The 288,358-nt window shown below is 38.4% G+C and overlaps 1 protein-coding gene, 1 long non-coding RNA gene, 1 other non-coding gene and 1 pseudogene across 4 annotated transcripts; 2 read left to right on the top strand and 2 right to left on the bottom strand.

The window, feature by feature from the left end:
- The first annotated feature begins 54,624 nt into the window (after positions 1-54,624).
- Positions 54,625-56,034, top strand: LOC118716596 (annotated as a pseudogene).
- A 6,446-nt stretch (positions 56,035-62,480) lies between these two features.
- Positions 62,481-282,261, bottom strand: CCDC171 (coiled-coil domain containing 171). 2 transcript variants are annotated; one of them, XM_036434112.2, is made up of 26 exons: positions 282,003-282,261; positions 275,830-275,970; positions 272,113-272,248; positions 263,047-263,221; positions 260,826-261,016; positions 257,985-258,116; positions 252,963-253,109; positions 236,985-237,077; positions 235,556-235,716; positions 232,923-233,061; positions 225,797-225,899; positions 215,214-215,320; positions 213,395-213,484; positions 212,208-212,408; positions 209,215-209,382; positions 207,285-207,473; positions 193,692-194,196; positions 192,830-192,946; positions 179,351-179,580; positions 178,514-178,696; positions 173,008-173,193; positions 136,627-136,772; positions 134,642-134,696; positions 118,766-118,897; positions 99,447-99,599; positions 62,481-62,884 (listed from the first exon to the last, which is right to left on the bottom strand). In XM_036434112.2, the coding sequence occupies exons 2-26, from the start codon at positions 275,871-275,873 to the stop codon at positions 62,663-62,665; spliced, it is 4,005 nt and encodes a 1,334-aa protein (XP_036290005.1). In that variant the 5' UTR covers positions 275,874-275,970; positions 282,003-282,261; the 3' UTR covers positions 62,481-62,662. The 2 variants fall into 2 exon arrangements, with proteins under 2 accessions (XP_036290005.1, XP_045436212.1); XM_045580256.1 differs by lacking the exon at positions 257,985-258,116.
- On the top strand, positions 83,387-103,698 carry LOC118716597. Its single transcript, XR_004987207.1, has 4 exons — positions 83,387-83,502; positions 99,063-99,073; positions 100,879-100,882; positions 103,686-103,698. It is a non-coding gene; the product is annotated as an uncharacterized LOC118716597 (long non-coding RNA).
- On the bottom strand, positions 195,376-195,498 carry LOC118716835. Its single transcript, XR_004987286.1, has one exon. It is a non-coding gene; the product is annotated as a small nucleolar RNA SNORA71 (small nucleolar RNA).
- Positions 282,262-288,358: the final 6,097 nt, after the last annotated feature.

Raw genomic sequence — 288,358 nt, 5'->3', positions numbered from 1 at the left:
TATCCCCACTTTACAGATGAGGAAACTGAGCCCCTTGTTTAAGGTCATACTGGCTAATAAGAGGCAGAACTTAAGTCTGAACCTAGAGAATTTCAACCCAAATCTGTAATCTGAACCTCTAAGCCAAGGGATAACTGTCAGAGGGGAACCCTTGAAGAAAGTGAGAGGGTTCACTGTCACTGAGATAGAAGCACTCAAGGTTCCTCTTCATTTGCTGAAATGTGCATTCACTTCCCACAGCTTCCTCAGTGCCTCCAGCTCACTCTCCATGGTAGGCTCTCCAAGGGGACCTCCTGTCCTCCCTTCCAGCCAGCTGTCTCCTAGGAAGGTCTCATAGAGGGCCTGGGGCAGGAAGTGAGGACTCGTAGAGAAACTCTGTATTCTCCCTCCTAGCAGCCAGCCCACACCTTTTCTGGCCAGTCCAGCTGCCAAGTGGAGTGCCATCTGTATACAGCAAGGGGTCCTCACATTCTTCACCAGCTCAGTCAGTCAGGCAGATGCTATGGACCCCTTAATTTAGCTCCCGAGTAGGCTCACAGGACAGCGTGGTAAATTCTTAGACATAAAGCAGCTCGAGCTCAGTCAACCTATGTCAAAACTTGATGAGTCAGTTGGTGCTTTGCCTTATGCATAAGAGCTTATTACAGGACATAGCACTCAAAATTCCGTCCCCTACCCAGGCACCCTCCAGGTCTCCTTTTCCACTGAGGCCTTGCCTCCAGGCTGGCACGCCAATGCTGGCAGTGTGCTCATCCTTCCCGCATCCCCAATCAGGACCCAGTCCGAAACAGGCTCTATGTCACGGGTAAGGACCAGGATGCAGTAATTTATGATGGGCAGCATGCAGAGCTCCCCCACAGGGTCACCTTGCTTTACCCTCATGATAACTTTAGAAGTCAGATAATCCCAGTGATAGAGAATGTTTACTCATCTCAATAGGGGCCACGTTCTGTTAAAGGTGCTTTCTATGGGTTACTGAACAATTACTGTGGATCCCTATTTTACATTTGTAGAATATTGTAGCTGAGAGAGGACTGGGTGCCAGGATTTGAACCCAGGTAGTACTGACTCTAAATCACACTGTATTCTCCCTCCTGTGGTAGCAAAGGACTTGGTCTGCTTGGATCAACTACTTGGAGTTCATTTGGAAAGTGGTGATAATTGGTTTTTTAAATTTCAAATAGAATATGGTGATGGTCATATATTCCTTTTAGAAAGAATGGTCAGCCAAAACCGGGTTGGCTCGATGGATAGAGCTTCAGCTTGGGGACTGAAGGGACTCGGGTTCGATTCCGGTCAAGGGCTTGTACCTTGGTTGCAGGCATATCCCCAGTAGGGGGTGTGCAAGAGGCAGCTGATAGATGACTCTCTCTCATCGATGTTTCTAACTCTCTATCTCTCTCCCTTCCTCTCTGTACAAAATCAATAAAATATATTTTTAAAAATAAATAAATAAATAAATAAATAAACTGCTAGAATCCTTCTGCACTTAAAAAAAAAAAAAAAAAAAAAAAAAAAAAAAAAAAAAAGAATGGTCAGTGGGGACTCAAAGACAGGGAGGTCATTTTGGAGGCTGTCGTGATACCAGAGGGTTGAATAACCGAGGCTACCTGCTTTCAACGCAGCAATGGGAGGTAATGAAGAGTAGACAGATCCAAGAGATACTGGAGGTAGAATGAGACTTGTTAGGCGGGAGAAGGGTGGAGGGGTGTGGGGTGAGCAGAAGAAATTTAGGAACTCTCCAGGGTTTCTGCCTTGAAAGACTTTGTATTGGGTCGGCAAGTAAGTAATTGCGGATTTTTTAAAGAAAATCAAAGACAATTTTTTCATAGAACTAAATAACTTTATTCTGTAATGTATTGCCCATTTTGATCAATGACCTTTGCCATCTTTCAGGCAGCATCATAATCCCACGTTCAAAAAACTTCTGGTTTTTATTAGCAAAAAACTGAATCAGGTACGATTTGACATCATCATCATTATTGAAATTTTTACCATTCAAGGAGTTTTGTAAAGATCAAAACAAAAAGTAATCAGATGGTGCAAGGTCAGGACTATATGGTGGATGTGGCAAAACATCCCAACCAAGCTCCATTAATTTTTGCCGAGTGACCAAAGATGTGTGTGGCCTTGCATTGTCATGATGGAATACAACACCTTTTCGATTTGTCAATTTGGGCCGCTTTTCTTCAACTGCATTGTTTAATTTCATTAGTTGTTCAATGTAGACATCAGAATTGATCGTTCGGTTGGGTGGTAAGAGTTCAAAGTAGACAATTCCTTTGTAATCCCACCAAACTGATAACAAAACCTTCTTTTGATGAATATCAGCTTTTGATGTTGTTTGAGTTGGTTCACCTGGCCTGCTCCACGATCTTTTCCGCTTGATATTGTTGTAAACAACCCATTTTTCATCACCAGTTATCAGTCGTTTTAAAAATGGATCATTTTCATTACTTTTCTTTAGCAAATCGCAGCTGCTAATGCGTTGCGTTAACTGTGATTCTTTCAGTTCGTGAGGAACCCATGTATCGAGTTTTTTAACATAGCCAAGTTGTTTTAAGTGATTTTCAATGCATGTATGTGATACATGAAGCTTCTCTGCAATCTCACGTGTTGTACTGTGACAGTCCGAATTGATTATTGCTTTGATTAGGGCGTCATCAACTTCAACTGGACAACCAGAGCGTTTTTCATCTTTGAGTGAAAAATCACCAGAACGAAATTTGGCAAACCAATTTTGACACTGCCGTTCTTTTAAGGCTTCGTCACCATAAACAGCACATAACTTTTTATGAGCTTGCGATGCGTTTTTCCCTTTGTGGAAATAAAAAATCAAAATATGACGAAAATGTTCCTTTTGATTTTCCATTTTTCAACGAACGCCAAACGAAAAGTACAAAACAGATCAAAAAACTTTTTTTACTGATTAACAGCTGAATAGCCAACTATCAAATAACAAAATGTGTTTTACATTTTTACTACGTCTGCAAACCTAAAAATTCAACTGAAGCCATATATGTGTGAAACCCGCAATTACTTACTTGCCGACCCAATATATAAGTGAGTCGCTAACTGGAAAGAGATTACAGAAAGGAGGTAAATTTAAGAGCAATTGGAGGGAGATTAGTAGTTTCTATTTGGTACTTGATAGGTTCAAGTTACCCACTGTAACATATGGAAGAGTCCATATGCATATGGAAGAGTCCCCTGTTATGAAATGAATGTTTGTATCCCCCAAATTCATATGATGAAATCCTACCCCTCCAATGTGACAGTATTAGGAGGCGGAGCCTTTGGGAGGTTATTAGGATTAGATGAGGTTATGAAAGTAGGGCCCTCATGAATGGAATGAGTGCCCTAAGAGACATAAGGGCACTGCTTCTTCTTCTGCTTTTGCCATGTGAGGATACAACAAGAAGTTGGCCATTTCCCACCTGGAGACTAAACACTATAAATAATAGTGATAAAGCCAAGGATGTGCTCTTTAGAACTCACTTAAAAGAGTAACTGCAAGAGAACCGGCCAATGAGACTAAGAAGGAGTGATCAGGGCAATGGAGAAGTGGACAAGATGCCCAGGAAACAACTGAAGGAGCCGCTTTCCAGAAGGGGTGATTTACTATGTCAAATGTCAAGGTCAAGTGGAGGAAGACCTTGAACTTGGCCATTTTGAAAATCTTTGCCAAATCTTTGCCACAATAGCATCTGTGGAAGGGTGAAAGAAAAGTCATCCTCCAGACAGCACCTGGGGTCTACAGTAATTGGGGCTCTGGCTGTGTCTTGGTAAAAGAGAAAGCAGCCACTACTCTAACATACCACACACCTTCAACACTCTCAGTTCTACAAACTCAGGACCTCATTTCATTCCTCAGCTGGTTTTATCCGCATTCATCCATGCATTAGATCCTCCTGAAAATGTTCCTCTTCCTAAAATATTCTGTCCCTACCCCAACCAATTGGGAAAATAGAAAAATCCATGCACTTTACATGTGGGAAGAGCTGAGTTCAGATCTGGCTTTTGCCTCTCAATACCTGTGTGTCTATGGGTGGTGACCTACCAAGTCATTGGACCTCTGTTGCAGAGCTGAGCTGAGGAAGCAATGAGAAGCCCCAGGGGAGCTGCCTGCTCCCAATAGGCTCAGGAAACAGTGTCTTCCTCAGCTCATCTCTCCAGGCCTTGAGAGCACCTGCAGCCTGGGGAAGGGTTTATCTAATCTTTTCTCAGAGAGGATACGATGAGGGTGAAGGATGAGAGGACATCAGGTTGATGGGAGCTTACAGAGTTAGGAAGAAGTCATTTGAAGCAAGTGTTTCCGCTAGCTTTATCTCAGGCCTGCCTCCTCCCTGCAGCTGTCGGCAGCCAGCCAACAACACGAGTGACTGAGGTTCCGCTCACTCCGTCACCTCTAAGAGGTACGGCAGACACTTCAGTGCCCTCCCGGGGCATGTCACCTGGGCCTCACCATCACAGTGCTCACCAGCCACACTTCCCGTGGCCAGGACCTGCAGCTGACCCAGGGATCCCTGTGGTTCCCATGGTCCTAGACCATAGCATTTTACCCCATTAGGGGGCATGTGACCCTTTCTGGAGACATTTTTTATTGTCACACCTGGTGGGGTGGTGGCTGGCATCTAGTGGGTAGAGGGGCCAGGGATGTGGTAGAGCTATAGCCCCCACAACAGGGATTATCTGGTTCCAATTGTCAGCACTACCAAGGCTGAGAAGACTTTTCGGCAGGATTCAGACCCAGTTGCCCACAGTGGCCACTAGCTCGGTGAGGCTCCTTTGGTGGCCTTCTTCCCTTTCCTTCCTCTCTTCCCCACTCCTCTCCTGGGACCTCGGGGGGTCCTTTTACAATGATCCACCTCCCTCAAATCCCTGTCTCAGTGGGTGCTTCTGGGGGCGTCCGGGCCAGACACGCCTCAAGCTGTTTCTGGTCTGGTTATGCAGGTGGAATCTACCTCCTGTCCCCTTCTAGGAAAAAAAAAAACAAAAACTCCCTACCATGAGGAAAACATGTTTATAGAGAAAAGGCCAAAAAGTCCAAATGAATGACCACAAACAGTGAGTTCTTAGGACAGATGATAGAGAGCACCAAAATGTGCAGACACTGCATTTGGGCAGAGTCCACCCAGGCATGTGTGGCTGAGGAAGTGGAGTTTGAAGGATGCTCACAGCAATGAGTGGGGCCGATGGGCAGCAAGAAGGAGGAAGGGCTTTCTGGGAAAAGAGAGCTCCCCCGTGGGTGCTCCTGGGATTCCAACCAGGTTCCCACTCCAGGGTTCCTTCCCTTCCAAGGCCAGGCTCCCAGGGCAGCCAGGCTCCCAGGGCACCACATGCAGCAGTACAGGTTGTGAGCAGGGCCCTGTGGGAGGAACGAGGTGGCTGCAAACGTCTCCAGGGTGAGGGGAAACCTTTGCTGGCGTCACGGCCAGGGGATTACAACTGCCTGCAGCTACAGGATGTATCACTTGCAGGGAATTCCTTCCACAACACATTCAAAGAACCAGGAAAAAAGTATTAAATAACTGGCTAAATTTGATCTATATTTTTCATTCTGAGTTTTTTCCCCCCCTGTGGTTTTTCACAAAAGTCCAGTTTGACAAGCCATTAAAAGAAAACCCCACATATATGAGCAATAGATTTAAAACGGGGAGAAAAAAAAAGAAAGAAAGAAAAGAAAAAAAAACAAAAAACACTGATATATTGAGCAACCGAACATATACAGTTTGGAAGAGGTAACTGGATCCCATGCTCCGACAGGCTGTAAACTGGGCTAGGGAGGGACACTGTTTTTCTTTTGGTCCCTCTGCCAAGTTAAAAAGGAAGTTGGAGATTAGAACAAAATATTTAAATCAAAAATGAATCCTTCAATGAAAGTTGCTTGATCCCTGTTGCTACCATCCCCTGCCTCCCTGCCCCCTGATTGGAAGCACATTTCTCTTTGAAAAGAAGTAGTGCATTGTTGCTGAATAGAAGGGGGACAGCCCACTGGGGAGACACATCGATCTCATCGTTTTAAAAGTGGGAGATAAATGACCTAAGGCCTCTTCCCAGTCAAATGCTGTTTCTGCACATTCTCAGGATAAATGGCACAGTTTTCCCTGGTGAGCAGCAAAGGCTCTCCCCGAACTGGATTGACCTTGGCTGGCCATGCACCCCAGCTCCGGGAACCAGGTACGTGCAGCTAAAGCGGATGTGTGTCGGCGATGCCAGGCTACCTCATTGTTCTTTGAAACTCAAGCAAGATCTTGACTCTGCTTCAAGGTGAACTTGTAGAGTGGTCCCATGTTAAGATGCAGTGTTTTCATTTCTTGAAATCTCCCTCAGATTCACTAGAGATGGATCAACAACATAGGTTCTGCAAGTAAGACCTGAAAAAGGAGATGTCAAGAACAGAAACACATCCAATAAGGAAATCTCGATAAGGGATCTTTTCTTAGTGCCCGAACATCTACTTAATTAATCCAATTCTAACTTTCTAAGCTAAGTTATATTCACTGAGGTAGCCAAAAAAAAAAGAAAAAAGAATAAGTTTTGGAATCATACAATAAATCATTGAGAATACTAGTACCCAGTCTGATCCCAGAGCCCCCCATGGCTCCCCGCTACCATGCAACAGAAATCCTGAACCCCCGTCCACTCCCAGCCTTCATCTGCCCCTCCCAGCTGAAGTCCCTTTTCTCCTACATGGACCATTTACTCCAGCCTCTCTGGATTATTTGCTCTCTTGTTTGAAAAGCCCCTTTATTGTGTTTTCTCTGCACTCTCCCTCAGGCCACCCCCCACCCCCTGCAGAATGTCTCCCCCTCTCCCCTTGACCTGGCCAACTCCATCTTGTCCAACCCCCACTTTGCCCATGAAACCTGCCCTAACCATGCCAGTGCCAACAGATCTCTTCTTCCCCTGAGTGCCTGTGGCAAGCTCATGCTCTAACTCACCAGGTGCTGGTGCTTCTGCTAGCATCATCTGGGACTATCGTTAAACATCTTTCCTTTTCTGTTCGAACATTTGGTGCCCCATTCTGCCTGTGTACCCAGGACTAGCTAACGTAGCCCTTTACATCCAGTAACCACTCATTAAACAAACGTGTTACGTACATTTGACCCACATGCTTGCAAACTACTCTATCGAAAGAAATATTTCTCACGCATAAAGCAAGGAAATTGGAGAAATCCACCCCATTGAATGTTTTTGGCTGAAAAGGAAGGAGTGTCTTTCCACAGTCTCATCAGAAACCATGCCTGTGGATGTATGTTTGGGGTACAGAAGTAGAGAGAGGCTTGTTAATTTTAAAGCCACGTCGCATGTTTGGCTAAGACTATGAGTCCATTTGTGTATTTCAACCACGTAAAATACACCCTGGGATTCTGGACCGAGAAAAATAGCCATATAAGGAGAAAACAAGACATCCCCTATAGCTGCCCTTGTAAAACACTGTGATTTAACCCTCTGCTCAGACAGATCCAAGCTCCTGTACTTTACAACTGCAAACAGCCAGGTTCCTGGGAGGAGCCCCGCGTGTGACCTGCACCACTGGGCACAAACGATCGCAAACAAAACCTGACAGGTCACACCCGGGGCAGCATGACCAAAGCTTTGCAGCCGCCTGCCTGTCTCCTGGTGGTGGGCCTTCCCCAGCCCGAGCAGGCACCGAGATGAGCTCCAACCCAGAGACAAGTCTGAGGGGCTCATTAATCCTCCTTCCCTTTAAGGCGTCTGGGGTCAGCCTCCACGTTCCAGGTGGCAGGCCATCAGTCTGCAGGATCCTTTCACTGGGGAGGTGAGGGCGGGAGAAGGGGGGTGGGGATCAGGAAGAGGAAAGGGGCTCCAGTCATTAGCTAGAGGCAGGGGCAGGTCAACTGTTGTGTACACACACACACACACACCCACACACACACACCCATGGTACTTGTGGCTCTGCAGTGCAGGGGGTGGTGCCTGGCCAGGGCCCCTGCTCCGTACAGGACTAGGGGCTCACAGAGAGCACTGAGGTCCTTGCTTGCACTCTCTTCTTGGTTGCTGTTCGTGACCACTCTGTGTGATGAGGTTTTCTAGAGGGTGAAACTGAGGTTCTGAGAGCTTTCAGTGTCTTTCTCATGTAACGAGTGGGGCTATGTTTACAAGTAGAGTTTTATGCTGTGGCTGACACTGCTTATTTTCTTCTGTTGTCCAGTATAAATAATCTCCTTATTTGCAGCAATAGAATGACCACCAAACACACACACACACACACACACACACACACACACACACACACACACACACTGAGGAGCAAGGTAAATGGCTGCCCACCTGGAGATAATAGTTCTCGGGCCCCAGGCAGCTCCTGGCAGTGGCCATGTAACTAAGTTCCAGACGGGGGTCCTGGGTGGAAGTGCTGGGTGCAAATTCTGAGCCACAGCTTTGACAAGGAGCGGCTTGCCCTTCCCCTGGGCTGAAATGCAGATGTGGGAATGAAGAGGGCAACAAAACAGAAGGAAGCTGGGTGACTTTATGAAGCAGCGCCACCTACCTGCCTGGTACTGCCGCCTACGTCTGGACTGTTCCCTGTGACCATTGCCACTGAGCCTGATTTTTCAGTGTCTTTGTGGCAGCACTTTAGCCTGCCCCTTACCTAATGCATGTGACTTTTTGCTGCCTCAGCTCTGTGCAGAGAATCCTGAAGACATACTCACTTACACTAATTTAAAAAGCAGAAGGGGGGGAAATCATAGCCAAGTTACATAACAGTCAGCAGTCTTCACGGGCCAAGATCACCTCCTCCCTGAGGCGAGGCTGGAACAAGCCTCATCCACACGAGGGAGTCCTGCACAGGTTAGAGCAGAGGTCATAGCGTCTGGCTCCTTCCCTCCCACAAAGGGTGGCCTGTGGACAGTTTGCCTTCCCAAACCAATTTCAGAGAGAAGGACCCTGAGCCTCTTTAAGCTGGAACCAGAGGCACTATCTGCATGATTGCCATTATCATTGGAAGAATGACTTACTCAAATAGTTTCCCTACTCATTGTTAAAATGTACTGTACCTCCCTGAAGAGATGCGTTAAAACATCCTCTACTATGACTTTATACTTGACAGTTTTTCCTAAAAATTCAATTTTTTTTCTTTGACTTTATACTTGACAGTTTTTCCTAAAAATTCAATTTTTTTTCTTTGAGGCTATGTTATTAGGTATATATTAGATATTAAAATTGTTATATTTGTATAACAATATTTATCCGTAATCATGAATTTTGCCAAAGTCTGGTCTAAGTATAACTCTATGAAATCCCCTCCTTTTTTAGGCCTGATAGGTTTTTTCCCATAGTTATGCCTTTGTTCTTTTCTCTGCCTTTATGTTTTTAGATGAGTCTCTTATAACTCACACAGATTTTTATCATCCGAGTTTACAATCTCTGTGTTTTAACTGACACATTTAGTCCATTTATATTTATTTAGGCTTTATTTCTGCCATCTTATTTTGGGCTCTGTATTTACTTAGTTTTATGTGACTCTTGATTTCTTTTTTCCTGCCTTTTAATGAATTGATCAAGGTGTTGTTTTTTTTTTACTCTCTTTTCCTACTCTACTGATTTAGTAATTAGACGTCTCATTTGTATGTTTGAATATACATACCTTTGTAGATGTTACTCTTTCATTTTTATCACACATACTTGATTTTTAAAAAGTATAATATTAAGTCAGCATCTCTACCCTACTTACCATTCTTCACAGTTCTAGTCATCTTCCATTTCTCCTACATCTTATTGCTGTCCACTATTTCAGTTCCACATTGTTTTATTCCCTTAATACTTGTCAACACAGTTATTTCTACACAATATGCTTGTTTAAATTTCATTTCTCTTCTTAGATCTCATTCCTTCTTTAGTGCTTTGGGTATATCATCTTTTTTACTTTTGTGTTGTGTTGCTGCTTTTGAGAGGTCTTTCACCTGCCTAGCTCTATTGCCTTTGTAGGAAATATGATTCTTCTCTGTGGTTGCTATAAGAACTTCCTGCTTTGTTGTTCTTCAATTTCATTATAGTGGACTTAAGACTTGGATATGCCCTTATTCATTCAGCTCATAGCTTGATATGCATCCTGAATCTTAATATCTTTATCTTTTAACTATTTTTTAAAAATCCTCAGCCTTTTTCTCTTTGAAGAGTTCTCTTTCATTATGTATTCTCTTCTCTGAAACTCTTTTTCTTTCTCATTCTATCTCCCATATCCTTAACTATCCCATATAATAAAACCCTGGGTGGCATCACGCCCTCATGTGATGCCCTCGAGTGATGTAGTCACAAGATGGCTGCCACAAGATGGCCACCACAAAAGATGGCCATCACAAGATGGCTGCATGCATAGCTGAGGCGGGGGCCCAGTGGCCACTCTATGCAGTGAGACCTGGAGTTCCCACTGCTCTGCATGGCACAGAGGAGGCCAGTCCCAGAATCTTTGCCACTTCAGTGGAGGAGGCGGGTCCCAGCAGAGGAGGCAGATTGTGGCAGGGGGAGGGCAATTGTGGGCAATCAGGCCAGCAGGGAAGCAGTTAGGCATCAATCAGGCTGGCAGGGGAGCGGTTAGGGGGTGATCAGGCTGTCAGGTAGAAGTGGTTAGGAGCAATCAGGCAGGCAGACAGGCAAGCCATTAGGAACCTGCGGTTCCAGATTGTGAGAGGGATGTCCCAGATTGGAGAAGTTCAGGCTGGGTTGAGGAACACACACACCCTGTACACAAATTTCATGCATTGGGCCTCTAGTTATCTCATATGTTTATGTCTTGGAATTTGTTTATATCTTTGTGATATATTCTGAATTGGAATCAGTTCTCTCTTCCAGTGCACTAATTTTTTCTTTAGCTGTATCTAATCTTTTAAAATTAATGACTATAGTTATTAATTCTCAAAGTTAACTTGTTTTCTTTTCAAATCTGTATTTTCTCTTTTCATGGTACTTTGTACCTTTAGCATATTTTCAATTATTTATTTTATATCTCTGAACATTTTAAACATACTTACAGTCCCTATATAGTAGATCTATTATCTGAAGTTATTGCTAAACTAATCCTGATGCATGTTCTATTTGTTGATTCATTCTCATTGGCAGTTGTTTCCTAATTAAGTTTTATAATTTTAGAGGGTAAATTTTTATATGGCTTTATTTATGGGGATTATGTGTGGCCTGGTCTGAGGGTGTCACTCAACAGAGAGTTTTGTCTTTGGTTCCTGAGACATTTTTTGGCAGCATAGCTTAGAATCACATTTTTATTTAATATCTTATCTCAAATATTCTTAGACGACATATATAGAATAAAATCAAACCTCAAACACAAGTAAGGCATTAGATTCTTAGTTTAGAATTCTATTGAGCGGCATTTCTTTGGACTCAGATTTCTGGTAAGGACAGACAAATTTGTGTGTCAATGGCTTCAATGGCAATGCCTGCATTTGACTCATTATAGAGGCCTCACAATTTCGTTCTCTGGACATCCACAATTACTTTCTTTTCCAATTCAAGTTCCCCAGACAACTAATGTAGTCTCTGTATTTAGACTTCCTATTCTGGCTTATCCTGGGTCAGGAATCCATACCCAATGCCATCAGCTGCAGACAGGATCAGGGTCTCACAGCACTTAAGAAACTCCCTTTTGGGATGCTGTTGGAGAGACACCTTCTCTAGCAAGAAGGCCTAGGGAAGGGGAGAAATGGTCATGGGAGGAAATATTTACCATTTTGTAACCAATAGCTTTTCTCCAACACTTCTCTTGTGTAAGCTCTGCCCTGGGTGATTGTGTAGCCTCCACGGGGGCATAAAACCATTCAGGGTAAAAGTCTGAGCTGATATTACCAGGGAGAGTATCCATAGTATCTCCCAGGGAAGATCAGGGTAAGCATGTTTCTTCAGACAGTGGAATTAGTTTCCAAGTTAGGTTAAGTTTCCAAGTTAGGTTAAGTTTGGAAGTTACCCTTCCACACAGCACCTAGCCCCATGCCTGACACAGCAGATATTTGGTAAATATTTGTTGGAACATAATATCAATCACTTCTTCCACCCTGCAGTAAGGAGATAATTCAGCGCTCAGAGGCAGCAGGCAGAAAGTATTCAAAGAAAGACAGAAAGCTGCAAAGCCATGCCAAGAGAAAGATAAATCTTTCCCAGAGAAACACGTTAACTGGAGGCAGGCAGTTAGCAAAGAATGCTGGAGGAAAGTAGCCTCTTTAAAGGCTCAGAACTTGAAGTGGACTTGAGTTAGCACATGTACAAGATGGAGAATGTTCTTTGGTTTGGAAATAAGAGTCCTGTCATGTGGTGACATCCCACACAGCAGGGGGTCATCTGTGAGTTTGGGTATTACATCAAGATAAAGCACACTCCACAACAATGAAGACAGCTCTCTTAGGCACAGCTGCATAAGAGATTTGAGGGGAAGGGACTTGGAAAAAAATTAAAGAAATTCACTGTATTATTAGTTTTTTTTGCATACAATATCCATGTTAATCACATGATCTCACTTATCTAGGGGAAATAGTGAACAACATGAACTGATAAATAAAAACAGACCCGGAGACAGGGAAGCATTGATAATACTGTCAAACCACAGAGGGAAGGTAGGGGAGAGTGGGGGAAAGGGGAGAGATCAACCAAAGGACTTGTATGCATGCATATAAACCTAACCAGTACTCATGGACACAGGGGGGTGGGGACATACGTGGGGAGGGGTTTGAGATGAGGACAAATATGTGATACCTTAATCAATAAAGAAATGGGAGAAAACTAGTTAAAATCATCCAGTGGATTCCTTCTTAGTATGTTCTTCTTGGTTTTTATTTTTAACACCAAAGTTAAAGGATGTCTCCAAATGCTATTATAAATAGATATTTGGATTAGCTGAGAATTGCAATGTTTGATAGCTAAAAAGGCAGTTCCTCTTACAGAATGCTGCCTCACTCAGGATTTCTTTTTAATAAGTGTGCCACCCGTTAGATTCTGTCTACTCATGGAGTCTCCAAATTTCCTTCAGAAAAAGATCTTAGAAGTAGCCATCTGGTTGAAAGATGGTGGCCAGCAGACTCATTCTGAAACAGTTTGCATATCAAGTATGCTATGTTTCTACTCAAGTTGTGTAGTTACTAGGATTGGTTTGCAGAGGAAGGAAGTTGCACCCCATCTCCCAAGCTCACCTTGGGTCTCACAGAACCTTGAACCTGAATGAAGGATCCCACATGTAAAAACCCTGGAGAATAAATCCCATGGCGTGAGAAAGATGACTGTAGTGCCAACCGAGAGTCCAGGGAAGCTCTGTGAGGCAAGTTTTAGGCTGGGTAGACTTTTCAAAACACTCAAGCCACCTGTCCCTCAGGGCGGGGATGATCTCCATGGAAACCCACCAGAGGAGGCTTCCTTGATAAATTCAGTGGAACTCAGCTATGTCCAGACCTGGAACACCTCATGTCAATAATGACCTCAACATTGATCCCTGAGTTGTATTCCCAACAGTAGCTCCTGCAGTTGTTCTCCGGTGTACTGTGGAAAAAGTGTGTGAGGCTGCCCTTCCCATGATGGGGTGAAAAGGGCAGCTTCCTGGGTTACCACCCCTTCAAAACACCCTCGCACCCGCTTCCAGGTGGTGTTATTCAAGCACAAGAATGTGTGGAATGTGTCGAATCTGTGCGTCAAATGTGTGTCCAATTAGGTACCCTCCCTCTTGAAACCCTTAAATCTTTGCCTCTCATCCAAGAGGGCTGGGGGCTCATAGACAGGCTGTGGTGGGAACCCAGCCACGTAACAACTGGAAGCAAGCATCTCACTGCCGAAATGAGAGGTGCTCTGCAGTGGCCAGAGGAGGGGACTGATTTCTTTCCCAGACAGTTCTTTCCAGAAATGCTACCAGGAAGCAGTTCCCCTTCTCCCAGCATTTCTGAAAAATAGTCACAATATGGGATAAGCACTCAGACTTCAATTGTACATGAGGTGTAGGGGAAAATACTCTATTGGGCACACAACGAACATTCAGAACTCGGGAGTAGTTTCGGGCTGGGAAATGCCATTCTACTCCCTTCCCCATGGAGTTCCCTGCGTGAGCACCACAGAGACCAGAAGACACCCTTCCAGGGGGAATGTGAGTCTGGACCATTTTTGGGTCCTCAGGGCACTTGTGAGACATAAATGAGGTAGCAATGTCACACGAATACTAACCCCTTCTGTTCCATGACCTCATAGTACCCAAGACCTCTTATGATGTCTTTGTCAGAACTCTGTGCAGTGGGCATTTGTATTCTTGCTCTCTGATTTCCCCTTCCCCTGCCAAAAAGCCCCTTGATTTTCTCCTGAAAAACCTCTCTCCCCTCCTGGTTTGGTGCCCTCCTCTGGCCAAGTGCTAAGAGCATGACCCAAGGCAGACCAACTGGAGTTGCCCTTGTAGGAATGTGGGTCTGGGGCAGGATTGGCACCTGGGAAGAAAACTTCCAGGGCTAATTAAAGCTGGGATCCAGGCCCTACAGAGCTTGCCCGTCAGGCTCTGTTTTGCCTCACCCCGCAGCTGCCCTGAGCTGTACTCTCCCTCAGGTCCCGGAACTTCTCCCTGTCAGTTCCCCGCCTGCTTCTTGGAGTTGGCGTGGACTTCCGCGCCTTGCCACAGTGGGTCTCGGTACTCCTTTCCTGCACAGAAGAAATCGATTCCCAGGTCATGGAGACTCATGTGGAAGTGGCCTGAGAAGCCCGCCCTCTGTTGGCAGTCTGTGCCCTCCCAGGGGCTCTCCTGGGCCTCGCGCCTTCTCCTCCCTGCCACATCACTCTCTCGTGCTCCACGTTATCCCAAACCATCATCTATTTCAACTCCAGGATCTTTTTCTCCTTACACCAGGTTATTTTCATAAATCTTTCATTTTAAAAATAAATCCCAGTGTCTCACTCACCACAACATTTTTAAAATTCATTCCTCTGCCCCATGCCTCTGCCAACGTGCTCATTCCAGAGGGGGGCCCTTCCCACTTGAATGCTGGCAACGTCTTGGCCTCTTGGCTTTCTCTCCTGCCACCTTCCTCTCTCCCAGAGAGAAAATGAGGTTTGGGCTTCGGTGGGTTGAAAACCCATCCATGCATATGCCATGCATAACATTCCCTTCCTCAGCACCGATGCATTCTGAGACAAAAAGGCCTTTGATAATGTTTCTCTGGGGGCCCATTTGATGCCCCTTTTGGCCAAGTTTCCCTGCTGGAGATGAAGCAGCAGTAACTGACAAGGGCAAAGTCAGCCCCTTCCCAGGTTTACGTGCTGCCCATACAGCCGAGCCCTCTGAGTTGCCACATCCTCACATAAACGTGTGTGTGTGGGGATGGGGGGGCAGGGGGGGTGTAATGATCCTGGCACATGGTACCTCTTCCACCTAAACATGTTTCACCTAAATTGAGCATCTACAAAAATGGCCCTGTTTGGCAGTCTGGGGTCATACCTGCCCCTCAGGAAGTGGTTACATATTAGAATTCAGGGTACCTCTTGCAGCTGGGAAACACATTCTTTGGTGTTCCTCCGGGGGCCTATAAGGAATTCACACCTGTGATTTCCCTAAACCCCTCCATAGATCCAGTTGCGAAAACAGTTCTCTGGCAATGCACAACTTGAGGTTTTGATAAAGAAATCAAGGTACAACAGATACAGGTAATTTAGCATATCCCAATAAACTGGGACCAAAGTTGGTTAGATTACTGCTGGCATAGACAACAAAGGGTGGGCATGCTGGCCCAGATATGTACAATCTAATATTGCTTATTAGATCTGTAACTGAGCATTTTAAAATATTTTCCTGGTATGGAATATTGAATTTACTATTTGCTGGCGATTTCCCATGCTACTTAAAATTAGATTAGTCATTTACTTTTGTGTGGCCTTCGGAAGTGGCGTGTTATATCATAGAATGACCACCAATGTGGAGCGGGTGTTGGTGTTCCAGTTGGGAGAAATTATTTTTATAAATGTGAGCTGAAGAAAATTTTATTTATTTATTTATTTAGTTATTTATTTATTAATACATTTTATTGATTTTTTTACAGAGAGGAAGAGAGAGGGATAGAGAGTTAGAAACATAGATGAGAGAGAATCATTGATCAGCTTCCTCCTGCACACCCCCTTCTGGGGATGTGCCCGCAACCTAGGTACATGACCTTGACCAGAATCGAACCTGGGACCTTTCAGTCCACAGGCTGACGCTCTATCCACTGAGCCAAACCAGTTTCGGCTGAAGAAAATTTTAAATGAATTCTCTGAAAACAAAATTTGTTTTAAAGCTAAATCGTCCCCACCATTAAGAAAGGAAGGAAGGAAGAAAGGAAGGAAGGAAGGAAGGAAGGAAGGAAGGAAGGAAGGAAGGAAGGAAGGAAGGAAGGAAGGAAGGAAGGAAGGAAGGAGAGAAAGAAGGAAAGAAAGAAGGGGGGAATGAAGGGGGGAAAGAAGGAAAGAAAGAAGGGGGGGGAAAGGAGGGAGGAGAATGTAGGCAGAATTCAACAATTACTTTCATGGCTATGTTGCTTTGAGTTCTCTAAGTGATCTCTTAAACTCAGACTCTGGCCTCAGAGCTGGATTTCATTCTCCTTGTCTCCAGAAACTCTGTGCCCCTGAAAATTGAATCATGGGTAGAAGTTTCCAGTATTTTTGTTCCCTCCCTGCATTGAGTCCATTAATCTTCATGTTGATTTTCCCTCCACCCTCTTGAAAAAAAAAAAATGTATGTGTCCCTAAGATGGAGAGCCAGGAGCTGGCACCTTTGGACGCGATCACATGGAACAGGAATGGCAAGAGCCTCGCCAGTGTGGTGAGCCACCGCCACAAACCATGGCCGGCATCTCGGGAAGGGAAGTGAGTCAGTCCTCTGAGTTCTGTGGTGACGAACCCCAGAGCCTCTGTCACCCTCTTCCCTCCCTGTGGGTGCATGCCTAACCAAGCATGGGGCCTCCTGGCATGGGGCAGGGCCAGACAGATGTTCTTTTGTCCGTAATACAACTATGCAAACTGCCGCCTTTAATATCAAGTGTGGTTCAAGTTCTTAATCTAAACCCACTTGAAATCAATACACGCTATTTCCAGTAAAAAGAAATTAAGTAATACATGTCTACAGTGGACTATATTCTCAGTTTTTTTTAAGTGACTTCAGAATAGATGAAATTATCATACATATGTACAGATAAAGAATAAACCTGTATGTAACTAAATTTGAATCAGTGCTTTTGAATGATGGCAATTGAATGAATGCAATTGAATAAATCTATTCCTTTAAACTTTCAACCCATATAACACACATGCACACACAAGGATAATGGCTATAAAAAGTCAGAGTGGTGCCGAAACCAGTTTGGCTCAGTGGATAGAGCGTCAGCCTGTGGACTGAGGGGTCCCAGGTTCGATTCCAATCAAGGGCATGTACCTTGGTTGTGGGCACATCCCCAGTGGGGTGTGTGCAGGAGGCAGATGATCAATGTTTCTCTCTCATCGATGTTTCTAACTCTATCGCGTTTCCTTCCTCTCTGTAAAAATCATTAAAATATATATATTTTTAAAAAGTCTGAGTGGTGGTGATGACACTACTACTATTACTACTGGTACTACTACTACTACTAGATATCTGAAGAGTAACTCGAATTACCAGTCCCAGTTGGCAAGGAGCTTATGGTCTGATTAAATACACACACACACACACACACACTCACACACCAGTTATTAAAGTCTCAGAATCTTATCTGATTTTTCCCTCTCTTCTTTACTTTTGCACCAATTTGGTTCCCAAGTCTTGCTCATTCTAGTTCCATAATTCTCATATTCAACTTTTCCTCTATCTTTTCCTCCCCAACTCTGGCTATTTAAGGCCTCTTGCTTCCTTCCCAGACTAGAGCAACAGCTTTCCTTCAGGCACAGAAGGCTGCCTTTAGGAGTCCACCACCATGGGCAGGGCTCACAGGCACAGCACTCATCTGGCCACCAACCCTTCTCTCAGCCATACGGACCATGTTAATCTAGCCCAGTGCCCTTCCACCTGGCCACACAGCCCTTCACAGCACAGCCCTCCAAAGTCACTACCAATGTACTTCTAGAAGCAGAATCTTCTCACTGTCCCCATGATCCTTGAAAACGTTCTACCAGGACTGAGCCTCAGCACCACGGGTGCTTAAAGAATACCTAAGATGTAAGTCAAGCATGAAACACAGACATTGTTTCAAGGACCATGAATTATTTTTTATGTGAACTCTTCATTGGCGACTATGTAAAACTAACCCAAACCAGAAAACTTTGTCCCCTCCAAATCCTCTCTCACCTCCCTTTTGTCACCTGCTGCCTTGTAACCATCACGGTTCCTACTCCACAGTTACCTATAAATCTTGAACTTAACCCAGCCAGCTCCTGACGCCTTCTATTTGCACACCAGGTACATTAGTTCAAGAGTAATACCAAGATAGGTATATTCTCTAAGAAACAGATGTCAGGGGAGGACTAGATATGCAAAACTTTACCAGTACAAACACCTATGAGAAAAAAAATGTGGAATGATCCTGGAGAGGCTGGGAGAGCCATGGAAAGGAGAAAGAGAAGGAAGTAAAGTTGGGTGCAAGCATCTAGGGTAGCAGTGCAGTATAAGGCAAGTTCAGCAAGGCTTCTGGGAAGTCCTAGGACCAAAGTCACCCATCAGAGGTATCTGGGTGAGTCAGTGGCTGACAGCAGGCCATGGTAGACTCCAACTTGGCTCAAATGCAGCACCTTCAGGTTGCAGCTGCTAAGGCCAATGAATGACTCTCCCTGCAGCTGGAGATCTGAGAAATGCATTTGCAGAATTGCCACACCACGTGATTGACAGCAGCTAGAGTTGCTGGATTTAACAAATGAAAATACAGAGCTCCAAGTAAAATTTGGATTTCAGATAAACAACAATGTTTATTTAAAATATATCCTAAATACAGATGTCCTGTTTTTTTATTTGCCAACCCTAATAGTTTAGATCGTCTTCTGGAAACACTATTCTGGTCATGCCACCCTCCCCTCACCCAAGAAACTTCCAATAGCTCCTATGGCTTTCAGAATGAACCTCAAACTCCTCAGGCTGGCATTCTGCCTTATTTTGCAACAGTGATTCCCACTAACCTTTACAGCCTCTGAGCTCTAATCAGACCAGACCCTGTGGTTATCAAAACCCACCTACAATTCTAAGCATCCTGCCCTTGCTCATACTAGTACCCCCACCCCCTGAACGCCCTTTCAGGAATAGCCTTCCCCCAGATCTCCACATTTCTGAATTTGACCTGTGCTTCAAGGCTAACTCAAATGCTGCTTTTTCCTTGAAACTCTTCAGTGCACGCCATTGCCTGGCCCACAATCCCTTACACCTAGTGACACAAGAAGAAGCCGAAATAACATATTGTAGAAAGGCATCCCTTGATATGTCCTGAATGCCACACTCGCCTTACACAGTGGATTTTAGCCAACAACCTTTCCCAGTTCCACGTGTGGCATTCAGATCAATAGCTCATGTGCATCCAAGAGGGTAAGTCTTGCCTTTAGCCCCGGTGCAGATGTTTAATTAATCAGGACTGCCATCCTTGTTTGCCCTTGACTGGGTCTCCCTGATGATTACCCACCGGAAAATCCAGCCCTTTCATGCAAACAATGTCCTGATTAATGTTTGTGCCGTGTGCCAGTTTAGAGGAGCAGGTCCTTCATTAGTGAGCCAGCCTGAACTGCAGCGTTCAGTCCTGAAAACTCAAACCTAATTTCATACACAACTGTCTTCCTATTTCCTTGTGTGTCAAACCTTTCCTTAACTCCCTTTCCTTCCTTCCAACTTTGATTGGGGGGAAGGAAGTTTGCATCAAGTGGATATAAAATATTGAGTTATTCTGACCGCAGCATCGTTTTGAGATTGACCTGAGTGATGAGAGAGCCCTCCCTCCAGCCAGAGTACTGCCTCTCCATGGGCATGAGCTCGGGTGTGTCTTCCTTTGTTGGTGGCACAGGTATTCATTCATTCATTCATTCATTCATTCAGTCTCTCTCTCTTCCCCCCGCCCCCACACTCCCATCCCTTACTAGAAAGGGGAGAAACTCAGATGATGAAATGAAAACCTTTAAATAAAATATCATTCACACAAAGGAAAAGCATTTTCCTCTGGGTCATTATCAGTGGAAACCCAGTGAAAAGATAATAAGCACAAGATTCCTGATTAATTAAACATTTGTGCTCATTGTATGCAATTATTCTGGGGGAAATCAACTCCGGGACATCTGTTTACTCAACCTTGGGCTGAAAAACCACCAAACTACCTCTGACTGGCATCTCCAGGCACAAAGTCGAGGCATGGAACTGAGAGCTCATCAGCCGCAGGTATTTGCCCACTAACTTTCTAGGGTGGAAATAGATAACCATGCTACAAAAGCAATAAAAAAATGAAGGCTGAGTTACCTCACAGAGGGTTAAAATTGGGGGGAGTCCAAAGTAATGATACATTAGCATAATACATATATACCAATAGTCATACTTGTTTTATACTACAGAGCAATTAGATATGGATGATAAATATTTTCATGATGCTTCAGTTAGTATTGCTTTTTACCTAGTGAAATCACATTGCCTGTTTTTTCCTTTTCACCCAGTGTTTTAGGCCATTTGGGCTGCTATAACAAAATACCACAGACTTATCAACAACACAAATTTATTTCTCACAGTTTTTGAGACTAGAAGTCTGGGCTCAGGCTGCCAGCATGGTCAGGTGAGGACCATCTTCTGGGGTGCCGACTGCTGACTTTTTGCTGTGTCCTCACGGGGCAGAAGGGGCAAGGGCTTCCTCTGGGACCTCTCATTTGGCTTCTAAGTACCTCCCAAAGGCCCCATTTTCTGATACCGTCATCTTGGGGCGTAGGATTTCAGTAGATGAGTTAGAGGGGAACCCCAAACATTCATACCATTTCACCCAGTTAGGTCTCCTGTGTCCATAGTTTTCCTAATACCACTGACCTCTTAATCGTTATCTCTATCTTACCTCCCTTCCTTAGCAGTTCGGGTCAGCGACTATTTTGCTCAGTTGTGGAAGCCCAGAAATGAGCAGAAGTGGATGCTTCTCCCCTTGTCAGGTGATGAGCAAACACCACCATTTGTAAAATGAGGAAGATCAAGATTCAAGAGTAGGGTAAACAGCCTGGGAAACTGAGGTCAGCTAGATCAAATAGGAGAAGACTCAGGACTGTGAAGGAGCAAGGGCTGCAATCCAGGTGCCTGGAGCAACTTCCTGTGACACTCCCATCACATCTGAGACCCCAGCAGAAGTCTAGATTCACAGCCATAGAACTTTTATCAGATGTGATTAAAAAAGCATAAATGTTTGAGACACTGCTGATGACTGGTTGATTCTCCCTATCCACCCAAAACTACATGCAGCTGTTGAGACCCTGGGTCTGGTGTGCCAGGGTTTGGGTGTCCTCCAATCTGCCAAGTAGAGGACTCTACAACCATTAGGTTCCCCTATGAAGGGAGAAATGGGTTACCCACTCCTTGACCTTGGTCCTCTCCAGTGAAATGGGTCAATTTATCACACTCTCTTGAGAGGCATGGCAGCAAAGATGTGACTCCAGAATCTGATCCGTAATCTCCATCTGCCCATAATCTGTGGGCACAAGAGGGTGGAGGCAAGCATTATGAAAGGTTTTGAAACCATTTTCAAAAACCAGGATGCCCATCAAATGATGAAATAAGAAATCAAACAATGCCCTCCACTTCTCCCATCCCAAACAAACAACAAGAAAGAAAACAAGACGGGAATCCACGGCAATAGATCTTTTTAAAAAAACAACAGTATAGTTGGTGCAGATGGAGAGTCTGTGCACCAGTTCATGAAGTTGTGTACAGAGTATCTGGTGCTAAAGGGCAAGACATGCCAACATGCTGGGCCTCCCAGGGCTACCTCTGAGTGGTCATAAATCTCAGGTGCCATATGTATGGATACACTTACTCCATATATGCTCTTGCCATATTGCTTCTGTTTGTTGTGTCCAAAATGGAGGGCCATAACTTCCTTTGGTCATATGACTTCCTGAAATGGGGCTACCTTTTGATGTGTGCTCTGGGTTCCAACATAGGGGGGATTGAATTGCTCAGGGTACTAACTGCATGGATGAAGCAGAAGATAAAACCAAACCCATCAAAGAAAGTGGCCCACAGTCCCTGTCCCAAACCTGTGCTCCTAAGTTGGTCTCAATTGCTCTTGCTTCTGGTGGTCTGAGGATGCCCATCTAACTTTCCTTGTCTGCCTTGAGCAGCCATGATAACAACCAACAACACTTACCCCTATATGGGGTAATGGCTCTCATAAGGGAGGAAAGCAGAAAGTATGAGATGTTAGGAAATGGTTCCTACCTATTCAGAATAATCTCCTTTTAGAGAGGATGGTCTAGGTTTGATTACCAGGGGTTAGGCCAGTTTGGATAAGACAGAATTAAGGCAATGAATTACATTCCTCTTGCTGTAACAAATTACCACAAACTTAGTAGCTTAAAATAGCACAAATTTATTACTTACAGTCTGGAGGTCAAAGGTACAAACTAAGTCTTACCAGACTAAAATCAAAGGGTAGGCAGGGTTGCAGTCTTTCTGGAGGCTCTGATGGAGTGTGCATCTCCGTGCTTTTTTAAGTTTCTGGAGGCAGCCTGCATTCCTTGGTCATGGCCCTTCCTCCAACTTCAAAGGCTATCAATCCAACCTCTGCTTCTCTCATTAAATCTTCTTTTTGTGTCTTTGACCCTCTTGTTTCCCTCTTGTGATTACATTGCATCCACACAGACACTAGGAACAATCTCCTCATCTGATGGCCCTTAACCACATCAGCAAAGTCCCTTTGCCATGTAAAATAACATATTCACAGGTTCCAAGGATTAGAATGTGAACATTTGGAGTGGGGGGTGATGAGTGGTGGCAGGGTTGCATTATTCTGTCCAGCATAGACATATCTGAACACCAGAAAGCCTCCATTGTGACTGGTGAATTCCTTGCTGCTCTTAAGATGAATAGTTACTCTAACCTGCAGAGTAGAAACCAAAAGTATGTTGAGTAAGCAGTTGGTAATGGCCAATGAACCCAAGGAACTCGTGAAACATCTTTGCTTATTCTGGAGCTGTCCCTCTGGAAAAGGACTGACTTCTTGTGGGACTTCACACAAGCATCTTGGCTGGACTGAGCACTTCCCATAAATCTCATTTATAGCCTCACAAATGTGTTCCTTTGGACAAGGCCAGAGGTTGTCCTGCCCGAGTCATGAGAAATAAATTAAGGTAGCAACTCTGAAGTCAGTATGTCAAGGTTCATTGTTTCTCAGGATGTTAATCATTTTGTTGTAGTACTAGAAATGGCTCATTGTCAAATCTAAACTAATATGAAAAAAACAAAAAACACACAGTTAAGGTCCCACCTAATTAGATCTACTTGAGTCAAAGAGATTTTTTTTTTAATTTGAGGACCTGTCAGAGCCTCAAGTAGTTTGTCAGTGTCTAGTCAGATTTGTACAAGCAGTTCAAATCACTAAGGAGGAATACAGAACACAATGTACCCCATATGCTTCGACCTCAGAACCCCTAGCAGCAGAGCTCCTATTTATGCCATCTAGAACTTGGGTTCTAGGGAACAGAGCTTGGGAAACACTCAGTATATAACCATTAAGGTGATGATGCTCTTTCCAGAGCTGGATCAGGTACTCGTAACTCAATATATGAAAGGTTGTTTACTATTCCTCAACCTCTTGGGTGTGGATGAAAGGCCAGCACCTCAGACTTCACTCTACAAAGGCCAGTCTGTGCTGCTGGGTAGGCCACTACCTCAGTGGCTGGGACTGAGGAAGGCACCACACTCTATCAGATACAGAAAACCTCCTCTTCCTTCTTTACAGACAGCAAAGGCGACCACATAGAGAGATAAAGGCCCGAAGCAGCTTTACTATAAGTTTATGCCTTTTAATTTGCAAAATATCTCAATTTCAGGTTCAGCAAGGAAGTATATACTCCTGGCTGGAATGCAAAACAACTACTTTGTTTTGTGTCTGAAAAAGCCTCCTGGTAGACAGCATTCTTTTCCAGGGACTCACCCCCAGGACTGCAGCTCCCCTCTGGGGATCCCTAGCTGAATGGGAAGAACAGTTTCCACCAGTCATGTGCCTCTCAGGTGTGGTAGGCACGGCACCATCCAACTGCCGGGTGGGAGGCCCTCACAGCAGTCATGGTTACCAAGATGTGGTCCCCCTTCTGCAGACATCATCATGACATTCCCATCCTCTGATTTGACAGGTAAAGAGAGGACAGCTATAAGAACATGTGATAGGTCTCTAGACCTCTTAAGCCTCCCTGAGACTTTCCTGGAACAGAGCCAGTAAATTCAATACCACCCCAAATGAATAATATTTCCTTTGTTTCAACATCTGTTAGGATCTGGGGCTCTATGCACCCTTTACTGTTCACTGTGGGAGGGCCCTCCAGTCATGACCACCCTGGTCTCGCCCAGGTGACTATTTGCCCCTGGCCCAGTGTATTGTTCTAATGATCTCTCATTAGAGAGGTCCTATACATGCTGGCAGTGAAAGTCCCTGGGTTCCTTCCTGCATCAGTCAGGGGAGACCTTGTAGGCTGCAGTAACAAAAAATCCCCAGCTGAAACCAGTTTGGCTAAGTGGATAGAGCTTTGGTCTGAGGACTGAAAGGTCCCAGGTTTGATTCCAGTCAAGGGCATCTACATTTTTAAAGTTTGGGGGTGTGCAGGAAGCAGCTGGTCGATGTTTCTCTCTCATCCACATTTCTAGCTTTCTATCACTTTCCCGTCCTCTCTGTAAAAAATCAATAAAATATATATATATTTTTAAAATCCCCACATTTCAGTAGCTTAACAAAGCGAAAATGTACTTCTCATTCATACCCCATGTTCCTCTCTCATCAGCAGGGGTCTCTAAGCTACACAGGCCTCACTTGGGAACTCGGACTAACATATCCCACATCATGGAGAGCATAGATAGTCACAGAGGGAAGTGCTTTTCAACCTTCTTCATCTCATAACTTACATAAACTAATTACTACAATTCCACAACACTCCAAAGATTATATTATATTTCTTGCCAACCTGACCAAAAAAAAGGTATAATTTTGATTCATTCGCACAGTTATTGTGTTGGCTGTTGTCATTTTTTTATTTGACAACCTGAGGGAAAAGAAGTCAGTGCCCCTGATTAAATAGTCAGGTATTGCATGTTTTAAAAATTCTTGCACACACCAGTTGAAAATTACTGACATAGGGGGAAGGGAGGAAAATGGCAGATTTTGTACTGACTCTCAAAGGCTTTTGTAGTATTTTTCATAGCAGTTATCATATTGACTGCTTACTCTGGGTCAAAGCATTTTACAATCATTTAATCTCCACCACAACAAACTTATGAGATAGTTATTTCCCCTGTTTTTCAATGAGGCTCCTGAGTCTTAGAGAGATTAAGTAACTAACTGCAAGTCTAGCAAGTGGTGGCAACTGGCTTTGATGGCTAGTCCAGCCAGTTCCCAATTCCCTGCTCTTCATTAACTTGGCTTTCTCACTAGAGAACCTCCTCTGGTTTCTGAGTTTATTAATGTGAAAAGCTCACAAAAATACAATTAAATCAATTATACATTTAAAGAATTGTCTTACTGAAAGAGGAAATTTGAATTAAGAATGTAAAATATAGCAGAAAGCACATAACAATTAGTGTGATACTTGCATTCGTCTTTGCTGTTTATTGGCTGTGAAATTGCTGCATGGTTCCCTACTCACAACTTGTGAAAAAGAACTTCATTTGTTCAGTAATTGTTTATTTTCCTTTTCCCCCCAAACACTTCTTGACAAGTCTCTGAATAATTAATTTACATCTTAAGAGGCTTTTCTGTGCCAGAGCCCATTGATGACTTCTCTGCTGCCCGGGGGCCACTAATCAGTGACTGGGAGTTTTCCATTTGAGGTCCCTGAACTCAGACTCAGACCAGCAGAGCAAATTCACATCTGTGTAATGTGCAATGCCTGGACTCATTCAGTTAACCACTGCTGGAAGTATTTGCATTTCCAGAGTATTTTGATGTTTATAGGGATAAGAAAAGCAAGTATTTAAAATCCAGACTTCTTTGAAAATTTTAAGAATATCTAGTAACTGTAAATTGTTGTTGTTCTAAAACTACCAACAATGCTTTAAAAAAAAAAAAAAAGAGGTATTTATATTTTCTTGGTATAAATCTACTAATCAACTGACATCATTGACCTGGGTAGAAAAGAGGGTTATTCCTCTTCCCATAAGTGCAGTTTCTCTCATCTCTCTCTCTCCTACCACCCTTTATAGAAACCCTGTCCTCCACTCTCCACTGCAGTTCAACTCCTGCCCTAGCCTATGAAAAAAAAAAAAAGGATGAAAATACCTCAAGTCTGGGTACTTTCTGTATTCCTAACACAATGTGAAGTTCCTTAGCATAAGGGAGTGGCTCTATTTGAAACGCCCCTCATTCATCCACCCACAGATGTCACCCAGGTTACTTCCAGCAGACACTGGACAGGAACCACCAACTCACTAGACTTGTTCCTATCACTCATGCATCAGAAGGATGTTCATTCCAGGAAGAGAAGCAGCTGGAGAGAAGGGGCCAGAGCTCAGAATCCTTCCTCTAGGTATGCAGAGGCAGGCAACATGGTGCAATTCCATCAAAGTCATGAGTTGGGAGTCAACTCCCAAATCAAAGGCTTTGTAGAGGGACTTTGAGAGGAAACTGTTCATGTCTTGCCTCTGCAACAACTTTGTGCCTACTTTCTTAAATGAGCCCACTACTTATTTAGATTTACTCAGTCTTCCAAACAGGCCTCAACGTAAAAACCTGTGATCCATAGGCCAACTCATCAGCCATCACTACTAATTCAAACGACAGAACGGGAATTCTCAGAAGAGGAATGTTGGTGGACCTGGGTGATGGCATCAGAACCTACACCGTCTCAGAAATAAGGCTGATGTAGCCAGAACCCTCAGTGTCTCCTTGGGTGTTTGAACTAATCCTCCAATGAACCAAGGGAGTCAAAAGGCCCCTGCCTTGGAGCACAGCCTCATGCATTCCATTCATATTGCATTCTGTGTGAGCAGGGCGCCGGGGATTATGCAGCCCCAGAAGTTGCGGGGGGCGGGGAGTGGGGATAAGATTGACTGAGTCTTTGATTTATTTCCGATTATGCGAAGGGTAAGACTATAAGATTCTTAAAAACAATGATTTGTTTTTCTCATCACTAGCAGCATCTTTTACAAGATAGGTTAAAGATGGTTAGAAAATGACAATTCATTGAAGAGGCAAAAGAAGAGGTTAACAGGCGTCAGAGACAACTTGAACATCTTGGTGGATGTGGGAGGTGAGTGTCTAACATCCATCCGCCCTCCTTCTCAGGGGCTTTCCTGGACCACAGCAGCTGGGAACCTCAGAACTGCACTGAAAAGCGGAGGTGAGGAAAGGGGTGCGTTGGGCCCCTGCCACTTCCACTGGCAAACACTGTGGTGGGCTCCCCGTTTTCCTGCAGAGACTTCCAACTCTGGCGGTGTCATGCAGCGGGAACCGTTCTTTCTGCGATTCTGTGGTAAGCTCCCCGGGGTTCTAGCTCAGTGCCCAATCCAGGCCTCTTCTGAAAAGCACGGGACGAAATAATTCTCTGTAAACCGTATCAACGAATCCTATTCCCTGCTACTCTACCTGACTGATTCCACATTCACCCAAACAGCCACAATCAAAGAAAGGAAAGTTGCCTCTTCAAGCAGCAAAGCTCGCCAAGGGTATCATTTAACACTGGTGCTGGGGCAATGCAACAGGTCTCCTCAGCACTGCAGGCTGAAAAACAAGTAAGTATCGCTCTTGGGAAAGCAATTCGGTAATGAGAATCAAGAATCTTAAAAAGTCTATTTCCTTCGACCCAGGAATCCTTTTTCTTAGAATTTTAATTTTAACATATGGAAGGGGGGAAAAAAGCTGTGTGTACTATAAGGTCCACTGAGGTATCATTGATAATAATTTTAAAGTAGAAACAAGCAAAACCCATGATCATAGGGAGTGTAAAATAATTGTGTGTTGGCCATCGTAACACGAGGAGGGTATGTTTATGTGATTCTATTAAATTTTTTAATCAAAAAACGTTGTGCAGTGCGATAAAGAAAGTCTAACAAATAGCACATGCAAACATGCATAGAAAATATAAAGTCAACATTCCAGAGTGAAAAAATAGTCTTCTCTGGGTGGAGAGGCGAGGCAGCATTTTTTCCTGTTCTTTCACGTATATGGATTTTTTCCTCCACATTTCTTAAATTCAAATGTACATTTTAAAAATAGGAAAATAAACTTTCAAAAAAAAAAAAAGATCTCTCTAATGCACCAGCATAAAACCTTTTGTGGTTAAGTTTCTACTGTTCCAATTCATCATTCCCCTTCCCCCATCATCCAATATTTATTAAGCAGGCCCTTTAATGTCACAGGACTCCACTGCCATGCATTGATTTTTATGATCTTCCTGGAAAACTGCTAGGTGCATAGGAAGGTATCTAAGCATGGTGTCTGCGTGCACATCATACATCACTTTGGACTGCCAGACAGCAAAGGAAAAACATCATAAACACTAATTTTTACCCCTAGACGGTTTAGTAATTTGCTAAATTTCCTTGTAATTACTTCTAATTATTCATTACATTAGAGTAGAAGGTGGTGGCTATAAATTTTCAATGAAAACAAAATTTAAATACAATGCATCCTAACTGTCTCCACAGACCCAAGTGGCAACCTGATTTCCTTATTAGGGAAATCTGACAGACACTGGCAACACATGCTGCTTCTTAATGCAGCAGAGGAGGCTGAGCCAAGATAGCAGCCCTGAGAGTCTGGTGCTCGCTTTGTGAGGAGACTGCACGAGCAGCTCACCAGTTCACTCAGGTACCACCGTACTGGGGTGGGGAGTTTTCACCATTCCCTGCACCGTCTTCGCCAGGTGTCAGCATCTCCCGGTAATTCAGAGCCCCTGTGGTCCCTACTCATCCCTCTCTCCCCTTCCTCCTACTCTCTCTGTCTTCCTTCCTTCCCTCTCTGTCTTTCACAAACTATGTATCCAGCACATCCTCTGAGCGAGGCAGGGTGGGAAACGAGGAAGATCCTCCTGAAGGAGACAGAGAAAAATCCATCTACAAGTAAAACACCCCAGCCCGAGGTGGACTGTGCCTCCCAAAGGCGCGATGGTAGCACCATGCCAATGCTGGCTGACTTCCACCTAGAAGGGTCTCTGAACAGCTTCATGGAGGAGGTGGCAGCGGAACTGGACCTCAAAGGACACTTACAGTTGGACAGTGTATGTAGCAATTGTAGAAACCGGTATGACAGTTCATCAAAATGTTAAACACAGTTATCATATGATTCATCAGTACCACTGGTAGGTGTATAAGCTGTGTGTACAATGAGGTCAACTGAAGTTATCATTTATAATAATGTAGGAAAAAGTAAGAAGTGAAAGTGGAAACACAAACAGATATTTGCACATGCATTTGTATGCACACACACACACACACACACACCAGTTCAAAGCAGCATTACTCACAATAGCCAATAGGTAGAAGCAGCCCATGTCCAGTGAGGGATGAATGAAATGATAATGGACACAATACAATGTACAGATGCTGTGTTGTGGAACTGAGCATCTGAAACCTATATAATTTTTTTAACAGTGTCACCCCAATAATTTAAAAGAATGTGGTAGGTAATAATAATATGATGAAATATTATTCAGCCTTAAAAAAAAGCCAAATTCTGATACGTGTACATCATGATGAACCTTGAAGACATCATACTAATTGAAATAATCCAGATACAAAAGGATTTTATGTTTATGGCTCCACTTATTTGAGGGATCTAGAATAGTTAAAATTCAGAGACGGAAAGTAGAATGGTGATAGGCAGGAGCTGGGGAGAGGGGGAAATGGAGAATGATTATTTCCGTTGAGGAAGATAAAAAAAAAAAAAAATTGAGATGGGTGGTGGAGATGGTGCACAACAATGAGAATGCCTCTGAACGGTACATTTTAAAATGGTGAAAACAGTTGATTTTAGGTTATGTATATGTTACCGCATTAGGAAAAAGTATTAAAGAAATCTGACAGTGTAGAGAGAAGGAAAGACACTTGAGGTAGACAAACAGCATGAGGCAAAGCGCATAGGTGGGGTGGGTCGGGCTCTGCTAGGAACAGGGAGGAGACCAATTTGGCTGAAAGGCACTGGATGCAAGAAGCGAACAATCACAATGATCACAAGAGTAGTAACCATAAATCTAACCTTTGGAGAATGTTTGTTATGTACCAGGTTCCGTGCTACTGGCTTTTGCTAGTATTGGCTCATTAAGTCTTATCACTAACCCATAAAGTCCATACTTTTATTATCCCAAATGTAGAGATGAGAAGTCTATGGCTCTAAAAGGGCAAGTAATTTGCATTATAAGCTTCAAAGCCAGGACCTGACTCTGTCTGTCTGTCTGTCCTGAGAGCCTAAACTTCATGCTTCTGCCTCCATCCCCCCCGCCCCATCTCCCACCCCACACCCTGTAGGCACTGTGCAAGGAGAAATGGGTTGGGCCTTTGATGCCAGAGTAAGGAGTTGGGCCCTAATGAGTAAACAGAAGGGATCCAGGAACGAATTTTGAGCAGCAGAATGACGTAAAGAGAGCTACGCCTGGGGAATATTAATCTGGCAGGGAGAGATAGGAGGCTAGAGGGAAACTTGGAGATTTTCCAAGGAATAAATAATGATGACCTGTCTGGAGAGGCTGCCACAGGAAGAGGGAGGATGGACAGAGACAGGAGGCAACTTCAAGGAACACACTAAATATGGAGAATAAAACCATTCTAATTTTGTTTTGTGGTTTCTAATTTTTTTTTTATTGATTTCAGAGAGAAAGAGAGAGGGAGAGAGAGATAGAAACATCGATGATGAGAGAATCATTGATTGGCTGCCTCCTGCACGCCCCACACTGAGGATGGAGCCCACACCCTGGCACGTGCCCTTGATTGGAATTGAACTCAGGACCCTTCAGTCCACAGGATGATGCTCTCTCCTGTGGGCCAAACCAGCCAGGGCTGTTTTGTGGTTTTTAACACTGGAAAGGTAGTGTAGCTATCAGGAATAGGAATCCCAGGGAGAAAAATGAGATTATGAAGGAAGAGAGTAAGTTGGGGGCATAGGAAGTTGAAAATGTTAGCAGATCTGATTGGTAAGGATGTTCCTCAGAACGTTGGAAGATGAAAGCGTCAGACATTAGCTTGAGAAGTTCAAGCACTCAGACAGGAAAACTATGGTAGCCTGTGTGAGGGCTGGGGCCCCTGAGTTAACCCTACATATTCAAACATTTAGGAATTCCCAAGATGTCCACTCACCCAGCCAGTATATACCTTCCTTCCATGCACACCAACCCCATCAGTCACCCATGAGCACATACAAAGGCATCAGACACTTGAGATCTCACAGATACTACCCCATAGAAAGTGTTTCTGCAAGAAATGTGAGGCAAAACTGTATCCACAAAATGAGAAATGCTGCTGTTATAAAAGAGTCACCCAGCAATCTATAAAAGTTTCTTTTTTTTTGTTTGTTTGTTTGTTTGTTTGTTTGTTTTAGCCAAAACCGGTTTGACTCAGTGGATTAGAGGCCTGCAGACTGAAGGGTCCCAGGTTCGATTCCGGTCAAGGGCATATACCTCAGTTTCGGGCACATCCTCAATAGGGGGTGTGCAAGAGGCAGCTGATCGATGATTCTCTCTCATCAATGTTTCTAACTCTCTATCCCTCTCTCTTCCTCTTGGTAAAAAAAAAAAAAATCAATAAAATATATTTTTTAAAAAATTTTTAATAAAAATTATCAGTGTCATAGTAACAAAATGTCAATAGAAAAATTTAGAGATAAAGACAAGGACATACTTTCGAAAGCAGACCAAGTAGTTAACATCAGCTGAGACAAAATAAGAGATAAGAGACCAATCCAAGAAGGCCAACCTCTGACCAATCGAATAAATAACACAAGAATGAAAGCTCGAGCCCACACGTCAAAAGGGTCCACTGAGTTCCCAGCACCAGGAGTAGAAGAACCACACTATTGTCTGTGCCATGGGTTATGCATATATGCATGTAAGTTCTTTGGTTAATCTCTTCCCAGCATCCCACACTCATAATTTCCTGTTTATCTATCCTTTCAGTTAACTGTAAGCTTTGGAGAGCAAGGCCTGTATCTTACTTGGCATTTTTTCCCTGCACTTACCCAGTCCTAGTGCATGGTTCAGTAGACACTGACCGGCGGTATGGACAGATGGAGGAATGAACGAATTTCTCTTTTGGTTACACAGAAAAGGTGACAGTGGCTGCCTCTGAGAAGTATACCCATTCTGCTCCATTATTAAAAGAAACTACCTAATTGGGCTCCGTTGTCACTCCTAACAACAGAGGAGACCATTTTGCCTGTCGTTCTTCAGAAAAATTGTGAATAATAAGTTCATATGGATTATTAAAACTTCACCTCTAAGAGAATTACACTGCAAAAAATAAATAAATAAATAAATAAATAAATAAATAAATAAATAAATAAAATTAAAGCCCAGCATTTCCACACCGCCACTGTTCCTCAAACCACAGCTTTCCTTCCTGCTCCCAGGACTGTCCTCCTGTGGCTGTTCCCCGACGTCTTTGCTGAAATTGACTTCTTTGCCTGTGGCTTTAAAATACATTGACTTTCACGGTGAGGGCTTCTGCTCCCAGGCAGGATCTATATCCCTGCTTCGAGGCCCATGTGGGGCCACCTCTAACCAACTCACCTTTACCATGTACCCTCAGGGGTCCTACCGTGCTACTCATCATACTGATTTAAAGCCCAAATGCTGTCTGTGGGAAACTTCCCCCGAAGAGCATCATATACATGAAAGGCCAGTGCCCTTCAACCCACAGGCAGATATATACCTCACATGACTGATGTTACTGGCCTCGGGCCAGAGTTTAGTTTCCACTCCCGCTGTCCTCTTCTACACATGGATCCAGATTGAGGCATTTCAGACCACAGATGCTGTTCCTCATTTGTACTCCCAAACCCAATGCTCCCGGGAGTGTTGCTCAAGATCAGTGATAGCATTTGGTCTATGACATTAAGGACAGTGTGGACTTTTCTTTTGAACTCCTATCTGTTGGGGGAATTTTTAGCCCTAGGCCAGTGGTCGGCAAACTCATTAGTCAACAGAGCCAAATATCAACAGTACAACGATTGAAATTTCTTTTGAGAGCCAAATTTTTTAACTTCTTCTAATGCCTCTTCTTCAAAATAGACTCACCCAGGCCTTGGCATTTTGTGAAAGAGCCACACTCAAGGGGCCAAAGAGCCGCATATGGCTCATGAGCCACAGTTTGCCAACCACAACCCTAGGCCCTTGAGTAATAAGATGGTGCAAATAAATTAAGCCAGTTCTACTCTTAGGGAGGATTCTCCTTCTCTTCTGCTCTACCTCCTGTCATCAGCTTGGGCAAAGGGAATCCTCTGCGGTTCACTGTGACTCCCTAGACTTTTAGATTAGGCTTTGATACCAGAGTCACAGTCAATAGTGACTCTTATTTGTATTGATTTAGCCTCTTTGCACATAGTCTCTTCAGGGATCACAAAAGGAGGGATAGCTGAAACTCAAGGCAAAGTTTGAGTTTGAGCTTCCCATGTCTTGCACATCTATGTATGTCTTTCTTATAGATGTCTTTTGACTCCCTATTTTACTGAACTTACCAAACCACCCTGGAAATGTCACTTCCTTGGTATTAAAGAGAGAAGATTCCTTGCTTCGCCTACTATGTGCAAGAATTTGCCACAACTAGTCTCATTGTCACACTAAATATTATCTTCCCTGCTAAAAATTCATTTATTCTTATACATAATTATCCTATCTAATAAAAGTAATATGCAAATTGACCATACTTCCACTACACCCACCAGCCATGCCCACCAGCCAATCAGAGTGAGTATGCAAATAAATCCAACCAAGATGGCTACAGCCACAGAGAGCAGGAGAGAGGCTTGGGTTTCTCCTCCAAGCTTTCCGCCTGCCCTTGCCAGCCTAAGCCTCCACTCAAGGCTACAAAATTTCAATTATAGAAGTAAATAAATTCCAGATACCGGGGCCTCCACTTGGGTTGCCAGGGGGCGTAGCTGGCCTGCAAACCACCACAGGCCCCTCACCCAGGTAACCCCACACTCCAAGGGAACCCCCACCCTGATCTGGGACACCCTTCAGGGCAAACCAGCCAGCCCCCACCTGTGCACCAGGCCTCTATCCTATCTAATAAAAGAGTAATATGCAGATTAACCAGCACTCCAACACACAAGATGGCTGCTCCCATGTGGTCAAAGATCCTGCTCCCATGTGGACACAAGATAGCCACCATAAGATGGCCAGCAGGGGAGGGCAGTTGGGAGGGACCAGACCTGCAAGGGAGGGCAGCTGGGGGCAATCAAGTCTGCGGGGGGGTGGGGGGGAACAGTTAGGGGTGACCAGGCTGGCAGAGGAGAAAAGTTGGGGGTGACTGCGCCTGCAGGGAAGGGCAGTTGGGCGGGACCCAGACCTGCAGGGGGAGGGCAGTTAGGGGCAAACAGGCTGGCAGGGGAGCAGTTAAGCATCAATCAGTCTGGCAGCAGAATGGTTAGGGGGTGATCAGGCTGGCAGGCAGAAGCAGTTAGAGGCAATCAGGAAGGCAGGCAGGCGAGCAGTTGGGAGCCAGCAGTCCTGGATTATGAGAGGGATGTCCTACTGCTCGTTTAGGCCCGAATGGGATCAGGCTTAAACAGGCAGTCAGACATCCTTTGAGGGGTTCCAGATTGGAGAGGGTGCAGGCTGAGCTGAAGAACACCCCCTTCCCCCCCCCCCCCTGCACAAATTTCCTGCACTGGGCCTCTAGTACAATATATAATTAGATAAGGATGCTGTGTCCCGTTTGGCCTCACAGAGTTACAGCATTCGGTGAGGGAGAAAGGAGGGGAAATAATCATGGTCCTATCTCTGGTCCTTAGTTTTGCACGGACAGAAGATGAAGACTGGCTCATCCAGAAATGAGTGGCTGATTCAGAGTAACCAAACTTATAAGAGATGGATGTATAAATTAGAAAGCCAGCACATTAATTTACAATGGAAGATAGAACTTCCTAGTGACTTAAAGGTCATAGCTGCTCTTAAGGGACCCACCTTTCCAGGACCAAGTTGCTTAGAGTACCAAGGTAAGATTCAAATAGTTGACAGAAGAGAATGTAATCAGAGTGAAAGGAGTTGAACAACCTTGTGTAACACTCTGTTCAATTTCCAAAAGGCCTGATGGATTACCCTGGCTTCTGAAAAAGTTTATCTTATCAATAACCAGGTGACTTGAGTCCATTGAATACAGAGCCTCTTTCCCTTGAAGAAATTAGATTCCACCCTCAAACTCAAGCTGGCTCAATTTTCCCTGCACTTTTTTCATATCTTCACCATCCTGATTAATTTAACAAATGAATTCTTAGAGGGCTGTTTTTCTCATAGATAGGTAATAGGTAGATAGATGTTATATAGATGATAAGTAGATGATAGATAGATAGATAGATAGATAGATAGATAGATAGATAGATGTGTGTGTGTGTGGGAGGGTGAGTGCAGTCTTTTATCTAATCACCTAAATTCAAAGACTTGCTCATGTCTTTGTATTTCACCATTGTAATGCTCATAATGAATATTCACCATGTTCAGAATCCCTAACATAGTTCTGAATTTCTGTTAGTGATTATAAAAGAAAAAGAAAAGAAAAAGAAAAAAACACCACAAACAAAATACTTCCCAACTTCCACACCCAGACTTCTAGTCCTATCTCAGCTATTGCTTCACTGTGTGACCTTGAGCAAGTCATACACCCTCTCTCAGTCTCCAGAATAAAAATTACATTAAGGGAGATGAAACCAGGTGATTTATAAGGTCCCTTCCAGCTCTATAATTCAAGGATTGTATACCTGAGTTCATTGTCCCTCTCTTTAAAACTCTGATGATCATATAGCACAATGCTCCCTCATATTTCCTGGGCACACAGCATATAGAAATTTTCACTAAAATTTATTAGAAAAGTTAAAAAATAAATAAATAAAAAGGTGTCTAAGTGTCAAGAACCTTCTGGAAGGACAAGTTCCTGGGTTCAAATGCATGTCTCACTTAGGTTCCAAGCTGTTACATTTGCCAATCTGGTAAGTTGTTGGAGTGGAGAGTAAAGGGGTAAAAATTATGATTATCAAAAAGGCTTTGAAACACTTTGATGAAATGAACCATATAAGGTCTAATTTTTTTACTTATTTTTTTTTCAGAGTGGAAACCCTTTATTTTATTTTATTTTATTTTATTTTTTCTTATTAAGGTCTAATTTTTTTAATTGGGCTTTTTCTGATTCATTATTTGCCAGTGAAATTAATCCTGCTGATCTCTAAATAACAGGGTAATTTAGAAACAGAATTCTACTCCCAGATAAAATTCAAGTATTCACCCTTGACCATTAATAAGTGTATGAGGATTGGAGTGTCCTATTTTTCCTTAACTACAAAATCTCCCTTCGGAGCTCACACATACACCCCCACGTGCACTTTACTAAAATGTTTTCCATGGAGATGGGAGCTATGGAAGGGAGGTGGAGAGGTGAGGGCTGTGTGCAAACACGCGGTGGGGAGTCTGGATAGGTTTACAGTAAGCACAAGCTCCCCACTGGGACTGCAGCCTTTTACCTCTCATGGGGGGAGGTTGGAAGGGGGCCTGCCATTGACTTGGTGCTGCAGCTCCAGAAATCAATGCAGCACTAATGAGGGCTGCAGCTGAGAGCAGAGAGGAGCTAGTGGGAGTTTGCAGATGATGTAGCTAAGCTATTTGAAGATGCAGTGGAAGCATAAGAAATGGCGACTCCCATGTCTGTCCACCTCACCTTTAAACACTGCAAACTCAGAGCTGGGGGATATGAGCCAGTAGTAAAGGCCAAAGCAGAGGTTTAGATACCAGGAAGCTTTCTTGGTCGCAATGCAGGTTTTAACTAATTCATCAGCCCAGGGCACACCAGGATCAGAGATGACAAACAAGCAAAAGAAGGTGATTTAAAAAAAAAAAATTACATGTACTTGAGAAGGGTGAAAAATTCAGCCAGGGAAAGAAAAAGTAACATATACACAGCTATCATTCTTCCCTGTAGACCAAAGATCAAGAACTAATGACCCCTGGGGAAAATCTTGCAGAAGGGTATGCTTTAATGCTTGGCCTCGTGGCGGCTTGGTGTTGTATTTTCTTCTGCTTTGTTTTTAATTTTGAAAGTCTTTGGTGAGTTATCAAGGCTGCACCTTGTGCAACTCCAGGTGCATATCCCAAATGTAGTATTTCCCAGCTGCTCCCCAGTTCCCAGATGCTCTATGGCTCCCCTATACTGAGCCACCACCACACATTTCTGCTACATGGCTTGTCTCTGCAGGTGTCTAATTTGGCTCCAAGATGTAGAACATCAAGATTTCTCAGTAAAGCTAGGCAAGGGTCTATGGACTAGAGAATGACAATGCTTTGCTCTTATGTGTTGTTTGAAGATAGGAATTACAGGAGATGGTCGATCTTTCCCTGAGAACTTATAACACTATGGGGAAATCTACCCTTGGAAGCATGAGCTGTCCAATTGCATCTAAAATTAGAAGGAAATTAGGTGTATTTATACATACGTATACATAGTTTTATTAAGATATTATTCATATATCATATGATTTACCTAACTAGAGTATATAAGGAATATTTTTAGTATAGTCACAGGTATGTGCAACCATCACCATGGTCAACTTATCAACTCAAACCCCTCCCCCTCCCCCAAAAAATATATCTTTTGGTAGTCATTCCTCCTCTACCCACCCTAGGCAACAATTACTGTGTACCTATCTCTGTAAATTTGTCTATTCTAGATATTTAATGTTTCTGGACATCCTATATAATAAAAGGCTAATATGCAAATCAACCAAACAAGCTGAACAACTGATCACTATGATATGCACTGACCACCAGGGGGCAGATGTTCATTGCAGGATCTGCCCCCTGCTGGTCAGTGGGCTCGCCGCTCAGCTAGAAACTGGGCTCACCTGCGGGCTCACGGCTGGCGAGCACAGCAGCAGTGACAGGAGCCTCTCCCACCTCCAATGCAGCACCAAGAATTAGCAAGCCCGGCTTCTGGCTGAGCAGCATTCCTAGCAGGTGGGCATCCCCCCAGGGGTCCCAGACTGCAAGAGGGTGCAGGCCAGGCTGAGGGACCCCCAGTGCATAATATCATGTACTGGGTCTCTAGTTTAATATAAATGAAATCACATAATATGTGGTCTTTTGTGGATGGTTTCTTTCACTTAGCTTAAGGTTTCCAAGGTTCTTCCATGTGACAACATAGATCAGTATTTTATTTCTTTTTATGACCAAATCATATCCCATTTTATAGATACACTAAATTTTACTTATCCATTCATCAATTAATGAACATTTGGGTTCTTTCCATTTTTTGCTATTATAAATAATACTGCTGTAAACATTGATATATGTTTCATATAAACATGTGTTATCATTCCTTTTAGTATGTATATTCTGAGAAGTGGAATTGCTGCTAGATCACATGATAACTCTATGTTTAACTATTTGAGAAACTGCCAGACCATTTTCAAAAGTGGCTGCACCATTTCACATTCATTCTACCAATGTATAAGGGTTTTGATTTCCTCACATCCTTACCAACACTTGTTATTATCTGATTTTTTTATTATACCCATCACAGTGCCTATGAAGAGGTATCTCCTTGTGGTTTTGATTTGCAAGATGTTGAGCATCTTTTTGTGTGTTTATTGGCTCTTTGTGGATCTTTTCTAGAAAAGTGTCTATGTGTATCCTTTGTCCATTTTCATTGGGTTATCTGCCTTCTTATTGTTGAGTTTTAACTTTTAACAGTTCTTATATAGGGAGATAGAGAATATAAGATCCTTATTGGATACCTAATTTGAAAGTATTCTATTCTATGTATTATCTTTTCATGTCCTTGATGGTGTTCTTTGACACACAAGAGTTTTTAACTTTATTTATTTTTTTTAAATATATTTTTATTGATTTTTTACAGAGAGGAGGAGAGAGGGATAGAGAGCCAGAAACGTCGATGAGAGAGAAACATCGACCAGCTGCCTCTTGCACACCCCCTACCGGGGATGTGCCCACAACCAATGTACATGCCCTTGACTAGAATCCAACCTGGGACCCTTCAGTCTGCAGACTGATGCTCTACCTCTGAGCCAAATCGGTTTCCGCCAAGAGTTTTTAACTTTAAAGACATCTTCTTTATCTGTTTTTCTTTTGTTGCTAGTGTTTAATATTCCATTGCCAAGTCTGAGATCACAAAGATTTTACCACTATTTCTTCTAAGAGTTTTATAGTTTATAGCTCTGCAACTTAGGTCTTTGATCTAGTTTGAGTTTTTATATATGATATGAGATAAGGATTCAACTTCATTTCTTTTGAGTGTGGCGATCCAGTTTTTCTAGGTTGAAAAAACTATTCTGTCTCCATTGAATAGTCTTGATATGTTTCTAGGTTTCTTTTTCTAAGTCTGTGACATAGATGTCCCCCATGTTCTTAACCTTCAGAGGTTTTCCCTTAACTTTAATCTTATCTAACGTAGTCAGAGTTCCCTTCCTTTCGTGAATACAGAAAAATCACTTTTGCCCTAGCTGGTTTGGCTCAATGGATAGCGTGTTGGCTTGCGGACTGAAGGGTCCCAGGTTCGATTCCGGCCAAGGGCACATGCCTGGTTTGCAGGCTCAATCCCCAGTAGGAGGTGTGCAGGAGGCAGCCAATCAATGATTATCTCTCATCATTGATGTTTCTATCTCTCTCTCCCTCTCCCTTACTCTCTAACATCAATAAAAATATATATTTTTTTAAAAAAGAAATGTCACTTTTAAAATCAGGTTCCCCTACCCCCAGCTCTTCCTGAGAACTCCCAAGAAATGCTCAGGCATCCCATGGGTCTGTTCTGGTGGTCGCTTTTCCTGAAATTCAGCCATCTTTCCCAGTTCTTTGATTTCTGGGCCCTAAGCATGACCACAAGCCTCACTTCTAATTCCCAGAGCACAGCTAAGACTATGCAGTACATCTAAACCAGTTGTACTGAAGGCATGGTGTACACAGAAGGAAGTTACAAACCAGGAAGCAATAACATACAGTTGGATATTGGGTTTTGTTTCTCTTGGTGCCACCCATCTTGCCCATCCACAGAGCATCTCCTGGATAGTGCCCACCCTATTCCTCTAGTCATCACCTTAGTGCCTGTATCAACAGACATCCCCCGGCTAAGTATGTCCTTCACCAGTCTCCCACCTCTCCCTTTGCCTGAAGGAGAAAACCATTTCTTCCTCCAAGTCACCATCATTATAACCTTGCAATGATGCTACTCTGCCCATAGTGAGGGTTCAAAAATAGTATTATGGAAATCAGTTTAGGTCCTCTTTATTTTAAACACTCTGTCCCAGAAAAAGATCTGGCTTTAACTTTGCAGAACTAAAAAGCCCCTTAAAATGCCATTCTTAAATCAGAAGAGCTCTCTGCTCTCAATTGGGAAGTCAGCATCTACTTCTAGTTAAAAAGGAAAAGTTTTGCCACCTTGAAATTGCAAATAATTACCCTCTTACCCCTATTATGGCCATCAAATGGGACATCAAGCATTGGGATATCCATGATGTATCACAACTACTTTTTCTTATCTCTATTATTAATTATCCAGTTTGAAGTATTCTTAATTTTTTATTTTAAAAAAGTTATGTCTTATTTCCAATTTGGGCTTCAAGAAAATGCTATCTTTAAGCTTTTTCATCATTTCCCTTATGGTTCTTTCTGGTAAGTAAATGAGGATTACTTAGTAGTTCTAATATTGTTCTAACAAAGCAGAAAGGCAACCACATTTATCAATAGTCAAACTGGTAGAAAATTGAGAGTACCCAAAATGCCTTTAATAAGACTGATGTCAATATAAGTGACATGCATTTGTGTTTTTAAAATCCAGATAAATTCTGAATTATTTAGCCCAATGTTATTTGAAAAGGAAATGGAACTAACTTTTAACAAAACATATTTTACTTGGGCTGCTATAAAAATAAAATTTAGGAAAAAAATAAATCTTGAAAGTAGACAGTTAATGGTAATAATCTCCTAGATCTAAAAAATGTATTACAGGCAAATTGAATGCTGGTAACTCTGTTAAAAATAATGATCTTTTTGTTCCAAAACAGGAATTGATCCTCCTCAATTCTTCATTATTAAAATTCAGCCGGGGGGTGGAGGGGGAGGGAGGATAGAACTATTTCCTATTCTGAGTAGTTTATATAACCTTACATCCCAAGTGCTTCAACAAAGTGCCCTGCATAGGGGAGACAGCTAAATAAGAAATTGCTGAATTAAATAGAGTGGAAATGCAGATGTTCTTGGGTTAGAGTGTGTTTGCATTGTGAGTGAGGTGTGTCTAGCTCAGCTCCTCTCACTGCCTTTCTTGTGATTTCATGTGAATGGCTCTCATTGTCCAAACTTTATGATATCTACACTAATAAAAGAGAAATATGCAAATTGACCATACCTTTGTGATGCCTACCAGTCAATCAGGAGTTAGCATGCAAATTAACCCAACAAAGATGGCAGGTTAATTTGTATGCACAGGAACAGAGCAACTGGGGGTAGGATGCTTGCGTCATTACTATGGCGATGACACAGGCCTTCCGAACAGCCCCATCTGCTCCGGGTCTCTGGGCAGCGTGGTAAGGCAGAAAGGTGGCTCCGGGCCTGAGCAAAGGCGGTGCAGGCAGCCAAGGGAAGGAAAGGCCATTCTTGCACAAATCTTCATGCATTGGGCCTCTAGTGATTCTATAATGTTCAATAAAATAAAAACTTCTTGGGCTGAATATTTTTAATACCCAGATTGCTTGCAAGATATTTCAGGCTAGCCAGGATTTTGCAAAAATACCCATGCAGATGTGTTATTGGAGAATGAACGGGCAGACAGCAAGGCCTGTGGAGGCAGCCCCTATCTCCCTGGGTTCAGTGAAGGAGATGGAAGTGGGCAGTTCGGCCCTCTCCCTGCCCCTCAGTGCTCCTGGAGACCATAGCACAGAAGCTACATTGTAAAGAAATGATTTCCTGAGACCAGTTTCCCCACTCCTAGCATTATATTCACTAAAAATTATTTACTGAACCCTTGCTTTGTCCTAGGTGATGGGCACACCTAGGTCCCAGCATAAGCTCACAATAGAGGGTTCACTCAGGACTCTAAGGCCCACAGTCTACCAAAAATGCTCTGTCAAGGGAGCATGGAGTACTGAAAACATATGCATTTGTAATCAGCAGTGCAACATGGTCTTGAATGCCATGGATACTGATGCGCTTGTTTCTAAAGAGTTGAAGATGAGGGAGAGAGGGCTTCAGGATAAGGCCCCAGGAGTGGCCAAATCTGACTGCTGATTAGGTCCCCAGTATCCATCCTCCCCTTCTTCTTTAGTAGTTTGAATAATCTGAACAGTTAAAAGACACTATATTCCCAGCACCTGTTAGAGCTGAGAGAGCAATATAATGTAAACGGGGCGGGGAGGGGGGGGGGAGAGTTTTACAGGGCTTACAAGAAGCCTCTTTGAAGAGTCAGCCAGAAGAGGCAATATGTTGCCTTTTCTCCTTTTTTTTTAAATGCCTTCTTGCCTATGAATGTGATGGCTACCACCTTGGATCACGAGGTGACTTTGAGGATGCTGAAACATGAAGATACTGGATTCCTATACAACCCACCTTTGGGTTTCCTTCATTTATGACAGAATTATTTTTGTATCTTTTTAAACCTAGTGTTGCTTTTTTATTTTCTGTTAAGTGCATTTAAACTCAACCCTAACTGAAAAAGTAAGGCAGAAAAGGATGAGTCAAGAATGATGAAAAAAAAGAAGCTGTTCTTCAGGCAGAAAGGAAGTCTAAGAGAATGTCACAGGAGCCAAAGGGACAAAAGTATGCCATGCATAAGTGAATGATCGAAAGTGCCAAATCCTCCTGAGAGATCAAGTAAGGTGACACTAAAAAGTGTCCCTCAATATGCATCGGACTTAGTGGCCTAGAAGTCATGGGTGACTTTTATGAGACTTTGCAGGCTTGTGGCTGAAGCAGAATCCGGTTTGGAGTGGCTAGAGTGATATGAGGTGAGGAGACGGAGACCACAGATATAGACAAAGCTTTCAAGAAATTTGGAGAGCCAAGAGATAGAGTGGAAACTGGAAGGGGAGTGAGTGGGGCCAAGAACGGCTATTTCTAAGACGGCAGCGACATGAGCCAGTTTTAAGAGGAACCAGATGACAGAGAGATGTTGAATTATAACTGTAGGGAGGGGTCATCCTTGTGCAGAACAGGTGCTTGGCCCTCATTGTAAACATCTCCTCACGAGTACCCTCATCTCCCTTTCCTGCCTCCCCTTGTGTTTGTGGCCAACACCATCCCAGGATCAACCCAGCATGTTCATGCCTTCACCTGAGCCACAGCTGCTTCACCTGTCGGCTCAGCTGCTCGAGGAAACCACAGCTGAGCCAACAGGCTCCGCCTAAAAGCCTTCCCCCGCTCTCTGAGCTGAGCATTTCATTTCTTGCTTCCTCTCCTCAAGGCTCCACAATTTCTTCCCCTCCCTCGGTTTGCTGATGACCCAGCCTCAACTTTATTGGAAGAAGGAAAGCATTAAAGATTTTTTTAAAAAAATGTTTCCACAGCAAACCATTTGAAGTATGAAGCAGTTTGCTTTTCACCCATCCCTCCTTGTCAGAGGCCCCTCTCACTCAGGCAGTGCGGGAGATGCTCACTGCCTGGGGGAGGGCTGTTGTAAACAGAAAAGTCAATTCTTTGTTTTTGAAACTTATTTCATAGGCAGGAATCTGGAGAGAAAATTATTTGGGTTTGTAAGTTTACAAACTTTTTTTGTTGTATTGATCTTAGCCAGAAGACATATGGAAATGTGTGTGCATGTCCTGGATTTCACGAGGATGGGCCTTGTGAGGAGGGAGGAGGCTGACCACGTGCGATCCCACACAACGAGGAATCCACCCGTGCCCACGGCGTCCACATACTGGTATTCCCTTGCCCAGTTCTGACAGTGAGGAGGCAAGGACCTGAGAAAAGCTTTGGTTATCAGGGACTCAAATCCCTCAAGACCTCAGAGGTGAGAGCTGAGGGCCAGGGGGATTGTGGACAGATAGGGGAGGAGGAGGAAAATTAGTATCATTTGCAGCCCTGAGACCAAGTGCAGCAACAGGGGCAGTCCTTTGTCTTACTGACCTCCCTCCTGTAAACTCTCCCTCTGAAAATTAGACCCACTGGCACCCTGGGAGAGCTACTCCCTGAACCTATATGGTAAAGTGAAATGGGACTTAAGCAGCCAAGGAGGTAGCTCACTCCCATGTCCCTTTAAGAAAACACTTGCTGTTCTGCTACAAGGAGACCCTCCAGTCACCCCACCTTCAGGATCCAAAACAGTGCAGGGACCGAGGCCCTGCTCCTCTGTAGTCAATCCCCAGACAGCTGTTGAACATGGCGAGGGCAGTGGGTCTGGCCATCTCTGCCGGAAAGAGTCCTTGGCTCTGGAGCTCCACAGGAGATTGGCCTTGTCTGATCTGCATCCGGGTTTGAATCCCTCTTGTCTAATCCTTCTTCCTTTCTTTGCCACTTACAGGATTCAGATCAGTACCAGAGTCTAAAAGTCGGCCTGCGAACTGAAAAGTCCTAGGTTCGATTTCGGTCAAGGGCATGTACCTTGGTTGCGGGCACACCCTCAGTAGGGGGTGTGCAAGAGGCACCTGATCGATGATTCTCTCTCATTGATGTTTTTAACTCTCTATCCCTCTCTCTTCCTCTCTGTAAAAAATCAATAAAATATATTTTTTAAAAGCTTTTCCTTATCGGCTTGCTCCTTTATCTCTCATACTCAACAGAGATCTTGCACTCCTGTGTCTCAGTGTCTGCTTCCCAAGTGACCCCAAAGGACATGGATGGTTAAAGAGTGTGAGATTGGGGATGCAGGTGAACAATCCCCTACCCTACACCAATTCACACGTAAACCTCATTGTTTCTCCCTCATGCTTGATGTATCTGTTCTTAGGTTCCACTTCCACTACCTGATTTGAGCCTTTACTGCAATATGCCTTCTTTATTTATTTACTTAAGTAATGTTTTAAATTACTATAAAAATGATACAATGTAGAATTCAAACAACACAGAACTAAAATTATCCTTTTATATTCATCCTAATCCCCAGAGTTAACCTTCCAGATTGACACACATTTCTATATGCAAATTCGATTATAGTAAACATTGTTCTGCAACTTGCTGGTTAATTTTTACTTAAAATTATTACATTGGACATATGAGCATCTTTCCATGTCAATATATGTAGCTCTACTTCATTCTTTTAACAGCTGTTATCATAATTTAGTTAATAAGCCATGTCATTGAAAACTTTTATTGCCAGGAGTTAGTTATTAATATAAGTAAGGCAACAGTGAATCTCCTTGGAGTGCTGATCTTTTTTTTTTAGACTGATTTTTAAGCGTTCTTTAAATGTTAAAGAAGTTAGCTCATCTTTTGATATGTTACAAATACTTTCTTCGAATTGTTTATCTTTCAGCATTGCTTGTGGTATGTTTTTCTCTACAAAATTTAAAATTTGTATGTAGTCAAATGTATAAATGTATTCTATTATAGGTTTTAGATTTGCAGTTGTGTCTAGAATGACTTTCTGTACACTAATGTTATGAAAACAAATCACTATATATATTCCTAGCATACTCACAGTTTTCACTTTTAACATTAATTTTTTTATTTCCTAGAATTTATTTCAGCATAAGCAACCTAGTTTTATTTTTTCCAAATGTCTGCCACTAATATGAATGCCACATATTAAATGATCCATCTCCCCCGTCTGATTTCAAACACCACCTTTACTACACTCTAAATCCCCACAGTTTTTCTTAATCACTATGCTCCTCAGTCCCCCGGGACCCTTGCAGAACCTATGTTAATCGGCTGCATGTGAAAAAATAAGTGAGATAAACAGCAGAAAGGAAACATTCACCCCAATGCAAGTCAACAGGAAAGTTCTCCGAGGTCCTCATCAGCTTTACAAAGTGCTGCTGAACAAGATGGTCCGCTCATCTTCAGGGGTACCAGGCAAGAGGGCATGGGTCAGGCCATCCAGGTTCTCGTTGCTCTCTTCATGTGAAATCCTTCCCACTGGAGTTCTTGAATATTAGGAAAGCACTGTCGTTTTTAATGAGTGCATAACTCCAGGAAAGCTTTGCACTTCAAAGCCTGTTGCTAGTGCAGCCGTGGCGTCAGTGAAGGAGGTGAGGGGATCAGTGTCCTCTGGCATCCCTCGGCAGCAAGACCGCCTTTCTGAAGGTGATTGCAGACGGACGTGGCCCGGCACCTTTGAAGTACACTCAATGCAGAATCAATTCAGGAACTCGCAGCTACTAGTTACCGGCTTGTGTTGATTCACATGGCAGAGGAGTGTTTAATTAATTTAATACATATTGGTCAATGCTTTGCTTTTAAACTTTACCTTTGGCCCATCGGCAGATCAATATGTATTTTAATCTTCTTTCTGTTTTAGAACTGGTTTTAAGACTCACAGCAGAGGCCCAGATTTCCCAATCATTAATTGCTATTATCAGCCCCTTTCATTTCCCAAACATCAGCAGTTTCCTAAAATTCGGCTTTCATTCCTCTACTGAGTTATCTCTTCTTGTTTATCACTTGCTTCTGCAGTGTCTTTCAACTGAGCCCAGAGTTTACAACTAGCCAATACTGAGGAGAAAAAAGATAGGCCCTGAAGTGCTCCCGTGATTAACCGGCTACCTGGCTTCACTGGCAGCACACACAGAGCTCCAGTAGCCTGGCCCCTTCCCTGTGGGCACTCTCAAGTGCTTCCCAGGCCCCAGGCGGGTCTGCCAAAGAGTGGAGGACTCATGTTATTTTCATCTCTCTTTGAAGAATGTGCTGAATTATCCTTTTTGGACCTCTAGTTATTCTACGTGGCACTTATTTACACAGTATCTGTAGTGCATGAATGCTGACAGTGTTATCATCACTTCCAATATCATCGCTTCCATGAAGCTGCATCCAATCCCACCCACCGCGGTGTGCTTTCTAGGCCCCGGAGGCCTCTAAGACATCTGCACCACCTCATATTTGTCCCAGGGCCCATGACCTCACTGGCATTGCCTCCTTTCTTCTTGTTGCCCACCTGGGCTCTGTTGTTGTAAAGCCATACTGACTAGTTTTGCTTGATGTGAAATTACACGGGGTCTCTTCTGGCGCCGACGACAGCTGCCCTGGTCTCTGTTCTGCAGAGGATTGGGAGGATTCTGGGTGGGAAGGTGATTGCTGAGCAGAGTGTCTGCTCTCCCTACTTCGAATTTCTGCCTTCTCTTGCAATTGGAGGTAAAGTTCGCATAATGGTACTTAGCTTCCAACCCCGTCCCCCATCTCCCTGCCCACCACACACACACACACACACACACACACACACACACACACACACACATTAATTCTTTTCTTCCTACCTGGGGGTGAATGAACATGAATGAAGTGATTATTATACACTGTTCTCATCTCAGGCAATCACATCCATCTCAATGAGCAGATTATTATAAGTCCTTCCTTAACACAATTATCTGGCATCACTCAAAGAGAATTCCCAAACAGTATTCAACACAACTGTTTATCCAGGAACAATTGCCTGTGGGACTTTGGGAGCAAAACTGAGGATCTCTTTAAAAGATGCTAGGTAACCTACTAGCTGCTTTCCTAGAGATTCTGTATACTTTAGAGTCTCTCTCTCTTTCTCTTTCTTTCTCTCACTAATCACAAAATCCATAACACAAACTATATGAAATATAGGAAATATTACATATTACCAGGTCTCAAGACATTAAGAGTCTGAAAAATTAATTACAAATAATAACAACAACACTTTTTAAGAAAGCAAAGCCAGCTATTACTTGGAAATTAAAGATATAAGAAAAAAGATAAACTAAAAGGACTAGAATTTACTTGGCAACTGTGTGTTCCAAGCACTTCATGGTTGGGTTCACCAAGGGACAGAGAACAGGGGAGCGAGAGGGACACCACCATACAAACTCACAAAGTGCTCGCTGCTGAAAGGGAAAGAAGAAGGAGCTAAAAAGAAAAAGAATCTATCAAAGAAGTAGGAGGACAGCCAGGATCGTGTATTTATGTGGATGCTCCACTGGGACACTTCAAGAAGCGGAACAAGCCCACCGTCAAGTGCTGCATAAGAAGTCAAGGGAAACACTGGCACAATGAGGTGGGATGTACAGGTAGGAGGTGACCTGTAGGAGAGAATGGAAGTGAACGTTTCTTGAATGACTTCGCGGAGGTGCCCGATATTTCCCCCTCACCCACACTTCTTTTTTATAGATTCTGCCATGTCCCCCTCAGTCTCCTCCCCTTGCCTCTGCGGAGCCGGTAACAACCCACAGGGCCATCTCTCACTGGATACAGATGACTGCAGGCAGGTGGATCACAAAGGATTTCACTGAAAGGTTTTGCAAACCAGAGCTACGGCAGCCCTGCCTGGGCCACAGGGAAATGGAGCTGTGGGCAAGGAGAGAAAGCAGAGTGCAGAGGGCAGCAATGATGAGAAAACAGGAAACCTTAGAACAGGAGAAAGTGGTCTGAGAAAGACTCTTTGCTTCTACGGGAACCTGGGCTTCACTACTGGCCCTGGGTAGTGATCTCGTTTTCTTTTTATTAAATATATTTTTTATTGATTTCAGAGAGAAAGGGAGAGGGATAGAGAGATAGAAATATTAATGATGAGAATCATTGATTGGCTGGCTCCTTCATGCCCCCTACTGGGGGTAGAGCCCACAACCCGAGCATGTGCTCTTGGCTGGAATCAAACCCGTGACCCTGCAGTCCACAGGCTGATGCTCTATCTACTGAGCCAAACCAGCTAGGGCTGATCTCATTTTCTTTCCAATAATTTTGAGTGGGATTTGGTGCCTCATAATCAAATCACCCCATTGGAGACAGTGACGATTCTGTGCCAAGTAGCTGAGTGCTACAATCCTCTCACATGTGCTCACAAGAGCTCAGCAAAAATGGTGTCATTATCTCCCTTTTTCTGAGAGGAACCTGAGTTCATGAGGTTAAATAACATGCCGAAGGTCCCACAGCTGCCGAGAAAAGGGGTCCTGGACTCTCATGACCCCACTCTGGGCCATCAGCATGATACCAGCTCAGTTACTGTTGACTGAGAAGAAGTTCACAGAAGTGCATAAGGATGAGCTGAGTCTGTGCCATCCGTCATCTCTTCCTTTATATTAAACTAGAGGCCCGGTGCACAAATTCGTGCACTGGTGGGATTCCTTGGCCTGGCCAGTGATTAGGGCTGATGAGGGAGATGGGCCAGCTAGGGAAAGAGACCATGGGAGGTTGGCTGGCCACCCCCAAATCGGGGCCAATATGAGGGGGTAGGACTGGCTGACCAGGAGAAGGGACCACGGGAGGCTGACTGTGGAAGCTCACTGATGACCAGGGGACAGCTGCATTGAGTGTCTGCCCCCTGGTGGTCAGTGTTCATCACAGCGACCAGTCAACCAGTTGTTCAATTGTTTGGTCCCTTAGGCTTTTATATATATAGATAAGGAACATAACACCTAAATTTGCATGACTCACACATCAGCATTCCATTTGCTCCAAAGAGAGGAAGTGCTTCCAGGAGCCAAGAGCTCTGCAACATAAGTTTGCATTCTCCCAGTTCGTGAAATAAACTATGACTACAACACGAACTTTACCAGAAGTTCTTAGAGACTCTAAGCCCTTTCAGTTATTAAAAGAATTGAAAGCTTTTGATTGTGCATGAAAAAGACAAAACTCCTCCCTTTCAAATTATTCTGCTTTATAGTACAATTCCTTTGGCTGGAAGGACAACTTCAGACACTTTTTCAAATAACCCCAACCATTTAATCTGTGCCTTTAGGAAGTCATGCTGAGAGTATGTGGAAAAGAGACAGACAGAGCCGGCACAGGGGGGTCGGCAAGGGGGAAGAAGGGAGAAGAAAAGGTAAGACGTTGTTTCTGAAGTAGTAAGAATCTTCCGGCTGTTCTGGCCTACTTTAAAATGAGCTGGGTATTTCTATCCACAAAGGACACCTGACATGGTTTAGGTAGCTACGACTTCAAACTTCTACTTGTCTACTCCAGACAGACCTTTCCACCTATTTGTCACCTACGTTACACATAAATCAGGACTGCTTTCATTAATTAGACACTTTCCCTGGAAGGTAGGATGCTGTCTTCGTCAGCTCAGGCTGCCATCTCAAAATACTACAGACTGGTGGCTTACAGCAGTATAAAGTAGCACAGCGCTTCTACTCTGATTAACCTGATATTCAGGGAACACTGTGTTGGACCTCCTCATGAGTTCTTTTATGGAGAATAGGGATTCTGCCTCCCTATAGACTAGGGGTGTCGAACTCAATCAGAGAAGGGGCCAAAATCTAAAATCCAGCCTAAATCGTGGGCCGAATGGTTTACTGAACAGTCATAAACTGTCATTGTGATGGAAACGCAGCGGAGTGCAGTGATGACAGCGCGGTGCGGGCCACATTGCAAGGCCTGGCGGGACGGATTTGGCCCGCGGGCCTTCTGTTTGACACATGTGCTATAGACAGAAGAGAGTAAGCCCTACGGATTATTCAATGGCCTTGAAGCTGGCAGTGGCGTCCATGTGCCAGGATTTACATGCAACCCTACAGGTTGTGCACATTGTCAGACTGTGGCGTAGATGGTACCCTCTGAGTTGTGCTTGCTGGCAGCCCTGCTGTGTCTCCAGCACACTTCAGTGAGAACATCACCACAGTTATCTGAGAGCACCGTTTTCATTGTAACTGTGAATGGGAACTCCACTTCCTAGGGCTCCTTCTACAGTCTTCAGAGCACATGTTTAGAAACCTTTCCCTCAGCCCAGAGGAGAATTTAAGTGTCATAACTATAAAAGCACTTACAAGGAGTTCAGTAGTCAGTTACCCATCATGGTACTCAAACAAACTGTTGCCTCTAAGCCTCAGATCCTAAACAAAATGCAGAGATTGTCCAAGTTCCAGACCTTTCCATGAAATTTTACTGCAGAAGCCTTTTACTTTCAGACCAGAAGTGAGCTTAGAAAAAGTCTAGAAACATATATTTTGTTATTGTTGGAGGACAAAGGGCAAAAATTAGATGTCCTGTTATCCATCACGTTTATTTCCTATGGTGCTTTACAGTTTACACGAGGCGTCCACTACGACTCCACACGTCCAGACTACCTTTAAGATCTTCCCCACACACAGACACCTCACACCCAGTAGGACCTCCTGAGGACAGATGGCCCCCCTTTTATTCCGGTCATCAGTGCATATTTGCGGGTATCTGATGGCTCTTACACTGCCAGCTGCGTCTGCCTCAGATCTAAGTAGGACTTTGTTTGACGTAGTATCCGCCAGCCACACAACATTTCTGGAGCTGCTTCACTGGGAGGAGCCTGTCAACAATCAGCCTCTCACTGGCATTAACATCCAGTAAAAGACAATGAAGCATGACTCAATTAAACCGCAAAAAATGGTCTACAGATCACATCAACCAGGCCGTTTCCAGACCTGTGTGCGGCTCCTGCTGCACCGCCAGCATTAAGGTCAGAGCTCTGAAAATCATGTCCATGCACCTCACACACCCACCACGGGATGGAAAGGAAAGAGCAACCTCTGTTTTGATTTCTCTCCTTCCTGCACTGCATCCCGGTATTTCACAGCATCTAATGCATAATATCAGTTAGGTCTCCCTCCTGCAAAGATGAAGGACAAACTTCCTCTGAGATATCATTGGAAATTTAATTTGCACAGAGGATACAGTTTGGGAGACCATTAGAGTCAGACCTGTCGAAAGCTAACAAATAAGAAAAGACTATAGAGGGAGTGTTTCAGAGAAAATACGTAAGCAACCACTGGATGAACTGCCAGGACATCTGATGTCTGGGTACGCCAATTGACCCATTTGGCTCCAGTTCGAGAGAAAAGACGCAGGTCTTCTACCAATACATAAATGCATTCAGTTATGCCTCCACCATAAGGACTGAATATTTTCCTTACAGAACCAGAGGAATTTATTTTGTTTTGTTTTATTTTGTCTTGTTTTGTTTTTGTTTCTGCTGTACTTGAAATATTTAACACTGTAGGATTATAAATCATCAGTATTTTAGGTTTCATTATATGGAACACAATCAGTTCAGTTAATATTTTTCTCTCTGAACTAAGCCATTAGAAGAAAAAAAACAACAACATGCTTTCACTGAAGGAAAAATAAAATAGATTCAAATATTATACAATAAAAATTTTCAAAGATTTCATTGTTTGGAAAATTATTAAAATTATTTCACTTCAATTGTAATAAAAGGCATGGATAAATCACCAGGGACATACTAGTATACTGAACTCATGAGTAAATAGTTAAGGAAAATGCTCTGGTACATTTAATATAAGATTTATAAACTCCAAATCATTATTTTAAGCTATGATTAATACAAAGTCTTTTAAGAGTAAATTTCTGTTGTAAAGAAAGCTATAAAATTATAGCTACAAAAGTGGAATGAAATAAAAACAATCATTTAAAGTCAAGCTTCAACATAAGTTTAATATTTAAAGCATAATACCTTTTTAAAATAATAGAAATTCATAGGTTGTCCCCCAAAAAATGTATACACACTTATTTTAGATTGTTAATTCCAGTGGGTTTTAAATCTGAAAAGAGAGAAACATCAATTGAACTATCAGCTGTTAAAGTGTGCATACATTTTGGGGGGACACCCTATACTTATTGAAACTATAAGTTAATTTTTTAAATTATCAAGAAAGATGGCATTAGAGAGTGATTAAATGTTCTAAGATAGACAATCACAGTTTCCTCTATTCAGAAGCCAAGAATCCAATCTAATAAAAGCGTGGTATGCAAATTAACTGTCACTCCACAACAAATATAGTGGCACCCATGGCCACAAATACGGTGGTGCCCATAGCCACAAAAATGGCAGCATTGCAGGAGCCAGCAGAAAGGGCGAGAGGCTTGGTTTTCTTCATTGCCAGGGATGAAAGAAGCCAAGACTTCTGCAGGCCCAGGTCGACGCTGAGGGAGATGTGCAGGGAGTGCAGTGGGGAGACAGGCGGGGAGGGAGTGAGGTTTCCTGTCTGGGGTTCCAGATCCACCATTGGCTCATTTCACCGCTGATTCCCCTCCTCGCAGGTATCCTCCACGCAAAAGCTGTTCAAATAGGTCCGTGCAAATATGTCACGTCCTAAGGGCAAATCCTAAACCGAATGGGTGTCACATCGGGACAACCTAACTGCCGTTAGAAAAAGGACCTGGGAGGAGAGATTTAGGAATCACAAAGCCACTGTCACCTGTTGGCAAGGAGCTCACAATTCAGGACTGCTGTTCTGTCTCTGGAACTGCTGTCAAACACAGGCAGGCTGAGACCCTCCAAACACCCCCTGAGCTGAACCTGGGAACCAAGACATTTCCAGGGCCCAATGCTGACAGGGGTCAGGGGGAGGGGAGCAGAGCAAACAGAACGCAGACGCAGGAGCCTAAGACAAGGCAGATAAAAGTCCTGGCCACCGATGTCCTCCCGCAGACGCGGTGCCCACCCCCAGCCGGGTAGGGGGGTGTAGATGCGGCATTTAAGACCACTGGCAGGAGGGAAAGTCGAAGCATGCCTAAGGATTTTTTGTACACGTTCCACAGTCGAGAAGCAGAGTCAGAATAAAAAAGCGAAATCTTACCTCGGCGCTGGGGTGTTTAAAAATATCTAAAAACAGCAGTTCCATCGCTGAGTCCTGTGCCCTGTATGCGATGGACAGGAGGCGCGCAGAGGACTTTCAGGGCGGCCCTATAGCCTCCGGGGCGACAGCGGCTTGGGAGAGGGTGCGCCTACAGCCCTTTGGGTGTCCAGGGAGCTAACCCTGCAAACCTTGGCCTGTCCCGAAGCCCCGAAAGCCTCTGGCCACCTTCTCCAGCTCCGGGAGAAAGGCCGAGAGGGGTCAGGAGGGTACGGTGGCTCCAGCGGTCCAAATCCCGCTGTTGTCTCAGGTACCTGTCCTCTGCGCCCTGCAGGACAGCCTCGGTGCCCGGGCAGAGGAGGCTGTGGAGAGGGCAGGGGTGAGGAGAATGCTTCTGACTCTGGGTCCCAATGAAACCACTGTCAAGAGCCTTTCCAGCTGAAACCGGTTTGGCTCAGTGTTGGCTTGCAGACTGAAAGGTCCCGGGTTTGATTCCGGTCAACGACATGTATCTTGGTTGCAGGCACATCCCCAGTGTGGGGTATGCAAGAGGCAGCTGATCGATGTTTCTCTCTCATCTATGTTTCTAGCTTTCTATCCCTCTCTCTTCCTCTCTGTAAAAACTGAATAAAATATATTTTTTTTAAAAAGAGAGAGAGAGAGAGCCTTTTCAGGGCCCAACCGCTGCAGCAGCCAGCTCTCTGCTCCTCTCTGCTCTGCTGGCTCTCGCTCTCTGCACCCCGCCGCCCTCCCAGGTCGCCAGGGAAGAAGAGATCGCCGCCCTGGTCATCCACAATGGCTCCAGCACATGCAAGGCTGGCTTTGATGGGGATGACACCCCCTCGTTCCCGCCCCCCATGTTCCCGTCCATCCTAGGGCGCCCCGGCACCAGGGCATCATGGTGGGTATGGGGCAGGAGGACAGCTACGTGGCGACGAGGCCCAGAGCAACTCGGCATCCTGACCCTCCAGTACCCCATCAAGCTCGGCATCGTCACCCACTGGGACGCGTGGAGAAGACCTGGCATCACACCTTCCACAGCGAACTGCGTGAGGATCCCGAGGAGCACCCGGGACTGCTGACCGAGGCCCCTCTGACCCCCAAGGCCGAACGTGAGAAGATGCCCCAGATCCTGTTCAAGACCTTCACCACCCCCGCCGTGTGCGTGGCCATCCAGGCCGGGCTGTCTGTCCCTGTGCGCCCCCGGCCGCACCACGGGCTTCGTCATAGACTCTGGGGACGGGGTCATGCCCTCCCCGGTGCCCTCCTGCGTCTGGACCGGAGGGCCGGGACCTGACCGACTACCTCATGGAGATGCTCACGGAGCGGGGCTGCAGCCTCAACACCACGGCGGAGCGGGAAATCGTGCGTGACGTCAAGGAGAAGCTGTGCTCCGTCGCCCTGGACTGGGAGCGGGAGGCGGCCACGGCTGCGTCCTCCTCCTCCCTGGAGAAGAGCCAGGAGCTGCTCGATGGGCAGGTGATCACCATCGGCAACGAGCGGATCTGGTGTCCAGAGGCGCTCCTGCAGCCCTCCTTCCTGGGCACGGCCTCCTGTGGCTCCAGGAGACCACCCTCAGCTCCATCAGGAGGTGAGACGTGGACATCCGGACGGACCTCCACGCCTGCACGGTGCTGTCTGGCGGGACCTCATGTACCGGGCATCGCGGACAGGATGCAGAGGGAGATCACATGAGATCACCGCCCTGGCCCCCAGCACGATGAAGATCGAAATCATCGCCCCCCGGAGCGCAAGTGCTCGGTGTGGACGGGCTGCCCCATCCCGGCCTCGGTGTCCTCCTTCCAGCAAAGGGAGGGGTGAGGACAGGAGCGCCACGAGTCGGGCCTCTCCATCGTCCACCGCGAAGGCTTCTCGGCGGACTGCGGGCAGATGCATAGGGTTTGCTGCGTGAGTGGGTGAGTCTCCGTGTACCCTGGCAAAGGCACGCCTTATGCCGGCCGGAACTGGAATTTGTCCTTGAAGCCTGGATCTGAGCTCAGCACTGGATTGTAGGCCTGGTTGCTGATGTTGGCCTGTATTCATGTTACCTATTCCCTTGGTACATGTTTAATGCCCTGTACACGTATCGGTCACTTGGTGGCAGAGACGAGGACATGTTTCTGCAGAAGAAGCCTAGTGGCCCTGGGAAACTGCAGGGCCTCGTGTGTGCAGGGCACTGGCCTGTGGGAGCTGCCCCTTCCAGGTGCTCAGGAGTTTGGCCCGGCCCTGCACCCTGCCCCCTGCCCCCTGCACCCTTACCATTCTGCCCTGCCATCCCACCAGGTAGGGATGGGAGGGGCCGAGCGTTGGAGCCCACTTTCCTTTCTTAGTTGATATTCCTGCCAGAACACCTGGGCTATTACTTGCCTTGAGTTGGAAAACAGTTTGCATTTCCACCTGTAAATCTTCGTCCTTTTAATTTATGTAAGGTTTCTGTACGCGATTCTTAAAGAAATGACAAATTTTTGTTTTCTACTGTCACATGAGAACATTAGGCCCCAGAAGCACGTCATTGTGAGGAAAATAAAAGTGCTGCAATAAAGAGAGAGAGAGAGAGAGAGAGAGAGAGAGAGAGAGAGAGAGAGAGAGAGAGAGAAGAGAAGGAAGGAAGGAAGGAAGGAAGGAAGGAAGAGAGAAAGAAGGAAGGAAAGAAGAAGAAGGAAAAAGGAAGGAAGGAAGAAGGAAGGAAGGAAGGAAGAGAAGACAGGAAAAGAAAACAGGAAGGCAAGGCAAGAAGGAAGGCAGAACGACCGAAATAGGAGGAAAAGGAAGAAGAACGGGACTTCAGCATATGAGACTCGAATTAAGGAGTCAGAGTACGAAAGAGCCATAGACGCGCCAGGAACACGAGAAGAGCGAGACTGGGCCCTCACTCCACCCCCTAGATCGATTACAGACTCGATCGGCGCTCTCTCTCCACTCTCACAGACAAGAACCACCCCTCCATCCCGAACCCCTCCCCCCCCCCACTCACGACTCCCATACCCCACTTACCCTCTTTCTGGGTCTGCACTTGGCGCACATCTGCGACAAATAATGTCTTAAAATGAAGAGGTTGGTTTTATTTTGTTTTGTTTTGTTTTTTGCTCATCAGCAAAATGTGAATATTACCTAAACCACAGACTTTGCAAGAATTAATTGAAATAAAATTCCAGAAATTGTATAACAGCCAGGCTGACGTGAATAGGTTGAGTGTGAGCATGGTCCTGTGCATGGAAAGGTTGCAGGTTCGATTCCAGGTCAGGGATCATACCTGGCACATACCTGGGTTTCTACAATAGTTGGATCCCTGGTTAGGGATCCCTGGGAAGGCAATTGAAAGGATATTTCTTACATTGATGTTTCTCTCTCTCTCTCTCTCTCTCTCTCTCTCTCTCTCTCTCTCTCTATATATATATATATATATATATATATCCCTCTCCCTTCTACTCTCTCTAAAAATCAATGGGAAAATGAATTATTGCCATATCTACAAATGTGGATAATCTAAAAAGAAAAAGAAAGAAAGAAAGAAGTAGGGGGCACTAACCAGTTTGGCTCAGTGGAGAGAGCATTGGCCTGTGGACTGAAGGGTCCCAGGTTGGATTCCAGTCAAGGGCATGTACCTTGATTATGGGCACATCCCCAGTTGGGGGTGTGCAGGATGCAGCTGATGTTTCTCATTGATGTTTCCAACTCTCTATTCCTCTCCCTTCCTCTCCATAAAAATATCAATAAGATATAATTTAAAGCATATAAAATAATATAACTTTTTAGGGGCATATATGTTATCTACACTAATAAAATACTAATAAAAGGGTAATATGCTATTTAGACCAGACATCTTTTGGAAAGCCATCCTTCCAGACAAGGCCACGGTGGTGGGCGCCAAGTCAGAGGCCATTAGGGGCTGGCAGGGGAGGGCACTTAGGGGTGGTGACCAGGCTGGCAGGGGAGGGCACTTAGGGGTGGTGACCAGGCTGGCAGGGGAGGGCAGTTGGAGGCAATCGGGCTGGCAGGGGAGCACTTAGGTGTTGGTCAAGCTGCCAGGGTAGTGGTTAGGGGGTGATCAGGCTGGTAGGCAAGCAAGCAGTTGGGAGCCAGCAGTCCTGAATTGTGAGAGGGATGTCTGACTGCCGATGGACATCCCTTGAGGGGTCCCAGATTGGAGAGGGTTCAGGTTGGGCTGAGGGACACCCCCCTCCATGTATGAATTTCATGTATTGGGCTTCTAGTCTATAATAATAAAAGTGTAATCTGCTAATTATACCAGACATCCTTCCAGATGAAGCTGGAGTTTCAAGGGAAGCCGTGGTCCTAGGTGCCAGAGGGAAGCTGGTACTGGCAGCCAGGGGAAGGAAAGCCTACTCTTGCACGAATATTCATGCATCAGGCCTCTAGTATAAAATGAAAACCTAAAAACTATTTGGAAATTCAAGTGATGAAGGCCACTGATTAGGATAAGTTAAAAGAATGATTCTTCTGTTTGAAAATATTGAAAGACAAATATATCAATCTTTAAAAAGAACACTGAAATTTTACTGGGAATATTAGTTTCCTATGGCTGCTGTAACAAATTACCTCAGTCTTGTGGCTGAAAACAAATGTATCCTCTTACTGTTGTGGAGACCTGTTTGCTGGCCTTTGGCATCCAGGGGCACCTGCATTCCTCAGTGTGGGGCCCAGCTGCATCTGCAAAGCCCATGGCTCCAGCTCTGCTGCCATCACATCGCCTCACTCTGTGGTCAGATCACCCTCTGCCTCCCTTCTTAGGACACTTGCGATTGTACTTAGGATCCACTCAGATGTTTAATCTCTCCATCTCAAGATTCTTAACTTAATCACATCTATAAAGTCCCTTTTGCAGTGTAAGGTAAAATTCACAGGTTCCAGGGATTAAGGTATAGAAATATTTGGGATCATTACTCAGTTTATCACACTAAATCCAAAAATATATATATATTTTACTTTAAAATCCCCAGCTCCATCCTAAGAGTTATACAAGTGAATGTTTTCTTGATCAGCTTTACTCAACATATGTCATTCTTTCCCACTGGAAAGGTACAGCTTATTCAGGCTGGCTTGCCATCAATGGGTCTTTCAACAGAGAGTCTGTCTCTGAGAGTGCACACAGTCCCTCAGCCCAGGCTAGAGACCCTGAGCAACCTAATGAAGGGTGTTCGTTCCTTTGAAAAATGGGTACAGACTTCACTATTCTACCCATTCCTGATTATACAGATGAGTGAATGTGCTTTGTTTAATTTTGTCTAATTAATGGAGTAAGTGATCTAAATTTCAAACCAAAATATACTTCTCAAAATAATTCCTAGCTGACCAGGACCATTTTAAAAGTTTTTCTACTCTTTAAAATGTGCTAATTATTACTGGAAAAACAGGCCTGGCAAAGTGGAAATTGTGTGGGCTTTGGAGTTATAGCTCTAGGCTTGCTAATTGCTAGATTCTGTGGGCCCTTAGGCAGTCAGATGCATAACATTTTAGATGCTCAATTATTTATCTATAAAATGGTGATGCAGTTACCTACTCCAGAGGTTTATTTTGAGAACATTAAAGTTTTGTTATAATGACTGGTATAGAATAGTTGCTCAATAAATATTATTTACTTTTTACCTTTTGTACTAGAAAATGTGTCTATAAAAAAGTACAAAGTAAAACAGGATTAATATAATTACTATTGTGTAGTGTATAGGACAGATTCAGATATAACTAGTAAATATAGTAATGTGAAAATAATAATGTCTCTTTAAGCACTTAATAACAGCATACATTATAAATGTAAAAAATTGTTGCTAAGTTGAAAAGAGTCAGACATTTGGTAAATTAAAGTCATCATTCTTCCACTATTTAAAAGTTTATTTTTCTATGTCAATAAATTACCAAATTGGCAATTCTTATAATTTCCTACATGTCATTATATTTATTAAGTCATTGCAAAATGTTTATATTAAAAACACTGGCAAAGCCTCAATCACTAAGAGTGACTTAGGTATCAAAAGAGTAACTTTAAGAATCCTTTGATAGTGATGGATGATACAGGTATTTTTCTAGATTACAAAAGGTTAGTGGGAAAATCCACATACTAAGGTGTAAAGTAAAACTTTCCTTCCCCTAAGAAAGTAGTTTAAATCATTCTCCTGGGAAATGTCTAGTTTTTACATCGTTCTTAAGGAGGCAAAGAAGCTGATGGAGCCACTGTCCTGGCCAACTCAACATGGATCTCAAACATGTGTTCAAGATCAGTTTGGTCCCTCAGACCTCTATAGGATGTTATTAAATCTTCTCCTAGTCTGATCTTGGGGGGTTAGGGGAGCATATGGCATAAAAATTACACATTTGGTAACGAATACTAATGATCACTCAGAAGGCTCATCCTTCTGCCTCTATAGCTGTTAGCATCTAGTTGGTTATAAATGTAACATGTTTTGGTTGGATTTAACAATCTTTTAAAATTTATAGTTCAGAATGTTTTGCATAAGATGTACCTGGAAAATCGGATACCCACACATACGAGGAGACATAAACATTTATTTTTTGGCGTTATCCCATTAACAGATTGTAAAATTAAGACAAGAAGACCAAAGTCTGTCCAAGGTAAAGTTTACAAAAGTTCTCATTCCTCTTAAATTAGTAGGATTGGAAATGGATACAACACAAACATATGCATACACACACACAGAGGCATATAAGTGATAGAAGGGAGCACTTTATCGGGTGAGAATTGAAAGCTAAATGATGTTACAGGAATTAGAAGCTGCATATCCATTTCCATATAGACAAATCTTAATCGTTGTATGGACTGGCAGGAAAAGAAGTGTTTTGAAATGTGCAGAGAATATTCCATGATCTGTATTATAATAAAACAAGAGCATTTTCTGTGATACAATAAGTTTGCAAGTTGAATGTCATGCATGTTACACTGTACAGGGCATATTCTATGATACTCAAAATCCAGAATGGGTAATAAAGAGAATTCCAAAGAAAGAATTCAGAGAAGTTTGGTTAAAGATGTAATGCTACTCCACATAACCAGCTTTCTATGGATTTATGTAATGCTAATTATACCACTCAGCACTATAAGCAACAGTAACGGGCCACAATAGTGCTGTTACTTCCGATGGCATCATCACTTGGTTACTCTGGCTACCAACAGTAAGCCCACAAATTTTATTTACCAAGGCCAATTAAAAAGATTCTCAGAAGTTGGGCATATTTGAATCAAATGTCACTGTCAAGTGAAGACAATATAGATTTCATAATATACTGTTATTTTCTAAAGTACCCGGAATAACAAACTCCATAATGAAAAATAATAGAAAGTATGGATTTTGTATCAAAACTCTTCGTCAGAAACTACAGTTCATGTCAGAAGTTAATATCACTGGGAGTGGAATGATTAATACAAAAACAAATACATATTACACGTATTCTTTTGTTCTTCACTTATCATGATGCCAGCTGCTAGGATTTAACCTTTAAGGGTTAAAGAGTTTAATCAACGTCAATGTCTGATCTCCTGAAGGCGATAAAGAACAGTCTGTCTAGCGATACCCCACAGAACATCACTTTGTCAAGCCACAAAGCACCCAAAAGCTTGTCAAGTAAGTTACCAGAAACCTCTTTGTGGTTAGGACTCAGCTCCTTCCTGCTTGACCTATTATTTGATATTTGACCACTTGGTTGCAAGACACTTGCTCTTTCTAGCTGAAATGTCACTGGGGCATCTTGTCAGCTCCCCGACATCTCGGCCTGACATACAATTTTACTTTTATGTGCTACAAGGCAGAAAACGCAGGGCAGTGGCCTCGCTTTAAATTCCGCCTGCATCAAAGACGGGCGTCAGTCTTGGATTCTACCACCAACAAAACAGGGAGTCTATTTTGAAGGTCAAGACAGCCATTACCTGGAGGTTTTTCCGCGTATACTAAGTATATTACCTGCTCTTCTGCTGTGGGAGCCTGACCAAACCACAGAAACCTTCCCGGCACAGGTTGCTCCGCTTTCTTATCAGACGCGGGCCTGATAAAAGGGTGAGTTTTTAGCGCCTGCGGGGACCGGATTCAGCAGTTAACGGAACTTGTTCAGATGGGCAAGTGGTATCATGTAGCTTTACAAGGAGCAACCTGACCTTCTCACATTGACCAGGAGTGACATTATTGTGCAGGAGGAGAAGCAGTCACATCATTTCTGTTTTGCACAACCTGCTTAAAGTTTGCAACTAAATGCTTGTCTTCAGCCGAGCTGACAAGAGAGAAGAGGGGGCTCAGTGAACCATGGCAGGGCTGCCATGAAATGACAGGAATCATTGGCATACATTTCAAATAGCTCTCTCAATCCTATTAAAGTATTGCAGTCCTGCTTTAAAACAGACAAGTATGAAACAACTTTGATAGATAGAGACTAAAATGGCTTATTGATTTTTTTAAGTCCGAAGGAAATTACCCAAAATGTGTCATTCCTTAACATTTAAAAATGTTACATAAAAATGAGCAACTGTGATAATAAATAAAACTGGGGGGGGGGGGGAGGGAGAGTTGGTTATTTCATTATTCAGGGAGACACAGATACCTGCACACATCACGGTATCACACAATTTTTAAAAATCCTCTGCCACTTGTGTTGAAACAAAAGTCAACTGATAAGAAAATCCCCCTTCAAAACAATTTTAATTGTACTGTTAACTCTTCCTACATTTTTTTTTTAATTTCATAATGTCATAATCCAATCTGAGATGGTCTTTTGGCGTTAGCAGACGAAGTTACTGGAGAGGAGTGAGATGCTGTCATGGGTGCAGAATTTATAAATGTCTCCTTTAAGAAAGTGTAAGTTGTATCAAGTTCAGCTTTCAATGGCAAAAACTCCGCAGCACCAATTGTGTCAGCAGGAAGAGCAGCTCTTGAATGAATTGAGATATTTGAATGGTCTCGTGATCCTGCCTGCAATATGAAAAAATAATAAAATAAACATAAAATAAAAACTCTTGAACAGAATCCAAAGCCATAAACAAAGAAGTACCGTTTATATAATCCAGAGATTTTTCAACCTTTTTCACCTCATGGCACACATAAACTAGTTTCTAAAATTCTGTGGCACACCAAAATATATATTTTTTGCCAATTTGACCAAAAACATAGATGTAATTTGTTTCTTTAAATATAGTTTTATTAATTCCAGAGAGGAAGGGAGAGGGAGCGAGAGATGGAAACATCAATGATGAGAGAGAATCATTGATCAGCTGCCTCCTGTGTGCCCCACACTGAGGATCTAGCCCACAACCCAGGCCTGTGCCCTCACCAGGAATCAAACTGTGACCTCCTGGCTCATGAATTGACACTCAACCACTGAGCCACACCAGCTGGGCTGGTTTAAGTTTGATTCATTCACACAGATAGCTATTATTGTGTTGGTCATTTTTTCATTTGACACTCTAAAAAGATCAGTGTCCCTAACTAAATAGTCAGATATTGCATGTTTTAAAAATTCTTGCAGCACACTGGTTGAAAATCTATCTAATACACAAATATGAAATTATTAAAGGCCCGATGCATGAAATTTGTGCAGAGTAGGCTTTCCTTCCCCCAGCTGCCGGCACCGGCTTCCCTCTGGCACCGGGACCTGGGCTTCATAAGGAATGACGTCCAGTCTAATTAGCATATTACCCTTTTATTATTATAGATTTTCCAATTGTGATTGCATCTTTAATTTGTTATATGTCATAAACACTAAAACTGAATAAAACTTTTATAGCGTTATTGGATCCCAGAGTGAATGCAATCAGGTACCTTTACCTCAGCTTCCATCCCCCGGCAGTTCACAGAAACCAATGTTCATAGTGTTTATTTCCTTGTCCCATATAATACACTCTATATAAAATGGAAGATTCCACTGCTTAGAAGATGAACTATAGATATTTCCATTTTCAAATCCATCAGCCTGGCTTATGTAATTGACAGACATAGCACAACGGAAAAAAGTCAATCCTAGTGACTTCTAAAGAATAGCACACAGCCCTAGCCGGTTTAGCTCAATGGATAGAGCATCAGCCTGCAGACTAAAGGGTCCCAGGTTCGATTCCAGCCAAGGGCACATGCCCAGGTTGTGGGCTCAATCCCCAGTAGGAGGCGTGCAGGAGGCAGCCAATCACTGATTCTCTCTCATCATTGATGTTTCTATCTCTCTATCCCTCTCCCTTCCTCTCTGAAGTCAATAAAGAAATATATTTTTTTAAAAGAATAGCACATAAAATGCTAGTGAGCTAAACTTTTTGCCTTCCCCTTTAATAATAATGCTACCATGCTGTTTCAATAAATACTGTTCTAGTATAAGCATTTGGAAATCGTGTATCAAAATATGGGATTGCAACAGAAAAACAATTTGTCTCGGATTTTAAAACATTACTGGTATCCAGAAACTATTGGAAATCAAACTTAAGAAATCCACACACTCATGAAGTACTTGAAAACAGAATTAATGTTTTGAGAAGCTATACATTTAAGCCTTAAGTAACATCAGTACTCAGCAGTTAATATTTAACTTGAACAGTCTTACCAGTAAAGTGGACAGGATTGTTTTACAACATTTATAGAGAGTGGGAAAATAGTGATCAATTGTACGTCAGAATTTTCCAGATTCTCAGCAAATAAATATTGCCTAGGTGAGGCCAGCCTAAAAACTCACTCTATCCTGCAGAAATTTTCACAGAAGAAACATCCCTTTTGGTAGATTCCCTTACAGTTTTGATAACAACATAGTGTGAACTCTTTATGGTCCTGCTTTATCATGTCCTGTTATACAAAACCGTTTCTACCCGTGAAAACAAGAAGGAAGCTATGGCTGGCCTCAGGAAAGTACTAGAAATTCAACTGTTGTATGTGTTATCATTTTTGTGGATTTAAAAAAAAAAAAAAAAAACTACAACTGGAGAAAAATCAATGGCTGCATCTAACACATAGTTCAGCAGTTTTCTTTGATCTCTGTTCTTTTGATTTCTTGATACTCCACTGCAAGCCTACCTTTGACTGAGATCCTCTCTCTTTCCGCAGGAAGTAAAAAGTACCATAAATGGTCACCTGGATGCTTCAGGAAGGAGAGGGGTGAGCTTGTCCCCAGGAAAGGACACACTCCCCATCGCCTTCCCCCTCATTAGCAGCACTGATGGGGTTTCACCCTCCCAACCTTAGCATGGGGCTGAGCATATCAGTTCAGGACTGGAACAGGGACATCTGGTTACGTCAGAGGCCGAATGGGTACCTTTTTGTGCCTTTACTGCCATACTGCCACAGGAACCACCCTTCCTGAGGTTATTGTTTTAGCTGCGTGTCTGAACATGCATTGTTGCCTGGTGTGGTTGCTGTAAAGATGACAATGCATTTACTAAGGTATTCTGCCACATGTGGGGAGTGAGGTCCGGGAAGGGATGCTGGCAGAGCCACGGATGGTGCAGCCTGATTCTCTGCCCAATAAAACTTAGTTACAGCAGCAGGATTCTCTATGATGGTAAAAGAATATTGTCAGGCAAGGCTTCAGAAGTTTGTTGTTACATCTTTATACTTCAAGTGCGGGTCTAAGAAAACGATATATGAAAAGAGGCGAGGGCAGAAGCGGATGAAGGAAGGTCAGGTATCCTCCGAGGACTTTTTCTTCTTGATGCCTCGGACTAGAGAAAGATAACTGTGCCAAACTGACCAATCACTCCTGCTTTGCAATGTTAAATATATATTTATATGTAATTTACTCAAATCTATATTCTGAACTTGAGGTTTCCTTTTTTGTTCTCATGACTTCGTCAACCTACCACATCCCACTTTGGGAAGGTGGTCCTTTAGGGAAAAGCCCTAACTCTCCTTTCTCCTTAATATTCTATGGCTCTTGGTCTCTACAAAGGGCCCTTCTTTTGTCTTTTCTCCTCTTACTTTTTAATATGTCTAGTTTCCACTATGTTGTCTGAAATCTTTTCATCTAATGTAAGTTTTTTTTTTTACTAAATAACCTTGAAATGGGGTGTTGAGCATTCCTCTATTATTTCAAATTAGAGACTTTTTGCACACTATAATCTGACTTACATCCAAAACATAAAAAACCTAAAAAATATATTTCCTTAAAGATCCACACCCCCAAAAGGTATGTCCTCCACCAAGTAAACTTACTTTTGTGTAAGTGAAAATAATTTTGTTTGTTTGTTACTAGGGTCATTTGCTATACTCCAGTCTGATTTTAAGTTACTTAATAGCTTAAACACAAGCCAGCAAAAATTCTGATGAAATTTTATTTCAAAATGAGATGTTAAAAAAACAAGTAAATATGAACTATTTCTCATTACAAATAATATCCAGGACTACATCAAAACACTTTTAATATAGCACAGAGTAAAAACAGTTAAATAACTTTTTATCAGAGGCCAGTAAAAGTTAATATTCTCCACCCGATTTTATATTTTAAATCTATAAAGTCTATGGTCATTTAAACTACTTTTTAAACTGCTGAGGTGTTCTGGTAGCCTCTCCTATAAATCTAAATTTAAGCAATTTTTCAAAAAGAAATTAGTTACCTGAAATAAAAGCTAGGTGTCATGTGAATCTTTATGGGAACGCTTTTATTTGCTCAATAAGCTGTAAATGATTCTATTTGAACTGTTATAGTCCATCAGCTAAATATATATTCACAATACAAAATGTGTCCACTAAATTTCTGCATGTTAAGAATTTTATGAAATATAGTAATTGAACATGTCCCATAGCCATTTTTCAGGACTTTAATATCTTAGTTTTCTAAGACTGTTTTCTCAATTAAAAAAAAAAAAAGTAAATAAAGCATTAATCTAATAATAAGATAATCACCCAATAAATTATCTATAAATCAAAGCAATTTGCAGACCAAGGCTTCTGAAACAATGACACTAAGCTATTTGTCTCCTGCATAGCATTCATGATCATGTTTAGTCTTCCAGAATCTAATATTATAAAAAGTGGAGAGTGATATGATGTAGTAGGCCGGAATAGTACTGCGTGGAGAATATGCTAGGCACATAGTATTGTGAAAGAAGATTAGACAGGAGATGAGCAGACTAATTTTTCCTCCCACTTCTGTACAATCTAACTGGGTCATTCTGAGCAGGTCAACCAGTCCTTCTAGGTCTCCCTTCCCTAACGTCTAAAGCGAGGAGCTAGACTATTTCCAACGCTGAAGTTCTACAGGTCCATCATCATTCCATGTGTGATGGCATCTAGTGTAATGTTAACACCACGCTTTTGAGGATGACATTAACTCAGAAGTCAGAGGTTCCCAAATATAATATTTAAGATTTTGATGAGCTATAGAGAGGCCATCCTCAAAGGGAAGAAGTACATACTACACAAGGACCTAAAGAAAAGCCAAAGAGATAGCAAGGTTAGCCACAGTTTAGATGATGCAGCTTCATTCAATTAAGTTCTGTATTACATTTTTTATTACTTCAACCTCCATGATGATGTCTTAAGCTCTGTAAATTATCGACTGGTTTTAAGTAGAGTGCACATGTAAGCTCCACATACACTGACGAAGAAGTCAAAGTGCCCACAAGAGGACCTTACACTGAGGCTCCCTTACTATTTCAGCTCTAGCTCCTAATGTGTTCTTACCCTAGTCTCCGTACTTGGCATCACAGTTGTCTTCTTTCATATATTCAAGTTGGTTAACCAAATTATACCTGCTTATTTTCCAGTCCTGCCATGCTGGCATCATAGGGCAGTATAGTTCACACAAATAACCAGAGTTGGCAATAATCACAAATATATAGAGTGTACTAAAAATTTATACATGCATTTTGAATAATTATACAGGTAGTGTTTATCAAATACATTTCATTTTCAAAATTTAGCTACCATCTGTTCAAGTGTGTATGCATTTTGGGGACACCTATATTTCCTTATGAGCATTAACATTTCTATCTGTACTTATTTGTATGCATTTACGTCTCTTCTATAAAACTATGGGCACCTAGTGTGATCAATTCTTGACTTTGTTTTTCTAGCACTTGGCGGAGTATCAGGGACTCAATAAGATTTCTAACTGATGAATGACTGAAAGAACAAACTACTCATGTTATCTCTTCATGGTTTTGGTCTTCTATCACTATTTGGTTATTTTGTGCATACACAGTTATGTCCCAAATAACAGTAGCACAGTATAAAGGAAAGAATATGGACTTTGAAATTGAAGAGACCCTGGGCTCCCAACTTGATTATTCAGCATGTGATCTCTCACAAGCTGCTTAACCTGTGTGAGCCTGCATCCTTATCTGTAAAGTAGGAGGACTAACCCCTCCGAGGGGTGGTACAAAGGTTAAATGGAATAGTAGACATAGAAAATGCATAGCACACAGTAGCTCCTCTTCTTTGCCTCTCTTTATGCTCATCTCAGGTGATAACAAATGCCACATTTAGAATCATAGCTAACCTGTATTGAGCATATGTCAGCCCTGGGCGAGGTGTAGCTTTATAAGGCTTTATACGGCATTATCCCAATTCTAACAGCCAGGGAGCACGCATTCCTATTGCCCTCATTTTACACTTGAAGAAACGAGGGCTCAGAAGAGTAGGAGAAACTGCTCCATTTGCACAGCTGGGTAAGTGGTAGGAATGAATGTGAGTCTTGATCCCTCTGATTTTCCTCCCAGATGCTGCACCACCACTGTATCACCCAAAGGAGACACAGCCTTAGCTTGTTCTACATCCAGAGAGTTTCATAAACACACTTAGGGCTCAGCAAGTCTCTGTGAAACTGAAAAATAAAAGTATATTGTACTAGAGGCTAAAAATCTATGTTTTTATTTTTTATAATACATCTAACTATTGCCCAACATTTGAATATCCATGGCACTGGAATAAGTGGCTTTTACAGCATTTACATAAAAGTTTTAGCCCTTTCACCAAAGGAGCTTATATGTGGTAATAGTCAGTGGTAAAATTCAGCACTGAAGTTTTAAATTACAATAGAACATTTAAACGTTAATTTTAAATTACTTTACAGATGTCTCATGCCTGACAAGATAACAATTCCCATTTTCTTCTCTTGGATGTTCAGATTTCCTGACATGACTGAGGTTGGGAAAAGAGACAAAGAATTTCCCCAGATGGTTTTGTTCTTTCCTTTCCTGCTCTCCTTCCCAAGCCTGTGTCTTAGCAACTTTGATGCCCTCAATGGCACAGAGTGCCAGGAAAGCCAGAAAAGGCCAAGGGGGCCGTTTTTTCACCTGGGTCTTAAGAATATACATTCCCAAACCCCTCAGAAAGAATTTGAAATGTAAATATATCATGCACTCAACTATATAAAAAGGTACAAAAACTGAATTAATGAGAAGTATATTTTTAGTATATGCATGGTGGCAAAAGTAGGTTTACAGCTGTTTATATGAAAAATAATATAATAATTAATAAATATCAATACAAAAATAAACTCTGTTTCATGTACTCGCAACTGTAATCCTACTTCTGCCCCACCCGGTAAAAATCCATTGAAGAAACAAGCTCATAGAACCATGTACAGCACACTTGATAGCCATAAGATGACTTTATTAGTTTAGAAAAGGCTCGTGTAAATCAAGAAAATGAGGAACCTAATTAGAAAGCAGGCTAAGGATTCTGTTTACTTAAATTAGGTTTGGCTATAATAGAAAACTCCAAAGTCAGTGGTGTAACTAAGATAGAAATGTATTTCTCTCGGATATGGCTATATGAAGCTGCAGGAATCCAGGCTGCTTCTATCTCAGGTGTCACAGCCTAAAAGTATGTGGCTTCCACCTCAGGGTCCAGAATGGTTTCTCAAGTTCCATTACGTTTGCATTCTGACCAGAAGAATACAATAACCAACAAAACATGAAAAAGTGCTGAACCTCATTCACAGAGCAGAGGAGGAGGCACATCCCAGAATCACAATACTTGTGCTTACCAGAACTTAGTCACAAGGCTGACTTAGCTTCAGGGGAGTCTGAGAAATGTAGCTTTATTTTATTTTATTTTATCCTGAGTGCCCCTGGTAATATTATGCTCCTATTGCTAACAGAGAGAAAACAGAGATCAGGAAATCACTGGCAGCCTCTGCCTCAGCTACAAATTGGCTATTTGGTGTGGGAGAGAGAACTATAATAACCAACAAGCACATGAAAAAATGCTAAACCACATTCATCCCGATAGAAGAGCAGCACAAAGCATGAGACTGAAAGAGTACCTTTCACCTAAAAGATCCGCAAACACTTAGACGTCTGATGAACCCCACTGTTTAAGAAGACAGGGAAAGGCCAGCTCAGACCACACAGGCAGCCCGCAGGTACACAAAACAGCCCTCAGGTACACAAAACACACACAGTACCCGCCCGCTGGTCCAGCAATCCTGCTGCTAGGCACTTCTATGGCTAAATTCACAAAAATTCATACAGATTTGTTTACTGAAGCATTTTTTCCCCAGAAATGTATTTTTTTAATGAAATTAAGGGTCCATCAAGAAAGTGCTATTTAAGTGAAGTATGCCATGACAGAATACAACATTTTTTTTTAATTGAGGTATATTAGCAGTGATACAGAAATATGTCCAAGTAAAAAAGTGTGTTTATAAAGTGAGAAAACTCAATTGTATTTAAAAATAAGCATAAACACACATACATGCAACATACTATTTTTCTTACTGAAAAAGAAATCACAAGAAACTGTGAATTATCTTTAGGAAAAGGCCATAAACTAAAACATGGGTTATAAGGAAAAAGCTTTGAAAGTTCAAGTTTTCTCTCCCCAGGGTTTTGTTTTGTTTTTTTCTTTTGTTTAAAACTATTTTACTATAACAAAGGCTATGAACTGGCAGTGCACAAAATTAAAAGTACAGTTGATTAAAAATAAATGGAGCCCTGCCTCAGTAGCTCAATTGGTCAGAGCATCGTCCCAATACGCCAAGGTTTGGGGTTTGATCTCTGGTCAGGGGACGTGCAAGAATCAACTAATGAATGCATCAGTAAGTGGAACAATAAATCAATGTTTCTCTCTTTTTTTCCCTTCCTCTCTCTAAAATCAATCAATAAATAAAAATTAAAAATAAATGGAAAATAACTCCCAAAAATAAGTAAAAAATGGAAAGTATTTATACAATGAGATGTTTATTGCCAATTAAAATTGAATTTTTAAAATTAAGATATATATATATATAAATGTTAGTGAAGCCATTATTAAACAGGTTTTCATAAATTGCTAGGGACTGTACAAATTGATAGAATCATTCGGTCTATAATCTGGCAGTGGGTTTAAACGGTTAATAGCAATTATCCCACAATTCCATTTATGATTAGGTTGAGTATGGAAATATCCTATATTCAACAATAGAAGCTTGGTCAAGTAAGCTATAGCCATTTGATGGAATATTACATGGATATAAAAGTTGTGGCTATAAAACTTTTGAATAATATGGACAAATGCTTAGGTCTGACCAGGGATCAGCAACCTTTTTCTGTAAAGGGTCAGACAGTAAATATTTTATGTTTTGCAGGCCATACATTCTCTGTTGCAGCTACTAAAGTCTGCTGTTGTGTCTCCCAAAGCAGCCAAGGATAACATGTAAATAAACTAGTATGGTCATGTTCTAATACAACTGTGCTTAAGAACACTGAAATTTTAATTTCACATTATTTTCACATCATGAAATACTATTCTTTTTTTCTACCATTTAAATATATTTTTTAAAAAACATGCTTAGCTCACAGGCTATATAATGCAAACACAGGTGGCAAGAATATATGACTGAACTTTGCCCACCTTGAAGCTAGACTCTTAAGTGAAAAGGCAATACACAAAATTACATATGATACTTGTTAGGAGATTAGAATTGGTAATTTTCCCCCTAAACTTCTGTATTTTCCAATTACGTATAATAACATGCTTTACTTTTATAACTAAAAAACACTTTATTTAAAAAAGACTAATTTTATATATACCAAAACCTATATTTTAGTATAGTTATGACTAAGCTGTGTGGTCAAAATGAAAATGTAATTGGTTTGTTAAAGGTCTCAGAGGGTAGTTTTTAACCAAGTGTTTTGCAAGTTTTGAAAAGATTTTAATTTAGCTAATAACACGTTCTTATTTCAACTTTGTCAGTTACCAAGCCTACATCTACAATCTGACATTAAGTAAACATGTACACAAGTAAATTTATGGAGTAACTTGTACCTCTACTCTGCACAAATGCAACTCCTTATGTAGAGTAGCTACTTACAACCTGTGTGCCTTCCATTTACTCCACAGAGCACTTCCAACTGCCAACTTACAACTTCTAAGGTCCAAACGTACACACGTCACTCTCTATCTAGGAACTATTAGGTGAAAGTTTTCTGACCACTTTTTCATTACTGAAGAATTTCTTTCTTAAAGTTATAACCTTTTTAATTCAGTGTCAAAAATTCAACAATAATGTGGAAGCTATAAACGTATACCTTTAAGCAGTATGTATTTCTCTGGGTGGAACAGCTGACCTGCACTCAGGTAAACAGAGCAGAAAAAGGAAAGAACTACCCAAAATTTAAAGTTGTTTGAGTGAGATGACCTTCCTCAATGTTACTAACATTGTAGTACCTGTTAGGCTTGTATCTCAACACAATTGGCAGGGAGGAAAGGGGGAATCACATCTTAAAATGCAAAACCATTTTTTTCTATGCCCTTCTTTTCCACTGCTGTTTAAACTACATTTCCTCATTATTCCACAAGGACACACCTAAAATCCCTACCCATTCTTTATTTCCCCCGATCACCCAAGATGAAATGCTATATTCCCCCAGGGCTGCTGGGCCCTTGGACCTTTGTGGAGGGACGGGTCACCTTCAGTTGACAGAATGTGGACTCTCTATTTCTCAGTGAGAGAGGGGCAGCTTGGGTATAAGTCAAATCATGTGATTTGGGGCTCACAACAACGAAATGCTTTCAGATCACAGCAAGCCCTTGGGAGGATGTCCCCAAACAAATCGCTTATCAGGCAATGACATTTCCTTTACCTGATAGAAATGTTATTTCTGTATCTATCAGTCTCAAACTAAACCATACCCATCTCTAGTGAGAACATCCTATAGAACTGTGAGAACAATATGGCAACCACAAATTTCCCAATTAATATACCCGAAGGTTACATTTCAGGAATCTGTTCTTTAAACTAGTGATTTTTCGAGTGAGCTGCAAGAATTTTTAAAGCATGCAATACCTGACTACTTAGGGCCACTGACCTCTTTTCCCTTAGACTGTCAAATGAAAAATGATAACAGCCAACACAACAATAGCCATCCAGTGTGAATTCCCTGTTTTGAACCAAAAATATATAGGTCATATAGTAGAGTTGCATCTTCTTGGTTATGTCGCATAATTGGTTAATTCCTGGTATCAGAAATTCTTATGTACAAGTAGAGGAACCTGATTTTTTAAAAAGTCACTTTGGAGTAAACAAGGTAGGTAATGACTATTAATTTTTTTTTGTAAGTCAATCATAATTACCAGTATATCTATTTTTTGCCAGATAGGCAAAAGATATATTTTTGGTGTGCCGCAGAATTTTAGTAATTACTTTATATGTGCCATAAGATGAAAAAGGTTAAAAATCACTGCTTACATGATCAATTCCATATGACTGATTTTTCCTGTGGTTGGATATGCATAAAGCATATCTAAACCCACATCCACCATTAGCATCCTAAATTAGCCCCATTCATTAATTCCTTCAATAGATGTCTATCAAGTGCCTGCAATGTGCCAGATATGGTCCCAAGTACTGGGATACAGCAGTGAATTACAGGCACACAAATTATCTGCCCCTGGGGAGCTCACACTACCCTCAGCTACCTGCATCCTGAGTCAGTTCTCCGTAAACTGTAATTTGCTGAAATCTGATGTGACCACAGAAGTGCTGTTTTCATGGTGCTGCGTTTTTACGTACAATGGCACTGTTCTGCAGATACAGACGAGGTCCCAATGGTGAGTCCCATTTTCCTGATTCTCCCCTGACCTGTTCACACAAGACCTCAAATGCCCTTGAACAGTCCCCGATAAGAGTTGCTGAGTGGCTGCGATCCCTCTACCAGGTCCTGCCTCCAGTGTATTGAGGGCTCGCTGTGCCATAGGAGTAATGGCTCTACGCGGAATTTGCTATACGTCCACCCTTCTCTCCCTGTCACTCTGACTGGAACCCAGGGTCTTATGGTGTTGGTAATCAAATATTTCTTTCCACGTACACTTGTAGGTTGCCCTTTTTGAAGAGGCCAGAGGCCAGTCCTGAGGCCTGCATGGAGGGCAAGTACTCGGCCGTTCTCTCTGTTCCCCGTCTCCCCAACTGGGCACCTGTTCACTAAACCTCCACCCAGTCCTTCCACAATCGCCAAGCTCTCGTACAAATTAACTCCCTGAGAATCTGCACGCCAGTTTTTCAAAAAGGCCTAGACTTCTGTGACATGCTTTTCAGATTCAGGGCAGGCTATCCACAAAATAATGATTAAGTAGAGCTCTTTTCTTAATTTTTCATCAGTTATTTAAGTGTCTCTCCACTTTTGCTGGCCTAAACACACTCTTAATATTTGTAAACAAGCCATCCCTTCACATTTATATCTATTTCTTACTTCCTCTGTTCTTTATTGTATTTTTTTATTATTTAAGAATAAGACAGAAAGTATAGAACAGATGAAAAGCCTATGTATTAGGCTAGGGGTGTCGAACTCAATCAGAGAAGGGGCCAAAATCTAAAATCCAGCCTAAATCGCGGGCCGAATGGTTTACTGAACAGTCATAAACTGTCATTGTGATGGAAACACAGTGGAGTGCAGTGATGACAGCGCTGTGCGGGCCACATTGCAAGGCCTGGCGGGACGGATTTGGCCCGCGGGCCTTGTGTTTGACACATGTGTATTAGGCAAAAAAAAAAAAAAAAAAAAAAAAAGAATCAGCCAGTAGTCTAAGAGTCATTGGAAGAATCCACGCATTTAGAATAGATAGTAAGTTGGCACCCCATGAGACAGGATACTTATAGGCAAAAAGAGATGGAAAGATCCTATCATAGCACAGAAATATGCTTCCTCTAGGCTTTGTCATCCTTAAATTGGCTGCAGAACTTGCGATAAACCTAAAGCTGTTCATCAGCCTAAGTGGCAAGCTACAACCATCGGCCATGGCTATTTGTCCCACATCTCCCCTGGGAGGCAAGTGTGGGTAAGTGGCCCCAGGAACCCTGTGCCTCTTTATCAAATCTCCACTCTGGTCCTCATAACCTTGGCGTGGAGAAGACTGATGCAGCCAAGAGACAGGCCATATGAACACTGTGTAACTAAGGAGCTGGGTGGGATGGGCCCGCTGCTAGAGCATGGATCTTAGTCTGGCTTGTGAGGCCTCTGGGTAACTGGCCTGGTCGTGTACTTGGAGGCTGCCATTGCATCCAGGTGATTTACCAAAAACAACTTGGATTCCTGGTACTAATCTAACAGCTGATCCAGAAGGATGCCCTGCTTTCTCCTATCCCGAAGTCTCTTTTTCACACTGCTCTTTCAAAAAGTATTTAAAAGGAGGCTTCTTCGTCAGGTTTTTAGAGTTTTTCAAGGCTCACCTCAGGCATCAACTCGTCCCCACACTTTCCCTGCCATCTGTCACCTCACATTTGGGTTAGATGCCTCTTTTCTCTGCTTTATCACAGCATCCCACACATATTTTTTTTTATAATAGCACAATACCACAGCCTGCTGTTTGCTCAAACCTAGCCCCCATGTAATCATTTCATTTTCATTTCAAATTAAATTAAAACTTAAAATTCGATTCCTAGGTTGTACCTGCCACCCTCCCAGCCTCCATCACTACGGCAAGTTGTGCTGGTCAGCCTGGCTCTCGGTTTCTTTCATTCTCACTTTCCCCGATTCCTCCTCTCTAGAGTGCCCGAGACTTCAGAGGGAACGGACTGCTCCTCTCCATGTTTATCTTTCTTGACCTGCTGATGAGTGCCGTGATGGCACTTCACCTTAGAAAAAGCAGGAGAGAAACTGGGACAAAAGACGAGAAGTGTCCCTTCTTCACCAGTGTCCCTTTTCAAAGAACCCTACTCCCGTAAGCCAGAGGAAAGTACACTGCTTAGGCTACTACTTTCATTTTTCATTTTTATACCTTCTAAGATAAAGATTCTGTTACAAACTAAATTTGGAGACAACCTAGTTGTCTGGTGTAAACCTTCAGAGTTGCCTTTGAGTTGAATGTCTATCTGCTTGGGAAGAAAAGGGGGAAAGAGAGAATTTACATTCACTTTGCTGAACATTAGCATCTTTTGTTCAATCATTTGAATGCAGGACAGTTAGAAGGAAACAGCTCAGAGAACACGAGCTGACACAGACAGTGTAAAATCTTTTAAGGTGCTTGGATGCAATGAGGGAGAAAGTGAGCCGGAACCGCATCTCGGCTTCCTCGCTGTGCTCCCGTCTGCAGGAACTTTGTGACAGGCCTCTGTCTCTCAGCTACACTTGACTGGCTTCGGCTGACACTCGGCTGTCAGACAGCAGCCCTTTACCAGGCCCCTAACATGCTCCACAGCTTCACCCAATTAACTCGCTTTCACTTGACACGGCAGCAAAAAGCTTCATAATAGGTGGTCAAGGTGCATGGTATGTGCCTGCCCTCGAACTTCTCACACAACGGCGAGATGTTTAACTACTTTCCTCCTCGCCTGAGTGCTCACAACTAGTGTGACTACGATTTAGTCATTCCCGATATTGGATTGGACAGGACTCTAGGAAATATTATATTATAGAAATGCATTAAGCTGCTCAATAAACAGACCTCTAGATCAGTGTTTCCCAAACTTCTCTCATGATGAGAATCACCTGGTGGAGTTGTTAAAATACAGATTCCTGAATCCCAACAAGGAGTACTAAACTAGAATTTTGGGGAACATATAGGTAAAATTGTATACTTAGTGTTCTGTCTTATTTGAAAGGAAGAAGTATTCTTGGTTCTTTTGTCATAAGTTAATTGGCCATCATGCACTTGTTTGTTTTGGGGCTGTCTTAGAGCACTAAGTATACAATTTTACCTATAGTTAAGTATACAATTTTACTATATGTTCCCAAAAATTCTAGATGACCACACTTAAATTTCAAGTCAGTTCTTTAGCTCTTGGGAGAGGCAGGTTTGGTTTTTAGACTACCAAAACTTATTATCAACCAGCAAACAATGGATAGTTCGTTCTGCCACTCCATCTTTAACAGCAGTACCATATAAAAACCACAGGGAACAGGAAAAGAGCATGGGACAAGTAAGGGCAGAAGGGTCTACGCACAACTGAAGAGTTTGAGATTCAGCCTTTGCTCACCCTTTTTTTTACAAACTTGTCAACATTTGTACTGTAAACTTTTGTCATGCTACTCAGCTTTCAGATGATTTACCCTTAAAATGTGTGTCTGAGAAGTCAAATTTGTTATATTTATTTTGAAAATGATCTGAGTAATTTACACATTTTCTCTCATCTCCCAATATATTCAGACCTAAGCACATAATCAGTTTTGATTGATGTGCACTCTGAAAATTATGGGGGGGGAAACCAACAATGTTACATAAACAAAAAAAGTAATATAATCTGTACCACCATTGGAAACCTACATTTGTAAAGATCTATGACAAAGAGGCCACCAAAAACACTACTTTATGAAAGGATTCTTTGTTATTGGCATTTAAATGCAGGTCCTTATAGCTATTGTTAAGATGGAGTTACTCCAGGTCCAAGAATCCTATTGTAATCAAAGCAGAAAGTCTAATTATAAAATGGGACGTTCTGGCCGCCTCCAGGTCTTTTGTAAAATTAAAGGAAATCTTTCTCTAAAAAAAAAAAAAGCATGTTTGTTTTTTTTGAACACCACTCACTTCTTACCAGAAACTCAGGCAGCATAGATCTTGATTGAATTCCTGAGCAACTAAACAGCCATCCTGCCTGCATTTTCTTTATTAAGTCCTGTCACTGTTTCCATCGATACCCATCTAGAATCTAATCCTTCTCCATCCCCACTCTTACTACCCTCACACAGATAATTCTCACTTGACTTCTTTAATGCGACCATCACAATTATTACAAGTATTCATGTATATATATTTATCCTATCAATAAACTGTCACGTCCCTGAGAGAAAGTCCTCATCTCATTCTATTAAGAATGCAATAAAAATAATTTTTACGCGGGCTCTCACTGACTAGGTTCAAACCTTGGACTCTTCACTTGACAGCTTCTTCATCTAACAGAAGATAATCACCTACTTTAGGTAGGATAATGTGGATGAAATTAGTTAATATACATAATGTGGGTGAAATTAGTGAATATATACATGAAATCAGTTAATATACAACACTGTGGCTGTCACATAATGAGCATTCAATAAATACTGGTTGTTGTTATCATTCTTACTATCACATCCTTGTTCATAAACATAATTTCTGGTGAAGAACATAGCACATAATAAGTACTCAATAGATACTTGTCAAAGCAATAATTGGGGACTCTTGATTATTGCTTTATTTCAGATAATGTAAAGAATAAAAACTGTCCATGAAGGGTATGAGTGGTAAAATAAATAAAAGGAAGTGGAATAAATAAATAAATAAATAAATAAATAAAAGAGTATGAGTGGTGAATTTGAAACTTTGAATTCTGATGGTATAAGTTTTATAGAACTCAATGAAAATTAAAAATACCTAAATTTTTTTAAAATCAGTAAGAATTTGGGAAGATGCTTATATATTTCTGAACAAATAAAAGAACCAGCATAAAGACAAAAAATTATTTATTGTTCCATAGACATTTTTATTTATCCTCCTACTTTAAGGATTCCATAGCTTGTTAAATCTAATTTGAGGAAGATGTCATTATTTACAGAATTTTTAAGGAATGTGAGTAAATGGCTTATTTTAAGGTTCTACTCGGATACCATTTTTAAATGTTTTTAATTCCTTTTTCTCTCCTAAAAGTAGCTTTACATTTTTCTATCCCAGAGCTACTGAATATCTTAACTAGACTAGGAATTTGGATTGATAAAATAGAGTACTTCCTGGGCTGAAATACACACAAAATGACGGGCCACGTTTTGTTAATATGTTATGTGTCCTCTAACTAAAGACAGATCAGAAAATAGATTTATTCTTTGCAATTAAAATAATTACTAGTATTTGGTATATAAACAAAAATTTGACAAACTTTCAAATTTAATTTCAGTTTATAGCTAGCTACCCTGAATAACGCCTTTTGTAAAACTAAACCCCACGTGAAACTTACCAACGGGGTTCCGTTTCCTACGGCTGCTGTAACAATTACCAGAGACCGGTGGCTGAAAACAGTTTACTTTCTAAAGGTCTAGAGGGGAGAAGTCTGAAACCAAGGTGTCAGCAGGGCCATGCTCCCTGCCGAGACCGGGGAAGAGCCCTTCCTGCTTCTTCTGGCTTCTGGCGGTGGCTGGCCCGCCTCGGTCTGCACCTGCATCAGCTCGGTCTGCACGTGCCCACCTTTCCTCTCAGTCTCTCACATCTGTGTGTGTCTCCTGGTGAGGCGGTCGGCCCAGCCTAAGCCAATATGAACTCATCTTAATTTAACTGATTAAATCTCCAAAGACACTACTTCCAAATAAGGTCACATTCTGGGGATCTAGGCAAACATTAATTTTCCAGAGCATTCTATTCAATCTACCATGCCAACTATTATTATAATAACATAAAAAGGAAGGAGTTAGGATTAATATTCTTATAATTTGGGGCTCTGGGCACCTATATAGTTCTACTTCCAACTGTTTTAAATAATAGCTTAACTATTAGTCCAGCAAAATATGTAGACTTCCTAAGCCCAATTAACTTTTTTTTTTCTTTATTGATTAAGGTATTATTGTACATATGTGTCCTTACCCACCCACCCCCCATGTTCCCTAAACCCTCCTTCATGCCCTCACCACCACCACCCCCATGTCTGTGTCCATTGGTAAGGCTTATATGCATGCATGTATGTCCTTTAATTGATCTCTCCCACTTACCCCCAACCTCCCCTACCTTCTCTCTGAGGTCTGATGGTCTGATTGATGCTTCTCTATCTCTGGATCTGTTTCTGTTCATCAGTTTATGTTGTTCACTATATTCCACAAATGAGTGACTTCATGTGATATTTACCTTTCTTTGACTGGCTTATTTTGCTTAGCATAATGTTCTCCAGGTCCATCCATGCTGTTGCACATGTAAGAACTCCTCCTTTTTTACTGCAGCATAGTATTCCATTGTGTAGATGTACCACAGTTTTTTAATCCACTCATCTGCTGATGGATACTTAGGCTGTTTCCAAATCCTAGCTATGGTAAATTGTGCCACTATGAACATAGGGGTGCATATATCCTTTCTGATTGGTGATCCCACTTTAGGATATATTCCTAAAGTGGGATCAGTGGGTCAAATGGGAGTTCCATTTTTAGTTTTCTAAGGAAATTCCATACTGTTCTCCACAGTGGCTAATTTAACTTTTAAAGAGCATTGTTCATAAACATCATTTCTGATAAAGCTCATATTTAGTCTTTGAATGTTACTAAGCAAATGGAGCAAATATTTTATGAGGCCTAGTTATACCTTAAAATGCACTAACTTTTTTTCCTTCATTTCCAATTGCCAAATATTTTACTTTCATTACAAACGAGTATGTTCTGAAAGCAATACGGTGTTTTTAACATGTATTGAATGATGCCATGATAAAGAAGTTGTTATCCAAAAATTTCACAGACACTCTATGGAAAAAAAAAACCTTAATGTTTATGAATGTAAGGTCTCAAAATTTTTATAATATATGTGCAACTATAATCTTCTAATAAATACATGCAGAAATTTTATAACAATGATGATACACATCGCTTGATGTTCCATTATCCAAATTCATGCTATAGCAATTTGCTGTCTCTCCCAAATCCCAAAGTACTCTAATTTGTTAGTATTATGATTTTCACTTTTTAATTCAGCATAATTTTATTATAATAGGATATTATTTATACAAAAATGAGGCAGATTAAAATGTTAATTTTGCAATCTAAAATAAAATCCCTATGTTCTGAAAAAAGTACTAAACTATAAAAGTACTATCTTCCCCTGCCAATAATAAGCCAGGCATTTAACAACAGATCTTGAAATCTAACTAACATAATGTTTTTCAGCAAAAATACCAAAATGCCCATCAGAAGGCATTCTTAGGCTAATACAATGTTCTCTGAAGATAGGGGGTTTATTTTGAGGCCTTGGTAGTTCTTTCCTATTTTGAGAACAAGTAAAAATTATAATCTATGCTCAACCGATTAGAACATCATAGAAATGGCATTAGTCATAACAGCAGGGACTTTACAGGTATCCTTTCCTTTAATCTTCACACAAGCCTAAAGAGAGGAGCTGTTATTATCCTCATTTTCCCATCTGAGGAAACTGAAGCATTCTTGAAGAGGCTGCCAATTGAACCAGGATCACACTGTTAGCAAGCGGTGAAGCCAGGCTTTGAATGATCCCACCCCAGAGCCTACACACCCTCCACTGTAAAGCTCCTGAGTTGGACTGCCTTGTTCAACACTTAGTAAGCCATACAATATGGAGATGATAATGGTTCCGAAAAAATTATGTACACCCATACAGGTGTTGTAAGTATTTAAAAAGTTAACACATAGGTTCTGAGAATGTTGTCTTACACACGCAAAGAAGTACTGGATAAATGTTAATTTTCCCTCTCCTCCTCTTCCTGTCTATTACCAACCTTCTGGCTCAAAAACAAACCAGATACATAAGCAAGCCCTATTCTGTTTCATGTTCATAGACTGTGCCTCTACCTGGAAGATACTTTACCTTGGTCACAAGGGAGGGGGAGAGGGAGGGAGAGCTTCAATAAGAACATATAGATGATTTAAGGCCAAAAGGAAAGTGGTGGCCACAGAGAGCCAGTGGCAGGCTTAGCTCTTTGGCTCTCTAGCTGGATGATGCACAAATGGCCCGGCCTGTCAGAATCTCATCAATAACATCTTTATCACACACCAAAAAAGTTATAAGGTTATGTACATGGGTGTATTTTGAAACTGTAAAGAATTACATTAAAAGACAAAATTATCATCTTCTTTTTTTTTTTTTTAAATAAAAATCTCCCGGCTTGGCCTTAATTGTATGGGACAGTAGCATCCTCTTTCTGCTTCCATAGTTCTCCCTGTCCAGAATGGCTTACACAAATCCCATCATTCCTTCAAAATTAAGCTCAAATACAAATTCTCAAAAATATTCCCTAACCTCCCCAGTCCAAATAAATCTGTCTTTTCAAACTTCATGAGCACTTATCATCTTACTACTTTATGCGAGTCTGTCCTAATTCACCAGCAAGATTATAATTCCGCATCTCTTTGTTATGCCTTTTTGTACTCAATCCATGTGCAGATACAACTGTCTTTCTTGCATAAAATATGGGAACTGAAAAAGCTCTAGATAGAAGATTTTAGAACTCTTGAAAAGGGAACAAAATTCATTGACTTGACAAACTTTTGTTGGGCACTTAGCAATGAGTGAAGCATAAAATAGTAGTAAAGCTATAAGGATGATTAAACACGATACCTGACTTCCAGACCCCACATTTAGCAAAATCAAAAATGTAAGTAGGCCTGCAGGTCAGTATTAGATCTAGTATTAGACAAGCAGCAGGTCAGGCCTGAATGAGTGCAGGTACTAGCACACTCCCTGAGAGTCAGTTGGTTCATGGGATGTGACCCTTTCTGTTTTCCTAAACTGTTAAGAATCACAAAGGAGAGGGTTTTCCAATGCTCCCAAGATCTCTTCAAAATTAAGAATCATCCTGAACCAAACTGGAACCTTGGAAGGAGAGTGAGAATGGAATCACTTGATAACTCAAACATAAATGTAGAGCCCCAAGTGCATAATAAATCCCATCATAGATAACTGGGGGACTATGTCTCAATTTTCCTATATGATCTCAAAATAAATTACGATTTTCAAGCTGGGGTTTCTTCACTGAATAAATATTAACTCATTGCTTTGACATGCTTAATTATTATGTCATTGAGCCTGTTTTTTTCTTAAACTATATAGTGCTCTCAGCAATTACAGAAATAAAAACAAGCACAATTTCTTACCATCTTGTATATCAGCAATTTTCAACTTTTTCCATCTCATCACAGACATAAAATAATTATTAAAAGTCTACAACACACCAAAATATATATTATATTTTTCCCATCTGAAAAAAAAATCAGGTATAATTTTGATTTATTTGCAAAAACAAACAAATCCCACAATAATAGTAATTACCTACCCTTTCTGGTATTTAAAAATCAGGTGCCTACACTTGTATATAAGGATTTCTAGTACCAAGAATTAACTAATCAGAGGCAACCTTATTATGCGATGTAACCAATACGTACAAGTTACTATGTGATCTATACATTAAAGGTTCGAGACAGGACATTCACACCAGAGAGCTATTGTTGTTTTGGCTGTTGTCATTTTTGTATTTGACAATCTAAGTGAAAAGAGGTTAGTGCCCCTAAGTAGTCAGAGATTGCATGTTCTTGCAGCACACCAATTAAAAATTGCTGCTGTATATGATATACCCCCGTGTGGTTTTCAGAAATTCAGAATCCATAAGTAATTGTTTCTGGTACTGATCTAAAAAGGACTTTTTATACATCCTTTTAAAGATTGCTACTCTTCTCATCCTCCAACAAATGAAACCCCTCCCCTGGCCCCAGCCAGCATGCCAATCACTTCCAGGGTCACTGAATTAAATGCATCAATGACAATAGTGACAAAGCTGTTAACAATGCTGAGAAGCACACGTGTAACACAGAATCATTACTAGGCTGCCATGAACTTGATAGGAAACAGGAATCTTCAAAGGGAAAACTAACATCAAACAGAGCTGACAAGACAGCCAGCAGTTTAACTCGGGACCCGTCTGCTTACTCAGTTTCGTTTGGGTTCAGCAACTGAAGTTCAGGGTTTGGGCTATTCCTAAGGGGGCTGACATTCCTACCACCAGATTCTTAAACTATTTTGTTTCCCTTTTTTTTTTTTTTAATCATTTGCTGTTGTTCATTGCTATTAATGTTATAGGAGCTCTTAATCATAGTATAAAATTTCTATAATGCCTTACATATTTACATTTCTTAAGAAAAATAAATCAGTATTTTTCCCCTAAAGTGTGAAATATCAACCTAAGGATTATTTATCGCAGAAATGGTGATTCCTATACATGTCAAATATATATCCTACAACACTCTTTACTTAGAATTTGAAAAATTAGTACTTTTATTTTTTGTATTATTTTTAAAGACTACAGATTGTTTAATAGAATATTCCTCACCATCACCATTGTTACTTATTTATTGTACTCAAATAGTATGCTAGGTACTGAATAAGATATACACAAAGACACAATCCTTGATCTCGGTGGACAATTCTAATATAGCTAAAATTCACCTTTTTTCCTTTCCCCTAGAAAGGGAGGAAAGGAGACCATTTTCAATAATAATCAGTTGTAACAGATCACCTTAATAATAGATCAACCCTGAACCGGCAGAGAGTGAGAAACAACTAGACACAAGCTTAGATTTTTGATAACTGAATTTTTCCAAACAAGCTAATGAAGTTTAAATTGGGCTACATAATTTGGAATCAGATATAATCTACACTGTATACAATCCACATGGCACATTTTTCAGCCACATGCATATTTTCAGTTAGAAGCCATCAGAAATAAGATGGAGGAGACTAGAAACATAAAGCTGTAACCTTAGTTGACCCCTTACATTCTGGAAGCGTATCTTTCCAATCGGTGTCAGGCAAACATTGAGAACAAAAGGCTATCCAAAAGAATAAGCTGAATTCAGATGCTATCAAAGTATGCCCTAAGCCAAAGTTCTGGGAACGAAGAAGCTATTTCTTCCCGGATCCTAAGCTAACATAGACTCTTAAGAACAAACGCAGCATCTTCAAACCAGTATAACATGGAAGGATGCACACTTTCAATTCTATGTGCATAAAGCAACCTCAAAGGAATAAAGGAAGGTCCTTTTGTTCTAGGTAAAAGCCTTAACCACAGACCCAGTGAAATTGTCAGTCTTCATACACGGTCGTTTTTTTACTGAAAGAAAGGAAAAAAAGGCCTTTTTTTGCACAGAAAACTATAAAACTTTTATTCAAGTTTAAATGCTCGTCTCTTAACAAAGCCTAAAGGTAAGTCAACAGAAACTTCGTCATTCTTAATGTTTCCATTCTATTCCATAGCCTGGAATACTTTTCTAAGAAAAGTATCTATTTCCATCTTTGGTTAGAGTGTGGGCTTTGGACACAGACAAGGGTTCCATTCTGGTTCCCAAACAGCATGATCTTGGGCAAATTACTTATCCTCTTGGGGACTGAGTGGCCTCATCTGCAACACGGGGAAATAGTATTTCTCTTATAAGACTGATATGCAGATTACATTAAATGATAGATGGAATGAATGCAGCTGTAATAGGTCTCTGGCAATTGGATGCTATTTAGAAGATGGGATTACTAAATTAAAGCATGCTGAATCAGTTGCCCAACTTTCTCTTCATACACACATCCTATATCATCAACACGACTATTCACACATCCATTCCTCACAATTAATTACCTATGTATTAACTCTTAATTCAACTTGAACAAAAGTTTCCTTGTCCACACATGGTTCAGAGTGAGTGAGTTAACTGGTCAATGAGTCTGACTAGGAGAAAATGATGTGCCGTGACCACCCACTGTGTTGGATTTAATGTCTTGGGTGTGGGAGAAATCATTTAGCTCTCTCTTGGGTATTTGGTTTGGCATAAATCATGAGTTTTCAAGAAAAAGTTTCTTCCAAAATTATTATTAGAATTATATGACTCTTTATGTTTATTGTTCAGCTGCCCACCTTACTCTTATGGTATTGCTTTCGACTTAATAGCCACTTTTTTAAAAATACTGACAAATAAAAGACATTCACAGCATATAAGAGGAGTTTTAGACATCTAAATACAATAGAACTGGAACTACTTTAAATATGTAATTATAATATTTATGATATCAGTGACAATTGTATTGAAAATTCCAAAGTATTGAAACCATATAATTATTAAGACTTTTACTTCCCCTGCAGGTATAATACATGACTCTAATAAACTTTCACGCTATGAAAAAACATACTTCTATTATATTAAAATATTTCAAACTATTTAATGAGGTTCGTTTCCTTCCAAAAGTAAACTGAGGTTGTGTCTGAACCAGCTTGAGGCAAGGGAAGTTTCAAACATAATGTTTTTAAAACTAGCCATTATTTCCCATGTTGAAAAAAAAAATTGCCATTTTATTTCCTAACAGCAAATGAAACTGTCAGGAAAATTTAGGTGTAATAAAATTGGGTGGTTAAACCAACATGCTAGACTTGAAATAAAACTGAATTAAAGGAATTAAAATTAATTCTTATGTCAGTCAACTCTTTAAAAATACTATTCAAAACTCACCGTTTTTACAAACAGAACTTCTTTGTTCCTGATAAAGTGCAAAGTTAACTATCTCTTTAAAGGCCACTCATGCTGCTGTAGCTGAAGCTATGTGTCCAACAATATTTTGCATAAAAAATGTGTTGCTTCTGGCAAATTTTCTGCCTACATAAAAAGTTGTCAAGCTGGGTGACTTTAGTGGTATGAGTTTTAAAATGGTGGATTCAGTCCAAGGTTAGCTAATAACGGCTGACATGCCCTGGAATCTCGAGGCCTAAATCAACATTGTTTTCACAGCTGTAATTAAGCCACCTAATCAGAAGCACATTTTGACGGGACAGTTTCTGGAAGCCAGACATTACAATTCCTTATGCCTGGAGCGCAGTGGCTCGTGAGCGGTACTCATTTAATTTCAGGTTAAAAAGAAGGGGGGAGCAGTAAAATAAAAAGACTTTTTTTTTTTTTTTTTTTTTTTTTTTTTTAAGCAACACACAACCGTTGAAATGAAGCAGGCCTATGTGTTCATGCCTTGACCAGCCTCCCTTCCCACCCTCCTCTGGCTCTCGGCTGAGTCCCCCAGGTCCCCAGTGGCAGCTGCACACACTGAGATGAAGGGTCTCTTGCCAAGATCAACAGATGAGCTGGTCAAAACTGGCTCTCTGTGTGTTCTGATTGTAAATTGTGCTGGTGATGATTAGAGAACTCTAACACAGGATGTCGACTCTTAAAACTGTCCAGAGAAAATAATTTTTTTTTTAAGTTCAGGAAATTTTTTTTAACATTTTTTGTGGCTTGGTACATAATGTTGTGTCTATAACTTTCATATGATTCAAACGAATTCACCCAAATTAAGCAACTCCGTGATTTAAAAAAAAAAAAAAAAAAAAAAAAAAAAAAAAAAAGGAAGAAAGAAGGTCATGGCTTGGCTCCTAGAAGGGACCTTCATGTCTGGCTGTTTATATAACTGCGGGAGAGTGTGGTTCCCCACCAGCCCACCAGGCATGTGCTTCAACCACCTGCCAAGGGAAGATATTCCTAAAATGATGAAAATCTAGACTGTGGTAGTCACATTTTATCAAGCAACTGTGTTGATGTCTTCGAAACAGCTAAGTTGCCAGGTGAAGTTGTTTTCTGCAGTGTTGTTGCATTCTACAACGCTTAAACTTTCAACCCCAGAGGCCATTGTAAAACTATCAATATGAAGGCACTAGTCACTGGAGTCTGATTACATTTAGTTCTGCATTTTAATTACATATGGATTCTATTAACTAAACCCTTTGCCTTATAGGCAGCATTTTAATCAAATTATTATAATTTTCAAATATGTTACAATAGTTTGACAAGTTAAAAGTTCACATTCCTAACATATTAAGTATCAAAAAAAAATCTTTGCATTAAAAAAAAGGGAATACTCCTTACAAATATGCTAATACATTTTCAGATTACTTTGGGGACTTTTGACTAACTAGTAACAAGTTATTGTGAAATTTATTTAATTCCTATATACTTGTAAATGGGTTATTGTTGTTGAATATTACCAAGTTCAAAATATAATTATGTTATTATAAACTTAGAAACATACTGTTGTAAAGTGAAGCAAGAACAAACCAAAACAGGGTTACAAATTAAGTACATATTCAAAATCAGTATTTGTGAGGTCAATCAAAGAATTTTGAAGCTGAAAGTGAATTTAGATTTCATCTAGTTTAAACCCTTCATTTTACAGCCAGAAAAAAATCAAGTCCAAGGAGATTGTGTGATTTATTTCCTAAAGCTTTGTAGTGAGTTGATAACAAAGGTTGTTCTAGAATCCAAGTTTTCTCTGATTCTCTGTCATGCCACTTTCCAATACAGCAGATTGCCATTCTGTATAAGCAACAATATAGCTGCGAATCCCCTACCACCCAAGAACCAAAAGAGATATTTTTAATGTCATAAAAACACACAACATAAAATTTACCAGTTTAACAACTTTAAAGTGTACAATTCATTTGCATCAGCTCCATTCACACTGTTGTACAACTATCACAACTATCTTAGCTCTAGAACTTTTCTACCACAAAAAAAGGAAATCCCATACCCATTAGACGGTCATTCTCCATTCCTACCCACACTCCACCCCCATCAACAACTAACTGCTATGGAGGCAGAATATGCCTATTCTGCATATTCCATATAAATGGAACTGTACAGTTTGTGGCCATTTGAGTCTGGCTTCTTTCATTTAGCCTAATATTTTCAAAGTGCATTCATGCTGTACCATGGATCAATACCTCATTCCTTTTACGGCTGAGTAATATTGCATGGTCTAGACTCCCCTTCTAGACTCTAGAGAGACCACAGTTGTTTATCCACCAGTAGGTGGACCTCTGGGCTGTTTCACTCTTTTGGCTATTGTGAACAGTGCTGCTATAACATCTCCTATTTCTCTTTTCTTTTTTCTTCATGGCATTCCTAGTAGGTGTGAAGTAGTATCTTATTGTGGTTTTGTCTTGCATTTCCATACTGAGCAATGATGTTGAGCATCTCTACATGTCTATAGATCATCTGTATGTCTTATTTTGAGAAGTATCTATTCAAGTTCTTTGCCTATTTTAAAAATTAAATTATATGTCTTTTTGTTGTTGAGATGTAAGTTTCTCTACATATTAGACCCTAACCACATAACTGATTATAAATACTTTCTCTTATTTTTATAGGGTGTTGTTTAATACACAAAAGTTTTTAATTTTGATAAAATCCAAATTATCTATTTTTTTCCTTTTGTCATTCATGCTTTCGGTGTCTTATATAAGAATCCAGTAGGCTAAAATCACGTTCACAAAGATTTATTTCTAGATTTTTTTTTTTATTAAGAATTTTAGGACCTAACAGTTAGATCTTTGATCCATTTTGAGTTCATTTTTTTATACGGTGTGAGGTTTATGTTCAAGGAAATACATTTTTGAAAATATGCTTTCTACTGATTTATATAAATTAAACTTCTATTTCTGAAATAAACCTCACGTACTCTGACTTTCTGCAAGGCCAGGGCATAACTACTTTTAATTTGTATATACAATTGTTATAGACATTTACAGAGTGCCCACCATGTAAGTAAATTTATTGCATTGGTCATTTTATTTCTATGTGGATAAACATACAGAGGCAGGGGTCCGAAAAAAATCTAACAAAGTTTAAAATTATTTAAGTGGTATGCTAAAAACAATATTCTTATCATAAATAATTTTTGCCTTTGAGTTTTGTGTTGTTTTTTTGGGGGTTTTTTTTGTTTTGTTTTTTTTGTTTTGCTTTTTAAGAAAAATAGTGAGGAGAAGAAAAATATTTAATGTATATTATTTTAAAGTTTAACTTAAAAATTTATATTGTTCTAATAATGTGCATATTATTATATCCATTCTAATTAAGTAATTGCTAGAGAAATATATGTAATATCATTTATGGGAATTAATTTGAGAAAATTTTGTGTAGGAAAAATTTGGGGGAACTACAATTTGTGCAAAATATATGTTCCATAACAATTGTGTTTGAACAAATATTATTAAAGGAATATTCTTCCAATTAATTTCAATGCAAATCAACCAGCATTTATTGAAGTTAGATCACTACAATGGATTTTTTTAATGAATACTGATATGGTAATACATACACAACTAATTGATTATATAAGTCGGACTACTACATAGTGCTTAGACAGGTAAGTGCAATGATCAATGAGCTTAACAAAGGTTCTTCTGGCAACTGGGAGATGAACTTAAAAAAAAACAGATGGATTCAGAACATGCCTGAATGTCAGGAAGAAAGTGTAGAGCTAAAAATGTGTTGAGCCATGATATGGCCTGACCATATCTACATGTTGGAAAGATAATTCTGGCATTAAAGTGGCAGGCAGAGTGGAAAGGGAAAATCTATATATAGGAAATCTCATTGAAAAAGCAAGTAAATATTGTACCTCAAGGAAAGCCTGATGTGACCGCAAGGGTAGAAAGGAGAGAAGGAGTTGCCAAAACCGGTTTGGCTCAATGGACAGAGCGTCGGCTTGGGGACTGAAAGGTCCCGGGTTCGATTCCGGTCAAGGGCATGTACCTTGGTTGCGGGCATATCCCCAGTAGGGGGTGTGCAAGAGGCAGCTGATCGATGACTCTCTCTCATCGATGTTTCTAACTATCTCTCTCCCTTCCTCTCTGTACAAAATCAATAAAATATATTTAAAAAAAAAAAAAAGGAGAGAAGGAGTTTAAACAATCTATAGTAATAGAAACAATACCACTTAGCAACTGATTAAATATCGATGGTGGAGGAAAAGTAGAACAAATGTTAAGGGGTTTTCCTGGGGTGCGAGGGGGATAGTCATGTCAGAGACAGGGATTGTACGGAATGGAGGAATTGGAAAAATGGGGAAGGGTAACGTTGGATGATATGTTCAGTTGGGATCTCAGTGAGTGTCAGGCGCCTAGAAAACTCAAGTGGAGACTTCTAAAAATCCAGCAGGTAACCAAAGCCCTCAAAGAGCTCGATTTAGTGAGAAGGATAAAGTAGCAGGAGGGACACTCAGAAGCATAGTAGTAGCTGCCACTCCTAGAATAACTGATGAAAATAAAGCATTAGGTGCTCAATTACCATCTATATTTCCTACAACTTAATTACCAACTGATTACAATGTTCAGAGTTTGACATTTTCATCCTGGCTTCTCCTTGCTCCACCCTTGTAATACGTCTTCACTGAAGAACAGAATGCTATAAATACAGGGTGGGGCAAATGCAGGTTTACAGTTATTTGTATGGAAAATAATATAATAATTAATAAATAATAACACAAGAATAAACTGTTTCATGTACTCACAACTGTAACCTACTTTTGCCCCACCCTGTATATTATATCAATACTTTTATATAAATGTATACATCTAATTTAAAATATTTATATATTAAATAAATAATATAAAAGCCTAAGTGACCGTTATGACTGGTCAACCAAACGACCAGTTGACTGGTTGCTATGATGCACACTGGCCACCAAGGAACAGACGCTCAGTGCAGGAGCTGCCCCCTTGGTGGTCAGTGCACTCCCATAGCCAACTTCCCACAGCCAGCCTACTTTTTGTGGTCCTTCCCCATGGCCGGCTGGCCCTGATCAGCCTGATCTCCAGCCAGGACAAGGGACCCCTCCTGTGCACGAATTCATGCACTGGGGGGCGGGGGGAGATATCTCAGCCTGGCCTGCACCTTCTCACAGTCCAAAAGCCCTTGGGGGATATCCAACTGATGGCTTAGGCCCACTCCCCCCAGGCAGATCAAAGCTGCAGTCTGGCCTCCCTCTGTGGAAGTCAACCAGTGGGCCAATCGGGGAAGATGCCAGCCGATGAACGGCTGACCCCACCCCTGCTACCACCAGTCACCATCGCCCTCCAATCTCTGTTCCCTCCCTCTGCCCGCTGGCATCTGCCTTGGCTGGCCTTGTGCTGCCCACTCTCTGGCCCCGCCCCCCACCAACAGGTTGTTCCGCTGTTCGGTCGATTTGAATATTAGGTTTTTATTATATAGATCTCATATAAATATGAAATTTATAATATCATGCCCTTATAGTCACTGACATCATTCATATCCAGACATCCATCATTCATTCATCCTCTTAAACTGCATCATACAAAAACTAAAAGGCTAGAAGGAAGGTGGGAGGCCAATGAAATTACCACCTCTAAGCCTCTGTTGATTATGCAAAAAAGCTTTAGTTTCTAGACTATGAGAAACTTTTAAAGTTTGCGTAGATATGTCAAGCACCAAGGAAAATTTCTGCATGTTGATTGGGCTGTCCTACCTTTTGATTTTTCATGTTTCCCTTATTTAACTCCAAAGGCCAGAGATGGAGGTCATGATAAAAATGGAGAATTTAATGAGCATCTAAGCAAATGGGTAAAACAGATGTTATCATGTCAGTGAATTTTGTGGATAAATAGAAAAAAAGTAAGATTTGCATTTGGGCCAAAACCAGTTTGGCTCAGTGGATAGAGCATTGGTCTGTGGACTGGAAGGTCCCAGGTTCAATTCCGGTCAAGGGCATGTACATTGGTTGCATGCACATCACCAGTAGGGGGTTGTTCAGAAGGCAGTTGGTCGATGTTTCTCTCTCATCAATGTTTCTAGCTATCTATCTCTCTCCCTTCCTCTCTGTAAAAAATCAATAAAATATATATATTTTTTTAAAGATTTGCATTTGGGAAAAGTAAACAAATAAAGCAAAGGGAATAGATGTTTGTAATGCACTTGTCAGAGACATCTCAGAGTTTCTTTCGCACAGAGCTGAGAATCACAGAGTGTAGGGCACTCCTACCCAACCCCTCCTCCTCCTCCAGTTTCCTTTACAATTGTCTGCCTAATTCTCTCTTTCCCGATCATACAGACATATTTTCATTTCTTGAACATGCCACACTTTCTCTTGTCAGTCCCTATTTAATCTTCATTTTCTCAACTAAGATTTCAATTTCTCAAGTAGACCACCCTAAGCCTAAGTTAGGTCCCCCAGTTATATGCTCCCACAGTGCTTCATGATTCCACTTGAATATCATTTTTTAAATTATTTGTGTAGTACTTGTGTTCTCACTCTTCTCAAAGTACCACAAAGGCAGATATTTGTCTTAATCCACATTGCAGTCCCATAGAAAGTCTCTCAGGCAACAAAAAAATCAGAGGCCTTAGGTTCTAATCTAATAGGGTTCTAGTTAAAAACCTATGAGTGGGTTGAAACTGGTTTGGCTCAGTGGATAGAGTGTCAGTCTGCAGACTGAAAGGTCGCAGGTTCGATTCTGGTCAAGGTCAAGGGCATGTGCCTTGGTTGCGAGCTCATCCCCAGTAGGGGATGTGCAGGAGGCAGCTGATCCATGTTTCTCTCTCATCCATGTTTCTAACTCTCTGTCCCTCTCTCTTCCTCTCTGTAAAAAATCAATAAAATATGTTTTTTTTTAATTCTATCAGTTTTTGCCAAAACCAGTTTAGCTCAGTGGTAGAGCGTCGGTCTGTGGACTGAAAGGTCCCAGGTTCGATTCCGGTCAAGGGCATGTACGTTGGTTGCGGGCACATCCCCGGTAGGGGGTGTGCAAGAGGCAGCTGGTCGATATTTCTCTCTCATTGACTTTTCTAGCTATCTCTCTCTCTTCCTCTCTGTAAAAAATCAATAAAATATAGTTTTTAAAAATTCTATCAGTTTCTTTACACAATACTAATACTGACATGCAATCCTTCCTCTGTCAAGAAAATGTAATAAAAATAAATGTGACAATATATTATTTGAGACTTAAAAGAAAGGAGAATCTTACTTTTCTTTAATATATATTTATTTACTTGAGAGAGAGAGAGAGAGATCAATTTGCTGTTCCATTTATTTATGCATTCATTGGCTGATTCTATGCCCTGACCTGGGATCAAACAGAGCCCGGCCCTTTGGAGTATTGGACAACGATCTACCCAACTGAGCTACCCAGCCAGGGTGGGAAATCTTACTTTTTGTTTTATGTAAATCAAGCCAAAATATCTAATTCTTTCCCCTTTGTTAATAATAAAATACCACTGACAACAATCAAATCTGACAATGGTACAAAGATATCTCCCTTGCAAAGATACTAACCAAATGCTCCTCTGATTTGTAATTTATTACTTTCTCATAAAGTACTACAGAATTAAAAACATACTGCTTAAGCATACAGTGGTAATGAGGCAAAGCAATACTGTAGCATGCAGCTTCATAACTCACTGCAAAGTATTTGGGTTTGGCATTCTGTGTTTCACAGATTGAAATATCATATGCTTCTCCACAGCTGTGGGTTTGCCGGCATCCGAACACCCACAAGTAATTGGTTCTGACTGCTGTACTGTTCTCTACTGGGCTGTATGGGACTCAAAAGACCTTTCTGGTTACTATTACTCAAGATAAAAGCTCTAGAGCAGCCTTAAGTGAATGGGTCAAAGATCAGCATACTGAAAATGTTAAGTACTGGCAAGTATACAACTGACAGGCACTCTTAAATGAACTTCAGCATTATTATTACATGTTTCCAAACAAAAAAGTGAAAATGTCACCTAAAGAGGGATACAGTCTTTATAGACGACTGTTCATGTCTACAATATGATCAATCTCTATCATTGCAACAACACAATATATTACATTTTTTTTACTATTGAATATTTATTTTTTATTTTTATCCAGTGAAATGGCTGAAAAAGAAAATAATGAGCATATACTGACTGTTCTCAATTCATTAAATAAAAGATAAGAACTAACATTAATGGTGTACTTAATATATGCTAAAAGCACTGATTTAAGTGTTGTTTTAGCTCTTTTGCCTACTCATAAAAAGATTACCTCCTAGTTACATATATTTCTTACTAGATCTTAGCTGTAGTAAATATATGTAACTATCAGAATATTTTGTGTGTAGAGAAGAGAGCTATTATTTACTGAGCTCCTAATACTATCACAGACAATGTCTTTGTTTAGGCCTTATAATAACCTCACAGTGTAGGCAACTTCAATCACGTGTTACCAATACAGACACTGATGCTTAGAGTGTTGTATGGATGATCAATAACAGTGCCAGAAAGCAAACCCAGACCTGTCTGACTCTCAAGTTTTGTTGAGGGCAGAAAGCAATAAGAGGTGGGTGAGTACTGGATGAAGCTAGTTCATCTGAGGCCCAGTAAAGGAATTTTGAGAAGGGCCAAAATAACAATAGTAGAGAGGCCAATCAGGAACACTAAAAGCAAAATGGTCACAGGTAGAATCAAATCAGATTCTAGAGTAAAAAAGCAGGACTGGATGGTACCACAGATTGGGAACATATGGAGGTAAGCAGTCTTGGACTCCAGTGGGTATAGGCTATTTCGGTGAGTTAGATGTCGTTAACTGAGAGGGAGACTGAAACTAAAGTAACAATACATTTTTCTATTATATAGAAAACTCATTATATAATTTAATTAAGTAAATATATGTTCTATTCATAAGGTTTATTCCTCAAAAACAAAACAAGGTTTGATTGTTCTTCCCCCTAAACAAAATATTAAGTTGTTATACAGTTTTCAAAAACTCCCACAAACATTTCATACTCTCAGTACTTTCTTTTGACAAGGCTATGCAGAATGAACTGCTCCCTCATCTATGCTCCTGAAAACTTTATACAACCCTATTTTTATGACTACTTATATGATTGCTTCCCTTGCTAGAAGATGAATCCACAAGGATAGAGATTGTCTTATCACCTTCAAACCCATAAAAGAAATAAAATGTAGACAAAAACCCCGAAATGTCAATAATTATATTAATGTAAATGGTCTACTAATTAAAATCCTATGATGTCAAATAGATCAATAAAACAAAGCCAAACTGTACCTTTCTATAAGAGACCCACTGTAGCCCTAGCTGGTTTGTTCAGTGGTTGGAGCATTATCCCTCAGACTGAAGGGTCATGGATCAGATTCATGGTTAAAGGCACATACTTCCTTTGCAAGCTCAATCCTGGCCTGGGTTAGAGTGTGTGAGGGAGGCAACCAATTGATGTTTCTCTCTCTCTCTCTCTCTTTCTCTCTCACTCACTCTCTCTCCCTCTTTCCTTCCTCCATGTCTCTCTTTAAAAAAAAATCCACTGTAAATATAAAACATAGGTTAAAGAATGGAAAAAGATATATTATACAAAAACTAGTCAAAAGAAAGCTGGAATGTGAAAAGATAATAACTGAAAATGGATAATTATTAAAATGTACAGTAGAGTGATCAGTACCAAAACCATATTTTGGAGGTCTAAACTTAAGATATTGAAATATGCGCAGTCACTCCCATCTTTAAACAGAGCTCTCTGAATCCTCTGAACACACCATTCCTACATCTCACACTTAACAGCTAAATCCTTGAGAGAGGTGGTTAAATTCAGTGGATTTTTTGGTTCCACTTATTTATCCACTTCTTATGCTAAGGTTACCAAAGGCCTCCACATATTAAATTGAAAGGCCATTTTCAATCCTCATTTCATTTTATCTTCAGGTGTTATTAGACAACTGACACATCACTCTTAAAATACTCCAAAGTCATGGCATCATACATTCTAGGGTTTCTTCTTAGCTCTTTTTTTTTCCATTTTCTATTTTTTTATTCTTCTTGTGGTCAATACATAACAGAGTAGTTTAGGTGTATGATAATCAAAGAATCATTCATGGTTGAATAAATTTAATACTCTTGCTACATCAGTGCAGCATATTAAAAAGTCCACTGTAATATTTAAACTCAACTGTTTAAGGCATTTACTGGATTTCTGATATTACAGATTTGAAATATAACATCAGTGGAGCAAGGAATTGCTTTTTAAAATATCTTTACTGTTGAGAGTATTACATATGTCCCCTTTTCCTCCATTGACCACTCCCACCCTCCTCCACTCCCCAGGCCCTCACCACCCTATTGCCTGTGTCTATGGGTTATGCATATAGGCATATGAGTTCACTGGTTGATCTCTTCCCCCACCCCAAACCCTCCCCTGCCTTCCCTCTGAGGTCTGACAGTCTGTTTGATGTTTCTATGTCTCTGGGTCCATTTTTGTTCATGTTTATGATGTTTATTAGATTCCACATATGATCAAAATCATGTGATACTTATCTTTCTCTGACTATCTTATTTCACTTAGCATAATGCTCTCTAGGTCCATCCATACTGTTGCAAATTTTAAGAGTTCTTTCTTTTTACAGCAGCATAGTATTCCACTGCACTAGTATAGTCTTCTTACCTCTTCACAGCCTCCTTTGCAGCCTCATCCTCTTCTACTCAAGCATTATATGTTGGAATTTTCAAGTTTCATTCTTAGGCCCTTTTCTCTTCTTACTTTATAAACTGTCTTGTATATCATCTCATTCTTGTTAACAGCTGCAAGTCTCATCCATATGACAATGACTTGAAATTTTTATAACTATGTGGCATCTTGCTTAAATTCCATAGCAAGCAGCCTTCTTGACATCCCCAGTTTGATGTCTCAAAAGTTCTTCAAAATCAACCTCCTTAAAACTAAACCAGCAATACTCCCTCCTGTTGCACTGCTTTTCTCTTAGTAAATAAGATCATTGATCTATTTCCAAAAGCAAAAATCCTAAAATTGTCTGCTCATGTTCTTCCCAGCCAACTATTTCTTCCTACCAAGGCCAAAGTGATCTTTTTTTAAAAGCAAATCTGAGCACGTCATTCCTTCTTTAAAGTTTTACAATGACTTTTCATTTGCTCTTACAACAAAGACAACAAAGTCTGACCTTTCCCTTCTCTCTAGTCCCTCTTTATCACAGACATTCCTGCCTTTGTTCTCTTTATTCCAGCCACACTGGTCTTTTTCTCAGTTTCTTCTTCCCATCACAGAGTCCTTGTAGATGCTCCCACTCCGCTACTCCCAATGTGGAACACTACTCTCTTCCACCCCCAGATCACTCCTCTCCAGTCTTCAGATATTAGCACAAACATCACGGACCCTGAGAAGGTTTTAAACCCAACAGTATAATATAATATTAACCAAGGGGTGAGAGAGTTAGGGGGGGGGGGGGGAATGTATATTTCAAAGAAAGGTTAGAGTAAATTCCAAATATTTATTTTAAAAAATGTTTAAGTTTCCTCTTCATTTTAATTTCTCTTGGTGGATGTTAAAATTACTACTCTCTCATCAAGAAATTAACAAATTTACTTTAAAAACTGAACTCAATTGAACTCATATGCCAGGTCCCAAATAGCAGGTTTGTTTATTTAGTGGCTACATTACCAGTGTTTTTCAGTCAATAAATACTTGTTGATTACCTACTGTGGGCCAGACTGTTCTTGGCACTGGAGTGACTTCACAGCAGTGAGGAAAACACACAAAATTACTTATCTTTATGGAACTTATATTGTACTGAGGCTAAGGGGCAAATAGGTAATAAAGCAAGTAAATAAAATACACTACATGCCAACTGATGATAAGTGCTGTAGTGAAAAATATAAATCAAGTAAGATGGAAGTAGACAGGTGAGCTAGGGCAAGAGTGAGATAGAGTTTGGGGGGAGGGAAGTCTGGTGGTTGCAATTATATTACCCAGGATCTCTAAGGCTTATTTAGGATGCTGACATTTGAGCTAAGACCCTCAAGGAGCTGAAGAACCAAAGCATAGCTGTGCATCCATTTGCTTTAATGTTAAACTCTTTTTCTGTTGAAATAAAATGGGTCAACAGCTGAATGGCAGAATGACACTATCTTTATTTACAAGTTACCCTGATTTGTTCTAATCAAACCAAAAAGGGGAAAAAGACATTCCAATTATTGGGTACACTCCATCACTGTTGACATAACTGCCTTTTGAGAAAAAAAAGTTTAAATGTTTATTTCATTCCCTTATATCACAAGCATTCATTTTTTTATATTCTCCATATATTCTCTGAAGTATGTGTTATATTTCAAATGTAGGAAATTTTGTTTAGTTTTAAATGAACCCAAATTTCATCACGGGCTAAAATTTTAAGACATAAAATGACTGCTGAAATTGAATTTTAATCATATAGATGAATCACAACATGAATTTTAGCTAGGCATGTATTATGGATAAGTCTAGTTTTCTACAGAGAATAATCACATGTTCTAATTACCATTTTGGTTATACGCATAATTAATAATATTCTGTCTTAATGGGACACACTGAATCTTCAGACAGTTGTAAGCTTTCACTATGCACACTGCCAAATCCAACTGTCAGCTGCACTGCCAAACACAAAGGAATCTTGATGTAGTGCTTTAGCATTGATAACAATACGTACATTTTTATACACGATACAATGGGAAATAAATTGTTTTCTTCCTTCATAATTTTCTACACACTAATAATTTTATAGTGCTTGATTGATCATTTATCCTAAATTCTATGTATTGGCAAGTTATCCGAAGAGCAATGAATACATGAATGCAGATGTGACCCCAGATCCAAAGAAGAAAACAATTTTGTAGGACTTACTGATTGTAAACTTTCATTTTCACGTAAACAAGCTGTGTGAAGTTCTGATTTCAAGGTTGCAATGTGACTTCGATGAGATGTCATTTCCTTCTCTAAGGTTGCAATTCTGGTGCTTGCAAGCTGGTAGACATCCATGAAGCTTTTAATCATAGCCTAAAGAAATAAAAATAGTGTCACATAGAATTCCAATAGAGCTGTCCCCAAAGAAGAATTTCCATAATTTGAAAGCAAAATCATTAAAATTTTTAAACAAACTACTTTTCATCTTTCTTTAAAACAATAAAGCTGCACTTCACATTTTATATTGAGAACAGTGACTATTTTAAGACAGTTTTGGGGAAAAATAATTGAGACTTTTTTTCTGACTATTTATTTAAATAAGATGTACTTTGATCTATTGTGCTTAAAATTTAGAATGCAGTTCTTACAGATGACACACTTATTTTCTTTGTAAAGCTAAATTCAAGTTGTAATTTGACCCACATTTCAATCTTAAAGCACACAACAGATATATAAGCAAAATATTTCAAAATGAGCTAAATTAATAAAATTTTCAATCTACCTTATAAACAAGTGTTCTTAAATAAAGGAACTGAGATGATCATGTGATTTTTTAAGTGTAAATGTCATTCCTATATTGTTTTTTTTTTAAAAAAGCATAATTACATTCATTTATATAGTAGAGAAGTGCCCTTACATTATATTATATATGTATAATAAAATTAATACATGCAAGTGTTGATAATTTTTTCTCTCCCCTAAATTGTATAATATTTGGGGAATTGTTAGACCTCCGTATTACAAATTAACCATTTTTATAGACTTTTTCTTCTAAAGCAACCTGAAGTGAACTTTAAGTCCTAGAATATTATTACACCTTTTTTTAAAGTCTTTCAAAATACTTCAAACATCCCAATATATAAAAACCCTGGGTCATAATGTCCAGTAATGACCAAGGTCGACAAACTGGAAGTCAGTCCTGCTGACTGCTTCCACTGCAGGTGCGATGTCCCAGCACTGATTGATGAGGTGGCCACGCAAACCAGGGCCAGAGAGAGGCCTGAAGAGAGAAGCAGGGACTGATCTGTTGCCTCTCCTTTTCTCTCCCAGTCTAGCCAGCAGCCATGCCTCCATTTCTCTCCAAGCCTCTACCAGGGCTGCTGATCAGCCCCACCTTTCTGATCAGGCTCCGTAGATAAGCCCAGAGATGCTGACTGGCATAGGAACTGACCAATCAGAAACAAATCTGGGTCAACTGTGAGGAGCCAATGGCTGCCTAGGAGGTGGAGCTTTTGACACTGACTGGCATAGAAACCAACCAATCAGAACCAAAATGGCTGGCAGAGGAAGGCAGTTGGGGGTGAGATCAGCCTGGCAGGGGAGGGCAGTTGGGGGCAACCAGGCCAGCAAGGGGAGGGCAGTTAGGGATGAGATTAGTCCAGCAGGGGAAGGCCATTGGGAGCAAGATCAGGCCAGTGGGGAGGACAGTTGCGGGGAGATCAGGCAGGTAGGGGTAGTTGGAGGTGAGATCAGGCCAGCAGGGAAGGGAAGTTAGGGACAATCAGGCAAGCAGGCAGAGGCAATTAGGGGTAATCAGGCAGAAGGGTTAGGGGCAATCAGGCAGGCAGGCAGGTGAGTAGTTAGAAGCCAGTGGTTCCAGATTGCGAGAGGGATGTCCAATTAGAGAGGATGCAGGCTGGACTGAGGGAACACCCCCCCCCCTTCTGTGCATGAATTTCATGCACTGGGCCACTAGTAGCAAAATAAAATCAAACATTTCTGAAATATTTAAATATAATGTCATATTATTTACAAGAAAAAAATGTTCCAGCCACAGTCACAACTTAGTACAATGGCAAATAGTCCAAGAATTTCCAAATTATATTTAATCTAAAGAGTCTAATTTGTGTAAACTTTGAGAGGCTTGATATTTGAGCAATTCATATGAAGTAATAATTTGGTAACGAAGGTAAGTACCCCCACACACAATGTCTAAGAAATAGAAGTAGGCTAGTATTTGTAGGTAAGAGTAAAAAATGTCACACCTTTTTGCCAAAAAAAATTAGTATTATCCCTCAAAAATAAAGCTCAGACCCACCTGTTCAAGAAGGAGCTTTTGAGCCCAAAGTCAGTATAGCCTTCTACAATTCTCTGTGAATCCTTGATGCTTGGTTCTATTATTGCCTGTATTTTTAGCAGAAATGCATTTTGTTACATGTTTATCTTTACTAGACTAAGAAGCTCCTGAAGCCAGATATTATGCCTTATCATCTCTGTATCTTCAGATACAGTGAGCACTTGTTTGAAATAAATGAGATGAAAAACCACAGGTTGAAGCCATAAGCTGGTATAAAATACGTTATAGGGGCTCTAACTGGTTTGGCTGAGTGAATAGAGCATCGGCCTGTGGACTGTGAGGATCCCAGGTTCAAGTCCTGTCAAGGGCACATGCCTAGGTTGTGGGCTTGATCCCCAGTAGGGGGCCTCTACGAGGCAGCCCATCAGTAATTTTTCTCTCATCATTGATGTTTCTTTCTCTCTCACCCTCTCCTTTCCACTCTGAAATCAATAAAAATATTTTTAATTTATTATTTAATATAGGAAAAAAATGAAGACATTTTGGAAAATGTACTCTTAATACTCCAACGAATAAAGTATTAAAAATACTTTATTTAAGGTGAAAGAAGATACAAAAGCATATCTGTTGACATAAAAGAAAGGACAGAATACAAAAAAAGTGAATTCCATCACCCAACACTAACTAAGCATGGTATGACCTCATGTTTGAAAGCATGTCACATGTCCTAGTTTGCCTTATTTTGAGTAATTTCAAAGTAAGCTTATAAATAACACTAAATATTTTCCTAGGTTTAAATAGTATATAAAAATCAGAAACAATAAAATCATATCTATTCCTTCCTATGATAAATCTCTCTTCCTCTCTTACAAATCATTCATCTTTTCCACTGAGGTAATGGACCAGGAATCACCATTCCTACTTCATTTTTTATCCTCTCTCTGTCACTTACTAAGCTTTATGTTGTTGGATAATGCCATGCCATCTCTCTGAGCCTCCATCTCCTTCCCCCATGAAATAAGAAGAAGAGTCTTTTTTTTTTTTTTTTTTTTTTTTGCCTGCTTCCAAAACTATTGTAAGGCTCAGATCATTAAAAATCTAATGCAAAGCCATTCTCTTAACTCTAATATGAGAAAGTCCTCTAAAAATGGAATCTAATAAATTTAATTAGTCTTAGCCAGTTTGGCTCAGTGGATAGAGTATCAGGCTGTGGACCTGGGGTACTGAGTTCGATTCCAGTCAAGGGCACATACCTGCGTTGCAGGCTCCACCCTGGCCCAGACCCTGGTCAAGGCACGTGCAGGAGGCAACCAAATGATGTATTTCTCTCACATCTATGTTTCTCTCTGTCTTTCCCTCTCTCTTCTACTCTCCCTAAAAATCAGTGGGAAAATATCCTCAGGTGAGGATTAACCCAAAAATAAATAAATAATAACTTTCATTGGATTATTATTAATTTGCTGTATTTGTGATGTAGTAATCAGTCTATTTTATTCTGAATCCCCCACCCTCACCTCTCACACAACACATGGTTGAATGTAAGATGCAAATGGCAGAAGTATATCACTGGTCATGTTTATTAAATTATGACAACCATGGTTTAATCCTATCAATTATACAGAAATTTTAATTGACATTTTGCTAGAAAATATTCAATATCCCTGAATCTATCCATTTATATTTAAAGTAATATATACCCTGTTTTCTTATATTTTAACAAATATATTCTATACTAAATATATTTTCTATTTTTTACAAAAGTTCAAACACCTTATGAGGTTAGGAGATTTGCTTTGAAACTTTTTATTTATACACACATAAATTTTTATGGATTTAGATCAATTTTAGAAAAACAGCTTATAGTTCTAGAAATATTTCCAAACAATTATTTCCATAATGCTTTCTCCATAAAACTCCTTCAAAGGAGTGAGGTTTTTCCCCTACAAATGTCACTTTACTTTGATGTGGCAGAGTATGTTTTATTTGAGAACTTTTTTAATATTTTCTAGATAGGATGCTTTTGGTAGCCACTTGCTATCAAAGAAAAGGTCAACAGATTTGGAACCTTTCTCTTTTTGATAAAGATAATCCCATAACTGACACACAAGTTCAAGAGTACTTTGTAGCACTTTTCCACAAGAAAAACAGCAAACCTTATATAGCAGATTTTAAAAACTACTTTCTATGTTATTGTAAACTACCATGCTGTAAAGATTACACTATGTATGAATTTAACCCATCAATTCTTTTAACCACATGGGATATATAACTGTTCATGTTGAAATACACAGAAAGTAAAGATGCCTCTCTCAACCTCCTGCATTGTGAAATCCTTCCACCTTTCCCTTAACATAACTGCAGAAACATGAATGTTTAAAAAATGGACCAAGTGAAGACACCAGTGCCAACCCATACCACAAAATAACTGTATTTCTTACTTTATTCAAAAATGGCGCAGCTGTTGTCTTGCATATGTATTCAGTTTCCAGAGTAAGTTAAAATGGGAGGGGGAAAGGGAGAGAAATTTCATATATAGATTTTCTTTTATACTAGAAGCCCGATGCATGAAGATTCGTGCAAGAATGGGCCTTCCTTACCCTGGCTGCCGGCACCACCATCCCTCTGACCCGAGCCACCTTTCTGCCTTCCCATGCTGCCCAGAGAACTGGACCGGCTAGAGCAGAGCAGAATGCCCCCTGGCTGCTTGGCGCCTGTGTATGCAAATAAACTCGCCATCTTTGGGGTTAATTTGCATACTCACTCCTGACTGGCTGGTGGACATCGCAAAAGTAAGATCAATTTGCATCTTACTCTTTTATTAGTGTAGATTATATTCAGTTCTTTTAATAGTCTGTATTTTTAGAGCAGTTTTAGGTTCACAGAAAATTGAGCAGTTTGTACCCCTTGCCCCTACACACCCAGAGCTTCTTCCACTGTCAACATCTTCACCAGAGTGATACATCTGTTACAACTGATGAGCCTGCACTGACATGTCACCCAAAACTCACAGATTATATTAGGGTTGACTCTTCATGTTGTATATTATATGGGTTTTGACAAATATATAATGACATGTATCCACCGCTGAAGTATCATACAAAATAGTTTTACTGACTTAAAAATCCTCCATGCTCCACATAGTCATCCCTTCCTCCCCCCAACCCGTGGCAATCACCCATCGTATTACTGTCTCTACAGTTTTTATATTAAACTTTCTAATCTTTTTCTCCAAAATCTTTTAAAATTTTATTTTTTCTATGTTTATATTATGGAGCTTGTTTAATAAGCACATACAAGTTTAAAGGAATAAATATACAGACATTGGAGTTGCTGGCTCAAAAGTAGAATAAGCTATTAACAGGCTTGAAGAGCTCTCCTCTGCGTAGGTTGGTGACTAACTGGAGGAGGACACCAACTGAGCTAGTCAGCTCTCCCCCTCCAGGTGCCAAGGGGGAAGGCCTCAGCTGGGTTTGTCCCCAGAGACCAAGACAGTGAGTAAGAACCTAGAATCAGAAGAGCAGGGCAGGGCCTCGGGAGCCTCCACATCTTGAAGGCAACGCACCCCCCACCTGCCTGCAGGTAGTGTGTGTGACCCACCTCTTCACCTCACACGCAGGTGCAAGCCCCAATCATCAGAAACCTCAACTACATAAGCACAGGCGCATCACCCCACTCTAGGAAGCCAAAATCTGTACTGTAACAGATCACCAAAAGTGGAATGGCTTAAAACCACACACATTTTGTAGTTTCCATGGGTCTCGCATGGGTTAGCTGGCTCCTCTGCTCAGGGTCTCACCTGGCAGGAACCAAGGTGTCAGCTGGAGCCATGAGCTCATCTGAGACTCAGTTCTCTTCCAAGTTGTCAGTAGAATTGTTCCTTAAGGTTCTAGAACGAAGGTCTCCATTTTCTTGCTGACTGTCATACAGGGTCACTCTTACCTCCTAAAGACCACCGCAGGTCCTTGCCAAGGGGACCCCTCCCTTCTTAACAAGGCCGTTTGCTTGTTTATAGGCCAATACTCCAACACTTCACCCTCCTTTAGAAGGCCCATCCGATTAGGTATCCATCCAGGATAATCTTGTATTCACTGGTCTTGCCCACCCTCAAGAGCACAGTACACTGAGGGAAGGGTCCTGTGAGCCACTGTAGAATTCTGATTGCCACAACCTAAACCACATGCCTTCACAAAAATTAACTCACAAAACTGACCACGGATTTAAAAGTAAAACATAAAGCCAGAAAAGTTTAGGAAGACAATGTGGAGGAAAACGGCATTTAGGGCTCAATGAGGAGTTCTAAAACATGATAGAAAAGCATATTCCATAAAAGAAAAAAAAATCAATAAATTGAACTTCATCAACATTTAAAACTTTTACTCTATAAAAGATCCTGTTACGAAGATTAAAAGATGAGCTACAGAGAGGGGAGCTATTTGCAGTATAGACAGCTGACGGGGAAAGTGCTTCCAATTCAAACACCGGTCTGTATTTGCTCACTGGCTGCCACGGCAACACCAGGTATTCTGGGGCCATCGTTCAGCCCAAAGCCTCAAAGGGGTCCATGCAGCCTGAGGCGCACATGCGCAGCTCACCATTCCATTCCCAGGCCATCTCACGTCTGCGTGAAGTCTGCCAAGGAGGGAGGTGAAGCCCATATTCTTCCACTGGGAATCACTGGGTGGGCTGTAAAGTATGGGAGTCATCAAGACCTAGGCTCGATCACCTTTGCCCAAAGGTATTCTCACTTCCTCTACCATTCCCATGGTCTGGGGCTTGCCTAGACCCCAGTTCTAACAACAGTCGCTAAGTGCCAGACAACACATTAGGAGCTTTGCATGTTCTTCTAATTCTAGCAATAACCCTGTAAGACTCATAGTATCTCCACAGAATCAGAAACTGAGGCCCACTGATACTACTAAGTATCTTAGCCAAGATCACCCAGCTAATAAAGAATGAACTGGGATTCAAATCCATGTCTGCCCAGTTCCAAAGCTCATTCTCATTCTATGTGTTGCAAGTTTATTTATTGTGTTTGTTTGTGGGTTGTCTGTCAGACAAAATTTCTCAGTGAGTTCAGCAGAATTAATCTGGACTTTCCAAGTTTCATAAAATTGCACAGGTAGTCTATCACAACATTTATATGCGTCTATCTTAATCTATGCTCTCTCTCTATTGACTGAAAAAGATAATTTTGCCATGAAACCAGGATTTTCAAAGATTTCAAACACAATTATTATAAATAGACACTAAGCTACCAATTTTCATTTATATAATATAAATAAATATTTACTTCCCGTAAAAGAACTTCAGATGCTTTTTTTCTTGGGGGTTTTATTCATTCTGTAGAATGGGTTCAATAAAATTTGTAACAAATTAATAAATCTCTATTCTACCCAAATATGTTACATATTCTACCTTTATACCAAAATGTCTTTTGATTCTAAAAAATGTAACTTGAAAGGCCATGAGGTTATTTAAATGAGAAAAAAAAAATTAAGCTTACAAATTATAGCAAATCTATATTATCCTTGCAATAGGTTTTGAAAAAAGAGAAAACTTAGAAAAGAACTTCTAGTGTATTTAATTAACTTATACTGTAAAATGACAATGTTTTATGCATCTCTCAACAGCCTGACTTAGGATCTGGTATCATCAATGAAAGACTTCAGAAGCAAAATACCATGACAGTAATATTCCAAATCCTACCACACATGGTTCACCTGACATATACATTCTGAGTAAAATCCATGTATACTGTATACCAGCATATGTACAAAAGAAATGAGATCCCAAGAAGTTATATTTCATTTCCACTTTACCTACTACGATTGGGAAAGACTTTTATTTTCACATATCTGGAAAATTTTCTGGCAGAAAAATGACCTTTCCTTTGTGTAAAAACTAGAATTTTGGTGAACCAAGCCCTTTCTTCCCTCCCCCACCCACGTCCCCAATACAACATGTTTTTCCATTCCTAACAGCCCATTTGTTACCCCAGTTGTCCTGGGGGACTGTGTGTAGTACTAGAGTTGCTGTTTTCCTTAGAGACTGGCCTGGCCCACTACTGTCCACTAAAGATTGTGAACTCCTATTTACTTAGTAAAGGGCATGGTTTAAACATACGTAACTTATAGCCAGGCTGGTATAACTCAGTGGTTGAGCATCAATCCATAAACCAGGAGGTCATAGTTTGATACCCCCTCAGGTTACATGGCTGGGGTTGTGGGTTCAAGCCCCATTTTGGGGCATTCAGGAGGAAGCCAATCAACGAATCTCTGTCATCATTGATGTTTCTAGCTCTCTCTCCCTATCCTTTCCTCTCTAGCAATATATATATATATATATATATATATATATATATATATATATATAATTACACATCTTAAAATATATATATATATATATTTTTTTAAGATGTGTAACTAGATATTTAATGCAATGTGCACACAGACACTGAAATACTTTTTGGTGTTGATAGTGACAATGATAAGGATAGTAAACTGTTAGGTCATTAAAAGAAAAAATTTAGTTGCAAATGTACATCTTCCTTGGTCAAGCACAACTGAAGACAACATAGATGTGATGTACATAGTTCAGGTATGCTTTTTGTTGGTGTTATTTTATGTAAGAAAAAAAATCAAAGTTCAGTTTTGCCTTTTTGCCATTTGAAATGGCCCTGGACTTGACTTATCCCATCACTCACATGTTTTACGGGCACCACTTCAAAGGAAGTAAACGTAGTAGCTTTTCAGGTATGAGAAGGAGCCTCGTGGGAAACCATACTCGGCAGTGTTGCAGAATACGTTTGTGGCAGATATTTTTAAATGACGTCTTTTTTAAATCATGTTTAGACTCTAAACTTTTTTCTGACCTCCACTCAACCATGGCATATACAACTTAAATGCAACAAAAACAAGACCAATTCTTTTTCTAATATGTTATTTCCAATCAGAATTGAATCAAGGTCAATCCTAGGGCTAAATGCAGCTATCTTCTAGATTGATGTTGAGTACTGCTCTTATCTATAATAATAAAAGGGTAATATGCTAATTAGATGGGACATCCTTTTGCACAAAGCTGGGACTAGTGGGAAGCCAGCCCGGGTCCCGGGTGCCAGAGAGAAGTTGGTGCTGGCAGGTGGGGGAAGAAAAGTCTACTCTTTCATGAATTTCATGCATCGGGCCTCTAGTAACTAAAGAAAAGCTAATCAGTAAAGAGAGAAAATAAGCCATGCATTTTCTAATGCTAATTTTTATTATAAATGCTAATTTATAAATGCTAATTTTTATTACCATGATTCCATTCTGATACTGGTGTATTCGATGGATTTGGGAATCTACAATACATGTCTCAGAGTTATCTACTTCAATAATCCTTATAATCTCTACTGTATAACAAAATTCACGTAAGTATGTTAAACTACATCTGTGAAAAATATTGTTACTATAGTGTTTTAAGGACAAATTGGTTCTACAATGCTCTGTGATATTCAACTAAATCAATGAATTTACTTATGAAGGAACAAATAAGAGTCCCATGAAATCCTAGAGACCATAGTTGACTTTACTCAAAATATCACAGAGCTTTGGGAGCTGAGAAGCTCCTACCAATCATTTAGTTCAACCCCCATTTGCAAATGAGGAATCCCCACAAACAGAGGTTGAACTAAATAAGCAACCTAGAGGCTGAGACTCAAGCTTAGATACTTCCCGTCTCTATTTTCTGACAATAACACTTAGAGGAAAAAGAAGTGCTGGCTACATGACCTTCAAGGCCACTCAAACGCCACCTCCTATCTGAAGCCCCTCCTGATTTTCTCAGCATGAACAAATGTATCTGTACCTCTCCCGGCTGCAACCAACCATGCTTTCCATATCATCTCATTCTTAAATGTCATGTCCCCTCCCAAAGATTTTTGAGTCATCTCTGTATCCCTGAGTGTAGCACAATGCCTTAAACGTGGTAGGTGCTTGGTATGTCACTGAGTGGTGTCAGCCACATCCAAATCTAAATGATCAAGAGTGCTGGTCATTTTATTTTTTTCAAACCAATTTCCTGGTTCACATTTGGTCTTTAAATGCTCTCAAATTACATTTTTATTAACCCTCTAGAATATGTCTCTGAAGCAAAGGACACTGTGGCTCAAAGGCTCCTATGGATCACCAGGAATCAGGTGTATCAACTACCAGGCCCTTGGACTCTCTAGTGACCTTGTTCTCTCACATGGAACAGAATTTAGCTTGCATTAATTAGACTTGAGCCAAATAAAGCCTTTTAGAGTCATAGCTGATTTACATAAAACACAACTGTTGAAGTCTTTTTGAGTTTTCAGGCACAATTCCTTTAGAACCCAAAACAGAAAAAGCAAGAAATACTAAACATTACATTTTAATTCTACTAAAAAGTACTATCCCACAAGCTGAATGTGCTTCCCTATAAGAAAAACAAAGACACCCAAGTTTTATATTTCTGGCATTAAAGACATACGTGTTGCTTGTGTGGAATCTGTTTTTAGGAAGCTGATGCAAAACCTTTTTGAACCTGGGAACCAGAGGAGTTTGGAGTCAGGATTTTTTGAACTTGGGAAACATGAGCATTTACCATCAGCAAAGTAACACTGGGGATCTGGGACAGCACTCTCTAATCAAATACATTCTACCTCAAAACATTTAAACAATCGCACTGAGACTAGGAAGAGCCTGACATAGGTTCTTCTCAGGTTTTGCCTCCAAGACACCAGTTTTCTGAGCATTTTGTTGCTACCCATCCTTCAATGCTAACAAGAAATTTAATCTCTTACTTCGCATTAAGTAAAAATGTGGTGATAGCATGAGGCACCCAGAACTTTCAGATAATAGTTTCACTTGATAAAGAATCATAGCATTAGTCAACTTCCTAGTTTACGCTCTATCTCGGTGATAATAATCACAACTGCTATCTGTTGAGAGTTTTCTGAAAGACACCTGCACTAAGTCTCCCAAATACTTATTTTTCTACTCTGTCCTAAGAGATAATTTAATAAATGCACACGGTTTTAATTTAAGCATGATTTCATCCTCGGTTTTAGAACATGGAGTTTCTTCTTTTAGATTTTAAATTGTATGACAAAATCCTTCTACCAGATAATCATTCAACCATAGACCTAAGGTCTGAGGGCTTTTTAAGCTTTATTTGCAAATATAAAACTTGGGTGTCTTTGGAAAAGGTCACAAAAGACTTCCTCAATGTCAACTTGCTAAACACCCAATCGCATGAACGAACCCAGGTGCCTTCTTCACTTCAGGGCTGGTTTCTAGGTTCTCCTGTGAAGCCGAGGGAGTGATACCGGGCCAGGTTCATTTTGAAGAATATGCATTATAAAACAGAGTCCGAACAAAGCACTGTCCTGCAGCACTGAAGAAAATCTACCTGCCCAATGTGCGTTAAACAGCCTTCACTCAGAAAAGAAGTTAAAATATCTTAGATTGTTTCAGAATATCTCAGGTTCAGTGAGATACTTCTTAAGTTAGTCTCCCCTCAAAATTTATATTTCTTTCTAGTCAGTACTATGATATTTTTTACCATGGGGGGGGGAGGGGGAAGGGGCGGGAGGGGGAGGGGAAGCTACTACTAATATTAATAGAAGGCTCTGAAACTGAAAAGCACTTAAAGCTTCAAAATTACTCACTCTACCTTTCATAGTTTACTTCACATGCAGCTCTTATGCAACCTTAATAAAATATTTTAAACTGTGATTCTGACAATGCCAACTTAAAATGAGTAGGGAGAGGAAGATTTACTATCATTTTTAAAGGTTTAGGGTCATTTTTAGTTCTCTTTTTCAATCCAGTCCAAACCCAGTCTCTCTCTCTTTCTCTCTCTCTCTCTCTCTCTCTCTCTATATATATATATATATATATATATATATAATACATATATATGTACATTTTACATATATTCATATATATTACATACATGTTTTATGTGTTATTTATTATACATATATGTGTACATTTTACATATGTTCATGTATATTACATACATGTTTTATGTTATATTTTATATATATATACACACACACACACACACACATATAAGAGTAATAATGATCTGTTTAATAAAATTTAAGGCATCTGTAGAATTACAAGAAATTACACTTGCAGTTTTAGACTGAAAGATTTACTGCATTTCCCTTAATCCTTAAGTTGCATATTATCTGCTGTATTTTCCCCTAACTGCTGTCACTTAAATTGTCATGTGGAATAAGGGCAAATCAGGGTCAGTTTATATAAGCGGCATCAATCTGAAGAACTTCATTAGTCTTTATTTCAAGGCATTATGCAAAGAAAACTGACATTAAGAGAGCCTTAACTGACAGCAAATGAAATCAATCAGCAAATCACTAAGCCATAATAAACTCACTCAATTTGTAGATAACCCTTCCTTTTCCAGGTCTTCACCTAGGCAGTCCATCAAGCACTGTTTTTTGTCCAAGTAGCTGAAATGAATAGCAATTCTGTTGCAGCACTTGAAAGTTCAAGGGCCTCGGTCTCTCAATAATAAGCATTAAAAGGTGTTATCAAATAGGGTTACACTTATATTTTTATAGGCTTCCCCCTGCCTCCAACCACCATTGCCACCACTAAATAAAATTTTTTTAAAGTACAAAGCAAATAGGAAGAGGAAGAAAAGAAAGGATGAAAAGGGGTGTTGATACCAAAACTGCTTGAATGACTGGCCTGCTTGGCTAAGGTCTTCCGAAAAGTCTTCCTGTTCATAGAAAATATTAAGAGAAGGTACAGATTGGAGACCAGAAGGCATAACTCACAATGACTATAACCTTTAAATGCTACTATTTAATTGGATAATATTATCCCAATTAGCAACACATCCTTAAAACCAGTTCTTCTGTATGCACATCTTGACTCACGCCTCATTTCGTTTCATTTTGCCTTGCTTACAGCTCTGTTGCCAGGAAATTCTGAAGAAACAATAGATGCTTGTGCATTAGGAAATCTTCAGAGAAGAATTCCAAAATTTTAACTGGCAAATAAAAATGTCTTTCTAGCAATATTACATGAGAAAACATTGTTTTCGCTTCCTGGTGTCAACAGGAAAATAAATAAATAACACACTAATTCTTTTTTTGTTGCTGTTAATCTTCACCCCACGATATTCTTTCCATTGATTTTTTAGAGAGAGTGGAATGGAGGGAGGGGGAGAGAGAAACAGAGAGTAAAACACCAAAACATTGATTGGTTGCCCCCAGTGCACATGCCCCCATTGGGGCTGGGAATTCAACCCAAGACTCTTTCGTTCCTGGGTTGGTGCTCTAACCACTTAGCAACAGCAGACAGGGCAACACACTAATTCTTACATTCATCCTCAAAGTAGGCCTCAAACCTAGGACATTTAGATGCCTCACTAGTACAATTTATATTTTTGGAAGTGTAGACTACAGCTGTAAGCATTTCTATGAGACAACGGATGGCATTTTCCCATCAAAATAAATTTATTCTCAGATAAACTACATGACTTTTCCAGCTAATTGTGTTTCTCTAACAAACACTCTTCCCTGGAGAAGTGCTTTCCAACCATTGAAGAAGGTAGCATTTCAACATCCTGTTTGATTCTACAACCCAATTCTAATCATTTTACTTTTACTTTAAAAGGTATTGTCATTTTAGAATTTACAGTACAATAATGAGGTAAATCTATATTTACTGACAAGAAAAACACCCATGATTTGCTATTACATTTAAAAAAGGTTTACAAAACAATGTGGCCCAGTTATTGTTTAAATATAGGTAAACATATTATATTTAAATATGTTTGCGTTTATGACTAAAAAATAACTATAATAACTATCAAGATGTTAAAACCAGCTACTATGAATGGCAGAATTTTAAGTGATCTTAAATTTTCTTCTATGCTTTTAAGAGTCTAATTTCTTATTGTCATGATCATGTATAACTTTTATAATTTCTTGAAAGTTAATTTTCAATATTAGCAACATTTCTATGAAGTTGTAGTGGTGTGCGTTTTTTCATCCTCACCCAAGGTTTAGAGAGAGAAAAGGAGAGAGAAAAACATCAACCAAAACCGACAGCTAGGTATGTGCCCTGACCGGGAATCAAACTCCCAACTTATTGATGTACAAGACGATCTCCAACCAACTGAGCCGCCGGCCACGGCTGAAGTTGTAGTGTTTAAAGGCAAATACCATTGCACAGCTGAGCAATTTATACTACTGTGATATTATTACAGTTTATACCTATAATAATGAACCAGCATAATAAAATTTTAATTTCAGAATATATTCTTTTTATTAAAAAAAAACAGTATTTGACATATTTAGCAAGATTGCCATTCAAAACAGCTGATTTTCTTTTAAAAAAATAATCAGGCATCTGAAAATTCACTTATATTGTTGAGATAACATGAAGGAGAAAATATCTAAACAACCCAATCTTTCAAGTAAAATTGACTAGCATCTCTGTAATTTCCAACTATGCCAGAAGAGGAGAAATTTCTTGTACAGCAATTAGAAGACTGCTATGCTAAGTAGCAGAGAACACATGTAAAAAATTACCAAGAGTGAGTCTTGATGTTTTTATTCCCTGACAGTTTAGGAACAGATAATTATTTATTTCTTTTACACATAAAAGGTAAGAACAAAATTCCCCTCAAGATGCTCTTTTTGGTTTAACTTTATAAATACAACAAAATCTCTGGAAGTCATTTCTATGCCTGGAAAATAAGTATTCGTGTATAAAAACAAAAACAAAAACAAAAAAAACTATGGTATCCCTAAAGTCGTGTTAACAACAAAAAAAAAGCCATACCAAATAAGGACTCTACAATGACATGGTGGGTTAGAGGCGATTAAGGGATTACTGTATTTATTATGGTGAGGACTCTGTTGTTTAGAATCTTCATAAATAAGTGGTTTCACAATGAAGCCTCTCTAATGAAGTGTTTATAAACACATATTTGTAAAGTGTACTGTTTCCAGAGGTAGCGTGATTCTGCACTAAGCCTTTAACGCCTTTTATGAGACGGTTCGGGGAGCTTTTTCTTTCTAAATGAACAGGCCCAGAAGTGAAAAACTGATATCAAGTCTCTCGACTTCGGCGAAGCAGCTTCCTGCGCCAACCTGCCTGGTGTCTGAAATGAAGGCTTCCTCCCCGCCTGCTGGGCCGCCTGTGCGCAGGCCGAGCTCTGAGGACGTGGCCGTGAGCAGCCCCACGTTCCCGGCCTGCGGACCTTTCACGGGAGGGGACAGCTGGCAGATAAACACTGAGTGTTTACAACGTGCCTGTCACCATTCTAAGCACTTCAGATGTACTAACCCCTTCACTCGCCAGTCTCACGAACAGAGTCAGAACCTTCTTTACCGCATCTTTACAGATGAAGAGGCCAAATAAGCAGTTTAAGTAACTTTCCCAGTTAACCGCTCCACTATTTCCACACAAATGAAATTGTACTCTACAGACAGACCCTGCCTTTCCTCTTTCCCTCTCAGCCATGATCACTCTCTCCCTCCCTCCTGCCTCCTCTCTCTCTCTCTCTCTCTCTCTCTCTCTCTCTCTCTCTCTCTCTCTCTCTCAAAACACACACACACACACACACACACACACACACACACACAACAGTAAGCCTAAGCAATGGTTGACAAAAGGCAGAAAGGCATGTTACCCTACTCACTGGATATGTGACCTTTAGCAATTTACTTCATCTCAATAAACTGAGCTTCTTTCTTTATGAAATGGATAGCAGCAGAGCCCCTATTATTCATAAGGGTGCTGCAGGTATTAAATGAGACAGTATATGTAAGGTGCTTAGCACAGTTAACTGGTACAGAATAAGCACCCAACAAATGTTAGCTATTAATATTGTTTCTGGCTTATTATTGAATGAGAATGGTGACACAAACATGTATGGCATGCTTGCTAATATTTGCCCGATATTAAATTATTACATAACAGTTACTTAAAAACACAAAACTCAAAGTATAAGATAATGAGTAACAGGTTATTATCTTTAGACAGCATGGCACAATGCTTCTGTTAAGAAGTCCTCTGCATTCGCACTACGCTGGACTTTCCCGCCACAGCCCCTTTTCCCCATGCTCCGGTAGATGGATATGCTGTTGCCTGGGAGATAAGACCAGGGACACGGTAGTTCTAAGCTTTCCATAGAAGCTCAGGCAAAGTGTTTTAGTGGCCATAGAGCCTCCATGGAACATCTAGTAACGTGGAAAAGTAAGTAGGGAAATAACACTGATCTTGATCAAAATTATTTCAAGCTTTTGAAGAAACAGGGAGACTAACAGAACCAAATGGAAAGATGTAGAGAAAGATCCTAGAGAAGCATTCCTCAAAATAAAACACACCACATGCCTCTTCAAAGGAAAGGAAACCAGCTACTCTTGCTTATTTGATGCTTACGGGGGTCCCAGCATGGCTGCACAAAGAGCAGCCACCATGCAGTGCCTGCTTCCCTGGTGCGAGGCACTGGCTCCCTCTGTACATGCACGGCCTCGTTCATCCCACTACAAGCCTGAGAACGGGTAGGATAATACTTTTTTTTTTTTTTTTATAGAAATGAGTATCATTACACTTTTTTTTTACAGAGAAGGAAACTGATACTAAACGCTAGCAGATCTCAGAGACTACTTGAACTGAATTTTCTCCTGAAGCAGAACCTCGGGTCCCATGTTCTTCTGTGTCCAGAGATGAAAAGATAGTCCCCTCGTTCTCTTCTCCTCTCAATCGTGCTCACTGGCCTTCCTTCTGTACAGAATTATACCCATAATGAAGCTTTCCTGCTGGAAAAAGACAGGCAGGGCTGTCTAGGAAAACTTCAGCACTCACCGCTCTGAATGAGGGCGGTGCAGGCTGGCCAAACGGGTCCGTACACTGCCACAGCCTGCAGAGTGATGCCCTCTTCGTCATAACCAAAGGGCGTGCACTCACTGAACACTCACTCCACCGGCACTGAGTACAAAACTAAACAAGCACCGAATTCCTGAATATGCAGCTGCACTTGGCAGAAATATACACATTTACATACTGTAAGAAGGTAAAAAGTAGAGTTCCATAATATTAGCCTGTCAAATGAAAACAAAATCTTTTATCTGTGAATTTGTCTACAGTACAGCATACAAAGATGCAGACTGAACATTTTTGTAAAATGTAAGAAAAACTCCACTATGGATATAAAAGATGTCGCTCTTACCATTAACACAGGTGTCTAGATTTCTTAGTGCCAGATTTTTATCAGCAAAGGCTCTGCAGTCAAACACACCTTAGACTTACATCCAGGCTCTGGGCCTTGCTGTTACTTGCTGTTGGTTTTAGGAGAGCTACCTACACTCTAAAATGGAGATAATGCCATCCACTTGACATGTTCATTGTGAGTGCAGAGTACGTGCACAGTACGTGCTCATTAAAACGGTACTACTATTTCAGTTAAGGTTGTCAGTTCATCTAGTGTCTTTCTTCTCAAAGTATTCAAAGCCCTTCGCCAACTATGTGTGTGCGGGCAGGTGTGGGTGTGGGTGTCTGTGTGTATGTGTGAAACACTATTATGGCCCAAGTCATCTGTTCTTCTCTGGGTGGAATACTAAACCAAAATATATTATTACTAAACCGTAATGTGTATTACAGCATGGCAATGCAGAACTCGCCCACGTGCTTAGGTATATGGTAACATGCCTAACTATTTTTATTAGAACTTGGAAAAAAATCATAGTTTAGCATATGGGTCTATACATTTCCTTCTTGCTATTCACAAATGTCAAAACCACAGAGAGTTCATGGTTTGCCCAAAAATAGTATCCCAAGGAATCAGTCTCTTTCCAAATCACCCAAATCCAGAGTTTGGGGGAGTCTTTATTTTTGAATTATGAAAAGTATTAAACCTTATAAGTGTCTGAATCAAGACAGCCAAGTAAAGGATTATTTTATAACCACTAGAAAAATCTCAAATCATACTGTGCTCAGGGTTACAGTGAATTCATAAGTAATGATAGTCAAATTTAAGATGTACAACTTAATCTTGAATTAAATAATAGTACAGTATTATGGCCTATATCTGGAAATAAAAATATTTTATACTTAGTTTTACAATTACACATATTTAAAAATACTGATCGACAATCTAATGAAAGAAACAACTGGTGCTTATTTTTTCTTTGTAAAGCATTAATTTGAGTATTAGTAACAAATTAAATCAGGGTATGGAACATGTAGAAAAATTTATCATAGCACTACTTGGACTGACACTAATTTTGTTCAAAAAAAATTAAAATTTCACAGGACCATAAACTGAAGAATGGAAGTTTATTTCAAACCTCAAAATGTGAAACACAGACTGAGTTTTAAGATATTTGTCTTTTAAATATAATTTAAAAAAAAAAAAAAAAAACCTAGAATGCTTTTAAACAAGGACAACCTCTTCTGATACATCAGGCTCCCTATGGTTTAAATAATGTTCATACATTTTTCTAGTAAAGGCACTAGATATTTTAAGGAGAAGAAAGCAAATATTAAATTTTGTTTTGTTTCATTAAAATGACACAATAGTAACCTAGAATGGAAAGATACATGTAACATCCGAAAAGAATTATGTTTTTGAAAATAATTTTCTTTATTAATTTTTTTCTTAAAATTATTTGAGATTTTATAATTTGATGCTTTGAGTTCCATAAATGAAATAACCAAGTTTGCACATATAATGTTCATTAAAACTAAACATTAAAGGGCAAAATACTCTATATTGCCAAGCACAGTTCTAGACTTGCTGAAATTAAATAAATTCCCATGTAACAAATGTTGGGTATACTTTGGAATTAACTGAGAATTTTCAAATATCTCTCCTGATAATTTTATCTAAAGTGATTTGTTTTAAAACAGCAAGAGCTACAAATTGAGATTAGTTTTAAAAGATAACAACCTAGTATCTTATTGTCCTCTGCTGATAAAAAAAAAAAAAAGTAATTTTTTAAAACTTACTTAGCTATAAAAGACATATTTTCCTTGGTTAAAACAAAAATACTTTTTGAGATTATTTAACAGGCTGGATCAAGGCTTTCAAGAAAAAAAAAATATTTGTGAAATATAGTGTTACATGATGGAAGAAAAATTATTTGCATCTCCATTGTGTTGTTCACAATACTTTGTGGTTTTCATTCTCTCCAGTTACTACATTTTATTTTTCTACACGTCTCAGTAGCAAACAATGTTATTTAGACTCTAACCTGGCACGCTACAACCTCTGGCCCGCCCTTGAGCCCCTCCATCGCAAAGGTCTCCAGGTGCAGTTTGGGGAGCTGCAGGGTGAAGTCATTCCTACTTGCCGCAGTCCGTGACAGCGAGATCTGATCTCTGACCTAAAGGGAAAAAAAACAGCATCAATGGTAATTCCCCTTCAGACACATTAACTGGGATGAACTGGGTCCCCTTGAGCCCACTGAGTGGACTTGCATTGATCGCTGGACCTGAAATCCATGAATAAATTTAGGACTAATTGATTTTTCGTTGCAAATAAATCTCTAATTCAGAGTGCTGGGGGAGAATGTTAAGAAGAAAAAGCATCCTCCTGCTTGAAATGAGGGAGGGAAGAAGAGTCACTGGAGCTCTTCTGATCAAGAGGTTTTGAATTATTTTTCACTGTTCCTCCCTGAAAAGAAAAAGGAAAGGGGGGGAGGTGACCCACAAAATCAAAAACAAACAGTAATCTCCTAATTATTACAACTTTCTTAATAACATGTTTAATTTAACTGGTATTAACTGATATATATTGGACAAGATAATTTTTAGGTATTAGTCTTTGGGGAAAAAACTTCAATAATATGTACCCTGGAAAAAAACAAATGCACTCAACAAACAAGGATACTTAAAAATATACCAGTAAGAGGTTTTGTTTGCCCTTTTTACTCTCATAAACTTGACTGTTATCAATTAAATACATATAAACCAACTCGATCATGCAACTTCTAAGTAAGGTAATGGATAGAATCAGTAGAATGTGTACTGTTTTTTAAGTGTTCAGAAAGGTAACAATACAAACATTTCACAGATAGATGAGAAATACAAATTCTCTGGTCAGTATAGGAATCACATGCAGTTGATGTTACACTGCCACCTTCTGGACAAATGAGAAAATACTCCCAATATAATACAAATACTAGATATTAGAAAACATTCAGAAACAGGTAACTTTCACTTTTAATTCCCAAACTTTGTAAAAGCCTGAAGAATTCCACAGTTTAGTGTAGTACTTTTAAGATCAGCAAGCTCTTATAGATTAATGATAGGAGTTTTTATATTTAGGCAAATTTTCTAACTTTCCTTATGCCTGAATTAGTTTTAAAATGTTATCTCTATCCTGCCATACATTTGATAAATGTTATACAACTAGCTTAGAGTCACAGGATAAAAAGAGTTTTTATGGCCTTTTTAGCAAAGGAAAGAGGAAGAGAAGTATACAAATAACATTAATCGCTCAGATACTAGTATGTAATCTCTACTTTTACCTGAGCAACTTCAAATGCAAGTTGGCAATACAGAGTGGGGCAAAAGAAGGTTTACAGTTTTGAACACATGAAACACAGTTTATTCTATTATTATTATTATTTATTAATTATTGTATTATTTTCCATACGAATAACTATAAACCTACATTTGCCCCACACTGTATATGATAGAAAACCTGTCGTTCATTTTTCCATTCTACATGAGCAGCTTATAAAACTGTTGAATCATTTCTTATTTTATAAATGAACTATCATACTAGGTAGAGTTTCCTTAAACCAGCAAATACATAAACACATGATGACATCTTTAATTGTTCATATTAACTGATGGGTATAAATCTCATATTCTGCCAAGTTGATCTGAAGAACTTCTGTCAATGTGTATGCTGTGACATATACACTATAAGGTGACTTTTATAACAGTGTGAGGACTATATGCACACTACAGTCCCAGTTCAGAATATATTTTTATCTGTAACAAACATTCTCCAGTCTTCAGTCAGGATGAGCATGTTATTGCACTTATTTAATATAACAGAATATATCATATTTTTAAAATATATTTGTCTTAGGTTTATATTTTATATGTATGGATACTTCTCGTGCTTTTCTTTTTGTCACCAATGTGCACTCAGATAAAAGAAAACATTAATGTGGATTAAGGTACTGAGAATTTATCAACATCAAACCACTGGTGTTTTGCCTTCTACCCTTCTGAACCATAGTCAATAGATCTAAATATTTTACTGCACCCAGGCCAATTCATTGTTTGATGTTTAAAAACTCACCCAGAATCAAAGAAAATTTATTAAATTTGAGCCCCCAAATGAGATACTATTAGCTTTGAAAGTCAAGTTTAACTGTGATATTGATGATTCTCTTTTTTCTGCGACAAAATTCACTAGGGAAATCCTGGATGTCAAAGTACAAAAGCAGATTGCTAATATGGGCAGAGGAGGGTGGGGGACTCTGAGCAGTGTAGATATAATCCACAGCACAGTTCCAGCACTGGGGGGCCTTAACCCCATTAACACCAGGCACCATGCTTCATCTGTGAAGCTGGACACTCAGCAACAGTAAGCCACACTTTGTATTCTCTGAACAACTTCCTCAACAACATTAAGCTGGGCATTTGGCATTTAGAACTGTGATTTATTGTCAAATTAACATTTTCACTAAACATTATTTAATTTGGCAAATTAAATAATCCTGTTGGGGGGGGGGGGGCAAAATGCAGCTGTTTTTGCCAAATCTAATGGTGAGCATCACCATTACTTTATTTGACTAATATACATTTGTTAATATATTATGCATTATAAATTATCTGTTCAATGTTGACAGTGCCATCAAGAGACAGTGACCTTAAGACATAGGTAAAACTTTAGACAATAAAAAAAAAGAGAGACAGTGACTCATAATATATAATAGATGTAGTATTGCAAATATTTCTTCTAAAAGATAAGAATTTTTCCACTTTTAAGTTAAAGCAAAACTTTGAGAGCAGGCATCTACACTTCTCCAAATATGTCTAGAAAAAGGTGTTTGTTTGTTTTTTTTTAGTCTTAAAAAGGAATTCCTTTATTTTAATGGGTAAAAGAAGTGAAAGCACCATGTTGAGAGAATGCAAAATAGTGACACTAGGACAAATAAAAAGTGTATGCAGCAAAGGAGCAAGAAGGAAAGGCAATAAGAAACGGGAAAAAGTGAAAAGAAAAGAAGAGACGAGAAAGAATGCAGAAGGCAGTTTGAATTTCAGGGTGTGAACAAGAATAAACAGGGCAGAAATTCAACATAAAACATTAGAAAAAGAACTCTCCCCTTAATGCATTTGTCCATGAAACATACACACAGAGAGAACAGGCAAGCTGAGAACAGAGTAACTAAAATCAGAAAAGAGGTAAGTGGGATTTCTTTAGCCACTACCCACTGGATAATTCCTATCAAAAAGGAGAATCTAAAGTAAGTTGCTCTACTGTCAAACGTTCTAAAATAACAATATTAGAATAGTAAAATTACTTTTTCCCTAGATGGAAAAGTATGTTCATCTTTTAAAATATAGATTTTAATGTGAATTAGGATTATAATAACCACTATCACCTGTCCACAAATTACATCATAATTTCAAATTGATTTTAAATTATAGTTTCAAAAGACAATCCTTGATGTGAGCAATAAAAAACATGTATGCATTGCTTTTTACTTCAAAATGGCTAACTTCATTTTTAACATATAGTGATTTTTTTCATAGTATTCATAATATAAATCTCAATTGTCAAATTGTATGTGTTTTTATAACATTCTATAAAGGTATAATTTATATTTTAAAAAAAATAAAAATCTATATTACTTCATTCTAAAATTTGGATTTTTAGAAAAAGTAGGCTTTCCCCCTTTCTTATTGCAGATTTTTAGAAAATAGATATTTCTAATAGATATGCTCTAAGAGATGTAGATAAAAATAAATGAAACTTTCTAAGTCAAAAATTACAAAAAATATATTTATTTTATTACAATAATCTAGTTTTAGAATTATGTGGTTCATAAGCTCATTGTAAGTACTTTTCCTATTCCTCTGATTAGCCTTTACTCACAAGACACCAATCTGTATTCAAACCATAACACCAAAAAAGCAGTTTCTGCTAGATACATCAGCTATGAAATTAAATTAGTCATTTTTGGAAAAGCTACTCAACTTTCAAAATGTGAAGCTGAAGCTTTTATCCTGAACAGCTCTAAATCCCTCTGGACTAATGTTCCAATAAAAACTCATGAAATGTAGTACTAGCAAATGTCTTCACCAACAGGATACCAGAAGAAGTGGTAAGTTGTAGCAGATCGAAACTTACACTTGAGAATACATGTAAGGAAATGTATATGGTGCCTAAATCCTGATGCCTAGGAAAAGTAACTGATATTAAGGCTTTACATCATACTCTTAATCTGCCTAAAATTATATTTTCTAAAACTATTATTGCCATCAATGCTTCCCAACAAATGTTCTTATTAGAGATAGTCCCTTTAAATGCACACCCCCCATACTTCCTTATCACTCTACACTGAGTGACCAGATTATGATGATCTCTGAACTCACAATAATCTGGCCACTCAGTGTATATCCTATATAATAAAAGGCTAATATGCAAATTGTCCCCTTGACCAGGAGTTCGAACCGCCCATATCCCTTCCCCCTGGCCAGGCTGGCCAGACCCCACCCATGCATGAATTCATGCACTGGTCCTCTAATACACACACACACACTGAATGGCCAGATTATTATGCATTCAGAGATCATAATAATCTGGCCACTCAGTATATATTCACGTTTTACTTCACTTACATGCCCTGCCTTCCTTTTCTCCATCCTGCCTCTATACTTCCCTCCACATCCATTGGTACCTTTTGCTTTCCCTTCCCTCTTTATTATAACTTTTTATCCTACACACTAGTGCAGCCTACACCTATTTTCAACGTATGCACCAGACAGCAGGTATAGTTGACACACTGCACCCAGGGAACAAAACCCAGCCCACTCATTACTGTAGAAAAGGTTTTATTAGAACACCGACATGCCCATTCATTTACAATATGTATTGTCTTTGCCTGCTTTCCTCCTACAACAGCAGAGTTGGAGAGTTGAGGCAGAGACCATGTAGTAAAATACTTACTGTCTGGTCCTTTACAGAAAACACTGGCTATCCCTGCCTTAGAGGACTAGAAAGAAGGACAATATTTTTCACCATCTATAAAGTTTCTTAACATCACTACCTCTTACCAGAGAATGTTTGAACCTTAAGTTACTGACAAAGAGTGCCATCTCAGACACTTTTTGGCTCCTTTTTTCTAGTGTTTCATGAAATAAGTGCAGTATCTCCTGGTGTATTTTAAAGTTCATGTAGCCAATTTGATTGTCTAACACTCCTGGCACAACTATGGTCACCCCTTCCAATATCCAATTAACAGAAAATTTCCTTAACAAGTAGGCATACTGGAGAGCCTTTTATAAAAAGGGAAGAAAATCAGCCACAGTTACAAATACTCTGTAATAACAACAGTGACAAGAAAAATGTTATGTTTGCAGACACTTGTGAGTATGTGATCAAAAAGGAATATCATTCCAAACTCACCAATTCTACAAGGCAGTAGAAAGAAAGAATAACAAAAACGATATTTAGATAGTCCCAGAGCTTTAGTATATGCCTAGTGGCAGGAGCAGGATTTAAAGCATGTCCAGACAATGTAAATAACATTAAAAATTGGATAGTTAGCCTGGCCGGTGTTGCTCAGTGGTTTGAGCACTGACCCATGCACCAAGAGGTCAGTGGATCAATTCCTGGTCAGGGTACTTGCCCAGATTACAGGCTGGATCCCCTGTGGTGGCTGTGCAGGAGGCAGCTGATCAATGTTTCTCATCGATGTTTCTAAATCTATCTCTCCTTTCCTAGCTCTCTAAAAACCAATAAAAACATATTTTTACAAAATTGGATAGTGACATCTGAATGGATATTTTCCTCTTTCTTTTACCTTTTCCTTAACTGATGAATTAAGGAAATATAGAGTACAGTACTATTTCTATTAGTAATAGTACCACCAGTGCCTCTAAAAATACTTCATACTTTTCAAAGTTCTCTCAACTTGATTCTGCCCTCCACCTTGTGACATAGCTATTGCCAACCCTAATATGAGAATCCTGAGTCCAGTGCTCTTAACACAAAATAATAATGACTCTTTTTATATATTTTAAAAAATGACTCTTAATGTCTATAATGAACAGTGAATGTATTTCTTCCATTTCTAAAAAAAAAAAAAACAAAAAAAAAAAAACCACAATTTTTTTTTCTTTGTCTTTATCCTTTGTCTGGCAGTCATAGCAAAAGTATGTAAGTTGCAGAAAAGTAGTTTTGTGATAAACAATAGAAATCACTACCTAAACATCCTTGTTTTCCTCATTCATTGGACCTGTAGGCATCCTCATTCATTCACGTTCTCTCTCCCTCTGCCCTGCTCCCCACCAGCACACACACAGTGATGACACTGAGACAGGTACCTGCGCAGCCATCACTCTTCCACCAAGGTCACAATCTCACGTGGAAGAGCCCCAAACTATGATGTCCCAAGGCATCCCCTGGCACTCTGTGGGCAGAAGCAGGCACTCCGATGCCACAGCGAGCACAGACACTCAGTCTTAACAGAAGGACGTGAGGGACTCACCTTCTTTACTGGGAGGTTATGTAACTTTACCTACGACTCTGGACCACAGCCAGACTCTCCAATGGCTGCCAGCTGCTGTCACCAGGAAAGGGCAAAATCCACCGCCACAGTCACCGCACACATACAGTTACATCCCAATTACGGGTCTAAGACACTCATCTCTTGAATCAAATTATCAAGCTGGCTACATCCCAATTTAGCATCTGAAAAACTGAAGCCTCAAATCAAATTATCAAGCTGGAAAATAGGGTGATTTAATCATGGTCATCTTATAAAGGCCCTAGACAGCAGGATAAATCTGTAACACAAGTTACAGACCATAGAATGTACCCCACAAATAGGTTACTGTGATCTTGAGCCATTTAAAAGACACACAAAACCCATACTTGAGAGTGGAGAAGTGTATTAATAAATTGAATTGTTACAGTTCCCCACAGGGAGATTTTTTCTTTTCTAAGGTGACTTATCCCAAAGGAGAAAGAAGTGAACACTGAAATCAGTTATTTAGATGTGTTTAAGCTAAAAACAGTTAAGCACACGTACATGACATTCTGTAGTGTCTTATCTTTAGTCTGCCAAGGTTTTTTAATCCCTCTTGAGCTGGATTCCCATTTTTAGCTTGGCTAGGTCAGAATGACACTGAACAATATGAATGATGACACACCAGGCAGCTATCTGGACAGAGTTGTCATCAGCAAGCCAGCTGTGCTAACACCTGCATGGCCCACACAGCTGATGTTCAGAACCAGAAACTAAGAATGGAAAGGAGTTCGAAGATTGTCAGTAACATTTAGAGAGTCATTAATGAGCCACTAAAAATTGTGTTTTAGAGGCTGGAGATCATGTTCCAATTTTTAAAACGCTATCAGTTTCATAAATTAAAAAATATCCTATTGTCTGTGTATTCTTTATAAATGCAGTAAAGACTTAAGATCAAAGACAACTATGCATTTCAAATAGTCTGTTAACCATTTTTAAGATAAAATTATAAATCACATTTGAAGATTTGGTTACTCAGTGACTTCACCTGTCAGATGCTGTTTGACTATTCCACAATCCACTGGAATAATAGAAGTAATCATCCATCTATTTTTCATAGGCATCACACTAGCTATTACCTATAAATTCATTGCTAGCATACCTCTCCAAACCTCTCTTTCCCATAGACATTCCTCAAATCAAATTTAGGCTTTCTCCTCTAGCTTTTAATTGGGGAAAGTACATACACATGCTGTTTTTAACAATCAAATAAAGAAACCAACTTATACTATCAGCAAGACTTACATTGAAATCCAGAGATGGCTTTAGTTAATGTTTACAGACTGGGTGACGGTGAAAGTTTGACTCATTCAACAAACATTCACTAAGTGCCTACTGGGTACCAGGCACTGTGATAGATGCTGAGGATATAAAAATTAAGGAGACAGAACTCCATCCCTCAAGGACTTCAAACTCTAGTAGCATAATTAATCTCTGAAAGTGCATTGCCTAGCCTCCCATTTATTTATAATGTCTTGTTTCTCTTGTCAATTGCTATATCACCTCTTTCTTTGCCAGAAAGTATTATGTTAATCAATCTCAGCCCTGACTTTTATCCCAGAGGTCCAGACTCACATACCCTGCTGTTCACTCCACATTACCAGAAACTAGAAGTTCCAGAACAAACTCATCACTGTTTCCCTTCTCCCTCCTGAAGAAGCAAACTCACTTGCTCCTCTGTTTGTGTTCCTAGCATCAGGTCACCACACTGCCATCCTGGGAAACCTCCTCCCCTGCCCTTCTCATCCCCATTCACCATGTTATTAAATCAGTTTCACATCCCTTCCTCAACACCACCTACCATATTATCCTGCCGCTTAGCTGACAGATTCATAGCTCTTAATTCCCTTTATTACTCACTGCATCCAATTTACAAAGCTGCCCTACAGAACCCAAATTCCATAAGGAAATCTGACCACATCCTTAAACCCTGGTTGAGGTTTTAATCTCTGCTCCATGATAAAAATCTAAGGTTCTTAGAATGGGGGGGGGGGGGGAGAGAAAAGAAAAAAAGTTCTTCCATGACCTGGTTTCTGCCTGCCTCATTCAGCCTCATCTCTTGCACTCTCCTTACATTTAATGCCGAGTTGAGGCTATCTGGATGTTCATGCTTCCATGCACTTGCACATGCAACTCTCTCTAGATAGCCTTTCCCATCTTTCCTCACACTTCAAAGCTCCATCAGGCAATAATTTTCTCCTAAGAAACTTCCACAGCCTTTCCCTTGGGTTTTCTAAGTATGCATCATAGATGAATAACTCTATCTAAATAGATACAGAGCTGCATCTTTTTTTTAATATATTTTATTGACTTTTTTACAGAGAGGAAGAGAGAGGGAAAGAGAGCTAGAAACATCGATGAGAGAGAATCATCGATCAGCTGCCTTCTGCACAACCCCTACCGGGGATGTGTACGTAACCACGGTACATGCCCTTGACCGGGATCGAACCTGGAACCCTTCAGTCCACAGGCCAACGCTCTATCCATTGAGCCAAACCAGTTTCGGCCAGAGCTGCATATGGGTGCATGTTTACCATGATATACTGGAAAATCTATGTCTCCATTTTGAAGGAAGGGAGTAGGAGACATATCTCTCTCTCTCTGTCTCTCTCTCTCTCTCTCTAAATATGAAAGAGATGACAATATAGAGATATAGATATAGATATAGATATAAATGATATAGATAGATATAGATATAGATATAGACATAGACATAGACATAGACATAGACATAGACATAGATATAGATATAGATATAGATATAGATATAAATATAGATATACAGATACAGGGATAGGGATAAGGATAGGGATAGGGATAGGGATAGGGATAGGGATAGAGATATATCTTTTCCCAGAGAAGGGCACAATTCTTGACACATAATGTACAATCCAAGGTATCTGTAATGCTCAATTACTCATAGTAAATATTGCATTTAATTATAAAGTAGAAGTTTTAAGAAACTTTATTGTTATAGCAAATCCAAAACAGCTTTAACAAAAACTCCTATGACTTCCTTGTTATTGTTCCAGTGTCATTTCAGCCTGAAAAACTTAGGTCTTCTAGGTAGTCTTTCTTAACATTTAAATACTTGACTGAAAAGGTATTTAATGCCTCTCCGTAAAAATTCAGTCGTAACAGAGTAAATTATGATCATACATAGAAAACACTTTGGTTAATTCTTCCCTACTCGTAAAACAAGTAATCTCTAAAACCCTCAAGAATCCAGCCATTCTGCTAATTCAACAACAACAAAAATTACAACCAAAAATGTCCTGCTTCTTCTCTACATTCAAATTTTACCCAAATCTTACTTTCACCCCAGCTACACAGTAAACAAAGATATCTCTCTGCTAAGAACTTGATTACCCTTACCCGAAAATAAGACAGTGTCTTATATTAATTTTTTCTCCCAAAGTTGCGCTAGGTCTTATTTTCAGGGGATGTCTTATCTTTCCATGCGCTAGATCTTATTTTCGGAGGATGTCTTATTTTCGGGAAAACACGGTAGTACCCAATAAATGCTTAACGTGATTTTCTCATATCTAACCCTAAGTAATCCAGACACTAACCTATTCATCTAACCTATCCTGAAAATTATTTCAATATAATGATTACACTTTTACTTTTTCCATACAATAAAAATACTTAAGCATGTTTAAAGAGTTTCTTAAATTTTTTAAAAATTTCAATTCCTAAGAAGTTTATATTATCAGAAGCCTACTGGTAAAGTTATTAGGAGCATAAAAGAATGTAATAGTAGTGAGTGATGCTAACAAAAATGTGAAGTAAAGTACTCCAAAAGCAGCAAGTAAACTGGCAAATTCTGTTAGAATCAACTTTTTCAGAACTCTAGAAACTAACACTTTACAGAGAGCAGCCAAAACTTAATCCAAATGATCTCATTTATATGTGGAATTAAATGAACAAAATAAATTGACAATTTTATAGGTCCAGAGATATTGAAGCATGCAACAGAATGACACATTTCAGAAGGAAGAGGTAGGGAAGGGGATGGGAAGAGATTAACCAAAGAATTTATATGCATATATGCATAACCAATGGACAGACAATAGTGAAGTGAAGGCTTAGGGAGGGGGCGGGAATGGGGTGAAGGGGTCAATGGGAAAAATGGGAATAATACTGTCAATAATAAAGGTAAATTTTTAAAAATCTGAATCTTAGTATTTAAGGAAATCTCCAATACCTGGCCTGCCCTGGTGGGAGTGTCATCCCATGCATTGCCAGTTCAATTCCCAGTAAGGGCACATTCTTAGGTTTGAGGCTTAATCCCCAACAGGGGCATGCAGGAGGTAGCCAATCAATATTTTCCTCTGGCATCGATGTTTTTTTCTCTCTCTTCCTCTCCCTTCCTCTCTTTCTAAAAATCAATAAAAAAAATATTTTTTAAAAACATACACTGGCCGAAACCAGTTTGGCTCAGTGGAGAGCATAGGCTTGCGGACTGAAGGGTCCCAGGTTCGATTCCGCTCAAGGGCATGTACATTGGTTGCAGGCACATTCCCAGTGGTGGGCGTGCAGGAGGCAGCTGGTTGATGTTTCTCTCTCATTGACATTTCCAGCTCTCTATTCCTCTCCCTTCCTCTCTGTGAAAAATCAATAAAAAATATTTAAAAAAAAACAAAACAAAACAAAACCATACACTGCCTGATCATTAAATAAGCTAACAAAACAGAGATTTCAATTAACCACACATAATGAAGAATACACTTTAAAAAATCATTGCTAATTCACTAAAAAAACAAATACTACTAGAATATGCAGCAAGAACAAACACTAGAGATGGTGAAAAATCTGATTTCCAGAGTCACTACATTATAATACTCAAAAAAAACAAACCTATTTCTCAACCAAAAAGTATGAAGTATGCAGAGAAATAAAGTATGACCCACACATAAGAAAAGTGGAATTTAATAGCAACTTTCCCTGATGAAGCTTAGATATGAGATTTACCACAGAAAGACTTTAAATCAATTAAAGAAAACCATGAACAAAGAACCAAAGGAAACCAAAAGAATAATGTTAAAAAAAAAAAAAAATATATATATATATATATATATATATATATATATGTATGTGTGTATATATATATATATATATATATATAGAGAGAGAGAGAGAGAGAGAGAGAGAGAGAGAGAGAGAGAGATAAAGTATAGAAAGGAAACAAATGGAAAATTTGGAGTTAATACATTCAACTGCTGGGGGGGGGGAAACTGTCAACCAAGAATTCTATATCCAACAAAAATATGCTTCAAAAATGAAGGAGAAATTAAGCCACTCCAAGATAAACAATAGCTAAGGGTGACCATTACTAGCAGACCTTCCTTAGAAGAAATACTAAAGGAAATACTAAAGGAAAGCCTTTACCCTGAAATTAAGGACATTAGACAGTAACTCAAACCTACATGAGGAAACAAAGATCACTAAAGTAAAGAAATAAAAGTCAGCATTAATGTATTTTTGTTGTGTAACTCCTCTTTTACCCTATATAATTTAAAAGAAAATTACATTAATTATAAAATATGTTGATGATATATATAAGAAGGGGTAAAAGTCCTTTGTTACCACTTGATTAAACTCTCCCATTAAAAGTTGGAGATTGGTAGAATAGATTTAAAAACATGATTCAACTGCATGCTCTCTACAAGAGACTTATCTTAGACACAGATAGGTTGAAAATAAAGAGATAGAAAAAAAATATTCCATGCAAATAATAACCCAAAGAGAGATGCAGTGGCTATAGCAGTATCATACAAAATAGACTTTAAAACAAAAGGTTTACAAAAGACAAAGAAAACATATAAAATTATAAAAGGGTCAATCCACCAAGAAGATATAACAATTTATATAATATACATGCTTTTAACCACAGAATCACAAAATACATAAAGCAAAAACTGACAAAATTGAAGGGAGAAATAGCTGAACAATAATAGTCAGACTTCAAAATCTCACTTCATTAACAGATTAAAGAACTACACAAAAGATATCCAAGGAACTTGAAGACTTGAACAATACGATAAGTTAACCAGACATAACAGATATGTAGAGCATATTCTACCCAACAACAGCAGAATACACATTCTCACTTTAAATGCTCTGAACCATTTACCAAGACAGACCACATTCTGGACCACATAACAAACTTTAATAATTTCAAAGAATTTAAATCAAAGTATCTATTCAAACCATACAGAATTACATCAGAACTCAATAGTTTTAAAAAGACATGTAAAAAATGCCCAAATATTTTGGAAATTAAAACAATGAGTAGATCAAAGAAGAAATCACAGGGAAATCAGAAAATACTTTAAGATAGAGAAAAACAGCATAGCAAAACTTATAGATGCACTGAAAATAGTGCTCATGTGGAAATTTATAGCCATAAATGCCTATATTAAAAAAAAAAAAAGCTTTTCATGAAAATTGTGCTGAAAGCAAAGAAGGAAGCCCCTGCCCTTCCCCAAAACCAAAGCCAATGCAAAGGCTTTAAAGGAAAAGAAAGCAATACTGATATGAGCCCACCGCCACACACACAAAAAGAGAAGATTCCCATGTCACCCACCTTCAACAGATCAAGACAATGCAGCTCCAAAGGCAGCCCAAATACCCTTGGAAGACCACCCCAAAATACATGGGTTTGACCACCATGCCATCATCAAGTTCCCCTTGACTACCGAACCAACCATGAAGAAGATATAAAACAACAATATACTTGTGTCAAGGCCAACAAGAATCAAATAAAACAGACTGTGAAGAAGCTCTGTAACACTGATGAAGCCAAGAAGGAATGTGATTCTTTGAATATTGCTAACAAAATTGGGATAATCTAAACTGAGTCTAGCTAACTAAATGTAAGGGAAGGAGAAGGAAGGGGAGGGAAGGGGATGGGAGGAGAGAGAAGAGGAGGGAAGAGGAAGTTCTCAAACCAATAACCTAAGGATCCATCTTATAAAAGTAAACTATTAGTAAACCCAAAGCAAACAAAAAAAGGACATAAATTATTGGAGCAGAGACAAAGGAAATAGAGAAGAGGAAGCCAATAGAGCAAATCAAGAAAACCAAATGTGTTTTCTTTGAAAGATCAACAGAATTGACAAACCTCAACTAGATTTACAAAAAAAAAATGTATTAATAATATATTAATAAGTTACTAAAATCAGGCCTAAAAATAGTGACATACAACTGATCTTATTGAAATAAAAACAATTCTAAGAAAGTGAACAATTGCATATTCACTTTCCAGATGAAATATGTCTATTTCATCTAGTCAAGCTAGGTGACATAGACAAATTCCTGGAAAAAAATGCAAGCTACCAAAACTGACTCAAAAAAGAAACAGAAAATTTAAATAGGTAAACTGTGCTACAGCGTTTGGAAATAAACACAACCATTTTCACTGTTCCTTAAAAGAGCCTGGACACTCCTCCATCTGTACTATTCTTAGTTTCTCTGGGACAGCAAAATGCTACCACTAGACAGTCCCAAATGGCCAGAAAAATAAACTGTGAGCGTTGGCATTCTGCACCAACCTGAGACCTTCAGAGAAACCCTCTGGGCCACTTCCTGTGATCCATTCATTCTCACCCAAACTTTGTATAAAAAAGAATTAGCCCAGTAATCGATTAAACTTCCCTAAAATTTTACTTCAAGCTTTAAAAATAATTGATAATTTAAAAACCACTATATAAATAGAAAATTCCAAAGACATAAATCAAAATAATTATTAAGTTTTAAGGGAAAAGACAGAAAGCAAAAGTAAATCTACAATGGCTACAGTCCAAAGCTGTAGACATCTTTCTTTCTTTCCATATGATGCAAAAAGAAAAAAGAAAAAAAAAAAAGATGAACTATAATGAGAGAACTGATTAACAATTTTCCTATTGCAATCAGTCATTGTTATATTTAAAATATATTTTTTATCCTCATAAGGAAAGGATAACATATGTATTTTATACTGACGATAGTTTTTTTTCTGCTGTTAATATTCATTGCCTAAGATAGCTGCTATTCAACACATTTTTCTTCTAGCTGTGAAGAACAAACAATTGTATTATGTCAAAGGTAACATTAACTGTATAAAAAGGTATGCCATATATACATGACATAATTGATTTTTCCTACCCACGATACAAAAAATATCTAATCAAAAATGTCTCTTTTCCTACAAATCTAAATTTCAGATTTCCAGCACATGAGTTTTCTTTTACTATATTTAAACTATACTGACTGTAAACTTTTTTAAAATGAGAGATGAGAGGGGAGAAATCATAATTTCAAACAACTATTATTTTTAAAAATAGCTTTCAGAATATTAGATGTTTTTTCAAAATGCTTTAGAGATATAAAATAATGCTAGTCATTATCAAAATATAAAAGAATATGGCGGCCCAATGTTTCCAAAATGTTAAAATAGTAGTTTTAACACTATTAAATAGTAGTTTGCTACTATCTATTAAATATTTCCTTAAATTATACTATATAATAAATTTGATTAACAAAATTATTCTAAATATGATTAATTCATAAATCCCATATATCTTAAAAGTACTAGGTATTTATGTTTTCAATAAATTGTCAATTAGACAATAACAGAAACACAAACATAACATTCCTCAATTTTTAAAATAGTGAAATAGTGAATACATCATCTTTAAATTTGAAGTGCTAATAAAATACAAAACCAGTTAATATATTAAGTTTTTAGTAATAACATAGTATCTTTATAATGCTGCTCATCATTGCAAATGAAAAGTCAATTTACCATGCAGAAGTAATCAAATTTAAGAATATAACATTATTAAATATATTAAATTTCTACTTTAAAAAAACATTCCTGTAAGAACATAAATTACAACTTGGAAAACATTACTGCCTAGCTTAGATATATGAGTATTGCCAAATACAATACATTATGTCTCTGTCTATATATACATATATAGGATAGTAGGTTTAAGAGTGGTGAGAGGTTAGACAGTGTGGTCAAACATTTTATGATTATGAAACATGTAAGAATCTTAGTGACCTCTGGTTCATTCAGCAAAGACCACAAATAATTCAAGTGCAATTATATCAATTTGGTAAAACCACTATTTTTATAGTTTTATCATGTATACGACGTAAATTCTGAAAAAGTTATGCAACATAGCACTGTATAAAACAAATTTGAAATGACCTTTTGCTCACTTATTTTTAAAGAAAGTACAAAATGAATTAAAGTGGCCTGTGATAATAAAAATAATGACTAGGTCTGAACTAGGTCTCCTAGTCACTAGGAGAACTGTGTCATAATACAAGTTGAACAATATTTAAGAAAAATTACAATACCTTATGAAGCATATTTTCTACTGTTCTCATATGATTGGCAACACAATCTTTGTCTCTAGAAAGAAACAGAGATTAGGTGTTATTAAACCCCAAACCTTACTACAAATGTTACACATTTTTAATGTAAGTTGCTATTATTGAAAAATAATGGTTAGTTATCATTGCACTCCTTCTAAAAGCATAAAACCTTACTATATTCACTGGTTTAGCTCCACAGTTAAATCTTTTTCCCCCCATATTTAACTCTTATCTTCAATCATATTGCCTGTGATAGATTTAGACGAGGGAAAAATTCTTAAGGGCATCTTCAAAGTTAAAGTGAAAAAGAAAGAAAGATAAAATCATGGTTATTTAATGAATTAAAATGTACTGAATAGGCTAAACTTTTATTCTTTTTATTTATAATAAAAATTTTCAAGTATTAGTGGTAGGGATATATTATAAATGGCCATACTAAGGAAAATAATGCTTTCCTTCTTTAGTAGTTTTGTGCTATAATAAATGCACAAAAACTGCCTATGACCTTGACTAGAACTAGGCAAAGTTACTAATTTCTTCTACTGGCATTGCATATTGAATTTGGCTTAATAATTAAATAAGAAGTTTGGGTGAAAATGCTAAAGACATAAATGTAATGTTAAATTACAGACTGAAAACGAGAAGCAATCAATGTATTAGCTCTTCAAATTTCACAGACAAGCCAAATTCTTGAATTAGCAGCAATGTTTTGATATAATAGGAATCTGAAGGTTTTATAACCTTGTTTTCCTTAACCTCAGAATTTTCAGAACTATAAGGCACACTAGAAATCACCTTCTCATTTGGCCTGAGGAAACTTAAAACTAAACAATGAAAACAAAAGCCCGATTTAGTCAAATTTACATTTTTTCAATGACAATTGTATACACCTAACACAGTGATGCAATGTTATACAGCTATGTATTTTTCAAACATGCCACATTTTGGCCTTGGCAAACTGATATATTCATTATGTATGAGCAATTTCTCAAACTCACGGGCAAAACTATGGATATCCTAAGATTGCAGATTCTCCATCCTATGCTTTAGTCTACAGACTATATTCACATTTCATGATAAGCATTTAACAAGAGAGTTTGTCTTAAAAAAAAAATGTTAATTAATATATACATTTTTGTAAGTATAGGAATCCAGAATTCCAAATTTAGAAAACACTTATTTTATTAAAATTAGATGTTTTTTTAATCCATAAATAGATTTTCTTTAAGCCATGCTGTTGTACAAAGGACTGTCGTAAAGTACTCCATGTAATTTAATGTGGGGAACAAATAAAAATGCCCAAGAGAACTGTTCAATGTGAACTTCATGGTGTATGTCAACTTGATTACCTGGTAAAAGAAAAACACTCCCATCACATTTACATAGTTGCTCTCTCTGAAAACTGTATATTTTTTCTATTTAGCATATCAGAATAGACAGCTATAAAATTAAATGACTTTTCAATGATCAATATGTTTTAGTGCACTTAGAAAGATGCTATGATATACATGTTGATTGTATACTAACATTCTTATGGAAATACTATTTGCAATATTAGGACATTATAATATATGCAGAGCAAAATTTGGGAATAAGTGGGGCAGAAGGGGTTAGGAATATGTAATAGAAAAAAAACTATGCAAAACTTTTAAATAAAGAGACTTACATTTCATATTCATAAAAACATGGTTTCAAACATGTAACACTTAACAACAGAGCCCCAAATTCGCCTCATTAGATGTTATATAGACACTTATACTTTTCTGAAGTTTCTCAATAAAGTATACATTTAGAATGTTGAGTGTGAAGAGTTTTCTTTTCTGGGGATATATCAGAGAATTTCAAAGAGAGACAGCTGTACTTTTGTTTTCTAACACTGTATTATCCAGGGCTAAAACCCGGAGCATGAAAGTAAGAATTGATCTTTTGTCTGTTTTAAGTGATCTCCCCAAGGTCCAAATGCTCACTTGGCTGCCATGCGGAGGGCACTCTCAGCATCGTGGATGTTCTCCTCCAGTCGACGCTTGTCCTGCTCCAGCTGGGTAAGATGTCTATTGAGCTGACGCAGAGATTGATCTTTTCTTCTCAGCTCCATCTTTGCCTCGGAGAGACTCTGCAAGCAGACAGAAAACAGAGTTACTTGTCAGCCCTGATAATTAACTTCAATTTATGCCATAGGCTATTAAACAAAGAAGAATACAGACTGACTGAGAAGTAGACTTGGGTCATTACACATCAAGGCTTAACAAATTTTCTGCAAAAATTTTACATACTTACTAATTAGAAATGATAGAACCAATAAGATTTTGAAAAATGTTCAGCTGTAAAACACAATTCTATTTTATTTTTTTAAATACTGCAAAGCAAATACATTTTACTCTTACTAAAAATAAAAAAAATGATTATAAAAACCTCCAGTTGCATTTTCTTTTAATGATGAAAAATAAAAATAGGGAGGAAGCACACGAAATTTAGAATCTATTTCAAACCAGAACTATCATATGCCCAAAGTATGCATATGATGGAGAGGAAAGGGGATTATGATACCTAGAAAAGGGAACCCAGTATTTAAAAATACCACTACTGTCTTTCCAAACCTATCTACAACAGTTGCTTATAGACATGTCAATGGACAAACTGAACTCCAAAATACAATTCACTTACTTCCTGTAAATAACTCTCATGTTCAGGAATAGTAACACAATGTGATCACCATGTTTCAACAGAGAAAGGTATACATAATACTTGCAGTTAGAATTATTTATATTCCATAAACATTCTACTAGTCGCAGAAGTATAAAATCTGTTATTGCTATTTGCTTTAATCTTAAGTATTCTCTTAGCATAAAAATTTCAAGATGCAAGAATACAACTTTATCTTGTCTTTAAGACTAGAAGTTTTAGAATGAGAAACTCACAATTTAAAGGAGCACTTTCTAGAGCTCATTTAAATTCTAGAATGTAGAATAGTATATGTATCAGAGTATCTCTTAGCACTAAAAATCTGCTCACTCCTTTGCCTATAAAATTTCAAAACTATAAGCTTATCAAACAGTTTTTCATTTAAATTTGTTGGACACTGAGCTGAATAATTGACTGCATACACATAATTTTTTTCTTCTTGCTCAGTCACAACTATGCTTCAAATATACAGTAAAGAATAACCAAAACGCAATAATTTCATGTTTGAAACTCTCCTAATAATATTCTTTTAGTGCATTCACAATAGGTAGTATAAAAAATTCAAGCTGGAGCTCACACAATGAATTCACTCTAAATATTTGTGAATGAAAGCAATCATCCATCAAATTAGGTATTTTCAAATATTGAATTTTTAAATTTAGTGTTTCACATTTCAAATAGTCAAGTTGATATCAGACAAATATGTCAAAAATTAAAAATAAGTAAACTGTGATTACTTACTAAATATTATAATTTACTATAAATCTTTAGTGTAGCAGAAACACCATCCTACTATAGAAATAGTCAGATTCAAACCAACTTCAGAATGATAACAAGAAACAAATTTTAAAAGCCATAGTAAACCTACTTATTTTGTGCCAAAGTTAAGATATTTAAAGGCACTGAAGCATCATGTGATTTCTTCATTAAAAAGATAATAATAAAATCCATATTTGAGTCATCTTAAGGCCAGTATTTCTGACATATTTCAGATTTTAAAAATGACATTTTTTAGGTATGAAGATAAAACTAATGATCCACCACCAGTCAGTTAGACATAAAGCTTGGATTCTTTTTCCCACAGAAATAACAGATTTGTTCCAATCCTTTCAAATTCTTTTTCTCAGTCACTCATGACTAGAGGTGTATATTTGTGAGGGGTATTCAGGATATTGTCCTTGTACATAATAGAAGCTCACTGGTCCAATCTGAGTGAACCCATGACTTTGGAGTCATTATAAAACCACACTTAACTTTTCAACAATCCTAGGATACCCTTTCAAAGAAGATATAACTCATAAAATTAAAATTTCTACTACATGTCTCCTTTCATTTTCTTCTTTAGAGGCAATGGCAGGGAGCTGCCAATCTCTCCTAAAGCTCACCTACAGAGGCATAGCTGAAGAGCCTATTCCAAGGCTGAAATTATAGAAAATGAACAGAAAGTGGTATAAACAAAGTAACAGAGACCATTAGTGTGAAAATGAAGAGACAAAGTTTTGTGTTTAATCATCATATTTTATATCAAATACACACAGAATTCTCATTTTAAATTCTAGAATGTAAAATAGTATCAGAGTATCTCTTAGCACTAAAAATCTGCTCACTCCTTTGCCTATGAAATTTCAAAAATATAAGCTTATCAAACAGGTTTTGGGGCATCACAATGGAAGCTATTCACATCAATGGGTCCATAGAGATATATGTATCACACATATGTACCTGATATACACAAAAACACCAAGACAAAAAAAAATGATGCAATAATGTATTTTCTGTAATACTCACCTTTCTTGTTTTTGATGACAAAGTAGTTCTTTTAAAATCCTAACACTGAGCATTCAAGAAAGAAACATGTATTTACATTTGTGTGCATATATGTATCACATGTATGTACCTGAATCATATATAATGCCTGTTTTATACACATATAGTTTTTAATTCAGCTTTCCTCCTGTTCAGATTTACCTAATTAAAACCTATGATAAACTTTATAGACTCTAATATCTCCAACCGAATGACTAAAACCAAGAGGGTGTGCCTCCAGGCAGCAAGGCAACAATGATAAGCAGCAGGTTAGCCACTAATTTCTCAACCAGGGTAGATTGTGAAAGTGTGATGTTCTGATATCCAAGAAACTGTTCAGGAGAGAATAGGATAAATCAAGTTTAATAACTCTGCTCCTAATTGTTCCCCCAATGCTCAACTCTAATTACTTGGAGAACTCTCCTGACTGTCACCTGATATTAAGTTGTTGGAGGCTGAGCCTGGAACGGCGAGATAATCAATAAACATTTAGTGGGGAGAAGAATGAGGATCCTGTTAAGCAGTGGGAACCTGCAGCACCCAAAGCCCTTCTGCTCATGAGAAAACCTGAGGGACAGCCATAGTGATTGCAAAGCAATAATCCAAAGCGCAGTTTCCAGGCCTTAGGCCTTTAGGCAACAGTACATTTGAGGGAAAAAGGTTAACACGGTCACCCTAATTACAGCCCACTTTCACATACTTCACATACACGCGAAGACAAGCCAATTAGGTAGAAAGGAAGATAAGGGAAGTTTTATTTGTATACTAATTAAACCCCTGATGAAATTAAAGGAAAAACATACAGCTCTGTAATTGTGTCTGAGAAAGGTCACTTCAGGTTCAGTTATCAGAACAGCACAGCCTTGAGATATTTCACTTAATCCACAATACAGCCCTCATTTTGTACTCAGGTCTTAATATTTACCCAAAAAAAAAAGGAATTCAAAGCCTGATACTGCATTTATCTTTAAACTGTGTTGTGAACAATTTTAGCTGTTAGAAAGTTAATGTGAAATAGGATAACAAGAGTTTTTTTTAAGACAAAGAAATAGTCCAGCTATATAAATACCAATGCCACAATAGTATTTATTTAAGATTCCAAGTTTTCACTTTAAATCCAAAATGTTTTAAAGTAAATTTTTATAACAAAATCCCAAACTGACGGCATTTCAAAAACTATTCTGCAAGATATTTATTGTATTTCTTTTTAGATAATGATGCTGTTGCTCGCCTTCATGTATACCTCTCATGGTCCAGGGAGAAAAAGCCAAAGCTCTCACTAAACTCTTCTTATAAAAGGAATTTTTACACCTGGTTGTTTTCCTGAGATGGCCAGGAAAAGCCAATCACTATAATGAAAGCTGGCAGGAAAAGTAAGTACAAGGAAGGCAAGGAAGTACAGTCACGCACTGCTTCATGACAGGGATACCTTTTGAGAAATGTGTCGCTAGGTAATCTTGCTGTCCTGTGAACATCAGAGAGTGCAGTTACACACACCTCGGTGGTACAGCCTGCCACACACCTAGGCAATATGACAAAGCCTGTTGCTCCTACAATCCAAGCCTAATAGCATGTTACTATGCTACGATTGTAACACAGTGGTATTTGTGTGTCTAAACACAGAAAAAGTGCAGTAAAAATAAAAGATACAGTATAAAAAGTATAAAAATGGTACACTGTACAGGGCACTTACCATGAAGAGAACTTGCAGGACAGGAAGTTGCTCTAGGTGAGTCAGTGAGTGAGTGGGAAGGGAATGTGACAACCTCGGACATTACTGTGCACTACTGCAACCTTATGAACACTGTCCACTCAGCCTACACTGAAGTTATAAAACAACAGGGGGTCAAATAAAGCACAAGAGAAAATGATGTGTAGCTGCTGGCAGGGTAACACAACACGCTGTTTAACAGCATACCTTTATATACGTAGAAAGCATACACTCTAAAATAACAATAAAAACTATGGTGTACTATGTACAGTAAATACATAAACCAGTAACAGTCACTTATAATCATTATCAAGTATTGTGCACTACATATAATTGTATTGCTATACTTTTATATGACTGGGGTGCAGGTTCCTTACACCAGAATCACCACAGACATGTGGGCAAAGTGTTGTGCTACAACATCATGATGGATACAATGTCGATAGAAATTTTTCGGCTCAATTATGACCTTATGGGATCACCATTGCACATGCAGTCAGTCCACCGTTGACTGAAAGGTTGTCTACGTGGCGCATGACTGTAGTTAAGTGCAGGGAAAGCTCAGCGACAGAATACGTGGTAGAGGTGAAAGTCTAAGACCCACACATTGCCCTGGCCGGGTAGCTCAGTTGGTTAGTGTCCTCCTAACACACGAAAGTTGCAGATTCCATCTCCATTTGTTGTGGAACAACAAATCGATCTTTTTCTCTCTCTCCCCCCCCCATACTCTCTCTCCCTCTCTCTCAAATTGATAAACAAAACATCTTTTAAAATACCCAGACATTTTGAAGTCTTTTTGTCTTATCTATAGTTTCTTAACTTTCTATAATAACATGTATTACTATTGAACAAAAACACAAAACTATTTCTAAGTCACATATAATTACATTATTTCTAAAGCTTTGAATGTTTATTAAGACTAAAAATGTTTTAAATAAATTGTAAGTACAACTTGAAATTCTATTAGTTTGTACCTATGAGAACAATTTGTTTAGTGAATTTTTTTAAATAGCAGCTTTGAGATATAATGCACATACCACAAAACTCACCCATTTTAATGGTGCAATTCAATGGGTTTTAGTATATTCACAGAGCTGTGCAACCATCACCAGTGGAGATCTTTTTGGAATAAAGCAAATTTTCTGAAAACAGCATGGCTACCTAAATATAGTATGTCTCATTTCAGCAAACTCTCATTTTAAACTACTCAAGACACATAAATAAAGTTAATAATTTGTGTCTTGCAATAGTTTCAGAAATATAAAATTTGTAACATGGATTCCCTGAATCAGAATGCTTGATTAGTACATGTAGTACAGTACAAAAAGTTAAAGTTATCTGGAAACTGTGCACAATTCTCCAACTAATATTTCTGGATTTTCAGGGAATCATCCAACTTAGTTCTTTCTCATAAGGGTACAGCACAGCACAGCGTTAGACCATTAGGCCAGCTAGGAAGACCGAGCCCCAGGGAATATCGCTTGTATAGATTCCCTCTTGTCTAATGGGAAATATCTATGGATCCACATTCCTACAGACTAAAAGCTAATGGCTTATTCAATTCAGTATAAAAGTTAGTCATATAAAATAAAAGGCAAGACAACACACCTGTCATAAAGAACTAAGCTACATTTCCTAGGTCGGGGGGAAAGAAACTACTGGTATAATACGTTTGTTTAACTTACTGCTATCTAACTATAAGTTTTGAATTAATGTTCCTAGATTGTGATAAAGTGTGAAAACATCTCAGGACAGTAAGACTAATGTTGGAAAAGGAAATAGTACTGTCTTCAGTCCTATTATTATAATGTGACAACTAGAAGTTATATTAATTAAGAATTGAATAGCTGCTGGGTAATCAAACCACATAGGTTGCTACAGAAAGCATAAAGTTAAAATAATAATTGGGTATACAGTTAGGGATAAAACTAAAGAATAACATGGTTTACAAGAAAGCTTAAAAATTTGGGAGATAAGCAACTAGAGAATTTATAATAAATAAAAATAGTAACAGATGGTAAAATTAATATAGGAATATATTTCAGTCTTTGTCGTCTATATTTTATTTGTATAACTTGAATTTAAAGTTCTGAAATTTTAAATTATTTTCCTTAAAGACACTATATTTTATTGTTTTCTAATAATAGTCCTATACAGAAGGTAGGTGACTATAAACTGAAGCTGAAGATCTTTAAATAATTTAGTCACTTTGGGGGTTGAATAAATGAGTGACAACCCTAATTAGAACTCACATGTCTGGTAAGACAACAGGTGTGGAAGTGTCCTATAAACTATAAGAGGCTAAATAAATTTACTATATATAATTAAATCCCCACCTATATGTGGTTACTTATATTTCCATGTTATTTCTACATCATCATTTATAAATATACATATATAAACATATAATTTTATTAAAAATCACTTTCTTATCACACTTGAAAAAGATAAAAGGAAATTAAGAAAAACAAAGATAAAATAAGTTACTTTTATAAGCATGTAAGTGATTATCAAAAACAATGGAGCAGATAAGCAATGAAAATTCTTATCAGAGTATGTTGTAAGATTTTATTATATAATGCTTTATGATTCTTGATATCATATTCTCATACTCCTTTGAAAATGTTCTCCTATATTCTATCAATATTCCTCCCAGTTAACTAAGTGGAAGTGATCAATGGTAAAATATAATGGAAAGAAAAAGGAAACTAACAAAAGTGCTCAAAATATACTGAATGTTATTTTTTTTCTAATCCACACATATATGCAACAAAACTCCGGTAAGCTAGGAGTGTTAGATGATAATGAGGTAAAATGGGGGAGAAATAATTAAAACACATTCTAAATAACAAAAAAGGAGGATAAAAAAGAGAGTCATGAGAGCCTTCTCAACTAGAAAATATCCAGAAAAGTACAGAATTATAGGTGGTAGCTAGATGTACTACTGTGGCGCATGGTCTGTAAGCAGTAATGTTTTCTCAGAGTATAAAGCAAACTGCATTTGACTGTCCTGCAGGCCTTTTAAGACAGAAACTAGCAGCAGGTGACAAGCATCATGCTGCTGCTGTAATAAAATCAGCTCTCACCTGACCTCTAAGTCCGCTCAGTGAATGCCTAAGAAATACAATAGGGATGGAACACACACAGATTCTTCTTTTATACCTTCGTCAGCTACAGGCTACCCAAAAACTTCATAGTTAATAGTCCTAGCTATGTGAAGGTCTAAAAAGTTCTGAATTCCCTAGCAATAATTAAATGAGTCAACCTTTGATTTAGGTTGTAGAAACAGATTTAGAATGAAATCCTATTTTTAAAGTCATTCGAGAACTACCTAAAACAACTTTCTAAGAAGAATTTGAAAAATATATAGATACTAGAGGCCCGGTGCACAACATTAGTGCACTGGGGGTGTGGGGACGCAGTCCCCTCAGCCTGGCCTGCACCCTCTCACAGTCCGGGATCCCTTGAGGGATATCTGACTGCCGGCTTAGGCCCACTCCCTATTTTACCTGTAGGGAAACTAGAAGTCATAGAAGTAATGTTCCCAAGGTAATATAACTACTAAATGCATTTATGTCAAAATGTGAGCCCAGGTCTTCTAAATCTAAACCTTTTATTCTTTATCCTGCACCACAATAATATTAGTAACCAGCTCTCCAGATTTCCCATTAAATCCACTAACTGGGAATCCTCATTGAAAAGTGAAAACAATGTTTTATCTATTTATCAAGTTCTTGGTAAAATCAGTAAGGTATTTCATGCTTTCTACCTACTTATATTGAAATAAACTCCAATAAAGATTTTAGTTTAGTACAATAAGAGAATTTGCACATCAAAAATCAAAGCATGCACAATTCAAAATTCCTTGTGTGAACATAAGATCACTGTCATCATTTATTAAATGTACTAATGAAACAAAAAATAAATATTTGCAAAGTAAGACAATTCTATAGCAAGCCATTGCAGTATAGAATTTTATATAATTCAAGACCATATAGGCTGTTGCTTTTTTTAAACCTTTCAAAAAGCAATGGAGTTCTCTTTGTCTTTTTTCTTTATACATTTGCAACAATAGCCTTGAACTTTCCCTGCAGATCTTGATTTCAGCTGCCTCTTATAACCTCAACTTTTTAAATATTTATTAGAAGACTTCCACACTATCATAACAGTATATCAAGCTCTATAATATCAGCACTTGTAGCTAAATGCCCCTGTTAAGAAAATCTTAGCTACTGTGTAAAAAGCCATAGATGTGTCTAATTTAATCCAAATATACCCACCCTTCAAGGACTGACACCATACAGACTATATTACAGTGTTATAGTACCAGAATCAGTAAATGGTACTGAAATTTGTTAATTAAAGGTCTGAAAGTAGAGTTGTATTTTACTTAAAAGAATCCTATTATACTTATTCTGAAAGGGATAAGGAAAAAGAGATCAGAGGGAGGGAATTGAAAGAGAAATCAACAATTCAAATACAGTAGCCCTAGTGCGACTCCCAGTCGTAAATATCTACAGAAAACCTGCAATAGGTGACAGAAACAAAGCAAACACCAACAACAAAACCAGCTGTTCACATGGTTGCCCTCACTTCCCACATTTCTCCGAGACTGATTGCCAATACTCTAACAAGGAGGTGAAAATGAAAGTAATCTCCATATGAAAACGTGTTTTCATTGGTCCCTGAAATAAACCAACCTCTTCCTTGGTGCCCAAGCAAAGGAATGACAATATCTTCCAACATGGAAGAAAATCTGGCTGTTCTGAATTTCTTTAGAAATCTCATCTCTCATTTAGCCCAGCCTAGGCCCTTTGAAAGGACTAAATGCAAATATAAACAGTTTATTGAACTAAGTAAAATGAAAGTGGTAAAAAAAAAAAAAAAATGCAATGACTTAATCAATTTTCTACTAATGAGTTCCACTATCTCTGTGAGATTTCTGAGATTTCCGAGATATACAAGATTTTGGCCTTATACACTGATCCTAAAACATAATGTTAACCTAGGATGTGACTCTTCTGTATTTTTGTTCATTTAAAATACATTTATCATATGCCTATCCATGCCAAAGTCATAAATAATAACTTCCTAAATGCTTATCTCATTCAGATATTAATACAATTAGTCCTCATAACAACTCTATGAGGTAATACCATTCTTTCCATTTTACAAATGAGGAAACTGAGGTACTGAGTTCAGGTAACTTGCCCAAGGTTATATACAGCCAGTTCAAAACCAGACAGCCTGACATGTAAATAAATAAATACAAAAAATATAGTCCTTTCTGAAATGATTTTTGATCTTGAGAGACAAGAAGAGGTTTAAAAAGTAGCTCCAGCCCTAACCTGTTTGGCTCAGTGGATAGAGCATCGGTCTGTGGACTGAAGGGTCCCAGGTTGGATTCAGGTCAAGGGCATGTACCTTGGTTGTAGGCACATCCCCAGTGGGAGGTGCAGGAGGCAGCTGATAGGTTTCTCTCTCATCGATGTTTCTAACTATTTATCCTTCTCCCTTCTCTCTGTAAAAAAAAAAAAAAAAAGCAGCTCCACAGTTTGTGTTGTGAAGGGCATTCTCAGATAAAATGGCATGTGCACAGAAGTACAGGCCGAGCATGGCTGAAGGATAGGTGCTCCTGAGAGGGGCAGAGAAAACACAGGAAAGGTACAGATAGACCAGATATGATCCGAAAACCAGACTTTTAGTCTTGCAAAATAATATTTTTTTACAGCACTCCCCAGAGAGTTGCATCAAGATATCTTTCAGGAAACATTTGAGTTAGTGGATTCCCAACCCCCATCATTCTTTTGACCAGAATCTGCTTTAATGTTTTCTATGAGCTTTTGTGTAAGATTTTGTTCAAAGAAGAGCTCTCTGGCTAACTACTTGCCAACTATTGTCACAGAAAACCATGGGAAGCTGCCAAAGGATTCCCAGCCGTGAAGCAGCATTCTCAGATCTCTGTCTCAGGGATCATATATACAAACTCTAGCTGCCAAGTTAGAATAAATACAAGGGGTCACTCTGGCCATGCTGCAACAGCTCATTTACATCTTCAACTGGACCCTAATGAAGGTTTAATAACATCTCACCTTTGAGTATAAAAATTCAGTGATACACTAGATTAAAAGGATTTTTAAAAAGACCTGGCGGGGGGGGGAGTAACATAGAGTTTTCCTTAGCATGTTAAGAGCATTAAATCAAATTTACTTTTACATTGTTAAGAAAGTATCTATAATAATAAAAGCATAATATGCTTATTAGGCCAGACAGCCAAATGATCTTCCAGGCGTCATTCTGGACATCCTTTCAGATGTCCTTTGGGACAAAGTCACAGTGGTGGGGGCCAAGGCAGTATCAGTCTTCGTGGTGGGCAAGGGTGAAGCAGAGGTGGTTAGGGGCAATCAGGCAGGCAGGTGAGTGGTTAGGGGCAATCAGGAAGTCAGGCAGAGATGCTTAGAGGTGATCAGGCAGGCAAGCGAGCAATTAGGGGTGATCAGGCAGGCTAATGAGTAGTTAGGGTGAGCAGGCAGGCATGTGAGTGGTTAGGGGAAATCAGGCAGCCAAGCATAGTGGTTAGGGGTGATCAGGCAGGCTGGTGAGCAGTTAAGGGCCATCAGGCAGGCAGGCAGGTGAGCTGTTAGGAGCCAGCTGTCCCGGATTGAGAGATGGACATCCCTCAGGGGTCCTGGATTGTGACAGGATACAGGCCAGGCTGAGGGACCCCTCCACCCCGAGCACCAATTTCGCACACTGGGCCTCTAGTATAGTAAATATTTACTTCATATAAATGCAGCATCCTAGCCACATACCACATATTTTTATTTCTGCTAATAACTATATGAATTCCTACAAGGTATTTGAATCATATGACAGCCATAAACTCTGAATCACAGAAAAATTATATAATGAAAAGAATATATTTTAGGAGCAAAAAAAAAAAAGTTGATTACAATTAAGTTAGTGGTTGTTTTCTAAAAAGAACCACATTGTTTGGTCTATAGTTTAAATTTTCTTTATATTTTACCAATAACAAATTGGTTATTATGTTGGATTATTTTGCACAAAGAAGGTGAGAAAAAAGTTACCACTAGCAGTACCATTAAATGACTAAATAACTGAAATAGTTAGTACCTGCTTTCCCATTACATGATAACTGAACTATGGAAGCTATTTTTTTTTTTAAGATATCTGAGTGAAATATATAGCTTTTAATCCTTCTTTAATCATATTAATTATATTTTCAAATAAAGATGAAGGCTCATATCTAAAATAACCACAGTTTCAGAAGCAGTTAGCAAATTTAAACAAAGAATTACAAAAGAGCAGAAAGATGAACCCAAGCCTCAATGTAATTTCATGAGAAAGTGTGCTTAGGAAAACTATTGTCTGTATGGATAACAACAGTTGAAAATACGCACCACATACACATATTCTTGGTAACAATATAGCAAAACACATTATTTTATATCTTTACTTCAAATGCAATTTTACTGTGTAAGGAAGAGAGAGAGAGAGAGAGAGAGAGAGAGAGAGAAAGAGAGAGAGAGAGAGAGAGGGAGGGAGAGAGAGGGAAGAAGAGAGAAGAGAGAGTTTGTGTATACTCATAAATATTACCATTTTGATTATAAGGAGCTTCCCATAAAGTTAATGATTTACATTTCTGATACCTCTGTAACCAACCCATTCACCTGAAGAAAAGCACAGTTGTTCTAGCCTTCTAAATGAGCGAGATCACCATCTAGTGGTGACTCCTTGAAATGCCAGGCATATGGCTTCTGGAGCCTAGAAAATGCTTTATGGAATATGGCTAACAGATTCTACATATTCTAGAAAAACCATGTCAAACTCAATGGCTAACACGGGCCAAATAAACAAGATTTAAGTTTAAGCGGGCCACAAAAAAACGAAAGCTTCAATTTTCATGGAAACGTAGGTTTATTTCTATAGAAGACATGCTGAATAAGAAGGGCTGAAATAAATGAGTAATCGTTAACAAAACAATAGAACATTTTAATAACAATTAATATTTTTTCTTGAGCATTAACTTAACAGACACTGAATAACTGCACAAATTAATAAACGTAACGCAAATAAACCTATTTTTCTTGTTCTCTGAAAGTGAAATATTTCCTGTTGGGGACACTAAACAAGTCAGTACAAGCGTTATGACATGGCAATCGGCTGCTAAAATATTCACTGCTAGTATTAGCGGAGAGAAGTGGTGCCCCTGCACATAGGCATGTAAGGGAAATGAATGAAACATGATTACAGTACTCAGTCATTAGGGGACGTTTGTAGTTTGTTATTAATAACTAGAGGCCCGATGCATGGAATTCATGCAAGGCATTTGGCCCTCACAGCCACGGCTTTGTCTGAAGGGTCATCCAGAAGGACACCTGAAAGGTCGTTCGGCTGTCCTGTCTAATTAGCATATTATACTTTTATACTATAGGTTATGTATAATAGGATTTTGTAAAAATTAAGTTACAAAATTTTTATTAAAACGTTTCTTACATACCATTATATTGGCTGGGCCACAAAATATTCTTTGTGGGCCCCATGCAGCCAGTGGGCCAGAAGTTTGACATGCTTGTCCTAGAATAGTCAAGCTTATTTAAAGAAATACAGCAAAACACACTAAATCATCTTTTTCTTTTTATACTAAGAACTCTATTGAGCAAAGAGAGAAAAGTGCCAACTAGACATATGACTCCCTGTTTTCAACCCTCCTAATAAATTAGATAAAAGCTACAGATGTTAAAAGGTAAAGTTTTACTAAATCCAGTCAGAAAAACAGATTCTTCATCTTTCCTCTATTTTATGAAAGTAAAAAATTATTGTAGTGGACTGTTTTTACCCCAGTCCCTGAGGAGAAAGTATATGCTGCTGTCCCAAGGATATTTATAACTGATAGTGCTTCTTCCGGAAAGAGAATTAGATGTTTCCTATCCTATCTGATTTCTTTGGCCTATTAAAGGTGGGCAGAAGTAAAATAATGTCACTTCCTAGAAGACATGAAACGAGTAAAGTCTTACCTAGAGACCTTTTACCATGAGACCTATAGTGTCCAAGATATGGGCTACTCTATCAGCCTTATTCATAGGGTGGAGGTAGAAGCACAGCTGATCCATGATGGGAATGTATAACGGGTGAGAAGTCACTTATAAGGCCACAGAAATTTGTGGAATCATTTCTTACTGCAATATTACACAGGATATCCTGACGAACACAATCCTATCCCTATATCTGGGAATATATTCTAGAATTTATAAAGCCATGAACTCATCAATTGATATTTTAGCAAGTTAGTTTCTAGTCTGATTTAGAATTGCACCATCAATAAGATAAATGAATTTTAATTAAATATTAAATACCACAGCAAGTCATTTGATTTTTAATGACTTGAACTTAATGCATTCCACTGTAAAAGATCTAATAGGGAAAAATATGTAAGCAACCCTTTGTTCTTTCTCTATTCCTTCTTAAAAATAATATTTATTGAGATTTTAAAATAGCCATAATATGTTTCTAAATTTTGAAAAGAACTACTGTAGTCTGGGATCCAAGATGACATCAGAGTAGGCAGCAACTACACTCACCTCCTCCTAGGACCAAACTGGAATTACAACTAAAATATAGAGCAATCAACCTAAAAAATCAACTGAAGACTCGCTAAAGAGAAGTCTTATAACCAAGGATTTACAGAAGAAGCCACATTAAGACTGGTAAGAAAGGCAGATATACGAAAAAGGCTGGCCCCACTCCCATGGGTGGAGGCTAAGATTCCAGAGGGATATCTCAGCTACCTCAGGTTCCCTTTGAGAAGCATGGGGTCTCAACCACAAGCCAGGCTCCAAGCCCAGAGCACCAGATCTGGGAAGAGGCACCCACATAACATCTAGCTGTGAAAATCAGCCAGGATTCTACTCACCAGAGAAAGACAGAAGTCAGCTAGAGTGCTCTCTTAAAGGGCCAACTTACAAAATCTCATTTGCAGCCAATCACCCTGAGCTCTGGTGGAGGTAGAGTGGAGTAGACTAGAGTTGCATGAGGAGAGACTGGCATTGGTGTCTCTGGAGAGAGCTGAAGGGACTGCCACTGGGATCCTTGTTTTCTGAGTCACTCTCCCACACTGCAGATGTCATCTTCCTTACATGGAGCACTACTCTCCACACAGCATCAGCCTGGGAGAATGCAGTAGCCCTATCCTCTGGGCTCCCTGTCACTCCACTCTTCCAGAGCTTGCTCCCTGCTGAGGAGTCAGCTGTATGGGCCAGAGTGTAGAGGTCTGGGCACTCAGGAGGTATCAATAACTGAGTGGGGTGGCTTTGGGGGTAGGCGCCATTCCTCCTACTTTCCCATGAATCTGACTGGTGTCTCCCCCTCACGAGAGATCTGCTGGCCCTGACATCTTGACTATTGGTGGCTCTACTATGCCAACATCTGAGCACAATCCAGGACGAACTGAGTTGTGTGGCACTGGGGCAGGGGCCACTCACTCCCCTTCTTCCCAAAAGCCTGACCAGCTCACCCTCCTGGAAGATCCACTAGCCCCATCCTCCCAACTGCCAACAGCCTTGCCCTGCTGAGACTGGGCTAATGGCAGAATCTTGGACAGATGAATGTTATGGCTCTAGGACCAGGGGCATTTTTCCATTGCACGCCCAAACAGTCCAGAGCCTTCCCTTCACACAGCCAAACCTTGGTCTGCTTGGGCCTCATAAACTATGATAAACTATGATAAACTATAATAGCATCAACCTGATGATGCCCTGGGACCCCACCCCACCACAAAGGCAGCCAGTAGGTGGAGACAAGCAGAAGCAGATCTTGGGATGCCTTGAGACTTTAGCTGATCTGCCCCAGGCCCAGTGCTGGTTAAAGCCAGCTTTGTTACACATCTTTGGTCCTTCCCACACACAACCAGGATCAGCAGAGGCAGCTACAAACTGTGATTACTTTGCAGCGCCAAACAGGTTGCCCAGGATCAGTCACAGGCAGCATCTGACATTGACCGGATTTATTTCCTGTCTTATAAGCAAGGGCTTTCAGAAGAAGCCACATTAAGACTGGTAAGAAAGGCAGAGACACCAAAAAGGCTGACCCCACTCCCATGATCAGTGGCTAAGATTCCAGAGTCCCTCCCAAGAGGCTCCAAAACCAACACACCCAGTGGCCAGCTTCATATATCAGAGAAGGATCCAAATAGCTTCACAAGTGGAATACCCAAAGGGAGATCTCAGTAGGCACCAGACCCTGTGGAATTGAATTCTGTTTCATGTGGCCAGCACCTGCACAGCAGTACCTCAACTATGGTTGGCATTGTCCTCACATTAAATCAGCTTGGTGGTTAACCCCATATACAAATGGACCAATAGCAATCAAGACTCAATTACACCAGGAGTTCCCACATAACCCACACAAGGAACATTCCTGGAGCATCCAGCTCAGGTGATCAAGGAGACTCTGCCTACTGGGTCCCACAGGACACCTACTACATAAGACCACCTTGCCAAAGCTAGAAAACATAGGAGATCTACCTAATACATAGAAACAAACACAAAGAAGCAGCCAAAAAGAGGAGACAAAGAAACATGCCACAAAAGAAATAACAGAAGAAATTTTCAAAAAAAGAACTAAATGAAATGGAGGCAAGCAATTTATCAGATAGAGTTTTAAAAAATGGTTATTAGTATGCTCAAAGAACTTAGTGAGAACTACAACAGCTTAAAAAAGAACAAAGAAACTATAAAAACGAACCAGTCAGAAATAAAGAACACAATACATAAAATAAAGAATGCAATATATAAAATAAAGAATACACTAAAAGGAATAAAAAGTAGGCTGAAAAAAGCAGAGAATCGATGCAGCTATTTGGAAGACAAAGTAGCACAAAAAAAAAAAAGAAAAAACAATCAGAGCAGCAAAAAGAAAAATAAATTTGTTAAAATGAGGATAGTTTAAGGGACTTTGGGGATAACATGAAGCATAACAACATCTGCATCATAAGGGTACCAGAAGGAAATAGTGAGAACAAGAGATCAAGAACCTATTTGAATAAATAATGACTAAAAACTTTCCAAACCTGGTGAAGGAAAAAGACACAGAAATCCCAAAAATTCAGTCTCAAACAAAATGAACCCAAAGAGGCCCACACCAATATACATCATAATTAAAATGGCAAAGGTTAAGCACAAACAGAGAACCTTAAAAGAAAACTAGAAAAAGACAATAACCTACCAGATGGTTTCTAAACAGAAACATTTTATGCTAAAAGGGATTGGCATAAAATATTCAAAGTGATAGAAAGCAAGGCCATACAACCAAGGCTACTTTACCCAGCAAGGCTATCATGCTACCTGATATCAAACTATACCACAAAGTTGTAGTAATCAAAACAGCATGGTGCTGACATAAAAATAGACATATTGATATTATTATAAATCAACGGAACATAACAGAGAGCCCAGAAATAAACCTATGCCTTTATCATCAATTAATATTTGATAAATGAGGCAAGAACATACAATGGGGAAAAGATAGTTTATTCAATAAATGGTGTTGGGAAAATTGGACAGATGTGTACAAAAACATGAAACTAGACCACCTTCTTACACCATATAAAAGAATAAAATCAAAATTTATTAAAGACTTAAATGTCAAGCTCAAAACCATAAAATTCCTGGAAGAAAACATAAGCAGTAAAATCTCAGACATTTATTGTAGTAATATTTTTTCTGACATATAGGGTAGGGCAAAATTAGGTTTATAATTGTTCATATGGAAAATATTAATACAAGAAAAACTGTATTTTGCATACTCACAATTATAAACCTAGTTTTGCCCAACCCTGTATCTCCTCCAGCAAGGGAAACCAAAAAAATAAATAAATAAACCATTGGAACTAAAGTAAACTAAAAAGATTTTGCACAGTAAAGGTATCCTCAACAAAATGAAAAGACAACCACTGAATGGGAGAAGATATTCATAATGATACATTGGATAAGTTGTTAATATCTAAAATTCATAAATAACTTATACATCTCAACACCAAAAAAACAAACAATCCAATTAAAAATGGGAAAGGACCTAAATAAACACTTCTCCAAGAGGACATATAGATAACCAATAAACATAGGAAAAGATGCTCAACATCACTAGTCATCAGAGAAGTGCAAATTAAAATCACAATAAGATATCACCTCACACCTATCAGAATGGCTATCATCAATAAATCAGCAAACAAGTGCTGGAGAGGATGTAGAGAAAAGGGAACCCTCATGCACTATTGATGTAAAAGTAAATTCATGCAGCTACAGTAGAAAGCAGTATAGAGTTAACTCAAAAAATAAAAAAATAGAACTGCCTTATGATCTAGTGATTCCACTTCTGGATATGTATCTTAATAAACCCAAAACACTGATTCAAAGGAATATGTGCATACCTATGTTTATTGCAGTGTTATTTAGAATTGGAAACAGTCCAAGTCGCATCAATAGATAAGTCGATCAAAAAGCAGCGTTACATTTACACAACAGAATACTACTTGGCCATAAAAATAAAAAAAAATAAGGAAACCTTACCATTTGCGACTTCATGGATAGACCTCTATGCTACGTGAAATAAGCCAGTCAGAGAAAGACAAATACCATATGATTTCACTTATATGTGGAATCTAATGAACAAAATAAACAAAACAGAAACAGACTCATAGAGACAGAGAACAGACTGACAGCTGTGAGAGGGCAGGGTGTTTGGGAGGCTGGGTGAAAAAGTTGAAGTGGGTAAGCAAAAAAAACCCACAAACTCATGTACACAGAGAACAGAATGGTGATCACCAGAGGGAAAGGAGGTAGAAGAGAGTAAAGGGGGGATAAAAGGTGATGGAAGGAGCCTTGAGTTGGGATGGTGAACACATGATACAATATACAGATGATCTATTATATAACTGAAACCAATATAATTTTATTAACTATGTTACCCCAATAAGTTCAATTAAAATTTTTAAGAAATAAAACTTTAAAAGAATACTATAACACTACTGTAAAAGATATTTTAAATCTATATGATATATTTCTAATATGCATGTAAATATATAAGTATATATTTAAAATTTTGAAAAGTATACAGCAAAATGGCAACAGAAATACATTTTTCTTATCAGTATTTTCCCAATATTTTTGACAAAATTTGTATAAATTTTAGGTAGCCAAAAAATGCATTGACACAATTTTCATAAGATAATTTTCATCACAAAATCTTAGCTTAAATTTATATATGATATCATAATAACAGTACGTGAAATTGATTATATGCTTTACTAAACAAGGATGGGAAATTAATTTTATAATGTTTTATCAAATGATGAATATATACAGTAAGGGCCTTAATATTTCTTATGCTGATAGTCATATATAAATACATATCCATCTGGTTGTCAAACCCCCTCCATTATTAAAGGTGCCTCTTTTTAATACTTGATATACTAATCCATGACACAACATAGAAGCCCTAAATCCACATTCTGTATAGATCAATGACTCTAAATTCCACAAGGATTCTATGTCTGTTCTGTGTCACAGGACTCAGATCAGAAAAACAGATGAATTCTATTTCCATCACAGATGCACTCTTGATGGTTTTGTTCTGCTTTGATACTCTGACTTTACTCCTGAAATAAGATAAAAGCACTATAAAGGTGTTTCCTGTTTCATCCATCATAGTGATTTTTCTCGTTGGTACTCTTAACAATAATCCTTGCAGAGTACATACACCTCCCTAACTACATTTTGGAATTTAGCCAGGTTTTCGCTATCAAAAGACAAAACAGGCAAGTACATTTTACTCATTACAGTTCCAGGCATTCTAATTTTATAGAGGTAAATACCTTATTTTTAAAGTTAAAACACAGTAAATAATATTTGCCAGAATTCCATAAGATCAAAGTATACAAAACCATTCATTAGGTAACCTTTTAATTGTGAAAATACTAAAGTTAAATGCAATTTTTCAAGATTGATAAACACTGGTATTTTCTGAAATAGCATAGTAAGTTAGTGATGGAACAGTGAAATATACTAATCTTCCAAATAAAACTTTAGCTTGTTAATTAAATGTTTCACATAAACAGAATGGTTTAATGATTTAGAATAAATAGCCCTACATAGGAGTAAAATTACCTTTAAAATTATTTAAACATTGCCACGCAATCATGTCAGAAATATAAACATATTATTAGATAATTACCTCTAAAGTCTAAAACAGTTATATTTATGCTCATGTCATTACAAATGTAATATTCTAAACTTGGTTACTACAATTGATCACAGTTAAATTACATACTTCTGAAATGAAACTACCACTAAGTCTCAGATTAATGAAAACTAAAGAAAACACATTTGGAGAGTAAATATTTACTTACCCTTTAAGGTGTAAGGTACTATTTACTAATTTAAAAATGGGCCTATTGAAACAAGAAATAAAAGCATTCTCAAGGTTAACCATAGAGTGCTTGCAATTAACATATATTTGGGTCATATTTATAGTGCATGCAAAGGAAATAATTTTTCTAATAGATAAAAAATTTACTATTACCACCATCAATAAACATCTTTAGGTTATACTAAAGTTCCTTGTTTATGGGTGACACAAACTGCTGAGACTATCTAATGCAAGGGCAAATGCTAAAATTTACACAATCCTTGAACCCACAGTCCACAATGGTGGTTTATGAGATTACAGAGAATTTCTTCAGTGAAAGACAAGTCATAAGATTATCAAATTCCATGTTTATATTTCATAAAGTATTTTAGTATATTATTAATTAAATTAATTCCAGCAACTAGACTCTTATTTCACAATGGCAAAAATCAACTTCAGCCCTATCTGGTTTGGTTCAATGGATAGAGTGTCTGCCCTCGGACTGAAGGGCTGAAGGGTTCCGGATTCGATTTGGTCAAGGGCACATACCTCAGTTGCAGGCTTGATCCCTGTCCTCAATTGTGATGTCGGTGGGAGGCAACCAATAGATATATCTCTCTCACATAGTTGTTTCTCTCTCTCTCTCTCTCTCTCTCTCTCTCTCTCTCTCTCTCTCTCTCTCTCTTTCTCTCTCTTATCTCCCCTACCTCCCTCCTTTCTTCCTTTCCTCCCTCCCTTACACTTTCTACAAATCAATGGGAAAATATCCTGGGGTGAGGATTAACAAAGCAAACAATCAAACAAAAAATCAACTTCTATATTTTATGAGGCATAATGTAAATGAATGTCATTTACAAAATTCCAAATAGTTTACATATACTTGAAATCTCTGGTTTTAAGACTGAAATGTGTATTTCAGACTAAATCATAGCTTTATTTAAGGATGGAGTATCAAGATATCAAATGCCAACCATAGGTGAATAAGGTTAAATTAGAGGAGAGATTTGACTTGTATATCACTGAGAAGCATGGTAGACTGTGTAGATTTACTTGGCCTATGATGTTTCACAACCAAAAGTTCAAAAAAATATATATATTTATAGACTTAAATTTTAGTGAAAAGAAAACGGAGATTATGGGGAAAGTTAATGAAGATGAAAGAAAAGGCAGCCTAAAGAAAATTCCATGTAAGTAATACTTCTTTACAAAAAGCAAGACAAACAAATAGGAAGCCAGGGCAGGGGACAAAAAAAAATCAAAACCTGATACCCAAACACCCTCTAACTATAAGGGACTTTAATATTGCAACAAAATCAAAGAAAGAAAGAAACCCATAAAAGTCATATACATTGATATTCAAGCTACCAGGAAAAATATGATTTCAAACATTTTTTAAAGCAGTTTTGTAGGTCTATTGATTCTTTTTGCACATTTCAAGGTAGAATAGTTACTTTGTAGTTGACTCAATAATATAACAAAGATCTCACAGGAATCTGGATTTAACAAGAACCCCATTTTTTAAAAGAAAATCTAAAATAAGTTACAGCTCAAACTAACTGAAAAAATGGTATGCAAGTAAATGTGCTTAATATACAATCTACTTATGCAATAATCCCATTTTTCTTCCAAAGCATAAATCAATAAATCTTTCCTGCTGCACTATAAATTCCAGGGTCATGGACAAAGATGTTTATTAGTATAATTACAATGTGGAAATAATGCCATTAAGCCTCCAGTTCCAGGTTTCATAAATTAATAGAAACAGAAGATTAAGAAAGTGACAAGTATGATTTTAATTCTTAGGCACTAAAAAAAAAGTCCTAGAGTAGCTCTCTTCTTTTACATGATCTAACTTCTGGTTTCACTTTAATTTGATCTTTGAAGTTACTAACATATTTTTATTGCTTTCTTTTATTTTTATTTTATTTTTCAACTACAGTTTACATTCAACACTATTTTGTATTAGTTTCAGGTGTACAGCATAGTAGACAGACAATCATATACTTTACACAGTGATTCCTTTTAAAATATTTCAAGTACCCACCTGCCACCATACATAGTTATTGCAATTCGACTGACTACATTCCCTATGCTGTACTTTATTTTTTTTATTTTTTTATTTTACTTCATTAAATTATTATCTGTGTACATATTTTAACATTGTCCCCCCTCCCATTCATACCTTCCCTCCCCAGAGTTTTATGTCCATTGGTTGTACTTATATCCTATGCTGTACTTTATATCCCCATGACTATTTTGTATCTACCAATTAGACCTTATTATTCTTTTCACTTTTCTCACCCTGTCCCCAAACCACTCTCCCCTCTGGCAACCATCCATCAGGTCTCTGTATCTATGGGTCTGTTTCTACTTTGTTTGTAGTTACTAATATTTTTAAAAGTACCTGCAGAGTACAGTTTTATGATCATAAAAATTAAGATATGGCCTTAAGAAATGATGGGGAAAGAGCCAAAATTGCTAAATGGCTGAAATTCATTGTACATATTATAAATATATTATAATATATTTATAATATGTACAATGAATCACTCAACTTTTTTTAATCCTCACCAGAGTATGTTTTTTATTGATTTTAGAAATAATGAGAGAGAGAGAGAGTGAACAAGAGAGAGAGAGAAAAAGAGAGAGAGAGAACAAAAAACAAAACAGATGCCAATTGGTTGCCTCTTATATGTGGCCCAGCCAGAGACCGAACCAGAAACCTAGGTATGTGCCCTGACTGGGAATCGAACCTGCAACATTTCAGTGTACAGAATGATGCTCCAACCAACTGAGCCATACCAGCCAGGGCAACGAATCACTCAACTTTAAAGAAGTTCTTCAACAGGATCTCTATGTTCAATTTCTACACAATTCTTTTTTCTTTTCTTTTTTTAATATATTTTTACTGATTTCAGAGAGGAAGGAAGAGGGAGAGAGTGATAGAAAATCCACAATAAGAGAGAATCATGGATCAGCTGCCTCCTGCAAGTCCCCCACTGCAGATAGAGCTTACAACCTGGAAATGTGCCCTTGACCAGAATCGAACCTGGGACCTTTCAATTCGCAGACAGATGCTCTATCCATTGAACCAAACTGGCTAGAGCAATTTCTACACAATTCTTAAACTGTGTTTGAAATCTATCTTTATAGAACTACAAATATGCACAATATCCATAGGTTCTTGATTGCCCTTCAATATCCAATGGTTTCACTTTCAACTCCCAATAATAAGCAGAGAATCAGTATTTCAAAGAAAAAAGTTTTTGATATTATGTTCAATAACTCTGAGTGCATGATTTCACAAGAAAGAGAATTGCATTAAATGAGAATATCTAATTGTCAAAGTCTGCATTTCCTATTACTGTGGAGTTTATTATCATTGGAAATTACTGGGAATACCAGGTAGCTGTTCGGTATAGATTAGCTTAGGAAAACCTCTTTTTTAATATGCTTTCTTTCTAATAAAAGCAAACAATAGTACAGAACTTAGAAAATAAATACCCCTACTTCCACTGTCACTACAGAATATATGAATTTTAATGCCATAGAGGTAATTTATGTACCCTCTGATTACAGCATACCTGAAATGTTTAAAGCTAAAGTAAATCTCATTTGATCATCTAGAGCACATGTGTCAAACACAAGGCCCGTGGGCCAAATCCGTCCCGCCAGGCCTTGCAATGTGGCCCGCACCGCGCTGTCATCACTGCACTCCGCTGCATTTCCATCACAATGACAGTTTATGACTGTTCAGTAAACCATTCGGCCCGTGATTTAGGCTGGATTTTAGATTTTGGCCCCTTCTCTGATTGAGTTCGACACCCCTAATCTAGAGCTTATTGATCTTTCATGTCTTACTTCTGAGAACTTTTCACCACCACAGAAACAAACAAACAACAAAACACTTGGTTGTAAGGATATTTAGTTTAAACTAGATACACACTTAATGGCTTAGTCACTTATGAAAATATAAAAACTGTCCCAAATATCGCTTCTCGGCCTTTTGGCTAAGATCAAGTGTAAAAACTGTCCCAAACATCATTCTAACAGGTCTTTTCTGGGTACTACCAATAGTATCACTGCTTGAGGACCATTGACCCCAGTCAAATCTCAAGTCTACAGGAACACCGACTCTTCTACCAAAAACAACAGATAAATTTATTAGTCTTAACAATCTACACAAGACTTCCCCAATCTCACTCATTTAGTAGTGAGCCTCTTTAGATATTTGTTACTATTATGACACACTAGAGACTGGGTGCACAAAATCATGAATGGGTTAGGTTCCCCTGGCCTGACCAGCCTGGCTGACCCCATCCCCGATCAGGGACCATCAGGGCCAGGCCAGCCAGAGGGAAGGGCAGTGGGAAGTTGGCTGGCTGCTCCCTCCCCCATTGATTGGGGCTGGCCAGCTTTGGGGAGGGACCAAGGGAGGTTGGCTGTGGGAACACACTGATCACCTGGAGGCAGCTCCTGCATTGAGTGTCTGCCCCATGATGGTCAGTGTGCATATCATAGTGACTGGTCAACCAGTCATTCCGGTCGTTTCAATGGTCGTTTCAATCGTTTGGTACTAACAGTTGCTTAGGCTTTTATATATATATATATATATATATATAAAAATAATTTTTACATGTAGCTTTAACATAGTTCCCACATGTACTTTAAATATAGTTTTAACACATATACCAAATCTCTGCATTACAAGTTTTGCACTGTCTTCCTAGTAAGAGAGAAAACATATGGTAAGTCGATTCATAGCAATTTAAATTTTACATGCTTTAGGCTTTGAAATCAGTAACTTTCATGGTTCCCTGGTTATTCAATCTCACAACTTTAGATCTTTTGTCTCTCTGTTTCTTCTCATTCTCATCTCATGTATTTTCAGAATCATGGCTTTCAATTCAGACACACAGTGAGAATGAAAACTTTAGAGAGTTAGACAAAGCAGAAGAAAAGTAAGTGCCTTCCATCTCTTTAGTTATTTCTCTAGATACAGTAAATAATTACCACCACCCAAGTCTGAGAACCCAAGAGATAAAGAAACATTTTAACAACAGACTGGCCTAAAATCTCAGTGCCATGTAGATAGTGACTATCCTATATGATAATAAAGAAATATGTTAATTATCCATTACTCCGTAATGTAAGGACCAGTTTGGAGACTGCACGTGCAGCAGGCTAGGGGGGGGGGGGGGGGAAGGAGGGGAGGCTGCAGCTGAGGCAGCTGGGGACTGAGCCTGTGGTGCCTCCTCTGGAGTTGGGGAGCTAATGACGAAAGGGCTCTGGTCCTTCTCCAAGACCCCTCTCCAGCAGACATGGGGCTGCTGAACCCCGGGCTGGGCCTCTGGCCACAGATCCACAGGTTCGCAGAGACCGACTCTACCAGGCCGCGGAGGCCACAGGATGCACGAACCTGGTGCTGGTTTAAGACATCAAACGGAGAGGAGGTGCAGCAGGAAATCCAGAATGGGATGTGGAGGTTCAAGACTCATGCCCTATGTCCTTCTTGGCCCGCCTGAGGAGCAGCTCCTGGGTGAGAGCCATGGCTTCGGAGAAGCGGCCAGCCAGGAGGCAGGCAGCCCAAGGGGCGCCGAGCAGCGCAGAGTTGGGGTGCACCAGAGGGGGCTAAGGCCTGGGCAGGGAGTCGGTGGGTGGGGATCTGCAATGGCCCCAAGATGCAGGTAGGCCCCAATAAGAGGCGATGATTGCAATGGCCCCAAGATGCAGGTAGGCCCCAATAAGAGGCGATGATTGCCGGAGTGGAAGGACGCCCCGGCGGAGGGGAGCGGAGCTGCAGCCCTGAGGCAGGGGTTGAGGAGCGCTGCACTGCCCGGTACCCTACTGCAGCAGTTGGACAAAGCCCCCAGTGCTAACCGGGCCTCGTCGCAGCAGCCTGTGCACTTGAGAGGCTCCTGCTCCCACCGCAGCCCAGAAGCAAGCCTGCGCCCGCCCCGCCCCTAGTTCTCACCCAGACACACCCCATGCAAGCAGCACGGTGAGTGAGAAGCCTACCACCTGCTCCCTAGAAGGTGGGGCTGGGGGAGGTGGGGAAGTAAAGAATGGGGGTGGAGGCAGGGGAGAGGAAAGAATGTGGGGCATTCATGATGAAGAGGTGCTTGAGAATGAGGTTCAGGAAGCCGAAGCCTGACAGGGAGGTATGTTCTGTTTGGCCCTAGGCTGTCCCTTGGTAGGGCAAAGAGCGCTGATGTGAGGGCTCCCTGCATGCTGAGTCCAGTTCTGCAGTCAACTGGAATTGGCCTCAGTTTCCTGGTCTGTAAAATGGATTAAGCATGCCCCAGTGCCTTCGCTGACCTTTGAGGGCCAATTGAAGTAGTACATAAAGAAAATGAGGGAAGAAGTGAGAAAGAAAAGGAAGGGCAAGCAACACAAAAGAAAGACTGGGAGGAAGCTGTAAACCTATTGTCACTTAGATAGGGAATATAGTCAATAGTATTCTAATGACGGTATGATGCCAGGTGGGTACTGGAAATACTGGGGAATATTTTGTAAAGTATATGATTGTCTAACCACTATTTTGTAACTAATATAAATCCTGAAACTAATACAAAGTAATACTGAATGTAAAGAAATGAAAATAGGAGTGAAATTTTTATAAATTTCAAAGTTTAAATATAGGCTATAAAGGAAGAGGGAGAATAAAATTAGTGTTTTTCATTTTATCACTTTATTGTCTTTTCAGTACATGAAAAAGACAGTTGTCTCTATATGGTGCTTTTATAGTTTTCTAAGTCATTATGTCATTTTAATTTCAGGGCAACTTAAAGACAAGATAATTATTCCCTCCACTATTCAAATAAAGGAAATCTTTGTGTCTGGCCCCAATGATTCAATCATCAAGCCCTTATTATAAAGCAGGATTAGTGAAATTTTCTGTGAAGAGTCATATCTATACTAATAAAAGCGTTGGGGACAATCAGGCCAGAAAGGGAGGGCAATGGGGGTGATCAGGCTGGCAGGGGAGCAGTAAGGCATCAATTAGGCCAGCAGGGGAGCAGTTAGGGGGCGATCAGGTTGGCAGACAGAAGCAGTTAGGGGTGATCAGGCAGTCAGGAAGGCTAGTGATTAAGAGCCAGCGGTGCTGGATTGTAAGAGGGATGTCCAACTGCCAATTTAAGCCTGATCCCTGCGACCTAATCCAGCAGTTGAAAATCCCCCAAGGGGTCCAAGATTGGAGAGGGTGCAGGCTGGGCAGAGGGACCCCCCACCCTCCACCCACCGCACAAATTTTGGGCACCCGGCCACTAGTCTCATAATAATACTATTAGCCATGTTAGAATTCAGGCAATGATTGACCACTAGGCTGTCAAAGTAAATATTGCATTGAAGTACAATAATGAGTCTAGGGATAGACAATACTAAAGGATTAATAAAATGGTACACACATTACTCTATCTAATAAAAGAGTAATATGCAAATTGACCTTGCCTCTGCTACACTCACAAGCCACGCCTATCGGCCAATCAGGAGTGAGTATGCAAATTAACCCAACCAATATGGCTACAACCACAGAGTGAACAAGAGGCTTGAGTTTCCCTGGCAATGGAGGAAGCCAAGCTTCCTGCACACCTTGGCTGGCCCTGAACTCCACTCAAGGCTACAAAGTTTCAATTATAGAAGATAAATAAATCCCAACAAAAATGGCTACAGCCACGGAGCGAGCAGGAGGCTTGGGTTTCCCTGGTGATGGAGGAAGCCAAGCTTCCCACCCACCTTGGCCTACCTGGGCCTCTCCTCAAGGCCACAAAGTTTCAATTATAAAAGATAAATAAATCCAAGATACCAGAGCTTCCACTTGGATCGCTGGGGGTGTGGCCTGCCTGCAAACCACCACAGGCCCCTTGCCCAGGCCGCCCCACACCCCAAGAGTGATCTGGGACACCCTTCAGGGCAAATCTGCCAGACCTCACCCGTGCACCAGATATCTAATAAAAGAGTAATATGCAAATTGACCATCACTCCAACACACAAGATGACTGCCCCCATGTGGACACAAGATGGCCACCACAGATGGCCGGCAGAGGAGGAAAGTTGGGAGCAACCGGGCCTGCAGGGAAGGGCAGTTGGGGAAAACCCAGGCCTGCATAAGAGAACAGTTGAGGGGGACCGAGCCTGCAGGGAAAGGCAATTGCGGGGGAACCAGGCTTGCAGGGGACAGCAGTTAGGAGTGACCAGGCCTGCAGGGGAGGGCAGTTAGGGGCAATCAGGCTGGTAGGAGAGTGGTTAGGGGGTGATCAGGTTGGCAAGCAGAAGCAGTTAGGGGAATCAGGAAGGCAGGCAGGCAAGCAGTTGGGATCCAGCAGTCCTGGAACTTGAGAGGAATCCCAGATAAGAGAGGGTGCAGCCTGGGCTGAGGGACCACCCCCACACACCCCGTGCACAAATTTTGTGCACTGGGCCTCTAGTTTGTTTCTTAACAGGATAGAAATCAGCCAGTTTTCCTACATGAACTGTGCTCTTTTAATTACCACAAACAAATCAACAAAGAAAATCCTGTGAAATTCTTAATTCTAATCCAGACCTTAGCTAACTAAAGCACAGACTTTATCAATTTAGACCAAAAGATCATGTGAATCAAAGTACGTGCCACCACCTGGGGCAGCATACCACCAATTGTTAGAAGTGACCTAAGGGCAAAGAGCCAATAGAAGACTCCCATGCAAATGACAAAGACCACAAGTCATAAAATAGATTTCTAACAGTATACATTATGATATGCATACATGCATACATTAAGATATACTAGTACATACATCTATAGTTTATATATTTACATAAAATTAATATATAAGGGAAAATATAATTCTACTTAAAATTGTTATAAATTTATAAACAAATCAAATACTAGTATTAGTAAATGTAATTTACTTATATAAAAAGTATGCAGTCATATAGTATGTATGTATACATAAACTGAGTGTGCTCATATATGTATCTATATCTGTGTATAGAGTAAGTCCTCACTTAATCTCATCTATAGGCTCTGTTACTTTAAGTGACATATTAAAATAAATTTTACTGCAGGCTAATTGATATAAATTAGAGTTAAATTCCCTTGGCACTTCATCAACATTATAATGAAACATTGAACAAAATTATTTTATTTGAGGACCCGCTGTGTATATATGATTTAAAACTAGAAAATCAATGTGATTTTTTTATAATAATATGAAATTCTGATAGCAAATTGTACAACTTCTTTTTGTAAAGCTCAGAAAAGTACTTTCTCTACTGTGTAGTCTAAATAATTTAGAATATGATTAAGTGGCTTGCTAAAAGAAAACCAGATTCATCGCTATTGTGTTTTCTTAAAGTGGGCAACATATGACAGGTAATAGAAACATGCATATATTCAAGTCTAGAAGTAATAATATCTGTTCTAAAATATAAGATGCTTAATTTTTTTATTGTCATGAAAATATTGTTATAATATGCAAAGAAAACATATAGCACCAATTAACTTTCCTTTTAAATAGGTGTGAAGCAATTTACTTTTCTTAAATATAAAATGAAAATTTCCTGCTGTGATAATATTAACATTACAGTTTTCAATAATAATACTTTCTGAATATATTAAGGGCCCAAAGAAAGGCCTTTTAATGGATATTAAATGTATTTGGCTTTTATATAAAGCAACTTGATCATGTATATTGTCAAATTCTTTGCAATTATTTTTGTTTCTTTTTATTTTAATATATTTTATTGATTTTTTTACAGAGAGGAAGGGAGAGGGATAGAGAGTTAGAAACATTGATGAGAGAGAAACATCAATCAGCTGCCTCCTGCCATCCCCACTGGGATATGCCCACAACCAAGGTACATGCCCTTGACTGGAATCGAACCTGGGACCTTTCAGTCTGCAGGCCAATGCTCTATCCACTGAGCCAAACCAGTTTCGGCATTATTTTTGTTTCTTAATCTACATGATGTAAGCAATATTACTTATTTCTTAAAATGTTGAAACTGTAAAATAAAATAATATGAAGTGCCTTATAATGTGTATAACAAAAGTGTATGCTTAGAAATGTTAGTTCTCCCTCATCTCTGAAACTACATAAAAATAGTAAATTAAGTTTACATAAAATTATTTAAATAAAAAACACCCGTGTGGGGGAAATTCATTGTTCCTTTTTATGCTTTGTGCAAAACAAAACAATATCTGTCACACTGGCAAATGTTCTTGGTTTTGATTTGCTGTTATTGATATCTTAATGATAATGCCTAATGACATCCAATGCTGATGAGAATGGGGACAAGGAGGTGCTCTGATACACCCTTTCAGATGTAAGCACCAATCTAAATAAATATGCATACGCTTAGCACGCGTGCACACACTATACACACACACCACTTAAACTATATTTTTGAACCAATAAATCTGTTTCTTGAGCTCTGCCCTGAGAATATAAGCAGCTATGTAGTTAGACTTAATTATAAGATGCTCATCTTAATTTTAATATTAAAAAATAAATACAGTTTGAATTCCCAACAACAGGAAAATAGTAAATACATTTCAACACATTCATAAAATGGAATATTGCATGGTTCATTACAACAAGGTGTTTAAATCTACATTAATAAAAGAGTAAGATTCAAATTGGCCATACCTTGGCGATGCCCACCAGCCAATCAGGAGTATGCAAATTAACCCAACAAAGATGGTAGGTTAATTTGCATACGCAGGCACTTTGTGACCGGGTGCAGGGCAAGGCCAAGGCGACCAAGCATGTGTTCTGCGCTCCCCAGCTGCTCCAAGCCTCTGGGCAGTGTGGGAAGGCAGAAAGGCAGCTCCAGCCAGAGCAAGGGCAGTGCCGGCAGCCAGGGGAAGGAAGGCCCATTCTTCCATGCAGCAGGCCTCTAGTGTTCTTAATAAATGTCAATCTCGTTCTCCCAGTTACTGAGGATCATCCTTGATTTATCTTTCACACTTCACATCTAATAAAATTAGCAATTCTTTATGTTTAACTTTCACAAAGCAAATATACCCAGAATTTCACCATTCTTTACTCCTACCCGCCTGGTCTAAGCCACCATCATCTCTGGTCTAGATTATATTGTTAGCCTGATGGGTCTCCCTGTTTTAACCTACATTCTAATAAATTCTAAAATGATGTAAATGTAAATCACACCACTCTACACACACACACACACACACACACAAAAACCAGAATATAAAACTATATATAATACACACTTCAGTTATATTTGCCAAAATCTTAATAATGTTTTTATATGGGTGATAATGAAATTATATATACTTTTTTGCGGGGTTTTTTTTTCTGTGGTGTTGTTTTTCCTTTTTTCTGCATTTTTTAAGTTGTTCTTATTATGAGCATGTTTAATTTAAAAAAATAATGTTTATAAAAATGTTTAGACAAAGTTAAACTGTATGCTTCAAAATACTATAGCCGTTATATACATATTTTAAGTAATACTTAAATATCATCTACCCCAAACATAGTACTCAATTAAGAAATATAATTCTAATCTCAGATTACTGTTCACGGAGGACAAATTTAAACGTGGAAAAAGATATTTTAAAATTACTCATGAGAACATACAATTTGGGGGGTATTATGTCATAAATTTAAAATGAAAAGGTATTTTTCATTTTATTATATATTTTTATAATATAATGGTTAATTTGCATATTACTCTTTTATTAGGTAGGATTTTTCTGTTCAGTGTAACAAAAATGGGAATAACCTTTTGTGAAGCCTTTAACTTCTAGCTTGAATCTTGTCTGTTAAATTACTATTTTTTTAATGATGTGAGAGCTGTTGTTTTCTTAATTTTTTTCCAATGACCTTGAAACATAATTGACTACTTTAAAGGTCTCAATGGTATAAGTCATTAGGAAGATAAAAATATATGTGATTAAAGTAAAAAATGATAAGACTTAAATTAAGTAATGATGTTAATAATCCTACTTTATAAAAATGGGTTATGTGATAAATTTTAATTATTATTATAATCAGGGTTTATCAACTAAAAATGGTTTAAGTTTTTTAAAGTAAATGAATTTTTAAAAGTTTACTAGAGAAAATACAGCTATAATACAAAATTATTAAATGACTTCACTGCAACATTCATATACCCTCAGTATTTTTATTAATAATAATTTTATTAATTTTATTAATAATATAAAGGTTAGGGCATTTTTTAAATAAAAAGAAAGTAAATACTCATAAAATGTGACCCTTTACACAATTATATGACTCCAAAAAATCTTTGCAAATTATTCCATTTGAAATTTGAAAAACACACTCCTTTTTCTTCTTGCTTCATCTTTCTCATTCATATGTAATTAATGTTTTAAGAGTGAAAAATAATAAAGCACAAAAGCAATAAAAAGCCAGAGCAGCTACAAAAGGTGAGGAATGAATGATACAGGGTGCAAAGAGGAGGCATGCATCTTTGAGACCTTTCAGGCTCCTGGAGCTCAATGGGATAGAATTAAACATGACAGAAATGATGATGAAAAGGTGAATAAAAGCTGGATCAGAGTTAGACAAAACTACCTGGGAGACTTGTGAATAAATCCTTGATTTTTTTCCATAAGCCATTCTCTCTCAACCAATGTCTAGGATTTTCATGGACAGGATTACAAAATTGTAACAATTCAGATAGACAATTCCAATCCACTGATATCTTTCCATTTATATCTACCCAATATTCAAAACATTCACTGAGTTTTTCATTTCAATGATGATTTTCATTTCTTATCTTAAAATTTCTATCCATACCTTATTTCTCAGAACATTTAAAAATATTATTTTAAAATATCTCTTAAACTACCTTTCAATATCTTAAATAGCATTCCTGCCACCAGAGGTGCAAATTTTCTCATCTGATGTACAAGTCATTTCTTTACATGCTTTGTAATATTGAATTTTCCATTAAAGTCCCTACTGTGTTCTCTGAAGCATCCCTGCTGAATATTTTAAATTTCTTTCTATGAGGTCATACTGGTTCTACAAGGGTTGGACCATTTTGAAGATAATTCTCAATTGAACACTCAACCCCTGAATCACACCTGCTGGGCTCCTTTACTCTTAATACAAGAAGGATGTTACCCAAAATCTAACTGTATCATAAAGGAAGGCCATTTTGAGAATCAAGTCCAAAGTAGGATTTATAAAAACTACTGGAGGTCTGGTGCATGAGAGTCATGCACTCAGGAAGGTCCCTCGGCCCTCCGCCTGCCCTCTCACAGTCTGGGAGCCCTCAGGTGATGTGCGACTGACAGCTTAGGCCCGCTTCCCACGGGGAACGGGACTAAGCTGTCAGTTGGACATCTTTAGTGCTGCTGCAGAGGCTGGAGAAGCTCCTGCCACCACTACTGAGCTGTGAGCCCAGCTTCAGGGCCTCTGGCTGAGCGGCACTCCCCCGGTGGGAGCGCACTGACCACTGGGGGCAGCTCCTGAGTTGAGAGTCTTCCGCCTGGTGGTCAGTGCACATCATAGCAACTGGTCATTCTGCCGTTCGGTCTATTTGCATGTTACCCTTTCATTATATAGGATTAGATATAGATATTAAATGATTATATTAATATAGATATTAAATGATTAAAAACAAAACCCCAAATGTTAAAAAGTGGTCATTTTTAAATTATAAGTAATTTGTTTTTCCTTCTATATTTTTCCATCTTTATTTGTGATCTTATTTTTGTTTTTATAAGGAAGAACAAGAAATACATATTTTTTAAAGAAAAAACTATAACTAAAAATACTACTTGTTCAAGTATTATTGAAAAACAGAAGAATATTATCAAGCATATACTTGCTTTCCAAACAGTATTTTAATTAATTATCATAAAACTTCTGGAACTTAAGTATCATTATCTCTAATTTTGCAGAAGAGGAAACTGAGGTTCAGAAAGGTTAAATTATTTGCCCAAGTAACAGAACTGGGATTTGATTTCAGACATACTTGTTCCAAGGCCAGTGCTTTTTCTACTGAATCATGCTGCCTCCCACAAGAGAGCATTTTCACATTACCACCTGCTACTTCTAATTAAGAGGTAGTAATTAAACAATCCTCCACTCCTGACAACAATATTTAAGCTACAGGCATTTTAAATAAATTAATACAGCTTTTTATCTGCTGGAAGATACTACAACTAAACACAAACTACAAGCTATTGCAAAGAGAAAAGACTCCAATATGACATAGTTATATGCTTATTCAAAGCAAAATTATATTATACTAGAGGCCCAGTGCATGAAATTCGTGCATGGGAGAGGAGGTCCCCTCAGCCCAGCCTGCACCCTCTCCAATCTGGGACCCCTTGGGGGTTGAATGTCCGACTGCCAGTTTTGGCCCGATCCGCCTAACCCGGAAGTCAGACATCTCTCTCACAATCCTGGACTGCTAACTCCTAATCACTCACCTGCCTGCCTGCCTGGGCACCCCTAATGCCCCCTGCTGCTGGCCTGATCACCCCTCACTGCCTCTGCATGCTGGCCTGATAATCCCTAACTGACTCCCCCGCACCGGCCTAGTTGCTCCTAACTGCCTCCCCAAACAGCCTGGTCACCCTTCACTGTCTCCTCTGCCAGCCTAATCTCCCCCAGTTGTCCCACCTGCCAGGCTGGTCACCCCAACTGCACTCTCCATGCCAGCCTGGGCACTTCTAACTGCCCTCCCACCAGCCTGGTCACCCCTTACTGCCCCCCTTGCCAGCTTGGTTGCCCCCAACTGCCCACCTCTGCAGGCCTAATAACCCCTCACTGCCCCCCTGCCAGCTTAATCACCCCCAACTGCTCCCTCCCTGCCAGCCTGGTCGATCCTAACTGCCCCCCCCCACTGGCCTAGTACTCTTCACTGCCCCCCTTGCTGGCTTGGTCAACTCCAACTGCCTCCCCCACTGGCCTGGCCACCTCTTACGGTCCCTCCCCTGCTAGCCTGGTTGCCCCCAACTGCACCCTCTCCCTATGGCCTGGTTGCCCCTCATGGCCCACCTTGCTGGCCTGGTCACCCCACACATCCTGCAGTTCAGTTATTTGGTTGTTCCTCACTAATAGGTGTGAGGGTCAATTTGCATATCACCTCTTTATTATATAGGATGCTAAGAAACATGAAGCATAAAACTGTTGTTCAATGGCCAGTTTACTTATAGAAATGTTCAACTTGATCAAATAAATACAAAGAATAACAATGACATATTGTTCAAATTGAGGAAGGGCGAGGAATTTAAATAGTCATAGCCAAGAATAGATAAACAGTGAAATTCTCATACATTTTAGGAGAGAATAAGACTGGTAAAAATTTTGCTATAGGCCAAATGATAATAGTTATACTAAAACATATGTGGCTTTTGACCTGGTAATTCTCATCTAGGAAATTACCCTGAGGAAATAATCATAGCTATGTAAATAAAGATTTAGCTACAGCGTTGCTCATCTTAGAAATATTTCTAATAGCAAGAAAAAATGGAATGAATCTAAATCTATAATAATAAGAAATCAGGTTAATAATTTTAAATTAATGTTTCTAAAAACTAAATCCCAGTTTCAATATTTATAGATCAGGAGACCATAATCAACTCCACTGAGATCTCTCTCAATTTACCAAAAATCAATGGAAATCATAGTACCTATTTCACAAGATAACTTAAGAATGATGTAAAATAATTTATGTAGAGACCACAGCACAGAGCCTGAGATATATATGTATGAATTAATAATACACATGGGTGGTGGTTGGAAAGCAGATGTGAAGTCTGACTCCCTCAGTCTACCACTAATGGTTGTACAACTTATGCAACTTCTTTATATCTCAGTTTTCTCATTTACAAAATGAGAATCGTCTCATGGAGTTTGTGTGAAGATTATATGCAAGAATTGTTTATAAAGTATTTAGCTTAGTGCCTGACAAATAGAAAGCTTCTCAATAAATTTTGACTATTAGTAGAATTAGCATTTAGCTATTAAGATATATATTATTATGTTAGTATAAGTTATATAAGATGTACATTATTATGTTAGAATAAAATAAGTTATATATAAACTGAGTTGCTTACTATATTAGGTATGATACCCAATATAGAGGCATGTTATATCATTTTGGTTTTCCTGGAATTAGTTGTTCCATTCCGATGTGTATAACCTCACTAGAAAAAAGCTCCACAAGTATTGTAATCATAAACTAGAATCCTATTATACTTTATGGCCAACAGACACCACAGTCCTAAGTCTATTAATGAAATTTTCTAAATGAAAATTTCTGTTCTATTTTCCCTTCCAGAGACCTTTCCCACAAGTAGATGACAGGGAGGGAGAACAGCTCTTCCTAGACAAACCTCCTCCATCCCTAAGCAGGTTCTGACATAAGAATCAGAGACCTAGACATGGAACCTTTCAAAATCCAACAGATATGTGGAGTTTCATGGTCTGGAGGGCATAAAACAAGTTTTAAAAAGTGGGGTATGGGGGAGCATCAAGAAAGGTAAATGAAATAAGGAATATTATTTACTGAAAATCTCCACTTTGCTTTCAACTAGCAAGTAAAACCTACTTTTACATTTTCAATACACATGGAATTGAGGTTCCAGAACCGTATTTCATTCCATCTATATACGCTCTTGAAGAATAAAAATTTCTTTTCTTGGGATCAGTTCCCTGCTCAGGAGACAGGCACGAATCCCTCAAGGACCCACGCGCAGAGGAAACAAACCATTATGCAAGGAATGTTTTCCTACCTTAACCGCTTCTCCCAGAGTTTGGTTTTTGTCAGCTTCCTCACTGGAATGCAATTCAAGTCTATAATTCAACTCCTGCAGTTGCTGTGCCTGTTCATTCAAGAGCATTTGTGCCTGCTGTTCCCGAAATAATGCATTATTCAGTTCTTCACATGCACTTTCAAACTTCTCATGGGTGATCAATTTCTGAAATAAGGGGGGGGAAATCAATTATCAGCTAACAGCATTTTGTATCATTTAATCTTCAGAACTATATTTGCTAGCATACAGTAAATAGTATAACACAAACATTTGTAAATGTCTGATACATGACAAAAGTACAATTTGTTTTTCTTAATTTCGTAAGTCAAGATAAAAAACAATCACTCTAGTTTTTAAAAGAACACGGCCATACTTTCAAAGTTATCATATTTAGTTAAATAAAATCTTAGGAAACTTATTTCAAGTAAATCCATATGTTCAGTTTAAATCTTGATATATAAACATGTTTTATAAAAATTACTAGAGGCCAGTTGCACGAAATTCATGTACTGGATTGGGGAGACCCTCAGCCCAGCTTGCGCACTCTCGCAGTCTGGTACCTCTCAGGGGATGTCCAACTGCCGGCTTCGTGGGGAGCAGGCCTAAGCCAGCAAGTATATATCTCTCTCGCAGTCTGAGACCCCTCGCTCCTTACCACCTGCTCAGCTCACTGCACCTTAGCACTGCCACAGAGGCAGGAGAGGCTCCTGCCACCACCTCTGCACTTACCAGCCATAAGCTCAGCTACTGGTTGAGCAGCGCTCCCCATGTGGGAGCAAACTAACCACCAAGGGGCAGCTCCTGCATTGAGCGTCTGCCCCCTGGTGATCAGTGCACATCATAGCAACTGGTCATTCTGGTCATTCCACCATATGGACACTTAGGCTTTTATTATATAGACTAGAGGTCCGGTGCATGAAATTCATGCATGGATGGGCGAGGTCCCTCAGCCAAGCCTGCACCCTCTTTAATCTGGGATCCCTCAAGAGATGTCTGACTGCCGATTTAGGCCTAAACCGGCAGACAGACATCCCTCTTGTAATCCAGGGCTGCTGGCTCCTAACCACCTGCCTGCCTGCCTACCTAATCACCCCTCACCCCTCTGCCTGCCTGCCTGATTGTTCCTAACCACTTTACCTGCCTGCCAGATCACCCCTAACTGCCTCTGCCTGCCTGCCAGCCTGATTGTCCCTAACTGCCCCCTGCCTGCCTGATTGTCCCTACCTTGCCCCCTGCTGGCCTGATCGCCCCTATCTTTCCCCTCTGCTGGCCTGATTGCCCCTTACCACCTCTGCCTTGTCCCCTAGCCTAAGCCACAGTCTGGCCTCCCTCTGCCAGAGGCAACCTGGCAGATCAGGGGAAGGCACTGACCCCATCACTCCACTGCTGCTGCTGCCACTGATAGCCACCATGGCTGCCTGAGCCTTGGGCCTCACAGCTGATTGCAGCTGTGTGAGCCTCAGGCCAGCCCTGGGCAATGGCAGCCACCATCCAAGTCTTACCTGAGCCCATCCGCGGCTTGCCTAAGCCTCAGGCAGCCACTATGGCTTTGTCCAGAAGGACATGCAGATGGTCATCCAGAAGACATCAGCCCTAATTAGCATACTACCCTTTTATTAATATAGATGATTGTGGGAATTAAAGCCTTTAACAAGTTTCTATGCATCTGAAAAATATACATTAATACAGTTGAATGTGGACTTGACCTCTGAGTTTTCTGACAAATGAGACAAAAATAGAAATGTTCTTAATAGTTTCCTCTTGAGTCAACAATAGCAAGCATGTGGTTCATGTAGAGAGAGCAATTTGCTAGAACTCAGTTTGATTTCTATAAATCAAGATCCCTGCCATTCTACAGGACTTCTTCCCACTCCTCCAGAATTCCTCCTTTACCAAAACCTTAGCTAATGTAGCCTCTCTCGTCCCTCGATCCCTCCTGGAGACTGCCTCAATTCCATTCAGCCTTCTGCAAACAGGATCAAACAAGTATGACAATGCAGAATAACAAAGAGATGGTGTGAGAAAGCAACTTTAAGAAGCTAATAAAATAAGATCATGGCTGTTAGCTGTCCATAGATGAACATGGTATTCCAAAACAATAAAAGTACTGAATAGCTTCTGGCAGGCTGAATGTTACGTTATAATTTTAGACCAATCTAATCAAGCTATTATATTTTCCTTGTACACAGTTTGCCTGAAATCAGTGAAAGATGAGTGGCAGCAGGCACACTCCCCATTTTTTAAGAGGAAAACAGCATCTTTCCCCCAATCTATTACATTTTTAATAAAACAATCCTTTATTAACACAACTGATATGAACATTAGCCACTACAATGAAATTGTTAAACGTAGGAGTTTTGGAGCCTGACTTGCTAGGCAAGTCACTTAGCTATGCTGTGCCCCACATTCCTCGTCTTTAAAATAAAATATGGAACTATTATTGATATAAGAGAAATAAATGAATCAATATTCTAAAGTGATTAGGGTGAAAAAATAAAGTTATTATGGTGAATGCCTGATATTTGTCTATGAATATGTCATTAAATGTTAAAAATCACCCTCACTAACTCTGTGGATGGAAAGGGGCCACATAACTAAACCTGACAAGCTCAGAGGAGGCCTGCACGGTGGGCCCCACCAACTCAGAGACTAAAAGCAACCACATAGGATGGTCTGAACATAAACATTCCTCACTAAAAGTGGGTCATGGAGGTAGTCATGTCCTACTCCTGTGGCTTCCTTGACAAAGGTCAGTCTTTACCTTAAATGAGCCTGTCAGTTGTCCTTTTGCATCTAAGATAACATACCTTTGAAATGTCAGAGTCATCTTTGCCAGACCCTTCAGGGCACAACTGCCAGCACCAGAGCAGGAGACAACAGAACCCTGCACTGTTACCTTGTTCCCCTCACTGCACTCTATGTGCTGTAAATGTTAATTAGTAACAATCCCATTCCCACCAACATAAAAGAAGTGTGTCTCTTCATTTTACTTTTTAACCAATCACAGAGACTTTGCTTTCTCTTGGCCCTTAATCTACTACCAATGAATTCCATGTAACCTTCCTTTTATGTTTTCTCCTTGACTGTAATGAATTAAAAAAAAAAAAACTGCAAAACTGACATCTTCTAAAGCATTTTCTCAATCCATTGAGATTTTGCTCCCCTTCAGTTATTATCTGTTTGACTCAAAGTCATAAAAAATTCTCTACAGGTTTGAATGTTTCTTACATCAACAATTTTATACCTCACAATTGTATGTCAAAATATAAAAATTTATACATATCTCATTCCCTCAATTATTACTTCCATTAATTCTATTGTTATTTCTACACTTCAGTTGAAGGAATTCACACTAAATATTTCATGGAACATATTCTTAGCTTTTGATGCAAGTCAGTTATTATTCGACCAGAGCCCTTAAAAAGAATTTGTCACCTTCTAGCAACTTCTCTTCAGACTCTTATAACCTCTCTAGGTTCTGGAAATTTAGCCCTGACTACTTTCAAACTAATCAAAGATAATATGTTAACTTATTTTCCTAATACTTAAGTATGAACTAGGAAATCTTATTGTATAGAATACCTAGAATTATTCAAATATATTACAGGGAACAACATAAATAAAGGACCTTCCAATTTTCAGGAAGTTTACTATTAGCTAAACCTATTTATAGTTGCCTATATTTTAAATCTCAAATTGCATCGATGTATGTCTCTTCCCATTTTGGCAGACCATCTCAAGATCCCAAATTTAGTTAGTATATGCAACTGAAAACAAATAAAAAGGAAAGACACACACACACACTGAAGGAATTGGCTCTTAAAAGTATACACAAAAGCTGTTTATGATTTAAGTATGGCAAAACATTTTTGGAAAATAATTAAGTGTCTATAAATAGGGGACAGTCAAATTTTGAACATATTAATGATAGAATATTAATTTATCTAAAATGAAATTAATAATAAGTGGCACAGGAAAATGTAGTACTTTAAAAATGTAAAAAAAAAAAGAAAAGAATATTTTTACTCTATATGCCTATCTACATTTATACACAGAGAAAAATGCAGGGAATAAAACACATCCACACTTCAAAAGTGATTGGTCCCAGGTGGTTAGATTAGAGGGATTTGAACTTTCTTCTTTATACTTGTTTGTATTTTTATTTGGCTATTATTTATTACCTTTATAATCAGGGGGTGGGGGGAGAATGAAGCAGCTCATATAATTTTCTTCTCTGAGCAAACAACTACGAGAATGAGGGGGAAACTGTACTGTCTTTAGACATTCATCAAAAAGAAAAATAAATCAGAAGGACGATTCATGTTTACCTGACATGCTGAATTTATAAGAACTCTTCGCCCTTTGAAATAATATTTAACATTAGCAATTTACATTTATCATAGATTTAATACCTGCTGCTATCTCTATTACAACAAATGTGAAAATTTGCAAATTACAAATTAACCATAAGAAACATTTAAACTGAAATTAAACTTGCAAAATTTAGGTTTCCCAAAGAAGGAGGTACACAAAATACCTTGATGGTAGGTTTAAGAAACCAATTTTGTATTCATATTTATATTATCTAGCATCAGTTACATACAGTTTAGAAGTTTCAGGGTCATATTTTAACTCGATATTCCTATATCCATATTAGGAACATCAATGCTATAAATAACCCAACTACAAATTGAATATTAGATATCTGCATTTTGCTATGCTTCATGTGATTATACATTTCAATCTTGAGCTAATGTTATTTGGCATAGGCCTTTTCTCAGCTATCTTCTGCTTTCTTAAATAATGCATATAAATCTTTAACAGAAGTTAGACAAAATGAACATTTCTTTAGAAAATCAACTTAATTTCATACTAAGTAATCTAATTTACTCAAAATATTCAATATAAAACAAAAAGAAAAAAAAAACAGTCCCCACTGCAAACATCAGGCTTCTCCACTGGGGCATTTTACATTGTTTATTATACATTTGGGGGCTTATTTGCTATAGCCTTTCAGCTATTCTCATTGAATCTCTTTCTATACTTTCAGAGCATAATTTTAACAGGATTATGAGTTCTGCTGACACAGAATCAGTATTCCTTTAAACATCTGGTATAACTCTTTGTTTAAATTAGGATATAACTGACATATAACATTGTGAAGTTTAAGGTGTACAATGTGCTAATTTGATAAATTTGTGTGTTGCAATATGGTTACCACTGCAGCATTAGCTAACACCTCTATCATGTCACATAATTATCATTGCTTTTCCTATGGTGAGAATGTTTAATATGTAGTCTCCTACCAACTCTGAAGTATGAACTACGTGTTGGGGTATTTCAGAAGGGAAGTATACTGAAAAAAAAAGAAATTATAATGGCACTTCAAATTATTTGAGAAACATAAGTTAAAGAAAACAAACATATACATACACACACACAAAATCAGAAGAGAGTTCACCAAAGCCAAAGCATGTATACTTACAGAGTGCTTAAATTCATTTAATTGCATTTGGAGACCCTGGGCTTTGTCAAGCTCCTTTTTCATCTCATTCACGTTTCGTTTGAATTCTGTGACCTCTAAGCGCAGTGAGCGGCGCTCCACTTCCGCTGCGTGCAGCCTTTGTGTAAATCCAAAGATTTGCTTCTGTAACGATGCTGTGCTTTTCTGTTGTTAAACAAGAGCAATTTTACAAGAAGTAGCCACAGATTTACTAATAAATCAATAGCAATGGCATTTACTAAATTAATGTGACTCAGGTTAAACACAGAACAATAATTTGGCCTATATAAAATGAACAGCCAAGACCGGCTTGGCTCAGTAGATAGAGCCTCCGCCTGTAGACTAAAGGGTCCCAAGTTCGATTCCGGTCAAGGGCATGTACCTTGGTTACGGGCACATCCCCAGTAGGGGGTGAGAAGGAGACAGCTGGTCGATGTTTCTCTCTCATCGATGTTTCTAACTCTCTATCCCTCTCCCTTCCTCACTGTAAAAAATCAATAAAATATATTTAAAATGAACAATTGAAGAAATAATCTAGATGGCTAGAAAATACAATTTTCAGTCATTAATGTTTCATATAGTTCCATTGCAGGTCTCTTATAGAGAGCAGTCAATTCAGAATTCATGCCAGAACATTTGTATTTGGATATTTGAACACTTATCTGGAGGTGGTTTTCCTTATTGAATTAAAAGATCACAAGAAATCTAAAGGAAATCTAGATACATTTGCATAAAATAAATTTAAACTTCAAATAAGTCTGATTCAGGATTACATTCACAGGTCCTTAAAGTCCCTACTTAATAACATGTCATACATACCAAAATGGGCACATGGGCCTGCAGTCCGTATTTCAGGGCCAGTGTGTTCACTTTATGAAGTCCTCGGGCCAACCTCTGAACCAGGGAATCCTTTTCCACGTGTGTAATACTCCTGCTGCTACAGTGCGAAGGTAAGCTCTCCATTGCCAAACTAATTTTATCCATGAGTTTTGCAAAAGAATTCTTGGCTGCACCTATAAGTAAATGTCCACAAATTCTAGAATTTGGATCTTCAAAGAAAAAGGGGAGGAAAGACAAAAAGATGTCAATTGTCTCTTGTTCATTTTATAATACTTCTAATCATAACACAATACAATTTTCTCAATTACATAATTTCCATACACCTGTAGAGATTTATTCAGAAAGTCTCCTCCCACATTAATTTTCACTGTGGAAAGGGAATGCAGAAAATAGCTTGCCTACGAAACAATATATGTAAAAAAATCTGCATGTATTTACAGTCATTCACACCGACCATTATGATACTAAAAATGTATCACTAGTCTTTTCTTTGTTTTAAAACATAATATAAATCCATTTTCTATTTCCAGCCCCTGAAGCTTGTTACCTTAATGTCATACTATTTATACTCTCAGACAAGAAAATATAATTTGCCTTATTCAAAGGCAATTAAAATGTTACAACTACAATTACTTATTTCCCCACAGGGTTTTGGTAATCATCCTTCTCACATAATGGGCTTAAGGTCCCTGCATATCCAAAATGGTCTGTTGACTGCTAGATTCATCAGGCCTGTAATTCATAATTGTGTTTAATGTTGATAAATAAAATTGTCAGTGCTTTTTCTACTAATTAGTATTCCAGATAATGCTTAATAGGTTTATTTATGCCTTAATAAAAGTCATGCAATTTAGTTTTCCCTCTGCTAGGCAGGTCTTAATCTGTCATTACTTGTCTTATGATACTATCTGTGTAAAATGACAAGCATAGAGAGATTAAATTCAGCAATATACTGTTCTATATTTCAAGTGGCTCTGATTTTGGAGTTAATTTAAATCTTGTGGTGACATCAAAAGCACACAAAAAACATATATTTATCCAACAAAAATGTTTTATGATTCTAAGAATGCGTATGGTTCAGCACTAAAATGAAACATTGAGAAGGTGATCAGTCAGTATCTTCTGTTATAAACAACCATTTCACTGAAGCCCTATGTTCAAAATTCTTGGTCTTGTTTTATTTATTTTATTCCTCAATATATAAAAGAAAAGTTTTTTTTTAACTTATGCACAGTCAGAATTTGAAAATTATATTGCTTAGAAGTTATTCATAAAATATACATTATTAATTGGATAAAAGTATATTTTCCATGTAGAATTTATTTCTATCAGTTACTGATGCAATGACTTCTAAGAATATGGAGTAATAAGTTTAATAATACTAAACTACAGCACACATTTAATAGGTCACTGTTGAATAAATGAACAAACAGTGAATTTTATTATATCTATAATATTCAACATGATACATCAGTCCAATGTATTTCTTATTTCTCTAACTGCCTTGTAACTCCTTAAAAAGACTGCAGAAGTCTTTTTTTCAACTTAGGAAACTCATTTTATCTTTACTGTGCCATCCTAGCGTATGTTTTTATATGTTTGCTGGATTAATTGTATTTCTTTTTTACTTCTATAGAAGCTACAATAATGCTGAATGTAAGAATGCATTCAATAATACCAAGAGAAATTAATGTTAAAATTTTATGGTATGTCAAAAGTTATTCTTGCTAAATAAACCAGGTAAAAGCATAGTTTTAGGAAATTTTCAGGAATAAAAAAGTAATTAAACTTCACAAAGAGACCTAAAAGCAAATTTTAACCATTACATTTTAATGAATAATATGGGTGTGTTGGTTTTTTTTAACAATACCACTGAAATGTGTTTGTGTAGACACCAACCACTAGGAAAGGTGAAATTAAGTGACAATATAATTCTATAAGGTATTGCTCTGAATTTTGAAGAAGTGGGAAAGAGGCATGCCCTCCTCAAGTTTCGGACTACTGACTCTCCATGAATTACAGAAAGAGCACTAAATAATTTATGCTTTGCTGAGTAATAAGTATTTTCACAATATACATTATACAGTATTAAGTACAATCAGTTTAATTTTTTGTTATTAATCTTCACCCGAGATATTGTCCCCTTGATTTTTAGAGAGTGGAAAGGTAGGGAAGAGACACAGACAGAGAAACATTGATGAAAGAAAGACAGATTGATTGGTAACCTCCTGCACACACCCAATCCAGGGTCAGGGATCGACCTTGCAGCTGAGGTACGTGCCCTTGACTGAAATCAAATTCGGGACCATTCAGTCTACAGTCCAGTGCTTTTTCACTAAGCCAAACCAGGTAGGAGCAATTAGTTTAATCTATCCTATATAGTTACGTGTCAATCATGCTGCCAAGAGAGCAGTTAGGGGGCTATCAGACTGGCAGGCAGAGGGGTTAGGGGCAATCAGGCAGGCAGGCAGGCAGGTGGTTAGGAGCCAGCAGTCCTGGATTGTGAGAGGGATGTCCGCCTGTTGGTTTAGGATGCAGGCAAGGCTGAGGGACACCCCGGCCTTGTGCACGAATTTTGTGCACCAGACCTCTAGTTTATAAATAACAATATAAATACAAATGCCTAATAACAGAACCTATCCAAAACATAAATTGAATCAGACAAATGATACCTGGGGGAATAATTATCTAAAGCAGGGGTTCTTGGTCATTTTTGTGCTATAATTTCTTTGGTAGTATGGTAAATCTTATGTATTCACTTCTCAGAATAATGCTTTAAAGTGAATAAATCAAAATATGTAGGGTTACAAAGGAAACAAATTTTATTGAAATACAGTCACCGAACATTTTTAGTTTATTAATGTAGTGAATGTAAGACAATACATTTACAACTTAGACTAATTAAAACTAACTTTTAACAAGACAAAGCACGGTGAACGTTGTTACTTAGCCCAACTAAGAACATTGAACCATAAGGTGATTTTTAAAAAAGCATTGTATATGTCATGTTGGACATCAAAATTTTTTATTTTGTTATATTTAAAAGAGATGAAAATCCTGAGTCACGAATATATACTGCTGCAAATGTAATTAAAGTTTCTATGTTCACTTTATAAGGCAGAGTTAGGCTTCTCTAAAATACCAGGATTCCCCAAGGCTTTTAAATTCAAAACCTATTGTGCTAAGTTTTTTGTCCTAAGTCTTCAAGGTCATCTTTGGCTTAGGTCAACATATGCAATACAATTGATATAAATTGTAAGAAAAAGGATTGTGAATCCATAGATCAAATTTGATGCTATGCTATGACCCTGGAATTTCACATAATCATGAATACTCCCAAGGATAAATTATTTATTCAAAAATCATTCTTAAAAATTATAATAGGCAAGTCCATTTTAATTTAAAAACCAAAATATTATTCACTGTAAACTCTTTTCAGCTTTTCTATATGCTTGAAAATTATCATTATAAAATATGTTAAAAAATAGGGAAAAAAAGGCAAAAGTAATAATAAAAAGAAAATAATAAAAGAAAATTTGATACATTAATGTGGCTCCCCAAAATAGACACTAGAACCTTAAATCCCAGTAATGATACATGGTCCTCTTGTAGTGTTTCAGTTTAAGTTATGAGTGAAGTTATATAAATAACAAACTTACTGTGCAAACAACAAACTTTACTGTGCATATAAATCATCTGAGGGGCTTGTTAAAATGCTGATCCTGATTAATTAGCTCTGGAGTGGAGTCTGATATTGTGCATTTCTGACACATCCCCAGTTAATGCTGATGCTGCTGACCCAGGGACCACACTTGAAGTACAATAGCAAAGTTCTTTCTGTTATTTGTGAGGATTCAATAAAGCCTTAAAACTTATAAATATATACCAATAACTACCAATATCTTTACTTACTGCTTTGACCTTCCTAAGCATGACACCTTAATGTTATGCTACATACAACCTGGATTTCTGAGTTTTGCCTGAAATTGATGCCACGACCTCTAGAAAATTAGCTCGAAGTATACAAACTTGTGAGTACTAATAGCAGGGGTGTGTATATTTGAGTCATCTATCTTCTAGATAATTAAGATTCCAATTATAAGTTAGAATGTGTAAATGTGTAACAAAATATATTAACATTCTACTCATATCCATATGCCTCTGAATGTGGACAGAGATATTTCAAAGCAAATCAGCACATTTGTTTCTATCTTGAGAAATTCAGCCTGGACCACTCATTTGAAAACGTTCAGTCATCTGAAGGCTCTTTGGTCCAGTCCCATGATGATTGATATTCCAGCCCTTCGGCGGAAGTAACATTCTCCCCTGTTTGAGGTAAATGATCTCTTGCAGGCACACCATTTGGATACCTGGAAAAGGTAATTTATCTCAAGTGGGCAAGCACTTTAATGAAAGCAAAGAAGGTTGCCACCTGTCCAGTATTTGCAGAGGCAACATGGAAACTGGGGTCTCTGCCCACTGTCTATAAGTACATCGTTAAAGTTTAAGGTGGTAGCAGGGACAACCACCGTTAGCACTTTCTAAGCAGTGACTTAGCTGGGCTACTGAACTTCTACTTTCATGAAAAGATTTAAAGTAATATGCCAGTATTACTCTAAACGAATGGGGTGTGAGACATCAGCACACACTCAAAAAAGAGATAAAACAACAAACTTTTTTTTGTGATTACCGTATTTTTCGAACCATAAGACGCACTTTTTTTCCCCCAGAAGTGGGGGGGAAAAGTCCCTGCGTCTTATGGTCCAAATATAGCCTACACATATACTTTTTAAAAAAAGTTTTTTTACTTGCCCGGCTCTGTGTGGTCTCTGTGTGCTTGCCCGGCTCTAAAATGGTTCTAAATGCTGCTGTTTACTTTACAGGGTTGATTACATGTGTTTATGACTGTGATGTTGGGTTTTAATGCACATAAAATATTTTAGGACACTATTTGTTTCAGAATCTTTTTTTCTTCATTTCCCTTCTCTAAAAACTGGTGCATCTTATGGTCCGGAGCGTCTTATGGTCCGAAAAATACGGTACATATACAATGGACTTGGCTAGGCAGGTTACATTTACTCCAAATAACCCTATGAGGTGGGAACTTTTCTTACCCACATTTCACATATGAAGACACTGAAGCTGAAAAGGGATTAAGTAATTTTCCTGATGTCACACACATAGTAAACAATGTAACCCAAATCTAGAGTCAAAATTATTACCGTAATTCATACTCTAGTACATATCGAACATGTATAATTTTCTCTCCTGGTACATATTTAAATTTCCCCCTTCTAGACACTTAATTGTATGTGTATTAATTTAGAACTCTAAAAAATATGAGCACCTACTTTTTAAAAAGAATATTGAGTAGTTTACTGATTTTTTTCACCTTAGGACAGAAATAATACAACTACTGGTTTGGGCACACATGTACCAGTTTTCCTGGGGCTACGGTGTCAATGATGCCATCAATTTGTAGTTCTGACATGTAAAACTGTTTAAATTTTCAACAAGTTCTTCAAAAAAAAAAAAGAAAGAAAGAAAAGAAACAGTTCTAAGAAGTATCTTCTTTCATTTTAGAGTTTTCAGATTATTTCCTATACTTTCCAAGATTGTGACACTTCTATTTCCCAATTCATTGGAAGAATTAAAATACTGCTCACAACATTAGATGATTCAAGAGATATGAATAGATTATAAATCAAAGCTGAACTGATTGATATTCCTGATACTTGTGGTATGATGAAAATAACCTATTATGAATTGGTCAATAAGTGATGGAATGAGCAACTAATGAATATTGCCCAGACATTAAAAATCATTCTCTAGAAAAATATTAAATGAAGAAATATCCTCAAAAAATATGACTTTTTAAAAACTAAAACAATAATATTTATCATAAGCAAATCACAGCATCACTCCTGTGAGACTCATGCCAAAAAAAAAAAAAATGTAGAAGCGGAATCTCATCACATGAAGAAACAACAAGTCAAAATTGAGAGATAGTCTACAAATAACTGGCCTATAATCTTCAAGGTCATGATGGTCAAGGAACTCTTCCATGCAGAAAAGACTAAAGAAATATGACTAAATACAATACAATGCTAAACCAGATGCTTTTGCTATGAAAGACTCACTTGAGAAAATGAATGGTGTGTAAATGGTAGTAATATATCAATGGTAGTTTTCTGAGGTTGATTATTACACTCTTGTTATGTACAAGATTGTCTTTGAAATGCACAGTAAAATATGAGAAAGTCCTGGGGCATCATGTTCTCAGATCATGGGGGGGAGGGGGTAAGAGTTCTCTGTAGTGTACTTGCAACTTTTCTGTAAATTTATTATATCAAAATAATTTTAAATGAAAATATAAAACAATATATTGTCTATGTCAGTATCATTTGTAACATTTGCTAATCTGTTGGAAGGGAGGGAAGGAGGGAGGGAGGCAGGCAGAGTGGGCTGTGGAATAAAATAGATTGAAAGAACATACTCAACTGTTAATAATAACTATTCCTGTACAATGGGAAACTTCTTGTTATTGTTGTTCTCTGATTACTTTTTCAAGTTTTCTGAACCAGTTTCCTTTTACAACAGAGGCAGTAGATGTGAGGGTAATTTATTGTTTGAATCTGAATACTCTCCATTGCAGACACTGTTGATTAGCTGATCCATCCCATCCACAAACTCTCTCTTGTCTTTTGCCAGTTTCCATCTAACCAGTTAGGATAACCATGTGATCAGTTCAGGCAAATGAATCAATAGTAGAAACCTGCTGGGGATTGGAGGAGGCCTTTTGGGAAAGATTTTGCTTTCCTGATAAAGGGATATATTATTTAGCAGCCATGATTTCACATTTTAACAGCTTTCTTAAGATATAATTCACACAAAATACAATTCCCCCTTTTAAAATATACATATCAATGGTTTTTTTATATGTTCACAGAACCATGCAATCATCATCACAAGTAATTTTATAACTTAGGCACCCCAAAAAGAAACACCGCACCTATTAGCAGTCATTTCCCATAATCCCCAACAACTTATCGGGCCTCAGGCAACCACTAATCAACTCTGTCTCTAGATTTGCCTAATCTTAAAATTTCATATACAGGAATACATTGGAGATTATTGTGGATTATGCTAAATCTACTCTGCCTGTGCTCTATAAAAGGTTCCAGACCACCGCAACAAAACACAAATCACAGTAAGGTTAGTCACACACATTTTTTAGTATCCTCATGCATATAAAAGTCATGTTTACACTATATTGTAGTCTATTAAGTGTGCAACAGAATTATGTCCTAAAAAACAATGTATACACTTTAATTTTAAAATACCTTTTTGCTAAAAATGCTAATCTTCCTCTAAGCCTTCAGTGGGTCAAAACCTTTTTGTTGATGGAGGGTCTTGCCTCAGTGTTCCCAGCTGCTGGCTGATCAGGGTGGTGGTGTTAGAAGGTTCGAATAGCCGCTGCAGTTTTTAAAAATAAGACAGCAATGACATGTGCAGCTTGGATTGACTCTTCCGTTCACGAATAGTTTCTCTGTGGCATGGGATGATGTTTGATAGCATTCTAACAACTGTGGACCTTTCAAAATTGGAGTCAATCCTCTCAAACTCTGCCTTTGCTTTATCAACTGGGTTTATGTAATATTTTAAGTCCTTTGTTGTCATTGCATCATCTGCATCAGGACTAGATCCCACCTCCCAAAACAGCCTTCTTTACTCATCTATGAGAAGTAACTCTCATCTGTGAAAGTTTTACCTGAAACTGCAACAATCCAATCACATCTTCGGGCTCCACTTCCAATCCTGATTCTCTTGCTATTTCCACCACATCTTCAGTTACTTCCTCCACTGAAGCCTTGAAATCATCAAAGTCACCCATGAGTGTTGGAATCAACTTCTTCCAAACTCCTGTCAATGTTGATATCTGACTTCTTCCCATGAATCATCAATGTTCTTAATGGCAACCACAAGGGTGAATGCTTTCCAGAAGGTTTTCAATGGACTCTGCCCAGACCCATCAGAAGCATCACTAACTATGGCATCTATAACTTACAGAATGTATTTCTTGAATAAGATTTGTAAATTGAAATTACCATTTGAACCCAGAGGCTGCAGATTGGATGTTGTGTTAGCAGGCATGAAAACAGCATCATTCTCATTGCACAACTCTGCTAGACCTCTTGAGTGACCAGCTGCATTGTCAGTGAACAGTAATATTTTGAAAGAAATCTCTTTTTCTAAACAGCAAATCTCAAGAGTGGGCTAAAAATATTCAATAAACCATGTTGTAAACAGATGTGCTGTCATCCAAACCTTGTGGTGCCGTTTACAGAGCACAGGCAGAGTAGATTTATCGTAATTCTTAAGGGTCCTAGCATTTTCAGATGGTGCATGAGCACTGGCTTCAACTTCGTCACCAGCTGCATCAGCCTCTAACAAGAGAGTCAGCTGGTCATTTGAAGCTTTAGAACCAGGCATTGACTTCTCATCTCTAGTATGAGAGTCCTAGATGGTATCTTATTGTAACACTAGAGGCCAGAGCACGACATTCATGCACTCAGGGGGTGAGGAAGTCCCTCAGCCTGGTCTGTGCCCTCTCACCGTGAGGGAGCTCTTGGGGGATGTCCGACTGACGGCTTAAGCCCACTCCCCACGCGGGCCTAAGCTGAGTAAGACACCTTTAGCACTGCCATGGAGGCGGGAGAGGCTCCCACCACTGCTGCGCACACCAGCTCAGCTCAGGGCTTCTGGCTGAGCAGTGCTCCCCCTATGGGAGCACACTGACCTCCTGTGTTGAGCATCTGCCCCCTGAAAGTCAGTGTGTGTCATAGCAACCAGTCATTCTGCTGTCCAGTCGATTTACATATTACCCTTTTATTAAGTAAGATAAGGCTGTCTTGTCTACATTGAAAATCTGTTGTTCAGTGTAGCCATGAACATTAGCTATCTCAGCTAGACCTTCTGGGAAGCTTGCTGCAGATTCAAAATCAGCACCTGCTGTTTCACCTTGAACGTTTATGTTATGAGCTGGCTCTTTCTTTAAACCTCATGAACCACCTCTGGGAGCTTCAGACTTTTCTTCTGCAGCTTCCTCATCTCTCTCAGACTTCAGAGAATTGGAGAGAGTTGGCCTTGCTCTGGGTTAGGCTTTGGCTTAAGGGATAATTGCAGCTAGTTTGATCTTTTATCCAGACCACTAAAACTTTCTCCATATTAGCACTATGGCTGCTTTCACTTTCTCTCATTCACGCGTTCACTGTAGTAACACTCTGCATTTCCTTCAGGAACTTTTCCTTTGCATTCACAATTTGGCTATTTGACACAGAGGTCTATCTTACAGGCACTCTCAGCTTTTGACATACCTTCCTCACTAGCTTAGTCATTTCTAGCTTTTGATTTAAAGTGAGAGACGTGTGACTCTTCCTTTCACATGAACACTTAGAGGCCACTGTAGGGTTAGCTAACTGAATTTCAATATTATTATGTCTCAAGGAACAGGGAGGCTTGAGAATGAGAGAGATGGAACGGCTGCTCAGTGGAACATCAGAACACTCTCAACATTCATCAAATAAGTCCACCATCTTACATGGGTGAAATTTATTAAGACTCAAAACAATTGCAATGGCAACATTAAAAATCACTGATCACAGATCACATAACAAATCTGTATATATATCCTAGAGGCCCCATGCACAAAATTCATGGAAGGGGCTCAGTCCTCGCAGCCCCAGCTTCATCCAGGAGGTCATCTGGAAGATGTTTGGCTGTCCAGTCTAATTAGCATATTATGCTTTTATTATTATAGATAAAAGCCTAGACCAGAATGGCAGAATGACCAGAATGACCAATGGCTATGATGCGAACTGTGGCAGCCAATCAACTTGATCTGGGCCCTGATCGATCCCCCCCCACCTCAGCCCAGTCCTCAATTGGTCCCCAATACCCCAATCGGTGGTGGGGCCAGCCGGCCAACTGCCCACTGCCGGCCTGGCCCGATGGTACCCCATCGGAGTGGGCCAGCTGGGCCACACCCATGCACAAACTCGTTCACCAGGTCTCTAGTATAATAATAATGAAAAAGTTTGAAATATTCCAAGAATTGCCAAAATGTGACACAAAGACAAAAAGTGAACAAATGTTAGAAAATGATGCCAGTAGACTTGCCTGAGGCAGGGTTGCCACAAGCAATTTGGAAAAAAAATAATAAAAAAAAATAAACTCAATAAATGCAAAGCACAATAAAGTGAACCATAATAAAATGAAGTATACCTGTGTTCTTTTGTGACTGGCTTCTTTCACTTAGCAATGTTTTCAAGGTTCATCCCTGTGTAGCATGTATTAGTACTTCATTCCTTTTTATGGCCCCATAATATTTCATCATTTGTGTATTTATCCATTTGTTACTTGATGGACATTTGGGTTTATTTTCATTTTTTGGCTACTTTGCATAATGTTGCAATGAACGTTTGTGCATATGTTTTTGTATGGATATGTTTTCAGTTCTCTTGGATATATATTGATCTAACATTCTGAGGAGTTGCCAAGCTCTTTTCCAAAGCAGCTATATCATTTTTCATTCCTACCAGCAATGTATGAATGCCTTCACATTCCGTCCTTTCCTTTTTCTTCCTGCCAAAAACAATCCTGATGCCTGAAAGCAGAGTAGCCAGCTTAAAACTAGGAGGTATAAACATGAAAATGCTAAGAATGGCAGAGCAGAAAGAAAGTATGAATTTGTACCTACCTCCAGACTTTTGTTATTTGAGAGGGGGAAAAATTCTATATGATTAAGCTACTCTAAGCGAGGTCTTCTATTAGTTACAAAGAAAGCAAACCTGTAATGTCTCCCAACAATTTCACTATAGTCAGAGGAAGAAATTTCTCCATGATCTTTATATACTAATTTATAATAAAACACGTTTTAAAAAGTTAGAGCTATATGAGATATGTACATTGTCTTGAAATTTTAAGATAAACTAATATGTATTCACTTGATCTAATAAAATTTTAATGTATTATTCTTTATTAGTCAGTTAATTCCATAAATCATAATAATATTTTAACTAAAAAAGCAAGAAAACTAGTAAACAAAGACTACTTTAAGGACTTTACAAATTAACTAATTTACTTCTCTATATAACTCTCTGAGATCAGTAATACTACTGTTCCCATTAATAAAGAAGCTGAAGCACAGAGAATTTAAATAACTTGCTATATCACATAGCTGGTGTCAGAACCAGTATTCAAAGTCAGGCAGAATCCCTGGTTAACCCTACACTATGTTGACACCACTGTAGGGTACTTTAGCAATTTCAGAATAGAAAATTAATAATTATTAGTCTAAAAATGTGTACAGGTACATGTGTGTCTATCAGTAATGTTACATCCTACTTTCACGGTGAGGTGGGTAGTAAGAAACAATTTTTTTAATATCCGTTTTCTGTTCCTGGAGACTGGCAGACACTTAGAGATACCACTCTTGGTCTATCTCCTACTTGATAGGTCTTACCTGCATATTTTTATCAGGGTCTCAAGAACCACTGTGTCTTATAAAACCTCTACAGTCTGATCCCATGTCAATGATCAAACTTTCTCTAACAATTCCCCAATATGGTTATTAGAAAATACACTTTAGTAATAGCCATCAATAAGCCAGGTCTGCTAGGCATGGATTTCCATTCTCACCTCTTTAATGTTCCTTCTCCCTATTCTGTGCTTACACTTGTGCATCTCTGCTTGAGCTATGCCCTTCTTCTGAAGGCTATCGCTCTTCTCTAACTTACTCTCATTTTAGGCCCAATTAAATTACTAGTTCTGCCCCGAAGCCTTCCCAATATTCATATGCCCACATTGCACTGCACTGTTCATGGATATTTACATTTAAAGCCTGTACTGCTCCATCCAACCCTTCATTACATTTTGCCTAACATTGTTCATGAATTGTTATCTTGTTCTATAACCACTGCGCATGTTTGCTAGAGAGCCAAATCAAGCCACATATTTTTCTTTTATCTCCTAGAGTAATAAGTAAAAAATATATTAAATAAAGTAATGATATAAAAATAAGATTAGAACTTAAAAAATCCAATCTACTTTTAAGTGTCCACATACCTACTGAAATAAAACTAACACAAATAATGTTTATTAAAATAAATCCAAAATTTTTTAACTTCTTTCAAGAATATTAGTTTTGTTTTGAAGTTATAATTATCAACATTCTTAAAACATATTTATTTAGACTTTCAAGATTCCAAATCCAATACGTTGAGGCAAAACATTAAAAAAGTATGTTGCTTACCAACATCAATCACCACAATCTAAAAATAATCTCTGAATCATAAATTTCCTTCTACAAGAGCCTATGTTTAGGTTTAGATATTTGAAATCACAATAAATGATCTGTATTTACATAACAAAGTTGTCTAAAAATTTAAATCACATCCCAAGTTATTATTTCATTAATGCTTATAACATTTATTAAGCAGGCAAGTGTTAACAAGTTCATTATACTATTTGCACTATTAACATGTCTGAAATGACAATACTTACTCCAATGACATAGTTTAACCAGTAGGTGACTAATTTCTCTTCTAGCATAGAGAAATTAGTTTTATTGAATTTTTCACACAAACATATCATGCAATCTTAGTCATGAAAAACAAATGTGAATTTTAGACCTTTGGAAATTACAAATTATATGTGGTTCCATACATGGTGGAAACAGACTATTCAAATTAACTTCCTTTAAAATTAATTAGAAAAAAATAGAAACACATCACCAAATGAGAGAGAAAAATTTTCTACTGATTCAGTTATTACTCAAACTTCTAAAATTTATAGTCAGAAAAGAGAAATGAAAAAAAGACTAAGACATTTGAAATAATATTACCAGAATTATTTAAATAAAAAAGCTAATGATGAGCTTTCTATAGAAAAATCAGATCTCAAAGGGAAAAAAATAAAGTGGCTACATTTACCAAGAAATATCATTTAAATTTACCATAAATAAAGACAAAATTACCCATCAAAATTTACACTAATTCTAGACAGTCAAATTCAAAGGGAAGGTAAGGGAGAATGGGGGTAAAGGGGAGAGATCAACCAAAGGACTTGTTTGCATGCATATAAGCATAAGCAATGGACACAGACACCAGACACCAGGGGGGTGTTGGCATGAGCGGGAGGGGAGGGGGGGGTGTGCAATGATAGCATAAGCACACATGTAATACCTTAAAGAAAAATAAATAAATAAATAAATAAAAAAAATTACACTAATTTTCTACTTCATTAAACATAGGTTCAACAATCTCCCTAACCTGAGAAAAAAAAGATGAGAATAAAATATTTTCTTTCTAAATTGTTTATTAGAATTTGTACAATAAAGCATTTTTTTACATTTGCTTTTAAATGTATTTTGAGAGGGCATAAAAGAGGGAATCATACCTGTTTTACTAATGACTTCCTGTAACTCAGCCATGGAAGTGATTATTGCAGCAAGAAGGTCAGAACTGGTGAGCCAGCTAAGCGCTTGCAAACAGCGTAACTGCTCCTTTTGATGTTCTACAAAAATAGAAAAAAATTCATCATGCAACGCTACAAAAAAAATTATTAAAATCATGTTAAAAATGCATGGCAATGTTTAGCCATTTAAGAAATAGATCAAAACTTGCAGACAGAACTTTGCCTGGGGCAGAAAAGTCTATAAGAAATATTAGATTTGATTGACTTTATTTATATGTGACTGTTAACTGACAAAACAAAGAAAGAAGGAAATTTTCTTTGGTTCTACTTATATTACTTAATAGCTTGCTTTTCAAAAGTTAAAATTGAAATCATTGTTTCTTCAGAATAGTCAAACATTCTAAGTATGTTAGCTGAAAATTTTATATTTGTATCCCTTTCATTGAGTTCTTCAATAGATTTTTAACTCTGATCATTTTATACTGATTCATAGAAAGTGAAAATAAATTACACTGTTAATTAATTTTAAGTAGGGCAGTCTCTGGATTGACTTAACTGAAAAACTGCTGTATAAACTCTTCACTTTACTGTGAAAAGAGCATTCAAATCTAATAAAGCTAGGCAAAGTTGAAATTATACAGACTTGCTACTTTCTTCATAATGTAATGTTTATAACAAAAAATCAAAATCTAGCTTATACATAAATATATTTGTCCATATGTATGGGACTATGTTACATGACTACACATTAAATGACTTTAAGTTTTTGCATAGCAGCAAAACATATTCATACTGCATGTCACTTACATTCAACTTAAATTTCAAAAAGCACAAATTCTCTTACTTGGAAATTTATGCTTGTCTTTGGGCTCTCCTGTACACACCAACATGCCTATGCCGTCTTTAAAACTCTCCATCCAGGTAAAAAGAGAAGCACACGATTGGCCCAAAACCTTGAGTCTGTTTGCTGCCAAAATTGCAATAACACCTTTCCGGAATACACGTATCAGTCCTTTGAATGTTTTTTTCTTCATCTTGGCTTCCTCTTGCTTCTTTTCGTCTACAGCCGACAAAGCCTGGGCTAGAGTTCTAATTTCCAATTTGAACAACTCGAAGGTGTTGACCTGATCCTGGAGAAAATCTCTCTGTGTAGATAAGGCACATGACCGGCTGTAGAGAGGGTACAAGGCACCAGCCATCAGGGCACAGGCTGCCAGCAAGGATGTTTGTTCCTTTTGGGTCTGTGATAACACATTTTTGACGCGAGAGTTTTCATGAACCAACTGTTCGTGTGACTTCTCAATGTGGTTCAATTTGTCCATATTTTTTTCAGCAATTTCTTGAAATTTCTATAAGGAGAAAAGTCATCATATGAAACAAACCGGTGTTTTATTAATTCCTATTAGTAGGAAGAAAAACTTTTGCTGACAACCACTTCTTCAAAAGATCATGTTTTAAAATATCCAACAAATACATAGTATGATAGAGCAACAGCAGGCCAAACAGATCTGAATATGCACATTGATTTTTTTAAACCCTCTTACAAAGAAGTTTTATATAAAATAGAACACATAAATTTAAAAGTAATTCATAAATTTCCTGTACACATGAATATGTACACATATTTAGAAAAAGAAAATTTCTCATCTCCCATTTCTCATAATTTCTCCTCTTCCATTCCTCACTAACTTTTATTTCCTGCTTTTAAACAGAAATTACACCGTCAATAGAGGCCTATATATATATATATATATATATATATATATATATATATATATATATATTAAGACTTTGCTTTTGCAAAAATAAGCAAAGGTTTAAATCAATGATACAACAAATAGCACTTGACTTTCCGCCATTTACTGGATGAGAAGGAACTGACTCTCAGAACATAGTCTTATTCTTCAGTTTCTTTCTTACCTTCCCAAGACAGAAATCTGTACAAAGTACAGCTCCCATAGTGAGAGGAAATGCTAGTTATAAGCTGGGCCTCAGCAGCAATCTGATCCTTTTTTCCTAATTAAAGGCACTTACATCCTAAAACTTAATTTGAAACACAAAGAAATTTTAACTGCGGACTCTGTATTTTAATCACTAAAAAATAAACCAGCTCTCTATGAAATCTTATGCCTAATCATTAAGGAAGTGCTGAGGCAGAATAAATTTTAGAACATAACATCCAGATTTCCTTTACAGACTCATTTATCATTCAATGAACATTTATTGATTACACACTAAATTCCATGTGCTAGGAAAACAGTCAAGTAAACCAATTATTTCGGTACAGTGCTAAGACAGAGCTATGCCAGACTGCCAGCGGTGTACAAAAGGGAGTTTACACAAAATGACATTAACAGGCTTTTGGAGGCTTATGGTAAAGAACAAGTAGGAGTGGAGTTGTTGTTTAAAAAAAAAAGAAAAAAAAAGTGCTCTACCAGTAAGGAAGCTAGCCATAGCTACCCTATAATAATTTAATGTAGTCCTTGTAACCCTTTAATAGCTTTAAAATTTGGACTGTTTTTAGCTGGTGTGTGAAAGCTCCAGGTTGGGAGGGACAGCTGGACCCCTCAAACATGTGAAAATGCCTTTCAGCGATTCTCTCCCTACGCGGTCAGCGACCAGGGCACAGGGAGCCCATGATTCCATCTGGATCTTTTCTTAGGCAGGGGAGCTGCCATGACTTGACGATGGACCTCTTTCTTTTTAAAAGCAGGCCAAAGAGGTTCAACTTGAATAAGGAGGTCAACGAGAGACGGAGAAAAATCGTGCTCTGTATATACTACATGGCAAAGTAAAGCACTAACTGCATTTTATGTGGGCATTAGGAAAATACTTCTCTGTATTATTGGTTCAGGATGCACTCTGCCTAAAATGTAATGGTGATCTTTGGGAGAGGGTCACAGAGAGCGTGTGTCTGATTCAATCGTTAGCCATGAACAGCTAAAAAACCAAAGGCATTTCCAAAACTTACATTGGCAGGAAGGCCTCAAAGTGGTAAGGCTTCGAGAAAATCATGCAATCTCTTGACTACTCTGCAAGATCTGGTGTCAAAGCCTAGCATGGACAATGTTGATGGGCGGTAGCCAAAAGAATATAAACATGTGGAAATACTGTATACTGCTGAGGAAGCGACTTCTGAGGCTGGAGGAGAGATGCCCAAAGGTGTAGAGTGAGTAAGGACACTCAGAAGTACAGTCTGAGTGCAAAAGAGTGAAGGAAGTACACAAGAGGCACTCTCTGAAAGATTCTACTTCTTCTATCCTTTGTCTTGGGCAGGAAAAAAAAAATGGATTTTAGACATTATTTTAAATGCTTTATACTAAATTCCCTTAATTTATTCTAACTCTTATCAAAAGTCTGATCCAGCCATACCTGTGAGAGATAAAGGCTTGCCCTCACATTTCCACTGATAGCCAAGCTGTGGGGGCAGTGTTCTGTCATTGGGATTGTGCCCCAGACCTCCATACAAAGACCCTGTAAAGGAAGTGGTGTTCCACTGGCAGCAGCTGAACAAAGCAAGAAGCTCTGAGAAGCACTAGCCTCTTGAACTGCCTGGCAGCTAAGGTGAGACACCCTTTTTAGAGAGGCAACTTTTAAGAAAAGGAAAAACTGCACTTGAATGTTATAATAGTTAGCTAGAAAAAGCAGGAAGATCAGCGTGTAAAAAAGTAAGAGCCAGAAAACAGGATATTATGTTCTGAGGAGGTGCAAATAACTCAGTATATCTAAAGAAAAGAGGATGAAAATTTAAGAAGTAGGTTGATAACAGATGATTAAGATAAGGAGATTAAAGCTTACCTAAAAAGCTAAGAGAAGCTATAAAATCCTGGAACAATCTCTATGCTTTGATAAATGGATGGGAGAATCAGAAACACAAAGATTGCCATCCTTGCATCAAAAGGTCGCTGGATGATTCCTAGTCAGAACATATACCTAGGTTGCATTCAGGAGGCAACCAATCCGTGTTTCTCCCTATCTCTCTCTCCTCCCTTCCTCCCTCTTTCTCTCTCTAAAATCAATAAAAACATTTTTAAAAAAATAGACAGCCCAGGGTAACTGCCAGAGTTGCAGAGAGTAGGGATAGAATGAGAATAATGGAATTACAAAGGTTAATTCCATATTGTCTCCAAAATCAATTCCATCAGTTCAATTAGAGGACAATTCTAGAAAATCTGAGGTAAAAGTGCCACACTAGTCATAGCTACGGAGTAACGATAAAACTGAATCTAGTCATGTTCCAGGTGGCTACCTATTTACATATTCACAGATCTCAAAGTATCAGGCAGAACTGGTTTTTCAACAAAAATTACTTTGTTGAATAAAGAATGGTGAAAAGATATATTTCCTCAAGATATTTTAAATATTTCAAAATAATACTCAACATCATTGGTCAAAATTAAATGGATTGTTGAAGGACAGTAAGCCCACTGTGAACAACATTAACCAGTTTTAGGACAAGATGAATCACAAACTCCTCTACCGTGTACTTCCACTTCCACAAAACATCAGGTTAAAGCTAAAAGCATTTTAGAGAGACATCCAGAAATTGGTGGTTCTAGGATGAAATGGTTAATTTAAAAAATGAATAAAAATCACTGGCCAGTGTGGTTAGGTGGTTGAGTTTTGGCATATGAACCAGAAGGCCATTGTCTGAGTCCCCATTGGGGCCCTCTATCACCCCCAGGTCATTTTCCCTTCCATTCCCCTAACATCACTCAAAATCTAACACTTTCCAGAGACCATTTCAGGGTCTACCTATTCCATGCCACCTTTGACTATCATTCTCACTCACGCACTGATCTGACCAGCTATGAGCTTAACTACTCAAGGTTTAACTCCTACCTTGCTGCTTCCTTACATCGTGTGTGTTCATCCACTCTCCCTGGAATACAATAGAGTTCGATTTCCTAGAGGCCAGGAATTATTTACTGCAATGCTCTATATAGACACTATAAACATTTAATAAATACTGAACAAATGAAAAATTCCTTTATAAAATGTTCCCTGGTGCTAAGTACTCTATTTTGCCCATAAAAGCCACTGAATAAATAACCAATGAATAAAAAGCTTTACAAATGTAAAAGGAAAAATATAAAGAGATATAGATTCCAAATATAATTTGGAAGTTATCAACATGTCAGAATTCTGTTTTAAATTAATCCTGATAGGCCACAGGGACCTTCAGAAGCACTGCATTATTTACTGTGAATTATTCTTGAAGAACAAAGCTTGTTTGATGGTAAGGCTAGAAACAGCTATAAGAGCAAATTTTCCTTTAAAAAAAAAAAAATCCTATGCTCTTTACCCAAGGAGATTAAAGGCTAATATTTTTTAAGCAAACATAAGGAACATCACCTTCAAATGAGACAAAAGCATTCTTGTACTGAAATCTTCCTTACTGGGTTTAATTTCAAAAAATAATATTTCAAAATTCCCCCCAAAGTCATAATTTTGCAAAAAAAAAAAAAATTTAACTGAAAATATAGAATGGATATCCTTTAGGCAGATCTCTGTCATATCAAAAAGACTTTATAATGCCCAACTTGTGTGGCTCAGTAGTTGAGCATCGACCTATGAACCAGGAGGTCATGGTTTGATTCCCGGACAGAGAGGGAACATGCTCAGGTTGCAGGCTCCATTCCCAGTGCGGGGCATGCAGTAGGCAGCGAATCAATGATTCTTTCTCATCATTGATGTTTCTATCTTTTTCCATTCCCCTCTGAAATCAATAAAAATATGTATTTTTAAAATACTTTATAATTTCACAAGCTTTTTTTTATTCTGTGACAAAAATGGAGGAGAGGACAGCTTCTTTTTTTTTTTTTTTTTTTTTTTTTTTTTTTTTTTTTTTTTTTTTTTTTTTTTAGGACAGCTTCTTTCCCTAATGAATCACATGCTTACTTCCTGAAGTATACGAGCTTTGACAGATGCCTTACTGGCTTATAGCACTCCATGAACTTTGAAACTTTGAGCCAGAAATTAGACACTTCCCTAGGGAGTAAAACTCTTGTTATCACTCAGCTTGCTGAGCTTCTATTCTTTATATTGGCAAAAAGACAAATTGCAAACTGGTTATTCAATGACACATAGGCATGAAAGGACCTCCTTTAAAATGTCTTATTTTTAGAAGTTATATATCTTGTCTTTGTATACCATGGAAATATTTTAAAACATAGTAACCATAAATTCATCTGCTTTTCCTATGATATAAATGTTTCTCTGTTAAAGCACATTTTGAGGGGAAATTGGGATCCTCAAAAATTGCTAGTGGGAATGCAAATGGTGTCAGCTGATTTTGGAAACAGTTTGGCAGTTCCTCAAAAAGTTCATTCTAGCCGAAACTGGTTTGGCTCAGTGAATAGAGTGTCGGCCTGCAGACTGAAGGGTCCCAGGTTCGATTCCAGTCAGGGATGTGCAAGAGGTAGCTGATCAATGATTCTTTCCCATCGATGTTTCTAACTTTCTATCCCTCTCTCTTCTTCTCTATAAAAAAAATCAATAAAATATATATTTTTTTAAAGTTCATTCTACCATAGGACCTACCAGTTCCGTTATCTGGTATCTATACTAATAATAGAGGAATATGCAAATTGGCTGGAATACCATCACATAACAACAATTCAGCAGGTGGCATGCACAGCAGGAGCAGGTGGGCAGGGACTGCCATCACCAGTAGGGCCTCCGCATGTCCCGGCCTGGGGGTGGCCCCTAGCAGAGGTGCGCAGAGGTCTTCCCAGTGCTGACATGACACTGCCTGCGTGCGTCCCCACCCAGCACTGACCTGACGCTGCCTGCGTGCGTCCCCACCCAGTGCTGATGTGATGTTGCCTGCATGTGTCCCTGGCCAGGGACATGACACTGACTGTGTGCATCTCTGCCCAGTGCTAACATGACACTTCCTGTGTGCATCCCTGCCCAGCGCTGACATGAAGCTGCCTGCGTGCGTCCCCATACTAATTTTCTTTCATCTCTGACACTTTTATTATAGAGAAAGGGCAAATAGCAATATTAAAATATTTCCTCTAATTAATCCCTTTTTAATGTGTACAATTTCATGCACCAGGCCACTAGTATACACATATACTCTAAACACATAATGATTATTTACTTAACTTGAAAACACTATCTTTATTTTGTTAAATTTAGAATGTCAAAAATAGTACATACACAAAAATGTTTGTGCCTGTGTTTACTCTTTTGTTTGTAAGGCACAATTACAAAAAGCTCTTTGTAAAGCCAAGATGCTTGATTTGTTGATTAACAGACACTACCTCAGACAGCTGGAAAGAAGCATTACCTCTAACTTCTGATATCTTGTGTCTCCCTTTCTGCTGGGTTTTCAAATCACCAGTCTCCTCTATGAAGGAGTCTTTAAACTTTGACCACCTCCTCTTCTAAGTTTATATCATTCTTTTAGCAAGTAAGTATATACAGCCTTCTGATAAACCTTATATTGTTAAATGTTTCTCATTTATTAAATACTTCCCCCAACTAAATTGGACACCCATTGAGGGAAAAACTAAGTATTATAACTCTTAATTAGTACCACAACATGAAATACACTGTCCTATGTATCTGGTATATAACATGTAAAATATTTATTAATACTGACTATATTATGTAAAAGTTATTTTGATATTCTTACCTATAGTGGTAATTTTGTAATAAAGTATACTAAAACTTCAGTATCTCGGGGTGGGGGAGGGGAAGAAGTCTGAGAGATGTAAGAGATAATGCTGGCAATATGGCTCTGGTTAGCTTTTTTATACATTATCATGTTTAACTATTAATTAAGAATCACTTTTTCAAAAAATATGAAACTAAGTTGTCACTAGACCTATTTTCAGATATCACTTTATATAGAAAAACAGCATATGTTTCTTAAAAAGTGTTGTATAGGGACTGAAAGATAAGGATGAAGATAAAATATTAAGGACACATAATATTCACTTTGCAATTTCTAAATGCCAATCAAAGTACTAAACAATTTATATCTGTTATCTCCATTCTAATCCTGTCCCTAGAATTTCCTTGCTATTCAAATAATTATTTACTTAACTTAAAAATTAAGTTAGTATATGGTATCAGTTCTCCGAATCTTAGTTTCCACTTTTGTAAAATAGAAAGGATGAGTAAATGGCCTACTCATGGGGTTGTTGTGTGACTCCACCAGAAGAGGCATGCAAAGTATGCAAGAGCACTGAAGAAAAAAACACACCCAACATTATGAAAATTTAATAAATAACATTATTTTAAAAACAAACAATTTCTAGCCTGGCTGGTGTGGCTCAGTGGTTGAGTGTTGACCTATGAACCCGGAGGTCAGAGGTCAATTCCCGGTCAGAGAACATACCCAGGTTGCAGGAGCTGAACAATGATTTTTTTCATCATTGATTTTTTTTTATCTCTCTCCCACTCCCTTCTTCTCTAAAATCAATAAAAATATATTTTTAATCTTAAAGCAATTATATAAAAAGTAGTCAGAGGACTTTCCAGTATTTCATTAGAGGTGTTCACCCACACTAACTCATAGTCCATGAAAATATGGTGTGCAGGATTATGTCTAACTCCTGTGAATTATTTCAAGAAGGCATGTATAACTACCACCTCCAACAATAAAACAAGCTGCATTACCCCTGGATAGTTTTGGATTTCAATTAAAAGTTTCAACATCTAATAACAGTTTTAAAACTAACCCAGATTTCTTGGAAAACTACTCTTAATATCATGCTATAAGAGGGGGGAAATGCAGCATATTATAATGAATCTCAATTTCTTTGATTTTTGTTCTCTATTCTAGACTCATTTAACAAAAATGTCATACTAAAATGTTTACAATAAGGATTACATTTAGGCTTAATGCTATTAAACTTATAGTGAAAAATCTTTATTTCTAGAAAGGAAGTTCATGTTCCTGCAATTTTGTCTTTTTCAGGTAGAAAAGAAATAAGAACATACTATATACAAAGACTACACAAGCAAACTTAGTACATGGACTGGAATGTGGCACTGAGCCCAGGTGCTTCAGATACATTTACAGGATGGCTCCAAAAGTATTTAAATTCAAGAATTACCCAACCATGTGGCTAGCACATTTTACCTAATGCTGCAAACTAAATGCTGTAATGCTAAAACCAAACTTCCTATTCTACAAGTTTCATTTATCTAATAGCATTCCCACTAATTGGTTTAAAGCTTACACATTCAAACGTCTTGCAAATAACTCTACTATGTTTTTTTCAGATAAAAGCAATTCACATTCAAAACCTGGTTTTTCTTTAACTAGCTGCCTTTTACTTACCAAGTCTTTACCATACCACCCATTAAACTCAGGGCTCTGTAGATAAGTCATGTTTCCCAGCAGATGGTCTCTATTAATGGCTATGTTCATCTGACATCAAACATCCTCTACAACCCACCGTCCTATGCAAAAACTGCAGTTTTTTCCCCTCATGACCTCATTAACATAATTTTTGAAAAAGCATAAGTACTATAAAATTAAAGTGTTGTTATTTGCATTATAGCTTTGGGGGAAAGAGTGGAAATATAGAATTCATCATTACAAACTTTCCAAAAATAAAATTTATAGGGCCTATAATATACATTATAACAGCAGTTTGCCAAATATAAATTTCAATTAAATTGCTGCTGTATATTCAATTACATTTTAAGAAAATTCAAATATGTACATAAGTAATATAAGTTGTATGCAAATATATATTAATGTACTTTTAGGAATAATGAAAATGATACTTTTGCATACCCACGGATCAAAACCTAGGGTATAATACATTCTTCAGAGAGAAGCCTTCAGTGTGAGCTTCTCTTATAACATTAGCAACTGTGATGACTGACTCCCTTACTTTAGAAAGTAAATTGCTATGCTCTCCTGAAGATTCAGAATAAAAGAAGTGATTTCGAAAACTCAAAGAAAATGAAGCTGGAAGACTCACATGACCTAATTTTAAGACTTATTAAAAAGTTACAGTAATCACATCAGTGTCATGTTGAAAAAATAACAGATAAATAAGTGGAACAAATGAGAAAGCCCAGAAATATACTTACACAAATATAAAATTGATTTTTTTACAAAGGTATAAAATTGATTTTTTTACAAAGGTACAAATAACGAAGGATAGTCTTTTCAACAAAAATTATTAGAATGCATCCACATGCAAAAAAAATGTACATTAATCCATACCTCACACCTTTATAAAAATTAACTCAAAATAGAGCATAAAGAAATATGTAAAACTTAAATTATAACACATCTAGAAGAAAAAAATAGGAGAAATCCTAATGACTATATATTAAACAGAATTCTTAGATACAACACCAAAAGTACACCCATAAAAATTGATAAGACTTTATAAAATTTTTCAATATTTTCTGTACAAATGTACTCTTAAGAGAATATGAGAATGCCCTTGCTGGTTTGTCTCGGTGGACAGAGTGTCAGCCTATAGACCACATGTGTCAAACACAAGGCCCGCGGGCCAAATCCATCCCGCCAGGCCTTGCAATGTGGCCCGCACCACGCTGTCATCACTGCACTTCGCTGCGTTTCCATCACAATGACAGTTTATGACTGTTCAGTAAACCATTCGGCCCGCAATTTAGGCTGGATTTTAGATTTTGGCCCCTTCTCTGATTGAGTTCGACACCCCTACTATAGACTAAAGGGCCCAGGTTCGATTCCAGTCAAAAACACATGCCCAGGTTACAAGCAACCCAATTAAAACTGAACAAAATATATGACTAGATAATTCACCAAATAAGATATACAGATGGAAAGTAAACACATGAAAAAATGTTCAGTATTATCATTCACTAGAAAAAAATGTAAATTAAAACCACAATGACATACCACTACACACCTATTTGGCTAAAAAGAAAAAGAAAAGTGATGAAACCGCATGCTGGCACAAAGGCAAGGCAACTAGAACTCTTTTGCATTACCTGTGAGAACACAAAATGGCACTGCCACTTTGAAAAACAATGTACCGTATTTTTCGGACCACAAGACGCACTTTTTTTCCCCCAGAAGTGGGGGGAAAAAGTCCCTGCGTCTTATGGTCCAAATATAGCCTAGACATATACTTTTAGAAAAAAGTTTTTTTACTTGCCCGGCTCTGTGTGGTCTCTGTGTGCTTGCCCGGCTCTAAAATGGTTCTAAATGCTGCTGTTTACTTTACAGGGTTGATTACATGTGTTTATGACTGTGATGTTGGGTTTTAATGCACATAAAATATTTTAGGACACTATTTGTTTCAGAATCTTTTTTTCTTCATTTCCCTTCTCTAAAAACTGGTGCGTCTTATGGTCCAGAGCGTCTTATGGTCCAAAAAATATGGTAATAATTATATATATATATGTAATATGCTAATTAGCCAGGCATCATAAATGCTCAGGAGAAGACTATATCATGACCGCTCAGGAGGAGCTTTGCGTGCAGATGGGCGGGAGGAGACTGGGTGCCGCCCCCAGCCCCAGCAGCTACAGAGAGGCTGGAGCTGGGGGCGGGCCAGAGTGGAGACACAACACACAGGAGCACCTGCGCCCACCCCAGCAGACACAATGCAGCGGCCGGCGCTACAAAGGTCAGGCACAGGTCCCAACCCCCCGCAGGGTGCTTCCTCGCACAGCAGGAGGCAGGGGCGCCTCCTGGCGCAACTGGCCTATAGTTTCATATAAAGTTAAATATACACTTACCTTGTAACCCAGAAATCAACTCCCAAATACTCATCCAAGAGAAATGAAAACTTATCATCACACAAAAATCTATCCATGAATATTTAAAGCATCCTATCTAAGAGAGAATATGCCAATTGAGCCTCATGCCATCACAAAGATGGTGGCACCCACAGCCAATAAGAAGGGAATATGCTAATTGACTGCCCTGCCCTCAAAGATAGCGGCACCCACAGCCACAAGATGGCAGCACCCAGTCCTGTCAGCCCTGCCGGGGTGGCAGGCATGCGGCAAGGCAAGGCCCTCCCTCGGAAGGCCAGGCCACTCCATGTGCCTGTCTCCAGAGTCTCCCAGTCCCCTCAGCCCCCCAGCCGCTTAGGGCTGGCCCAAGGCACAGTAAAGCCTCAGATGGCAGCTGCCCAGATGCCCGGGGCTGCCCGAGGCTCAGGAAACCAAGGCCAGCTGAGGCTTGCACTGCTGGCAGTGGCAGTAGCAGAGGTGTGATGGGGCATCGCCTTCCCCTGATCAAGGGGTCACCTCCAGCCCCTGAGACTGGGCAGGCAGGGCTGAGGGGATAAATTAAGTTATAATTGCCAAAAAATAAACAACCTAAAGGCCCATCAGCAAGTATCTAGATAAACAAACATGGTACATCCATACAATGGATTACCAGTCAGCAATAAAAAAGAACAAACTGCCCTAACTGGTTTGGTTCAGTGGATAACACGTCGGCCTGTAGACTGAAGGGTCCCAGGTTCGATCCTGGTCAAGGGCATGTACCTTGGTTGCGGGCACATTCCCAGTAGGGGGTGTGCAGGAGGCAGCTGATCAATGTTTCTCTCTCATCCGATGTTCTAACTCTCTATTTCTCTCCCTTCCTTTCTGTAAAAAAAAAAAAAAAATCAATAAAATGCATATAAAAAAAAAAAAAAAAGAACAAACTACTGGTAAACATAAGGACAGTAAAGAATCCCAAATACATTTTTTCTAAGTGAAAAAATGAGACACAAATGGCTACATGCTGTATAATTCCATTCATATGACATTCTGGAAAAGGCAGTACAAGCAGTCCTCAGGTTATATCAGTCTCAATGTACATTGTTTCATGGTTACGTCACCATCTCCCATTTATTTATTTTTTTTAAAAAAGTTCCATCATTGTGACATATGTACATATGTGCATTATGTTTTTTATTATTTATTTACCACAAGTAAAGGTCAGGAATTGTTATCTTTCTTTTAAAATATTTTTACTGTTTCACTTCATTACTGCTGTATATGTACTCCATGTGAGTGACACAGGTGCTCATGTAGGTAGGTTCCAACCTACGGCAAAAAAGATGTTAAGTCATGCCGTAGGAACGGATCTCCAGCATAACCCAAGGACCTACTGTTCTGTGAAAATGGACAACAAACTGATGTCAATTGCTTTTTTCACAAAGGGAAGAAGCTATTCAAAGAGGAAAGGAAAGTCTTGAACAAATAGTGTGGGTCTGAGAACTTTCTAGGGTAATGACAATGTTTTAAGTGTTAAGTAGGGTGATGCTTACATTGTGTTTGCATTGATCAAAACATCAAATTGTACATGAAAGATTTGTTCACTTCACTGTATGTCAATGCTACTTCTAAAAATAATAAATTGTTTAGGATTTTTATTTCAGTAGTAGAAAATGCAGGGCATATCACAAGGCACCCTTCATACAATGAACAAATGGTTACTTGAAGAGAGTGTATTAATTCATTCAAATTCACAGAAAAGGGCATAAGTGCACATAAAGCTCTTAGCATGGGAAGAATATATAACCTTCTGATTCCTAAGTCTCCTATCTTGAGAAAAAGGGACCCATTATTAAATTCAATATGAAAAAAAAAAACATATACACTACCATATTTTATTCCTGATTGGGCAGGAATGACAGTAAACAATAATAAATTAAGTTGACAAAAATTTGTGTAAGAGCCGAAACCGGTTTGGCTCAATGGATAGAGCGTTGGCTTGGGGACTGGGGGGTTCCGGGTTCGATTCCGGTCAAGGGCATGTACCTTGGTTGCGGGCATATCCCCGGTAGGGGGTGTGCAAGAGGCAGCTGATCGATGACTCTCTCTCATCGACGTTTCTAGCTCTGTATCTCTCTCCCTTCCTCTCTGTACAAAATCAATAAAATATATATAAAAAAAAAATTGTGTAAGAAAAAATATGATTAACTACTCATAGCTTCTACTCTCAATGGAATCCAACATAGAAGACATAATACATCTCACAGTCAATTATATTGCTACAGGGTTTACAACTGTAATTCTTATACAATGTTAGGAGGTATAACAAATTTCAACCCCAAAAGAATTAAAATGATGGTTCACATAGGAACCCCTATAAGTGGAGTAAACTGGATTTAAAAAAATACCTACATTGAAACTGAAAATATTTTACCAAACCTCTTAACCTTTTATTTTAAAAGTAAATGAAGGCAATACAATTTTAGCAATCAATTGATCAATGTATTCTGAGATACTTTAACCAGAAACCAATCTACTTCCATAGTTCAGTGATAGACAATTCTTAGTACTTATGCACATACAAGATATATATATATATATATATATATATATATATATATATATATATATCCATTTATGTTGGCATGATCATATGTATCACTTGTGCCCACCAAGTTTATGTGGCAATCAGGAGGTTTTAACTGACTTGACAATGGAATCTGAATAACGCCCTGTGCAAGCTGCATACCTGTGCCCTCTTCTGCACCTCCAGGAGGAGCTCCGAGTACTGCAGCTCCAGCTCCTTCTTCTGCTTCTGCCAGCAGCCCTCCTGGGCCTTGATCTGCTCAGCCACTTTGTTGAAGGTGTCCTCTTGGGTCTGCTGAAGCTCTCTCATCGTATCAGACTTGTTTTTACAGATATACTCCAGATGACTTATCTAAATGGGGAAGTGCATCAAAGAAAAAGCTATGCTGACAAACCATTTCTAGGTATTCTCCCAAAAAACATCCAAAATGTTCCAATATATTTTATTCCTTGAGATAATATGAACATTCTAAGTTAAAATTAAAATAAATAAATGATGATGCCCAACCAGTATGGCTCAGTGGTTGAACGTCAATCTATGAACTAGGAGGTCACAGTTCAATTTCAGGTCAGGGCACATGCTTGGGTTGTAGATTCAATCCCCAGTAGATCGTAGCCAATCAATGATTCTCCCTCATCATTAATGTTGATATCTCTCTCTTCCTCTCCCATCCTCCCTGAAGTCAATAAAAATATTTTTAAAGGAAATTATGAAACAGAAATTAGTAAAGCAAATTATCATTTTTTGGCGCAAAATGGTGTCATGTGTATACTTAGATGACAAATCTTTTATTCTTCTCTTTCTAAGAACATTACTCATTTTAAGACCCATTTTACTAAAAAAAAAATAATTGAGAAGAATATTCTTACTTCTAGATCCAAAGTTCAATCTATTAAGATATCTCAATGGGAAAGTAAGTATTTAAATGAGATTTACATATCTACAAACATATAACATATAATAAAGCAGAATTTTCCAACCATTTTTTTATTTCACATTCAAAACATTGTAAAGAAAATCGCCTAACTTGTATGACAATTAATGATGTTTTGAAACTATGACAATCTATTAAAGCATAACAGCATCTCAGAGGGTTAAAACATGAATTGATTTTAATTATCAGTAATTTTCAAACCCATGATACACACATTCACAATCATGAACAGTATCTGTGGCTCACAATTTATTTCCTCAATTCCATTTCTCAGTGCCTATGGTAGTGTTTGCCAATCAGACCAAGGTAAAATGTCCTAACTCACCCTTAAATTGGGCCAAGGTTAAAAATAAACTTTGGGGAACAGTTTTTTCTTTTCTCTTAAGAGCAAATGTCATTATAACTAAGATCTGGAAACTAGACCACTTAAACATAGTTTTGACTAGTTCAGTAGACCCAAGATAAGAATCAATATTTTTAATGGTGACATATGTTAAGTCTCCTAAGCCATTTTGATTTTCCATAACCAAAAGAAAGTCTTTAAATTTTTTTTTGAAAGACTGAATTTCTAAGCTTGTGAATGATAAAGTGACTATAATAGAAGTCTACCGTTTTCTCCTATAATATATACTTCTTACAATCTATAGCACTGAATGGGTTTGGTAATACACAGTTTGTTATATTTCAAGAAATGTTATAAACATAATTTAAAATTTTAACTGCTTTTAATGCCTCATTATTTCCTAAGCAAAGAATTTTAAGATCATGTTTTTGAAGAACTGTATCTTGTTTCTATTTTATGCTAACATAAAGAGTTGGTTTATTAATGTAAATGGCTAAGTTCTTTGAATTGCTTCATCAGTAAGATTAATTTATTTTCTTTTAATTAGGTCCCTGTGGCTAATACTGGCTAGTAGTATTAGCATGTCCTGCACAGAAAGTGGAGCTTAGAGACTTCATACAGACTTCAGTCACATTTACATGCCCACAGCAATGGCATCAAACTGAGTGGTAGACAAGCCATAATTAATGGTATTGAATTATTAACATCCAAATTCTTTTTGAAATAAGATGAATGTCAGCCCCTCTTAATGATACTGTGATGTGGACAAATGTCACTGAATTTAATAGAGGTATCTGGTGCCTGAGGACAGTTACCTTCTCATTAGCCCTGTTGAGGTCTGCGATCAGGGCATCAACATTCTCCTGCAAGACTGCACAAAGCTCAGACCAGGAGAATTTATCCAGCATGCCTTCTGGTTGTTTTATGAGCACACAGCCTGCTATCAAGTGCTGGTACAAGGTGTGAAGGAAGGTTAGCTTCTCCTGTGAGAAAAAGGGAAATTAATTCCGGTATATAAACATTGTTATAAGTAAAACACATAATATATAATGTAAATAATTTATTTCAAAAACTTGGGAAGGAATTAAAATACTCAAGTCTCAGATTATTATCACTTTGTGGCTTTTTTTTTTTTTTTTTACAATCAAAACTAGCATCAGATAGACATTGGGAATGGCTTAAACTTAGTGTTCAAAACCAAATTCTGAAATCTATAAGCCAGAAGACCAGCATTCTGACCCAGCTCTGCTACTACTGAGGAGGTGGTCTTAGTGAGTTCAGGCCTCAACTTACTCATCTGTAACAGAAGGAATCTGAACAAGTGGCTTCCAAGGTATCCTAACTGAAAGTCTGTGTGGTAATTCTGTAATTTCATATTTGCATTTGCTAAAATAGATGTTATTTTAAGTCAAAACACCATTACAGAGAGAAGTGTTACTCAACTCTGTCAGAGAAAATGTTATGCCAATATCTGTACTTCACAGGTACACAATTACTCAGCTCCTGTCCCCCTCCAGAGATTCCAGCTTACTTACCACTTATAGAAAATCTATACCAAGCCCCTCAGGCAAAGCAGACAGTGATATGAAAGATATGGAAGATGGGCTCATTTATTTTGCCCGCTTATAAGTTCATATGGTGTTTGGCACAGAGGCATTTGTAGGTGTTCAAACACTAGGAAGAATTTTTTTAAAATGTACATAGCTGTCCAAGATATCCTTTCAAAACCGTCCAATTAGAACTATGTAGAAAAATTTCTTTAAAATCATACTGCCATTACAATAACAAAACTAACTATTGTTTAATTACCTAGAAATACTCTGCTGTAGAAGTCAGTAAAAAAATGATCCCATCTTGAACACACAAGGAAAGTTTACTTACTAAAAAGCCTGATGCTGTCTTTATAAAATGTTTCCCCTGTACAGTCCCAAAGAATGGAACTCAAGACAAAGGAACAGTGAAGCTGAAAAATGAATATTTTATGTACATAAAATTAATTCCCTCAAGATTTTTTTAACATATGAGAAAAAAAATGTTTAAGGGGGAGATTTTGAGAGGGAAAATATAGAAATTCTCATCTTCTAGATAAGAAAAACTGAATATATGTGCAGTGTTGCTCAGTTGGTTGAGTGACATACCATGTACCAACAAGAGGTCACTGGTTTGATTCCTGGTCAGGGCACATGCCCAAGTTGCAGAATCCCAGTAGGGGGTATGCAGAAGGCAGCCGATTGGTTTCTTTTCAGCTCTAATTGTAATATCTCTCCCTCTGTCTAATTGTAGTTTCTCTCACTGATGTTTCTTTATCTCTCCCTCTCCTTTACCCTCTCTTTAAAATCAATGAAAACATACTCAAATAGAAAAAAAAACTGAATACAGCATATGTAAAGGTTTATAATTAGAAATGTGTGGGCAACGTTTCTTTTGCGAGAAATTAAGATACACATATCTTAATATGCCACCTTACTTTTTTCCAAACATAACAATTTAAAAACAAAAGAAAATTAAATATGTGATTAAAATCATAAACTTGAGTTAGCATATCAGAAGTCTTCATAAATATGCTATGCCATTTTCTTTTTTAAGCAATTAAAGATGTCTTTTGTATTTTCAACCGGGCTGAGATGTTTAAAAATCTTATTAAATATAACTAAGCAAATGTAATGTTCAGGCACTTAAAACCTCCTCCCTGCACATTTTGCCATTGAGAGTTCATCTTCAAGGATAATTCATTGTGTCGCCATTATGTCCTTTTTGCTTGGGCTGTGATAAACCATGCATGATAATCATCCATTTGGCGTGAAAAGAGAATCTCAGGATCCAAAATCAATTCACACATGTTGAACCCAACCACATTGTTGTAGACATGCTGACTTTACAATATAGTCAGGCTTCTAGTTTCCTTTACTTTAATCACTATCTGATGTGTAGAACAATTCCAGGCCCTTCATGTGGACACAATTTAAATCCCAGACTGCGAGAAGAGGGGAAGGAATGTTTCCTTTTTACGCTTTTGGCATGCATGTTCATATTTGTTGAAGTAATGAACTCAATATGCCGGACGACTCAGATAAACCAGTTTCACACTAGCCAGACTAGCTCCATATCCCCTGGGTAAAAGAACATATAATTCCATTCACCCAGCTCATACTATGAAATTTTTTCATCATACTTTAAGAAGTGGTTAATAAATGAAAATGAAAATGGAAAGCCACTCTCTAGGGCACCCAAATAAAGTTTTAATTTTGTGGGATTTGTTGGGGTTTTTTCCTAAATTTTTATATAAAGAGCAAGGAGACTGACTGGCTATTAAAGTAAATATTATTCCTGTTTTGCAAATAAAAAAACTCAGATGTGGAGAGACTAAGCCGTGTGACTTGTTCATACTCATAGTTTGTAAATAAAAGCCCCAGGACCCAAGTCCAGTTCTTTCTGATTACAAAAACAAAAAAATAAACAACACATATTCTTTCTACCATGACTAGCTACTAAATACTGAAATCTAAAAAAATAATAATAATAATTTTATCATTAGCAATCAAGCCAACCTTGAAAGGGCTGTTAGGATCATAGTTATTGCAATAAGTTAGTTGTACAAGTGATAGAAGGGTTAATCTACATTACTTCTTCCTTGAAACAGGATGGCACAGAGTAATGGAGTGACTGATTTTGCAGCTGGCATGCATATTTCAAAATGATCAGCTCAGAATTTTTTGATTAAATCAAATAAGAGTAAAAACAGCCAGCTGACGTATGTAAACTTATGAAACTGAGACTAGTGAAACGGCCATCTTGACTCAGGTGGTACCTCGGAGTCCTTCTGGAAAGCCTGGGAAAGCTTCTGCAGTTCACACTGGGACTGGACCGCTTGTGCCTTCTCCTTCTCCCAGCAGTGTAGCACGTTCTGCAGCTCCACTTTTAAAGTGCCGACCAGAGCCTCTCTGTCCGCACACTTACTGCGTAAATGACTCAACTCCTGATTGGCATCAGCCAGTTTGTCCTGAAGGTCCTGTAGGAGACACCAAAAATAGAGGCCGTATGATGGCAGGCCAATGTAGGGGTGGGAGGCACAAATATAAAATCCACATGAAGATTTCCAAAACTTTACCATAAAAGAGTCACAAAGGGAAGCATTTGTCAAAAACTATGGTTTTTTTATTGAACATATTGTTTAAGTACAATTATTGTAGCTGTAAGATTAAAAAATTTGTTGTTTTAACATTTAAACATAAAGTGTTAATAAGACAGCTTATTCCAAGAAGTTCTTTTCTTTCAATCTATTAACAAAATATAATTTGGTAACCCCAAAATCTTTAAATACCATAAAAATAACATTTTAAGACTAAATCTTATACTTAATATAACAACATTGCCTTCTCCATGAAATCCCAAATGCTAATATAAATCTAAAATATGTGGCACAAATTTTTGAACTATTTATTCCTTAATCTTAAATTCTATAAAGTATGTCAAGGACAAATGCAATATAAACCAACAACAACACTATTGAGCAACTCTGAGAGCTGCTTCAGTTCTGCAAAAAACGTATTACATAAAAATGGCACAGAAAATAAAATAAACAATTTTCCTGGACTTGAGCCCATTACTAGGCATGGTCTTGGCCCATTACTAGGCATGACGTACTAAAAACAATGGTCCCACCCAAAATGATGGAAACTGACCCCAAATATTGATGTGCTTATGTAAAATGTTTACTATGTGTCTAAGAGCAGACATTAAACCTTAAATTTGTGATCCATGGTATTGTAATTAAGTCTGGGAAATAAATGTTTCCATTAATCAGAACAATTTCTAATCAAGTTTTTTTAATGAAAAACATTCTTGTTACTTTGATCAATAATAAAAAATTAAAGTTGTATCCAAATGTACTTAATAAGAAATAGAAAGCATATTTTCAGATATCTCTACCATAAAGTTTCCCTAAACAATTATATTTGTCTCTTAATACAATAGAAGTTTTTTTTAAATCAATACCTTTATATTTTTAGTGTGAGATTCTATCTTCTGTTTGGTAGAATCAAGTTCAGTAGATATCTTTCCCTTGGCATCATTCACACTGTTTAGCTGATAAAGAAAACGTAAATAACTTTTTTATATTTTTCAAGGATTGGTAGCTCAAAAGCTAATCTTTAAATGTTTTTATGCAGTTATTTAACATACACTTTTGAATAGTAATGAAGAGTCTTAAAAATTTCTTCTGGTTAACTAGGTAATTTCTGTCACAAGCTCAGATGGTTAAAAAAAAAGCATTCAAGCTTAAAACGTCAGTGATATTATTATCTTTTCACAAGATGTCAGACAAAGGATTTCATTCTCACTATAAGCGAATATAACTTTATTCTTAAAATCCTTCTGGACCAAAATGCCAGAAGCAGTGGCATCTATAAGGAAAGAAAAAAGGACAGAGCAGAAGACTGTTCTTTCCATACATCATGAGGGTATTCACTGGTCTCTCACTCCATATGACAACTTCAGGGTCGGTCACATGCAGTCCTACTGGGAAGGCTTGTGGCAGGTCATCAGTTGGTCCTGCTCTGCTTGTGATTTATTTTCTTTGACAGTTCATTCTTCTTTCTGTCAGACTGCTCTTTTTGCTTTCTTTGCAGCCACCCCCTTGGTCTCCCCACTGCTGTCTCTGGCACTGGTTCACAACAAAGCGCATTACTAAGCCAAAGCCTGCTGAGCCGACTTTTCAACTGTGCTGAGGATCATGTGACATCCATCCTCCCAAATAACAATTCGCTGTGGGTAATATGTTCCCAGTTACCCTGCAGCTTCCAGTCCGAGGCCTCAGAAGACTTTCATAAACTACTAACAATATAGGTTGTCTTGTCTCACAGGGATAGACTTAGCAATATTTATTCTCTATAGAAATTTAATTATTTCAATGGTCACTTTCTTTTATGCCTTTTGAACAACTGAGAAGGCTCACTTTTCCTTCTTTATTTATCTTCTTAAACTAAAGTAAAATAAGCCCCTTCTGAAATGTGAACTGTAATAGTTTTATAGTCTTCATATTGTATGAATGAAACAAATGAACAGAAGGATAAGCATTAAATTTTCATGCTATGTAGTTTGTTTTTGGTTCAAACAATGTCTGTTGTTTTACTAATTGTATTTAATGTAATTACTTTATATTCTCTAATTTGACAAAATGTAACTAAGCAAATTCTTCAATTTTTAAAGCACAGATTCATTAAATATTTTAATACCCAAGAAAATTATCAACCCACACAGTAAATAATACAAATGAGATGATAAACAGAAGCATGAGCTTTTTCAATTGGCAAACTAAAAAACTTCCAGACTGCATCAGAGACAATTGTTTTTAAAAACTTATATCAACACTTTACTCACTTTAAAGAATGAAAACTAGCATCTCTTCTTTATTCAGACTTTTACAATCTGTAGAAATCTTAACCTAAAATATTAACATCTAAATTTCCACTACCTATTGCAAATTCATAAAACCACATTAAAATTTAAATATAACACATATTAAGTGAAATGACTTGCATAGCTTTTATATTAAATTAAAATAGATTTTGAAGTCCAAGAGTAGCAGAGTCTTTATAACTTCGAAAATAAGAGTGTGACCTAAGTTACAAAAATATAAATGAGGCACGACTTTAGGCCACACTTAAAGAACAGTGACATATAATTTATTATTTTTTATATCTGTGAAGCTGCCAAGTCAATATTCCCAATTTTTTTGACCTTTGTAACAAGCAAGGGATACATACTGCTGCAGGCCGAAGGCTATATGTGTGGAGCCAAACAGTGCAAGTGTTACCTCATTAGATGTATCTTCCAGCTTGTTCTGGTAATCTGTCAAGGTACGCCTCAGAGTCTCAAGGACAACAGAGAAGCTGGGAGGTTTAGCTTTGTCTTTGGGGACGCCTAGGGAAAAACTTAGGATGAAAAGTATACCCTTTACATCACAAGGAGACAAAAGCTAAGCAAACAGTAACAGAGATATTGCAATTAGACAGAGCTGAAAAGACATTAAGAAACACTGCGTTGAATCATTCTTCAGAGTGCACTGCTGTATAGTCAAATATTAAGTCTTTCTAAACAAGTGGTCAAATTAAGTTCATAATATGCCAAGTTCTAATTTATGGCCACTTCTTACCTTACAAGGCCCACACTATAGTCAGTAGTGAACTCTTTTTTTCCCCTCTATCTCCTAAGTAATCAAAGTGTTTGTACACACCTGATATCTAACAATTAAATGAACAGTCTACACTAACATTGTTTTGGGAGTTACATACACTTACTTTGGGCCTTGTGTTTCTGATCAGTCAGGCCTATTTAGCTAAAATAATAATTTCTGAACCCAAGGGCACATAATTTTCTGTTATGCTTGGAAATATTTTTCAATCCTTAAAATTCTCAAGTTACAATTTAAAATAATGAATATGTTATTATCTTCATAGGCCCACATCATGTTTCAATTAAAATCCTTAAAACTGATACTCCTTGTAAAAATATGAGTATTTCCGTATTATGCCCTCAAACTATTTTAATTTTGTTAGGCTTTTTAGTTGAGCTAATCAAGGTCACATGGGAAAATGTAGTTCAAAATATTAATCCAAAATAATCAAAAGTTTAGTTTCAAAAACCACTTTAAATTGATTGCTTATTGTACTATGCTTTGTTAAAAAAAAAAAAAAAAAACAAGTAGCAAATTTTAAAACATACTTATTCCAATATATTCTATCCTATTATTTCTCCCTGTAATATACATTCTAAATCCTTCAATAGACAAGAAACACATTTCAACAAAGACAATTGTTTTAAAAGCATTCATAAGATATCTTTTATTATTCATTGATTCATTCAATCAACTAATTTACAGAATTATTAATATGTACTAATCCTAGGCATTAGGCACACAAATAAACAAGATTGGTATAGTCTGTGCTCACAGAATTTACAGTAAAAAAAGAGGAGAGACAGTAAGCAAATAATTATATAAAATCATTCATCCATTCTTCAAGTGTGCAATTATAGAACTTAGGGGAATAGGGAAGAACACAGTAAGAAAAGAAAGAAATGAAAAAAAGGAGGGAAATGTTTGGTTAACGATAGACCAACTCAGAGAACTGATTATTTTTAGTATTTTAATCTTAGACAAGATTTTATAAATAAATTTATTACATTCATCATAGTATAATTTAAATACTATCTTAAGTATGGATACACCTCAGATTTTCCTAAAGAGAAGACTATAAACTTAAAAAACAAAGGTAATATGAAAAAAAAAAAACATATCCCAGCCAGGAGGGGGGGGAACATGACACTGCAGTAAGCCATAATAATGGAGAAGACAATCTCTATAACGACTATGAGTTGAAAAGACAACTCATTAAAATTTTAATTAAAGGTCTTACCAAATATATATTTTAAAAATTGCTCTCTTGCACAAGATTTTAAAAAGTAATATATAATTCTTTTCTTTTACTACTACAAAAGTAGGCCATGAATAAATCATTAAAGGACACTAAAATCTGCTAGCGTTTATAGTAAGGGAGAAAACTTCCTCTTAAAAATTCAAAAGAATAAAATCATCTTAATATGAGTATTGAGGGGTAAGAAACAAAATGCCCTCTCCTAACTGACCAATATACATTTCTATATTCTGCATAAAATAAAGTTTCATTTCTTTGTCTGAAAATGTTTATGCAATAAAGTTCAGTTGAAATACAAAGAATGTTTTATGTTCCAATCCATCCATTATAAAAGACTAGTGACCTGCAATAAATAAATAAAAAAATACTAGTGGCCCAGTGCATAAATTCATGCACATTAAAAGAAAATTAATTAGAAGAAATATTTTAATATCACTGTTCAACCTTTCTCTATAATAGAATTCATGATCAACAATGACAGATTGAAACACATGCATGGAATTGGCACCAGTGAGAGCTTTATATGTATCATGCATGCGCAAGCTGATGTTTATTTTTAAACTAGAGGCTTGATGCATGGATTCGTGCACCAGAAAGGTCCCTCCGCCTGCCCTGTACCCTCTTGCAATCCAGAACTCCTCGGGTGATGTTGAAGAGCCATTTTCAACTCGATCCCCACAGACCAGGCCAAGAGACCCCACCAGTGTACGAATCTATGCACCAGTCCTCTAGTATGCATAAAAGATGTTTAGCGAATATCTTCCTGCCCTCCCTTCTCCCCACTTCCCTCTGAGATTCATCAATCTGTTCCTTGTTTCTATGCCTGTGGTTTCCGCTCCTGGTGGTCAGAGTGCATCATAGCTACCAGCTGGTCGGTTGGTTGGATAGTCAGATAGACATATGGTGGGTCACTTAACCTTTTTATATATATAGATACTAGTCCCTTTACTTGGCAAAATGCTTATAAATAAAAAGAAAGGACCCTGGACCTTACTAAACTGATTTAATTTAATCTAATAATAGTCTAATCTAGGGGTGTCAAACTCAATCAGAGAAGGGGCCAAAATCTAAAATCCAGCCTAAATCGCAGGCCGAATGGTTTACTGAACAGTCATAAACTGTCATTGTGATGGAAACGCAGCGAAGTGCAGTGATGACAGCGCAGTGTGGGCCACATTGCAAGGCCTGGCAGGACGGATTTGGCCCGCGGGCCTTGTGTTTGACACATGTGGTCTAATCGCTGCACTATGGCCACCCAAAAAATAGGCTATTAAAGTTTTCCTATCAAAGTAAGTCTTAAAAAAAATTGTTTTAATAGTGGTCATAAATGGCTTTTCAAAAGTCAAAGTCCAAATGAAAAAAGAATGCTTCAGAACACTTTGTATTTCCGAAACAACAACTGAAAATCTTCTAAATTTGTTTGTCCCTCACCCTGTATGTGTGTGTCTCTGACATGGGCAGCAGCCTACATTTTCACATCATCCTGCCTATTTCAATCTCTCTCACTTTTAAGTACATTCTGGTAATCTTTTCAAGCTCACAGGAGGGAACAGAGCATAAGAAAAGATTCCAAGCCCTCTATTTAAATGTTTCCCTTTAGACAATCTCAATAACAAGTATTTTGACATTACTCAGATAAACCACTATTTTTCAAGTTGGTGTTATTACCTCAGTAATTTACTGTTCCACAATAGAAACAGTAAAATTGCAATGAATGAGGTGACTCTTATCTCCTCCACCTTCTCAAGCATTGTCTTACCTACTTTAGTCTCCTGAAAGACCCCTAAAGGGAAGAATTAATGGAGAGAGAAGATAAGACAAAGGACTGAGCTTTAAAAAAAAAAAGGTATGGGTTCACAAAGAAAAAAAGAGGATGGGTTCTCAAAGAATCGTGCAACCCTTTACCAGGATAATCATGCACTAGGAAAGAGAAGCTAACCGCACTTATAAGGGTAACTGGACACTAAAATGCTACTGTGGTTCACTAGATAGGGTTGGAGTTTATAAAGGTCAAGTGGTTAACTGAGTTTTGGCCAAGGTCTGTCTCCAGTGGGCCTAGAAGATACTTGAACCCACCTCACAGTTATGTCCCCAGTTTGGAATGCATAGTTAGAAAAGACAAATGCAGAAACTGGCACACTATCCATATTGGTTACCTGACACATGGAGAGAGGGACTTACAGGGGATAAAAAGCAAATGGAGGTTACCTAAGTTACTCTTACCTAGGAAAATAAGTTGAAAGTAATGTCACATTCCTTGAGAGACTACAGAGATTTAGAAGATAAAAAGGATAGTTATTCCAACCACACCAGCATTCAATTCACCTATCTGGTTTCTGCAGACTGTATATGGATGTTAGAGAATGACAGTAAATTACTGCAAGCATAATCACATGTGACTCCAATTTAGATGCAGTTAAAGATGTAGTTTTGGGGGGGATTTTTAAATGTAGTTTTGTTGTTAGAGCAAATCAGTATATTCTTGACAACTTAGAATGAAGCTATTTCTTTTATCCTTTTAATAAAAACCACCAAAACAGTTTCTTTCAACTGACAAGGCCAGCAATATACCTTGACTGCCCTACCTCAGAGCTACAGCCACTCTAGCCCGCCATCATAATCCAGTCTGTAGAAATCTTGATCAATTCTCCATTTCAGGCATCACATGTTCCACTTAGCTCTCTACCAAGACATCATTCGGACTGCTCAAATTCAAGCAAGTCAGGTTTGGCAGGTCCCTAGAAGTGAAGCTAGTGTGAACTTTTAAGATTTTGGAACAGAGCAAGCCATCCTCTACAAATAACTGTTCTCCTCTTGAAAATCAGCGTTAGACTTGACAGGCTACCAGTCTCAGCAGAATCTGCATTCATGGTCACTATTTTACCATGAGTTGCCCATAATAAAATTGCACTGTCTGATCTACCAACCCATAATCTGAACATACACAATAGCACTCTATCATAAAGTGAAAGTGTATATACAAAACTGGGCCCAAGCAAGTCCTAAAGGCACACGTAAGTTGTAGAGGCAAGTAGTACAGATTCCCATGAATCCTATTCTTGTTACATTGCTTGCTCTCTCTTAACCCAAATCCTGGACCCATGAAAAGTTTCCTGTGATCATCTGGCTAATTAAGAAAAATATGGGCTTCATATATAGATCTGTATGATAAGCGGAAACTTCTTGAAAGTAGACCGTTGCAGCACCACAGCTCCACTCAAAGGTGACCGTGAAGGACAGTGGTGAAGCAAATTCCTCCCAGTAGACAGAACTTCAAGTAATAAACTTAATTGCCATTTTTCCTAAAATGAGACATGATCAAAGGTAAAAAATGTACCCCAACTTATGGGTTGTAGCTAACAGTTTGGCTTAATAGTCAGGGACTCAACGAGATCACAACTGGAAAACTGGTAACAAGGTAGTCTAGGCAAGAGTATGTTTATGACCTCTTGAAATGGCCATTATGCCCAGATCATCTTCAGTATCTTAATAATCAGGAGACCAAGATGAAGCATTCTGTGGATGTCAGCCATTACCCATACAGCAACAGAGTCATGGATGAAAATGGAGTCATGGCAGCAAGGATGAATAATATTGTACATAAGCCCAGCAACATAGACTTCCATTCACCAAGACTGATAGGATTACAACGCCTATTGAATGTCAAATCTATCAACAGCAAAAACAAACACTAAACTCGTGGTCTGGCATTATTCTCTAGGTGGACCAGCCAGCCACTTGGTGGCAAAGCTAATTATACTATGTCACTTCCATCATGGAATGAGCAATGCTTTATTCTTACTAAGGTAGAATTACTCTAGATATATATTTTTCTTCCCTAATCATAATACTTCTGCTGAAATCAACATCTATGAATTTATAAAATACCTTGGTCACCATTATGTATTTCACATAGCACTGCTTCTGACTAGGGAACTTAATTTTATAGCAAATTAAGTATGGGAAATGGTCTAATTTTCATAGAATTCCTGTGTTTCTCATCCCTCAAAGTAGCTGGCATACAGAAGAGCAGAATGGCCTTTTGAAGATTCATGGTGCTGGATAGATGGCAACACTCTATAGGACACGGATAATATGCTTCAGTATATATTGTAGTATGTGCTCTGAGCCAACAATTGATACATGCTGTGTTTCTCCTATAGCCAGAATTCACAGATCCTGGAATCAAATATTGGAAAAGGGAGTGGTTCATCTCACTATTACATCTAATGGTCCACTAATGAAATATCTGCCTCCCATCCCAGAAACTATGGGCTCTATTGGTCTAACTCTTAATTCCCAAAGAAGAACGGCTTCCACCATGGGACATAGCAGTAACTCCATTGAAATGGAAACTGAGAATGTCACCCAGTTATTTCTTGGCTCCTTATGCCAGGAAACCGAAAAACAAAGAAGGTTCTTCTGTATCAGAATAATTAGTCTTGATTATCAAGGGAAAATTGGTCATAAGAAATGGTATGTCTAGAATGCAAGACATCCCATGGGGCACCTATTAGTACATTCATGTTCTGTGATAAAAGTTAATAGACAAACAATCCCACTTTCAATCCAAAAGAATTGAAAGCAGGGTCTTGAAAAGATATTTTTACATACATGTTCATACCAGCACTATTCATAATAGCCAAAAGTTGGAAGCAACCCAAACTTCCATCAATGAATGAATGGATAAACAAATGTCATATATACATACCATGGAATGCTAGTATGCCTTAATAAAGGAAAAACTCCTGTCACGTGCTGTAACACTGGATGAACCAGTTTTCGGTTATTTCACTCCCTTATATTTCACAAACTTAAGCTATGACCACGATAAAGTAGGGCAAGTTCGTTTTGTAAACCTCAGTGAATTTGGAGAAGGGAAAGAGAAGAAATTGGCAAATGACACCAAAAGAGACTATGACTCTATGTGCTGCTGTTATAGGCATTCTCAGCTTCTCTGTAACGCATTAATCTCGTAGTTAAAATGTACCAGCCATGAGGTTCACCAAAACAATTAAAATTCTCAAGAAAATACACGTTCAAGGCAATAATCCTTTATTAAAAGAAGAGAGGACAGTTTCAGAGACTGCTGCTGAAAAACCTTATCCTGATTTTCTCAATAGCAGTCCCTGAAACTGCCCAATTTCCAGGTGATATACACATGCCAAAAGGCATCACTGTCACTATTATTGCCTAGGGTACCTTCAGCCACTCAAGCAGAAAGAAAAGACATACCTCTGGAACAGTACAAATGACTTCCACAAAAGAAGAATTTCCTCCAGCTGCCAAACTGGAGGGCTCTGTCTCAGTCAACACAAAAGTCATCACCCTGAGGAGGAGCCAAGACTGAGACACAACAAAAACTTACTTTTATGAACCAAATGAAGGAAAAGTCACATTCTATAAGTTTGCTAGCATCCTCAAGTAGAGGTGAAATTGTATTAGAAGAAACACTCAAGGCAGAAAGACTACTTGGATTCAAAGTGGGAAAAGATTTCTCCCTATGCCCATCCTACTATAAGAATTTCCATCAGGAAAGAAATTAGATATCAGAAAGTAGAGTAGAAAGTAGAAATAGGAAAAAACAAATGACCCTGATCAAATAAATTGAGGCTATCTTGTCTAATGAGAGTAGGTAATTAAGGTGGCATTTCTGTGATCCATGTAAGTTTGTGCCTCTTTTCTTGAAGGTTATTCTTCCAGGTGACTCTGAAAGAGTCAAAAAACTGCTATAATTTAAAGAATCTATGGCTATCTTTATAACCTCAAATATTTAATGCAAATGTAATCTAGACCTTTAATCTGGTATTAATTCAATCACACTTTTATTCATTCACATTCAAAAAATATTTATTGAGTGCCTGTTTTGCACCAAGTATTGGCCTAGCTGTTTAAAATAATTAGTAAATAAAAGAGATAAATATCCTTGCCCTCATCTATAAAAATTAACCTATGATGGTTAGTTTTATGCATCAACTTTACTGGGCTAAGGATGCAATATAGCTGATCTGTCTAGGTTTGTCTGTGAAAGTATTTTGGAACAGATTAGTATTTGAATAAGTAGACTGAGTAAAGAAGATTTGCCCTCACCAATATGGGTGGACATTATCTAACCCATTGCTCCCCTACTCACCCTCCCAAGAGAACAAAAACATGAAAGAAGAGCAAATTCTCTTTCTTCTTGAGATGAGACTTCCATCTTCTTCTGCCCATGGACATCAGAGCTCCTGGTTCTTGGGCGTTCCTATGCCAGGATTTACCCTGGATTATACCACCAGCTTTCCTGGTTCTTCAGCTTGCTGAGGACAGATCATGGGATTTCTGGGCCTCTGTAACTGAGCTATTTCCATAATAAATCTTTCATATGTATATCTATATGTATATAGGTAAACATAATATATATTATATAAGATATATAAGCTATATAAAATATATATATTTCTATCTATACACATGTATGTATTTATCTATACTAATAATAGAGAAATATGCAAATTATCTGTTATAGCGTCACATCACGACCGGATCAGCAGGTTGTGTCCCAGCCCTCTGCTCAGGCAGCTGCAAGGCCGGGGGTAGGATAGGATATGATAGGAGGGGATAAAAAGGAGAGGGAGAGGAAGGCACGCCTGCATGCAGACAGGCTGAGAGGAGAAACAGAAATACAGAAAGGTAACCAAAAAAAAAGATGCAGGAATAGAAAAGGGAAGGAAACGAGGGGCTGCACGAGGGAAGGGGTCTTGAGGGGAGGGGTGGACAGGAGGGGTGGAAAGGAGCAGGTGCACCCAGCGAGGGGTGGAAGCCCCACCCAGCTGCAGGAGGAAGGCAGTGGTTCCCCACACTGGCCATTGGCAGGGAGGCGCCCACGGGTCCCAGAAGTGGTGGACGGTCCAAGACCTTCCGGGTGGAGGTGCTCCTGCTTCGTGGCAGCAGCTTCTGGGCCGCAAGGGCCTCAGCCAACCTCACTGGGCCAGGCATCCCAGGCAGGGAATGGGAAAAGGATGGCAGTGGGGAGGCCTGGGAAGTGGGAGCGGCAAACATCTGGCCATTAACCCTGCCCCACCCTGAACAGAAACTTTAAGAAGGGAGGGAGGGAAGAACATTATCAAGGAGTCAATAGAGATAGAATTAAAGAAGAAAAGAGGATGTCTGAGTGAACTGTAGGCGCTATAATGAAAATCAAGTATAGATGTGTACTGGGGACATATTTTAAAAGTAGGAGTCAGAGAATAAAAAAAAGATAAATGATAGTGAATAATTCGGCAGGTAGATAGATAAATATTAAAATAGTGGAAGTAAGTAAAGAATGTATGGGAAAGGTAGGATGAGAGAAAGAGGAAGGAAAGAAAAGTTTTAAAGGGGAGCTGGTCCCTAACCGGTTTGGTTCAGTGGATAGAGCGTCGGCCTATGAACTGAAGGGTCCCAGGTTCGATTCTGGTCAAGGGCATGTACCTTGGTTGCAGGCACATCCCCAGTATGTGCAGGAGGCAGCTGATTAATGTTTCTCTCTCATCGATGTTTCTAACTCTCTATCCCTCTCCCTTCCTCTCTGTAAAAAATCAATAAAATAGATTTTTTTAAAAATAATAAATAAATAAATAAATAAATAAATAAATAAATAAAGGGGGAGCCAGTAGAGCTTAAAAGGAGAATGGGAAGAAAGAAGAAATGGGGAAGGGAAGAAAGCACATCTGAGGGAGGAAGTGAAGAAAAAAATTAAATTGGGAAGGAAGGAAAAAGGGAGGAAGGTCAGATTTAAAGAAAAAGGAGCCGAAACCGGTTTGGCTCAATGGATAGAGCATCGGCTTGGGGTCTGAAAGGTCCGGGTTTGATTCCGGTCAAGGGCATGTACCTTGGTTGCGGGCATATCCCCAGTAGGGGGTGTGCAGGAGGCACTGATCGATGACTCTCTCTCATCGATGTTTCTAACTCTCTATCTCTCTCCCTTCCTCTCTGTACAAAATCAATAAAATATATTTAAAAAAAAAAAAAAGGAAAGAAGGAATGTGGGGAGGAAGGAAGGGTAGGAGAAAGATGGAAAGAAGGATGATGGAACAGAAATAGAAAATAAGGAGGAAAAGAAAAGTTTATAAATAATGAGTCAGTAGGAAAAACATTAAAAAACAACACAGAGCTCTGGAGCTCAATTTTAAAGTATAAGGAATTTAATTTTATGTCCTTTTTAAAGAATATAATAGAGTCAGAAAACAACTCAATAATTCAAGGCTGACAGGATGGCAAAAGACAGCTGAAGTAGAAAAGTAAAAGTATTTAAGTCAAAGCTACTATAACACATATAATGGCATAAGCATAAAAAATTAAGGAAGTAGAAATAGACAGCATTCATTAGCCAACTAATGTTTTTGCTAGTTCCCAAAATACAACTACCTAATATAAAATTTTATAAGTTTTCTTTATCCTATTAAGTGCACTGATACTAAAACCAAAATATTTTACCTAAGCATTTTTTTTCTAGAGAGAATATATCAATATATATGGCAACAGGAAATGAAGGAGAAAATCAGCTTAGAAAGCAACATGTAGAATGCGCAGTATTACAGCCTGTGTGTCCTACAAAACCTTTTGAATGCATGACCTTTAAGTTGCTGAAGGTTGCTTCAGAATTTGGCTCCGTTTGATGGAAACATCTGCTTCCCTTGCAGGTATACTGTAAGGACTTTTCTCTCAGTTGGATTCAGAACACAGCAAGCGAGCCCTTGTCTGTCCAATCACACAGACCCTGAGACTTGTAAATCAAGTTCTGGGAGGACAACAGCAGGTCCACACTCCGCCACCCTTTCTCAGCCAGCCAGGCCAACTGACTGCTGTGAGGACTGTTCTTATCATGTCATCAAATCAAAACATGTTGAGATGAGGGACCATAAGAGGCATCTGCAGAATTCCCAAAATGCAGTGACTTTGGAACACTGACAGATGCATCTGTCATTTTATACCTTCAACTAACCTGATGTACACTGGCCCGACACAGTAAAGCTGTCCAAGATCGATTCCAATTCTTTCACGTTATTTTCACACGTCTCTACGAGGAAGGCCTGGTGCTTCTTAGCCTTTTAATTAAGAAAAAAATTACACATAATAAGGTCATGCATAAGAGCTGCAGATTTTGTGTGTGAGCATACATAGCACAATTAAGAATAAACAAGCTAATAATAACCCCATTCAAGTCCATTATTAATAAACCTCTTTCTGTCTTACTCATGCCTTTTACTTGGCTTAATGTAACATTGGATAAGGTCTCACTTAACAATTTACTGAGGCCTTAGTGTCTGGCGCTATTCTAAGTATTTTTTACATAGTAATTTTTTTTACTCTTACAACAACTCTATGAGGGAAGGGCCTTTATTATACCAATTTTACAGATAAGAAAACTGAGACACAGAGAAATTAAAGAACAATGTAAAAGATCACTCTGGTAATCATGTGACAAACTGCCAGATGGTGGTCAAGAATGAATGTAGTAAGACCAATTAGAAGGAAATATAAGAGGAACTTAAGTCTATTTAAGAGGTGGTGGAAGCTTAGGCTATGGTCTTAGCAGTAAAAGGGGGGTTTATACACTGGAAAGATGCCAGAAGATAGAATGGCCAGACCTTGGTAACAGTGTATTAGGTTAGATGGTGTTAATTGGGCTGGGCTGGGCTGGGCTGGGCTGGGCTGGGCTGGGCTGGGCTGGATTGGATTGGATTGGATTGGATTGGATTGGATTGGATTGGATTGGAAAAGGCTGGGAAAGTGCACCGATGAAAGAAGGGCCCAGGACTGATCCCAAGTTTTTATTATAGGCTAAGAGAACTGGGCCAATTTCAGTAGATGAGTGAGTACAGTGAAGGTGAAAAAGGTCTTATTTTGGCTCTTTTTGTTTGCTTATTTTTGTTTATTTGCTTGCATGCTTGATTGTTTTTAGCAGGAAGACCAGTCATGAATTCTATTTTTTTAAATATATTTCATTGTTTTTTTTTATAGAGAGAAGGGAGAGGAATAGAGAGTTAGAAACATCAATGATAGAGAAACATCCATTAGCTGCCTCCTGCACACCCCCTACTAGGGATGTGCCCACAACCAAGGTACATGCCCTTGACCAGAATTAAACCTGGGACCCTTTAGTCTGCAGGACAATGCTCTATCCACAGAACCAAACCAATAAATAAATATTTTTGAACTAACAACGAACAAGTAATTTTTTAAAAAAAAAATGGGACGCATCTGGACATAATGGTGCAAAGCTCAGTAGAAAGACCAGGGACAGGTTTGGAAATCATCTACAGATATTACCTGAAGCCTGCCTTCAGAGTGTCTGATGAGAACAGAAAAGAGGGTTTTTTTTTGTTTTTTGTGGTTTTTTTTGGTGTACGGGATGACTCTGCAACCAAATAAGCCACCTGGCTAGGCTCTTAATAGCTTTTTGATGAGCAAGAAATTCTAGAATGAAAGCAGAATATATCACCTAAATAAACAAAACCCTTGTTAAAAACAAAGTGCCAACTAAAGATAAAATACTGTTTCTAATTTTTGATTGACATGTTTTACCATGTGACATAAAGAATAAGTTTGGTACCATGACCAGGTGGCTTGGTTGGCTGGAACATTATCTTGTGCAACGAAGAGCTGAGGGTTTGATTTCCAGTCATGGCCCATGGTTAGGTTGCAGGTTTAATCCCCATTTGGGACACATGCAAAAGCAGACCATCAATGTTTCTCTTTCATACAGATGTTTGAAACAGTTCTGAACATTTTTAACTCTAGTAAGTGTCTGAACTTTTAACTTGAATATATTTTAAGCCATTACAAAGGAATTCTGCATAAAAAGTGGAGCATTGGAAACTGTAATCAACATCACATCCACTTGCTCCACAGCTCTCGCCTTTTCATATTATCTTCAAGCTAGTACCTACCACTGCATACCCAGCGCTTCTGTAAGGACTGAAGGAGAACTTGCTCAGCTGAACTGAATTTGATCTGCTTAGCTTTCACAATCGTCACTATCTGCAGCTTTTTATTTGATACTATTATGGTAGCTAATATATTGTATGATGAAATGTCACCCTCCCTTATGTACCTTTACAATTAACTTATTTTTCAGTAGATGGTACCTTCCAATTTGAATAAAGGGCCTTGACATACCCCTTCTTCTCTCTCTCTCTTTTTCTCTCTCACACACACACACACACTCACACACACACAGTAACATTTTACTTTTTCACAGGTCAAAAGTGAGATTTGAATTTTCAGGTACTTAATAACTTATGTAAAAATAAAGTTCAAAAAGCTTTATACTAACATTATAAATTTAGAAAGTCAGCCATGTAATAAGCATTTAAATACAAATATACATATTTAATGAATATTACTTAATATTAAATTTTAAGAAACATTAAAAGAGACATAAAATGATATTTACATTATCAAAAACAATCCTCATGTATAAATACTATTATTCTGGGTGAAAACAGGAATCAACAAGTTTTTAGTAAAATTCAGAATAGAATATTTTTAGCCCAATAGTTTCAAATGCCTCTGGTAAAACCAGAAGCATGTCCTTCTAAAGCAAACCTAATAGATTATTTGAAGCAAAATATTATTTGAAGCAAAATATTATCAAGAAGCATTAACTTTACCACAAAGCATAGCAATCAAAGCACTTTCCCAAATTCTATCTAATGCTAGCAATCATTATCATTATATAATAAGCCAAGTCCCAAAGTATAGGGAATATTTATATATATATATATATATATATATATATATATATATATATATATATACACACACACACACACACACACAGTATGTGTGTGTGTGTGTGTGTGTGTGTGTGTGTGTTTGACCATTTTCAATTACAGTTCTTTAGAGAATAAAATATGCTTTGAGCAAAACCTCATAAGAACTAGAATTCCCTTTCCAATATATGGTCTCTCCTAGAGCTGTAACTAAATATTACTGAGTGGTAGAAAAACAAATCTCAAGAAATGATGGGCTTAAAAAATTTCATTGTAGAAAGCACAAAGCAAGTTCTAATAATACCAATTTGAAAATGATAGCTCCCCAGCTTCAAGAGAAGCAGATAAAAAATTCACAATAATGACTAAAAAACCCAACTGATCTGCTGAGCCCCTGGACCTTAATAAGTGTGATCACTGAGCAGACTCAACTGGAAATTCTGTTTTATTTAATGCTTGATTAAATTATTATTAAACTCATAGGTTTTGAAATTAATAGTTCAATTTTAATCAAAACTTTTTAAAGTCAAATTCAATACTGTATAACACAGAATACAAAACTAATTTTGTTAAATCCTTAGGTGTCCAATGTTGAAATTCTATTAATTCTGTGACATTAAGGATAATAATATACTATTCATTGACTAATCATAACTTTAATTATTAATTTCATTAATATAAAATCACAATTAAAGTCGGCTGGGTTTTAAATTTTTGACTTTTTCCAAAATTATGTTCTATATTTGTATTATATCTCTTGACACTGGGGAGCTATCATTTTCCAACTGGTTTATTAATATCTTGTGTATCCTGACCAAGATGAACTCTATGACCTCTTCCAGCTTTAAAAAGCTATAATATACTATATATTATACAATTGTTATTACTTTTTTTTTAATTGTTATTTCTAAGTTTCAAAAATTCCTTAAGTCTCTGCATATTATTAATACCTTTATCTCACTAGCAAACCTATGGAGAAAAGAGGCTTTAATCTTCTCTTGCAATGCAACAGAGAAAATAAAAACTAAGACTTGAATAATGACCATGAACATGACCTAAACTAGAAAACAAGCTGTTACCTCAAAGGGAGAGAAAAATTACCTGTAGGTAATTACTGCTTCTCATCTATAATCTATAAAATACTGGAATTATTATGTTCAAAAGAAATATGGGAAAGACACACTAGAGTACATAGGGTCATGAAATGTCATTAAAACAAAGTTTCATTTCCAAAACAAAAGGTAAAACCTTCCTAAATCATTTTATTTTTGGTCAAAACCAATTATGAATTCAAAGCAAAAATAACAGCTAGACTTTGAGGATGCAGAAACTGAAAAATTCCATTTTCTGTGCTTAAACTACTTAATTTGATAGATATCTCTTCATAGAACAAATTTTAAAAACCTGCTCCCAAAAGCCACTAATCTATTGAAAGGGGGGGGGAAAAGACAATACTGGAATACATACAACAAAAATAATTTTGGGAAAAATTATAGATTTTTTTATTTTTTTAAAATTGTACGTATTATTTAGTGTGATACTATTTTCATTAAATAAATATTTATTAAATAATTTTAAATTTTCCTTTTTTTTCTTTTTTTTTTTATATATTTATTAGTTTTTTTACAGAGCGGAGAGAGAGGGATAAAAAGCTAGAAACATCGATGAGAGAGAAACACCGATCAGCCGCCCCCTGCACACCCCCCACTGGGGGTTGTGCCTGCAACCAGAGTACATGCCCCTGACCAGAACTGAACCTGGGATACCTCAGTCCACAGGCCGACGCTCTATCCACTGAGCCAAACCATACTATAGTGAGGTAGAGAGATAGAGAACAACAAAACAGAGCAAGTTAAAAGAGAGAGCTAATCATAATGAAGGAAAAAAAGAGGAGGAGAAGAAAACAGAAAGATGGAAGAAAATAAGACATGAAGCTAGAGGTTTAAGAGAAAAGAAAAAATGAAGAGAAAACTATAAATAGTTAGGTTGAACTATTAACTCAAATAAACTACAAATCATTTAGGCTGCAAGCTGAGTATGTTTTTTGAACATCCCTTTAACTCCTAAGCAAGGAACTATTCACAGATCTTCAAATGCTTTTAGTAATGCATCAAGCTTTGAAGAAACAACCCACAATCTTCATCACTATGATAAAACAATAGTGCTTTATAGGATGACTGCCAAGGGCCCAAACAAGCAGACAGAGGTTGCTAGTAAACTACAATTTGCCTCATTTCAGATCATTTACCAACTTATCAATGTTAAAAAATGTACATTTTTTCAACCACAAAACACTCATACTCTCAGAAGTATCTATGATAGTCATTGGAGTGCTGGAAGGACAAAATTAGGAGGATGCATGCAACTTATATTGGCGACTGTATTCTTTACTGTTACATACCCAGTTATCACTGCTGCTCAATTTCCAAACTATTTAGTACAGTAACTCATAAGCAAGCAGACCAAATCCAAGACTCAGCTCAATAACTCTGACATGTTTTTACCCACCACTGACTCAACTTCCTAAATCAGGAGTCAAGAGATGGAACAGCCCATGAAATCTAATGTAGCACCTAACAGGCACCAGATTATGCTACCCAGAGAGCTCTAAACTTTCTAAAACCCCAAATCCAAGTACTTAAACATCAAATTCAACCACAGAGCAAATGATACCAATCCCTGGATTAGAACACACTGACCATCTTGAGTTGAATGGAGAATGTATATATCAATATATATCAATATATATCAATATATATCAATATATATATATATATATATATATATATATATATATATATATATATATAAAACTAGATCACTTGAAAATTACAGCATTTCAGTTTTATACCATCTTTACCTCTTAACCTGGGCAGCATCGATTTGGCCACAACTTCTTAGTATAACCTGAAGATTTTTAACAAGAAGAAAAAATGCTTATTTCCCTCAATAGCTGATATCACTAAGAGTTATGAAATATAGTTGAAATTGAAGTAGACCAAGAGGAAATGGGGCATTACTGTACACCTTATGCCCTCTCTTATCATTGGTGTTTCTATCTCTCTCTTCCTCTCAGCAAACTGCAGAGTAGGAGTATGCTGCATCAGCCCAGCCAGTGTGGCTCAATGGTCTCAGTTAGATTCCAGTTTAAATCCCCCTAACAGTGGTCAGCAAACAGCGGCTCGCGAGCCACATGAGGCTCTTTGGCCCCTTGAGTGTGGCTCTTCCACAAAATACCACAGCCTGGGTGAGTCTATTTTGAAGAAGTGGCGTTAGAAGAAGTTTAAGTTTAAAAATTTGGCTCTCAAAAGAAATTTCAATTGTTGTACTGTTGATATTTGGCTCTGTTGACTAATGAGTTTGCCGACCACTGGCCTAGCATATGTTTCTTGAGGCAAGTACTATAGTGTAATCTTGGTATATGGGATGATTTAAGTTAACTTCAATGCAGTCACAATTTTTAGGACACATCAGATTTTGGTAAGTGCCATTTTAAAGATGCTAAACAAAGTACTAAAGAAATACAAAGTGGGGGAGGGGCAGGATTCTCAGGGAATCATGGATAGCTTCACAGATTGCAAGGTTATCAGAGCGGGGTATTAAAGGATATACAGGAATTTGTAAATAGAAAAAAGAGAAGGAGCATTTTAATCAATGTGGGTCAAAGAAAAAGACAATTTGAATAAAAGCAAGAAGATATAATAATGCATATGTGTTTAGGAAGCCAAAGGACTCTACTGTGACTGGAGTAAGGCAATGGCAAAAGGAGAAGCTAGGAAAGTTAGCAGGGAGCCCAAAGAAAGGGGCCTTAGACAAGAAGCTGGACTTTATTCAGAAAGCAACAGGGAGACATTGATGGTTGTTGTTGTTTTTTTAATAAAGGGTGACAAGAACAGATCAATATTTTAGAAAGATAAACTTGGTGATAGTGTGCAAGCTAGTTTATTGCGGAATGGAAACAAAGTTATCAGGTACAAAATCATTACAAAAGGGAGTCTTTTAGATGTGCTAATTATAAATCCTGATTCCCTCCCCCCCATCCACCTAGGTAACATTGTTTTATGCACCTAAAAATAAATGAAAAGGTAAGTAAAAACCACAGAATAAATTTTAAGACATTCTATAAATTCAGTTTTCACAAATTCAATTCATTTTCCCAATAATTCCAAAAGAGAGAGGTTTTATTATGTACATCTTAGTTGTAATCAGCATCTCTAGTTTTAAAATTTTATATCAATGTCACTAAAATTACTTTCCAACTATTATCTCGTAGCATGTTATGAGGGGAAAAAAACCTGTTAAACATCAAATATGACCCAATAAAATAATTGCCATAGGCTTTTTTATCCTTACCATTACAAGTTCTTCCTGTAATTCACTGCAACTTCTTTCATTATACTGGAGCCTCTTTGAAAGATCTGTAATTACTTTCCTCTGCTCCTCAATCTCTTCATTTAGTTTCTTGTTTTTGGAAAAATACTCTCTTTCTACTCTGCAAAGTTTAAGTGTCAGAGTAAGTTTTTCAAATATGCTTTTTATCAAGTCATATTATATACCTGTTAGACAAGTGGCATATGTACTTTCAAGACAAAAGGCTTTATGTGGTCAAAAAAAGAAGAAGGAAAAAAAAGAAAAAAATATATATATATATTATATATTTTAAATAAAATCCTTATTTTTTTGCAGATAAAAGGGGTTGCACATTCTTAAATATCTTTTGTTAGCAGATATTTGTATATGCCCAACTTTATAAGCAAGATACGTTTTGTGTTGATTTGATCCACAAGCATGGATGTATGGAATAGAATGACAGATCTCAGAGGGGAGGAGAGTAAAGAGGATGGGAAGAGATTAACCAAAGAATATATATACATATATATCAATACATAACCCATGTATACAGACAATAATAGTGTGGAGAAAGTCTGGGGTGGGGCAGGGTCTGGGTGTAGGGGGGCAAAGGTGAGGGGTGGGGCACATCTGTTATATTGTCAACAATAATTTTTATTAAAATTCTCTATTAAAATTATTGTTATTCAGCAAATATAAAATTAATGCAACTGTTATTTGGGGTTTTTTATAAATAAAATCCAAACTGAGTCCATTGAAATGAGACCATCCTCTTGCTGTCAGGAATCTCATGCACAATCCAAAGAAGTTGGTTCCTACACTTCTGCCAACAGCCCCACCCACGGAAAGTGAGCAGGGCAGGAGTGGACTGAAGATTAATGGGAGCCCTGCCTCTTGGAATTCTAGTAGAGAAGAGTTGGGACTTAAAAGATGGAAAATTTAGGCAAGAAAGGGGAAAAAAAGAAGGTGGAAGTAGAAAAGATACCTTCTTTCCTGCCGCATTCCTATTCTATTATTTTTTTAAATAGCTCAGCTAAGAATGTAACAACAGCCCAGCCAGTGTGGTTCAATGGCTAACCTATGTGAACCAGGAGGCCACGATTCAATTCCTAGTTATGGGTGTGCAGGAGTTTCTATCTCTCTCTCCCTCTCCCTTCCTCTCTGAAATCAATAAAAATATATTTTTTAAATTACTGGCTGAGTCCAGGGATTATGCATATACGCATACAAGTTCTCTAAGATTGGACAGTCTGTTCCATGCTTCTATGTCTCTGAAGGCTTGGGGTGGGTGGTGGGGGAAGTCAATGGGGGAAAAGAGGAATTATGTAACACTTTCAACAATAAAGGGTTTTTTTTAATTACTGGTTGAAAATATTATAAAAGCATTACTAATAAAAGTAATCAAAGTGAAAGAGTTTTAAATTTTTTCTAACTCTCTTTCAAGTGCCATCTTTATGATTTTTGCCATACTCATATTTACGATTATGAAAGCTAGAAATGATTGAAATAATTACGATTGAAATAATACTTTAAGTTAAATTAAGTATTGTAAAAGAAATCTTTATATTACTGCTTTAAATGGAAAACCATAAACTATTTGTCATAAATTGAAACAAGCATTAAAAATAAATACAGCCAAAACCGGTTTGGCTCAGTGAATAGAGCATCGGCCTGTGGACTGAAAGGTCTCAGGTTCCATTCCGGTCAAGGGCATGTACCTTGGTTGCGGGCACATCCCCAGTAGGGGGTGTGCAAGAAGCATCTGATCGATGATTCTCTCTCATTGATTTTTCTAACCCTCTATCTCTCTCCCTTCCTCTCTGTAAAAAATTGATAAAATATATTTTTAAATAAATAAATAAATAAATAAAAATAAATACATAGCTCTAATTGCCAACCTATTATCAAGTCCATAACAATGGTGGGAAAATAGGGAAAATGATTTGAAATGTTTCTAATGACTTTTGGAGGGAACATATTTTAAAAGTATAAATTTCTTAAAGCATTCCACAAAATATTCCAGATAAAAGGCTGTTGCATTGAAAAAGGTTAAAATTAGTAGGAGTCAGAAAGATCATGATCTGCCACTTATTGCCCGTGTGTCCTTACCCTCATTAAGCCTCAATTTCCACCTCTGGAAAATGGAGATAAGAAGAGTAGCTCCCTCATAAGCTGTTATATAAATTGAGGGGAACCACGCGATGCTGGGCCAGAAGTAAGCACACATACTAGCCACTAGTATACATTACTCTACTATTATTTCTGCAGTTTGAGAAAATCTCAAACATTATCCATCTCCTCACAGACCATTTATGTTAGCCTAGAAATCAAGGTCTTTTAAGATACTGTATTATCTCAGCAGAGATCATATAAAATGCATTAAAATATTTACTTTCTAGTGCAATAACTGCATTTCTGAGACTACTTAAAGCAGCTATGATACTTAAAAATCCAAGAGCATTTACATATTTACCTGTACAGGGAAGTATAGTTATCATTCATGAAGTCCTTCACCCCCAATCTACCACTGACATTAATGGGAGCTACAATATATCTAAAATACTACACATTCACACTTATGTAGGTTTCATAAACTCTTTAAATTAGTTTAGAGAATGGTACAATAAAACACTTACAAACTTAGTTTTGCAAAGCTCTCTTGTGCATTATGCTTTTCTCGCTCATATGCACTTTCAACTTCTTTGAATTCATTCTTGATCATTTCCAAATCAGCAACAGCTTCTGCCTGGCTGGCCTTTTCTACCTGCAAAGCTCCTTCAAGGTCTCGAATCCGCAACTACCAGGTGAGAGAAAAGTAATTAAAGCGAGCAAGGAAATGCATCAATCTCAAATTGAGTAGAATACTTTATCAACAGCAGATTATCATCCATCCAAACACTTCTTTCTTTTTTCTTTGGTTAAAAAAGGGAAATAGAGAAAAGACAGTTTATTCCCTTTCCAACATGTTTGCTTGTTGTTGTTGTTGTTTAAAGATTTTTTTTTAATTTAATTTTTAGAGAGATGAAGGGAGAGGGAGAGTCAAATAAAAAATCTATGTGAAAGCAAAACATTGATAGGTTGCCTCCTCCTCATCCCCTACCAGGGATCGAACCCTCAACCCGAGCATTATCCTTGACCAGGAGTCCAACAGGCAACCTTCTGGTGCACTGGAGGATGCCCAACCAATTGAGCCACACCAGCCAGGGCTTTCTCAACATGTTTAACAAAAGGGAGGAAGAGTGGAAGAATAGTTAACTGTGCTAGGGAAAAGTATAGGCTGGGTATGATATAACTTGCCCCATCCAAGTGCCTAATTTTGACCTCCTAGTCCCTTGATACTTCTTTTCTAAAAATAATAAATGATTTTTTTTCAACTAAAGGTAATTGTTCTTCCCCTGTTTGAGAGACAGCATTATATCTTTATAGGCCTAAGAGACAGCATTAGATCTTTATAGGCCATTATATCTTTTTAATTCCCCTCTCAGATTTAATCCTTTTATTATATTCCCATAGTATTTTAGTATTTCATATTTTTATCTCTTCATCTATCTATATATTCATATAGTATTTCTGGTGATGGAATGTAAGTGCCAAAAGAAGCTCCTTCGCTTTTTTACCTGCAGCTTTTAATACACTGATAAGCAATATGTACAGGATAAACACTCTATAAATAAAGTTGCATATTTTTAATGTTTTCCAAAATAAATTCATCCTATTACTGTGAATAAAAAGAACACTCTGATCAGCAAATCTTTCTGGGCCAGATAATAAAATTTTGGACTCTGCAGGCCATGAGGTGTCTGCTGCAACGACTTCACTTCGCCACTGTAGCATTAAAGTAGATGAGATAAAAATTCACAAGACCAGACAGTGAAATCTGGCTTGTGTGCTGAACTGTGCAAACTCCTCCTCTAATACAGTCAAGACTATATCCTTATAGTAAATAGGATAATGAGTGTCTTAACAATATACTACCCATTCTAAATGCACACCTTGGTTCTCTAAGTATAATGCTGTTTTTCCCAGCTTAATCAAGTCCTACAAAAAAAGTTGTTCACATTTTACCTGAATAATTTCAGAATTAAATTTTGATTCCAAATGTGCTGCTCTTTCTGCTTCAATATTTTCTTCTAATTTCCTCACTCTTAGTGTAGTTGCCTGAAAGCAAATTAAAAAGTTTGTTTTAAATAAAATTTAAAGTGGATACGGTTGACTATGGTCTAGAATTGTAATTAACACTTTAAATTACCACGGCCTCTCTTCTTTCCTTTGCAGGAGAGTAAAAGTCATGTTAAAAACTCGTGTAGCCCGGCCAGCATGGTTCAGTGGTTGAGCATCGACCTATGAACCAGTTCGATTCCCAGTCAGGGTACATGCACAGGTTGCGGGCTCCATTCCCAGTATGGGACGTGCAGAAGGCAGCCAATCAATCTTTCTCTCTCATCATAGATGTTTCTATCTCTCTCTCCCTCTACCTTCCTCTCCGAAATCAATAAAAATCTTTTTTTTTTAATTCATGTAAAAACCATGCTCAGGAAGACTGTTCCAGAGCTTGCTTGCTTTTTCCTTTTTATAAAGGTATAATTTACATATAATAAACTTCATATATTGAACGTGTATAATTTGATGTTTTGACAACAAAGACACCCAAGAAATCACTGTCATAATCAAAACAAGAAATATTTCTAGTATCCCTTGAAGATTCCTTGTGCCCCTTAGTAATTCCTCCATCCAGTGCTGACCACTGCATGCCTATCCAGAAATAGCTGCTCATCTGTTCTTTGTCACTACAGGTCAATTTATATTTTCTGGAATTTTATATAAATTGAATCATACATTGTGTACACTTGATTATTTACCTTTTTCCCCAGCATAATTATTTTTAAATTCATCCATGTGGTTACACATATCAATAGTTCATTCCCAATGGTGTATCTCTTCATCTGCTGATGAACATTTGAATTGTTTCCAGTTTGGAAAGTTACAGCTGAAACTGTTATGAGCATTTGTATGGACATACACTCTCACTTCTCTGGGGTAAATAATGAAGAGTATAATGATTGGGTCAAATTGTAGATGTACATTTAATTTTTATGAAACTGCCAAACTGTTTTTCATACTGTTTCCTATTTTACACATCAGCACCAACATTTGACATGGTCATATTTGTGTATGTCTTTTTTGGGGGAAAGGAGGAATTAGACATTCAAATAGGAATGTAATAGTATCTCATTTTAGTTTGAGTTCGCATCTCCCTAATGGTTAATGACAATGAGTGAAAAAATGTATACACACTTAACAGCTGATAGCTCAAATTATGTTTCTTTCTTTTCAGATTTAACCCCTCTGGAATTAATGATTCAAATTGTACACACATTTTTTTTTTTAGCATAAGCAAAGAGAAATGAAAACATGTTTAAACAAAAACTTACACACAAAATGTTCATACAGCATTTTTCATAATAACCAAAAGTGGAAGCAACCTGAATGACCATCACTTGGTGAATGGATAAACAAATTGTGATATAGCCGAGACCGGTTTGGCTCAATGGATAGAGCGTCGGCTTGGGGACTGAAGGGTCCCGGGTTCGATTCCGGTCTAGGGCATGTACCTTGGTTGTGGGCATATCCCCAGTAGGGGGTGTGCAAGAGGCAGCTGATCAATGACTCTCACCGATGTTTCTAACTCTCTATCTCTCTCCCTTCCTCTCTGTACAAAATCAATAAAATATATTTTTTTAAAAATTGTGATATAACTGTAAATGGAATAGTACTCAGCCATAAAAATTAAGTACCGATACATGCTGCAACTTACAGGAACCTTGAAAACATATGTCAAGTGCAAGAGCTCAGACACAAAAGACTCCATATTGTATAACTTCATTTATATGGAATGTCCAGAGTAAGCAAATCAATAGATATAGAAAGTGTGTTAGTTACACTTTCCAGTGATTAGGGGCAAAGAGAAGGATGAGCAGTGACTACTAATGGAGATGAAGTTTCATACTGGAGTGATGAGAATGTTCTGGAATTAGACAACAGCAATGCTGCACAACTTTGGGATTTATACTAATGGATTGTGTAGGTTAAAAAGGTTAATGTTATTATATGTGAAGTATATCTCAATTAAAAAATAAAACTAATTCCTGAGTGTCAGAACCAAAGACAATGTCAAAGAAGTGACAGCCACTTCTCAGTTTCTGAAAGAAAAGAAAAAAAGTGCCCTCCAGTGCTGCCTTTGAATCCTTGGAACAAGGGAGCCCACTGATTACAGGTATAAGTTATGCATGGTACCACTCCTACAGAGAAGCTCTTATGTTTAGCCAGATTTTAAAATGAGCATTAATGTAAACACTACAAGATGAAGTTTCTGTTCTTAAAGAATTATAGTCGACTTCATTATGCTTGTTTTGGGTTCTATAAGTTAGAAGAAGTCTAGCCAGTCACAAGAAAATAGCACATAGACATTAAGAATAAAGGATTAGAACAAGAAAGGCTAATAAAAGGCAGATAGAGATAGAGGGAAGAAACCAGTTTAACAAAGCTAATATAATTTTTTAGATTTCAAAAAGCATATGCAACCAAAACCGGTTTGGCTCAGTGGATAGAGCGTCAGCCTGTGGACTGAATGGTCCAGGGTTCGATTCCTGTCAAGGGCATGTACCTGGGTTGCGTGCACATCCCCAGTAGGGGGTGGGCAAGAGGCAGTTGATCAATGATTCTCTCTCATCAATGTTTCTAACTCTCTATCCCTCTCATTTCCTCTCCGTAAAAAATCAATAAAATATATATATTTTTTAAAAGCATATGCAGAAGCTTCTCTATCAAAATAGTAGTCTTGTGTTTTGTTAAAATATGGAATATTCAGTTATCCCATGATAAAAGAATCAAGTCTTCTTTTCATTTTTTATGTATATGTTATATCACATTAATTAATTAGTTATCTATTTTCACTCCAAGTCAAGAATAGGTTGTTTTTCCTGTATAGGCCAAAACGAAATGGTCTGAAATAATAAATGAGAGGTCACATCTTTATTTTCAGACTTTCCTACTTTGAATGAAATAGCCAGAAGAAACAAGTTTAAAAAATGTTTGTTATTACTAAAACTATCAATTCATCAGTAAGGAAAGCAAAAATATATTAAAATCTTTAAGTTAAGTCATTCCAAAAGTGGACTTTGTTGATAGACATTATTAAATTAAACCAGCCCTGCTAATAAATATATTTTTAATATTCTAGTCTGGTGAATTAATCCTTATATCCAGCAGAGGGTGCTAGAGGAACATCAACATGCTATTCATAAAATTTTTTTCCCCAATAATACTGCCTAAGATTAAGTAAATAGTACAACAATCATAAACTGTCTCATCAGTATCCAGTCCTAATGTAATCAACAAAGTAAGGGCAGAAGACATAATAGAATTCATATTAAAACACAAAATCCAACACAAATTCATATATAAAGTCAATTTAATTAGACATGGGTTCACCTGTAATACAAATATTACACTATGCATGTCTGTTCCCTAACACTATGCACAGCAGAGTTTTTATATAACAGAACAGTCAAATAATTTATCCGTTATTAGCTGGTTCTTATGTCCTTTCCTACTGCAATATACTGCCAAGAGATTTATTGATATTTCAGTAAATACTAAGTATTCACCATACCTTTTTTTAATGACATATCTCATTAAATCACACTAAGCCCAATTAATTAGGTAATCTGCACTTAAGAAAAGTAAGTATTCATTATCTGAAGATGGAAATACAGAGAATAATGTCCCCTGTCCAATCCTTCGATACATGTTGTCTTAGCATAACACAGGGCATAAGCTGCAGGCTCCAATTCAGCAACAGAATTACCAAACATATTGAGACATTTGTTCTCCACACACCTGTTTCCATGGCTTCCGTGGACCTGTTCCAAAGTTTCACAAAAGTTATGAAAGCGTGTGCATTTGCTGAAAGACTGGACAAAAAAGTACCTACTACATTATTTTCTCCTCCAGTAGAATAAACCCAGCTCAGAGGATATATGTGAACTGCAAGGAATTAGGCAGTAAAACTCTGATATACAATGATATACAAAATTTAGTCCACTAACATGGACATCAAGAAAAACGGGATACTGCTTCCTGCTCATCGCTGCCTCCACGAGCTCCCTGGAATCCTTGCAACCAACCCCATTAGCATGTCTCAGGCAGAGTTTCACAAAGTCGCTAAGGGTGTTAAAGCACAAGACCACACCATCAGACAAGGAGATGCTTGTTCACCTACAGCACTACAAACAAGCCACTGGATGCTGGACCTCAAAAGCAAGGCCAAGTGGGATGTCTGAAATGAGCAGAAAGGGACTTCCAAGGAAGGTGCCATGAAAGCTTACATCATAAGCTTTTATTTACAAACTAGTAGCCCTGCACACCAATCCGTGTGCCAGTAGCTCTCTGCGGGGCCTGGTCACTCTGCGCCTGCAGCCCAGAGGCCTCTCTGCGGCTGGGCGGGGAACACTTGCCGCATCACCAGAGCAATGAGACAGGCATTCCCTTGCACCCACTCGCTGTGGCCACTCCATGCCCGCTGCCCAGAGGCTCTCTGCGGCTGGGGTGGAACACTTGCCTCATCAGCACGGCAACGAAGCAAGCATTCCACCAGGCCGCTCACACTGCCCACACTCAGCTGTTGTCTCCCTCCCCCTTCCCCCACCCCTCCCCAACTGAGCGGACTGGGTGCCACCATCTTGTGGTTATGGGTGCTGCCATCTTTGTGATGGAGTGATGGTTAATTTGCGTGTTACCCTTTTATTAGATAGGATTAAAAAAAAAACTAAAGAAGAAATATGGAATATAGGGACTGGATTTGGCTGTCAGCCGCACTTTTCATCTAAACTGTTACCATGCCTTGTTTTTCTCACACTACAGATTAAGTGAAGTAATGAAATAAACCCTCTTTCTCCATACTGTCCAGGATACGAGTCTAACAGATTAGGGGCTGAAATGGTTACTGACCTTGCAGAGCAGTTTAGATCAACTAAATAAAGAAAGTAAAAATAGGGAAGGAAATATCACACAAGTACAAACTAGTTAGAGATTTCTCAGTAGTGTGAAATTTCTCAGATATGGCACTGTTTCCAAACAGTTGCACAAAGTTTACCCCAGAATGTCAACAGCTATCTAAATAGAAAGTGGCTGTGTATTTAACTGTTTTTCCAGATTTTATCACCTGATATTCCCATTAATGGACATTTTTGCAAATTACCAATATAGTAATAACCCATATTCAAAAAGATGATTCTAAGGGATTGAGTCATCACAGACAAAGTCTATAATGGTTACTTTAGTGGTAAGGATAATTTGTTATATTTTAGTGACTGTAACTAAATTTATTATATGTGCATTGACAAATAATTATAATACTAATTCCCTACCTATGTATAGGGAAAAGTATAGTTACTGTACTTTAAGCCCTTAATCTGAAAATATCAAAATATTTTTATTACCAAAAAAGACATCTTAAAAGATCAAAGTCTCTAAATATTTGACAAGTACTTGAAAAACAGAAGCACCATATTATGCCACTTAACCTGACATATATTGGTGGTTGGGGAAGGGTTATAACTAAAAATAATCTATGAGTCCTTTCCTATTTATCATCCTTGTCCTGATCAAAGAACTTGAAAAGGAATATTTATTATTCAATTAGTCTGATCTTTAATATGGGCTCTTTTTTAAAGCACTGATATTGCTAAGTAGCACATCTACAAAAGAGAGTGTACTTACATTAATGTCATTGATTATGTCAATCCTATAAATGAATATTAATATTCCACAATTTTCAAAGAAGTGTCATATGTATTTTGTCATTTAACAAAACAATATGCTATGTTTTTGTCAATAAAACATTTTAAATTTTTATAAGGCACACTTATTTGAAGATTTGGATTTTTTTTAAGTAGCTCTCTTATTTTTTAAGTAGCCAGCACAATATAAGAGAAAAGCAATTCTAGTCAGAAGCAAAATTAATGCTTCTTTTGTGACTCGGAACTGTTGTGTAAAAGTGAATAACTGACCTCCAGGTCAGGGAAATCCAATCCACTGAACTCTACCTTCACAGAAATCCAAATATGTTATATTTATTTTCAATCCCATCAAGCAAATGCTACTTTATAAAAAAATGTTTAGAAGATTATTAAAAACGAATGAACAGCTGAAACTGGTTTGGCTCAGTGGATAAAGCATCGGTCTGCAGATTGAAAGGTCCCAGGTTCGATTCCGGTCAAGGGCATGTACCTTGGTTGCGGGCACATCCCCAGTAGGAGGTGTGCAGGAGGCAGCCGATCGATGTTTCTAACTCTCTATCCCTCTCTCTTCCTACCATATGCTAGATCTTATACTAGATTCTCAGCTCTTATTTTAAGGTGAAAAGGGGTGCTGACAAACCTAAAAGCATTTCTATTACAAATAAGAAAAAAGATCTGTGTCACAAATGAAAATTGATTTGCCTCTAAGGGACATTCCTTATAATTCTCTGCTATAAATTACAATTAATCTGTAACTGTTTTATTAATAGGTTAGTTTTTATAAATAGGCTCACTTAAAACACTCCTCACTCTAAAATTACATAGCAGTCTCAAGAAATAGCTGTGTACAGATATTCAGAGCTCTATGTGCCCATCATCTTAACCATGGTTACTGCGGTTTGAGGAGAGAAACCTGTTAGTCACTGAGGATGGCAAACAATCAGAGCCTTTAAAGTTTCAGAATGGACATATGAAGGCAGCAGGATGAATTAGAGAACACAGCAATTGTTTTATTCACAAGAAATGAATAATGAAATATACCACTCAAAGTGTAAAATAGGAGGGATGGACAACAGTGTGATGATTAGGGGGCGGGTGGAAGAGGGCATAGATGGGGATAAATGGTAATGAAAATAAATAAATAACTAGGAAAGAAGGAAAAAAGGAAAGAAGGAAAGAGGGAGGAAGGGAGAGAGGGAGGAAAGAGTTAAATGGGGGGGAGGGAGTTTATATTAGTTTTAGGTATAATTTTGAAAACCAGATAATAAAACTAGGAAATTTCAGGAACAGACTTCATAGACTACAAATTCTCATTAGCATGGTAATTAATTTGGCATCTCTACAAATCATTTTTAAAAACCTTTTCTGGCAACAAAAACTTAAGCATTTAACATATTTTTTAATGAGTTTACAATCTGATAATTCATAAAATGTATAATACTTATAAGCACAATTATATAAACCAAGTGATTTCATCATTTACCTACTTTATTGCTAATCAACACAAATAGGTGGGGGGCGAGTTTAATTCCTACAAATACATGATAGCTTTAAAAAGATGAACCCCATGAAGTAGCCTTCATGGACAATATAAGAAATAAGATTCAATTTTCTTCTCCTTTTTCACTTGAGTGGAGTGAAAGGTAGAGAAGAAAGCTACATTTTACCCTTTATGTTACTACAATATAGTAGAATATGACTGACAGCAGCAATTCACCACTTATTTGCAAAGACCATTCTCTCCGCTGTAATCTTCACAAGATTCTTCCATCCTCTCAGAATTAGGTTTGCATCTTCTCTTTTCTCTTTTCTTATTGAGTTAAGCTTATTTCCCATGATAAAAAAAAAAAAAAATACCTCCCCTAGTTGTAGAGAGGTTTATAAAAGCCATGGATATTTCTTTTTGCAGTTCACTTTTCCCTTGGTTCTGGGTATCCAGCACCACATTTATGAAATTGGATTGGGAGTTTGTTTGCTTTTTTAATCTAAGAAACCATTGATTCATGTTAGGATGATTAAGCCACACAATGGTATTTACCTTATCAGATTTAAAATATATATGAACTTTTCTGGCCCAAGCACATAAAGAAATCACTCTTTCATAAAATGCAACTATTGAAAAGCTTCACTAAACCTGAAAATATTTACTAGGCTGAATTTCTACTATATTTGTTGCTTTAGTCTGATATTACTGACATTAAATAATGTATTCTAGTTAATTAAAATTTTAACCATTTCCCTTCACTATTATTATCCCATAATTCTTATTAAAAATACCACTGACAGCCCTGATGGTGTGGTTCAGTGGTTGTGTCAACCCATGAACAAAGAGGTCACTGGTTTAATTCCCAGTGAGGGCATATGACTGGGTTGTGCGCTTGATCCCCAGTAGGGGGTGTGCAGGAGACAGCCAATTGATATTTCCTTCTCATTAATGTTTCTATCTATCCCTCTCACTTCCAATCTCTCAAAACAAATCAATAAAAACATTTTTTTAAATACCACTGACAATTTCTTAAATACCTAGAATTACTAGTAGTTAATGTCTCCACAATTGAATGTAAAAACCAGCATTAAGTGCTCTTCAAAAATTTACCTTCTCCTTTATAATGTCATCATCTGGGCCAATAGCCAATACATTCCCTAAATTATCAAGCAAACTTCTTAAGGGTGAAGAATCATCGATAAGTCAAAGGACTCTACCTGCCCACTTATAAAATTCTTATAAAATGGATAAAAGAGACTATCTGGATTACCCTCAAAGTAATTGTCCTAGTCCAGGCTGGGCCTCTTCACTCAAGGAACAAAGGGGCCTGTGCTGTGGGGCCTGGGGAGAAACCCTTGAATTTGCTCTTCATAATCTGGGAAAAGTCAGGCACCCCACCCCTGCACCAGCTGTCCAAATTCTCCAAAAGCAGAGGCCAAGTATTCGCAAAAGTATTTACAGAGTAGCTTAAAAAAACACACACACAAAATAAAACTACTCTGAAACAATTTTATATTTGCAACATTAATCATTAAAAAAATAAATTGGACAAGTAAATATTTTGTAAGGAAAAAAAAATCAATACTAACTTATAAAAACAAATCTTAAAGTTTAGGCATTAGATATTTCCTCAATGGAGTCTAAATTAGCTTATCAAGCATTTTATCAGCAAAAAATAAATCACTGTTACCTAGTACTTTTCACACCTCTAAGACAATTAAAATATGTTTAGTGATGACCATAGGGTTTTCCAGCATCCTAATGTGACTTCTAAATGATTTTCTTAAATTCTAAGTATATTCAGAACTTTAACTCTATTCCTTTTTTTGAATAGTAAATACCTTTATCTAAGACTTCTGGAAAACGAGGTCTGTGTAGATATTCAGAGCTGGGCAACAGTAAGAACTTGTAGCACATCCTGTGTTCTGTTCATCATGCTGCAGTCCCACTTCTGTGTGAAAGCCTTCCCCTCACCTCCAGTGCTTTCTATTCTAGCAACTAAGCACCACTGTGTCCTTCATACCCCTTCTTACAGCTCACTGTGCCACACTCATGGAAAACACTCAATATGCTGACATATGCTCCCTTTATCAAATTTTGGAAAACGTCTGTAGGTAATATGTAATTAGATGTTGTGAAGAGCTTATGCTCTTAATAGCTCTACTATGGTCTCGTCCCCAAAAGATGGGGGAAATAATCTGTTTAAATATTTCTACTGTTGCAGCAGGACACTAAACCTCAAGAGAGGTGTCTTTCTGGAGGTCACATAACCAAAAAGTTAACCTGTGAGGCTTCTTGTGCAGAGCTACACCTAGTGATGGGATCTTGAATCACTACCAAACTTGCTGCTTCACCTGTAAAATTAGAGAACAGTATCGACTTCATAGAGTTGTGAGAATTAAAAGATGAATTTAAAGCAACTGCTACACTGCCCTTTTACCATCAGCACTACGGTCCTGCTCTGACTTCTGTGATGATGCAGACACATGGCTGCTACAAGTTAGAGAAGACTGTTTGACTTCATTAAAGGCACTTGCGTGTTGTAAAGAGTAGAGTGATGGTTGGTATAAGTCAGTTAAAATACCAGCACCAGCCGAGACCGGTTTGGCTCAATGGATAGAGCATCGGCTTGGGGACTGAAGGGACCCGGGTTCGATTCCGGACAAGGGCATGTACCTTGGTTGCGGTCATATCCCCAGTAGGGGGTGTGCAAGAGGCAGCTGATCGATGACTCTCTCTCATTGATGTTTCTAGCTCTCTATGTCTCTCCCTTCCTCTCTGTACAAAATCAATAAAATATATATTTTTTAAAAATAAATTAATTAATTAAACAAAATAAAATACATCACCACAACATTCCAGCTTCAATGAATTGGATCTATTGTTTCAACCTGAGCTTAGAGGTCAGGGAGCTGCACCCCTCACAGGTATTGAAGACAATTCCTCAGGACCAAAGTTGGTCTGGGACTAGCTCTTACCCTGGACCTGCTACAACGTGGCCATGGCCCAACCTGACTAAGAAGCCAGAGAGTCCTTCTGTGAATATACTAAAAAACACTGAATGGTACACTATACATAAGTTAATTTGTAGCATGTAAACTGTAACTCCAAGTTGTTGGGTTGTTTTTTTTTAATATCATCAATATGACAATTTTAACTTCCAGGCATCCACCTGCACCCCAAATAGCCAAAAATACCTCTCCAGAATCACTGCACAAACTGGAGATTTATTATCTGGAGAATGTGACTCTGAACCAGAGGCTCATGGACATACAGATACACAGGGAGCAGGCAGGGCAAAGAGGTACACAAAACTGAAACCAGGGCAAAAAGTCTGCTACTGAACAGTATGATACCCAGACTCTTCCTCCATTTCCTTCTTCCATTTTATAACCACCAAAAGGGAAATTAGCAGATCACCCTTTGCAGAAACTAAAGAAACATAGTGAAAAGACCTATATAAATTATAACATCTCAAATTTTCCCAATGAAATACTTGGCACGCATCTCCTTATCGTCCCTACATTAAGACTTCCTAAGACCAATACTTACATATGCAACTGCCTACTCAACATCTCCACTTGGATGTCTGATGAGCATGTCTGTTAACATATCCTAAAACCAAATTCCTGATCTCTTCCTAATCTGCCCCACTTGCATTCTTTGTCAGCTGAGTAAATGGCAATGTTATTTGCAGTTTGCTCAGAGATATAGAGACATAGAAAGAGAAATGTATTTACCCTTTGCTGTAAATATTTTTCTCATTTATCTTTGTCTTTAGTGGAGGGTTTCACTCACATATGATATTAATTTCCATAGTCAAAGCTATAAATCTATTTCTTTATTACTTTGTTCCACTGCTTTTATGATTAGTAGTAAATCATATAGCACTAAGAGAACAGAGAAAATTAATCCAAGTTTTCTTCTTCTGGTTTAGCATCATTTTTAATATTTCACACTTTTTAATCCAACTGGAATTTATTTTAGAATACGATGTAAGATAGGAATCTAATTTTATTTTGTATCAAAAGATTAACCAATTCTTTCAACACGATTCACTGAATAATCTGTCATATCCTAATGGATTTAAAAAATCTTAATAAACTAAATTTTTTTATCCTCACCCAAGAATATGTTTTATTGATTTTTAGAGAGAGATTGAGAGACAGAGAGAGAGAGAGAACTGATGTGAGAGAGAAACATCAATCAGTTGCTGCCCATACCGCACCAATAGGAGGTAGAACTTACAATCTATGTATGTACCCTGATCAGGAATTGAACTTGCAATCTTTTGGTGTATGAGACGACGCTCCAACAAACTGAGCCACCTGGCCAAGGCTTAATATACTAGGTTTTTATAAATATTTTACAAATCTACTATTGGCCTTTCAATTCTGTTCCATTGGTTTGTTCTTACAACCTACTAAATGGGAGAAGACATTTGCCAATAAAACATCTGATAAGGAGTTAATATCCAAAATTTATAAAGAACTTAAAAATTCAACACCCCCCCAAAAAAAAACAAGCAATCCAATTAAAAAGCAAAGTGAGGACTTAAACAGACTTCTCCAAAGAGGAGATACAGATGGCCAATAGACATATGAAAAAATGCTCAATGTCACTAATCATCAGAGATAATTAGTGAAATGCAAATTAAAACTACCACATATCATCTCACACCTGTCGGAATGGATATCAATTAGTCAACAAAAACAAGTGATGTGAGAAAAGAAAACTCTCGTGCACTGTTGGTGAGACTGCGGGTTGGTACAGCCACTATGCAAGACAGCATGAAGGTTCCTCAAAAAAAAATTAAAAATGACCCAGCAATTTCATTTCTGGGTATAATTACAAAGAGACCCAAAACACTAATTTGAAAGAATATATGCACCCCTATTTCACTGCAAGATTATTACAACAGCCAAGATATGGAAGCATCCGAAGTGCTCATCAGTAGACCAGTAGATAAAAATGTAGTGGTAGATATATGCAATGGACTATTACTTGGCCATAAAAATAAAATGAAATTTTACCATTTGCAATAGCATGATGGACTTAGTGAATATTATGCTAAGTGAGTAAAGTCAGACAGAGAAAGGTAAATACCATGTGATTTCAGTTATATGTAGAATCTACAGTAAAAAAAAAACAAATTAAATGAACAAACAAAATTGAAAGAGACTCATAGATACAGAGAACAGACTAATAATTGCCAGAGAAGATAGGGTTAGGCCTGGGTAAAAAAAGGTGAAGGGAATCTAGAAGTACAAATTAGTATCACAAAATAGTCACAGGGATGTAAAGTATAGCACAGGGAATATAACCAATAATACTGTAATAACTGTGTATGGCACCAGGTAGGGACTTAAAATATGAGGGGTATAATTTTGTAAAGTATATATGGTTGTCTAACCCTATGATGTACACCTGAAACAAATTAAAAAATAAGACTAAATCTAAACTGTAATTGAAAAATAAAAATGTTAAAAGTAGTACTAATGAAAAATAGAAAGTCTAGTTTTGAAGTTATTGTACTTTCTGGCCATGCAACAATCTTTCCCCTTTTTATGGTACCAGCACCCTGATTTTCTCTATAAGAATGTATTTGTGCCGAAACCGGTTTGGCCCAGTGGATAGAGCATCGGCCTGCGGACTGAAAGGTCCCTGGTTCGATTCCGGTCAAGGACATGTACCCTGGTTGTGGCGCATCCCCGGTGGGGGGTGTGCAGGAGGCAGCTGATGGATGTTTCTCTATCATCAATGTTTCTAACTCTCTACCCCTCTCTCTTCCTCTCTGTAAAAAATCAATAAAATATATTTTTTTTAAATAAATAAAAGAATGTATTTGGGCTTCAATTTTAGTAGAACTGAGAGGGATTTATTTGGGGCAAAAGACTTCTTTCAATAAAATGTTCTGTTCCTGGATTTTGTAACTTTTGAATAAAGTTACTTTTGTTTTTGTTTTTGTTTTTTGTTTTTAATTTTTTTTTTATTAAATTATTATCTGTGTACATATTTTACCATTGCCCCCCCCCCAAAAGTTACTTTTGAATGAAAATTATTGATACCAGTTCACCCTAATTTCTTCTATCTTTTCCGCTTCAGAGATCTTTGGAGGTCTGGGGCTCATGCTTTCTGAGCCTGATTCCTCACAGTGTGCATTCTGATTCTCTGAATAAGAGTCCCATATTCTTCCTCTGAAGTCCCTTTTTAAGTTAACCAAAGTTGGTTTCTGTTGCATACAACCAAAAATGACAACTGATATGTTACTGAAGCTTTACAGTATGTATTTACTACTGATAATATAAGTCTCCACTCATAAATCATCAAAATGTTTAATATTCTCATCTGGCTCTTCAGTCTTTCACATGAATTTTAGAATCTGTCTTCCCAAAATAATTCCATTGGAGCTTTCACTGGAACAGCTTTAAGCCATAATATAATCTGGGGACAATTTTTGTCTTTACAATATTAAGTATTTATAAGATGTCTTCCAATTTTCTTTTAAGACTATCAGTTACATTTCATAATTTCTAATATATTTGTTGTTAATTATATTACCATTTTTGTCACTATGGTGAAAAAAACTTTTTTAGTATTTTATTTTCTGAATAGAGGCCCGGTGCACAAAATTCATGCATTGGGGGAAGAGGGTTCATTCAGCCCGGCCTGTGCCTTCTCACAGACCAGGAGCCCAGCAATTGATCGCCCCGCAGAGGGAGGCCCCCCCAACTGCCACCTGCCAGGTAACCTGGGCCTTCATTTGGGGCGATCACAGAGCCCCCCAGCTGGTGGTCTGGGCCTCCCTCTGCAGATGACCGTGAGGCAATGGCAGGGCCCCCCAACAAATCACATCACACCCACCTTAGCGGTGGCAGTCAGTACTGGGTCTCCAAGGCGCCCGCAACCCAGGAGGGACCAAGAGGTCAACACTTCAGTCTTCTCACCAGTCCCCACCCACCTGAGCCTGCTGCATGCACAGCCTGGCATTCAGTAGTTCATTCGGTTGTTTTGGATGTTACAGACCCTGGCTCTTTATACCGTATTTTTTGGACCATAAGACGCACTTTTTTTCTCCCAGAAGTGGGGGGGAAAAGTCCCTGCGTCTTATGGTCCAAATATAGCCTACACATATACTTTAAAAAAAAAGTTTTTTTACTTGCCCGGCTCTGTGTGGTCTCTGTGTGCTTGCCCGGCTCTAAAATGGTTCTAAATGCTGCTGTTTACTTTACAGGGTTGATTACATGTGTTTATGACTGTGATGTTGGGTTTTAATGCACATAAAATATTTTAGGACACTATTTGTTTCAGAATCTTTTTTTCTTCATTTCCCTTCTCTAAAAACTGGTGCGTCTTATGGTCTGGAGCGTCTTATGGTCCGAAAAATACGGTATATTATTTAGGATTATTGCTAGTGTGTAAGAACTCTATATAATAAAATCCTAATATGCAAATTGCCCCTGTTTGATCAGGAGACCGGGAGCTTGACCACTCGCTATGATGTGTGCTTGACCACCAGAGGGCGGCATGGAACATGGTGGGCATCAGGGACACTCCTGGCCCCAATGGGTCCAGATGAGAGTGGGACAAAGGCAGGAGAGTGGAGCAGGTGAGTGAGTGGTGCCAGGCCAAGGCGGGGTGCCAGACGGGACTATGGGGCTGTGAGGCTGGGAGTGAGTGTTGAGGCCCGATCTCCGCAGCCACTGTAAAGGACAATAGCCAGGAAAATCAACTTTAAAATTATTAATGCTAGTAAGAATATTTAGCTAGGAGGCTAGAAAAAAAAAAATACTATCCTATATAATAAAAGGTTGATATGAAAATTGACCTCATGGCAGAACGACTGGTCACTGTGATGCACACCCATGCATGAATTAATGCACTGGGCCTCTAGTATAAACATAATTATTATCCTACTAGAGGCCCAATACATGAAATTCATGTACTCTGGGAGGGTCCCTCAGCCAGCCTGTACCCTTCCACAGTCCAGGAGCCCTTGGAGGACGTCCAGTTGACCTCCTTAGCGCAGCCGCAGAGCCTGGCTTCCAGCTGAGCAGCGCTCCCCCCATGGTAGCGCACTGACCACCAGAGAGCAGCTCCTGCATTGAGTGTCTGTCCTTTGGTGGTCAGTGCGCATCATAACAACTAGTGATTCCGCTATTCGGTAAATTTGCATATTAACCTTTTAGTATATAGGATATTATTTTCTTTCTAGCCTCCTAGCTAAATATTCTTACTGGCATTAATAATTTTTTTTTAAATATATTTTATTGATTTTTTCACAGAGAGGAAGGGAGAGAGATAGAGACTAGAGATAGAGATAGAGACGAGAGAGAAACATCGACCAGCTGCCTCCTGCACAACCCCTACTGGGGATGTGCCCGCAACCAATGTACATGCCCTTGACCGGAATCGAACCTGGGACCTTTCAGTCCGCAGACCGACGCTCTACCACTGAGCCTAACTGGTTTCGGCGCATTAATAATTTTAAAGTTGATTTTCTTGACTATTGAAGGTTATACAATATCTATAATAAGAAGAATCATACTTCCTTCTTTCCAAAAATTCTAATTCTTATTGCCATTCTTGCCTTTATATATTTCTTTGGTTAAAATTCCCAAAACAAAATTAAATGACACATTGAGTTTAATGACCCACCCCTGTGCCCATCGCAGCCTAGCAACCCACAGTTCCTTTCAAGGTGCAAGAATTTGTATACTGGGCCCTAGTATGTTATAAAAAAATGAGAAAGTATACCTCAAATTCTTTTCGAAGACGTTCCTCTCGTTGAGTGCTAAGTTCAAGTTCACTTGTTTGTTGCCGTAAAAGGTCAGAGCAATCCATGTGTTCGGTTTCTAATTTTTCTACTTTCTTGTGCATACTTTGTACAGCACTATCTTGCTCCTGAAAAACATTCATTTTTGCATCAACAGAATGTATAAGCCAACATTGACTAACGTGTATTCTGTGGTAGACAGTAAGTAACTAAGTCTGTGCTTCCACTGGGACAATAGGTTAATTTGCATAGGCCGGGGAGGCCAAGTTTATATTCTAGCAATGTTTCAGGATATACATATGTTGTAAAAGCATTATTGGAGGTTTACAATTTTTTAAATCTAATCAGATTTAATTAATCAATATATATTACAACTGAAACGTGGATAGCTTACTAAAATGCTATGCTACTTCAAATAGCTTCTGAGGATCTTTACAGAATTCTGTAGTTCAACTGTCATATATTAGTATAATGTTTTTCCCTTTCGTTAAAATTTTTAAGTATTTAGTAATACAAGTGGACGTTGCTCCTTGGGTGATGAGGAATGCGTGGCCTGGATGCCTCAGAATAACCCAGGAGAGATTTTGATGAGAGCTCACGGTACTTTACGCTTATAGCTTCCAGCTCTTAAAGTTGCATCCACTAGATGGCTGTGTTTCATTTTCTCTCACGTATTCAATTTCTCAAATCTCTCTTATGCTACTGAAAGAAAAATAATAACAGGCACTCTTCTACTTTAATATCTCAATCTCTTTTTCCAAATAAACTCAAAAATAACCCTGACAAAAGTCCCTCTCTATCCTGGAAAAAGAGTGTACTAACTAGATACAATTTTGATACTTCTCATAATTTACAATAATAAAATTTGGGGGGAAATGAGAACAATGTAATATTTCTAAAACTTTGGGTTTTAATGAGTAAATTAATTTGTTGCATTAATTAAATTAATAAAACAAAGCAAAGATATAACTTTTCTAAAAGCAATTTCAAAAAAAGTGGCTTGATATTATTTTCATATTTTACTTAAGGGTCTCAAGTCTGTCAAAATTTTTTTATGTGAAAACCATATCTGGAGATTAAATTTACATTATCAGGATAATATGGGCTTCTGTTGTTTTAACAACCTTCACTATGTGCCTGAACTGTTAACACCAAAAAATAAAAATGATGACCAGAAAAAAAAAATAATCAAGAGAGACAGGAAAAAAACACCTTCAATATAAGTATGACTTATATTCATAGAAAGTTAAGATATTACAAACATGAAACAAAAAGAGTTTACTATAAAAATATATAGTCAAAGAATAAGAATAAACTCTTAGAAATTAAAAACCCAAAAGCAGAAATAAAAATGCAATACAAAGGCTGCAATATAAAATTGAGGAAATACCTCCAGAAAATAAAGCAAAAATATAAAAGAATGGATAATAGAAGTAAAATGCACTGAGAACACCAACTCTTTGCCAAATAGATCTAGCAATATAACCCAATCCCAACCAAAATTACAAGATTTTTTGGTAGCATACAAGAAGCCAATCCTCAAACTCACACAGAACATTGAAGGCTAAGAATAACTCTCCTTTTTCCCCAAAAAAAATTAAGAATAAAGAGAGGGAAAATTGACCTAGTAGAGATCAAGAATTACTGTAAATCCATGATAAATAAAACATTTATTATTGATTCATAAATAGATATAAAAGTGGAACAGAACAGAGCGCCCAGGAAACAAGCCTTAGATATAAAGAAACTTGAATGTGAAATAGACAATATTATAAATCATTCATTGGTAACAGAATAGACAGCTGAATAACTGGCAAGGGGGCATTTGGCTATCCACTTGGCAAAGAATAATATTAGAGAAAAAAATATATATTCTCTTTATAATTTTAGGTTACACAGGTCATAAAAAGCACTATGAATGAAGACTGATAAATTCAACTACATTAAAATTTTAAACTGTAGCCAAAGCCGGCTTGGCTCAGTGGTAGAGTGTTGGTCTGCAGACTGAAAGGTCCCAGGTTCGATTCCGGTCAAGGGCATGTACATTGGTTGCGGGCACATCCCCAGTGGGAAGTGTGCAAGAGGCAGCTGGTCGATGTTTCTCTCTCATCAGCATTTCTAGCTCTCTATCTCTCTCCCTTCCTCTCTGTAAAAAATCAGTAAAATATATATTTTTTTAAAAATTTAAACTGTACGTCAAACACAATGTAAATTGTCTCCACAAAGAGAAAAAAGATGTCTGCAATAGTGATATTAATAACCAAGAACTGGTAACCAAACATATAAAAAGTTCCTATAAACTAATAAAAATATATAAACAATCCAAAAGAAAAAATATAAAATGGCAGTTCAAAAAAGAAACATAAATATCCAATAAACATACCATGCTCAATGTCAGAAAATAGAAAATTATACAGGAATGAGATATAGTTTCATATATATATATATATATATATATATATATATATATATATATATATATAATACTGCCGAAAAAATTAAATCTGAAAAATACCAAGTGTGCAAGAGACTGTCAGAGAAATAAAGTCTTCTCTCACATTGGTATAACCATTTGGGAGAACAACGTGGCATGTATTAAATTGCATAATCATTAAGTACATACACATATAAACAAAAGTACCTGGTGTTCACAGGAGAATTATCTGCAATAATTCAAACTTGGAAAAAAATTAAGTCTCAATCAATCAAGTAATGGATAAATCAAGTATGGTATATGCATAGGATAAAATACCATACTTAAGTTAAACTGAATGAACCAGAGTTACTTTGTTAACTTGAATAAATATCAATAAAACAAGTGGAAAAGATAAGGTGTACGGTACGATATTCTGTAAACAAAGAAAATAACAACATAATATGATACACAATCAACGTACACAAACAGAAAATTGAATACCAACTTCAAAATAATGTTCATCTGTTGGGGTTAGGGGTGTGGTGGGAGGGTGAAATGATTCAGAATAGTCTCCAGTGATCTAACAATTTATTGTTTGTTTTTTATTCTGAAGCAAATACGACAAATACATTATCTAGAAGGTACATATTAGCTATATTAATGGAATTGGTTTGTTATATTGGATATTGGTTATATTAATCCCTATTATTTTTTTATATGTTCATATACTTGTTTTAATTTTATGGTTTTATCAATACAACCCAAGTCTGGGATACAGTATAACATACAAGAAAATGAAAAAGATCCATAAAACATCTCATACAAAATTAATTTGCCTCCTTCCAAGAAAATTCTTCCAATTTTGTCAAAGAATCTATTTTCTAATCCAAACAAAAGCTACTTGGATCTTTACAGTGAAGTGTATGTGTATATAAAGAATAAAATGATATTAAGAACACTGGAAGTAATGGAGTTTTCCTTTTTTCCACTAGAGGGAGGTGTTGAACTTAAAATATTTTAAAATGAGGCCTGTGTTAGAACTGACATTTAGCATTACAGAAAACCACATTGTGCTTTCTACATCTTCCAGAAACATAGCCCAAAAGTATGATTTTTCATATGTTTTCATATAAACAATATCTCTCAGACTCCAAAATGTGGTTTCAGTTCTGAAGAATTATAGAAGCAGAGTTAGAGATGTATCAAACAAAAGTACTTCTTCCTAGCTTAGGAAATATATCAATATACCTATTTACAATCTAGTACATGGTTATCTCCTAAAAGAGTCAAGACAAGCTTCTCCTCTCTAAATCCCCAAAGCCAGTATAGTTTTACAATCAAAAAGTGTTTGCTGCTCTGGCCAGTGTGGCAAGGTGGTTAGAGTGTTGGTCTGTGCACCAACAGGTCACAAGTTCGATTCCTGGTCAAGTGCACGTACCTGGGTTACAGGTTAAATCCCCGGTCATAGTCCAGGCATGTGCAGGAGGCAACCAGTCTATGTGCTTCTCTCACATTGATGTTTCGTTTCTCTTTTCTCTTCTCTCCCCTCACCTCCCTTCCACTTTCTCTAAAAATCAATGGAGAAAATATCCTTGGATGAGAATTAACCAAAAAAAAAGTATTTGCTGCTGTAAACTATAAACTGGGTCTAATATCCTATTTAATAAAAGAGTAATATGTAAATTGACTGTCACTTCAAGACACAACATGGCCACCCCCATGTGGTCAAAGATGGCTGCCTCCATGTGGACACAAGATGGCAGCCACAAGATGGCCTGCAGGGGAGGGCAGTTGTGGGAGACCAGGCCAGCAATGGAGGGCAGTTGGGAGAGACTAAGGCCTGCATTGGAGGGCAGTTTGTGGGGGAACCAGCCCAGCAGGGGAGGACAGTTGGGGGGAACCAGGACTGCAGGGGAGGGCAAAATTACTATAGTGTAAGATTTGCATACATCATTTAAAATATAAAATCTATTCTGTTTCTTTTATTTTAAAAAATATTAACATTTTAATTTTATCTTTCAATTATAGTTACAATCAATATTATTTTGTATTAGTCTGAGGTGTACTGTATAATGAATAGTCATTATTCTATTTCTTTAGGCTATTAAAGACTGCTAACAGTCTCACATAATTGGAAAGATAAAATACTAAATGTAGCCCTGACCTGGTGACTCAGTCACTTGGAGCATCAACCCATTCACAAAAGCTCATGGGTTCAAACCCCATCAGGTCAAGACATATACCTAGGTTTCAGGTTTGATCCCCAGTAAGGGCATTTATGAGAGGCAACAGATTGATGTTTCTCACATTGATGTTTTTCTCTATTTCCCATCTTCTCTCTCTAAAATCAATGAAAACATATCCTCAGGTGAAGATTAAAAAAACAAATTATATGATTTTGAGATGTCCCTCTTGGTAAAAGTTGCCCATATTGTCATGCAATTACAAACAAAATATCTTCCAGAGATCAAAGACTAGGAATTATTTTCCCTTTGAGCAAGCCAATCAATGATTGCACTAATGTAATTTAAATATCATCAGCATTAAAAAGTCATACTTAAGGAATTGTGTTATTATTTTAAAGTACCTGTACTATAAATTGTAACTCTCTTCTCTCTGCTTCCCATTGTTCTGCTTGTAATCTAAACTCCTCCAAGGCTGTCTCCCTGATTTGAGAGTCCATTTCATTCTTCTCCTGCAGATGTTTCTCCAATGCTTCCTTTATATGAATAAAATCTTGCTTTACTATCAGATCAGTAAAAGTTAGCTTTCTCCCTTCATCCCCAATTTTAATGTACAAAGATTACCTATCTTATCAAAACTTACAAATTATGTTAATAGAACTGTTATATTTTGATCACCAGAATACAGATCTGAATAAGAAGAAATGCTTACCTATTTAATATAAGGAACATGTTATATATACACATATAGGCATATATTTAAACCAATTTTTCTGAAATTTTTAACTTCAGAGATTTTAATAAAATGCATTATATGATAAAGAGACAAATACAAAATACATAAATTTTATGTAATCTATATGTAAATCTATGTGTAAAATACATAATATGAAAATATCTGATTACCTATGAACAAACTGTTTAGATTATCCCTAATAATCCTATTTAATAAAAGAGTAATATGCAGATTGACCATCACTCCAACACACAAGATCAAGATAGCTGCCCCCATTTGGTCAAAGATCCTGCCCCCATGTGGACACAATATGGTCACCCCAAGATAGGCAGTTGGGAGGGACCGGGCCTGCAAGGGAGGGCAGTTGGAGATGATCAACCTGCAGGGGAGGGCAGATAGAGGTGACCAGTCTGGTAGAGGAGGGAAGTTGGGGGCAAACAGGCTGGCAGTGGAGCATTTAAACATCAATCAGGCTGGCAGGGGAGTGGTTAGGGAGTGATCAAGCTGGCAGGGGAGTGGTTAGGGGGTGATCAGGCTGGCAGGCAGAAGTGGTTAGGGGCAATCATGAAGGCAGGCAGGTAAGCAGTTGGGAGCCAGCAATCCTGGGTTGTGAGAGGGATTCCAGATTGGAGAAGGTGCAGGCTAGGCTGAGGGACACCCCCACCCCATGCACAAATTTCACGCACCGGGCCTCTAGTGTATATATAAATGTGACAGAAAACACTGTATTTCCAAAAGAGGAGAAGGAGTCAGGATAAGGAAATTCTAGAGTGTCAAGAATTTGAAAAGTCAAAAAAATAATTTTTAGGAAGTTTGGACTATCATTAATTTCTATTTCTATAGATAAACAATGTTGGCTTCTCTTTTTGGGTTTTTCTAGTCGTACTATGTTTGCTAGATCTTAGTTCAAGATCTTAAATATATAAAATGCAGGTTTTTTGACAAACCAAATATTCTAACCTATAAGGTTCAAAACTTGGTCCCCATTCACACAAGGAGAACGATTCTGTGGTTTTTGAGAGAGAAGGAAAGCCTCCTGTGTCTACCTAACAGCATAGAGCTGTGTACTAAAGATTACTCTTGGGTTTTTCAGTTATGGAAAGCTATCACAAGAGCCTGGAAGCCTTTTCCCTCTAGGGCTAGTGACCCCTACTCAATCCCTAATTTCTCAAGGGTCTCTGTGCAGATCAATTCAAAGCCAATGGCCTAAAATCAAAGCAGAGTTCTCCTACCTAGCAGCTGTTCAAAATCAAGTAACTGCCCTAGCTGGTTTGGCTCAGTGAATAGAATGTCTGCTAGCAGACTGAAGGGTTCCTGGATTGATTCTAGTCAAGGGCACATGCCAGGGTTGCGGGCTCGATCCCCAGTACTAAGCAACCAATCAATGATTCTCTCACATCATTGATGTTTCTGTCTCTCTCTCCCTCTCCCATCCTCTCTGAAACCATTAAGAACATAATTTTTTTAATCTAATTTGAGGTTCAGAATGACTAACTGTAAGGAATGCTGCCACCCATTACCGTCTTTCCCCATAGTTCGAAGACGCTTAAGTGGGGAAAGTTATATAGGGTTACTCAGGAACTTGTAGCACCAGTCACCACCTAAACTTTCCCTATTAGAATAGTAATGGAGGAGCCCTTATAAATGCCAGGCACCATCCTAGTAACAAACAAGACACAGCTATGACTATTGCTGTAGAAGAAAACAATAAATAGATCTGCTGAAAATGGCTGGGAATGCTTGTGTCAAAACTTTGTAAATGGTTTTGAAAAATTATCTCTAGTGAAGATTTATTGCCAGGATTCTGAAAAGCCATTTACACCAGTGTTAAATCTAGAGCACTTTTATCATGTTCATTTGTTGTTGTTGTTGTTGTTGTTGTTTTTAAACTGGTACCTCAAAAATATGGCAAATATAGATAATTCAAAATCTACTTCTAAGTGGCTAGCAACCTCAACCTTAAATCATACTTTTACTTTGGAGAGTACAAAGGAAGAAAAAGCAGGGGAGAATGGGAGAGAATAAATACCTCACAGTAATTTTAGTAAAAGGTCATCGAATTGTTTATACATCATATCCATATAGAATGAGCTCTGTATAGATAATAAAGCATATACCAGACACATACTTTCTATATTTATTGTATATTCAGACCAATCTAGAACCTACATTTCTATATTAAAAATGTTTATGCTATTGAACCAAAAAGGTTGTAAGTCCTTATATTCTTATAAAATGCCTATATGTGCTTATTTTTTGAATTTTGATCACAGATTTCAAACTGTTTTTCACAAAAGAAACAGTATACATATTAATGTATCCTAAAGCATAATTCAAAAGAGACCTGCAAAAATGACCGTAAAGGGAAAGAAGAAGGGGGTGGGAATTAGGAAATCAGCTTTCCTAGCCTTCTGGTGTTATCTACCTTTCCAAGGACAACATCAAATAATGTGTAATGCATCTCAGTGAATATTATATACAGCGAAATTCCTTTATAAAAATATTTTACCTGCAGAGTTTTCTCTAGTATGCTCTTTTCTTTCAAAAGTAAATCATATTCTTGATTGCAATTTTGAATTATATTGTCTCTTTCTTCCAAATCATGTTCAAATCTTCTGCATTCTTCGTTCCATTTCTGCTGGGAAATCTGAAATGCATTCTCAATCTCTTTTGCCCTTCCTTGAAGTTCTGTATTCTGAGCTATTAAAAATATAAAAGAATAATAGGTATGTTTACAACTGCAATTAAATCCCTAGAGTTCAAAACCTAGGCCTTAGTGCTGATTTCATGTACAGCACAATCTTAGGACAAAGCCTGAGACCACTGCCCAGGAAACTCTTGAAAAGCTCACTGTCCCAGAACCGAGATTCTACCATTTTTATGTCTCTTCCTTCCCTCCACACAAAGGTGGTTTTGCCATGAAAGGAGATGACATATTCCCAGAGACATGCCCAAATGTAAGTGCTCCTCTAGCACCAACTGCCACTCTTTTTCTCCTATTCAAGAAAATAAGTAAAATGTTTTTTTAAAAAGCACTGTGATAAATAAGGCTACTCTTTTTTTGTGTGTTTTTATTGATTTCATCGTGAGAGAGAGAGAGAAGGATGGAAACATCAATGATAAGAATCACTGATCAACTGCCTCCTGCACACCCCCTATGGGAATAATATTTTGTAGTGAGAAAAACTGATGGGAGGGAGGCTTTTTGCACTGTTTGTACCTTTGAATTTTGAACCTTTGAGACATATGATCCATTCAAAATACAAATGTAATTGAAAAACAGTGCTATGAACTGTGGCATTTTTTGTTTAACAAGTGTGTTTGTATATATTTTTTCATTTGCTCTTCATAAAAATTTAACTAGGAGGCATTTTATTCTGAGAGTCAGAGTGGTTTAATCAGGTGGTAGGTGATGGGGGATCAAAGCCCGAAACCTGAGTACGTGCCCTGACTGGGAATCAAACCGGGTTCAGAGGTCAACGCTCAACCATTGCACCACAGCAGCCAGACTCGGGTTATTCTTTTTAAAAGACTTGATAGATTATAAATTTTGACATCTGACTATTGTAACACATCTTACACAAGAGACTGTCTCAAGATTGAGATTGGAAACCACTGCTACAACCCTTACAACCATAGTATTTACTCCCCCAAAATTAGACTCAATCCCCTGTCAGCTTAATATTGCCTTTACAATAACCAATACTTCTCCAGTAGGGTTTCAGCATCTAGAAGAGAAATAAAGATTTCCAGGTCTGACTCCATCACCTACCACCTGATTAAACCACTCTGACTCTCAGAATAAAATGCCTCCTAGTTAAATTTTTATGAAGAGCAAGTGAAAAAATATATACAAACACACTTGTTAAACAAAAATGTCACAGTCAACTTTTGACTCTCAAACAAGTTGTCTGCCAGCTTTCCCCACTCCTAGTTTAGGATTCTAACAACTCAGTCTGCTAAGTCAGTTATCCCTCATCCATTTGCTTTCTAGCTTCCAAAACTTTCTTTCTTGTCATGTCTGGATGATTATGGGATTATATTTTTTAATCTCTATGTGGCCCCAACCAGGTGGCTCAGTTGGTTGGAACATCATCCCATACACCAAAGAGGTTGTAGGTTTGATTCATACCTAGGTTCAATCCTGGTCAGGGTGTGTACAGGAGGCAAATGATTGATTTCTCTCTCACATCAGTGTTTTTCTCTCTCTCTTGCTCTTTCTAAAATCAATAAACATATCTTTAGGTGAGGATTAGAAAAATGAAAAGTGCCCTAAAGGGGCTCAGTTGAATGTCAACCTATAAACCAGGAGGTCATGGTTTGATTTCCAATCAGGGCACATGCCCAAGTTTTGGGCTCAGTCCCCATGAGGGGTGGGGGGGTGGCGCGCGTGCATCTGGCAGCCAAACAATGATTCTCTCTCATCATTGATGTTTCTCTCTCTCTCTCCCTCTCTGAAATCAATAAAACTATTTTTTTAAAGAAATTTTTAAGTGGTTAACAAAATGTTGAACCCCTTTTTCCACACATACACAACATAAAAAATTTAATGTAAAGTAGATAAATGTTCACATAACTGCCAGAAAACTTTCTACACACCCACCAAAATCAAAGGCCAGTCAATGAATCAAAACCTCACTTCTAACACTAAATGGAATGCATAAACACCAAGCAATGCTATTCAGTGAGGTCACAATTCTTAACATGGGAAGAAATGGAAATTGTCTTACCACAGAGTTTTTCTTGGATCTTATGTGCCTCAGCTAACCTTTCTTCAGCAGCCCGTCTTCCCAGACCAGCTTCCTTTCTAGCAACAGCCAGGTCATATTCCAAACTTTGTCGCAATGCTTCTCCTTTTTCAACCTCAGAGCGTAGCTTGGCAATTTGGCTCTCGTAGCTTGCCAGCTAAAAGCAAATTTCTGGTATCATGAATCGATATTATAATATATTTCCAAGATTATGAGATCATTAACCCTAATATTTACATATCTTAGAAAAACTTGTTTCTATAATATTTATAAGACAAGAATTTATACTTTCTGAAAAACTGGAAAAGAAACACTAGCCTTGCCAAATGACACTAGTAATTTTCTTATTTTAGGGAATCCAACAGAGGAAAACATTTTTATTTCTTATATTAAATTCTTAGGAAAATAAAGGAAAATCACAAGTTTTACTCAGATAATAGTTATATCTAAGAAGTGGAAAAATGCATGACACATAGTAAGCACTTAAAAATTCATTCCCTTCTCTTCTCTTCCTAGTCTCTAAATGAAATCAAGAAGCAAACTGCATCAAAATATAGTTTGGTAAATATTGTCTATATTATTTCTCTTGATTATGACTTTACTGATAGAGCCTAAAGTAATAAAATGCCAACTTTGCAGGGGTCTGGATGAACTAATATCTAATTTATCTAATATCTAGAAAGCTAGATATCTAATGACTAGATTTAATTTACCTAATATCCTTCCATGAATTAATGTGACAGAACATAGGTCTGAAAATTAGAACTAGGTAATTTGTAAAGTTTTTTCGCACACTAAAATTATATTGTCAAATCAATGACTCACTAAATAATATTAAACACTTGCTATGTGCTACGTACAGTGAAAGATATAAAAACCAGAAATTCAATACTATACAAAGGCATATGGCATAACTTTTATAAAATAGGTAAAAATGTTATGATATTTCAAAGAAAAGCAAAATGATGTGTTGCTGGTGGGAAAGAAAAAATGGTAGATCAGAAAGATGCTAGAAAAGTATCATTTAAGAAAGCTTTGAGTTACTATCAAATAAAAGACACAAGAATCTCTGCAGGACAACATGAGAAATCACGTAAGGCGCTATTAACATGTAGAGTATAACAACAACAGTTACATTTTACCCACATATAAGAACTAAAATAATTTCCCATCCAAATCTTTAGAATAGCAATGCCTTCATAACACTATACTTAGAAGAATTTACAAATATTTCTCAATAGTAAAAAAAAAAATCATACAACAACCTTAATTACAAAGTCAATATCACTCTGAGGAGTGCAAGAAGCTTCACATGCTATTATCCTGAGTTGATAATATCCCGTTTGTCTTGCAGCAATTCTAGTACCTAGGTGATCGGTTGTCTTTACTAATTAATATCCTTTTGTTGAGAGACCTAAAGTAATGTCTATTTTCTTGACCGGACACCAAGTAACGTAGCTCTTGATATCAGAAATGATCTCAAGATGGGTTTCTGATATGGGATGGTGAACCAATCTGAGCCTAAATACAATGAAGAGCTCTACCTGGAAATGGGATACTGGGGATCTATGAGATATAGCGAAATCACAATTTTTTAAATTATCATGTACAGTTGTTTAGAATAAAGTTAAAGATGAATTGTTTAGAATAAAGTGGGAAATAAAGTAGCAGCTGCATTTGACCATTATGGCAGGATAGTTCACTATAAGACCTTGAGGTAAAAAGGCTATATCAGAGAATTTAAAAAACAAAATGATAACCTCAGCTCCAGATGGTCAGAAAACCAGAGAATTTCTATGTCAACTGTAAAAGATTCTCTTATTTATCATAACCCCAGGACAGACAAGGCTAAGGACTAGACCAAAGAAAAAAAAATCTAATTATGAGAAATGCAGAATTACAAGTTAAATAAAGAGCCTCCTCAAGTTTCTAATGTTAAGATGCTAAGTATCGCCCAGCCAGTCTGGCTCAGTGGTTGAGCATCCACCTATGATCCAGGAGGTCACGGTTCAATTCCTGGTCAGGGCTCATGCCCAGGTTAAAGGCTCAATCCCCTGTGTGGGAAAGACAGCTGATCAATGATTCTCTCTCATCACTGATGTTTCTCTCTCTCCCTCACTGAAATCAGGTTTAAAATATTAAAAATTTATTTATCTTTTAAGAAGAGGAAGAAGAAGAAAATAGGTAAAGATAAAAATTATGAACAACTAATACATATCTATCAACAAGTGAGTCTAAAAATCAAGTGAATAAAAAATCTGAGGAACAGAATAATCTGGTAAATAAAATAGAATCAGGGGCATAGAAATGGAGTGGATTGACAATCCTCAGGGGGAAAGGAGTGTGGGGGATGCGGGAAGAGACTGAACAAAAATCGTTCACCTATGGATGATGTCAGTGGGGTGGGGCGTAAGGGCATGGGGTGGGGTGGGAACCAGGTGGAGGTGAGCTATGAGGGGGAAAAAAGAGGAACAACTGCAATAATCTGAATAAAGATTTAATTTAAAAAACTAATAAAGATTTTTTTAAAGTGGCTAGGGCTGAAAACACACACACACACAAAGATACAGATAAGTGAGTGTGGACCTTATTTGGATGTTGATTCAAATGAACAAAAGAGCATATTTGAGAGATAATCAGGGTGATTTGAATGTTGATTGAATTATATTATATGAGGGAATGAATTATTTTTAATATTCTTTGGTTGTGATATAGTATTATAGTTAGAGATTTTGTGAGTCATCATCTTTTTAGATATATGTATGAAAATATTTACAGATGATAAAATACAATGTCTGGAAGGAAGTGGACGATGATATAGGGGGAATGAATGTTGATGGATGCAGACTTGACTTGCTATGTAGAGATGGTGTGCTGTAGAGTTGTGCACCTGAAGCCTGTATAGTAATTTTGTTAACCAGTGTGACCCTAATGAATTCAATAAAAAGGAAAAAAATTAAAAACTAAAGATACTAAGGATCAATTGGGCATTAGGTAAGAAGGAAGGAGATGGGTGAGGGCTTTGGAATTAGATACACCTGATAAATGTGAACTCCCAAATGCCCCCTCCGCCCCCTGAACATCCCTTGCCAACAAAAGCAGCCTCTCCTCTCTGTCTCAGGTAACTAGCCTTCCCTTGCTTGAAGATTTAGTAATGACCACACCTGAAGCGCATGTTGTCATAGCATAGACAGACTCAGAACTCTGCTGCAAGAGGAGAAATGCAAAGTCAGGTCCAGAAGAAAATAGCTTATACAGCAAAAGAACTGCAAGATCTTGATAATCTTTTACTAGCGGGAACCTGCAGAACATACATAGGATTGATTTGGATTTAACTAGCTAGCTCTAACAGTTTTCTTGGATAGATGACTGTAAATTGATTTTAACAATGGCCTACAATCATTTAATGAGGTCAAAATGCCAGTACTTTCCTGATCTAATATGGAGACGTAAGGAGATGAGAGTAGTTTTATGATGAGGAAACCAAAACTTCCCCTTTCCCCTATTACGTCCTCTTGAAGGACCCAAAGGCATTCTTTTCCTAATTAAAATGCTATAAACTGCACTGGAGGAGGCAGCACAAGCGTCATTAGAAAGCTCTGGTGGCTAACCTGTATGTGCCAAAGATAATAATGGATGGTGGAGATAATGTGGGATATGCCACCATTGAGATGAACACCCCAATTTCAATTGGAATGATAGACTTCCAGACTGGCAAAGGCCAAGTGGTAGCAATTAGCCACTAGATAATGAACGCTGAAGAGCATAAGGTGTAGACTGCCAATCATTTGCACATTTGATGTGAGATCCATCACCTAACCCCTTCTTTTGCTCTATTCTAGTATTTTATCATAGGAACTGTAATTCCCAGGCTCCCGTGCCAAATGGCTGTCAGTACCTGCATCTCTTTTGAGGTTCTAGCTCCCATACTTTCTCTCCACATTCCAACACTGACCGAACAACCCCTACCCTGGCTCTACTTCCCATAAGACGGCCCCAACTTCTGGATTCTGGTAAAATTATATTTCTTGATTTCTCTGTTTCCGAGGGACCTTAGCTTAAGAACCTCAGCTCTTAAGACTGGCTGAATCAGCCAAACAATATCTTCAGTTCCTAACTGCTTGGTCTTAGGTTTCCAGTATCTTTTGGCTAAAGAAAGTTATACTGGCCCTGACTGGTTTGGCTCAGTGGATAGAGTGTCTACCTGCAGACTAAAGGGTCCCAGGTTCGATTCCGTCAAGGGTATATACGTTGGTTGCAGGCATATCCCCAGTGGGGGGTGTGCAGGAGGCAGCTGATCAGTGTTTCTCTCTCATCGAAGTTTCTAACTCTCTACCCTTCTCCTTATCTCACTGTAAAAAATCAATAAAATATATATTTTTAAGTAGTTATATTGCTCTTCTTTATCCTCTCCCATCTATCCCAATTTTTAAGATCTATTCTCTTAGCAACTTTCAAATTTGCAATATAGTATTAATTGTAGTTACCATGCTGAAAATTACATCCCATGACTTATTTATATATAGAAGTTTGTATAATTTGATACCCTTGACCATTTCACCCAACCTCCACACCTGCCTATATTTCTATGACCTTCGATTGTTTGGGTTATTTGCTTTTTAGATTCCACACATATTTGTCTATCATTAACTGACATATTTCACTTAGCATAATGTCTTCAAGGTCCATTCATGTTGTTGCAATGGCAAAACTTCATTATTTTTTAATAGCTGAATAATATTCCATTGTATGTATATACCATATTTTCTTTATCCATTCATCCACCAATGAACATTTAGATTTTAAAGATATTTTGTGCTAATCTAACAAAATAAGAGAAATAGAATCATAGATACATAGAACAGACAGCTGTAAGAGGAAAGGAGAATTGGGGGGTTGTGTGAAAAAGATGAAGGGATTAAGTAAACAAATAAATAGCACATAGCACAGACAACAGAGTGGTGTTTGCCAGAGGAAAATGGGTATGGGGCAGATAGAAGAGGATTAAGCGGGGAGAGATGGGACAGAAAGAAACTTGACTTTGGGTGGTGAGCACATGATGCAGTATGCAGATGATATGTTATCGAACTGTATGCTTGAAACCTGTATGCTTTTATTAAGCAACTAGTGGCCCAGTGCACAAAATTTGTGCATGTGGAGGGGGGTGTTCCTCAGCCCAGCCTGCACCCTTTCCAATCTGGGACCCCTTGAAGTATGTCCTTCTGCTGGTTTACAGGGATTGGGCCTAAAATGGCAGTCAGACATTCCTCTCACAATCCAGGACTACTGGCTCTAGCCGCTCACCTGCCTGCCTGCCTGCCTGATTGCCCCTAATCACTCTGCCTGCTGATCCTCTCGCCCCCAACTGTCCCCTGCTGCCAGCCTGCTCGCCCCCAAATGCCCCCCACCACCAGCCTGATCACCCCCAACTGCTCCCCATGTCAGCCTGCTCACTTCCAACTGGCCACCTTGATGGCTTGTTCACCTCTACCTTCCCTCCCCACTGGCCTGCTCACCCCCAACTGCTCCCCTGCTGGTCTGCTCACTCCAAACTGCCCTCCCCATCCCTGCTGTCCTGATAACCTCCAACTAACCCCCAATTGCTCCCCTGCTGGTCTGCTCACTCCAAACTGCCCTCCCCATCCCTGCTGTCCTGATAACCTCCAACTAACCCCCACTGACAGCCTGCTCACCCCCAACTGGCCCCCTGTTGGTCTGCTTATCCCCAATGGCCCCTGCCGTACCATCCTGGCCTGATGACCCCCCTGGCTACCCAAGATCCCAGCCCATCCTTTTTCTTTTTCTTTTTCTTTTTACTTTTTCAGCGCCTCCTTGAACAGAGGCAAGGGCAGACTAGAAGCAAGTATCTAGGATTTATTTATCTTCTATAATTGAAACTTTGTAGCCTTGAGCAGAGGCCAGGGCCAGCCAGGGACAGTGGGAAGCTGTCCTCCATTGCCAGAGCAATCTAAGCCTCCTGCTTGTGCCAGCTCCGTGGCCAGCTGTCATCTTGGTTGGGTTAATTTTCATACTTGATCCTGATTGGTTGGCAGGTGTGGGCATAGCAAAGTGACAGTTAATTTGCATGTTTCTCTTTTATTAGTGTAGATGTTACCCCAGTAAATTAAATTTTAAAAAATAATAAAATTAAAATAAAGACATTTTGTGTTAATCATCTACCATAATGTATATTAGCACTAGAAATATTTGATAACACAAGTACAGAATGTTCCCCAAAAATGTATACACACTTAAAAGCTGATAGTTCAATTTTGAAAATGAAATGTACTGGGGTATTTTTGTGTGTGTTGTTTTTTTTAATATACTCTATTGATTTTCTACAGAGAAGAAGGGAGAGAGTCAGAAACCTAAAAACATCAATGAGAGAGAAACATCATTCAGCTGCCTCCTGCACAGCCCCTGGGGATGTGCCAGCAACCAAGGTACATGCCCTTGACTGAAACCAAACCTGGGACTCCTCAGTCTGCAGGCCAATGCTCTATCCACCGAGCCAAACCAGTTAGGGCTGAAATGTACTGTTATAAACACTGACTTTATAATCATTCTAAGTGTGTATACATTTTTTGGGACACCCTATATATGTCCTTATTTTGTATGGCTAGATAGTTTTATTCATCTCAGCCTTACTTTATAAAAGGCATATTTGAAGATTATACAGCGAAAAAAATTACTCTATGAATAAAATCATCTGAACAAGTAATTGAAACAATAAGAATAAATAGTAATATGAAATTGGCATTGAACCAATTCTAACTGCTTATTTTGAGAAAATTCTTTCTTCCCTAAAACAATTTCCCATCTCTTTAATGTGAACACGCTTCAAAACATTTGATTAAAGACAACAAATAGTTGTTCTGCTAAGAGAAAACTGATGATAACTGCAAAAATACATAAAAGAATATATTTAATATAAATAAATTATATGATTATCATGACACTAATATACATTTGGTTTTAAAATATAAGCTTTGGAGATTATGAACAATTAGCATAAATTTAACAAATGCCACTTTATATTCACTATGTAATATTATAAGTAAATAAAAGCATTTACTTCAATTAATTTTAAAATTATCTCATTTGCCATTAAAAATGCAAATAAAACAATCATATATGTGTTGCTTGTTATTTTAATCAGAAACCTCTCACTGTTCCTTAGAGACCCAGGAAAACATCATTTTTCAAACATTTATTCAACACACAGCTGCTGAGGGCCTAAGCCATGTGAGAGACAGAGACAAAGCCTGGTCACTGCTTTCAGCTCTCAGGAAGCTTACACACTAAGTAAGGAAGAGCATGAAATAAATGTTTTAACTCTAAAATATCTGTAACAGCAGCATTTGGAAAAGCAAAGAAAGGAGTGATCAGTGTCACCTAGGGAGTCTTTAAAAGGTTTCCTGACAGAACAGCATCAGAATTTAGTAAAAAGGAAAGAAATACACACTGTTTATTCTTAAGTGTCAATAAATTATAGCTACTATTACAATGCACAGGCACTTTATAAATCTGCTTAATTACTACAATAACCCTTTGGGACCAACATTTCAGAATAAGAAACCAGTGATGTACAACTCGCCCAAGGTCACATATCTTATAAATAGAAGGGCCAAGAATGAAACCAAATCTGTGAAAGTCAGTATTCTTTCCACTATATAGGCTACCTAAGCTGAGCTTTAAGAATGAGTAAAATTTAAAAAGAGAAAAAGTAGCAAACAGAAAAAGACAGAAGCAACATAAATATATAATTTATAATTTAATTTACAGGAAAAATTATAATATATACATCCTGTATAATAAAAACCTAATATGCAAAGAGTCCAACCATTAGTTCAACCATTCAACCAGTTCCTATGATGTGCACTGACCACCAGGGGGCAGACGCTCCCACCTGTAGGTTAGCTTTCTGCTGCTGGAGTCTGGCCTAGGGACTGGATGAGACAGGCCAGACATACCCTGGAGCCCTCTCACAGTTCCTTCCTGGACTGGATCATGAACTGGCGGGGTTCCTCTGCCTGGCCTGAGCCCTCTCACAATCTGGGACTCCTCGGGGATGTTAGAGAGCCGGTTTCAGCCCATCCCTGCAGGCCAGGCTGAGAAACCCCACCAGTGCATGAATCCAAGCATTGGGCCTCTAATATACATATAAAATACATATATACATACACAGATACTAATAAAATGAAAGGTAGAGTAAAATAAAAAATTAAACATTTATAAATTACATTTATAAACAAATTTTCTTGTTTAAGATTGTTGCATTACTGAGACCAAAGAAACCTACATTAAGGTTTCAAAAATGTCTAATTTACAAATCTTTTAGTCACCAATGCACTCATTAATATTTTAATCAAGATTACCTATTAATGCCGAAACTGGTTTGGCTCAGTGGATAGAGTGTTGGCCTGCGAACTGAAAGGTCCCAGGTTCAATTTCAGTCAAGGGCATGTACCTTGGTTGAGGGCACATCCTCAGTAAGGGGTGTGCAAGAGGCAGCTGATCGATGTTTCTCTCTCATGGATGTTTCTAATTCTCTATCCCTCTCCCTTCCTCTCTGTAAAAAATCAATAAAATATATATTTTTTTAGAAAGGTAACCTATTAATTAAAATAAATTTAAGATAACATAAAAATAAATATAAAACCAGTTAAATTTCTACTTTAACACTTCTATGCAATTCCACTATATTAAAAAAATCCATTTTCTTTATAAGTTCCTTTTTAAGTACAAAAATGTTATGGTGATAAGTGTTATACTTAGAGTTTGTAATATAAAATGAATTTAATTTTTTAATTTCTCACTTGAGGATATTTTACTTATAAACTTGAGAGGGAGAGAGCAAGCGAAAGAGAAACATCAATGTGAGAAAAACCAATAAGTTGCCTCCTGCACCCATCGGACCCGGGAATCAAACCTTCCACCTTTCTGGTGTAAGGGATGAGGCTCCAACCAACTGAGCCACTGGGCCAGGGCAAAATGAAACTCAACTAATCTATTTTTAACATTATTGGAAAAGAAATTAAATTCTACCTCTGCATTGTGCTTAGTTGTTATTTCCAATTTTTCTTTCTTAGCCCGATGGAGTTTCTTTCTGAAATCAGTTGTAATATCCAATTCTGCTTCACTGTTAAACATTTGTTTTATATCAGATGAGACATTCTTCAACCTATAAAATGAGATTATAATAAAATACATTTCTCCATAAGTATATTTCCAGCACTTCTGGTATTTCTAATAACTATTTTGGGGGGGGGGGGGGGGGGGGGACAAAAAAAAAAAAAAAAAAACTGAGAACATGATATGGTCCTGCCGCCCAAAAAACTTACAATCTAGTAAAAGATATTAATAGGTAGAAATGTAAAACAGTATACAAGAAAAAACAAACCACTGTCCACTGGAAGATTGGTTGATCCTATCACAAGCTGGGCAGTTTTTCAAGAGACTAAGCTCTTTCCTTTTTACCTCTTTAAAATATTTTACTTATTATATATGTAATAGATGTTACAAAAATAAAAAGTATAAATAAGAGAATATAGATTCCTACATTAAAAGGACATGCTAAAGTACTCTCTCCCCAAAATTAAAATTAAAATTTTAATTAAAATAACAGCAAAGGGCCCTGACCTGTGGAGGTTGGTTGGTTGGGTGTTGTCCCCTGCACCAAAAGGCTGCTGGTTCGATTCCTGGTCAAGGCACATGCCCTAGTTATGGGTTCATGTTTGAGAGTTAAATTCAAAGTCAACAGTGGGGAAAGCAACCTGATTTACAACAGAGATCCAACAAGCTAGGTTCATTGGCAACACCTTTGAAAATGGAGGTGAAAACAGAGCCAAAAACAGAACTGGTTCGAAGTCTACCAAATTAATAATGAGATCTAGTCCTCTACCTTATACACACCATACAACTGAATACCAATCTCTTCCCCACTCTAGTAGCATAGTAGGGATTTATTCTCTGGACAGGATAAAACAGAAGATCTCTGGATTGGAGACATCAGATACAAATGGGCTAAGCCTTAGTGGTCGGCAAACTCATTAGTCAACAGAACCAAATATCAACAGTATAACAATTAAAATTTCTTTTGAGAGACAAATTTTTTAAACTTAAACTTCTTCTAATGCCACTTCTTCAAAATAGACTCACCCAGGCCATGGTATTTTGTGGAAGAGCCACACTTAAGGGCCAAAGAGCCTCATGTGGCTCGTGAGCCTCAGTTTGCCAATCACAGGGCTAAGGGATCCATACGAAAATCAAGAGACTCAAGTAAAAATGTATATAATAGATGAGAATCCTGGTCTTCTAATACTTCTTGTCTGCCAGAACAATAGCAACCAAGAAGAAATTGGAATGGTCCTCCCTGAATAGTCTAACCAGCATAGTGAAAAGACCTAAAAATGCTAATGCTAAAAGTTTTCTAGCAAAACAGAGAATGCCACAAACACAAAGCCTCACACAGTGAGCTTCCAATTATCATTTTATATTTCCACCAGCAATGTGTGAGGGTTTTTGTTTAGCCACCTCCTACTGTTCAGAGTCACTATTTAAAATGCAATGACTTAATTATATGTGTGTGTTTTACATTTGTGAAATTAAGCTTTTATTAGAACTAATAAATTCAGATGGTCTGAGTGATGGATTAAAAAAATAGAATATCAAAGCAAGAAGGAATCTTGAGGATCCTCTATTTAGCAGTTTTTGAACCGTATTCCTCACCTGTGGTGGTGGAGAGCAAGCTGATGAGACCTCACTCTTGACCCTTGCCACATTTGATAAAAGAAAAAGTCCTCTTTGAGATGAAATTTTAGCAAAGTAAAATGTTTATATTCTATTCATTTATTCCCAACCCTGCTTCAGAAAGGATTTAAAGTACCTTTCAAAAATAGGTAGGAAATGTTTACATAGCAAACCCTATTTATAGGTAAAGTACATATTAGTCATAGTACTTGCCCCACCCACACATCCTTGCTGAAAGATGGTCTAGATAAGCTCTTCTCAAACTAAATAAAAGCAGAGACTTATTCAAATTATTCCCACCACCCACCTCATGATGACTTTTAAAATATATTTTAAATGAATAATTAAAAAAGAAATTTTCAAAACATAAACTATAATCCCAAGTGTTTTATTCTTAGACTAGAGGCCCAGTGCATGATGTTCATGCAGCCCAGCCTGCACCCTCTCCAATCCGGGACCCCTCGGAGGATGTCCAACTAAACCAGCAATCGACATCCCTCTCACAATCCAGGACCGCTGGCTCCTAACTGTTCACCTGCCTGCCTGATTGCCCCTAACTGTCCCCACTCCCACCCCCGCCAGCCTGATCACCCCTAACTGCCTATGCCTGCTGGCCTGATTGCCCCTAACTGCCCCCCCTGCCAGCCTGGTCAACCCCAACTGCCCTTCCCTGCAGATCTGGTCACCCATCACTACCCACCTCTGTCAGCCTGGTCACTGCCAACTGCCCCCACCCCCCGCTGGCCTGGTTGCTCCTCACTGCCCCTCCCCACCCCCACCTCAGCTGGCCTGACTGCCCCACACAGCCTTATATTCAGTCGTTTAGTCATTACTGTGAGGGCATCCTGACCAATTTGCGTATTGCCCTTTTATTAGTATAGATTCAACAAACAGAAGATTACTCTGTTACACAGTTATAAAAGTTTCTGAACACTTACTTTCAATTTCTGTACTTACTTATTTGTAACCACACTTTGGGTTGCACTCTACAAGATGGCTCATTTTCATATTATAGACTCAGGTTTTTATATTATCCATATTAGAGGTGAATAAGCCAAAGGTAGGCACATTACCCAAAAGCAGATATCAATGGCACAAAAAGGATGAGCAGTAGCAATTCTTACAATGTAAACTCCAAGTAAAGAAGCAGTTAGTGCCTGGCCAGCATGGCTCAGTGGTTGAGCACTGACCTATGAACCAGGAGGTCACAGTTTGATTCCTTGGGCATATGCCCATGTTGTGGGCTCGATCCCCAAGTGTATGGCACACAGGAGGCAGCCAATGAATGATTCTCTCTCATCATTGATTTTTTTTAAAATATATTTTTATTGATTTTTTACAGAGAGGAAGGGAGAGAGATAGAGAGCTAGAAACGTCGATGAGAGAGAAACATCGACCAGCTGCCTCTTGCACACCCCCTATGGGGATGTGCCCGCAACCAACATACATGCCCCTGCCCGAAATCGAATCTGGGGCCTTTCAGTCCGCAGACCGACGCTCTACCACTGAGCCAAACCGGTTTCGGCTCATCATTGATGTTTTTATCTTTTTTTCCCTTTCCCTTCCTCTCTAAAGTCAATAAAAAATATATTTTAAAAAAGAAGCAGTTAGCAACAGGAGCTAAAACTAAAAGATAGCTACAAAAGTCGTGAACTAGAGTTATGGCACTGAGGAAAGCGAAGGATTAGAACCAGAGAGATTACACTCAGGCAAAATAATCACCACACACAAATGTGAATAAGCATAAATATGAGGAAAAGAAAAGACATAGAAAGGTGAGAGAGAATAAGCAAATATGTAGGGACAAAAGAAAGTGCAGACACTTTGACTTTTGTGGACCGATTAACAAAGGAGCACAAATTGCAACACAAGGTCTCCAGGGACATCCTTCTTGCTCCTCCAGTCCCATGAAATTCCTGCTCCCCTTAACATTCCATGAGAATTCTTACAGTCAGTCCCTCCAACGGACTTCTCCCTGTGCCTTACAACTAAAGAAAAAGACTGGAGGCTTACCTTTGGATATCAACAGAAGCATTACTTGAAGTGTTTAAACTCATGGTTAAGTCTTCCAACTCTTTCGCGAAATACCTCCCTGCTATTGATGATTAAAAGTGTCCAAGATGTCTGTGACTTACAGGTCAGGTGGACTAAAATCTGTTAAAACAATAAACAGTACAACAGTGGTTATATATGTGAATCTGAGACTATGGGTGATTTTTCTTTTGTTCTTTGACTTCTTTGTATTTTTAAATTATTATCTATCAAACATATAAATACTTATGTTTTTAAAAGCCATGATGTTTTATCTCTTTGTTTAAAAAATTAGAAGCAGCCCTAGATGTTTTTGTTCGGTGGTTAGATGTCGGCCAGTGGACTGAAGGGTCCCGGGTTTGATTTCTGGTCAAGGGCATGTACCTGGGTTGCAGGCTCAATCCATGGCCCAGTTGCAGGAGGCAACCAATCTATGCGTCTCTCTCACAACGATGTTTCTCTTTCTCTTTGTCTCTCCCCTCTCTTCCACTCTCTCTAAAAATCAATGGAAAAAATATCCTCAGATGAGGATTAAAAACAAAATAATAATAATATTAATAATAATAATAGAAACAAAAATGACAAAATGTCAAAAAAAAGTTCCTTCTTTTTTTTATTATATTTTTATTGATTTCAGAGAGGACGAGAGAGGGAGAAAGAGAAAGAAATATCAATGATTGTTAGGCTGCCTCATACACGTCCCACACTGGAGATCAGCCCACAACTCAGGCATGTGCCCGCCCTGGGAATCGAACCATGATCTCCTGGTTCATAAGTCTACACTCAACTGCTGAGCCATTCCAACTGGGCAAAGAGGTTCCTTTTTGTAAGAACAAGGCAATGCTATTAGATTATTTTCATTTTCAAATAAAACTTAAAAAATTATTGTTAAGAAATTCTGACAAATTCTTCTTGAACTGGAAAAAAAAAAAAAAAATGAGTAGTGGCCTATCTGTAGGCCATAAAAATCAGTCTGAAAGAAAATGAAGTCCAAGGTTATTTTGGGGTTCCCAAAGGTTTTTGAATAAATGAAATATTTTTAATGCAATGTTACAATTAAAGACCAAAGTATTCCCAAATAAAAGGTCTCATGGTAATTTTCAAAGGCCTTCTCCTAAGGCAGGGGTGGGGAACGTCCGGCCCACAGGCTGTATAAGGCCCCCAAAATCCTTTGGTCTGGCCCTGCCAAGGCATTAGGGGTAAGTTAATTAAATGTTTGACCAGATAGAACAGGCTAATTTTTAAGCTGATAATTTTGTATGGCCCAAGAATGATGTTATAAATATCCAAACGGCCTTTGGCAGGAAAAAGGTGCCCCACCCCTCTCCTAATGGATTGAAGAAGAAAGACAGAGCATTCGTCACTTACACTGGCCTTCTCACTAGAGCCCTCTTCTGTGGGATATACTCCAAATTTCACAGAGCCAAACACTTAAATTACTTAACTATGGTATGAAGGGGTCTTTGGGTAAGCATTTTAAACAGAGAGATAACTACAATTAAGTCCACATTGGCACAAATATCAAGATCCCACAAGTATCTCCCCAGCAGAAGTCCAATGTCCTCAGAGAGACAATGGGCTTTGGATGGAGAGATCTGAGATAGGATTCCAATAAGTATTTTACAAATACCAGTGTGTGGCAGTAGGCAAGTCACTTAAGCTCTCTGAGCCTGTTTCCTCAACCATCAGCAGCGGATTACTATATCAACCTCATTGGTACATTTGAAATTTAAGTACAGATAGCACACATACAGTGCTCAGTGATTATCAACTTCAATTACTGAACATAGAACCTCAGAGAAAGAAAATACAATGATCCCTGACAAAGAAAGGATGTAATACTGGAGGTGATTTAGTCTGGAAGATGTAATAAAAGAATTGTTTAGAAAAATTGTAGGTGTATAGGGAGATCTAGAAGACAAAAAAAAAAAAAGCTAAATTGTTCTGACCCTGCTCTCACAACCCTGAGAGATCATTGAAGGAAAAGAAATTCAAGCCAACTGGGATGTAGATTCAACCATGGTCCTGAAAAATAATGGTTCCTACAGATAGACACCAAGGGACCTTTAACACAGTGGTTCATGTCACTGACAGCAGAAGTCTAACCCAAGATCAAGAGGACGTAATTTTTACAAGATCTGGTTGTGGGGAGAGAAATTGTAGTTCTCCAGACACCTAACAGACTAAGTAGGGGAATATGGCAGCTAAACAAATACCACTGCCATTCATTTATTGAGCACCTACTACACTGTAGTTGGTATTTTTTATATAGAACTCTGATCCTTACAGCACTGTAAGGATACAAAGATGTAAAGATGTTCCCATTTTCAACAGAGAAAACTAAGACTCAGAGATCAGAAGTAACTTGCCAAAAGTTACAGAATTAGTATAGAACCAAGATTTCAACTCATAACCTTCTAACTCAAAAACCCAAGATCTTTGTACAAGGCCACAGCTGATACATACAATTGAACCATGAGTTATTTTACCTATGGATTATTACCTTTACTTCAAGTACAGAAACTCTTTTGATTCAAATCCGTCTTTTTACCTTACCGCATGCCTCCAGCGGTCACTCCAGAGAAACTTCCTTCAGAATAGAAGTTCAAAAGTTAGAACTTACAATGAATGCCCAAGGCTCAAAAGTAGGTACATAAAACATTTTTGTGAAAAGATAAAAACACACGTGTGTGTTTGTATGTCACAACAGGCACAAACTGAACTTCTATCTCACAGGCAAATAATTTATATTGTTAGGACCTTAGTAATGTCTGTTGTTGTTTTGTTTTTATCTTGGGCAAAGAAAAGTGGGAAGAGTTTATCAAATTTTTCTAACACCTACAAATCTGAGCGGTCCTCTGGAAAGTGTCTTCTATAGCTCAGGAGCACGTTTCATCAATTTCCAGATCATGATACAGGTGATGTAATAGGTCCCCACCACTGCCCCTTGGTTTTTCTCTCTTATATAAATCCCCTGCTTCTGTGGGCAGAACCTTCGACTTGTTTCAAACCAACAGAAGATGGCAAAGATGACGGAATACCACTTCTGTGATCACACTATGTTTTATAAGATGCCGTCTTAGCAGAATGAAGTTACAGACAATCTCCTCCTGGCCTTCAAGAAGCAAACTGCCGTGCTGTGAACTGCCTATGGAGAGGGTCACATGGCAGTGAAAAGTCAGATCCCTGTCATACAGAGGCCAAGAGAAATGAAATCCTATCAACAACTCGAATGAACTGGGAAGGAGATTATTTTTTAAAAATATATTTTTATTGATTTCAGAGAGAAAGAAGAGGGAAAGTTAGAAACATCAATGGTAAGAGACTCATTGATCAGCTGCCTCCTGCACACCCCACACTGGAGATTAAGCCCGCAACCCTGGCATGTGCCCTTGAATGGAACTGAATCTGGCACCCTTCAGTCCACAGGCTGATGCTCTATCCACTGAGCCAAACCAACTAGGACGGAAGCAGATTCTTTTCAGTCAAGCTGTCAGATGAGAGCACAGCCCAGCTGGTGCCTTGAGTATAACCCAGTAAAATGGACAGAAGGCCCCCCTAAGCTGTGCCCTAACTCCTGACAGAAACTTAGTTTTCAGCCACTAAGTTTGTGGTAAGTTATTATATGACAATAGAAGACATATGAATAAGAAGCTTGAGAATGCTCTTGTAGGGTCAAAAAGAAGAAATAAAAAAGAAGTTGAGTAATAGGTAAAATAAAAAAATGAGTTCTCACACCAGCCCTGCCTGTGGGTGTTTATATGTCTCTGTGTTTTTCTATAGGCTAATTTCCTTATGAATTTAAATGAGGGAGCTTGTATAAATCCTATTTAAGGTAACTAGATAAAAAAACCTAGATGATCATGTGCAGTATTTACAACAAAAAGAACCACAAAATACCAATGAGTAAAGGCAGGCCCTGGCCACTGGATAGCTTAGTTAATTAGAGCACCACCCAGATATGCCAAGATTGCAGGTTCGATTCCCAGTCAGGGCACCTACAAGAAGCAACCAATGAATATATAAATAAGTGGAACAACAAATCAATGTTTCTCTCTCACTCCCTCCCTCTCTCTTAAAATCAATCAATAAAAAAAAATATATGTTTAAGGGCAAGCCACAAACAGTCACAAAATCTGCACAGGAGTAAATGTGTCTAAAGAGAAGAAAGCAAAGGGAAATAACAAGGCTGAATTGGACAGAACCCCCAAAGAGCCAACAGATGTTTCATGAAAAGCATGGCAGGCTAATGTGAGAGCAGCAGATGAAAGGAGGGGAAGTCTGTCCATTCCAAGAGCTGGCACATGAAACATCAGAGTCTGGAAAGAATAGTACAGTCTGCCTCGTGAACTTTCAAAACTGACCTGCCAAGGTCCCCTTCCCTGACAGGAACCCACACGAAAGAGCAACTCAATGAGACTTTAAATACCAAATCCGTCCTCGTGTTCTGACAAATGAGTCTATTCCAGGAAGGGTTTTTCGGGGCTGGGTGAAGAGATTAAGGAAAAAAACACCTCAGATACAGACAAAAGTATGGTGACTAGTAGAGGGAAGGAGGGGGAGAAAAGGTAGAGGGAGGATAAATGGTGATGGAAGGAGACCTGACTTGTGGTGAACAGACAATATAATGTACAGATGATGTATTATAGAGCTGTACACTTAATATCTATATAATTTTATTAACCAGTGTCACCCCAATGAACTCAGTACAAAAAAAAAAGGGGGGGGGAGGGAATCTATTGCCTAGAGCCATGGTCGGCAAACTGCGGCTCTCGAGCCATATGCAGCTCTTTGGCCCCTTGAGTGTGGCTCTTCCACAAAATACCACAGCCTGGTGAGTCTATTTTGAAGAAGTGTCATTAGAAGAAGTTTAAGTTTAAAAATTTTGGCTCTCAAAAGAAATTTCAATCGTTGTACTGTTGATATTTGGCTCTATTGACTAATGAGCTTGCCAACCACTGGCCTAGGGAGTTTAGGTGATTTGCCTGAGATGTCACAGCTAATAGTCTATGCCAGGACTAATGCAGAAGACTCTAGACTAAAACTATCCCCTTCGCCTTTCCTCTTCGGTTGCATTGCCTTTGTTTCCTCTTTATTCCGTGGGAAAGCGTGTTCATTTCCTGATCTGCCACCGTTTGGTTGTTACTAAGCACTAACGGTTCCATAAAACAAGTGACAAAATGGTGGGCTCTTTTCTCCAAGACAAAAAAAAAAAAAAAAACAAAAAAAAAAAAAAAAAAAAAAACTATAAAATATCGCCTTATAATGTATTAAAAATATTTGGAAACCAATCAAAATTGCTTCTCGTGCAAGTATCATTTGAGATCTGCTTAAAATGAGTATGTATTCTCCTAGGAAAGTTTTCATAATGGAATAAAGAGCTCAAAAGGAGGCTCAAGCAGAAACCGATTTGGCTCAGTGGATAGAGCGTCAGCCTGCGGTCTGAAAGGTCCCGGGTTCGATTCCAGTCAAGGGCATGTACCTTGGTCGCGGTTGCAAGAGACAGCTAATCCATGTTTCTCTCTCGTGGATGTTTCTAGTCTCTATTCCTTTCCCTTCCTCTCTGTGAAAAATCAAAATATATATTTTTTTAAAGGCCCAATTCCTGCAGACTATTCATTCACAGCCCTGGGAAAAGAGCTGATTGTCCTAAGTCTTTTAGAGTTCTTGAGGGGGAAGCAGCAGTAGCTACAGGAGATGGCCTAACACAACTCGTTCTCTCGAGTACCTAACATCCATAGAATCCAGTATGTGGCTGGCAGGTTTTTTTTTAAAAATAATAATAATAATGAAAAAGACGTGGCCCCTGACCTCGAAGGGCTGGTTCTTGGGAGGTTAGGCGCCGCAGTCCTGAGCTGTAAACCTAAGAAACTCCAAGCCCAAGCCCCCAAGTCCTACCCTCGGATCCCTGCCCAGTCCCCGGGGAACTGCGGCCGCGGCCTCGGGCGGGGATGCTCCGAGAACATCTTCCCGGCGGGCGGAGAGGCCCAGCCCCGCGGGCTGAAGGCGAGTCCCCGCTGAGGACACGATCAGCCCCGAGACAGTCCCCCAACTACCCTGGATCTCCATTGGCACACCTAAAGCCCCCCATCCTGCGCCTCTCTACGCCTCCCGCCCCAGCCGTTCACCTCGAAGGCCTCCCACCCCGCGGTTACCTCCGGGGGCTCCCGTGGTCCAGACCGCACACCCAGGGCCCCAGGGGCAGCTTCAAATCTCAGGCCCAGGCTGATCGCGGGGGTCAAATCAAAGCAAAACAAAACTGTGTGAACTGGACTGAGTCTAGGGCCGGGGGATGGTGGACAGAGAGCAAAGGGGTGCTGAAAGGGGGACAAACCCCCTGGAGACGGTGTTTACAACGGCCACTTCCGGAGACTCCACTCCCGTCGCCGAGCTTCCCAGACTTCGGCCCGCCTCCGGCCCGCCCCGCCCCGGCCCCTCCTCGGCCCGCCTCCCGCGGGGAACGCGGGGCTCCGATTGGAAGAGCCGGGGGCGGGCACGAGCCCGCGCATGCGCCGTTGCTGGAGGGCAGCGCCCCCACGCGCTTCCACCACGAAAATGCCCGGACCCACGATCCAGGGTGGGGGGCTCAGCGTGGGGACCCAGGTCACAGCCTCAGAACCCCCGCAGAGCTCCCTGAAAAAAGGCAGGTTTCTGACCCCCTTCCCTCTGCCCCTGAATAAGCATCTAAGGTCGGATCCGGACCCCGTATTTTATTTTTTTTTATATTTTATTGATTTTTTTTTTTTACAGAGAGGAAGGGAGAAAAATAGATATTTAGAAACATCAATGAGAATCATCGATCAGCTGCCTCCTGCACACCCCCTACTGGGGATGTGTCCGCGACCAAGATACATGCCCTTGGCCTGAATCGAACCCCGGGACCCTTTGGTCTGCAGGCTGATGCTCTATCCACTGAGCCAAACCGGTTAGGGCCTGACCTGGCATTTTAAAACGGGTCTCCCTGCTGACCCCAGAGTCAGGGCGGCCCCCTTGGACTCCTTGATCCGGCTGCGAGCCAAGGGGGAAATCCTCTTTGCTAGTCTTCTGCACAAATGGCTTGTTTCCCGCAGTCTAGTTCGCTCTCCGCCAGCTCCGCTCTTTGTGTCCCCTCCTCCCATCCCCATTGTAGCCCAGCTTCTGGTTGTAAATTGGGCCAGAGGAAGGCGGGTCAGTGCGCGGGTGCCGGTGCAGCGCCTTTCCTTATAAATATTACATAACGAGGTAGCTCTTACACACACACACACACACCCACACACACACACACACACCAAAAACAACAACAACAACAAAAAAAAAAACCCTTGTATCCTTAGCATGTGCAACGTCTCTCCTATCTCCCTTCTCCCTCCCCCAGCTCCAAGCACACAGACACACTCATACACACACACCCGCCTTCCTCTTGTTGGTAATTATACTTTGGGCTGCTTCACAATCTGCTGCCCCCTCTGGGGAATTGGAAAACCAAATCCTCTTTTGTTCCTTGGCTTTCTGAAACTCGACTCCCCAAAAAACATTGCAAATTGACAGGAGTTGGATTAAGCATTTTATTTTCATCACCGTCACCTCCTCTCAAAAAAAAAAAGTGCCTAATGAAAAATGAGCCTTTAATGCTAAAATGATTCCCAGTTTATTGGAATCAACTTGAAATTAGGTGTAGGGGACCATCTTTCCCGTCTCCCTGGGGAGAACCAACAGCCATGAATGCGAATATAAATTGAGATCTGATTCTAGTAGTACTAAACTTCCACTGGTTTGAGTGTAGTCATTTATATTTTAAATAAAAGGATACCTGTCCCACTTCCTCATAATTTTTGCCAGAAAAAATTAAAAAGAGTTTATGGAAAGGACAAAATAGCCCATTCTAACATTAGAAATTAAATGGAAAATTACAACAGGCTAACCAGATTAAGGCTTTTTTTACTTTGCAAGTTTTAGTTAGTATTTATAAAATTTCTTATTTATGTTTTGTATTGATTTTAGAGAGAGAGAAAAATATATATTTGTTATTCCACTTATTTATGCATTCATTAGTTGATATGTGCCCTGACTGGGAATGGAAGTCGAAACCTTGGCATTTCATGATGAGACTCTGACCAGCTGAGCTCCCTGGCCAGGGATTTTTTATGTTTAAACAAAAGTCACAAAATTGAATATTGAGTGGCAAGAATAAACGCCAAATATACTATACTGCACACCTTTTTTAGTGAAAAATAGTGCAATATGAAGACTTGCTATCTTCATTTATTTGTTCACTTAACAATTATGGAATACAGACTATATACCCAGCCTGGTGCTAGGTAATAGGAATACAGGATATTAACATTCATACATGGGAATTAGAAGTTAACATCAAAAGGCTTGAGCATCCCCAAAGGCTTCACCAAACTGAGATGGAATTGGAAGATGTGTAAGCTACAAACACCAGCACACAGTGATGAGGCATGGAAAACTGGAAGAAGCTCTTCAGGTTAGAGTGGGAGTGGGGAATAAAATATAAGACCGGCCAAAACCGGTTTGGCTCAGTGGATAGAGCGTGGGCCTGCGGACTGGGGGATCCCAGGTTCGATTCCAGTCAAGGGCATGTATCTTGGTTGTGGGCACATTCCCAGTGGGGGCACAGGTGCAGGAGGCAGCTGATCGATATTTCTCTCTCATTGATGTTTCTAACTCTCTATCCCTCTCTTTTTCTCTCCGTAAAAAATCAATAAAATATATTTTTAAAAATATATATATGAAACCAGAGAAATAAGCAGAACCAGACCACAGAGGGCCTTGTCAATCATGCTTAGTTTACGAAGCTAATGAAAGGCATTCTTGTAATTATTATAATAATCACATGGTAAGTCTGTTTTAAAACATGTAGAGTGCCCTGGCTGCTGGTATGGCTCAGTTGCTTGAGTGTCATCCCATGTACCAAAAGGTCTCTTGTTCTATTCCAAGTTAGGCCATATGCCAGGGTTCTTAACTCGATCTTCGGTGTTTCTCTCCTTCCTCCCTTCAAAAAGAAAAAAAAAAAAACTTTAAAAAAAATATTTTTATTGATTTCAGAGAGCAAAGGAGGGAAAGAGAGAGAAGCATCAATGATGAGAGAGAATCATTGATCGGCTGCCTCCTGAACATCCCCCAGTGGGGATGAGCCCACAACCTGGGCATGTTGACCAGGAATCGAACCTGGGACTCTTTAGTCCACAGGCTGACGCTCTATCCAGTGAATCAAACCAGCTAGGGTGAAAAAAAAATATTTTTAAGATATAATTCAATTTATCTCTGCTAGCACTCTACCAAAACAATTTCCATAATCAATAGCAACCTCATTATCAATCCCAGACCCCTTGAAATCACTGACAGTGATCATCCTCAGATTTCTCTTCTCTTGGTTTCTCCAACTCTTACCTTTTTGCTGCTGTTCAGGGAACTGTTACCCCTTTCTTGCCCTCAAAGTGATATTTTCTGAGTTTCTGCCCCTCAAACTTCCCATTTCCCCACTTAAGCCTCCTCAGTGATGTCACCCATTCCTGCAAGTGTGAACTGTATGTCTTACATTCTCAATTATTTTTGTCCCTCTGACATCCTAATTTCATAAACTGAGCTCTGGTTTTGCTATATAATAATATATATAATAATGTATATATTATTGATTTTTTTTTTTAACAGAGAGGAAGAGGGAGGGATAGAGAGTTAGAAACATCGATGAGAGAGAATCATCGATCAGCTGCCTCTTGCACACCCCCTACTGGGGATGTGCCCACAACCAAGGTACTCCCACTTCAGAGAGGCCGTTAAACTTTCCCCAGACAAAATTCTCAGTGCTGGCACCAAGACAGGCCTTTGGTTGAGGTCTCAAGGCCCAGCATATAGGAGCTCTTTAAGAACTTGCAAAAGGGGCCAGAAACACCCCATATTTGGGAGACAAAGAAGGTAAAAACATAGAAATAGAGAAAGTTCTTCCATGTTGGGGTCCAGAATTTGAGAGACATTTTTCTCTGGACCCGCACATAATAAATGTAATTCCGTCTCTCTAAGTATTGCTTGATTTTTGTCTGGTTTTCTGTAACACGTCTTGCCTTCACTCTCACAATAAATCTTTCCTCTCGTTCACATTAGTACGGAAAACACAAAATGTTTGAGAATAAATGTAATAAGAGGTAGGCATGGACTTATATTAAAAGTTTTAAGATATATGAATTCATACAAAAGCTTTAAATCCAGATAACATTGTTTATTGAACATTTGTGTCAGGCACTATGATAAGTAGTTTCACATCTACTTTTTTTCAAAAATGCAAATATCTTCATTTACTCCAATAATACATGGTCACTTAAGAATTTGGGCAACTGTAGAAAAGCAAAAGTCTCCCCAAAGTTCTACCTCCCCATCCTAGATGTAAAAACAGGCTCATAGACACAGAGACCATTTTGATGGTTGCCAGGTGGGAGGAGGACTTGGGGGGGGGGGGGGGGGCCGGACAAGTGAAAAAGGTGAAGGTATTAAGAGATTGGTGATACAGAATAGTCATGGGGTTGTAAAGTACTTAGGGAATGTAGTCAATGTATGCAGTCAGATGGGTACAAGATTTACCAGGATGGCCAAAACCGGTTTGGCTCAGTGGTAGAGCGTCGATCTGCGGACTGAAAGGTCCCAGGTTCGATTCCGGTCAAGGGCATGTACGTTGGTTGCGGGCACATCCCCGGTAGGGGGTGTGCAAGGGGCAGCTGGTCGATGTTTCTCTCTCATCGACCGTTTCTAGCTCTCTATCTCTTTCCCTTCCTCTCTGTAAAAGATCAATAAAATATATTTAAAAAAAAAAAGATTTACCAGGATGGTCACATAGTACATTTTACCAGGGTGTACACCTGAAACTAACCTGATATTGCATGCCAACTGTAAGAAATTATTTACATAGGTGGTTTAAGATTGCAAGCATAAATTGGTATTTATCTAAGTGAAGTTGAATTAAAGGATATTTTTAAAGGGTTTAATCTTACAGATTCTTATAATACTATGGCAAAATCAATAAAATTTAAATGAACATAGTACTCAAGTCCATGTGTTAAAAAAATAACAAAGTAAAAATATTAGTTGTTGGTTGGGAAATGCAATATGAATTAACTAAATAGCTTATTTATCAAAACTGCTAGCTTAGACAAAACTGGTTTGGCTCAGTGGATAGAGCTTCGGCCTGCAGACTGAAAGGTCTCAGGTTCGATTCCGGTCAAGGGCATATACCTTAGTTGTGGGCACATCCCCAGTGGGGGGTGTGCAGGAGGCAGCTGATTGATGTTTCTCTCTCATCAATGTTTCTAGCTCTGTATTCCTCTCCCTTTCTCTCTGTAAAAAATCAATAAAATATATATTTAAAAAAAAAAAACCCTGCTAGCTCATTAGGACTCATTTTAAAATTCTTGTTTCACTGAACCCACTACTCCAAAGCTATTATATCATAAACTGCTCATTCCCAACCAGTGAGTGCCCCACCTTGCAAGACCTGCCTTAAAATTTCACCCAGTCCAGGCCCTAAATCTATGTGAATATCTTCTTTAATTTCCTTATTTTGAGGCACCCCTTAGACTGTCAAGATGATGTTTTCTCTCAAATAAAGTAAAATAAAACTTGTCACTTTTTAAAATTACATTTATTTGGGGTGGCATTGGTTAATAAGATAATATAGGTTTCAAATGTACATTTCTGTGATACATGTTCTGTATATTGCATTGTACGCTCACCACCCAAAGTCAAATCTTCTTCTGTCTCTATATACTTGATCCCCTTTACCCTTGATTATCCCTCACCCCTCTTCTTTCTGATAACCACCATACTGTTAATGTCTGAGTTTTTATTCATTTGTTTTTCTTGTTTGTTCATTTGTTGCTTCTGATTTATATCTCACATCTGAGTGAATCATGTGATTCCTAGTTTTTTCTGTCTGACTTATTTTACATAAACATGATATTCTCAAGGTCATTCAGTATTGTTGAAATGGCATTATTTTACCTTTTCCTATGGCTGAGTAATATAAACTTAGTTTAGTTTTTAATATTCCCAGAAGGACAATGGTCTTTTAAAATATATATATTTTTATTGATTTCAGAGAGGAGGGAGAGGAAAGAAGAGAGAAAAACATTAGTGATGACAGGGAATCATTGATTGGTTGCCTCCTGCATGCCCCCTACTGGGAATTGAGCCAGCAACCTGGGCACGTGCCTTTGATTGGAATCCAACCCAGGATCCTTTGTTCCCCAGGCAGACGCTCTAAACTTAGCTTTTTTTAATCAACAGGATTTTTTTTGTGTGTGTTCATGTGTGTCAGAGTGGGTCAACAGTTGGTACAGGCAATAAACAGGTAAGAAAAATAAAATAAACAGCATTTCAGATGGAGATAAATGCTATTAAAAAAATGTGGGAAAGAAAGTACATGTGAGTGTTGGAGTGAGGGTAAGTGGGTTGTTCCCATTTTAGATTAGGTAATCAGCTAAGGCTTCCCTAAGTGGATGACATTTGAGCAAAGAACTGG

The sequence above is a fragment of the Pipistrellus kuhlii genome, unplaced genomic scaffold, assembly GCF_014108245.1.
Source record: "Pipistrellus kuhlii isolate mPipKuh1 unplaced genomic scaffold, mPipKuh1.p scaffold_m20_p_12, whole genome shotgun sequence".
NCBI classification, from domain to species: domain Eukaryota; kingdom Metazoa; phylum Chordata; class Mammalia; order Chiroptera; family Vespertilionidae; genus Pipistrellus; species Pipistrellus kuhlii.
Note: the sequence above shows the minus strand (reverse complement) of the source record. Positions and strands in the feature narration are given on the sequence as shown.

Bases quoted from the DNA above. Each gene is read 5' to 3' on its own strand.
- CCDC171 (XM_036434112.2), bottom strand. From the start codon at position 275,873: ATGAGTTTAAACACTTCAAGTAATGCTTCTGTTGATATCCAAAG. The intron at 235,717-236,984 runs GTAAAATGTGAA...CTCACCTGGTAG, and splicing joins TTAATTCTGAAATTATTCAG to TTGCGGATTCGAGACCTTGA. The intron at 207,474-209,214 runs GTAACTGTCCTC...TTCCCCATTTAG, and splicing joins TCAACAGGGCTAATGAGAAG to ATAAGTCATCTGGAGTATAT.